Consider the following 249182-nt stretch of genomic DNA (forward strand, 5'->3'; position numbering starts at 1 on the left):
AAAAGTTATCTAATAACAGGCTCTTACTTAACTAAATGGGTAGACATAATTCCTCTAAAAAATAAAAGTGCAGTGGAAGTTACTAGTAAATGAAATCGATATTTGCAACACATGGAATACCCAAAACTTTAATTTGTGATAATGTACCATTTAATAGTTGGAAAATGAATAGTTTTGCAGGGTTTGGTGATTTGAAATAATAACTAACATTCCTCGATATCCTAAATCTAATGAATTTGCAGAGAAGTTGATAGGTATAGCTAAAAGTTTATTTAGAAAAGAAGGATTGAAGAAATTAAATGAGGCTTTACTGAAATATAGAAATACTCCAGTTTCAGGTATAAATTTATCACCAAGTCAAATACTATTAAGTAGGAATTTAAGAACACAATTGCCAATTACACAAACAGAATTGAAATCAACTGTAAAAGATCAATATAGAGAAAAGGTGAGGAGTAAGCAGAAACAGGCTAAAATCTATTATGATACGCATGCAAGGGAAAGACCTGAATTTATTCCTGGGGAAAAGGTAATGTTGAGATGGGAAAATAAATCAGAGCCTGCTATAGTTTTAAAAAAGCATTCAACTCCTAGATCATATTGGATTAGAACAAAAGATAATAGGGTAATAAGACGGCATTAATTCCATTTAAGAAATCTAAAAATCAGAAGAATTTAGTGACATTAGACTGTTATGATCTATGTAATGAGAATAACGAAAATATAAGTAGTCGACTTCCTAAAATACATAATGATTCTCACCATCAAGATAATAGCAATAATATTAATCGTGATTGTGTATATAAAACAAGAAGTGGTCATAATGTATATCAACCATCCAAATATGATAATTATGTAATGCAGTGACTCCTATGGCTCTCCCAAAAGAGGGAAGATAATATATATATGTGGCAACACACTAGTTGCTGGTTGAACTGAAGTGAAGTAGTCGTCAGTTGATGTTGGTTTGTCATACACGATGTGCTGGTGAATCTGTAGTAATATCAACTATTGATCAAGCAATATTAATATTAACTTAACAGGTGGAGGTTAACCTAAGGATTTCTAATCAGATTCAAAACAATTAGAATAAGCAAAAGGAATACAAGCTGAATATGTAAAAAATACCAATGCATATCATTTTAAATATTGCCAGAAATCTATGCAATTAAATGTAAAAATATTTTTTTATTTATATAAGTATTTAAATTCAAAATGAAATTATATTGGATATCTCAATTTATATATCACATCTTTCTATTGCTTTCATTAAATATATTGCATAAATAAGATTCTCTGTATACTTATATAAATATATATATATTACATAGCATTAATTATGACCTAGTAGACTGATATCTTTACATACAACCATCAGTGTTAAAGAAAAGGCTCAATTTACATAAAATTTCTTTTAATCTCTACAGCAAATTACAAATTACAAGAAAATGAATATTGTTTTCAGTTTGAGAAATTTTTAGCTTTTTATCATATAAAATAGCATATAAGTACACTTTTGGAATATCTAAAATCCTATGTTGAATTTTGTACCATATTGCTCAGCATGCAATGTCAACAAAATACCTCCCGATAACTTGCACATCTCCGGCTGATCAAATCTCCATTTCACAAAGTTTTACATTTTCCATGTTTATATCAGTTTGACCAAATAAACATTCAAAAGCAGATGTTCACATTACATTAATGGAGTCATCAAGTATACATGTTCCACTTCAGGCTGAGAAACAATTTACCTGTTCAGTTTAGTTTCACGCTTTGTCCATTCTCAGGCTCAGAATTTTGCTAGTGCAAACAAGTGTTTAAAACTTTAGGGTACGCTAAATATCACCTTCAGATGAATGCTGAAAGAAAAAAAATCATTCTAATGAATTATATGCATAGTTCATTCGCTACATATAAATTCTTATTAACAGTTAAAACTAATACAGTCAAAAGTCGTTAATCTGGACTTGTCGGGACTTCGGCGATTCCAGATTATCGATTTTTCCGGATTACAGATCATCAGTTTAAATCTGGTAAGATGGCATACAGAAATTATAAAATTCAAAATATGAAACCATAACGTATGAAATAAAGAACAATTATGATCAAAATGGTATCAAAATTTACAAAAAAAAAAAAAAAAAAAAAAAAGCTTAATATTTATTTGTTTACTTTATTAAAAATTTGTTTTAATGTAAGTTGTTTAAGTTGCTTCGTTTTTTATGTGATAATACTTTCTCTTTAATTCTATAAACAGATATAATTTCTTGTTCAGTTACAAAGTTCCACTGTTGAAGTCCTATAATTGCTGTGTCGAGAATACCGACTAATTTGTCAATCAAAATTTTTCTGTTTTCAATAACCTCTGGGTCACTTTCTTCGCTATCGGAACCGAATTATAATGATGAGGAATTTGATTTAAATCATATCAAAGACGGAGTACATCCGGATGAAATACTACATTTAGGAAGGAATTATAAGCCAAATAAAATAAAAACATCTGCCCTGAAGATAAGGATAGTGCTGACAGATCAACTTCAATCCATTGTGCGCCACGCCATCCCCCCGCCGTCACAGAGCAGCGTTTCGGAATGGTTAGATAAACAAAGGATATGCCTTTATCCATTTTTTGCAGCAATTCCACTTTTTGTTCAGTGGACTTCGAAACATACTTTCGTTTTGTAGATCCTTTACATATTAGTAAATATACACTCATGTCCAAAATTATCTTTACATACCCAAAAATGATGATATTCAATGAAATATCGAATCAATGTGATCCGTATTTGCAGGGAATGTGTGAAAACCAAGCCTAATTAGCATTATCCAATCAAAAGTAATCAAACAGTTTGTGATATGCAAATCTAGGCGTTACGTCATCCAAGGGTGAATCAAGCGCTTTGCGCAAACTGAATATTTGAGTGAATTTCTGCAACATAGCGTTTGATTTCAGTGTGTAGGGACTCAAAGCGGTTTGCTATGGCTTCGAAGTATCATTTGGAAGAATCTGTAAAGTGGCGAATTATCGGCCGTTTAGAAGCAGTGCAGTCAATCATGGAAACAGCCACATGTCTGAATATTTCAAGACAGACAGTCTCTAAGCTATGGAAACAGTTTCAAAATGATGGAAGTGTTGTAAGGAGGCCTGGACAAGGTCGGAAACGAATGACAACTGCTTCTGAAGATCGGTATCTGGCATTAACTGCCCGTCGTAACAGAAAGGCTACTGCTCGCCACTTAAGTTCAGAGCTTGCAGCCGCCACTGGAACTGTTGCATCACGGCAAACAATATACAGAAGGCTTAATGAAAACGGCATTTATGCCAGAACGCCAAGGGTATGTGTTTTACTGTCTTCACAGAAAAAGAGGGATCGCTTTAATTGGTGTAAAGAACATCAAAACTGGACTGAACATCAATGGTCTCATGTTCTCTTTACTGATGAGTCGCGGTTTAGTTTAACTGGTGATTCTAAACGTGTTTACATCTGGAGGGAGTCAGGAACACGAAATGATCCCTCGAAGATTGTGGAACGTGACCGTTTCGGTAGTGGAGGTGTGATGGTATGGTGTGGAATAATGATCGATGGACGTACGCCCCTACACGTGTTCAGCAGCGGATCTGTGACAGGCCAGATATATCGAGATGAGGTCTTAGATCCTTATGTAAGACTTTTCAGGGGTGCATATGGACCTGACTTTTTATTTATGGATGATAATGCCCGTCCACATCGAGCAAACCTCGTTGATGAATTCCTTGAAAGTGAAGACATTAAGCGAATACCTTGGCCACCAAACTCTCCTGACCTTAACCCGATAGAGAACTTATGGGACTACCTTGGAAGAGCAATTGCACGTATACATCCTCCTCCTAGAGATGTAAATGCTCTGAAGACGGCATTGCTGGAAGAGTGAAGATTAATTCCCCAAACTGTGGTTAACAACATTATTTCCAGCCTTAAAACACGTTGTGATATGTGTGTACAAGTCAGGGGAGATCATATTCCATATTAAATTCGTAAGACTTAATTCTTTTTCTGAATAATTCCTTTTTTTTTCTTAACTCTCTTTGTCACACTTTATTACCATTTTTATTGTTTCATGCTACAATTTTATATCATATGAGGTGATCTTCAATTTTTTCTTTTGCATTTATGTGTCATCATGTCATGTATGATTCCACGAAAATTCATTAAATTATAAGTCATAGTCTCTGAGAAATCCGTGAATTTATGCATGTAAACATAATTTTGGACATGAGTGTATATCAGAAATTCTATTTGACATAATTGAAAGTTCAAGCTTACTTTTATCAAATTGCTCTTACAGTCTGCAAAAAATAATACGCCGGATCCAGTTCGAAGATTAAGGTACAACGCAATCTGCAACATTAACTGAATTAGATAATTTTAGCTTAGCTTATACCTTCCGTTATACATTAAACACGCATTCGTAAACGTATTTTGCACATGCGCACACGCATATTCGCAGCAGTATAGGTCTTACGCGCATGCGTCGTTACGACGAATGAGCAGAAAGTTTGTAGCTTTGAGGTCCGGATTATAGATCATTCCGGATCATGGGTGTCCGAATTAACGACTTTTGACTGTATCTTTTTAATGTATAATGTATTGATAAATTATAATGCACAGTTAAGCATTATAACTACATTAAGTTTATTATAATTTAAATTATAATAAACTAATATTTAATTTTTAATCTATTTATAAACAAAGTAAACAAAAATAAAAGGCAGGTTTTAAACAGGTTTATACATTAATGTTGTCAGTTGTATCTCGATTAATTTATTACCATAGTTAATTAGGTAAATATCTAAATATTTCTTATCAGCACTTTACCCGAAGTTTCTGAAAATATTTTAAGCAGCTACATAAATTTAAAATTCATCACAGTGTTCAGAAAGTGATCACCTCTGAATTTTAAAATTAGTTTCTGTACATAGTGGTTAATTTCTTTTTACTAACTGAATTCCTTGTAAATGGGCTCTAATTCATGAAGAAATAATAGAGAAGGGCTTCAAGAAAATAGGGATATCTTAATGGTCCGTACAGTTCTGAAAATAACTGCATGTGGGAAGGTGGACTGAAAGGTGATGAGCTGCAAGCTGAAGGAGACAACACAGACAGCAGTATCAGCAGTATTACATGATTTGAGATCTAGAGACAGTATAGGACAACAATGAGAGTCAGGATTCATATAAAAAATAATGACGATATTTTATTAGATAAAATAACATATCACTATTAGTATTTAGTCTAACTTAAATGCAGGTTTTCTTTATTTTTTTAAATACAAAAAGCTCAGAGTTACTGATTTTTCCTTGCATCGTTTTCATTTGTTATTTTCTTACTCCAACTGCATCCTTTGTACTTAAATTACTTAACAGAGTTTTCAACAGAAATAGTAAAAAGTAAAAAAATACATGAGTAATATGGCAAACGTATCTATCTAGTGAAAGCTAATTTAAAACATTTACATTTAACTGACACTGGGAAAGTGAAAACCACATTCCATGAAATAATTGTTTTCAAGTAAGGAAAAAAAATTAAAATTCTGGTACCCTATATAAGCACTTGAGACTCGACTTTCCATTTACACAGAATTCTGTGTTTAATTAGTTCTGTTATGAAGTTAAGACAAAAAATAATTAAACTAATAGTTTTAAGGTTGCTAACAGAATTTTTAGATTTAATTTGAATGTGCTAACATTTGTGGAACATTCCAATTTTTCTCCGACATCTTTTTCCAAACTTAAGATTCAAAAGAGATGCAAAAGTCAATGGCCATTTTCAAAATTAGCAGTACACTAAACATTACCAAAACAACAACAAATTAACAAGATTAAAAATGCAAGGAAAAATTTTTTTTACAATTAAAATTAAGAGTTTCTGCGCAAAACCAAGCAATTCGGCCAGCAGGCAAAAAAGAAAATTTTTGGGTGCACAAAACTAAAAGTTTTCATTTGTTCCTACTCGTCAAAAAGACACTGAAAGTGTAGAAACTGATTTTATTTGTAATGGATGCTATGCTGAGTCAATACATGGGAAAATTTAATAACTTAAATGATAATTTCAGAATGGATTAAGAATGATATAATTAGCAATAATAAAAGAAGAAGTTAAGTTTGTTGTTGTTGAAGCTTAGTTTCTCTAGATCCACTATTCTGCTAAGTTTCCAAATATAAACAACTACAGCTGCTATAGTAAATAAATTAAGCTTAAACAACTTTTAAATTGTTGATAATTCTACAACTATAACATTGAACATTTGTTATAATTCAATCATTTTTAATGCAAAAAATAACCAACACATAAGAATTTTAACTCTGAGTTCAGTTTTTTTATTCTTATGTATTTACCAAGACATAAGAATAAAAAAACTGAACTCAGAGTTAAGTAATAGGATGGATATTTATATACTTTTGGTGCAGCCAATTTCTACCAAACAGGGAGGTGCACATCTACATGTAATAGCAGTCTCACATTCAAAATATCAACATGCTGAGGCTATTCCTTTTAGTTATGCGAGATACATACATATGTATGTACAAATGCCATGAAAAAAAAACTTTTCTGAATCCATTTTAAATCGGTTTTATACGTTTTGTCGGGGGGAAAGAATCCATTATTCTGTTCTTACATACAGATATCATGTAACAACATCATTAAATTGCATTCGATAGTGGTCAGGATGGATATTTTCATTTAAACGTGGTACCTGGAATTTTTCGTGATTACAATACTTCCTTTACTTCATGGAAGTAAAAAATGCGCCTACCAGCACATCAAATAAGATCCCTTAATTCAGTGTATATACAAGTATCTAATTATGTTGTATTCTTAACACTTATTATTTATTTGAAGAGAAAATGTTTCATAAGTTGTTGTTGTTGAAAAGTAAACTGAAAAAACTGAAATTGTTGAAAAAAAGTTGTTGTGTTGTTGTTGAAAAAAAGTAAACTGAAATTTTATGTAGCTTAATACTTATGATAAATAAAGACTGCCTCAGACAATTTCTACATACATACAGTAAAGACAAACTATCGGCTATTCAAGTAACTGGCATATTTCAGTGATTAGTGAAAGATTTGTAATGCCATAATAGAGCTATTAACACATATACACTGTCACCAAAGTGTGATTTACTCCAATAATACATAAAGATGATGTCACAATGCAATCATAGTAAGTCTGTTTTGGTTTAATGTGCATTTGACCAATTCTCGATAAACTGGTTTAATTTTTGAAAAGATGGATCAAATTCTATATTTTCTTCTCATTTTCAAAAACTTCATGAATATCAGACTGCATGAAGTGCATTATTTTCAAAGCTACAACATGTGTTCATAAACAACATATTCAACTTTAAAAATAGGTAAAGAATGGCAATGCAATGTGAAAAATTCTAAATGATGTTAGCTTTTTACATGCATTATCCATAATTTGAGTCTCTGAATAATCTGCTTCTGCTGAAATGATTGGCAATGTCTCCTTCAACTTTCATGTTCAGAAGAGTGTGAAAAATCGGATAATATATTTTCTTTGATGTTGAAAGCCAACAGAGTGTGTAAGCTTTTATGTCTTAAAAGCATTTTTCAGAATTTGTAACTGTTATGTGTCTACAGGTAGGTAATGGATTGAATGCACTCAGATCCGATGATGGCTTCATAAAATTTATTTTACAAAGGAATAGATTTCTGGAAGTTTAAGAGATAAAAATTAGTTGCCAATACCAACGCCAGCTTGGCACTCACTAATTTTGGGATACAGCCATTTAATTCTTAATTAAGTTACTTAAATTAATGTTAAATATACTTATCACTATAACCTTGTTTTCCCAGCAACATTTCACACTGTTGAGGCTTTTCATGTTACATTATGCATGACATACAATTCACATATAATTTCAATAAAAGTATTTACATATATTCAAAATGTCTAAGAATATCATTTTAAAGTATGCTTTTGATATTCATGCTCCCATTTCTTGCATCCTCGTGTTTTCGTTTCTTTATGATTTACGACTTGACTGCAAATGATCAGCATTCGAAGGAGCATGAACCCAAATGTGACCACATACAGCTTCTCATTGTCAAGCAGAAGAACAACTCGGCAGCCCGAAAATGGATGAAGACAGTCAAACAGCTTACTTTACGAGATGTTCAGCAAGCAATTACTTTCAGCACTTGTAAGTGCTGCAAAATACACTATATCATATAGATGTAAAAGTGATGTCTTTTCATTTTATTTAATTAAAACCTATTTTATTCAAAAATAGTTTTTTTCCCTCCTACATTTAACATACAGTACATTCAGTAATTATATCACGTGTCCATAGACCCTTTCTTCGGAAAAAATACAATTATTCGAATGGGTTCCAGTCCCAAATTATTCGGATAATTGGAGTTCTAGTGTACCTGGAATTTTCAAGTATCTGGAATTTAGCATTTTGTAATATTTCCAGGCGATGAAGCTCTTACAGTATATCATGGCAATAAATATCTCGAAATTTCAAAATAACCATGCCAAAATTTAATTCTAATTATGGATATTAGAAAGTATTTTAAAAATAACATACTATGTAGTAACAATAAAACCTTTATTCAAGAAAAATATTTGATAGAATTTGATACTGAGTAACACTACTAGTGTACTGACAACAGCTAAAATAGCTTACTATATTGGCTAAGAACAAATGCAGTTTGATAATTATTAAGGAGTAGTTCATTTATGGAAATTTTCATTCCTGATCACTGTAGTCACAGGACAAATAACTGTACGACACTATAGGATAAGATCTTGAAAAATAAATTTTTTGTAACTACCAAAAATATCTGTAAGGTGCATATACATATATTATTTAGTTTTAAAAATGTTTTAATCTGAGCAATTCTGCAAAATATTCAATAAATACATGCCATTTTGTTCAAGAATGATAAAAAATCTAACTCTTCCTTACCAGTTTTCAGGCAGAGTATAAATATTAGCAAGTTAATTAAATACATGCCATTTTGTTCAAGAATGATAAAAAATCTAACTCTTCCTTACCAGTTTTCAGGCAGAGTATAAATATTAGCAAGTTAATATTTTGATTTTTGACTGCAAACTCTATAATACTGTTACTCCGTGCAACAATATCACTTAAAACACATTTTTCATGTGCACAATTTTTTTCCATTATAAAAGTAACAAAATGTCTAGTCAAAAACTTCTCTACATTTGTTCCTTTCAGTAAAGTGGCTTGCGAATAGTAGGGATAAACATGTGTATATAATTCCATCAAATGTTATTTCTTGTATTGAGCACATACAGCTATAAATTTATAAACGTAACTGTGAGGTAGAATAAATAAATCACTTATATTATCACTTTGTAAATTATAATTTATATAAGATGTTCATATACAGTCAAAAGTCTTTAATCCGGATTCGTCGGGACTTCGATTCCGGATTATCGGTTTTGCCGGATTATACGCCATCAGTTTAAATCTGGTAAGATAGCATGCAGAAATTATAAAATTAAAAATATGAAACCGTAATTTATGAAAAAAGAGCAATTATGATCTAAAGGGTATCAAAATTTACAAAAAAAAAAGCTTAATATTTATTTGTTTACTTTATTAAACATTTCTTTCAACACGCGCATGCGTAAAGCATACATTACGCATAGTCGAAATTAGAAAATTGCAACCAAAAAACTATTTGATGTGTATTCGTGATATTTATAATGATGAGGAATTTGATTTAAGCCATATCATAGACGGAGTACATTAAGATGAAATACTACATTTAGTAAGGAATTATTAGCCGAATAAAATAAAAACACCTCTCCTGAAGATAAGGATAGTGCTGACAGATCAACTTCCAGTTCATTGCGTGCCGCGACGCTCTCCCCCAGAGCAGCGTGAAATTGATAAACAGATTTCGGAATGGTTAGAAAAACAAAGGACATGCCTTTATCGATTTTTTTGCAGCAGTTCCACTTTTTGTTTGATGGACATCGAAATAATAATGTATATAATATTGAAATAATGTATATAATAATTTAATTAAATGTATCTAATACACCTTATTTACTTTGCACTTTTAGTCTGAATATTATCTTTTCTGTCCTAATATGCGCAAAATCCTAAAATCCGCAGAACCTCTGGTCCTCAGCTTTGAGGATTTCTGAACTTCTACTGTAGTTTGTGGGAACCAACGTATTATTTCGTATTAATCGATATTTCATCCAACGCATTTTCACATTAAACGTATTTCACTGTATTATAAGAACTGTTGCGTAAAACACTTCTTAAAAACACTTGGAAAATCATTGTTTGAAATATTTTACCTTACTTCTGAAAAGTTGAGTATATCTTAAACCATTGCTTGGAAAATATATGAACTATTAGATCAATACCAAATAATTCAAGGAGGTGGTACTACTCTTTTGTTTATTACAGTAAATAAATAAAATTTAAAGCATGCATTTAAGATGCAATGAAATAACGAAACTTTTTCCTTCGGTTTTGCATACAGCTAAAAATCGGAAAAAGGCCAGTTTTTGATTTCAGAATACCTTGTATATTTTTCCTTCTTCAAATCTAAAATAGGCGTATTTTATATTCAGTGATACTCCGTAAACATGTCAATCCTTTCTTCTCGAAAGATAATAATTTTTAGTTAGATAAACAACTGGTTCATGTAAAAAATCTTTTTTGAGTAATTACGCTCAAATCATTGCTTTTCTGAATTAAACAGCGAGCCTAAGTGTATATGTATATAATATGTAACTGCACTTACCTTTTTTATGTAGAATTTCAGTAACAACAAGCAGTCAGAAAAAAAAATTATGTTAAAATAAGATAAATGTTCCACAAATTACTACCATTGCAACAGTAGACTCAAGATAAGGACTAAGCAATTTGTCGACTGCATCTATGGCACTCGCTTGTACTCTTACATATGCATCGGCATCACATATTTTCGTTCACCTAGATTTACAAGATCAGCTCAACTTATATGTCAAAAACTGTAAAAAGCATTAACTGATAAAAATAAAAGCGATATAAATATCCATAGATCTTTTATACATGAACTCCAGCTTTTGCAACAATTTGCAGGAAATATAGCATTACCGGTTGAAACTCTAACATTGTCAACAATATAGCGGTACGTAAAAGTGTATTTTGGATATATCCCTAGATATCAACCCCAAAGCATTTTTTGTGCCCTTTTCTAATCATAGTTCGAACCTTGTCGTTCGCAGCGTAAACAATGCTGCGAACAACAGTTTATTGAGTGCAAACTTATTAGATATCTAAATTAAAGTTTTTAAAAATTTTAAGATAATAAAATTAGTAAACAATGCTGCGAACAACAGTTTATTGAGTGCAAACTTTTTAGATATCTAAATTAATGTTTTTAAAAATTTTAAGATAATAAAATTAGTATTCAGCAATATATTTGATATCCAATTTCGTTTTGCTTGCAGCTTAATCATGACGAAGATTAGGTGCGAAATTGGGAGACAGTGCAGAATCGCCCACTGCTTGCCGAGTTTTTAAGAATTGCACATACACGGTATCCATGTACACGTCGTTCAATTTTCACTTAAAAAAAACATCCCAGAAATGCACAAAAATCGCACTGCACACACTCTTGACTTTATCCATGTACACTGCTAAAGTCCTAGCTAGTAACCTTTATCGCCTTACCAAGATATCGCCAAACTACCTGTTACCATATTGCAAAGATTAGCCAAGGTTTTCTCTTGTGTGAGTAAGCATATGAATTCTTAAAGAACTCCTATGTCTAAATGACCTTTTACATACTTGACATAAATGACGTTTTTCTCCTGTGTGAATAAGCATATGGCTTTTTAAAGCACACCACACACTAAATGACATCTTACATACTTCACACACGAGTTTTCTTTCCTACATGAATAAGCATATGAGAAGTCAAAGAATCCTTGAGGCTAAATGACTTATTACATACTTCACACACATGAGGTTTCTCTCCTGTGTGAATAAACATATGTCTTTTTAAAGAAGACTTGTGACTAAATGACTTCTGACAAACTTCACACACATGTGGTTTCTCTCCTGTGTGAATAAGCTTATGACTCTTTAAATGAAACTTCTTTCTAAATGATTTCTTACATATTTCACATACATGAGTTCTTTCTCCTGTGTGAATAAGCATATGATCATCTAAACTACACTTATGACTAAATGACTTCTTACATACTTCACACATATAAGGTTTCTCTCCTCTGTGAATAAGCATATGACTCTTCAAATTACCCCTGTGTCTATATGACTTCTTGCATACTTCACACACATAAGATTTCAGTCGTGTGTGAATAAGCATATGCCTATTTAAATAATTCTTCTGACTAAACGATATCGTACATACTTCACACACATGAGGTTTTTCTCCTGTGTGAATAAGCAAATGAGTGGCTAAAGTACCCTTCTGAGTAAATGACTTATTACATACTTCACACACATGAAGTTTCTCTCCTGTGTGAATAAGCATATGTGATTTTAAACCAAACCTTTGACTAAATGCCCTCTGACAAACTTCACACACATGAGGTTTCTCTCCTGTGTGAATCAGCATATGATTCTTTAAATAATATTTATGTGTAAATGACTTCATACATACTTCACACATATAAGGTTTCTCTCCTGTGTGAATAAGCATATGCCTTTTTAAACTAAATTTCCGAATAAATGACATATTACATACTTCACACACATATGAAGGCATGTCTCCTCTGTTATTTAGCGTATGCCTACTTAAATTGGTGTTTGTTAACTTGGCGGTTTGTCTCCTGTATGAAAAAGCAAATGCTAGTCTAAATTAATCATTTAACTAAATGTCTTCTTACGCACTTAAATCACATCAGGCTTCTCTCCTATGAAAATTAGCATATGCATGTTTAAATTACGTTTTCTGTTAAATAAACTCTTAAATTTCAGACACATGAGGTTTGTGTTCCGTAAGGATCTCTGCATGTGTTATTTTAAACACTGGCTCTTAAAAATGATTTGTTACACATCTCCCAGAACATACAACTCTGCACTAAATTAGTTACTTTTTTACTAGAAATTTAATATACAATTTATTTCACTTTACGAAGACACACAGATAAATGCACTTTTCATTAACGCACTTTCACTTCACTCACAAGCATCTAGCCCAACTTACATTCAGCTTTGCATCTAGCCAAGGTCGCCGCTTTTTCGGATGGCCCAGACTGTCCTTTCCCCATCGATGACGAATAGCTGATAACTTTGGGCTGTGTCTACCCGTACGACGTCGGACGTTTAGCTGAAACATGGTAAAAATGGGGAGCGACTAAATTTCAACTCGGCAGGAAAATTTGATTGGTCAACGGTACACGTCACATGTGACGTCAAAAGCGGGATGTTTTAGATTTACCCCACAGGATTACCTGCCATTTTCGGTTGCTTGTTTGCTGAGCTTTGCAGTTATATTTTTTGGCGGGCTAAAAGTGTTTTTTGATAAAATATTTTAATTGGTAATTTAGGTATTGTTTGCTTGTAATTAAACATGTGATTACAAATTATTGTAAAGTATTTATTTTTGAGACAAACTTTTTGTAATCTATTTATTTTTCATAATTGCCTTTTGAGAACAGATAAATTTAGCGGAAATTTCCTTTGTTGAACAAAGAAAAATGTTTCAGAATAGCAAGCCGTGTTAGTTTCAGTCAAACATTAAATATTTTAATATCATATGCTACCATTTTTTGTGTCAAACATTAAATATTTTAATATCATATGCTACTAGTTTTTATTCATTTCTTAATATATCTGATGACAAAATAAGTTTTTATTTTCTATTGCAGTACATAACTTTTTGTTATAACAATGGAATATGAAAAGATAGCAGTATTTGAATGTATGTACTGCTGCAAAAAGTACAAAAAGAAAAAGGTTTTATATGAACACATTCGGGAAGTACATAAAGTACCTGTTGTGGCTGAAGGAAATTTGAAATGTCCTATTAAAGCCTGCAATTTTTCATGTAGAACGTTTGAAGAGTTAAGAAATCACGCAAGAGATCAACATGGATACACTCTTAACTCCGTTGAAATGACATTTAATACAGATGAAGGTAAGATATTAGAAATTTGCATTTTCTGCGATAAACGTTTTTAATTTGAATAGCCCCAAACTGAGTACAAATTACTATTTTTGCAAATTCATTCATCAAGCTGGGGAATAAAATACATCTATTTTTGTGAGTATAATTGATAACAGAATAATTTCCTTAGCATCTTGCTTTTTTCTGTTAGCCTGATAAACCCCCATTATTCTTCAGTAAAAATATTTCAAAGTAATATTTCTCTTCCTCAACTATTTGAAATATGAAGTAAACATTTTCTAAATAATAAAAACATATATAGAGATGCACTGCTGCATAATTATTTATACGTGTAATTCAGTGCTTCATTAAAAAAAAAAAGACTATCCTGTTATTACACAAATGGATCTCTTAATGCATATGTATATTGAAGATATCAAAAATGATGTGGACCTAATAAAAAAATTAGTAAAATCTTTATTAAAGTGGCAACCTTCAATTGTAAGTTTAGTATCATAATAATAGACACTTATTTTATTATATGTAAATGAGGCTTAAAATTTATTATATGTTATTTTAAAACTACTTAAAGAAATTTATTCGATGTCTTAAAATTTTAATAACCTATACACATTGTATCAGTTATCAAGAAACAGGCTACAATGTTTTTTTACTTTAGACATAGGCCAGATGACACTCATGTTATGGAAAATGTCTGATGACAATTTGTCTCTTAAGAATAAATTTCTTGCATTATTATACAACTTTGGGGAATATGTTTTAAGTCTTGTTTAGTTGGAACACGAGTACAAGTAACTGTCAAATAGGAAGAAAAATATGCCTATGTATAACTTAAAACAGAGTCGTAGCTAGGGTTTTCAGCGCCCAGGGACAACTAAAGGTTTCGTGCCCCTCTACTGCTTGCCAAGGATGAAAAACATTTAATTCTAAAATGTCGTAACATCAGTTTGGCGCCCCTTGGATTCTGCGCCCGGGGACAGATGCCCCCCTCTAGCTACGCCTCTGACTTAAAATTAGGCAACTTTATTTCAGTATAGATTTTAAATAAAACTATCAGTTTTGAGAGCAATTAGACATAGGTCCCTCTTCTTGAAGAGAAAAAATATTCTGCTAAAGTGACCAGTATCTATTTACAATCAGTGCCAAAATAAGATTTTGGTTAGTTTTAAATTAGTAATTTTGTTTTAAAGATTCACTAGTTCACAATTATAATGGGCTTTTATATTGTATGTAGACTAATGTTTACCCTTCAAATTTAGATTTCTTACAATGGAAAAGTGAGGAAGAACGAAGAGAAAAAATTTCTTACTTTTTGAGAAGTACAATAACTCTTAAAGAAGGTGGGAAAAAGAGTTACTTCCTTTGTAATCGATCTGGATTTTATAATTCTAAAAGTAAAGGTGTAAGAGCTATAAAATCACAAGGTACCTGCAAAATAGAGGGGCACTGTCCATCTACTATTGAAGTTACCAGTAATGGCATAATTAAGATTTTATATTTCCAAACACACGTGGGACACACAGTAGATCTAGAACATTTGCCATTAACAAAAGATTTGCGAGAAGTGATTGCAGGTAAGTTTCTTTATGAACTTGATTGTGAAATTCAATATAAAACAGACATTATTATACAACATTATCATATAAATGCAATATTTTCAGGTAAGTTAAATGAAGGCATTCCACCACAGAAAATATTAGATTCCACAAGGAATAGTATTAAAGAAGACATTTATAGGGAGCATTTATTGACAAAAAAAGACATACATAACATTTCTAATTCTTACTGTATTGGTAATGATGAACAATATCATCCAACTGATGCTGTCAGTTTAAGGATCTGGATAGAAAAAAATGAAATGTTTAGATGATAATCCAGTTCTTTTTGTAAAATTCCAAGGAGAAGCAGCAGATCAGCACTTGGAAATTAGTGACTTCTGCATCATCATAATGACAAACGTTCAAAAGCATATGCTTTTAAAGTTTGGATCCGATAGCATATGCATCGATAGCACAGATGGGACTAATGCTTACGATTTTCAATTATCGACAGTTTTAGTCATAGACGAGTTTAATTCAGGATTTCCTGCTGCTTTTTGCCTAAGCAATAGAGTAAATTTAGGTTCAATGCAAAAATTTTTTCAGTGTATTAGGGACAAAGTTGGACTGCTGTCTGTAAACTGCTTTATGAGTGATGATGCACCAGTATATTATACTGCATGGACATCAGTAATGTGTGATGCCAAATTTAGGATTCTATGCACCTGGCACGTTAAAAAGGCATGGCTGCAAGCAGCAAATTCAATTATCCCCTCAAAACGAAAGGAAGTTTTGAAATTTTTAAATGTAGTATCTGAATGTCATGATATAAAAGAATTTGAAGCACTGATATCTGATTTCCTCAGCAAACTCTTTGCTGATAGAGATACAGACAAGTTTGCTAATTATTTTGCTTCAAATTATGCAAACAGATGTGAGTTGTGGGCTAAATGTTATAGAAAAAGATGTAACATCACAACTAACAATCATCTTGAAGCACTGCATTGAGTTTTAAAATATTCTTATCTTGATGGATTGAAAAACAAGAGGGTTGATAGGTGCGTTGCGAAGCTTATTAATATGGTGCAAGATAAATGGTTCCAGAGATTTATCAAAACAACAAAAGGAGCAAACACATCAAAGATCAACCAAACAAATTTACAACACAACAGAGCAATAAATTTTCCAGCTAATAATATCACAGAAATCAATGAGTTTTCTTGGCATGTGATTTCAGAAAGTGACCCTACTCTTGAATATACTGTTACTCAAATACATACACAATGCATTAATTGTAACATTGTTTGTAAATGGTGCAAAATTTGTAACGATGCATTTGTATGCACATGCACAGATGCCACGATTAAAGGAAGTGTCTGTAAACATATACATGCAATAATTTTAAAGACAAGATTACCTAATAGAGAACAGCCAGCTAAAACTAAAGAATCAAATGATGTAAAATCCTTTCTTGATCTATCAGCACAAAAATTTAAAAAATCAGGAACCAAGCACCATATTATAGATCAACTGAGTATCATATCAAAACTTGTAACATCAACAACAGTAAATAATATAACTTTGGGAGATATTGAAAACACACTGAATAAAGTGATTACAAAATTAAAGAACGAAAAGCCGAAATTGAAAATGGTGAACTATGAACCTACAAATAAAAAAGCAGAGAAACAAAAAAATTTCTTTTCTACGAGAAAGAAAAGAAAACGTCCATGCAGTACTGAAAATATTGCAACAACTTCATACAAGAAAGCTGCTATACATGCCATTGGAAATAATGAAACTCTTATAATTCATGATTCTTTTGATCATGCATATTGATATCTCATCATGTAAATATATTGTATATAAAATAATCTCTAAATAGTTTATGAATTAAAAACAGTATATAAATTTAAAAGGCTCTTAATCTTGTCACTACTTCATCCTTGCTAGTTACACAAGTAATTTATTAATCAATTTTTGATCTGCATATTCTGTCGCAGTATTTCACTACTAAATTATTAGTGTAAAGTTCTCCAGTTGATGGTACACATACAGTACAGTTAGCAACATCATTTTACAAAACATCGACATATAATGTGTTTATTAGGACGTATCACAACAATATGTGCAAAAGAACTAAAAGTTTCAGCATGAAATATGCAGTTACAGATTCAGTCAAATATAGATAGTAACATCATATACAGATAGAGAACATAACAGGAATAACAATTGCACTTGATTATTACAAAGGAAAATCATAATTTAGTATCTGCTGACAAATGAGAGTGTGCTGGTATTTCTCTAAATAAATGATTAAAAATGCCACAAAAATATAATAAGTGCTTTAAAATTCTTAAATTCATATAAGTGTAAATCTTAGTGTTTTTGAAAATGCTACTGTATTTTGTTATTGAGCATTTTTGAATCGCTAGTTATTACAATAACAATTTATGAATAGTGAAAACTTAAATTATTCCAAGAGAATTGATTAATAAATTTCATACAGTAAATAAATCATTGGGCTGCAAAAGTATGCAGATATATGACAACCAATAACAGAAATAAAAATAAAATCTTTAAAAATTTTATGAAGTGGCGAAGCATGCAAGAGCTATTTATTTATCTTGTAAACAATACATTTTCAGTAGAATCAGTACTTTAAAAAATTGATATACTTTGGAAACATGCTCTGCAATGTAGTTGTTTTGTGATGAAACTGTTAATAGTGATGCTTTGATAATGCTTTTGTTGATTTGCTCCACACAGTAAAACTGTAGAATTTATGTATACATAGTTTTTGCTTTTATGTATGGATGCAAATTATACAGCTTTTAATTTTTCATGAAACTTGCATACATATTAAAGTCAAGTGACTTTTCAGAATATTACAACATTATAAATCTCACACCTTGAGATTACTAAGGCTTATACACAGATTTCAAAGGAAAATATTATTGATATAGACACAAGTATATAGTTTCCATTAATTAACACATTGTTATTGATGAAGATCTCTTTAATGATTCTTACATAAAGCTATTTGGATTTTTTTCCAGAGGAAAAACAAAGTTTCATTTAAGAAAATATAAACCACAGAATATTCTTAATTTTATTATAAACTTTCATTACATCACATGAATCTGTAAACACTGAACTAATCGTTTTTAATTTAAATCATAAATGTGTTCTTCATATTGATTTATTGACAGTATGAATAACGACCAAAACTTAATATTATCTGTATATAATAAGAAATCATTGATACATAGGGTAAAAATAAGCATGAAGTTAGACTATATTAGCATGCTAATGGATCAACTAATGGCAAAAGACTTAAAAACCTTTACCTAATCATTTGTACAAGATTATTTAATGAACACAAAATGTATAGGAGTTACTCCAACCCTTTTTTGACCGTGGACACATTCTAACATATATTTTGAGATCTTGTACCCTTATGACTAAACATTCAAACAGATTTCAGGCATGAGACTTTTAAGTGCTTCTTTGTCATGAAATTACCTTATGATCATTTCATTCAACTACTACAAATCAAGGAAAGGAGAATTAATTACCAGTGTTTTATACTTTTAGCCACTTGATAACGTTACATAATATGGATTAACTCAAAGCACATTCTACTGATTATAATCAGATAATTGCATATCTCTTCTGAGAATTTAGATTCTTCCGCATTCATTTCTTTGCAGATCTTGCTCTAAATGGATTTCAATACATATTTACCACTAATAATCGCAAATGATAGTAAATAACAAATTAATTTTTATTCTAAACATGATTTGGGATGGCTGCATAGGCGTTTTCGTGTTTTTCCTCATGTGTAACGTGTATATGAGCCAGTTTCCCTTAGAAAGTTCTCCAGGAAGGCATTCTTCCCTGTAGGCAGTTAGCTCTCGAGTGCTTTAATCAAATAAAAACCTATTTTAAACTACAATTTCAAATTTTGTATTTTGTCCTTATTTATTTCACTAAATAATTGAAGTCCTCTTTAGTACATACACATATCAGGCGCTATTTTATCTTCATTTACAAAATAAAACAGTTGAAGTAGTTTTAGGACTTTTCTCTCATGGGGAAAAAATATCTGCATTTTATCCAATTTCCTTTATGAAAACTGAAGTTTTCATACCAAACGACATTCTTACAATATAACCTTCCTTACGAACTCTCTTATTTACCATATAAACCATTTCGGATCTTTGCTTTGGTAAATGGTCTAAGGCATTTTACCAGTATATGGCTGTCATAATTCCTAAGGAAGCATATTAGAAAAACAAAACGGTCAGCTATACACAGGGTTTAATTTCAAAAATTAGAAGTACCAGAGCCCTATAGAAGACCTTCAGGAAAGAGGAACAAGAATAAATATGAGAATAAGATGACTAATAAAATCATTAACAATTAAAAAATTAAATAATTCATTATTAAAAAAATTAATGGTTAAAGTAATTAAATAATTAAAATTTAATAAAATGCAAAGTGATAAATTAGAATTTAATAAGCAATTTTTAATATAATTTTATTATTAAAAATAAAGCTTCCAAGACCAGGTTTCTACTGAAATTATTGTTCAGTTACATAAAAGAAGTGCCAAAGCCTTCTTATTTAGGGCTCCGGCTAAAATTATGAATTTTTCCTAAAACTAATAAGTATCTGAGCCAGCCTCCGGTGGGCTCCGACGCAATTTAAGCCCTGGCTATACTAATATCTTGGTAAAGCAAGAGAAGAACCCATCTTTGGTCATGACCAAACATGGCGCATGATGAGTTTTGATTGTAAACCACATGAGAGGCGGAGTTTAAATACGTTAAAATGACGTCACCAGAGCCAACCAATCAAAATTTCCTGCCAAGTTGAAATTTAGTCTCACCCGTAAAAATGCTAAAAGTACGACTAGTTGCGCAGAGACACTTTCGTGATTTTTGCGCATTCCGACCAATCGTAAAGAGATGTTTGCTTACATATGTGTTGATTATCGGAAGGGTGAATTGCTTTTCCGTGTAGTGCTAGAATGTCAAGAAAAAGTTATTTTTTATTTCATTTGATGACTAATTACTATCATTCTTTGATAGATATCTAAAACATTATATAAAATAAAGAACTTTGAATATATCTGAATATTATTCTTGTTTTAAATTGCTAATGTTTGATCATTTTATACTGATGCGGAGTTTACACAAGTAATCAAAATTTCTTGAAATTCTTATCAACAGATTTAAATAAATCATGCATGCAAGCAGTAAAATCACATTCTTATGAAACGAAATTGAAAAATCGTCTTAAAACCTTGTGTAACTTTTCTGTCATGCGTAGCTAAATATTTCTATAAAATTGCATACAGACGCATTTATATACATAAAGAGTGTGTTCGGGAGATTAATTCAGAAATGTATGTGCATATGCTTGTATGTACGGATGTAGGTGTTCATGTAGCATATGTATATGTGTGTACATACGTTTGTGTGTGTGTGTGCACAGATATACATGCATACATACATTTTTGAATCTGGTCTCGAAAAATGTCCTGCTGAAAAAGAATGTAAACAAACCACCCAGCTCCTTAAAAAAAAAAAAAAGTTTAGAAATTTTTTTATCATAATTTTGGTTTCTACAGCAAACTTTTGTGTGTGGGTTTGTTTTAAACTCTTAGAAGAACTCAAATTTTAATATAAAGACGTGAAAATTTTTTACCTTTTGATAGTGTACCTGATGATTTATTAAAAACACAATTGACTCTCTTATATTTAATATTGAAAAGAAGGAGGAGGATATATACAAAATTATAATAAAGATAATTCTAAGGTATTTTTTATAAATATATGTGACTGATTACACACTCTGAATATAGAAAATAATCGCTTACAAATGACTTATGCAGTATTTGTTTTATTATCATATCCTGCCCCCATAAGCTCAAAAATAAAACTTTATACAGGAAAGCCATTTTACCTCCAAATATATTTTATGGTACTGAAGTATGATAACAGATGATTATTTTTGTTAGAAAAATTATAATGTTATGAATATTTTCTAAAAAATATTTTCCTGAAAATAATTATACATTATATCCAAACATATTTATATATTAATATATATATATTGTATTAAAGTAATAGATGACATATTTATATATTCTATTTAAGAAATAAATGGCAGCACTATGTCTTGTCATTAACTTTATTAAAAGAACTTATAGGTTCAAAGCACCTAATTTCTAGTATAAGAACTGTACTTCAAATGTCCCCCTTTTTTTTTTTTTTTTTTTTTTTTTTTCCTTTAAGAGTTTTGCTTTATACTATTTACAGATGGACATCTAAAAATGCTTGGCCTTTTTTATCCAAATATCTAAATATGGAAGTCTGAAATAATGCAATATATTTGTATGTATATAGAGTAAAATATTAGTAAATTCTACATAAGTACATTATTATTCTAAGATAATGTATTTAAAAATATTCAGTTTAATGCAAATATGTGAATCAATTTATACATATAAATTTTAAGTGTATGACTTCTGTTGGATATTTTAAGTAAACAATCAAAAAAATTAACCTTTTTATCAACTTATCTTGCACATATATACATTATTACTTTTTTTTCCTATAAGAATAAACTTAATCTAATATAATAATCTAAAAATAAATAATACACAACATCTATTAAGGCAGAACATTTTTAGTACAGTAAAAAATAATACAAGCAATATAATTTAATACTTTCAGTTGTCAGAGAATGAAGTGAGTTTTGTGAAGCTATTTAATGAAAAAATCTGAAAACAATTTTTGATGGTTCTAAAATACAAGTTCTAAAAGAATTAAAATATGTACATGAGATAAATGCCTCTCTTTTTGTTTTAACCCCTTTGAATAAATTTTAACCAATTTGATACTTTTTTTACTTCTTTTCAAAACCTTGAAATACATGAGAAACTGATTTCAGGACCAACACATTTCAAGAAATATTGCTAAATGCAATGAATCAGCACACATGTATGACTACATCAGAATGTCTTGTATTACCTTTATTTATTTATTTAAAGTTACTAATGGATTTATATGTAGAAGAGCTGAGATTTCTAATACAGTTACCACACTGGCATTTTTAATTATCTTTTCACTAATGATTTAAAATCTCTATATTTTTTTATTATTATTCAAATGAAAAGTTTTTGTTCATTTGTTTCCAAAATAACAGCTACTTCCTTAGTTCAATTATTATTTTTTTTAACTGGTTTGTCTGGTGAACTCCTGTTTTTTTTTTTTTTTTTTTTTTTTTTTTTGAATACATTAATTCTGTAATTTGTTGTTTTCAGTTTTTAATTTCTCTTTTGAAAAGTTTTCTGCAGTTTAATTTAATAGCCTTGAAACTTATGATCAACATTTAAAATCTAACTTCCATTTTAAATTTCAATGTTTACCTGGATTCATAACAAGTGTATTATTTTTAAATTATTCAGACAACTTAAGAGCTCTGTGTCTTACATCTTCATAATGGTAGAAAATTTCATTGTACAGCCTATGTACATTTTAGTTTTGTCATGTCATGCCATTTGTGAAATATTCCTTCTCTCTGCTTAATTTTATTCCATAAATAGAGATATTCAGTATGTTTAAGCATAATAAATTTGTATAAGATAAATTTCTAAAATTCCATTCTCAGTTTCCTATGTAGACTTAAATGCATTTAGTACAGCTATCAGGTTCACTGTTTCTTCTTACCTTCTTCGGAAACATACAATGACCTGACTAGAACAGAGAGCTTACTAAAGCTATGTTCACTAATTGTAGTAAGTAGACAGGATACAGACGAAGGGTATACAAAACCCTTTATTTTTTTTCTTTATATACAATGACTTCCGTACTTCGGAATACAATGACCCTCCACTCGGGGTCTAACTTAAAAGATATCAAAATAAAACTAAACTCTAATTTAACTTTAGAATAAGATTGGCCTTATAATAACAGAAAGCGTATGTAGCACAGAGACTGTGAACACTACAATACGTTTAATTTATCAAGAGGATTAAAACCTCTGGCCTGGAAGGCAAAGTAGCAACTGCGTAACTTCTAAGGTAAGCGGCCTGCTTCGAACTCACGGCTTCCTCTCTCCTCTGCTTGGCAAAAAGGCCACACTTAAATACTTGGCGTTCGCCAGACAACTTTGCATAAACTCCTTCACGCTTATAATTCTGGCCGGAAGTAGAAAATAAGAAGTGATAGTAAAGATTTAAAATAAAATAAACGTTAGTAAAACTTAAGATCCTTACATACTTCCCGCCAGAGTTAATTAGTTTGAAACTGAGGTCTAAAACGACCTTGTTGAAAACTTTTAGCTCTAGAAACTAACGCGAGGCCAAACTTTTACAAACATAACTTAGCTAGAAACTAGAAAATTTTAAAAGAAAGAAATTTGTTACAATAGCAGCTCCCGGAATATACAACAATCTTTTTTCTTTTTCATCTGTACTGCATCAAAACAGGAGCTTTATTCAATTCTGGTTCCTTCCAGAGATCTGGAAGGAAAACTAGTTTAATGAAATGTTACAGAATGACATTGCAAATAACATATAGAATATACTTTTCTTAACATTCTTATTTCATTCATGACTATTTTAATTATCTCTCCCCGTGCTCTCTGACATGTGTTGTAAAAACACCAAACACGAATGTGTTTCTGTCTATGTGTTCAACACTTCCTCCTACAATCAAAACACTAACGTGTTAAAATTCAACATACGAGACCTCTTAACACACCCTAATTTCAACTCTAGACCCTGAGGTACTATTCTGAAAGTGGCTAACTCTAAAGTGTAGCGTCAGAGAGCCTAACTACATCATTCAACCTTTAACACATATTCACCATGATTTAATCTTTACAGTCACACGAATAACAAATTTTTTAACATTACTTTCACTTTTACCATATCACGTTATTTCTAAACATTCAAAATAACAGTTCACATGTATACAAGAACATATCAAGATGCCGTTAATTTTACACATTTGAAAACATACATTAGTAGTACATTGTTAACTTCTATTCTTTTCAAAGCAAGTGCCAATTCTTTCTACATTGAAATAATACTACATTTCAAAAAGTCTTTCAGACTAAAACTTCTTTCTTGTTAGAATGTTTTAAATAAAATTTATACAATAACTTTTTACAATATTTAAGTCTTTAGACAACGCTATTATACATCAACTTTAGTTTTACGCGCGAGTAATTGAAAAACATAATAAGAAAATCGGTCACAACTCATTTCTCGCCCTTTTGGCGATAAAGGTAGACCTCGCATGAGGTAAAACTTCTTCAAATCTGCCACTTGCAGTAAGAATGAAAGATTAACTTAAGTTTGTAAAGTAACACAAAATTTTACTTATCTTTGTAATATTCAGACATCCTTTTCTGGGCCCAGTCTTTAAAGGTGCTGCAAACCGTAGCTTGGTTGATCCTCCTTCTTGTACGGGCTCGCCCTTCAGTGCTTTCCTCTGGAAGCTTCCGTTTTTCACCACTACGGCCACCCTTGAACATCTTCCTTCTGTCCTCTGCTTGTGGTCTTGGCCGTTTGAAGGCAGCTGGTCTTGGTGGAACCGGGAAACTTCTGTCGTGATCCTGCTTGGACCTCGTTGTTGGCCGTTCAAATTTTTCTTGTACTTTTTCCTCCGCCGCTGATGGCCCTTCCGCAGTTCGGCGACTTTTGCTGCGGAGAGTTCTGTCGGATGAGTCAATCTTCCGTTTCACAGCCGGGTTATAGTTGCCGTCCTTTCTCCCGGTCTTTTCCACATACGTCGTCCTTCTCCCTTCTTCATTCTGGGGGTGTTCGTGAACTCTGTTTTTTGGACGGTGGAACGGCTTCTTTTTCTTTGTACCTTCAATTTTTCCGCGGGGCAATTTTCTTTTCACTTGCTTCTGTCTCTCATTGGCTTGCCCTTGTACTTGTCGTTTTCCCACCTCTGGAACTTGTACCTGCGGTGTCTGCCGTACCGGATCCTGCAAAAGATCTGAAAAGATTTGCATTTTATTACGGTCATAGAATGGTTTTATCTGGTCAATGTTTGCGGAACAGGTTTCACCATTTCTTGCCTTTAATGCTACAACAGCGTGAGTTATTTTTTCTATAACATATGGTCCTTCAAAGCGTGGGAAAAATTTGGCAGTTTTATCTTCTGGTGCTGAAGAAAGTGAATGCTTAATTTTTAGTACTTCATCCCCTACTTTATAAGTTACTCCCCGTCGTTTCAAGTCATAATACAATTTTTGTTTTCTTTGTGCTACTTCTGTATTCTTTTTTGCTTCTTTTATTAGTTTTTCTATATCACCCATTTTAAATTCTGGGGCTCTTTGTTGCACATAAAATAGTTTATCTAACGGTGTTATAATCTTTCTGCCTAGAAATAACTCAGCAGGAGTTTTTCCCGTTGTATCATGTTTTGCGGTCCTAAGGGCGAAAGCAAATTCATTGACATAGTTATCCCAGCTTTTATGAAAATTTTTAACATAACTACGGATAATTTTCACTATATTTCTGTTGACCCGTTCCGCTATATTTGATTGCGGCCGATACGGGACCATTTTTAAATGACGTATGCCCAGTTTTTGGCACATGTCTTCAAATATATTACTTACAAATTGAGGACCATTATCCGATATAACTTTTAGGGGCGCCCCGTATTTTAAAATATATTTATTTAAAATAGAATCGGTAACTAATTTCGCGGAGGCTCGTTTTAAGGGAACAATTTCGGTCCATTTACTAAAATGATCAACTATAACAAGGAGATAGCGACTTTTGTTTAACTGACTTTTTGGGAAAGGGCCCAATAAATCGATGCCGATTATTTCATTTGGAAATTCGGATTTAATACTATTTAGAAACCCGGCCGGGCGGAAATTAATATAATTAACGGCTTGACATGTTGGGCAGGACTGGACATACGCCCTTGTTAACTTTTGCAGTTCAGGAAAGTAGACTGCCTCGCGTACGCGTTGAGTAGTTTTTCGAATACCAGCATGAGAAGCTAAAGGGCTGTCATGGAGCTCTTGCAGGATATTTAATCTAAGACTAGCTGGGATAACAGGTCGAAATTCGTTGTTGGAATTCGTAGTTTTTGTATAAAATAATAGACCATCTATTAGTTCGTAATGGGCCGCCCTATTTCTTATCGCCACAATATCTTGGTGGCTAAAATTTTCAGGATCCTTCAAATACTCATAAATACTTCCAAACTCAGGATCCTTACCCAGTTCGGTTATTAGTTTCTCGGGAATTTATTGTACACGCTGTCAGCATTGCAACTTTTACGGTATTACCCTGTTCGTCTAATTTAATTCGTGACAGGGCATCTGCTACGATATTTTCCTTTCCGGGGGTATGCTTGATTACCAGATTATATTCTTGCAGCTTGAGTGCCCATCTTATTAACCTTGGGGATAAATTTTTTCCAGAGTACAATCTAGTTACCGCCGCATGATCAGAATATACTGTTATCGGCGCCTTTCCAAAATAGACTCGGAACTTTTGCACTGCTAACAGAACTGCAAGTGCCTCTCTCTCGGTCGCGGAATAGTTTCTTTGTGTTTGATTTAAAGTTCGGCTAAAAAATGCTACTGGCTGCTGATTTTGCGAAAGTACCGCTCCTACCGCATAATCCGAAGCATCCGCTGAAATTTCTAAATTTTCATCCTTTTCAGGAAATTTCAACACAGGGGCTTGCGTTAATGCTTGTTTTAATTTTTCGAAAGCACTATTGGCTTCGGCCGTCCACGAGAATCTTGCCTTTTTCCTTTTTAATTTTAACAATGGCTCAGCGATAGCCGCAAAATCTTTTATAAAGGACCTATAATATGAACAAAGTCCTAGAAAAGAAGAGAGCTTCTTTGCCGTGTTTGGAGTCGGATACTTTTGTACAGCGATTATTTTTGATTCATCTGTCTCGATCCCTTTTTGCGATATTTTGTAACCTAAATATTTTAATTCAGGGGCTGCAAATTTGCATTTTTCGACATTAACTTTTAGACCGGCCTCATTTAATAAAGAAAACACCTGTCTTAAATCCTGTACATGTTGGTCTAGATTATCACTAGTAATAATGATATCGTCTAAATAGATAAATGTGGACTTTCCGAGAACAGGTCTTAACACAATGTCCATGCATCGCTGAAATGTTGCTGGGGCGCCTGAAAGGCCAAACGGCATTCGCAAAAATGCATAAGTGCCAGACTTGGTTATAAAAGCAGTCTTAGGCACGTCCTCAGGCCTGATCCCTATTTGAAAATAACCATTCGTTAAGTCTAAAGTTGTCATAAATTTGGTTGATTTTATGTTCCTTAAAATTTCTTCTATAATCGGTAACGGATATACCGGATATTTCGTTATGGAATTTAATTTACGGTAATCAATAGCGAATCTCCACCTTTTTGGATGCTCCAAAGGATAATCATTATTTTTCTTACATAAAACCACCGGACTAGCATAACTACTTGAGATAGGCGTTACGATCTTTTTACGTAGCATATCGGTAATATGCCATTCTATAATTTTTTCCTTATTCTTATCATACCGGTATGGTTTTTGACGAACCGGCAATGCATCTCCGGTGTCAATACTATGGTTAGTAACCTGGGTAAATCCTGGAATATCACTAAATAAGGAAGCAAATTCACTTACCACTTGTCGGATTCTATCTTGCTCGTCATTAGGCAGGTGGTCGAGATTTACCCTTGGCGGTTCAACCTTTTCTACACGCACTGGTTTCATCGTCAGTTTAAGAGACGCTTCATTAAAATCCAGTGTAGCTTGTGCGTCTGAAAGAAAGTCTATTCCTAGTATTAAGTGTGCTTGCAAATTCTTTACTATAAAAAACATCACCTTTACTTGTTCGTCCTTGATACGGATGTACAAAGGTACTTTACCTACGCACTTACATTGTTCTCCTTGCGCCGCTAATACTGTTGTATTATCCGCATTATATATGCGGTATTTGCGAAAATACTTTCTAAAAAAAACTTCTGCCACACAGGAACACTGCGCGCCGGTATCCAGGAGTGCGGTGGCCGGGATATTATTTACCAAGACTTCAATCTTCGGAAGAGTTAAATTTTTCACCATTACTGTATTTAACTTGTAGGAAGAGGGGTTTTCGTGGCCTTCGGATTTCCGCACCCTCTCGTCAGCAGAAATCCGTTTTAGTTTAAATTATTTTTTCTTTCGGTGCTTTCCTTCTTTCTCCACTGGCCTTGAGACTTTTTTCCTGGGTTGCTATTGAACTGTCGACGTTCGCCGGCTGTTTTTGAATGCTCGGGTTTCCTTGCCCACTGATTCGCTTTTTCTCCGTAGCCATGTGCTTGAGTTTGCTGTAGTCTTGGCGTACCAAATTGGTTTCGCTGTTGATATTGGCGTCTTCTTTCGACGGCCGCCGTTCTTCTACTTTCAAACTGGATTGCTAGCTCAAATAATTTTTCCAGTGTAGTCGGATTTCTCAATTCAATAAAGTCTTGCACTTGGGGTAGTAACCTCGGCAAAATCACTTGAATTATTTCAGGATCCGGACGGTTTCCATACAAGAGCTTGAAAACGTGAATTTTTCTTAAAATAAAGCTCGAGAGGTTTTCGATTCTTTGTTGATATATACTGAAAAGTTCTGTTTCTAATTTCGCACGATCCCTTACAACAGGGAAGGCTTTTAGTAGGGCAGTCTTGAAATTTTCGTAGGTATAGGTGGGACTTCCTGCTTGACCCAAGAGACTTCTGCCGATACATTTGAACCAGTTAAGCGCTTGGTCCCTCAAAGCGCTGGTAGCTAAGGTAACTTTTTGAAACTCGTGCACGGGGTAGAGCATGAAGTGGTCATCCAATTTTTCCAAAAAACTGGTTACCTGTGAGTTTCCATTAAACGTTGCTTCTGGTTTCATCGAAGCGCGCATGGTCTGGACAATATACCCAAATCCTTCCAGGGCGGCAGCTGGCATTTCTGGATTCTGAGCTGTTTCTGCAGGCAGCACAGGTTCTTCTTGAAACTCGGCCATGGTTATTCTTCGTCGGGCGCCACTATCAGGTTCAATGTTTCTTCTTACCTTCTTCGGAAACATACAATGACCTGACTAGAACAGAGAGCTTACTAAAGCTATGTTCACTAATTGTAGTAAGTAGACAGGATACAGACGAAGGGTATACAAAACCCTTTATTTTTTTTCTTTATATACAATGACTTCCGTACTTCGGAATACAATGACCCTCCACTCGGGGTCTAACTTAAAAGATATCAAAATAAAACTAAACTCTAATTTAACTTTAGAATAAGATTGGCCTTATAATAACAGAAAGCGTATGTAGCACAGAGACTGTGAACACTACAATACGTTTAATTTATCAAGAGGATTAAAACCTCTGGCCTGGAAGGCAAAGTAGCAACTGCGTAACTTCTAAGGTAAGCGGCCTGCTTCGAACTCACGGCTTCCTCTCTCCTCTGCTTGGCAAAAAGGCCACACTTAAATACTTGGCGTTCGCCAGACAACTTTGCATAAACTCCTTCACGCTTATAATTCTGGCCGGAAGTAGAAAATAAGAAGTGATAGTAAAGATTTAAAATAAAATAAACGTTAGTAAAACTTAAGATCCTTACACAGCAATCAGTTACGCATTGAATTCCAATATAAAAATATTTTTTATCACAGCCTTCAGATCATTCTTGAATATCATTCAAATCATCATCAGACTGCAGTATGAAATATACAAATACTTCTTCTGTTTTTGAAACAAAAAAGAATGATGACAAGGTCTAGTGAACATTGTGCATAGGGTATAAGCAGAAAGTATCATTCCTGGATCAGCAATCTGGCAAATTTTAGTCTTGTGTGCTGCAGCGTTTTTATATGCAAAGCGGAATTTTACTGCTGAGTTTGCTACACAGTTTTATAGTTAGTAGGAATTGTATTGGATTATTACTTCAAAAAATGTGAGAACTATCTGTCTAAGAGAAGATATGCCTTTTCAAAGGAACAATATAGGGAAAACTGGCTCTGATTCACTTTATACACGAGGAAAACAGCAAAATCTCCTCTGCAGCCAGCCTATTCGTCAAGATAAAACTCTGAGCGAATTACTAGCATTCAGCGGATTTACCTCTCGGCCGCTGGTGGGCCTAGTACAAGTTGAGTCAACAGGTTAGCGTAATAAACACCTTCTATCATGATATTATGTGACCTATAATCTATAAGCAATGCTCTTCATAAAAAATGTTAATTCTGTTTGCTTTCTGGATTCTGAACTTAGCTCTTGTTTATCTATTCTCTTGTTTTGAGATCTGCTGATCAAAACAGAGCAGCAGGTCAATTAAAGAAGGATATGCATGCAGTGCAATCATCTTCAGTACGATCTCAAGTCATAGTCACGTCTTTAATCCACCTAAAATCCAGTCCCAGTACTTTTCACTCTTTGAGCAAAAGTATAATTCCTGTTGGAGTCTAAATTAAGATGAGCTCCGGCATTTCAATTTTCTACGGAACTATTTTCATTAATTAAATTGAATTATCTAATTTTATTTATTAATTTACATTTTATTTTTATTTCTTTATTTTTATCTTTGTTGACGACCTTTCATAGTCCTTCTTCTTTTAGAAATTAAGTACTGACCACAATGCATTGAGGCATAAAATTGAACAGGCACTCGTATAATCCTATGGCAAACATTCCACACTTGCTAGATAATGTGTTTCACATTGAGGACATCGAAGCACTGAGCCTACGCAGGCCAGATAGAGCTTAGGTCACATTATTTTGATCACTGCAAAGCACGCAAGGGCTTTCTGTCTAAGAACAGGGATGCTTTTGTGGAGCACTTTTTAAAGGTTCGATTTGGTTTGTTTGATTTTAGAAAAGCACTTGAGGGCTATTTGTCTAAGAAGCGCAAAGATTCTTGATGGCTTCATGATGAACTTTTCGAAGAAAACTAGCTGGCATTCACATTTCGCAAGAGAAAACATCAAAAACTCCCATGCGACCAGTCCGTTCGCTGGAATTTCAAACCAGTCGAACTAACAGTATTCACCAAATTTACTGGTAGGTTTATACTCAACAAGGTACATATTTTTGGAGCAGGTAGGTTGTGTAAGTGTCAGTAAATGACGTAGCCAGTCTTGGGCAATAAGCTATGAGTGGCGTTCATTATCCTACTGAAATACCGTGCTTGGATTCTTTGTCAGGTATTGGTGTATATTGGTTGAGACAGACAGATTTTCGCATGTTGTGTCTCATGTGCAAGCAGTAATTAGAATGGTGCAAAGCATAGTATAACATCGTCAACGTATTAGACAGTGAGAAATGTGACAACCCTGACTAAGAAAGGAATGCAAAGGATACAAAAGCAGATTCGAAATACATCTGTATTCTACTCAAATTAGAAGGTGAATGCCCATATGATAAGGGTAACACAAACGCAATTATCACTAGGGGATACAATCCTACTTAATTGTGATGCAGTCTCTCTACTGTATATTCATGCTCTGTACGAGATCGTCCACGAATTTCTGAGAAATTATGTTCAATTCTTCTTGCAGGGCTGATTACAGCTATGAAAGCATTGAAAGGCACTAGCGACGGGCTGTCAAAAGTCCCCAGACCATACACCATATATTAAGTTGGAGCATACGACAGCCTTCAGAATGCCTACGCTAAGACAGGTGCTATATCTTCACTCCTTAACAAGCTAGCGACAGTTGGTATACCATGAAGTGTAGCACTATTGTTCGCGAAGAATCTTGGAAAAGATACACGTGAGGAAAAGAACATTAGCACAACTGCAGTCAGTAGTGAATTAATCTTCTTCAGATGTATGGAGCTTCATATAGCGACCAAGCATTTCACTTCCACAAACGAAAATTTGAGCTCTTGCAAACTGTTTCCTTTCGATGATCTTAGAGGGACGACTGCGTAATCTCTGCTTTATCTAGATATTTAGACTTCCAGAATGGCTAGATCATCTAAATATCGGAAGATTAAAGCTGTTATCTTATTCTTGAACACGGATGATAACCCCTCATATAATATTGCAGCGGCTGCTCTATTGTCCTAGAAAACTGGATGACACTCCCTTTCCCTCTTTAGTCTTGCCAGCGACTGCTGCTATCCATAAAGCTCAACTCCATTGGAGCTACTCAGGGGCGTAAAGGGGGTGTATGATACGGCGGTCGCAGAGGGGCGCCAAATGGTCTCCAAACAAGATTTTCATCATATCACTGTGTTTTTTTCGGGAAGGAGGGCGCCAAAAGGTATTTTGCAGCGGGCGCCAGTTATGCTCGCCACTCCACTGGAGCTACTCAGATCTTTTGTTTGCAACACTACAGAAGACACTGCCTCCGACAAGAAGGCATGAAAGTCCGCAAAGCGATCAAAACACCATCAGATTGTTTCGTAGTGATATCAGTGTTATAGCTAGAGACGGGCGAGGGTGGACAACTGTCCCTGGGCGTAGTGTTACGGAAATGCCAAACTGACGAAGTTTTAGAATGAAACAGTTTCCATACTTAGAAAACAGAAGGGTGTACGAAATCTGCAGTTGTCTTTAGGCGCTGAAAACTATAGCAAGCCTTTAGCCATATTGGATGTCTAGTAATAGATTGCATGCATCTTAGGATGTCACCACCACCAGATGATGGGAGTCATTAGCATAGATATCGCATCATCTAAAGACGGCTCTCCAGTGGCCGAGCGGTAAAGCCGATAAACTCGGGCCGGGGCTTGAATCCCGGCGAGCAGATTGGATGCTAACTAAGCGTTTACATGGTTTCCATATGTGTAACCTATATACAGTCCAATTTCCCTTAGAAAGTCTTTCACGAAGCCATCCCTTCCCTTAGACAGGTAGCCCTAGAATGTTTCGCCATAACTAAATAAACTGAACCCAACTCATCATCTGTAAGAGAAGATATCAGTTCTTCATATCCTGGCGTGGTTGTTTGTGGAAAACCACTACCAGAGTTGGATTAGCCATTAAGGAAAGTAAGCACGTGCTTAGGGCATCAGGTAAAGGCGGCGTTACAAAAAGGTGCTTAAAGATTCAAAGAAAGAGTGCAAAGGCTCCACAAAAATAAAATTCTCACTGCAGATTTTAGAAAGGAATACATAGTGCAGTTAATCCAAGCCCGAGAAAGAAGGAATGATGAGAAAGAGGCGTTATACTATAGATGGGTATGTGGAGGCAGCAAAATCTTTGAAGTGCTACCGGCATATAAAAGTCTAATTTGGCAATGAGCATTACTAAACCTTCAGATAGCTGCTCCCTTTGTTCGAAATGTAATCCAAACTACTGACATGATGTGTATAGTCGCACTTTGGCCTTCTTTCAAACTTCCAGACAAAGTCGTCCAGATATTGTCTATAGAACTGTCACGCTGAGACTACAAATCGATGTTGCTAAAACCAAATGTACCGTGCAGTAGCTTCCGTTCATGTTTTGAGCATACACCATGCTTTATACCCTCTCCTACACCCCATAGATATCATGCTACGTATATGTACAAGCTGTACAATACCGGACCCTAAGTGATCTCCTAATTGATCTTTTTGTTACATCTTCTTGTTTGTACTAACGTTACATTATTTTTCTCCATTTCATTCTTAATTTTTATTATTTATATAATTGCAAAACTGATCAGCTATCGTGGATGACTTCTTAAATCGCAATATTTTACAGGAGCGGAATCACGCTGTCCACTAGGAAAGTTGGGATTTATGCTACTGACCGGGAAATTCGCTTAGCTACATATAGGAACTGTGTGCAGCCAAAATAAAATAAGATACTAAGTCACTAATTTTCTCTTTCCTTACCGCTTCGCTTCGTGTTCTAATTAGAAGCACGTTCGGCTGGCAATAGGGAAGTCCAGAATGCAAATCCTGGGGCTTTCATTCGCTGATATTTTCTATTTCAAATAAATACCTAAAGGCTCAACCAACTAATCAAGTGGTTCCCAAACTAAAATGTGGTAGACGAAAATTCTTCACCACCAGCAGGTGGCGATTAGGTTACCACCTCCCCAACTGCCTTTTAAATGGAAAAGAATGTACGGAATTTTCTTTTTTCTCAACGCATGCTTCCATGATGCAATTAGAAGCACTTCTGGATGTCAGTCTTTAAGCCTAGATTTCGAATCCAGGATAGGTCATTTCTAATTTTTTTCCCTCCTAAATAAACCTAATATTATATATCACCATTCTATGGTGCTCTACACTCATCTACAGTAGCACAATCGCCAATAGAGCTACCAGTGCTTTAACATCGAGATTAGTGTACATAGTGACTCTGAAATTGCAGTTTCAATGGTAATGGTTCAGAGGCACATGTTCTACTGTAGTGTGGATTAGGTTAACATGTCTTTCTGCAGCTGTTTCCAAAGCAGAAGGGTGCTGATCATTCTAGAGATTTAAGGCGAATGATAAGGCCTTTACCGAAGCTTATAAGTTGGGTAAATCAATGTCTACATGATATTTTTTCTGATTACATACTTTTTGTTTTGTGTCATATGGGGACAAACTGTATACTAGTTTTTATGCCTGCTTTGAATCAGACACTAATTTTTGTTTGCAGCACCACTATAGGGTTTGCAGTCATACCCTGCTACACGACACTTGAACCAATAGCATCTATGTTCACATATTGCTCAATTGATTTATTAGTTATAGTTTATGTGCATACATTTCTTTGTCATATGTGTATGTATTTTAATATGAATATTTTGTAAAAAATAAATTAGACTTGAATATATGCATAGGCAAGCTAGTTTGCTATACGAAAATAAAATAAAATTAAAAACCCTGTTCCTTAGACCATATCAACTGGCTGTTTACCCAAGTCACATATATTGCTATAGCACCAGATGTGAAATTTAAATCGACCACTTCATTTGAAAGTTATAAAATGGACATCTGTATACTATGTTATCTTTTAGTACATGCTCAGCTGATGAATTTTTATGGCAAAGGTCCTGAGGGCTATTTGCTTAAAGGAAAAGATGCCCTTCTTTGAGCACTTTTTGAATGAAACTGACTTGTATTTGTATTAAACATAGGGAAAACTGTAAAAACAGAGATGTAGCTAACCCATTAGATAGAATTCAAACGTAAATTGTATCACCAGTATTCTGTGGTCTTATCTATTCGAGAACCGAAACCAGGTGGAATTCTTCTAAAGCAAGATTTTGGTTTATGTTTGCATATAGATATTACTTATGCAGTAGATCATTATCAGACATATCAGTGAATGAAATTTAAAAAAAAAATTATAATTCCATTTTGCTACAAACTTCATACACAGAAAACAAGAGAAATAATGCTTTGAATTTTGCTCATCAGAAGAAGCATTAAATAATACAGAACTTTTGATGAGCACAGTTAATTGGTGTGTATATGTATTTTAATCAGTGAGCTGTTCTAAAAGATTTTTCATGGAATGGTCAGACTTTCTTAATTTCTCAACCAGACTAGCAGCATTGTTCATCTGACATGAGACAAACTTAAATTAAGATATACATAATTTTTAAAACAGGGCACATAAATTTCTATATAATGGCTAACATAAATTATATTTTATGTTAGCCATTATATAGAAAACTGGCTAAATAAACAGAAAATCTAAAAAATACAGCCTCCTATTCCACAAACAAAAAAAGGACAAATAATCTTAAAATGAACTCAATGATTGCAGACTAATAACAATTTATTCAAAATGAATGTAGATGCAATATTTTACTTTTAAATATGTCAAGAAACTCGTAGTCATCATCCAGCTAATTCACTTTGCTTTTAAAAAAGTGTGCATTGAAATAAAAAAAACCACAAGAATTTAAAGAAAAAAGAAAAAGAGCTTTTCATTATTAAAAACTGTTATCACCTAGAAGAAATCTAATCATATCCTTTCCCATTACCATCCATACACACCAATCACATAATCATCCAGCTAGTTGGAGAAAAATGGTTTTAGGTAATGAATGTATTTTGCTTTCTTAATTCCCCTGATATGAAACTCAGCCAAATCAGATTCGTGAATTTGATTGTAAAATACGGGTACTGAGAAGCAACTGTCATTGGCGAAGGGCTTTGGCATATTGTAGATGAGAGTAGGAATCTGCCCAGAAGCTGGCCCATAGTTATCCCTATGGGACGGACGGATAGAGGACTAATGTCAATTTCAAAAATATGTATCTGTAATAATATTATATTAAATTAATTATGTGAGGTTTGCTTGGTGCATTATGAAAAATGAGCACTATTTATGAACAACTTAAGATACTTAACAGTAAATTATCATCACATACATCACAAAAAAGAAATGTATCTCTTTGAATGTGCATATAGTGAGCTTCGATATATATATATATATATATATAAAAGTATATTTTATTTAGTATTATAATATATTATTCTTTTTCATATTTTTATGTTAAATTATAATTCTTAAATAGATAAGAATGAGTGAATTTATTAAAACAATCATCTCTACCTTTATAATAAATGACACCTAAAGGTTTTCTCAAAATTTAATACAGTTATTCCCATACATGTTGATTTGGCATCCATAGTTGTTATGGCCAAACTATTATAATGCAAATAACAGAAGAAAAAAAATACAAAATTCATTTTAAATGAGAACAGGCCATATCATGCCAAAATAATTTGTACTAAAATTCCAATCATAAGCAAAAATATACAAGTATAAAATAAAAAAATATTGTTCTGACATCAAATACAATACTGCTTACTTTGCTTATAGTACTTAACATTTTATTCAGGGTTAAATTAAAACATCAAAATTCTCAACATTAGAGATACAGAAAATATATTAAAAATGTATATGATATAGTATACAATCCCAGCATGCACAATTTATCAATTAAATTTGACTTCCTTTATACGCATTTTTCAAATCTTGAGAAACAGTTTTTGACTGATTTTTGTGATGAAACACTAGAAGATATTTTCAAAGAAGGGATGCTTTAAGGCAAACTGGCTTGCGTTCATATTACACGTGGAAAAATCATGACGACGCTTATGCAGGCAGTCCATTCACCAGGATTCAAGCTATTAGTGTTCAGCTTCTCACCAGCTTGTCCACTGGCACACAACAGCCTCTTGTAATACATTATCTGCAGACATGAAATCCTTCTGTATTTATATGATAAGAAAAAGTTATACATTCAATATTAATTACAAAACCCATTTTCATACATGCCTACTGACAAATTATAAATAATCCTCAACTCATGATGAGTATTGTTCCAATAGTTCATACTGATGTAACTCAGGGTCTTAATAAAATTATACCTTGGTATGTTTGATTATATTGTTATGAATAAGGCTTCTGTTTCACATGAAAATGGTTTAAGGAGGTATAAACTTATGTGACATTTATAAACAATTTATTTGCATACATTCACATGAATTTTATAAAATTAATACATATACATCCCTTTCATTAGTTGATAAGAACAAAAATATATACAAAATTCTTTTAATTAAAATAATGGATAAGTAACTGTTACTTATTTGAAAGAATTATTGTAAAATACAACTTAGTGAAAAATTATTCAGGTATGATCAGAATCCTATAAAAACAATGCATGTATGTATAAGCTGTTTATATTTTTCTTTAAAATAAACATTTGATCTGGACAACTGCATACTTTTATTTCAAGATTCTTTTTTAGTTAGGACTACCTAATATACACTAATGTTTGTGAAAATCACAACCATGAAGGAATTATGCACTTTGAACCAAACTTACATGAAATGTAAAGTGAGTTAAGACATACAAATGATTAGAATTACAAAGGGGTTATGCATGCATGAAATGAGAACTGGCAGTACTAGAGGACTGTAAAGTTGTGCTGAAATCTTTTTATCATCCTCCGTCTGCAGTGAACATTTAATTTGTGCTCAGTATGCCTCGTCAACAGTGGAGGATGCCATACCAACAAGTTTGAACGAGGCCACATCGTCTGTATGGAAGAGGGTGGACTTTCATATCAAACAATCACAGCCCGCACGCAGCACAATGCCACAACAGTGCTGCATGTTTGGAAGAAATGGACAGCGAGAACCAAACAAGGTGAAATCCTGGCAATGGGGCACGCAACAGCACAGGACGACAAACACCTCATCTGCATGGCTGTTATGGATTGTAGAGCATCCTCTCGTATGTTAGTACAATATTGGAGCACGGTTACAAGTGTTCGTCGCTGTCTGCTGCAACATGAACTGCATACAAGGGTTCCTCTACGCAGGATTGCCCTGTCGCTGAGTAACATATGCCTCCGACTTCAGTGAGCACTGCAACTCAGTGCGTGGCGTGCTCTGAGGCAACAAGTTGGTTTCTCCAACAAATCTTGCTACACTCTGGAGTATAATGATGACAGAGTATGCATTATTCGATGCATTCCAGGCACTATATTTTAGGGGGGAAAAATGCCTGTGCACAAGCCTTCTTTAAGGTACAACAGGTTTTGCATCTTCCCCAGATATGTTGCTCAATCAGTATGCCTAGGATTTCATCGGTCAGCGACTCGCACGTACAGCTAGTGGGGCACACACTGAAACTGAACTTTCACGTCAAGTCAAAGCCATTCCCCAGGATTACATTCAGAACCTATACGATTCAATGCCACGATGTGTACAGGCTCTCGCTCGGCATGACAGAAACCCAAAGTACTGATTTTCCAACATTTCTGACAATTCCTTCATGGTGTTGCATTTTTCACAAACATTAGTGTGTCTACAGCTTCCAGTGCCTGTTCAGCATCCTCTCGTATGTTACTGAAGATAAATGACTAACTGAAGACAATTTTTAATCTCTATTGAAATGCTCGTAATGATTCATTGCTAAGCACAAAATCTTAAATAACACTTGTCACTGCTAGCAATGCCTCATTCTGCCTCTAGTCCATCATCAGAAAATTCCATTAACCTGCTGTGGAGGAAGCTCCACGTTTATAAAATCATTGCCGTCATCTTCAAAGGCAGAATTACAGAGGTTCTAGGAATCCCATATTATCTTTAAATTCTTTCAAAGCTTTTCTCAAGCCTTTTCTTGTACAATGCAATCATAAAATGCTTGTTGAAATTCTATTCAGTATCAACTGTAATCTCCAAATGCGGCTTTATAAATTTGTGTCCATCATCTATACAAATTACACTGACCAAAAACAAAACAAAAACAACAAAAAAAAGCATTATCTAATTTTTAAAATCGCATTATCTTTGGGCTATGCCGAACTGGATGACGAAAGGGGCAATTCTCAGAACCCGCACATTTCCAGGAAACCCATGTAGCTAGGTTACCATTTTCACTTACTACAAAGACAACGCCAAACAATAATCGATTATCGCTCAGATTGGGACCACATGATCCTTCAGAAGCAGAACTTTCATCTGATTGGTTCATTTCTACCCGGGACAGAGTTTCAGCTGAGACATTTTTGGCAAGGTTCGAAGAACTATCACATAGCCTCTACATTGTTTCTGTAGCTAGGTGGGATTCTATTTTTCCTGAGAATCCTCCCATTTAAACTAGTATTACCAAAAATCTTGCTTCTCAGGAAAGTCCCGTCTAGCAGGGACTGTTGCTAGAAGTAAATAACCACTTTAATCAATACTCACGAATAATATAGAAAAATCACAATGACCAAAATTAGACTCGATCCACTAAGTATAATCCCCTTTCAAAACACGTTTCGCTTTTGTGATAAGAGGAGAGTGGAATGTGAAAATGAACATGAGCTCAGCATAAGAGCGTATAGGTAGTCTACCACTTTAGGTTTTCTACAAACAACATTCAGTGGATGAGTTGAATGTTGCCTTTATTTCCCTCAGAGATAGCTAGATGGTGTTACTAGGTGGCTTAAAGTACAGTCAAAAGTCTTTAATCCGGACCTCAAAGCTACAAACTTTCTGCATATGCTTAAACGCATGCGCATATGCATTTAATGTATAATGGACGGTATAAGCTAAGCTAAAATTATCTATTTCAGTTAATGTCGCAGATCGCGTTGTTCCTTAATCTTCTAATTGGATCCGGCTTATTATTTTTTGCTGACTGTTAGAGCAATTTTATAAAAAGTAAGCTTGAACTTTCGATTATGTCGAAAAGAGTTTCCGATTCTGGAGATATCAAAGGATTTACAAGCAAAAGCATGTTTTGATGTCCATCAAACAAAAAGTGGAATTGCTGCAAAAAATGGTTAAAAGCATGAAGAAAGTGACAGAGAGGTGATTTGTTTCTCTAACCATTCCGAAATCTGTTTATCAATTTCGCGCTGCTCTGCGGGAGGGGAGGTACGTCGCAGCGCGCAATGAACTGGAAGTTGATCTGTCAGCACTATCATCTTCAGGGCAGATGTTTTTATTTTATTCGGCTTATAATTCCTCACTAAATGTAGTATTTCATCTCGATGTACTCCGTCTTTGATATGATTTAAATCAAAATCATCATTATGAATATCATGAATACACATGAAATAGCTTTCTGATTGCAATTTTCTAATTTCGACTATGCGTAATGTATGCTTTACGCATGCGCACTTTGAAAGAAAAGTTTAATAAAGTAAACAAATAAATATTAAACTTTTTTTTGTAAATTTTGATACCCTTTAGATCATAATTGCTCTTTATTTCATATTTTTAATTTTATAATTTCTGCATGCCATCTTAAAAGATTTAAACTGATGAGCTATAATACAAAAAAACCGATAATCTGAAATCGCCGAAGAGTCCAAATTAAAGACTTTTGACTGTTTACGATAACCAAATGAGCACCACAGCATTTAATGGGTTAATATATGACATAATTACACAGATTGGAATTTGCTAGCAAGTTTGCCCTTGAAACAGAAAAGAAAATTAAAAATCCTGCTCCAGAGGACATTCCAGCTGGCAACTTTATGAAATTTATATACTACTGTTATGAAATAAGCTAGAGCGTGTAATATTAATACCAAAAGCCTAACATTCTATGTACATTTATTGTAAGCAATTCTAGTATTATTCTGTTATTTGTAACGAAATTAAAAATTGCAGCAAGAAGCAGTAGCTTTTGCTGTGATGTAGTTGTTATTAAGCCCAGTTAAATGTTCTCTTGCCTGTATGCAGCCTGGTGTGGGTGTGATGTGGCTATTCTCATTCTTGATTGTAAGGTAAAATTAAAATTTATAATCCATTATTTGCTTAAATGAATAGGTTTTCAATTGTAATTATTTATATTAATTCATTTTTTTAAAGCAAACTGGTGAATGCGATCTGGCGATTTTTTTTCCTGAATTTCTGCATGTATAGGTTAGTAAAAACTATATTTGTAATTATTTAATTTCACTACAAAATGTGTATTAAATGTATATAATTTGTGTGTATTATTAAATTTCAGAATGTAGTTGCAGATTAAATAATTACATGGTTCTGCTCGATTCAGGGTAAGAAATGAATATGGTGTACTTCAAAGGTATTCTTTCAATGCTGTGCGCATAACTCTATTTTCTTATTCAAACGTAATTGTATGGTGTGGCAGTGATATTGATGTGCCTTTTTTTTTTTTTTTTTTTTTTTTTTTTTGTTGTTGCTTACGTACTTATTTACACAAATTTCTTATTACATTCTGTAAACAAATTTATAATTTTGTTGTTGTTATTGAATGAGCATTGGTGCTAAATGTCTAGCTGAACAAATTAATATTTTTTTTAATATCAGCAAATATTTCAGTTATGTGTTCATTTGGCAGCATTTGCTGCAAACCAGTTTTAATGTTGCTTCTACTTAACCAGAAACATTAACATCGAAGTTAAGCCAAAGTATGTTTTGCCAGGAAGCTAATGTGTGCTATTTTTTATGAGATTCTGGCCATGTCTAACCATATCATTTTGCAGTGCCTTTCTTATTTTTTTGTCTGCCATGGTCCATATGATTTGTTTTTAGGATTGCAGCATTTTTAAATTGTTAAACTTGTACTCATCTTCAAACATGTCTTTTCACAACAGCAATATGGTAAAACTAGATATTACGATCCAGATTGGTGAGTTTTAAAAAAATTGCCTAATTGATTGTTTTCGTGTGTTTTAGAAAATCGCCAACTCATCATATTGCCGGTTATAAATTTGAATTAATTCTGTAAACATGCAAAAATATCTAAAACAGGACTTCAAGAAAAACAATGAAGAATCACCCACTGCTTGGCGCATTTTTAAGAATTACACATCCTCTGTATCCATATACACATCGACCAATTTTTTACTTGAAGAAACATCTTAGAATTGCACAACTGCACAGTTGTATTCGAGAAGTTGAGTATGCAGCTGAAATCATAGAATGAGTGTCAGTTTGTGTTTGCTTCACTGTGTTTCAACAGTTCTTGTGTTAAGTTGGCATTAAGGTAAAAAATTACAAGAAGAAAGGTTCAACGTAACCTTTGTATGTATTTATGGGATTTTGTCTTTGTAAGTAAAACAATGATTACCACATCAACAAATACATTTTAAACTATAGGAAAGCTCATTCTAATAATGTATTGAAAAAAGTGGAAAATGTGGGAAATATTTTTAATAAATTTCAGCACTGTAAAGTGGGAGGGGAAATATAGCAATCCATCATTGGCACGTCTTCGATAAAGCAACATGCATCATAATAATCATCTTTATGACTAAAGGTAAGAATCAGCCACAGTGCCAAAAAAAATAGTTCCTATTCTGTTTTGACATTCAAAGTTAAAATATGCATCAGATGATTGTATAGTTCATTAATGCCATATATTTTGTTAATTTCACAAAACTGGATCAAATTATTTCGTAACAGTAGTATATAAATTTCATAAAGTTGCCAGCTGGAATGTCCTCTGGAGCAGGATTTTTAATTTTCTTTTCTGTTTCAAGGGCAAACTTGCTAGCAAATTCCAATCTGTGTAATTATGTCATACATTAACCCATTAAATGCCATTTGGTTATCATAAACAGTCAAAAGTCTTTAATTTGGACTCTTCAGCGATTTCAGACTATCGGTTTTTTCGTATTATAGCTCATCAGTTTAAATCTTTTAAGATGGCATGCAGAAATTATAAAATTAAAAATATGAAATAAAGAGGAATTATGATCTAAAGGGTATCAAAATTTACAAAAAAAAAGTTTAATATTTATTTGTTTACTTTATTAAACTTTTCTTTCAAAGTGCGCATGCGTAAAGCATACATTACGCATAGTCGAAATTAGAAAATTGCAATCAGAAAGCTATTTCATGTGTATTCATGATATTCATAATGATGATTTTGATTTAAATCATATCAAAGACGGAGTACATCGAGATGAAATACTACATTTAGTGAGGAATTATAAGCCGAATAAAATAAAAACATCTGCCCTGAAGATGATAGTGCTGACAGATCAACTTCCAGTTCATTGCGCGCTGCGACGTACCTCCCCTCCCGCAGAGCAGCGCGAAATTGATAAACAGATTTCGGAATGGTTAGAGAAACAAATCACCTCTCTGTCACTTTCTTCATGCTTTTAACCATTTTTTGCAGCAATTCCACTTTTTGTTTGATGGACATCAAAACATGCTTTTGCTTGTAAATCCTTTGATATCTCCAGAATCGGAAACTCTTTTCGACATAATCGAAAGTTCAAGCTTACTTTTTATAAAATTGCTCTAACAGTCAGCAAAAAATAATAAGCCGGATCCAATTAGAAGATTAAGGAACAACGCGATCTGCGACATTAACTGAAATAGATAATTTTAGCTTAGCTTATACCGTCCATTATACATTAAATGCATATGCGCATGCGTTTAAGCATATGCAGAAAGTTTGTAGCTTTGAGGTCCGGATTAAAGACTTTTGACTGTACTTTAAGCCACCTAGTAACACCATCTAGCTATCTCTGAGGGAAATAAAGGCAACATTCAACTCATCCACTGAATGTTGTTTGTAGAAAACCTAAAGTGGTAGACTACCTATACGCTCTTATGCTGAGCTCATGTTCATTTTCACATTCCACTCTCCTCTTATCACAAAAGCGAAACGTGTTTTGAAAGGGGATTATACTTAGTGGATCGAGTCTAATTTTGGTCATTGTGATTTTTCTATATTATTCGTGAGTATTGATTAAAGTGGTTATTTACTTCTAGCAACAGTCCCTGCTAGACGGGACTTTCCTGAGAAGCAAGATTTTTGGTAATACTAGTTTAAATGGGAGGATTCTCAGGAAAAATAGAATCCCACCTAGCTACAGAAACAATGTAGAGGCTATGTGATAGTTCTTCGAACCTTGCCAAAAATGTCTCAGCTGAAACTCTGTCCCGGGTAGAAATGAACCAATCAGATGAAAGTTCTGCTTCTGAAGGATCATGTGGTCCCAATCTGAGCGATAATCGATTATTGTTTGGCGTTGTCTTTGTAGTAAGTGAAAATGGTAACCTAGCTACATGGGTTTCCTGGAAATGTGCGGGTTCTGAGAATTGCCCCTTTCGTCATCCAGTTCGGCATAGCCCAAAGATAATGCGATTTTAAAAATTAGATAATGCTTTTTTTTGTTGTTTTTGTTTTGTTTTTGGTCAGTGTAATTTGTATAGATGATGGACACAAATTTATAAAGCCGCATTTGGAGATTACAGTTGATACTGAATAGAATTTCAACAAGCATTTTATGATTGCATTGTACAAGAAAAGGCTTGAGAAAAGCTTTGAAAGAATTTAAAGATAATATGGGATTCCTAGAACCTCTGTAATTCTGCCTTTGAAGATGACGGCAATGATTTTTTAAACGTGGAGCTTCCTCCACAGCAGGTTAATGGAATTTTCTGATGATGGACTAGAGGCAGAATGAGGCATTGCTAGCAGTGACAAGTGTTATTTAAGATTTTGTGCTTAGCAATGAATCATTACGAGCATTTCAATAGAGATTAAAAATTGTCTTCAGTTAGTCATTTATCTTCAGTAACATACGAGAGGATGCTGAACAGGCACTGGAAGCTGTAGACACACTAATGTTTGTGAAAAATGCAACACCATGAAGGAATTGTCAGAAATGTTGGAAAATCAGTACTTTGGGTTTCTGTCATGCCGAGCGAGAGCCTGTACACATCGTGGCATTGAATCGTATAGGTTCTGAATGTAATCCTGGGGAATGGCTTTGACTTGACGTGAAAGTTCAGTTTCAGTGTGTGCCCCACTAGCTGTACGTGCGAGTCGCTGACCGATGAAATCCTAGGCATACTGATTGAGCAACATATCTGGGGAAGATGCAAAACCTGTTGTACCTTAAAGAAGGCTTGTGCACAGGCATTTTTCCCCCCTAAAATATAGTGCCTGGAATGCATCGAATAATGCATACTCTGTCATCATTATACTCCAGAGTGTAGCAAGATTTGTTGGAGAAACCAACTTGTTGCCTCAGAGCACGCCACGCACTGAGTTGCAGTGCTCACTGAAGTCGGAGGCATATGTTACTCAGCGACAGGGCAATCCTGCGTAGAGGAACCCTTGTATGCAGTTCATGTTGCAGCAGACAGCGACGAACACTTGTAACCGTGCTCCAATATTGTACTAACATACGAGAGGATGCTCTACAATCCATAACAGCCATGCAGATGAGGTGTTTGTCGTCCTGTGCTGTTGCGTGCCCCATTGCCAGGATTTCACCTTGTTTGGTTCTCGCTGTCCATTTCTTCCAAACATGCAGCACTGTTGTGGCATTGTGCTGCGTGCGGGCTGTGATTGTTTGATATGAAAGTCCACCCTCTTCCATACAGACGATGTGGCCTCGTTCAAACTTGTTGGTATGGCATCCTCCACTGTTGACGAGGCATACTGAGCACAAATTAAATGTTCACTGCAGACGGAGGATGATAAAAAGATTTCAGCACAACTTTACAGTCCTCTAGTACTGCCAGTTCTCATTTCATGCATGCATAACCCCTTTGTAATTCTAATCATTTGTATGTCTTAACTCACTTTACATTTCATGTAAGTTTGGTTCAAAGTGCATAATTCCTTCATGGTTGTGATTTTCACAAACATTAGTGTATATTAGGTAGTCCTAACTAAAAAAGAATCTTGAAATAAAAGTATGCAGTTGTCCAGATCAAATGTTTATTTTAAAGAAAAATATAAACAGCTTATACATACATGCATTGTTTTTATAGGATTCTGATCATACCTGAATAATTTTTCACTAAGTTGTATTTTACAATAATTCTTTCAAATAAGTAACAGTTACTTATCCATTATTTTAATTAAAAGAATTTTGTATATATTTTTGTTCTTATCAACTAATGAAAGGGATGTATATGTATTAATTTTATAAAATTCATGTGAATGTATGCAAATAAATTGTTTATAAATGTCACATAAGTTTATACCTCCTTAAACCATTTTCATGTGAAACAGAAGCCTTATTCATAACAATATAATCAAACATACCAAGGTATAATTTTATTAAGACCCTGAGTTACATCAGTATGAACTATTGGAACAATACTCATCATGAGTTGAGGATTATTTATAATTTGTCAGTAGGCATGTATGAAAATGGGTTTTGTAATTAATATTGAATGTATAACTTTTTCTTATCATATAAATACAGAAGGATTTCATGTCTGCAGATAATGTATTACAAGAGGCTGTTGTGTGCCAGTGGACAAGCTGGTGAGAAGCTGAACACTAATAGCTTGAATCCTGGTGAATGGACTGCCTGCATAAGCGTCGTCATGATTTTTCCACGTGTAATATGAACGCAAGCCAGTTTGCCTTAAAGCATCCCTTCTTTGAAAATATCTTCTAGTGTTTCATCACAAAAATCAGTCAAAAACTGTTTCTCAAGATTTGAAAAATGCGTATAAAGGAAGTCAAATTTAATTGATAAATTGTGCATGCTGGGATTGTATACTATATCATATACATTTTTAATATATTTTCTGTATCTCTAATGTTGAGAATTTTGATGTTTTAATTTAACCCTGAATAAAATGTTAAGTACTATAAGCAAAGTAAGCAGTATTGTATTTGATGTCAGAACAATATTTTTTTATTTTATACTTGTATATTTTTGCTTATGATTGGAATTTTAGTACAAATTATTTTGGCATGATATGGCCTGTTCTCATTTAAAATGCATTTTGTATTTTTTTTCTTCTGTTATTTGCATTATAATAGTTTGGCCATAACAACTATGGATGCCAAATCAACATGTATGGGAATAACTGTATTAAATTTTGAGAAAACCTTTAGGTGTCATTTATTATAAAGGTAGAGATGATTGTTTTTATAAATTCACTCATTCTTATCTATTTAAGAATTATAATTTAACATAAAAATATGAAAAAGAATAATATATTATAATACTAAATAAAATATACTTTTATATATATATATATATATCCAAGCTCACTATATGCACATTCAAAGAGATACATTTCTTTTTTGTGATGTATGTGATGATAATTTACTGTTAAGTATCTTAAGTTGTTCATAAATAGTGCTCATTTTTCATAATGCACCAAACAAACCTCACATAATTAATTTAATATAATATTATTGCAGAGACATATTTTTGAAATTGACATTAGTCCTCTATCCGCCCATCCCATAGAGATAACTATGGGCCAGCTTCTGGGCAGATTCCTACTGTCATCTACAATATGCCCAAGCCCTTCGCCAATGACAGTTGCTTCTCAACACCCGTATTTTACAATTAAATTCACGAATCTGATCTGGCTGAGTTTCATATCAGGGGAATTAAAAAAGCAAAATACATTCATTACCTAAAACCATTTTTCTCCAACTAGCTGGATGATTATGTGATTGGTGTGCATGGATGGTAATGGGAAAGTATATGATTAGATTTCTTCTAGGTCATAACAGTTTTTAATAATTAAAAGCTCTTGTTCTTTTTTCTTTAAATTCTTGTGTTTTTTTTTATTTCAATGCACGCTTTTTTAAAAGCAAACTGAATTAGCTGGATAATCACTACGAGTTTCTTGACATATTTAAAAGTAAAATATTGCATCTACATTCATTTTGAATAAATTGTTATTACTATAGTCTGCAATCATTGAGTTCATTTTAAGATTATTTGTGCTTTTTTTGTTTGTGGAATAGGAGGCTGTATTTTTTAGATTTTCTGTTTATTTAGCCAGTTTTCTATAGAAATTTATGTGCCCTGTCTTAAAAATTATGCATATCTTAATTTAAGTTTGTCTCATGTATGAACAATGCTGCTAGTCTGGTTGAGAAATTAAGAAAGTCTGACCATTCCATGAAAAATCTTTTAGAACAGCTCACTGATTAAAATACATATACACACCAATTAACTGTGCTCATCAAAAGTGCTGTATTATTTAATGCTTCTTCTGATGAGCGAAATTCAAAGCATCATTTCTCTTGTTTTCTGTGTATGAAGTTTGTAGCAAAATGAAATTATTATTATTTTTTTAATTTCATTCACTGATATCACTATATTTATGTGTCTGATAATGATCTGCTGCATAAGTAATATCTATATGCAAACATAAACCAAAATCTTGTTTTAGAAGAATCCCACCGGTTTCAGTTCTCAAATAGATAAGACCACACAATACTGGTGATACAATTTAGGTTTGAATTCTATCAAATGGGTAAGCTACATCTCTGTTTTTACAGTTTTCCCTATGTTTAATATGAATACAAGTCAGTTTCATTCAAAAAGTGCTCAAAGAAGGGCATCTCTTCTTTTAAGCAGATAGCCGTCAGGACCTTTGCCATAAAAATTCAACAGCTGAGCATGTACTAAAAGATAACATAGTATACAGATGTCCATTTTATAACTTTCAAATGAAGTGGTCGATTTAAATTTCACATCTGGTGCTATAGCAATATATGTGACTTGGGTAAACAGCCAGTTGATATGGTCTAAGGAACAGGGTTTTTAATTTTATTTTATTTTCGTATAGCAAACTAGCTTGCCTATGCATATATACAAGTCTAATTTATTTTTTACAAAAGATTCATATTAAAATACATACACATATGACAAAGAAATGTATGCACATAAACTATAACTAATAAATCAATTGAGCAATATGTGAACATAGATGTTTAATGGTTCAAGCGTCGTGTAGCAGGGTATGACTCCAAACCCTGTAGTGTCTGATTCAAAGCAGGCATAAAAAGTAGTATACAATTTATCCTTATAATGACACAAAAAGTATGTAATCAGAAAAAATATCATGTAGACAATCATTTACCCAACTTATAAGCTTAGGTAAAGGCCTTATCATTCACCTTAAATCTGTAGAATGGTCAGCACCCTTCTGCTTTGGAAACAGCTCCAGAAAGACATCTCTAAAAATTATAGGATTGTGAGCCAGTCGTATATAGATTATGTTAACCTAACCCACACTACAGAAAATGTGCCTCTGAACCATTACCATCGAAACTGCAATTTCAGAGTCACTATATAAGGTATTTCTCCCACTTTCCTAGCGTGCCTTCGTGGTGTAACGGTAGCACGCTGGGCCGGTATTCCAGAGGTCCGTTGTTCGATTCCCGGCGAAGGCGGTTGCTATTTTTCATCTCTCTTGCTTTCAAAAATGACTCTACAAATCCTAATGACTCTACAACTATGTACGCTAATCTCGATATTAAAGCACTGGTAGCTCTATTGGCGATTGTGCTACTGTAGAGGAGTGTAGAACACCATAGAATGGTGATGTATATTATTAGGTTTATTTAGGAGCAAAAAAATATATTAGAAATGACCTATCCCGGATTCGAAATCTGGCCTTAAAGACTGCCATCCAGAAGTGCTTCTAATTACATCATGAAAGCATGCGTTGAGAAAAAAGAAATTCCGTACATTCTTCCCCATTTAAAGGGCAGTTGGGGAGGTGGTAACCTAATCACCACCTGCAGGTTGTGAAGAATTATCGTCTACCACATTTTAGTTTGGGAACCACTTGGTTGGTTGGTTGAGCCTTTAGGTATTTATTTGAAATAGAAAATATCAGCGAATGACCGCCCCGGGATTTGCCTTCTGGGCTTCCCGATTGCCAGCCAAACGTGCTTCTAATTAGAACACGAAGGCAAGCGGTAAAGAAGGAGAAAATTAGTGACTTAGTATCTTATTTAATTTTGGCTGCACACAGTTTCCATCTGTGGCTAGGCGAATTTCCCGGTCAGTAGCATAAATCCCAACCAGGAAGGTTGGGTGCTTCCGCTCCTGTCAAATATTGCGATTTAAGAAGTCATTCACAATAGCTGATCAGTTCTACAATTATATAAATAATAAAAATTAAGAATGAAATGGAAAAATTAATGTAACGTTAGTACAAACATGAAGATGGAACAAAAAGATCAATTAGGAGATCACTTAGGGTCCGGTATTGTAGAGCATGCACATATACGTAGCATGACATCTATGGGGTGTAGGAGAGGATATAAAGCATGATAATGGTGTATGCTCAAAACATGAACCGAAGCTACTGCACGGTACATTTGGTTTTAACAACATCGATTTGTAGTCTCAGCGTGACAGTTCTATAGACAATATCTGGACGACTTTGTCTGTAAGTTTGAAAGAAGGCCAAAGTGCAACTATACACATCATGTCAGCAGTTTGGATTACATTTCGAACAAAGGGAGCAGCTATCTGAAGGTTTAGTAATGCTCATTGCCAAATTAGACTTTTATATGCCCGTAGCACTTCAAAGATTTTGCTGCCTCCACATACGTCTATAGTACAACGGCTCTTTCTCATCATTCCCTCTTTCTCGGCCTTGGATTAATTGCACTATGTACTCCCTTCTAAAAGCTGCAGTGAGAATTTTTATTTTTGTGGTGCCTTTGCACTCTTTCTTTGAATCTTTAAGCACATTTTTGCAACGCCGCCTTTACCTGATGCCCTAAGCACGTGCTTACTTTCCTTAATGGCTAATCCAACTCTGGTAGTGGTTTTCCACAAACAACCACGGCAGGATATGAAGAACTGATATCTTGTCTTACAGATGATGAGTTGGGTTCAGTTTATTTAGTTATGGCAAAGCATTCGAGGGCTACCTGTCTAAGGGAAGAGATGGCTTTGTGAAAGACTTTCTAAGGGAAATTGGACTGTATATAGGTTACACATATGGAAACCATGAAAACACTTAGTTAGCATCCAATCTGCTCGCCGGGATTCGAACCTCGGCCCGAGTTCATCGGCTTTACCGCCCGGCCACTGGAGAGCCGTCTTTAGATGATGCGATATCTATGCTAATGACGCCCATCATCTGGTGGTGGTGACAGTGGGTGAAATTCTAAGATGCATGCAATCTATTACTGGACATCCAATATGGCTAAAGACTTGGCTATAGTTTTCAGCGCCTAAAGACAACTGCAGATTTCGTACACCTTCTGTTTTCTAAGTATACCATCCTATGTTACTATTAGTTACAGCAGCACGTTTTAATAAAATGCACTTTTTGCTAATAACGAGCCATATTACAAATAGAGAACATATAGCAAAAGTGTAACAGAATGCGAGCGCCACCTAGTGATGAATTTCACGAAAGCCACTGAAAACTGGGATCTGGAATTTCGTTCAGTCTGGCAGGCCTTGAGTATAAGTTGGCCTTGATGATTATTAAGATATCATCTGTAGCCAATATATGGGGAAGCAGCGTGCCACGTTGAGTCTTCAGTTTTACAGTTCTCACCTTGCCATCTTTCCCAGGAATTAGTCGAATGACCTTAGATAAAGGCCAATGCATTCATTTTTGGATTTCATCTCCTATTAGGACTATTTCACCCAGCCGTAGCTCTGACGATGGATCCTTCTTATTTTGGGCCAGAAGGCCTAAATATTCTTTCCTAAATCTACGCCTTAAATCATTTTTGGCAATGTCTAGCCGTTTCCGAAGACCTTTCGAATCGCAGAAATCAACATCGCGAACACCTAAGCTACGATTCTCGATGAGAAACATGGCTGGGGAAAGTGGGATTAAATTATCCGGATTTTCGGGCAGATAGGTAAGAGGTGTAGATTTAATTATTGACTCGCAGTCGCACAATACTGTGTACAACTCCTCAGGTGTAAGAAATGCGTTACCGAGTGTCCTTCTCAACAGTTCCTTTACTACAAGAACTAAACTCTCCCACCAGCCTCTTGAAAGCATTATCTGCCGGGTTTAAATAACTTGGTACATGGCGCCAACACTGAGAAGGAATCAAACTGTTTATTTCTTTTACTCTATTCGCACCGAACACTGACCAATCACCACGGTTCTTAATCCACCAGAGTGCTACCATAGAATCACTCCATGCAATAATTTTCAAATCTGGCAAATGAAAGGCAGCGTATACTGAATGTACCAGTCTCGCACCAATGCAACAGGCCATCAATTCTAACCGGGGTATTGTCAGAGATTTTAGCGGCGCTAGCCTGGATTTGACTCTGATCAATCGAATTTTGACTCCCATAGGCGTTACAAGTTCTAATGTATACACATGCACCATAGGAGCTCTTGTGTGCATCAATGAATAGATGTAACTCTGAATTCTCATTTATCTCTACATATCGTGGAATACTGATTTTCTCAAGATATTTAATTTCATCCTGCCACTTCTGAAAAGTTTTCTGAATGTTATCTGGCAAAGGGTCCTCCCATTTTAATTTCATAGTCCAATCTTCCTGTAATAGTAACTTAGGTAACAATGTAGTTAGACTCAAAAAATCCTGCGGATCAAAAATTTTATGTACCATAGCCAAAATATTACGTTTACTTATATCATTATCCATTGAAAAATTAAGAATACATTTTAATGTATCGTTATCCAAATCCCATAAGATTCCAAGAAGACAAGTTATACATGAACTACGGGAAATACAATGACCTGGAACATTACTTTCCCAACTCCGTAGGTCAAAACATCCTCGAGCCATTACTTCTGTCACCTTAACTATAAAATTTTCTTGCTGTTTAATATCGTGAACCCCGGTGACACAATTGTCAACACAAAACGAATGCTTTAATTTTTGGGTCACATCGTCAAACTCGGCAGGGGAATTATCCAAGAAATGATCTATTGATGGAAAGAGTTGGAACGGAGACGAACAAACGCCGAACACCACTCTACAGTGTCTGTAAATCATAGGTTCTTCGAGAGTTGGAAGAAAAAAACCTCAAATAATTTTTATGTCCTGGGATAATACTCAGCTGAAGAAACTTTCTCTATATCCAATGATAAACCAAAGGAATACAATCTAAACCTGTCAATTATATTAGGTATGAGTTCAGTTAAATTCGGCTCTCTATTTAAACAATCATTTAGGGACGGTTGATTTCTCTCTCGGGCTGAAGAGTCGACACCGGCCTTACCTTCATTGTCTGGCTAGTATGCTTTATAACAGGTCTATGGGCAAATAAGAACTCAAATTATCAATTTCAGTTTCAGGAACCTTTTTTTAGGTCTTCCCATTTCTTAAAAACTACCTTATAGTTATCTAACTGAATTTCCTCGTTAACACATTCTTTGAAGTCAAGACTTATTGTTAGGTAACAGAATTTCAGATTTAAAGGGTAGTGGCAATTCATATCGACCATCAGGAAGAACATTTAAATTCTCTTTAAATTGCTTAACGGTGTCAGAGTGAGAAAGTTTACGTTTAACATTCTCTGTTGGGTCTATTATGCCAATGGCATCTAAATTCCAGAGTTCAGTTACGCTAAGATTAGCACAATGCAACGAAACTACATTATTGCACAAATTATTTTCTAGTAATGCTGGAATAGTAGCTGAAGTAGGTTCTTTAGATAAGCTGTTCACTTTATCAATCACAGTGTATCCGAATTTAGTCTCAACTACAGTTACACCCGAGTTCAGTTTCAGAGAGCTGCCAGTAATAATGTTCCCAATGGCATCTGCTCCTAAAAGCAACTCAATGTAATATACTTTAGCTTTCAAGTCAGGCAAGGTAATATTTCTTTCTTTTAATTCTTTCACGGTATTGTGATCAACTACTTTTGGAACACATTCACATAATTTTGTTTTGAGATAGTACTTCAAAGTTATGGTCGTAAGTGCCCTCAAATTATCTTAAATTAACATCAAACACTAAATGGGAATGAGGACTTATCTCTCTCCTCTCAAACAAACCGTTTATAATGGTTTGTTTCGATTTAGGACGCAGTTGCAAAAACGGGATGACCCTTTATGAGAGCGCCACTGTCCGAAATCGTACGAACAGTAAGTTGTCTACCTTCGAATACTATTTTTAAAACAAGTGTTTGCAATACACATTTTCATTAACAGTTGACTGATTAGACAATGCAGTACTTGAAATTACAGTACTGACAGTTTCATTTCGCTTTACAGGTTCTCCATTTGAGCACATAATGTGATAGTGAAATTCATCACAAGTTAAACATTTTACTTTACTTTTGCATGCGCATGAACTATGTCCACTTTGTAGGCAGCGAAAACAGGTGCGCTTTTGCACCTAAAGTTTTCGTTTATCTTCTAAAGACATTTTGCGAGCAGAAAAATATTCCACAGAATTGTGGGATTTTTCACAAAAAAAAATACAATGTAAATTTCGCCTACCTGTATTGTCTTGAACATTTAACAAGGTAGCAGCTGTAGAGCAACCCGGAACATTAGCATGTGGGCGCAAATGTGCAGAACGTGAAGCTCCCAACCCGGTACGAGCAAGCTTAATCATTTCCTCACTTTGCACTTCGTTTCGAAGAAAGCACAAAAGTTTATCCAAAGAGCGCGCACTATCTTGCTGCGACGCAGTATCTTCCATCGAGCGGCTTCTTTCCCACGCACGAAGAACAGTCTCTGGTAAACAGGACTCAACAAGTGGCTCTAAAAATTCTGCAAATTTTTCCTTAGTTCTACCGAGGCTTTCAAGTGCCATGAGCTTGCTCTCAAGTAAATCATAAAGTTCAGCTAAATCTCCTTTAATTCGTCCAACAGCATTTTTCATTACTATGGAAAGTAGATCCCGTACATAAAACCGAACCAAAAGTTCATCTCTTCTGAAGCGTTCTTTAAGTTGTGCAATCATCTTTGAATAGTTTTCTTTAGTTGGCAGAAAACTTGTTACCAGTCTTGACGCTTTAGAATCTGCTACCACACATTGTAACAGATATTGAAATTTGTCTACATCCACAATAGAATCATCTTTGTAAATTTTTTAAAACTGGGACCAAAAGGCCAGAAAGTCTTTCAGTTCTCCACTAAATTTACTCAATTCAAGTTTCGGAAGCTTGAATTTTCTTTTTTGCTTGGTAGTTGTTCCTTCCGTAATCGAATTCCTTTCTTTGCATTTTCTAACAGCGAACAAACCAAGCAGAACTTGTCTCGGTATTCTTCTGCTTTCAAAAAATCCTCCGAATATTCGTCTTGAAGAGTAGCAACAAATTCGAAACTTACTTAGCAACAAATTCGAAACTTCTTGAGTTGTTTCCAAATGCGTGAATTTGTCCTGAATCTGTTTAAACAACGTACTGACTTTGTCACTTTTTAAACTTTTGTTTCCGTTCTTCGGTGCTATATCGTTGCAGCATACCGTAAATGCTGTTCTCCGAAATTTTTGCTTTGACTTCAAAACTTTTATATCCATATTTCATCAAAAATATAAAGTAGCAGACGCCAGATTTACTATCTTGCAACTCTCACGGCTACAACGTGCAGGTTTCAAATTTAGTAATCACAGCAGGGATTATTAATATAAAGATTTTCATATGGATATCTCACACAAGTGGAAAACGTTACATTACTCTATCAAGTGCATACATATACTGAGTGAAAAGGGAATTTCCCCGCTTAGCTCGCAGTTAAAGAAAAAATAAGAATAATAAAATATAGTCCAATCAAATGTAGTGCTCCTTCTGTCGACTTCGCGCAGCCGTTACATAATCGTCTGTCTGCAGCATCCGACTACAACAATTACAATTAAAATACAGTGTCTCAAAAAAGTGATGGGACACTTGTGCTTTACAAAAGGAAACTGCAATAAAATAAATTTAAAAAACATGTAAAATTTTTTGTGGGTGCGTTTCATACTTAAATTTAGTAACAATTATTATATAACATACATTTTCGCAAAATATTAAAATTTTAATAAAAATACAGTTGTTTAGAACGGAGTAGAAAATGACTCACTTAAGTGATGGGACACTTACTTTTCCATCAAATATTTATCCAAAAATTTTACTTTTTAAAAGGTTTTAATATTTTGTTGGATTTCCTTTTACTTTTAAAACATGATTTAATCTTCTTGGGATGGATTCGACTAATTTTTTTGTGATTTCTGGAGTGATTTTACCCCATTCTTCTTGAAGCACTGATTTTAGTTGTTGTTTTGAAGAAATGGTGTGTTTGCGAATTCTTGATTCCAATTCTTGCCAAATATTCTCTATGGGATTTAATTGTGGAGATTGTGGGTGTTTTTATTATTTCAGGACAGTTATACAGCAGCCAGAGTCTAACGTTCAAAGCACTGTGCTTGGGGTCATTGTCCTGGTAGAATTTAAAATCGTTAATAAGCTTCAATTTTCGTGCTGAAGATTTCAAATTTTGATTTAAAATGTCAATATACTTGTACTGATCCATTATACTGTCAATAAAAACAAGATTACCAACTCCAGCGAACGACATACACCCCCATACAATGACTCCTCCTCCACCATATTTTACTGTTAGCACCAAGTTCTGTTTGCGAAATTCTTCCCTGGGTTTTCTCCACACCAAGATTCTACCGTCAGAACCAAATATATTAAATTTACTCTCATCAGCAAATATAACTTCATTCCAGTAATCAGAATTCTTATTTATGTTGGATTTTGCGAAAGCCAGTCTGAGTTCTCTATTCTTTACGAAGAATTTTTTCCTGGCTGCTCTACCGTGATACCCAGTAGATCGAATTACTCTTCTAATAGTCTCAGAATTAACAATTACTCCATATAATGCTTGTAAATCAGCAGAAACTTTAGGAGCACTCATTCTTGGATTTTTTTTTTTAAAATATTTCGAACGATAATTCACTTTATTCCATTGGATAGCTTTTGATGGTCAGCCAGGTCTTCTTTTATCCTGAATCATATGATTCTTTTTATATCGTTTAATGATACTGAAAACTGTTGAATGACTGAAGTTAACTGTTTCAGTAGTTTCTCTAATAGATTTTCCACGTTTAATATGCAAATTAATAACTAATTTTCGAATTCCAGGCAAAGTTTCTTTTCGTTTAGCATTCATGGCTGCACAGAGCTAAAAAACACAAAAATTCCAAAACAAACTGGAGAGAAATACTGCAGACGATTTTATAAATTATTGGCAATTGCTTTTGAGTAAAAATAAATACCCCAAAAGGTATTTTTATTGCTTACTTCAGACGATTTTTGTTGCATAGTACGTAGTGTCCCATCACTTAAGTGAGCCATTTTCTGCTCCGTTCTAAACAATTGGATTTTTATTAAATTAATATTTTAATATTTTTAGAAAATGTATGTTATATAATAATTGTTACTAAATTTAAGTATGAAACACACCCACAAAATATTTTACATGTTTTTTAAATTTATTTTATTGCAGTTTCCTTTTGTAAAACACAAGTGTCCCATCACTTTTTTGAGACGGTGTATATTAAGTTTCACTGCAAATTGTGAAAAATGCAGTTCAAGTACATTTAGTGAAATCACAGAGGAACTGGGGTGAAAGTTAAGCTATGGATTTCTAATCAGATTAAAAACAATTTGAATAAGCAAACGGAATACAAGCGAAAAAAGAATATGTAAAAAACATCAATGAAAATCATATTAAATATTGCCAGAAATCTATGTAATTAAATATAAAAATACTTTTTTATTTATATAAGTATTTAAATTTAAAATGAAATTATATTGGATATCTCAATTCATATATCACATCTTTGTTATTGCTTTTATTACATATATTGTATAAATCACATTCTCTGTACACTTATTATACATATACAGTCAAAAGTCGTTAATTCGGACACCCATAATTCGGAATGATCTATAATCCGGACCTCAAAACTAAAAATTTTCTGCGCATGCGCCGCGTTGACACATGCGCATAGGCGTTTACGCGTGCTCGTAAGACCCTTTACGACTGCGCATATGAGTTTGCGCAAGTGCAGAATACGTTTTCGCGTGCGCGTTTTATTATAATGGACGTATAAGCTAAAATTATCTAATTATCTATTTCAGTTAATGTTGATGATTGCGTTGTTCTTAATTTTCGAATTGGATCCGGCTTATTATTTTTTGCAGACTGTAAGAGCAATTTTATAAAAATAAGCTTAAACTTTCGATTATATCAAATAGAATTTACGATATATATTTGTTAATATGTAAAGGATCTAAAGCGAAAGTATGTTTTGAAATCCGAAATCTGTTTATCAATTTCACGCGGCTCGGCGGGGGGATCGCCGCGCGGCGGGCACGTAATGAATTGGAAGTTGATCTGTCAACACTATCTTTATCTTCAGCGCAGATGTTTTTATTTTATTTGGCTTATAATTCCTTACCAAATGTAGTATTTCATCTCGATATGCTCCGTCTTTGATATGATTTAAAACAAGTTCCTCGTCATGATAATTCGCTTTCGATAGCGAAGAAAGTAACAGAGGTTATTGAAAACGAAAAAATTTAGATTGACAAATTAGTCGGTGTTCTCGACACAGCAATTATAGGACTTGAACAGCGTAACTTTGTAACTGAACAAGAAATTATGTCTGTTTAATAGAATTAAAGAGAAAGTATTATCACATGAAACGAAGCAAAACTTAAACAACTTACATTGAAAGAAATGTTTAATAAAGTAAACAAATAAATATTAAGCTTTTTCTTTTTGCAAATTTTGATACCCTTTAGATCATAATTGTTCTTTATTTCATAAATTACGGTTTCATATTTTTAATTTTAGAATTTCTGCATGCCATCTGACGAGATTTAAACTGATGATCTATAATCCGGAAAAATCGATAATCCGGAATCGCCGAAGTCCCGACGAGTCCGGATTAACGACTTTTGACTGTATATATTACATAGCATTAATTATGGCCTAGTAAACTGATATCTTTACATACAACCATCAGTGTTAAACACAGGCTCAATTTACATAAATTTGTTTTGATCTCAGCAGCAAATTACAAGAAAAAGGATACTGCTTTTAGTTTCAGAAATTTTTAGCTTTTTATCATATAAAATAGCATATAAGTACACTTTGGAACATCTAAAATCCTACGTTGAATTTTCTACCATATTGCTCAGCATGCAATGCCAACAAAATACCTCCTGATAACTCCCACGTCTCTGGCTGATCAAATCTTCATATCACAAAGTTTTACATTTTCCATGTTTATATCAGTTTGGCCAAATAAACATTCAAAAGTAGATGTTCACATTACATTAATGCAGTCATCAAGTATACATGTTTCAGCTCACGCTGAGAATCAGTTTACCTGTTCAGTTCAGTTTCAGGCTTTTTCCATTCTAAGGCTCAGAATTTTGCTAGTGCAAACAAGTGTTTAAAACTTTTGGGTACACTAAGTATCACCTTCAGATGAATGCTGAAAGAAAAAAATCCTTCTAATGAATTATATGCATAATTCGCTTGCTACATAAAAATCTAATTAACATTTACACCAATAACTTTTTATTGTATAATGTATTGATAAATTATAATGCACAGTTAAGCATTATAACTACATTAATTTTATTATAATTTAAATTATAATAAACTAATATTTAATTTTTAATCTATTTATAAACAAAGTAAACAAAAATAAAAGGCAGATTTCAAACAGGTTTGTTCAATAATGTTGTCAGTTGTGCCTCGATTAATTTATAACCATAATTAATTATAATACCTAAATATTTCTCATAAGCACTTTACCCAAACTTTCCGAAAATATTTTAAGCAGCCACGGAAATTTCAATTTCGTCACGGTGTTCAGAAATCAATCGCCTCTGAATTTTAAAATTAGTTTCTGTACATAGTGGTTAATTTCTTTTTACTAACTGATTTGCTTGTAAATGGGCTCTAATTCATGAAGAAATAATAGAGAAGGGCTTCAAGAAAATGGGGATATCTTAATGGTCTGTACAGTTCTGAAACATTTTCTCGTTTTAACGAAATCGTGACTTGTCGATATGGCTCGTACTAAGCAGACTCCTCATAGCGAAGCAGTTCCACCTGATAAAGGTACGGATCCGGTTTCGGACAGCTTGAATACGGCGGCCACTGATATGGACCAGGACACGGAGCATGTTTTTACGGAACAAGAAATAGCGGCATTACGTGATGAAATTATGATAGTGGAAACAAGAGTCGAGGAGGGACTTCGTGTCGTACAAACGTTCGCTGCACACAGGCCTGTTACGGACCGAGATTACACCACGGAGATTGGAAAAAAGATGATCGAAGAACGCAAGCAGACTCTTCAGAAGCTGAGGGGTAAGTTGAATTTTGCTCTTTATCATGCAAGCACTACACAGCCAATAGCACAACAGAAACGTAAACCATGTGATACATCAGATAGCGAGGATGACTCGGAAGGATTTCAAAAACCACATAAAACTGCTAAGAAACCCGTAAATATCACACCAAGCACTATTCCCACCCAAAACAGCTTCACGGCACTTCCGCAACCTAACATTCATTCTACTCAACCCACACAACAAAATAATAGTTCACAATCACCAGATGCAAGACTTCCAAACTACAGCACACCTACCCCAATTATGGTTAAGCCGACAGATGGCGCCACACACAACCAATACATCAAAAAACTTACTACACTTACACAAGCTACTTTCTATGCTAAAATAAGTGGAGAATACTTAAAATTGCTACCCTCAACAACTGATGACCACAGACAACTCACCACAGATCTACAAAAACATAACATCGAACACTACGTCATTACACCTAAACATAAACGCCCAGTCAAAGTAGTCATTAGAGGCCTACCCATCACCACAGACACACATGAAATTTCCACTGAACTTACAAACCTTGGCTACACAGTACACAAAGTAGTTCAGCTCACCAGATTCAAAACCAAACAACCCATGCCACTATTTCAGATCCAACTTATGCAGACACCCAACATTGATAAAATCTACAATGAAACACACCTAGGTATGTTCATCATTACAGTTGAAAAATACATCAACAAAAACATTACACCACAATGCCATAATTGTCAACGTTTCAACCACTCTTCAGATAATTGTTTCTTCTTACCTAGGTGTGTTAAATGCGCACAACAACATAAAACCACAGATTGCCCTACACAAGGAAAAATAGACAACCCCATCTGCACAAATTGCCACAAAAATCATCCAGCTTCCTATCGCGGTTGCGAGAAATTCCCCAAAAACAGAAACATAAATAATTCACCAAATTACACTTTTGCCCCAAACAATACCACCTCAAACATACCTACATCCACGCAAGGCAGAACATACGCGCAGGTTACATCCAACAACACACAAGACACTCGAAACCAGAATACGAACGCCACATCTAACGCGAATATTTTCACTGACATATTTTCCACGTTAAAAGAACTTAATAATATTTTCGGTAACAATAATATCTTTAAATTCTTTTCCATTCTTAAAAATAATTTAGAACAGTTAAAATCAGTAGATACACCTATGGAGAAACTCTTAATTTTATTTAACATATGTGAGGAATCTAACATCTTTAATTAAATAATAGAAAAAAAATATATATATATAAATTATATCTTAGATTTTGGAACATTATATACTGCTTGCATGAGACCCCTCAGCTCTATTACCAAAAATAACAGCTTTTTCTACCATTGGCCAATACAAACCACCTGACCTGAAGATTCTCAAGCCTTCTCTCCGCCCATTGACGCCGCCTTCTACTCCACACCTCAGCGCATCGACTTTCGTCCTAGGATTTAGCCTCCGAATACTTCTCCCCAAGTGCATGTGTCACCAATTCACTTTCAACTGGACTCTATGCCATATACTTTGCTTATGGACATGTTTCTGCCCATCATCACTCTGCCGGAACGCACTTATGGATTCAACGTTCGAAAAGAGATTCAGCCTCGACAGGGATAGGACTCTTCAATCCAGCCGCCCTTTGAAAGGAACCTGACGGTTCATGGATGATACAGTTCTGAAGATAACTGCATGTGGGAAGGTGGACTGAAAGGTGATGACCTGCAAGCTGAAGGAGACAACACAGACAGCAGTAGCAGCAGTATTACATTATTTGAGATCTAGAGACAGTATAGGACAACAATGAGAGTCAGGATTCACATAAAAAATAATTAAGATATTTTATTAGATAAAAAAATTAATTATTTTATTAGACAAAATAAAATATCACTATTAGTATTTAGTCTAATTCAAATGCAGGTTTTCTTTATTTTTTTAAATACATAAAGCTCAGAGTTACTGATTTTTCCATGTATCGGTTTCATTTGTTATTTTCTTACGCCAACTGCATCCTTTGTACTTAAATTACTTACAGAGTTTTCAATAGAAATAGTAAAAAGTAAAAAAATACATGAGTAATGTGGCAAACCTATCTATCTAGAGAAAGCTCATTTAAAACATTTACTGACACTGGGAAAATGAAAACTACATTCCATGAAATAATTGTTTTCAAGTAACAAAAAAAAAAAAAAAAAAAAAAAAAAAAAAAAAAATTTAAATTCTGGAACCTTATATAAGCACTTGAGACTTTTCATTTACACAGAATTCTGTGTTTAATTAGTTCTGTTACGAATTTAAGACAAAAATAATTAAACTAATAGTTTTAAGGTTGCTAAGAGAAATTTTAGATTTAATTTGAATGTGCTAACATTTGTGGAACATTCTGATTCCACCCATTTTTTGTCTGCCATCTTTCCCCAAGCTTAAGATGCAAAAGACAATGGCCATTTTCAAAATTAGCAGCACACTAAACATTACCAAAACAACAACAAATTAACAATATTAAAAATGCAGGAAAAAAATTTTTTTTTACAATTAAAATTAGAGTTTCTGCGCAAAACCAAGCAATTCGGCCAGCAGGTAAAAAAGCAAATTTTTGGGTCCACAAAACTAAAAGTTTTCATTTGTCCTACTCGTCAAAAAGACACTTAAAGTGTAGAAACTGACTTTATTTGTAATGGATACTATGCTGAGTCAATACATGAGAAAATTTAATAACTTTAATATTTCCTACCACAGTTGAAAAAAGTGAACTGAAATTTTATGTAACTTTATGATAAATAAAGTCTGCCTGAGAGAATTTCTATATACATACAATAAAGCCAGACTATCGGCTATTCAAGTAACTGGCATATTTCAGAAAATTTTTCCCTCGAAAAAATTTAGTGAGAGATTTTTAATGCCATAATACAGCTATTAACACATATACACTGTCACCAAAGTGTGATTTACTTCAATAATAAATAAAGATGATGTCACAATGCAATCATAGTAGTCTGTTTTGGTTTAATGTGCATTTGACTAATTCTTGAAAAGCTGGTTTAATTTTTGAAAAGATGGATTAAGTATTTCTTATATATTTGAAAAGATGGATTAAGTATTTCTTATATGTATATTTTCTTCCCATTTTCAAAAACTTTATAAATATCAGATTCATGAAGTGTAATATTCTCAAAGTAAGTGTAATATTTCATTATCAACATATTCGACTTTAAAAATAGGTAAAGAATGGCAATGCAATGTGAAAAATTCTAAATGATTTAGCTTTTTACATGCAATATCCATAATTTGAGTCTCTGAATAATCTGCTTCTGCTGAAATGATTGGCAATGTCTCCTTCAACTTTCATGTTCAGAAGAGTTTCACAATCGGATAATATATTTTCTTTGATGTTGAAAGCCAACAGAGTCTGTAAGCTTTTATGTCTTAAAAGCATTTTTCAGAATTTGATATTGTTATGTGTCTACAGGTATGTAATGGATTGAATGCACTCAGATCCGATGATGGCTTCATAAAATTTATTTTCCAAAGGAATAGATTTCTGGAAGTTTAAGAGATAAAAATTAGTTGCCAAGACCAATGCCAGCTTGGCACTCATTAATTTGGTGAGATACCCATTTAATTTGTAATTAATTAATTAAATTAATGTTAAATGTACTTATCACTATAACCTTGTTTTCCCAGCAACATTTCACACTGTTGAGGCTTTTCATGTTACATTATGCATGACGTACATTCACATATAATTTCAATAAAAGTATTTACATATATTCAAACAACCTAAGAACATCATTTTAAAGTATGCTTTTGATATTCATGTTCCTATTTCTTGCATCCTCGTGCTTTCGTTTCTTTATGATTTGACCGCAAATGATCAGCATTTGAAGGAGCGTCAACCCAAATACAACCACATACAGCTTCTCATTGTCAAGCACAAGCACGACTTGGCTGCCAGAAAATGGATGAAGACAGTCAAACAGCTTACTTTACGAGATGTTCAGCAAGCAATTATTATCAGCACTTGTAAGTGCTGTAAAATACACTATATCACATAGATGTAAAAGTGCTGTCTTTTCATTTTATTTAATTAAAACCTCTTTTCTTCAAAAACAGCTTTTTTCCCTCCTTTTTCTTCGAATTTCTTCGAAAAAAATACAATTATTCGAATGGGTTCCAGTCCCAAATTATTCGGATAATTGGAGTTCTAGTGTACCTGGAATTTTCAAGTATCTGGAATTTAGCATTTCGTAATATTTCTAGGCGGTGAAGCTATTATAGTATATCATGGCAATAAATATCTTGAAATTTCAAAATAACCATGCCAAAATTTAATTCTAATTATGGATATTAGAAAGTATTTTAAAAATAACATACTATGTAGTAACAATAAAAACATTTATTCAAGAAAAATATTTGATAGAATTTGATACTGAGTTACACTACTAGTGTACTGACAACAGCTAAAATAGCTTACTATTGGCTAAGAACAAATACAGTTTGATAATTATTAAAGAATAGTTCATTTATGGAAATTTTCATTCCTGATCACTGTAGTCACAGGACAAATAACTATACAGGACACCATACGATAAGATCTTTAAAAATAAATTTTTTCTAATTACCAAAAATATCTCTAAGGTGGATATATATATATTATTTAGTTTTTAAAAATATTTTAATCTGTGCAATTCTGCAAAATATTCAATAAATATGTGCCATTTTGTTAAAAAAATGATAAAAAAATCTAACTCTTCCTTACCAATTTTCAGGCAGGGTATAAATATTTGTAAGTTAATATTTTGATTTTTGACTGCAAACTCTATAATACTGTTATTTGGTGCAACAATATCACTTAAAACACATTTCTCACGTGCACAATTTTTTCCATTATAAAAGTCAAAAACTTCTCTACATTTGTTGCTTTCAGTAAACTGGCTTGCGAATAGTAGGCATAAACACGTGTATATAATTCCATCAAATGTTATTTCTTGTATTCAGCACATATGGCTATCAATTTATAAATATAACTCTTAGGCAGGATAAATAATCACTTATATTATTGCCTTGTAAATTATAATTCATATAAGATGTTCATATACAGTCAAAAGTCTTTAATCCGGACTCGTCGGGACTTCCATTCCGGATTATCGGTTTTGCCAGATTATAGATCATCAGTTTAAATCTGGTAAGATGGCATGCAGAAATTATAAAATTAAAAATATGAAACCGTAATTTATGAAATAAAGAGCAATTATGATCTAAAGGGTATCAACATTTACAAAAAAAAAAGCTTTATATTTATTTGTTTACTTTATTAAACATTACTTTCAACGCGCATGCATAAAGCATACATTACGCATAGTCAAAATTAGAAAATTGCAACCAAAAAACTATTTGATGTGTATTCGTGATATTTATAGTAATGAGGAATTTGATTTAAGCCATATCAAAGACGGAGTACATTAAGATGAAATACTAAATTTAGTAAGGAATTATTAGCCAAATAAAATAAAAACATCTGCCCTAAAGAGAAGGATAGTGCTGACAGATCAACTTCCAGTTCATTGCGCGCCAAGACGTTCCAGGTCCACGTGGAGGCAGGTGCTCCTGCTCGATTCATAGCAGAATCGTATGGAATTACCACACGGACTGTGTATGATATACGGAACAATAAAGAAAAGTTGTTGAAATTTTACAACAACAGTGATTCTAATACCGGAATCCGAAACAGGATATCTTTACATGAAGCGAAATCGGCAAACCTTGATGCTGTCTTGTACGAGTGTTTCGGGCAGCGGCTGAGTGATGGGGTACCTATTTCAGGCCTACTCCTGAGAGAAAAGGGAAAGCAGATTCATGCTAATTTAAAAATAGAAGGGCCTATTGTAAATGAACAATATAATATCAGTTTATGTATGTAATAATAATTTAATGCATATAATTAATTATTGAAATAATGTATATAATAATTTAATTAAAAGTATCTAATACACCTTATTTATTTTGCACTTTTAGTCTGAATATTATCTTTTCTGTCCTAATATGCGCAAAATCCTAAAATCCGCAGAACCTCTGGTCCTCAGCTTTGAGGATTTCTGAACTTCTACTGTAGTTTGTGGGAACCAACGTATTATTTCGTATTAATCGATATTTCGTCCAACACATTTTCACATTAAACGTATTTCACTGTATTATAAGAACTGTTGTGTAAAACACTTCTTAAAAACACTTGGAAAGTCACTGTTTGAAATATTTTACCTTACTTCTGAAAAGTTGAGTATATCTTAAACCATTGCTTGGAAAATATATGAACTATTAGATCAATACCAAATAATTCAAGGAGGTGGTACTACTCTTTTGTTTATTACAGTAAATAAATAAAATTTAAAGCATGCATTTAAGATGTAATGAAATAATGAAACTTTTTCCTTCGGTTTTGCATACAGCTAAAAATCGGAAAAAGGCCAGTTTTTGATTTCAGAATACCTTGTATATTTTTCCTTCTTCAAATCTAAAATAGGTGTATTTTATATTCAGTGATACTCCGTAAACATGTCAATCCTTTCTTCTCGAAAGATAATAATTTTTAGTTAGATAAACAACTGGTTCATGTAAAAAATCTTTTTCGAGTAATTACGCTCAAATCATTGCTTTTCTGAATTACACAGCGAGCCTAAGTGTATATGTATATAATATGTAACTGCACTTACCTTTTTTATATAAAATTTCAGTAACAACAAGCAGTCAGAAAAAAAAAAAAAAAAAACGCGAAAAAAAGATAAATGTTGCACAAATTACTACCACTGCAACAGTAAACTCAAGATAAGGATTAAGCAATTTGTCGATTGCGTCTATGGCACTCGCTTATACTCTTATATATGCATCGGCATCACATATTTTCGTTCACCTAGATTTACAAGATCAGCTCAACTTATATGTCAAAAACTGTAAAAAGCATTAACTGATAAAAATAAAAGCGATATAAATATCTATAGTTCTTTTATACATGAACTGCAGCTTTTGCAACAATTTGCAGGAAATATAGCATTACCGGTTGAAACTCTAACATTGTCAACAATATAGCGGTATGTAAAAGTGTATTTTGGATATATCCCTAGATATCAACCCCAAAGCATTTTTTGTGCCCTTTTCTAATCATAGTTTGAACCTTGTCGTTCGCAGCGTAAACAATGCTGCGAACAACAGTTTATTGAGTGCAAACTTATTAGGTATCTAAATTAAAGTTTTTAAAAATTTTAAGATAATAAAATTAGTAAACAATGCTGCGAACAACAGTTTATTGAGTGCAAACTTTTTAGATATCTAAATTAATGTTTTTAAAAATTTTAAGATAATAAAATTAGTATTCAGCAATATATTTGATATCCAATTTCATTTTGCTTGCAGTGTTACGTTTTTATAACAGGTTGTTGTTGTTGACTAATGCTCACTTGTCTGAGATACAGTCAGCCCAAGGTCTACAAAATTCCTTGTGGCAAGGAGCGCAAGATATACCTGCCAATGGCAACAGCCTTCAGCACCTTACAGGTGACAGTGCGCTAAAGCTCAGTTTCCACCCCAAATTTGATGACAGCATCAAGGGGGGACGGGTCCGACCGTCTCCCAGCCCTCTTTACCTACCACCAATCTTTCGATAAGACTTTCGCCTCGCATATTTAGAGTACCCCATGCCGCAAGGATACTATACATTTACAAATATGCATGCCTTCTGAGAGATTCGAACCCGAGCACTTTAGCACTGCAGTCACCAACGCTAACCACTATATCAGTTGGGCCACTTTTTATAACATAAATGTATATATAATTCTACAATAAATATGTTCGAGTGTGGGTTTTAGCAAAGCACAAAATGTTTGGACATTTAGACAAATTAAAACATGAAATGTAATTTTTTTGGGGCTTTATATTATTATGTTAATAATACTTCGCTTTAAATGTTAACTGTACGCAAAAGGCATACTGCATAAACGCGCTCGCTATACATTTGCACGATGGCGCCGATTAGGCTATGCGCAGGCCTGGGTACATATCCTTTACTACACACATTTGTATTTATATATTTAAAATTCGCTCTTGTTTATTCATTTATGTGATATTTTTTACTTTATTGAATTTTAGTAATTATGCTTATTTTATATAAATAGCAATATCTGCACATATTAACGAATAATAAATTATAAAATCAGTATCAGAATATCCTAAAAACTTCTAGTAAATTCCACCTTCTTATTTAAGGTATAAAAATAGACCTTTTTTTACTTTAAATGACAGCATGAAATTAATCCCCCCAAATTTGTATATACCGTACTTTTTATTAATATAAGTAGTAATCTGATATTAGTTTCTGTATGGATTAAATACTAATCAAAATAATCAAATGCATAGTTAAAAATGAGTTACTTTATTTTTTACTTTATCTCGAATTGTTAAATGCTCTTGATAATATAAAAACTTCGTTTAGATAAAAACAAGTATTGTGCTGGTTTCCTTCAGATAATGTATTCATATCTGTGTTTTACTATATATTCAATAATTTCTCATTAGACACACAGGAAGCCATGACAAACTGCTGATGAGGTAATGCAGCATGTCACCAAAAATTTTTTATGTGGCAATCCAGATATGCATGTAGCATCTGCCCGAAGTGGCTGTCTAGAATATTTTGCCACTCGTACTACAAAAATTCCTCCAATAGGAATTTCAATGTTTTGCTGACAGTCACAAAAGCTGCAGGTCTTTGGTGAAATATCAGACTTTGTTTTCTGCTGTCACAAAGCATGTTGTGGCTTGCTTAAAGCCATTATCATTCACATTGTTCTGTCCTATTTTAGAATTTGAATACAAGGTTTGTCCACTTTTCAATTTTTTTTTTTTTTTTTTTTGTAAACAGATTCCTGTGTACATAGCAAGCAAAACAGTACAAAATACCAAGGAGTATCCGAGTATTACATGGAAAAGAAGAATATAATAAAACAGTAAGAGTCAAAGCAGCATTTAAATAGATATAATGACTTCCAAAATAATGTTTGTCTCCAAACTCGACAATGATGTTACGAATTCTCTTCAAAGTCACCAATGAGCTCATAACTTTTTAGTGGGGATGCAGATAAGAAGAAACTACCACACGAAGGAAATGAAATGAAATGTTTAATAAAGTATATTTAATTTTGATGACAATGACCCAATCATCAATAATGGACAGCAAAATCTGTAGTATGGTTCGAGATCCAGAAAATAATGCTACTAATACTGAAAAAGTTAAGAGAGAGGTTATTGAAAATGAAAAAATTTGGATTGGCAAGTTAGTTGGAATTCTTGACACCGCAATTACAAGACTTGAACAAGGAAACTTTGTAACTGAACAAAATATTATGTTTGTGTACCGAATTAAAGAGAAAGTATTAACACTAAAAACGAAGCAACTTACATTGAAAGAAATGTTTAATAAAGCAAACAGATAAATATTAAGCTTTCTTTGTAAATTTCGATACTCTTTAGATCAGAAATGTTTCACTATTTCATAAATCATGATTTTATATTTTTAATTTTATAATTTTTACGTGCCATCTTACTAGATTTAAACTGATGATCTAATATCAGGACAAATCCTAATTCTGGAATCGCCGAAGTCAAGACAAGTCTGCAACTCGGACTTTGTACTGTATTTTCAGCAAACAGTGAAGAATATTCTCACAATATTTTAGAAAAATGACAAATCTAATACTGCAGATAAAACTTGACTATATTTATATCTAAACAGTTGTATCTTGATTTATGCATATAAATTTGCACAGAATACTGAACTAGTCTGTATGTAAGTTATGTTCAGTTCATGAGAATATCAGGAAAAATATATTATGTCTGAGCAACAATACACTTACATGCATTTTCATTGAACACATATATTAATTAGCATTAAGGGGGTAAAAACATTTAAAATATTAAATATTTATATTAAAAAAAATTTTAGAATTTTTAAATTTAATACAGTCAAAAGTCGTTAATTCGGACACCCATAATCCGGAATGATCTATAATCCGGACCTCAAAGCTAAAATCTTTCTGCGCATGCGCAACGTTGACGCATGCGCGCAAGACATTTACGACTGCGCATATAAGTCTGCGACGTTTTCGCATGCGTTTAATGTATAACGGACGGTATAAGCTAAAATTATCTAATTATCTATTTCAGTTAATGTTGATGATTGTATTGTTCCGTAATCTTCGAATTGGATCCGGCTTATTATTTTTTGCAGACTGTAAGAGCAATTTTATAAAAGTAAGCTTGAACTTTCTATTATGTCAAATAGAATTTCCGATGCTGGAGCCCCCAAAGGATCTAGAAAACGAAAGTATGCTTTGATGTCCATGAAACAAAAAACGAATTGCTACAAAAAATGGATAAAAGTATATCCTTTGTTTATCTAACCGTTCCGAAATCTGTTTATTAATTTCACGCTCGCGGCATGCAATGAACTGGAAGTTGATCTGTCAGCACTATCGTTATCTTCAGGGCAGATGTTTTTATTTTATTCGGCTTATAATTCCTTACTAAATGTAGTATTTAATCTCGATGTACTCCGTCTTTGATATGATTTAAATCAAATTCCTCGTCATTATAAATATCACGAATACAAATCAAATAGTTTTCTGGTTGCAATTTTCTAATTTCGGCTATGCGTAAGGTATGCTTTACGCATGCGCGCGTTGAAAGAAATGTTTAATAAAGTAAACAAATATATATTAAGCTTCTTTTTTTTGTAAATTTTGATACCCTTTAGATCATAATTGCTCATTATTTTATAAATTACGGTTTCATATTTTTAATTTTATAATTTCTGCATGCCATCTTACCAGATTTAAACTGATGATCTATAATCCGGAATCGCCGAAGTCCCGACGAGTCCGGATTAAAGACTTTTGACTGTATCTTGATAATTTATATATACATATATTTTTTTTACCTATTTCACCCTTAAGACAGTAAATAAATTATAAAAAAGCATTTATGCAAGTCTGGATCTCAGACTTCGAACTATTTACAGCAAGCGGTAAGGAATATTTTCATGATACATTTGAAAAAAGACAAATCTAATACTTCAGATAAATCGTATCTGTATTTATAACTAAATAGTTGTATCTTAATTTATGCATATAAATTTGCACAAAACGCTGAACTAGTCTGTAATGTTACATTCAGTTATAGAGAATATCATGAAAAATGTATTATGTACGAGCGACAATACACTTACATGGATAAATTTTAAAACTTACTGATTAATCATTAAAATATCTAAGCATGAGGTGAATATTAAAAAAAAAATCCTGAATTATTTATCATAGTATTTGCAAAACTCCTCCCATACTTCCATTTAACACATATATTTATTAGATTAACCCTTTCACGACGGGTGTACTATATACGCATTCCCTAAGAACGTCTCTTACAGCCGGGCATCCCATCCACGCATCGCTAGAGACTGCATTCAGAGGACAGGTGATGCGTATACGCATTTTAAGCTGGAACGTTTTTTTGAAGGCCACTAGATGGCATTCTATGTCCATTACTTTTTAAATGAACACAGTTTTAGGTTCCTGACCTTGAGTTTGATATATTCTGTCTGACGAGGGGGATGAAGCGAATTGTAAACAGAGATGGGCTCTTTAAATTGCGGTGTGCTAATGTAAATATTTGTGTGTCTGATTTATATCCAATTCCTTTTTTAATTCTGTTTCTTCCTCTACTATACATGGTCTTTCAGGGTTACTAGACAGCCCAGTCAGTTTTGCACTGACTTCAGATATATTCCCATTTTTTTCTCTTTTTATTTCTGGAAGTCTCACCTCTTGTCTATTATGGTGCGAAGGCACTATTTACCACAGGAAGAATACCCTCGTATGGTTAATGAACCATTTACTAACGCAGATAAGAGTGATAATTCTTTTTCTAAAGATTTAAAAAGTGATACTTTTTCTAAGAGTTAGAAAGTAATATTTCTCCGTGCTTCGAGATTTACCACACTCAGTCTTCATTTTAAATTTTGTTACTTCTTACTGTAAATATGCTTTATTGTGTTGTTTTATTAATTTTAGACTGTATTGATGGATTTTATCAATTAAAACTTTGGAATAATTTGAATAGCGCTTCCGAAAATTATTATTTTACAAGATAAGGAAATTTTTAAGTATATTTTCATGTAAAATGAAGAAAAAAACATTATTAAGTGCTAACTTTAACATATATAAGAGCTCAAGTAATAATCTAAAATGATACCAAAAACTAAGAGGCTAGAAGTGAAACTTTTTTTTTTTTTCCTGATTTTTTTTTTTTTTTTTATATATATAAAATTAGGCTTAGCGATGCAAAACCTCCGTCCTGTACGGTGACGGCATTCCATTCCATTCCGTCTCAAATTTTAGAATTTTTTAATAAGAATTTTAGAATTCTTTTTTATTACCTATTTCACCCTGAAGACAGTAAATAAATTATAAAAAAGCATTTATGGTTATAATTTTTAAAAATAAGGTTTATTAAATAAAAAAAAGGGTTAAGTACAGCAATGTTACTTTAATAAATTCCATGAAATAAAATATTACCTGGCAAATTTCTGTGAGTAAAATTTAATCTGGCAAATTTCTATGAAAATCCTGCCGTACAAACACTTGTGGATTCTAAAAAACTTGTCCCTTGAATTAAAACCATAAACATTGTGACCAAGAGCCAAATATTGCTACTATCTTTTCAGTTCAATTATAAGTTGTATTATTATGGGTACCATATGAGACAATATTTTTATACTTCAGATACTTATGATAACATTCAACGATGTTTGGATACTGTAAAAGTTGCAAGTGAAACAAACTTTTGTTTTTCTTTTGTACATAGATGTTCTGGCTTAAAAAGTGTGTATTTTTGCAAATTTAAAATTAAATTTCTTTGAACATTGGATAAAACACATAGAATAGCTTTTGGAACTACTCTGATATGCACCCTCAAGTTGCCTAATTTCTCGCCAAACCACGCTGCCACATTGCTATCTAAATTTTTTGTCTACTTTTCGAACTTTAAGCCTAAATTGTCTCCAAAAACACAGTTTTCGCAAATACAAAAAAAAACTTTTTGAACACATAATTTCAGTTAAAAATCCGAAACAAAAACAAAAAATTTAGATAGCAAAACCGTAAAGTTTCTAACAACAATTATTTGACAAGAGTCCATGTACACAGAGATATGTTTTAACTTAAAAAACACCTACGAATGGCACAATCTAGGCAATGAACAAATCTACGAACTACGCACACCTCGCTTTAAAAAATTAACATAACAACAATAAATTTCTAAGAACACCAAGTACACAGCATCCTGTTTAAACTTAAAAAAAAAATCTACGAATTGCACAATTTAGGCAACGAACTACGCACACCTCAATTTATTAAATTAACATAACAATAAATTTCAAAGAATACCATGTACAGAACGTCCTGTTTCAACTTAAAAAAACATCTACGAATTGCACAATTCAGGCAACAAACGAAACTACGAACTACGCACACCTCACTTTAATAAATTAACATAACAACAATAAATTCCAAAGAATACCATGTATACAGTGTTCTGTTTCAACTTAAAAAAGCATCTACGAATTGCACAATTTAGACGGTATGCACTAAACAACAAAATAACTAAATTAAATTTCAAACAATTCAAAAAAAACTACAATAATGACAGAAATTCATACTAAAAAAACAATGAACATAACATTCTACAAAATAAAAACAAGAATAAAATAAAATGCACTTACCATGAATTGATGCTTTTTCAAACAGCAGAAATACAAATTTCATACCGCCTTTAACATGCAGCCACGTAGTCACTATCGTATTTATATGACAGCCAGACACACTATCCAGAAAATTCATACTATGGTTCACAAATAAAAAAAATAACAAATAATCACAAATCCCTACTTCTGTCATGCACAGCCACTAAAAATAATCTCCCAGACCCTTCAAATACCCACTGCCCCTCAACAGGATGGCCACGACGATATTTCCTTTTGCCGAACTTCAATTCAACAACTTCCACCATTTTATCTTTCCCCTCTAGCTTCTCAGACACAAAGCATGACACTAACCAACGAACTCCAGCGAAAGATTTTTCAACGTCAATAGGGTTGCCATACAACACGCAATCGTGCCAAAAAACAGCGCAGAACACATATCACACACATTTGGTGAAATTAGGGCGTATATCAGAGTTGTACCTAGCTTTTAAACAAATATCTCCCAAATTTTAGTTTCTTACCTGCTAGAAAACTATGTTTCCATGCTGAATTCCCTTAATTTTTTTCTTAGGTGCTTCTCTCATCAGGTTGCTCTATTGGTACATGTCCTGGATTGACTGAATATATTTGAGAACTAATTTTCGTTTACCAGTATAGTGTGGGCTCTAGTATAGAATTGAGTGCCCCTTCGATTAGCGGAAATTTTTTTTTTTTTTTTTAAATTTTGGCAATGAAACCTTACTTCTGGTTACCATGATAGTTTTAACTGTGTTTTAGCTTCCTGATTTTATTTAAATGAAAATAGCTTGATGTGTACATTTGCAAATTTAAGGCAGTACGCAATGCCTAGTTCGTGCAATTCTAGGTTGTTTTTCAAAGCGAAAACAGATCAATGTGTACGTGGACACAGGATTTGTGCAATTCTTTGACTTCTTATTTTGGTTTTGTGCAGTGGCCATCTTGAAATTGTGCCTTCCTGGTGCTAACCTTGGCATCAAAAAAGAATCGACAATAAACAAGGGGCACCCAATTGTACACATTTACATAATACAGTGAAAAGTCGTTAATCCGGACTCGTCAGGACATCAGCGATTCCGGATTATCGATTTTTCCGGATCATAGATCATCAGTTTAAATCTGGTAAGATGGCATGCAGAAATTATAAAATTAAAAATATGAAACCGTAAGTTATGAAATAAAGAACAATTATGATCTAAAGGGCATCAAAATTTACAAAAAAAAACCCTTAATATTTATTTGTTTACTTTATTAAATATTTCTTTCAATGTAAGTTGTTTAAGTTGCTTCGTTTTCTGTGATAATACTTTCTCTTTAATTCTATAAACAGACATAATTTCTTGTTCAGTTACAAAGTTCTGCTGTTCTAGTCCCGTAATTGCTGTGCCAAGAATACCGACTTACTTGTCAATCGAAATGTTTTCGTTTTCAAAAACCTCTCGGTCACTTTCTTCACTATTGGAAGCGAATTATAATGACGAGGAACTTGAATTAAATCATATCAAAGACAGAGTACTACACTTAGTAAAGACAGAAATACTACACTTAGTAAGGAATTATAAGGCAAATAAAATAAAAACATCTGCCCTGAAGATAAGGATAGTAATTCAGAAGACAAACAACAAAAATCAGCTTATATTTAAAAATTATAACGCTGTAATGTATAAATATAACGCTGATTTTCGTTGTTTGTCTTCTGAATTAGTATTTATTCGGCGTGTTATTGTGTCTTGATAAGGATAGTGCTGACAGATCAAATTCCAATCCGCGGCGTGAAATTGATAAACAGATTTCGGATTTCAAAACATACTTTCGCTTTGTAAATACAAATTACATATTAGTAAATATATATTGGAAATTCTATTTGACATAATCGAAAGTTCAAGCTTACTTTTATGAAATTGCTCTAACAGTCTGCAAAAAATAATAAGCCGGATCCAATTCGAAGATTAAGGAACAACGCAATCTGCAACATTAACTGAATTAGATAATCTTAGCACAGCTTATACCTCCGTTACACATTAAACGCGCATGCGCAGAAACATATTAGCAGCCGTAAAGGTCTTACGCGCTCTCGTAAATGCCTGTGCGCATGCGTGAACGCGACGCATGCGCAAAAAGTTTGTAGCTTTGAGGTCCGGATTATGGGTGTCCGAATTAACGACTTTTGACGGTATGTTATACTACTATACTGGCTTTGTGAATGTTTTTCACTTCACGCATTTGATATTGAAGCTCGATAGTAATACTGGTTAATCTTTGGATTATGGTAACTTGGCTATTTTTTGGCGACCAACCCCGTTACAGCAACCTGCTAGTTTTCGTTTGGACGCCATTTTGTTTTCACAAAGTAAAGGCATGTTTCTTTTTCTTTTTTTTTTCTCAACATTATTTTCAAACAATCTGCTAGCCGAATTACGCTTATGCTAGAAATTCTATAGAACAAAAGTGCTTAATCATGACGAAGATTACGTGTGAAATTGGAAGAAAGTGCAGAATCACAAACTGCTTGCCGCGTTTTTAAGAATTGGACATACACGGTGTCCATGTACACATCCTGGTACTAATTTAACATCTCCTCAAAAGGCAGGTTAAAGTTTGTAGCTTTGAGGTCCGGATTATAGATCATATAGGTCCGGATTATAGATATATTAAACCTGGGACTAATTTAACATCTCCTCAAAAGGCAGGTTTCTCTTGTTGTGTAGGCCAAGATGTAAGTCTTCAAATTATTCTACTATCCACATGAATTGTTATGTTACATACATGACATGAGAGATTTCTCTGTTCAGTGGATATGTATATTTTACTCATCATTTACTAAAAATGAATTTTCACATACCTCATACACAAGTTTTCTCTGCTGTGTGAATATGCACTCACCTGTTAAATTTACCATTATTCTTCTTTACTCTTACATTATTCACAAGGATTTTCTACAGCAGAATTTTCTCCTGTGTGAATATGCATATGACTGGTTAAAGTAATCATGTGTCTAAATGACTTCCTACATACTTCACATACATGAGGCTTCTCTCCTGCATGAATAAGCATATGACTATCTAAATTACTCTTCTGATTAAATGACTTTTTACATACTTCACACGCGAGATTTCTTTCCTGTGTGAATAAGCATATGAGTGTGTAAATTACTCTTCTGACAAAATGCCTTTTTACATATTTCACACACATAAGATTTCTCACCTGTGTGAATAACCATATGAATGGTTAAATGACCCTTACGACAAAATGACATCTTACATACTTCACACACATGAGGTTTCTCAAATGTGTGAATAAACACATGACTGTTTAATCCGTCCTTAAGCCTAAATGACTTCTTACATATTTCACAGATATAAGGTTCCTCTCCTGTGTGAATACACATATGATTCTTCAAATCATGCTTATATCTATATAATTGTTTAAACACTTCACACATATAAGGTTTTTGTTAATCTTTGGATTATGGTAACTTTGGCGAAAATTTGGCAGCCAACGCTGCTACAGCAACCTGCTAGTTTTTGTTTTGGACGCCATTTTGTTTTCACGAAGTAAAGGCATTTTTTTTTTTTTAACTCAACATTTTTTTCCAACAATCTGCTATCAGAATTATGCTTATGCTAGAACTTTTATGGAACAAAATTGCTTAATCATGACGAAGATTAGGTGCGAAATTGGGAGACAGTGCAGAATCGCCCACTGCTTGCCGAGTTTTTAAGAATTGCACATACACGGTATCCATGTACACGTCGTCCAATTTTCACTTAAAAAAAAAATCCCAGAATTGCACAAAAATCGCATTGCGCACACTCTTGACTTTATCCATGTACACTGCTAAAGTCCTAGCTAGTAACCTTTATCACCTTACCAAGATATCGCCAAACTACCTGTTACCATATTCCAAAGATTAGCCAAGGTTTTCTCTTGTGTCAGTAAGCATATGAATTCTTAAAGAACTCCTATGTCTAAATGACCTTTTACATACTTGACATAAATGACGTTTTTCTCCTGTGTGAATAAGCATATGGCTTTTTAAAGCGCACCACACACTAAATGACATCTTACATACTTCACACACAAGTTTTCTTTCCTACGTGAATAAGCATATGAGAAGTCAAAGAATCCTTGAGGCTAAATGACTTATTACATACTTCACACACATGAGGTTTCTCTCCTGTGTGAATAAACATATGTCTTTTTAAAGAAGACTTGTGACTAAATGACTTCTGACAATCTTCACACACATGTGGTTTCTCTCCTGTGTGAATAAGCTTATGACTCTTTAAATGAAACTTCTTTCTAAATGATTTCTTACATATTTCACATACATGATTTCTTTCTCCTGTGTGAATAAGCATATGATCATCTAAATTACACTTCTGACTAAATGACTTCTTACATACTTCACACATATAAGGTTTCTCTCCTCTGTGAATAAGCATATGACTCTTCAAATTACCCCTGTGTCTATATGACTTCTTGCATACTTCACACACATAAGATTTCTGTCTTGTGTGATTAAGCATATGCCTATTTAAATAATTCTTCTGACTAAATGATATCGTACATACTTCACACACATGAGGTTTTTCTCCTGTGTGAATAAGCAAATGAGTGGCTAAAGTACCCTTCTGAGTAAATGACTTCTTACATACTTCACACACATGAAGTTTCTCTCCTGTGTGAATAAGCATATGTGATTTTAAACCAAACCTTTGACTAAATGCCCTCTGACAAACTTCACACACATGAGGTTTCTCTCCTGTGTGAATCAGCATATGATTCTTTAAATAATATTTATGTGTAAATGACTTCATACATACTTCACACATATAATGTTTCTCTCCTCTGTGAATAAGCATATGACTCTTCAAAGAATCCTTGTCACTAAATAACGTCTTACATACTTCACACACACGAGGTTTCTCTCCTGTGTGAATCAGCATATGACTCTTTAAATTACATTTATGTGTAAATGGCTTCGTACATGCTTCACACATATAAGGTTTCTCTCCTGTGTGAATAAGCATATGCCTTTTTAAACTAAATTTCCGAATAAATGACATGTTACATACTTCACACACATATGAAGGCATGTCTCCTCTGTTATTTAGCGTATGCCTACTTAAATTGGTGTTTGTTAACTTGGCGGTTTGTCTCCTGTATGAAAAAGCAAATGCTAGTCTAAATTAATCATTTAACTAAATGTCTTCTTACGCACTTAAATCACATCAGGCTTCTCTCCTATGAAAATTAGCATATGCATGTTTAAATCACGTTTTCCGTTAAATAAACTCTTAAATTTCAGACACATGAGGTTTGTGTTCCGTAAGGATCTCTGCATGTGTTATTTTAAACACTGGCTCTTAAAAATGATATGTTACACATCTCCCAGAACATACAACTCTGCACTAAATTAGTTACTTTTTTTACTAGAAATTTAATATACAATTTATTTCACTTTACGAAGACACACAGATAAATGCACTTTCCATTAACGCACTTTAACTGCTACTCACTAGAGCTGGAGCAAATCGTATGTATTCGTTACCGAGTAACGGGTACATCGGTTGACTCGAAGTACCGATTCGGTACTCACAAATTCATTTCGTTACTCGCATCTGTTCGTTACTCGCATTTGTCGTATGATGCGGTTTATTCGACTACGAATGATGCGGTTGCTATTCGAATAAGTATGATGCGGTTGCTATGCGAATACGAATGATGCGGTTTCAATGCGAATACGAATGATGCGGTTTCAATGCGAATACGAATGATGCGGTTGCTGTTCGAATACGAATGACACATTTGCTAACAATACCCGTGTGCCACATTTTTCATTGATAATTTCGAATTTTTTTGGTTAATTCATCGGGCAAACTCTTGTTTACATTATGTGTTTTAGTTGAAATATTGTTTAGTTGTTGATATTTAAGAAAATGATCAATTTTGATGGCGTGAAGCGTTATTTTGTATTTGCTTTTTACATTTAGATTTATAGTGCATATTATGTTTGTAATTTGAAAATTTAGATGATTATTGATTTTTTTCTTGAGCGTGCCATAGGGAGATTTTATTGATTTGAAATATTTATATACTGCACTTAGGTATTGTTTAAATAAGAATATGTAGGTTAATATAAGTTCTTTACTTCCTTGTACGAAATAAAAAGGAAGTAAATATTGTAATCGAGAAAAATTTCGGGGTGTCATATTTCAACGGAAATATCCATTTTTGACGATTACAGAATCCATGTGAATTATTTTTTTTTGGATGACGTCTGTACGTACAAACACAATTTCCCCCCCCCCTCAGAAACGGATTGTTAAATGTAATCCCATTTACTCTAAGCTGATACTTATGATTATGACTCTAAGCTGATACTTGAAAGGGATTTTTTCGTGATGTGTAAGTACGTATATATGCATTTCGCATAACTCAAAAACGATTAGTTCTAGAAGGTTGAAATTTTGTATATGGGCCCGTTGTAACATCTAGATATGCACCTCCCTTTTTTATTGCAATCGGTAATACTACAAAACGCAAATATGTATATTTTAAAGAAATTATAATTAAATGTAAAGTACATATATATATATATATATATCCTTAAAATTAAATGTAAAGTACATATATATATCCTCATAATTAAATACAAAGTGCACACATATATAAATATAAAATAAAAGCCAAGTAAGGCGAAAATAAAAGCCTTGGTTTTTATTTTATTTATTTATTTATCACTAAGTAAGTTACTTGACTTTTATTATTTTACCAGAGTATAGATAGAAATTTGGTTATGTAGCCTATTCTTCTAAAACGACGTTTCGTCGCTGCCTTACCCCAACAATTCCCTTTTTTTTCGGTTTCGGATTATTTGGTTACGGCAATGCACACTAGCCTAAGGGAAGGGATGCCTTCGTGGAGGACTTTTTAAAGGAACTGGCTCATATGCAAGTTACACAGGGGGAAAAGCCACGAAAACGCTCGTCCATCCAGCCGTTAGCCGGGAATTGAACCCCGGAACGAACTATTAGTCTTCAGCGACTTTACCGCTCGAGCGCTGGTGGGCTCTTCGATGTTTGCAAAATAGGTGTTCACTTTACGATAAAGCAAGCACCTGTTTTCTTCAATTAAAACAGGTTAGACGATATGACTCTTACTACTTCATTCTCACTTAGCTTTTGATTTCTAATATTGATTCAATATTTTCTGTAGACATTCTGATTAGAATAATGGAATTCAAACATGTGCAAAAGGTGTGTATCTGAATATAATTAGGTTTTTATAACATAGGGCGCATTTTATTAATTTCTAAAACAATATTATCGCTGTTTTGACAGAAAGCAAAAATGTGACAAATGTATAATGAACATCAATATACATGCTTTACTAGAAATTCACCCTTTCGTCATTAGCGGTTCTGATGAAAGGAATGGGGAGAAGAAGCAAACGAAATAACGAATAACGGACAAATTACGAAATCTAATCTTTAATGCCGTCTCCCAGTTTCTTTAGCCCACCAGCGGTCGAGCGGTAACGTCGTTGAACACTGGTAGTTCGGTTTGAGGTTCGAATCCTGCGAACGGGCTGGCTGCATGGGTGTTTTTGCGGTTTTCCCCATGTGTAAAGTGTATACCAGCCATTTCCCTTAGAAAGTCCTCCACGAAGGCATCCCCATCCCCATCCCCCCTTTAGGCAGATAGCCCTAGTGTGCTTTGCCATAATTAAATACACCAACACCAACCCAGTTTCTTTATTTGTATTTGGGAAAGTTTTATTGTCATTATGAAAAGTGAAATTTGATATGGATACCGCATAACTTTTTAAATTATGCTTATTTTTGCTGCACTTCATTTAAACTTATTTCCTCGAATTATTCTAACTTAAGGGGACTCATACACCTTAAAACCCATAAGATGTTCGAATAGGTGACTGTTGCAAGAATTGGGATAACTTATTTATTTTAAAAGCAATTACTACCAACCTTTTACAGCTGACTACATAATATAACTGCTTTCTAAAATAGTAATCAGAAAGTTTGTGTTGCCCCAAATATTTTTATAATTTAATCCGCTTTGTGACAATATTTTTCGTCACGTTTCCAACTTGCGCGCACAGTTTAAAACATTCTTTTTCATAATTTAATTCCATATTTAATATATAGCTTTTATAAAATTTGGAAACTACTGTGAACCTAAAATTCTAAAAATTTCATGTTAAACTTTTATTTTATTTTGAGTTGAGTTTATAAAATGTATTTTATTTACAAAATTTGTAATGTTTTCGTCCATAAAATTTTTCAGTATTAAAATATTCACCAGATTGTTGGTTCAGTTAGAAAATAGTGCCCATATAAAGAATTCCATCAAATTTCAAGTATGTACCATTATACATTTTTAAAATATCATGCGCGCAAGGTGGAAACATGGCGAAATATTTTGTCACAAAAAGGATTAAATTACAAAAATATTTGTGGCAACACAAACTTTCTGGTTACTAGTTTCCAAAGCAGCTATATTATGTAGTCAGCTGTAAAACGTTGGAAGTAATTGCTTTTAAAATAAGTAAAATATCCTAATTCTTGCAACAGTCACATTTTCGAAGATCATGAGGGGTTTAAGGTATATTAGTCCCTTTAATTAAGCGATACCCAAAGGCAAGTTACAAATGGCATCAAACACTGCAAATTTTGAAATTAAATTTCCCGGTCAATCTCTGTCTACGGGACTCAAACTTCTTGTATTTTTATTTTTTCATAACGAGTATAAAACTTTGCCAGCTATAAATACAGGAACCAGAAGACAACATTAAAAGTTAGATTACACAATTTGTCCAAAATTAATTCTTTTTAAAATTTGACATTGACAAAATATGAATGTTTTCGTCATTTAAAATACCTCTGTATTTTTGTTGCACCGTATTTAAACTTGCTTCTTCGAGTTATTCACATTAAATTACATTAATTCCGTTATCTATTAGAAAATAATTATAGCAAATCATCTAATTACGACATCTCAAAGAGGTCACTTTCTAAGAGATCTGTATTTTTGAGAACATAAACAAACATTGGTAGTGAACATCACCTTTTTAAGACCACGACATGTAAAATACTCTAAAAAGCATAAATGGTTACATTTAAAGAGGACCCGTTGCTTTTAATAAAGAATGTAACATTAATGTTAATTATACATGTTTTTGGTGTGTGTGTGCCAAAATAGTGATACCGTGGTTCTGTTGCTTTAGAAATGTGCGAAATTAAAAAAATGGATACTATATAACAAAAATGTTGTTATATTTAGATACAACACCTTCTGAACACGTCTGAAATTCGTTCTTCTGCTCAGCATAATTCGTCTGCATAAAATAATAAATAGCATTAGAAATCAAAAGCTAAGTCGAAGTAGAAACTGTCATCTCTTCTAAACCATTTTAATTGAAGTAAACAGACGTTCGTCTTATCGTAAAGTAAACACCTATTTTTCAAACAGCGGATAAAACGGGAAAGAGGGAATTGGTAGGGGAAGGCAGAGAACGAAATGACACTTTTTGGAGCTGGAATGAAATGAGAAAGGACGAAAAGGTACTAAGCCAATAAGACAAGGTCTGGTATTTTACTTTATAATTTAAGAATTATTTTAATTTTTATTTATCTTTACATTTTTGTTAAATTTTACTTATAAGTATTTTATATTTCACTTGCTAATTATTATGTTACTTTAATTATTCATTATTCTAATCACTATTTTTTATTATTTTAATTATTAAGTTTTTTACTAACTAATTTTTTATTATTTTAATTACTAATTAATGTTATTATTGTAATATTTATTTTATTTTATTTATTTTTTATTTTATTTTTCCCTATTTTCCTGACGGCCTTCCGTAGGCGCTTTTGACTTCTGACTTTTGTGACACCACAAAAAGAGGTGAATTATTTCCATCCAAAAATACGACGTAAAACTCCCTATCGCATAGGGCCGTACACCGATCCCTAGGGCCGTATACCGATAAAATAGGCTCAGGATACGAATACCGATGGATTTTACCGAAAGTAACGAGTAACGATACGATAGTAACGAGTACTGGTTCACCGAGTAACGAATACATACGGGTACACAATTTCTCGTTACTTCTACAGCACTACTACTCACTTCACTCACAAGCATCTAGTAGAGCTGGAGCAAACCGCATGTATTCGTTACTGAGTAACGGGTACATCGGTTGACTCGAAGTACCGATTCGGTACTCACAAATTAATTTCGTTATTCGCATCTGTTCGTTACTCGCATCTGTCGTACGATGCGGTTTGTTCGAGTACGAATGATGCGGTTTCTATGCGAATACGAATGATGCGGTTGCTGTTCGAATAGGAATGATACGGTTGCGTCACAATGCGCTCATATTTTTCATGGATAATTTTAAATTTTTTTGGGCATCGGGCAAACTCTTGTTTACATTATGTGTTCTAGTTGAAATACTATTTAGTTGTTGATATGTAAGAAAATGAGCAATTTTGATAGCGCGAAGCGTTATTTTGTATTTGCTTTTTACTATTGCTATTTATGCTTGTAATTTGAAAATTTAGATGAATCTTCTTTTTTTTTTTTTTTATTCTTGAGCGTGCCATAGTCAGATTTTATTGATTTGAAATATTTATATACTGCACTTAGGTATTGTTTATATAAGAATATGTAGGTTAATATAGGTTCTTTACTTCCTTGTATCAAATAAAATGGTAGTAACTATTGTAATCGAGAAAACATTTGGGTATCATATTTTAACGGAAATATCCGTTTTTGACGATTACGGAATCCATGTGAATTATTTTTTGGGCTGACGCCTGTACGTACGAACACAATGAAGGACTCTCTCTCTCTCTCTCTCTCTCTCTTTTTTTTTTTTTTTTTTTTTTTTAACTTACGGTTAAATGTAATCCCGTTTACTCTAAGCTGATACTTATGACTAATGATTATGACTCTAAGTTGATACTTGAAAGGGATTTTTTTCGTGATGTGTAAGTACGTATGTATGCATTTTGCATAACTCAAAAACGGTTAGTTATAGAACGTTGAAATTTTGTATATGGGTCCGTTATACCATCTAGATGTGCACCTCCCTTTTTATTGCAATCGGTAATACTACCAAACGTAAATATGTATATATATATATATATCAAGTAAATTATAATTAAATGTAAAGTACATATATATATGTCCTTATAATTAAATGTAAAGTACACACATATATATATATATATATATATATAATAAAAGCCAAGTAAGGAGAAAATAAAAGCCTTGGCTTTTATTTTATTTAATTATCACTAAATAAGTTATTTGACTTTTATTTTCGCAATCATTGGTTGTAGTCAGGACTTAATTTTTAAAATTAGAAGTGCTGGAGCTCTATGGAAGGCCATCAGGAAAGATGAATAAATGAATAAATAAATAAATAAAATAACTATTACAATAATAAAATAATTAGCAACTAGAATATTAAATGATTATTATTATAATTCAATAAAAATTTAAAGACAAATGAAAATTTAATTAATTCTTAAATTAATGATGAATAACTAAGTAATGAAATAAAATACCAGACATTGTCTTGTTTGGGGGCTGTGGCTAAAATTGCAATTTAAGAACTAAGCCGAGCATTAGCTAAATTTAGGCTTTTGATGAGCAAATAATGTACTGTTTACCAGAGTATAGATAGAAATTTGGTTATGTAGCCCATTCTTCTAAAACGACGTTTCGTAGCTGCCTTCCACCACCAATTCCCTTTTTTTTTTTTTTTTTTTTTTTCAGTTTCGGTTAATTCGGCAGTTTCGGTTAATTCGGCAGTTTCGGTTAATTCATGCTGTACACTAGGGCTATTGCCTACGGGGAGGGAGGCCTTCGTGTAGGATTTGTTAAAGGGAACTGACTCATGTGCAAGTTACACACGGGAATAACAATGAAACGCCCGTGCAGCTAGCCGTTAGCCTGGAATTGAACCCCGGACCGAACTATTAGTGCTCAGCGACTTTACCGCTCGAGCTCTGGTGGGCTCTTTTTTTCTTTTCATTCGCTGTTTGAAAAACGGGTGTTCACTTTACGATAAAGGAAGCACCTGTTTACTTCAATTAAAATGGGTTAGACGATATGACTCTTCCTACTTTAATCTCACTTAGCTTTTGATTTCTAATATTGATCCAATGTTTTCTGTAGACAAAGTATTCTGATTTGAATAATGGATTTCAAACGTGTTCAAAAGGTGTGTATCTGAATATAATTAGGTTTTTATAACATAGGGCACATTTTATTAGTTTCACATAGTTCTAAAGCAATTGAACCACAGCATCGCTGTTTTGAAAGAAAGTAAAAATGTGAGAAATGTATAATGAACATTAATATATACAGGCTTTATTAAAAGTAGTCAGCCTTTTAAAACGTGACCGTCTAGGCTTTTAGAGGATTTTTGGAGCTCTGTGCATTTGCTCTGGCATCTTAAAAAAGTGATGTTCAATATCAACGTATGTTTATGTTCTCAAAAATACAGGTCTCTTTCAAAAAGCGACCTCTTAGAAGTCGTCAATAAATGATTCAGTATAGTTAGTTTCTAATAGACCATAGAATAAATTTATTTTAACGTCAATTTAAAAATGGCTGCTTGTACTAAGAGTTAAGAGCAATAAGACTCTAATTTTTCTTTCGCAATTAGCTATCATGCCAGCTGAATTGTTTTCTGCATAACCTTTATTGTGTATAATTGAAATATTTAGCTATGCATTCAACAAATATACAACAAATGTAAGACAAATCATTAAAAAATTAAAATTTGGAACATTAATGATAATTTTTTGTTATACATAAAATATTATTAATGAATGATGAATATATATCATATTATATATAAATCAAAATTTAAACTCCGATTCCTTTATAATAAATTGAAGAAAAGCTATAAAGTGAATTAATTTTTAAAAACAAAACAAAAATTTAAAAAAATTTTTTTCGTACACCTAGAATCTAAAAATGACGAATACTGAATTTTACGACTCATGTGTGTATGGGTGTATTTAATTATGGCAAGGCACACTATGGCTATCTGCCTAAGGGGGGATGTCTTCGTAGAGGACTTTCTAAGGGAAACTGGGTCGTATACACGTTACACATGAGGAAAACCACGAAAACACCCATGTAGCCGGACCGTTCGCGGGATTCGAACCTCGGACCGAACTACCAGTGTTCAGCGACTTTACCGCTCGGCCGCTGGTGGGCCGCTTTACGACTCATATAATAATAAATGCATATTCATATTGTAACAGAAATTTTGTTAGAAGTCTAGCATATGTATAGTTATTTGTGATCTTTTAAAACTGTCGTAACATGATGCACATTTATCATTATCGTGAACCAAAACAGTATGCTTTACATCCTTAAAAATATACGTGATAGATTTTAATATTTATTTCTGCATATACTTACGTTTCCCAAAGACACGAAAGCAAGTCAAGCAGATTTTTGTTGTATTAAGCAGGCTTAAGTTCTCTGTTAGCTAGTGTAACATAATTTCGGATGTTAGTGTAACATAATTTCGGATTCTATGAGCCTTCCAGAACTATTAGCAAAATAGTGGAAACGTCTATAAATTATGTTTTTATAAGCAAACAAAAAATTATGTTTTTATAAGCAAACAGCAGATGTACACTGAGCAGTGATCAACTGATATATTTCTTAAATGATTTGGTTTAGTTGATTATGACAAAACACACTGGGGCTATGTGCCTAAAAGGAAAAATGCCTTCGTAGAGCACTTTCTTAGGAAAGCTGGCTCGTATGGTACGTGGTAAGCTGGCTTGTAAGCTGGTACGGGAAAAAAACGGGAGCGACTAAATTTCAACTCGGCAGGAAAATTTGATTGGTCAACGGTACACGTCACATGTGACGTCAAAAGCGGGATGTTTTAGATTTACCCCACAGGATTACCTGCCATTTTCGGTTGCTTGTTTGCTGAGCTCTGCAGTTATATTTTTTGGCGGGCTAAAAGTGTTTTTTGATAAAATATTTTAATTGGTAATTTAGGTATTGTTTGCTTGTAATTAAACATGTGATTACAAATTATTGTAAAGTATTTATTTTTGAGACAAATTTTTTGTAATCTATTTATTTTTCATATATTGCCTTTTGAGAACAGATAAATTTAGCGGAAATTCCCTTTGTTGAACAAAGAAAAATGAAAAATGTTTCAGAATAGCAAGCCGTGTTAGTTTCAGTCAAACATTAAATATTTTAATATCATATGCTACCATTTTTTGTGTCAAACATTAAATATTTTAATATCATATGCTACCATTTTTTTGTGTCAAACATTAAATATTTTAATATCATATGCTACTAGTTTTTATTCATTTCTTAATATATCTGATGACAAAATAAGTTTTTATTTTCTATTGCAGTACATAACTTTTTATTATAACAATGGAATATGAAAAGATAGCAGTATTTGAATGTATGTACTGCTGCAAAAAGTACAAAAAGAAAAAGGTTTTATATGAACACATTCGGGAAGTACATAAAGTACCTGTTGTGGCTGAAGGAAATTTAAAATGTCCTATTAATGCCTGCAATTTTTCATGTAGAACGTTTGAAGAGTTAAGAAATCACGCAAGAGATCAACATGGATACACTCTTAACTCCGTTGAAATGACATTTAATACATATGAAGGTAAGATATTAGAAATTTGCATTTTCTGCGATAAACGTTTTTAATTTGAATAGCCCCAAACTGAGTACAAATTACTATTTTTGCAAATTCATTCATCAAGCTGGGGAATAAAATACATCTATTTTTGTGAGTATAATTGATAACAGAATAATTTCCTTAGCATCTTGCTTTTTTCTGTTAGCCTGATAAACCCCCATTATTCTTCAGTAAAAATATTTCAAAGTAATATTTCTCTTCCTCAACTATTTGAAATATGAAGTAAACATTTTCTAAATAATAAAAGCATATATAGAGATGCACTGCTGCATAATTATTTATACGTGTAATTCAGTGCTTCATTAAAAAAAAGACTCTCCTGTTATTACACAAATGGATCTCTTAATGCATATGTATATTGAAGATATCAAAAATGATGTGGACCTAATAAAAAAATTAGTAAAATCTTTATTAAAGTGGCAACCTTCAATTGTAAGTTTAGTATCATAATGATAGACACTTATTTTATTATATGTAAATGAGGCTTAAAATTTATTATATGTTATTTTAAAACTACTTAAAGAAATTTATTCGATGTCTTAAAATTTTAATAACCTATACACATTGTATCAGTTATCAAAAAACAGGCTACAATGTTTTTTTACTTTAGACATAGGCCAGATGACACTCATGTTATGGAAAATGTCTGATGACAATTTGTCTCTTAAGAATAAATTTCTTGCATTATTATACAACTTTGGGGAATATGTTTTAAGTCTTGTTTAGCTGGAACACGAGTACTAGTAACTGTCAAATAGGAAGAAAAATATGCCAATGTATAACTTAAAACAGAGTCGTAGCTAGGGTTTTCAGCACCCAGGGACAACTAAAGGTTTCGTGCCCCTCTACTGCTTGCCAAGGATGAAAAACATTTAATTCTAAAATGTCGTAACATCAGTTTGGCGCCCCTTGGATTCTGCGCCCGGGGACAGATGCCCCCCTCTAGCTACGCCTCTGACTTAAAATTAGGCAACTTTATTTCTGTGTAGATTTTAAATAAAGCTATCAGTTTTGAGAGCAATTAGACATAGGTTCCTCTTCTTGAAGAGAAAAAATATTCTGCTAAAGTGACCAGTATCTATTTACAATCAGTGCCAAAATAAGATTTTGGTTAGTTTTAAATTAGTAATTTTGTTTTAAAAATTCACTAGTTCACAATTATAATGGGCTTTTATATTGTATGTAGGCTAATGTTTACCCTTCAAATTTAGATTTCTTACAATGGAAAAGTGAGGAAGAACGAAGAGAAAAAATTTCTTACTTTTTGAGAAGTACAATAACTCTTAAAGAAGGTGGGAAAAAGAGTTACTTCCTTTGTAATCGATCTGGATTTTATAATTCTAAAAGTAAAGGTGTAAGAGCTATAAAATCACAAGGTACCTGCAAAATAGAGGGGCACTGTCCATCTACTATTGAAGTTACCAGTAATGGCATAATTAAGATTTTATATTTCCAAATACACGTGGGACACACAGTAGATCTAGAACATTTGCCATTAACAAAAGATTTGCGAGAAATGATTGCAGGTAAGTTTCTTTATGAACTTGATTGTGAAATTCAATATAAAACAGACATTATTATACAACATTATCATATAAATGCAATATTTTCAGGTAAGTTAAATGAAGGCTGCTCAGAAAGGCACCACAGAAAATATTAGATTCCACAAGGAATAGTATTAAAGAAGACATTTACAGGGAGCATTTATTGACAAAAAAAGACATACATAACATTTCTAATTCTTACTGTATTGGTAATGATGAACAATATCATCCAACTGATGCTGTCAGTTTAAGGATCTGGATAGAAAAAATGAAATGTTTAGATGATAATCCAGTTCTTTTTGTAAAATTCCAAGGAGAAGCAGCAGATCAGCACTTGGAAATTAGTGACTTCTGCATCATCATAATGACAAACGTTCAAAAGCATATGCTTTTAAAGTTTGGATCCGATAGCATATGCATCGATAGCACAGATGGGACTAATGCTTACGATTTTCAATTATCGACAGTTTTAGTCATAGACGAGTTTAATTCAGGATTTCCTGCTGCTTTTTGCCTAAGCAATAGAGTAAATTTAGGTTCAATGCAAAAATTTTTTCAGTGTATTAGGGACAAAGTTGGACTGCTGTCTGTAAACTGCTTTATGAGTGATGATGCACCAGTATATTATACTGCATGGACATCAGTAATGTGTGATGCCAAATTTAGGATTCTATGCACCTGGCACGTTAAAAAGGCATGGCTGCAAGCAGCAAATTCAATTATCCCCTCAAAACGAAAGGAAGTTTTGAAATTTTTAAATGTAGTATCTGAATGTCATGATATAAAAGAATTTGAAGCACTGATATCTGATTTCCTCAGCAAACTCTTTGCTGATAGAGATACAGACAAGTTTGCTAATTATTTTGCTTCAAATTATGCAAACAGATGTGAGTTGTGGGCTAAATGTTATAGAAAAAGATGTAACATCACAACTAACAATCATCTTGAAGCACTGCATTGAGTTTTAAAATATTCTTATCTTGATGGATTGAAAAACAAGAGGGTTGATAGGTGCGTTGCGAAGCTTATTAATATGGTGCAAGATAAATGGTTCCAGAGATTTATCAAAACAACAAAAGGAGCAAACACATCAAAGATCAACCAAACAAATTTACGACACAACAGAGCAATAAATTTTCCAGCTAATAATATCACAGAAATTAATGAGTTTTCTTGGCATGTGATTTCAGAAAGTGACCCTACTCTTGAATATACTGTTACTCAAATACATACACAATGCATTAATTGTAACATTGTTTGTAAATGGTGCAAAATTTGTAACGATGCATTTGTATGCACATGCACAGATGCCACGATTAAAGGAAGTGTCTGTAAACATATACATGCAATAATTTTAAAGACAAGATTACCTAATAGAGAACAGCCAGCTAAAACTAAAGAATCAAATGATGTAAAATCCTTTCTTGATCTATCAGCACAAAAATTTAAAAAATCAGGAACCAAGCACCATATTATAGATCAACTGAGTATCATATCAAAACTTGTAACATCAACAACAGTAAATAATATAACTTTGGGAGATATTGAAAACACACTGAATAAAGTGATTACAAAATTAAAGAACGAAAAGCCGAAATTGAAAATGGTGAACTATGAACCTACAAATAAAAAAGCAGAGAAACAAAAGAATTTCTTTTCTACGAGAAAGAAAAGAAAACGTCCATGCAGTACTGAAAATATTGCAACAACTTCATACAAGAAAGCTGCTATACATGCCATTGGAAATAATGAAACTCTTATAATTCATGATTCTTTTGATCATGCATATTGATATCTCATCATGTAAATATATTGTATATAAAATAATCTCTAAATAGTTTATAAATTAAAATATGATGAATTAAAAACAGTATATAAATTTAAAAGGCTCTTAATCTTGTCACTACTTCATCCTTGCTAGTTACACAAGTAATTTATTAATCAATTTTTGATCTGCATATTCTGTCGCAGTATTTCACTACTAAATTATTAGTGTAAAGTTCTCCAGTTGATGGTACACATACAGTACAGTTAGCAACATCATTTTACAAAACATCGACATATAATGTGTTTATTAGGACGTATCACAACAATATGTGCAAAAGAACTAAAAGTTTCAGCATGAAATATGCAGTTACAGATTCAGTCAAATATAGATAGTAACATCATATACAGATAGAGAACATAACAGGAATAACAATTGCACTTGATTATTACAAAGGAAAATCATAATTTAGTATCTGCTGACAAATGAGAGTGTGCTGGTATTTCTCTAAATAAATGATTAAAAATGCCACAAAAATATAATAAGTGCTTTAAAATTCTTAAATTCATATAAGTGTAAATCTTAGTGTTTTTGAAAATGCTACTGTATTTTGTTATTGAGCATTTTTGAATCGCTAGTTATTACAATAACAATTTATGAATAGTGAAAACTTAAATTATTCCAAGAGAATTGATTAATAAATTTCATACAGTAAATAAATCATTGGGCTGCAAAAGTATGCAGATATATGACAACCAATAACAGAAATAAAAATAAAATCTTTAAAAATTTTATGAAGTGGCGAAGCATGCAAGAGCTATTTATTTATCTTGTAAACAATACATTTTCAGTAGAATCAGTACTTTAAAAAATTGATATACTTTGGAAACATGCTCTGCAATGTAGTTGTTTTGTGATGAAACTGTTAATAGTGATGCTTTGATAATGCTTTTGTTGATTTGCTCCACACAGTAAAACTGTAGAATTTATGTATACATAGTTCTTGCTTTTATGTATGGATGCAAATTATACAGCTTTTAATTTTTCATGAAACTTGCATACATATTAAAGTCAAGTGACTTTTCAGAATATTACAACATTATAAATCTCACACCTTGAGATTACTAAGGCTTATACACAGATTTCAAAGGAAAATATTATTGATATAGACACAAGTATATAGTTTCCATTAATTAACACATTGTTATTGATGAAGATCTCTTTAATGATTCTTACATAAAGCTATTTGGATTTTTTTCCAGAGGAAAAACAAAGTTTCATTTAAGAAAATATAAACCACAGAATATTCTTAATTTTATTATAAACTTTCATTACATCACATGAATCTGTAAACACTGAACTAATCGTTTTTAATTTAAATCATAAATGTATTCTTCATATTGATTTATTGACAGTATGAATAACGACCAAAACTTAATATTATCTGTATATAATAAGAAATCATTGATACATAGGGTAAAAATAAGCATGAAGTTAGACTATATTAGCATGCTAATGGATCAACTAATGGCAAAAGACTTAAAAACCTTTACCTAATCATTTGTACAAGATTATTTAATGAACACAAAATGTATAGGAGTTACTCCAACCCTTTTTTGACCGTGGACACATTCTAACATATATTTTGAGATCTTGTACCCTTATGACTAAACATTCAAACAGATTTCAGGCATGAGACTTTTAAGTGCTTCTTTGTCATGAAATTACCTTATGATCATTTCATTCAACTACTACAAATCAAGGAAAGGAGAATTAATTACCAGTGTTTTATACTTTTAGCCACTTGATAACGTTACATAATATGGATTAACTCAAAGCACATTCTACTGATTATAATCAGATAATTGCATATCTCTTCTGAGAATTTAGATTCTTCCGCATTCATTTCTTTGCAGATCTTGCTCTAAATGGATTTCAATACATATTTACCACTAATAATCGCAAATGATAGTAAATAACAAATTAATTTTTATTCTAAACATGATTTGGGATGGCTGCATAGGCGTTTTCGTGTTTTTCCTCATGTGTAACGTGTATATGAGCCAGTTTCCCTTAGAAAGTTCTCCAGGAAGGCATTCTTCCCTGTAGGCAGTTAGCTCTCGAGTGCTTTAATCAAATAAAAACCTATTTTAAACTACAATTTCAAATTTTGTATTTTGTCCTTATTTATTTCACTAAATAATTGAAGTCCTCTTTAGTACATACACATATCAGGCGCTATTTTATCTTCATTTACAAAATAAAACAGTTGAAGTAGTTTTAGGACTTTTCTCTCATGGGGAAAAAATATCTGCATTTTATCCAATTTCCTTTATGAAAACTGAAGTTTTCATACCAAACGACATTCTTACAATATAACCTTCCTTACGAACTCTCTTATTTACCATATAAACCATTTCGGATCTTTGCTTTGGTAAATGGTCTAAGGCATTTTACCAGTATATGGCTGTCATAATTCCTAAGGAAGCATATTAGAAAAACAAAACGGTCAGCTATACACAGGGTTTAATTTCAAAAATTAGAAGTACCAGAGCCCTATAGAAGACCTTCAGGAAAGAGGAACAAGAATAAATATGAGAATAAGATGACTAATAAAATCATTAACAATTAAAAAATTAAATAATTCATTATTAAAAAAATTAATGGTTAAAGTAATTAAATAATTAAAATTTAATAAAATGCAAAGTGATAAATTAGAATTTAATAAGCAATTTTTAATATAATTTTATTATTAAAAATAAAGCTTCCAAGACCAGGTTTCTACTGAAATTATTGTTCAGTTACATAAAAGAAGTGCCAAAGCCTTCTTATTTAGGGCTCCGGCTAAAATTATGAATTTTTCCTAAAACTTATAAGTATCTGAGCCAGCCTCCGGTGGGCTCCGACGCAATTTAAGCCCTGGCTATACGGATATCTTGGTAAAGCAAGAGAAGAACCCATCTTTGGTCATGACCAAACATGGCGCATGATGAGTTTTGATTGTAAACCACATGAGAGGCGGAGTTTAAATACGTTGAAATGACGTCACCAGAGCCAACCAATCAAAATTTCCTGCCAAGTTGAAATTTAGTCTCACCCGAAAAAAACCACGAAACGGTTATGAAGCCAACTCGTTTGCCTGAGATCGAACTCAGGTCAGAACTACCAGCGTTCAGCGATTTTACCGCTCGACCGCTGGTGGGCCATTTCTTAAATGAATAAAGGTATACTCATAGCATTATGAAATAACACTGGTTGAAATATTTAGTGCTTCACTATTATCTGTAATAAAGTAACATAAAACTTTCCTTACCTTTTATAGATTTCTAAATTTCTTTCAAGTTCTTATTCGTACTTAACCTATACATTTGCGAATGTTTTTATCGATTTTATTGTTAAGTGTAAAAAGCAAGTTGACATTTATAATATAGCATTCCTTCTCTCAACAAATAACAGTCTCAACAAGGAGTTTTTGGAGAGGGGATGAATCGGGGAAATTTCACCCTTTCGTCATTAGCGGTTCTGATGAAGGGAATGGGGCAAGCAGCAAACGAAATAACGAATAACGGACAAATAACGAAAGCTAATCTTTAATGCGGTTTCCCAGTTTCTGTATTTGTATTTGGGAAAGTTTTATTGTCATTATGAAAAAGTGAAAATTTGATATGGATTCCGCATGACTTCCTTCTATGACTATTTAAATTATGCTTATTTTTTCTGCACTTCATTTAAACTTATTTCCTCGAATTATTCTAACTCAATTAAGCGATACCCAAAGGCAAGTTACAAATCGCATCAAACATTCAAATTTTGAAACTAAATTTCCCGGTCAATCTTTGTCCTACGGGACTCAAACTTCTTGTATTTTTATTTTTTCATAACAAGTATAAAACTTTGCCAGATATAAATATAGAAACCAGAAGACGACATTAAAAGTTAGATTTCATAATTTGTCCAAAATTAATTCTTTTTTAAATTTGACATTGACAAAATATGAATATTTTCGTCATTTAAAATACTTCTGTATTTTTGTTGCACCGTATTTAAACTTGCTTCCTCGAGTTATTGACATTAAATTACATTAATTCCATTATCTATCTGAAAATAATTATAGCAAATCATCAATTTACGACATCTCTAAGAGCTCACCTTTTAAGAGATCTCTATTTTTGGGAACATAAACAAACATGGGTAGTGAACATCATCTTTTTAAGACCACCACATGTAAAATCCTCTAAAAGCATGAATGGTTGCATTTAATGAGGACCCATTACTTTTAATAAGGAATGTAACATTAATCTTAATTATACATGTTTTTGATGTGTGTGCCAAAATAGTGATAACGTACTTCTGTTGCTTTAGAAATGTGTGAAATTTAAAAAATGGATACTATACAACAAAAATGTTATTATATTCAGATACACACCTTTTGAACACGTCTGAAATTCATTATTCTGCTCAACATAATTTGTCTGCATAAAATATTAAATAATATTAAAAAATCAAAAGCTAAGTCGAAGTAGAAACAGTCATCTCTTCTAAACCATTTTAATTGAAGTAAACAGACGTTCGCCTTATCGTAAAGTAAACACCTATTTTTCAAACAGCGGATGAAACGGGAAAGAGGGAATTGGTGGGGGAAGGCAGCGAACGAAATAACACTTTTTCGAGCTGGGGATAAAATGAGATAGGACGAAACGATACTAAGCCAATAAGACAAGATCTGGTATTTTACTTTATTATTTAATTAGTCATCATAAATTAAAAAAATATTTTAACTTTTATTTGTTTTTACATTTTTATTAAATTGTACTTATAAGTATTTTATACAGTTGCTAATTATTATGTTACTTTAATTATTCATTATTTTAATCACTATTTTTTAATAGCCAAAATAAAGTGAATTATTTCTACCCAAAAATGTGACGCAAAACTCCCTATCGCAGCGCTACCCAGTTCCCGCGGGGTAGAATAGCTCACGTGGTTCAATGCAATGCGACGTTTCAAAGCCCTTTTTAGGGCCGTAGACCGATAAAATAGGGTCAAGATACGCATACTGATCGATTTTACCGAAAGTAACGAGTAACGATACGATAGTAACGAGTACTGGTTCACCGAGTAACGAATACATACGGGTACACAATTTCTCGTTACTTCTACAGCACTAGCATCTAGCCAATAGCCCCTCAGACTTCCGGTCGTGACGCTCTGACGCTAGTTTCCTCCTGGTTTCTCCCTGAACATCTGCTCACTGCTCATGTCGTCATTTCCTTGACTGTTTCGGACAATTTTTCTGCCTGGTTTACTATTGAAAGATAGACGTGCGACTTTTTCCTTCCTTTCGTAAAAAGTTGCAAGTTGTTCGTTTTCAACCAATCGGCTATCAGTGTCGAATGCTGTTGGCTTGTTTGTAATGGAGAACCAGTTTGCACTGTGTTAACCCCAAAGCGATCTGTGGTGGTTGGCTGTTGTGACAAAACAGAAAAATTGTTCCAAACAGTTGTTCTTTCGAAATAAACCGACGTGTGATAGCAGCCTTGCTCTGCTGCTTGCACTGCTGAAGTAGTGTGTGATTGCTGATAGTGTTCTCTTTTTTATTTTGCTTCAATTATTATATCTTCTGCACAAAATCAGGAAAAACTGCCCATTTCATGGCCAAGTACTTCTGTTTCCACAGAAGGTATTTTTGATTCTGAATCGAATCAAAATAAGGAAATAATAATCGTGTGCGATAATTCCAATTCTGGTATGTGTGATAATTCTGATTGTGTTGTGAGTGATATGGTTCATTGTGCAAGCAAAGTTCATTGTTCATCAGCGAAGCGGTATCTTAACTTTAAATTAATAAACCTAAGAATACATCAATGCGAGTGGACTGTAAATTAACCTTTATTCGGGAGTTTGAACTTTCGAACACAACACAGCACAAAAGTAAAAACGACAGAGTTACAATTAGCGGTTTTAAGAACAAAATGCGAGCTGCGAATACAATCTGCGCATTGCGAAATAATATCTCACAGACAGGCAGAGAGCTCTGGTGGCCGAAACACCAATTCTGGCATGTGTGATAATTCTGATTGTGTTTTGAGTGATATGGTTCATTGTGCAAATGATTTTAGTATAGCTGAGAGTGATTTTGTTTGCCGTGATTGTTTAAAACTTTCAACTATAGATACAATTTGAAAAGCCATGCATATAAATTTCATTACAATAATACTACATTAATTGAGTCTGTGAAAACTAAGTTCTAATAGTATGGTTGATTGTGCAAATAATTTTAGTGTGTCTGAGAGTAATTTTGTATACTCTGATAGCTTAAAAACGTACCAAAATAAATGCAGTTTGAAACGCCATACCAACACATTACACTCTAATATAACTACATTAATGATTCTTTAAAAAGTGGTCGATCACCAAGCTACAAATGTGAGGACTGCCATCTGAAATTTAGTGACCTAAAAAATTGGAAATATCATCAAAATAAAATTCATACTTCTAAGAGGTAATTATGTGTGTCCTGTATGTTATGCTAATTTTGGAAAGCGAGAAATAATATTTAATTTCAATAATGTCCATGATGTTGATTTGAATCATACTGAGCTAGAATTTAATTCAATTAATAATTTTTTGGCATGGAAGGCAGAAATTGAAAATAATAATAAGAAATTGAAAATAAAGTCAAAATTTCTTATGGAGTAAACATGTTTAATATACATGGTGTAATGCCACTATTCAGGAAATTTTATATCAGAAAGTAAAGTTATTTTATTGGTAGCAATAAAATAAATATATATTGCACAGCTGCATTAAAAGTAACAGAGCATACAGATAACAAATGTGTAGTGTCATATCAGAAAATACATATTGGTCATCAGAATGATTTAGCTTATTTTTAACAACAGATGAAATAAAAAATATTGCATCAAAGATAGCAGCAAAAATTTCTCTGGATAATATTTTAGATGAAATTAGAAATTCTCTATGAGGTGCTGGGTTTGAGAGGTTCCATTTACTTACAAAACAAGATTTACATAACATGAAAAAAATCCTTCAATTTGTCTTCTAATTCTGTTAAACATGAAAATGATTGGGTTTGTGTAGATACGTGGGTACCTGAAAAGCAAAATTCTGAACATCTATGCATTTCATTTTATAAAACCCAGGTATGAACATAGCATGAGTGAATATTGTACACAATATTCATTTCTAAAAGGAAATGATTTTGTTTTGATAATGATGACAGAAGCACCAAGAGAAATACTGAAAAAATTTAGTTCTTACTTGTATATGTATTGATGGTACACATGGGGTGAATGCATACAGATTTGAACTCGTAACTTTACTTACAACAGATGATTTTTGCCAAGGATTCCCGTGTGCATTTTTAATTTCTAATTGATGTGATCAGCCAGTGCTATCATTTGTTTTCATGTATTAAAGAAAAGTTGGGCAAATACAGCCACAAATATTTATGTCTGATATGGCTGAATCTTTTTTTAATGCTTGGAAGCCTGAAATGGGTTTACTACAGAAACGTCTTTTTTATGCATGGCATATTGATAGAGCCTGGAGAAACAATTTAAAAAAAATCAATGGTGTTGAAAAACAGGCAAAAAAACATATAAAATTATTAGATCTCTCTTAGAAGAACAAGACATTCATACTTTTCATACACTGACAGAAGCAGCAATAAAATTACTTAAAAAAGATCCTGACACTATTGAATTTGCAAATTACTTTGAAACATATTATTTTCAAAATATATCTAGCTGGGCATAGGGTTATACACTTCACAGTGGTGTTAACACAAACATGCACATCAAACGAATGCACCGAACATAAAAATATATTTATCTTTACAGTATAGATTGGATAACACTATACATGGTATTATGAGATTTGTAAGAGATAAATGGTTAATCGCTTACTTATAGTAAATAAAGGTAAATTAACAAGTAAGATTGGGGATTTAAGAATCAGACATAAAACAAATGAAACAATATGTTTATAAGTAATTGAGAATGAGAATGGGTGGTCTGTTTCATCAATACATAGTACAGAAATCTGAACTATACATGAAAGTAACAAAACTTGTACATGTCACATACAGTGCACTGAGTGTAATATATGCATTCATTGATATATATGCAGCTGCATTGATTTATCAGTTTGTAGAGACATTAGGTATTTGTTTGGAAGCAGGCAAGATGAAAAATATGCAACGCTTTCGCCGGGAATCAAACCGCGGACCTCAGGATACACGTCCCACCATGAAGGCATGCCAAGAAGGTTGGAGAAATACTTTATATACTCCCCCTTTTAAAGGGCAACAGGGGTTTTTAGGGAACCTAATCGCCAAATCCTGGGTATGAAGAACAATCATCTAACACCCTTTTATTTCGGGCGCCACTGTACAGACATTAAAATTTTACATTGGAAGCAAGAGAGATTGAAAAATCAGCAATGCCTTCGCCAGGAATCGAACCGCGGACCTCTGGAATATACGCCCAGTATGCAGACCACCACACCAAGAAGGACGGAAGAAATACCTTATAAGTTAGGTGGAGTATGTGCAAGCACACTAGAAATCCTGCTACTTATTAAATACATTACTTACATCAGCACACTAGAAATACTGCTACTTATACTACAACTAGAATGCATAGTGAAATATCCACTTATTATAGATGATGAAAATGATTTTTGAATTAAGTAGCCAAAAAAAATCACAGACCCTCTCACTGGAACACAGAAAGAATGAACTAAAACAAACATGTTTAGAATTAGTAGATTCATTAAAATCTGACAAACAATGTGATGTGTTAAACAAGATTCTAAAATCAGCACCACTACAACTAGAAGCTACTGATATGTTAAATGCACAAGAAATACATTTCCCAATTGCTAATAAAGATATTTCACCTAATAAAAATATAATACCCAAAAGATTCTCAAATACAAAACGAAAAGGAAACTGACAGAAACTTCTATAGTAACTTCACAGAACGAAGACAATAACACAATTCTAAAAATTATTTTGGATCACAAAAACTTTACACATAATTCGACTGAAGAAACTTAACAAATTTAGTGAAAAATATATATTTTAACAATAGTCATTAGTACCTATTCACAATTCCTTTTGTCCATTTTTATCATCTAAAACATCTTCTTTCAACTGCCTGCAAGTGTTTTATATGTGTCAGATGATATTTTTTTTCTTATTTATATAATACTCTCTCTCTTATTCTTCAGAACTTCTTTTTAATAATAAGATAATTCCAACTCTGATCCTTAAAATGATCAGGAACAGATGTAGAAGGTGAGAACAGGGTTTTGAATCTTTATCTCAGGTCCACGTGATAGGCTGATGTATACTGTGATTAATGAGAAAGTCTATTTTTGTTCATCCTCCTTGCATTAATGTCTTCCTTCCCCAACAATAACAAATATTGTCCATACAATCAATCATTCATTGACTTTTATATTGTTCAGTCAATAGAATATTACCAAACGTTTTAATGCAGATAAATATATTTTGGTGAAACTGAGTCAATCCCAAATTTGAACAGTAAGCAATATTTTATACTATTTAATACTTGCTATTTAATATTTGTCCAGTTTTTTATTTTCCAATTATTCAACCCCATGTACATTCACATGTTGTGCACTGGCCATTTTGTTATGTGTAGAATTGTTTAAAGCTAACTGAACTTTGTAACAATCTCATCACAGTTTTGTGAATTGCCACATGCTGCTACATTTTTATTTTGGGGTTTTAATTACAGTCAAAAGTCGTTAATTCGGACACCCATAATACGGAATGATGTATAATCCGGACCTCAAAGCTAGAAACTTTCTGCGCATACAAATGCACGTAAGACCTTTACGGCTGCGAATACGTGTGTGCACTGTATTTCAGCACTGTAAATTTGGGGGGGGGATACAGTAATCCATCATTGGCAGGTCTTGGATAAAGCAACATGCATCGTAATAAGAGACGACATCATTTTTATGACTAAAGGTAAGAAACAGCTGCAGTGAAAAAAAATGCTCATTCTTGTTTTAACTTTCAAAGTTAAAATATGCATCAAAAGATTGTATAGTTCATTAATGCCATATATTTTGTTAATTTCACAAGACTGAATCAAATTATTTCATAACAGTAGCATATAAATTTGGTAAAGTTGCCAGCTGGAATGTCCTCTGGAGCAGGATTTTTAATTTTCTTTTCTGTTTCAAGGGCAAACTTGCTAGCAAATTCCAATCTGTGTAATTATGTCATATATTAACCCATTAAATGCTGTGGCGCTCATTTGGTTATGATGTACTTTATGCCGCCTAACATCTAGTAACACCATCTAGATATCTCAGAGGAAAAAAAAAGGCAACATTCAACTCATCCACTGAATGTTGTTTGTAGAAAACCTAAAGTGGTAGACTACCTATACGCTCTTATGCTGAGCTCATGTTCATTTTCACATTCCACTCTCCTCTTATCACAAAAGCGAAACGTGTTTTGAAAGGGGATTATACTTAGTGGATCGAGGCTAATTTTGGTCATTGTGATTTTTCTATATTATTGGTGAGTATTGATTAAAGCGGTTATCACTTCTAGCAATAGTGCCTGCTAGACAGGACTTTCCTGAGAAACAAGATTTTTGGTAGCACTGGTTTAAATGGGAGGATTCTTAAAAAAAAATCCCGCCTAGCTACGGAAACAATGTAGTGGCTATGTGATATTTTTTCAAACCTCGGCGAAAATGTCTCAGCTGAAGCTCTGTCCCAGGTAGAAATCAACCAGTCAGACGAAAGTTCTGCTTCTGTAGGATCACGTGATCACAATCTGAGCGATAATCGATTATTGTTTGGAGTTGTCTTTGTAGTAAGTGAAAATGGTAACCTAGCTACGTGGGTTTCCTGGAAATGTGCGGGTTCTGAGAATTGCGCCTTTCGTCATCCACTTCGGAGTAGCCGAAAGATAATGTGATTGGAACATTAGATAATGCTTCTTTTTTTTTTGGTCAGTTTAATTTGTATAGATGATGGACACAAATTCATAAAGCCCCATTTGAAGATTATACTTGATACTGAGTAGAATTTCGACATATTAACAAGCATTTTATGATTTCATTGTACAAGAATAGGCTGGAGGAAAGCTTTGAAAGAATTTAAAGATAATATGGCATTCCCAGAACCTTTGTAATTCTGCCTTTGAAGATGACGGCAATGATTTTATAAAAGTGGAGCTTCCTCCAGAGCAGGTTGATGGAGTTTTCTGATGATGGACTAGAGGCAAAACGGTGTTGCATTAATAAGGCATCTCTAGGAGTGACAAGTGTTATTTAAGTGTGCTTAGCAACGAATCATTATTTCAATAGAGATTAAAAACTGTCTTCAGTTAATCATTTATCTTCAGTAACATATGAGAGGATTCAGAAGTCAAACAACAAAAATCAGCGTTATACCTACAAAATTTTCACAGGACTAGTTTCGATGGTTTTACCGAACCATCATCTTCAGCTGCAAAAACCACAAAAATGCGGTTTTGTTGTTTGACTTCTGAATTAGTATTTATTCGGCGTGTTATTGTGTCTTAATATGAGAGGATGCTGAACAGGCACTGGAAGCTGTAGACACTAATATTTGTGAAAAGTGCAGCACCATGAAGGAATTGTTGGAAATGAATGAAATTTATTCCAGATATTAAAGATAGTGATACAAATAAACGATGACATTTACAAGAAAAAAAAAACGAAAGTTGGAAAGTCAGTACTTTGGGTTTCTGCCATGCTGAGCAAGAGCCTGTACACACCGTGGCATTGAATCGTATAGGTTCTGAATGTAATCCTGGGGAATGGCTTTGACTTGATGTGGAAGTTCAGTTTCAGTGTGTGCCCCACTAACTGTACGTGCGAGTCGCTGAACCGATGAAATCCTAGGCCAACGAGATAGTATACTGGTAGAGAGCGTATTGCAACCTTCAACCGGTTCCAACATTAGTGTCACGTGACTGCTGCGCGAATTCCGAAAGTCCGGAAATACTTTACATTGCTTTCTATGGGACGAAAGACTGCTGCTCTGCTTGGTCACATAAAATTTAAGTACAAATGATTATTCGCTGCAGCGCCTACGGATGTAAAGAAAGTTTCGTGAAAGGAGGACTTGTAACCTTTCATAGGTAAGTTAAAACTGCATGATTTATTATTTTATTTTCAGTATTTTTGTCATTTTACTATCTCTGTTGAACTGGTTGGAAAGTTTCAGCCATATTGTATAAGAAAATTGCCGCCGTATATGACATTTTCAGCATGTATTATTAGCATCAAAATGTATTAAATACTGTGACACAATTTACTGGAATCACCCTTTGCAAATAATTGAATTTTATATGTTTTTTCCGTGTATTCCGTTGAAATAGAATGCTGCGCCAATTGGCGTTAACCTTTTTTCGCCAAGTCGTACGCGTTTTGATTTCATAAACAATTACTGCCTGCAATGAAAAAAGAAAAATGCTATTATTAGCATTAAATTATTGAGAAAAGATTGTGCGATATGTTTACTTTGTTAAAAAAAAAAGCTGAAGATCTTGATTCATGCAACATTGAACATAAACAGTTAAACAGCATTATTTTAAAAATCAGATTACTTTTATAAAGCTCAATGCTTTCATTATTTTCTATAAAATCAATTAAAATAATCTGGATTATAATTCTGTCTCATATCAGTAATTAAGATTGCATTATTTTGTCCCAGTAATATAATCTCAAGAAAAGAGAGTGCATTATTTTGTTCCAGTAATATAATCTCAAGAAAAGAGAGGCAATCAGTGGCATAAATACATATAATACAATGTGATTTTCTTTTTCTCTTTAGGATGCAATGCATTAAAATTAAACGAGATTTTTTTACCTTCTCAAATATTATAACAGTAGTGCAATTAATTTTTTAACGTTATTCAAAATTAAAGTTTCCATCTCAATTTTTTATTATTTACTTTAGATTTTCTTCCTAAAATTATTTAACCTAAACATCTTAAACAATGGTGCAAATAATTTAAAGCGATTATTAAAAATATAGATAAAATATTCAGGAAAAAAGGGGTTAATTTATATCTAAATATAATTGTAAAAAATCGAACAACCTAATTCGAGGCCGTTGTCTGCTGACTGCTAGCAGACGGAAATAAAAAGCACTACCTGCCATATCAAAAGCGGGCCAAACTGGCGATGAACAGCCTAAGCTATCACTCCCCAAGAGCGCCAAGAGCATTAATCACGTGGTATATGTTGGAGACACCATAGCAGACGAATTCTCTGTGGGTGAGCCGTCTACCTGTTATATGAAGTCGTTGTCCTAGGCATGCTGAATGAGCAACATATTTGGGGAAGAAGTAAAACCTGTTGTACCCTAAAGAAGGCTTGTGCACGAGCATTTTTTCCATAAAATATAGTGCCCGGAATGCATCAAATAATGCATACTCTGTCATCATTATACTCCAGATTGTAGCGAGATTTGTCGGAGAAAACAACTTCTTGCCACAGAGCACGCCGGCTGTCGTCGGAGGCGTCTGTTACTCAGCGACAGGGCAATCCTGTGTAGAGGAACCCTTGCATACAGTCATGCTGCAGCAGACAGCGACAAACACTTGTAACTGTGCTCCAATATTGTACTAACATACGAGAGGATGCTCTACGATCCATCATAGCCATGCAGATCAGGTGTTTGTCTTCCTGTGCTGTTGTGTGCCCCATTGCCAGGATTTCACCTTGTTTGGTTCTCGCTGTCCATTTCTTCCAAACATGCATCACTGTTGTGGCATTGTGCTGCGTGCGGGCTGTGATTGCTTGATATGAAAGTCCACCCTCTTCCATACAGACGATGTGGCCTCGTTCAAACTTGTTGGTATGGCATCCTCCACTGTTGACGAGGCATACTGAGCGCAAATTAAATGTTCACTGCAGACAGAGGATGATAAACAGATTTGAGCACAACTTTACAGTCCTTTACAACTGCCAGTTCTCATTTCATGCATGCATAATCTCTTTGTAATTCTAATCATTTGTATGTCTTACCTCAATTTACATTTCCTTTAAGTTTGGTTCAAAGTGCATAATTCCTTCATGGTTGTGATTTTCACAAACATTAGTGTATATTAGGTAGTCCTAATTAAAAAAGCATCTTGAAATAAAAGTATGCAGTTGTCCAGATCAAACGTTTATTTTACAGAAAAATATAAACAGCTTATGCATATATGCATTGTTTTTACCGGATTCTGATCATACCTGAATAATAATTTTTCACTAAGTTGTATTTTACAATAATTCTTTCAAATCAGTAACAATTACTCATCCATTATTTTAATTAAAAGAATTTTGTATATATTTTTGTTCCTATCAACTAATGAAAGGGATGTTTATGTATTAATTTTATAAAATTCATGTGAATGTATGCAAATAAATTGTTTATAAATGTTACATAAGTTTATACCTCCTTAAACCATTTTCATGTGAAACAGAAGCCTTATTCATAACAATATAATCAAACATACCAAGGTCATACATATTAAGACCCTGAGTATATTAAGACCCTTCAGTATGAACTTGTGATGGGACTATTTGAACAATACTCATCAATGTCAAACATATTAAGACCCTGAGTTACATCAGTATGAACTTGTGATGGGAATATTTGAACAATACTCATCATGAGTTGAGGATTACTTATAATTTGTCAGTAGGCATGTATGAAAATGGGTTTTGTAATTAATATTGAATGTATAACTTTTTCTTTTCATATAAATGCAGAAGGATTTCATGTCTGCAGATAATGTATTACAAGAGGCTGTTATGTGCCAGTGGACAAGCTGATGAGAAGCTGAACTTTAATAGCTTGAATCCTGCTGAATGGACTGCCTGCATAGGCATTGTCATGATTTTTCCACGTGTAATATGAATGCAAGCCAGTTTGCCTTAAAGCATCCCTTCTTGGAAAATATCTTCTAGTGTTTCATCACAAAAATCAGTCAAAAACTGTTTCTCATGATTTGAAAAATACATATAAATGAAGTCAAATTTAGTTGATAAATTGTGCATGCTGAGTTTGTATACTATATCATATACATTTTGAATATATTTTCTGTATCTTTAATGTTGAGAATTTTGTTTTTTTAATTTAACCCTGAATAAAATGTTAAGTTCTATAAGCAAACTAAGCAGTATTGTATTTGATGTCGGAAAAATTTTTTTGAATTTTATACTTGTATATTTGTGCTTATGACTGGAATTTTAGTACAAATTATTTTGGCATGATGTGGCCTGTTCTCACTTAAAATGCATTTTGTATTTTGATTTTTTTCTTCTGTTACTTGCATTATAATAGTTTAGCCATAACAACTGTCATGATAAGATGCCAAATCAACATGTATGGGAATAACTGTATTAAATTTTGAGAAAACCTTTAGGTGTCATTTATTATGAAGGTTGAGATGACTGTTTTTATAAATTCATTCATTCTTATCTATTTAAGAATTATCATTAATAAGAATAATATATTATAATACTGAATAAAGTATACTTTTTTTTTTGAATATCTAAGCTCACTATATGCACACTCAAAGAGAGACATTTCTTTTTTGTAATTATGTGATGATAAATTACTGTTAAGTATCTTAAGTTGTTCATAAATAGTGGTCATTTTTCATAATGCAACAAACAAACCTCACATAATTAATTTAATAAAATATTATTGCAGAGACATATTTTTTAAATTGACATTAGTTTAATAGACATTAGTAACTATGGGCCAACTCCTGGGCAAATTCCTACTGTCATCTACAATATGCCCAAGCCCTTCGCGAATGACAGTTGCTTCTCAATACCCGTATTTTACAATTAAATTCACGAATCTGATCTGGCTGAGTTTCATAACAGGAGAATTAATGAAAGCAAAATACATTCATTACCTATAACCATTTTTCTCCAACTAGCTGGATGATTATGTGATTGGTGTGCATGGATGGTAATGCGAAAAGATGTGATTAGATTTCTTCTAGGTCATAACAGTTTTTAATAATGAAAAGCTCGTTCTTTTTTGTTTAAATTCTTGTTTTTTATTATTATTATTATTTTATTTTATTTTATTTTTATTTCAATGCACACTTTTTAAAAATCAAACTGAATTAGCTGGATGATCACTATGAGTTTCTTGACATATTTGAAAGTAAAATATTGCATCTACATTCATTTTGAATAAATTGTTATTACCATAGTCTGCAATCATTGAATTTGATTTTAAGATTATTTGTCCTTTTTTTGTTTGTGGAATAGGAGGCTGTATTTTTTTACGGATTTTCTGTTTATTTAGCCAATTTTCTACATAATGGCTAACATAAATTGTATTTTATGTTAGGCATTATATAGAAATTTATGTGCCCTGTTTGAAAAATTATGTATAGCTTAATTTAAGTTTGTCTCATGTGAGATGAACAATGCTGCTAATCTGGTTGAGAAATTAAGAAAGTCTGACCATTCGAAGAAATATCTTTTAGAACAGCTCACTAATTAAAACACACACATATACACACTAATTAACCGTGATCATCAAAAGTGCTGTGTTATTTAATGCTTTTTCTGATGAGCAAAATTCAAAGCATTATTTCTTTTGTTTTCTGCGTATGAAGTTTGTAGCAAAATGGAATTATAACTATTTTTTTAATTTCATTCACTGATATCACTGTATTTTATATGTCTGATAATGATCTGCTGCAAATAGATAAGACCACAGAATACTTGTGATACAATTTAGGTTTGAATTCTATCAAATGGGTTAGCTGCATCTCTGTTTCTACAGTTTTCCCTATGTTTAATATGAATACAAGTCAGTTTCATTCAAAAAGTGCTCAAAGAAGGGCATCTCTTCTTTTAAGCAGATAGCCCTCAGAACCTTTGCCATAAAAATTCAACAGCTGAGCATGTACTAAAAGATAACATAATATACAAATGTCCATTTTATAACTTTGAAATGAAGTGGTCGATTTAAATTTCACCTCTGGTGCTAATAGCAATATATGTGACTTGGGTAAACAGCCAGTTGAAATGTTCTAAGGAACAGGGTTTTTAATTTTATTTTATTTTCGTATAGCAAATTAGCTTGACTATGCATGTACGCAAGTCTAAATTATTTTCTACAAAAGATTCATATTAAAATACATACACATATGACAAAGAAATGTATGCACATAAACTAATAAAACAATTGAACATAGATGCTAATGGTTCAAGTGTCGTATAACAGGGTATGACTGCAAACCCTATAGTGGTGCTGCAAGGCCTTATCATTCGCCTAAAATACGAGGGCTATCCAGAAAGTAGATTACGTTTTGGAATAAAAAAAATAAACAAAATATAGGAAACAAATTTTATTATATACAGATGAAAGCCACACTCAAATACTACTTTTCTACATAGTCACCATACAAATTAAGGCATTTATCGTAGCGATGTACGAGCTTGGAAATTCCTTCGTCGAAAAATTCGGCCGCCTGCGCCTTCAACCACTTCGTTACCTCTTCTTGCAGCTGTGCGTCGTCATCAAAACGCTGCATAGCCAGCCACTTCTTCATTGCTGGGAATAGGTGGAAGTCGCTCGGTGCCAGGTCGGGACTGTACGGCGGATGAGGAAACAACTCCCACTTAAAAGATTCAAGAACTTTACGAGTGACATTTGCCGTGTGGGGCCGGGCGTTGTCGTGAATAAAACAAGATCTTAGAGCTCAACATTCCTCTGCGCTTGTTTTGAATTGCTCTTCTGAGTTTTTGGAGAGTTTGGCAATACCTTTGAGAGTTTATTGTAGTGCCTCTTTCCAGGAAGTCCACCAAAATTACACCTTTTCTGTTCCAAAAAACAGTCGCCATCATCTTCCTTGCCGACATTGTTTGCATGCATTTCTTGGGTTTTTGGGGAGAACTTGTGTGCCCCCACTGCATTGATTGCAATTTCGTTTCACAGTTCACATGTTTCACCCATGTTTCGTCACCAGTAACGATGCGATCGAGTAAAGAGTCACCATCCTTATGGTAAGCGTCCAAAAAGTTCAACGCTGCAGCCATTCGCTGATTTTTGTGGTCCTCTGTCAAGATTTTTGGAATCCATCTTGCACAAAACTTGTGGTAACCAAGCTTTTCGCTGATGATTTCGTGCAACAAACTTCGCGAAATTTGTGGAAAACTCAAAGAAAGTTCCGTTATTGTGAAATTTCGATTTTCACGGACTTTAGCATCGACTTTTTCGAGAAGTTCGGCGGTCACTATGCTGGGTCTCCCACTTCGATCTTCGTCGTGAACATTGGTTCGGCCATTTTGAAATCTTATGACCCACTGACGCACTCCACCTTCAGTGATAATGTTGTCCCCATACACTTCACGAAGCTGCCGATAGATTTCTATCGGTTTACAGTTTTTTGCAGTCAGAAACCTTATTACTGAGCGTACCTCGCAGCTCGCGGGATTTTCAATTAACGCAGACATTTCAAACCGTCACAGTATCTGAACGGAGCACAGCACGAACCTCTCACTAGCACGGCTAGATGCAGACTGAGCTGCGCAACGCTCTGACCCCAAGATGGCCGCGCTAGCCCCGCCCCTAGCGGACACAGACGGAAACGTAATCTACTTCCTGGATGGCCCTCGTATGTAGAATGGTCAGCACCCTTTTGTTTGGAAACAGCTCCAGAAAGACATCTCAAAAACATATAGGATTGTGAGCCAGTTGTATATGGATTATGTTGACCTAATCCACACTACAGTAGAACATGTGCCTCTGAATCATTACCATCGAAACTGCAATTTCAGAGTCACTTATGTACGCTAATCTCGATATTAAAGTACTATTTGCGATTGTGCTACTGTAGATGAGTGTAGAACACCATAGAAGGGTGATGTATAGCATTAGGTTTATTTAGGAGCCAAAAAAAATATTAGAAATGACCTAACTCGGCTTCGAAATCAGGGCTTAACCCCTTAACTGCCGCGGGCGTATATATACGCCTTGCTCAGCCGATGCGTTAACTGCCCCAGGCGTATATATACGTCCATCCAAACTGCTATCATTTGCTTTGCACTGCTACACCTAAAATTATTCGCAAAGTTAACGCATCGGCTGCGCATCTGGGCGCATCTGGGGCAGTTAACGCATCGGCTGAGCATTAACCCTTAACTGCCGCGGGCGTATATATCGTATATATACGCCCGCGGCAGTTAAGGGGTTAAAGACAGCCATCCTAAAGTTCTTCCGATTACATCATGGAAGCATGCGGCTAGAAAAAAAAATCCGTACATTCTTCTCCATTTAAAGGACAGTTGGGGAGGTGGTAACCTAATCACCACCTGCTGGTGGTGAAGAATTATCGTCTACCGCATTTTAGTTTGGGAACCACTTGGTTAGTTGGTTGAGCCTTTAGGTATTTATTTGGAAGAGGAAATATCAGCGAATTACCGCCCCAGGATTTCCATTCTGGACTTCCCGATTGCCAGCCGAACGTGCTTCTAATTAGAACGCGAAGGCAAGCGGTAAGTAAAGAGAAAATTAGTGACTTAGTATCTTATTTAATTTTGGATACACACAGTTCCCATCTGTGGCTAGGCAAATTTCCCGGTCAGTAGCATAAATCGTAACCTTCCTAGTGGACAGCGTGCTTCCGCTTCTGTAAAATATTGCGATTTAAGAATTCATCCACGATAGCTGATCAGTTCTACACTTATATAAATAATCAAAATTAAGAATGAAATGGAGAAATTAATGTAACGTTAGTACAAACAAGAAGATGCAACAAAAAGATCAATTAGGAGATCACTTACGGTCCGGTTTGTACAGCATGTACATATACGGAACATGACATGTGTGGGGCGCAAGAGAGGATATAAAGCATGATAGTGGTATATTCTCAAAACATGGACGGAAGCTACTGCACGGTACATTCGGTTTTAACAACATCGATTTGTAATCTCAGTGTGACAGTTTTACAGACAATATCTGGACGACTTTGTCTGGAAGTTTGAAAGAAGGCCAAAGTGCGACTATACACATCATGTCAGCAGTTTGGATCACATTTCGAACAAAGGGTGCAGCTATCTGAAGGTTTAGTAATGCTCGTTGCCAAATTAGACTTTTATATGCCCTAAGCACTTCAAAGATTTTAGTGCCTCCACATAAATCTATAGTATAACGTTTCTTTCTCATCATTCCCTCTTTCTCGGCCTTGGCTTAACTGCACTATGTATTCCTTTCTAAAATCTGTAGTGAGAATTTTATTTTTGTGGTGCCTTTGCACTCTTTCTTTGAACCTTTAAGCACCTTTTTGTAACGCCGCCTTTATCTGATGCCCTAAGCACGTGCTTACTTTCCTTAATGGGTAATCCAACTCTGATAGTGGTTTTCCACAAACAACCACGGCATGCTATGAAGAACTGATACAGATGATGAGTTGGGTTCAGTTTATTTAGTTATGGCAAAGCATTCGAAGGCTACCTGTCTAAGGGAATGGGTGCCTTCGTGAAAGACTTTCTAAGGGAAATTGGACTGTATATAGGTTACACATATGGAAACCATGAAAACGCTTAGTTAGCAGCCAATCTGCTTGTCGGCATTCGAACCCCGGCCCAAGTTCATCGGCTTTACCCCTCGGCCACTGGAGAGCCGTCTTTACATGATGGGAGACTAATGATTATACTAATGATCCCCATTAGCTGGTGGTGGTGACAGTGGGTGAAATCCTAAGATGCATGCAGTCTATTACTGGACATCCAATATGGTTAAATTAAAGGTGGGAGTATGTTAAATGTTCATCTAAAGTGTCTTTCTCCCGCTTTAGGGCGCCAGAGGTTCCATTAGTGAGAGAAATTAAAACTTTGTTTTTTTATTATTATTCTTCTTTTTTGTAAATTTTAGATAGTTTGGTTTCGAATCCGTGTGGTGGACGGATAAAATGTTTCGTACAGCCGTAAGAGAAAAAGAGAGGTTGTACAAGAAAATGTATTTAAATATTAATTTTTTCCTTTTGAATGTTTTATGTAAATAAAATGTGATGTCAAGAAATAGAATTGTGGTTTTTCTGTAAAGAAGATTGCCAGTTGAAACATCACGTCAGATTCAACGATGCATCAGAAAAGGTAAATGAATTTAGTTCCTGTTTTTTAATCAGTTATATAAATAGAACCTGCATACGTCAGTGGATTCTGACTACTTCGATCAACATTAGTTGATTAATTACATAATAAAAAGGTTAATTTTTATTGTTTACTTAAAACGTCCAAAAGAAGTCATATACTTAAAATTTATATGCATAAATTGATTCACATATTTGCATTAAACTGAATATTTTTAAATACATTATCTTAGATTAATAATGTACTTATGTAAAATTTACAAATATTTTACTCTATATACATACAAATATATTGCATTATTTCAGACTTCCATATTTAGATATTTGGATAAAAAAAAGCCAAGCAGATTTTTAGATGTCACATCTATAAATAGTATAAAGCAAAAATTCTACAGGGAAAAAGAGAGAAAAAAAAAGGGGGACATTCCAAGTACAGTTCTTATACTAGAAATTAGGTGCTTTGATCCTATAAGTTCTTTTGGTAAAGCTTACGTTAATGACAAGACATAATGCTGCCATTTATTTCTCAAATAGAATATATAAATATGCCATCTATTACTTGAATATAATATATAAATATATATAAATTAATGTATAAATATGCATGAATATAATACATAATTATTTTTAGGAAAATATTTTTTTAGAAAATATTCATAACATTATAATTTTTCTAACAAAAATAATCATCTCTTATCATACTTCAATACCATAAAATATATATAGAATTATCTTTATTATAATTTTGTACATATCCCCCTCCTTCTTTTCAATATTAAATATAAGAGAGTCAATCGTATTTTTAATAAATCATCAGCTACACTAGCAAAAGCTCAAAATTATTCACGTCTTTATATTTAAATTTGATGTCTAAGAGTTTTAAACAAACTCACACACAACAGTTTGCTGTAGAAACCAAAATTATGATAAAAAATTTCTAAACTTTTTTTAAGGATTAGTTCCTTTTTTTTTTTTTCCAGCAAGATTTTTTTCGAGACCGGATTCAAAAATGTATGTATGTATGCATGTGTATCTGTATGTATGTGCGTACAGGTGTGTGCACACACACAAACGTATGCACAAACTATGAATGAAATTCTACATACAAATGTATGTACACACATATACATATGCTACATGAACACCTACATCCGTACATACAAGCATATGCAAATATATTTCTGAATTAATCTCCTGAACACACTCTTTATGTATATAAATGCTTCTGTATGCAATTTTATAGAAATATTTAGCTACGCATGACAGAAAATTTACACAAGGTTTTAAGATGATTTTTCAATTCCGTTTCATAAGAATGTGATTTTACTGCTTGCATGCATGATTTATCTAAATCTGCTGATAAGAATTTCAAGAAATTCTGATTATTTGTGTAAACTCCGTATCTGTATTAAATTATTTGTGTAATTCAAGATTATTTGTGTAAATTCCGTATCTGTATCAAATGGTCAAATATCAGCAATTTAAAACAAGAATAATATTCAGATATATTTAAAGTTTTTTATTTTATATAAAGTTTTAGATATCTATCAAAGAATGATAGTAATTAGTCATCAAACGAAATAATAAATAACTTTTTCTTGACATTCTAGCACTAGACTAGCAATTCATCATAATCAACACAAATGTAAACAAACATCTCTTCACGACTGGTCGGAATGCGCAGAAATCATGAAAGTGTCTCTGCGCAACTAGTCGGACGTTTAGCATTTTTACCATGTTTGAGCTAACCGTCCGACGTCGTACGGGTAGACACAGCCTCTTGTTATATGCAAAATTTAAAAATGATTAATCTGTAGTAGTCAGAAATTATACATTTCTTTTTAATTAAAATATTTTTATTTAGAAAGAAATCATGAAATTTCAAGTTATCCCATTTTTCTTTTTCATATATAACCGTCAGCTACTTGATTCTGATTTTAATTCCTGCTTGCATCTAGATATACACTAGTCTTATTAGAATCACCTATTCCAATTTAAAGGTAATTTAGAGCACATGTTTTACTTTTAAATTATTTATATAGTACGAAGTTAGCAGGTAGCTTCAGAACATAAACTATTTCAGCGCAAAATTTTCATCGTATTAATATCAGTTGTCCTGTGCAACAAAATAGTTTAAGGCCACTATTTACAGTAGACGCTCGTTTTTACGAACTCGTAGGGACTACGAAAACAGTTCGTTAAATCGAGAGTTCGTAATTTAGAAAGGCATCGGAAATTGTTTGTTGAAACAAAATAATCTCTTATCTTTGTCTGTTTTAAAACAACAGATTGTACAATGCAAGACTCCATCTTCTCTATATTTGTTAGCATTTCACAATTATCACTGGCCTCAAAAAATCGTCTCTAAGTTCTGACAAGTATTCAGTAGCTTGTTTTAAACTTGTTGTCTTGGTGTTACTTCATTTTCTTCTTCTTCTTCTTCTAGATCTGAAAGTCTCTCATTCTCGTTGATTATGCTGCTAATAATATCGTGATCCGATATTTCCTCCGTGCAGATGACATTAGAATCCACATTTAAAAAATCCTCGAATGAAAGTTCTGGCAACTGTGGATTTCTACGGCGAAGTTCATGCATGAGAACCTCATCTTCGTCGTGAGATTTATTGTCATGGATTTCTTTAGTTACGTCTGTTTCTTTAATAAAACCTGCATGTCGAAAGGCTTTAGAAATTGTTTCATCTAAAACATCATTCCATGCACTGATTGATAAATGCATTGCACCAAGAATATCAGTCTGATAAGGTTGTTCCCTTTCCAAGCCAAGGATTACTCTTTGCAAGAGCACTGTCTTATATTTTCGCTTGAAACTACTGATTATCCTCTGATCCATTGGCTGTAAAACTGCAGTTGCATTTGGTGGGAGATATTCCACACGGATTGCCTGAAGTGACTTCCATGTGTGCAGTACAATTGTCCACGATTAGGAGAACTTTGCGCTTCTCTGCTGAAAAACAGTTATCTAAATCTCTCAACCATTTTTCGTAGATGTTGCCAGTCATCCAGGCCTTATTATTAGCATAATATGCAGCAGGAATCTTCTGAACATTTTTTAAACACCTTGGTTTCAGATATTTTCCAATAAAGAGCAGAGGCAATTTTTGTGACCCAGTCATGTTGCCTGCAATCAAAACTGTAAGTCTCTCTTTAGCTTTATTACCTCCAACACATTTATCTCCTTTGTAAGCTAATGTTCTTTCTGGCAAAATCTTAAAAAACAAAGCCGTTTCGTCCGCATTAAAAACGTCATCTGCAGCGTATTCAGAAAGAAGCAATTTCAACTTTTCTTCTTTCCATTCATTTGCTGATGACGTGTCTACTGCTGCACTTTCACCACACACTTTCCGGAAACTCAAACCATTCCGAAATTTAAATTTCTGTAACCAACCATCCGATGCTTTAAAATCTTTGATGTTTAATTTGGAAGCAAAAAAGTGTGCTTGTTCTTTAAGTACATTTCCATCAATTGGAATGTTTAAGCTTCTCATCTTTCGAAACCAAACAAGCAAAGCCCTTTCCAAATTTGGGTGTTTTGATTCTCGAAAATATTTTCGAGAGGAGGGTCCACATTCATCGTTTCCGTTTTTAGCTCCAAAGATCTTCTCTCTTGCCTTTAAAATCGTCGATAAACTATTTTTAGGAATTCCATATTTCTGAACAATTTGAGTCTTACTTTTTTTCGTCAACTTCTTTTAAAATCTTCTTCTTTATTTCAACCGCTAAACAAATTCGTTTCTTCATTTGCGACATAGCTCTAAGAATCTTACTTAACAAAAACTGGCCCAATCTCCCTCTCTACTAACGAGACTTCACTGATTGAGTTGTCCAGATCAAATGACTATGACATTACAAAAAGCAACAACTCTCTTTTAGAAGCAACCAAAACCCCTTTAACACGAATGGTCTCACCCCCCACCCAACAACATCAGGCCGATGCTCTTCTGAGAGCCTCCTACAACAAACAACACCATAAATTTGTCCTAATTCCCCCTCTTCTCCGCCCCCTCCTTCCTTACTGTACTTCTTTGAATGTTTCGCACTTTCTGCCTCAAAATAGTTGGAGATTTTATTTGACCTTCACACTTCGTCCCAATGAAACACGCAGAAGTATGAAAACTGAGTTCGCAAAAAAGAAATTTTCCTGATTTGTAGTTCGTAAATAAGAGCGCAAAATTACATTACATCTATGGGAGTGTATTCGGGACCATTCGCTAGTTCGTCAAATCGAGAGTGTTCGTAAAAAAGAGGTTCGTAAAAACAAACGTCTACTGTAATATGTAATTAAGAAATTATAAAATTATGATCTAAAATTTGTTAATACATAAGAGAAAAAGTATTTTTAAAAGAGATATGGTTTTAGGTACAGAAGATTAGGTCGTTAATATAAAATACTTTTTTAGGAACTATTAAAAAATAAAATTTTAAATAATTCAGATTTAGAGCTCTGAAGAGTAAACGCAGCACTACAAATATTCAATATAACACCAAGTATTTCAATATCACGGACAGCATACAATAATGACATTAATATTATATACAATAATGACATACGACATTAGTCACAATGAATATTATATAAAATTTTAAGCCTGTTAGTGATGAATACCAAGTATTTCAATATCACCTACAGCATATAATAATAACATGTATGACATTAATTCACAATGAATCATATACTCCCTCTGTCCCAAATTACTTGCTACATTCCAGAACTGATTATTGATACCGAGGATTTTATGATTTTGTTTGCACATTTTCCAGAAATTTCAGGGTGTTACGTTATCAATCAAGAACAACTTTAGTTACCACGCACTTTCCTCCTTAAATCAGTACCAAATTAGTTTCAAAAATCCAGCTTTCGCACACCCTTAAGCCACGCCCGTTTTGTAAGGACTCTTCCATCAGTAATCGCTTAAAATCTTCAAGCTAATTAAATATAAATTCAATGATCTGTCTTGTTTATACGAGTCAGTTTGCCTCAGAAATTCTGCCATGAAGGCAACCCTCACTTTAGGCAGACAGCCCTCGACCTTCACCTTAATCACATAACCACGATATTTCTGAAATACGGGCGATATAGTCCTTACTAAATGGGGCGTGGCTTAAGAGCCTGCGAACCGTCTAAATTTGCGTCAATAAAATTGTCCCAAAATAAGTGCTACTTTTGTGGAAATTAAAAACTGAGAATGAAAACCTAGTATGCAGCGTCACATTCCTTGTAGTACACCTTATAATTTTACTGATGTCCATCTACTAAACTGCATCGAAAGTTATTTATGACTCCACCTACTTGGGAATGTAGCACCTAATTTGGGACAAAACTTTCGACCTAAAGTGTAGCAACTAGTTTGGGAGGGAGAGAATATAAAATTTTAAGACTGCTAGTGTTGAATACCAAGTATTTCAATATCAATGATAGCATATTTTAAAAAATAAAGCCATATTCCCTAAAACAAAAAGTAGGTACTATTCGGTTTCGAGGGTCGTAAACAATCGCCAAACTATTGTTGATGCCAATGCTGCCAAAAATAATTGCAGAAAGAAAGGAAGTATAATAGTAAATAACTCTCTAAGATTGATGTTTTAATTTAGATGAAAGGTTAATTTCATATAATACTTCTTTATTATTATATTTTATATGAAAAAGGCTAAACATGACTGAATGGAAGCATAAGAGTAAATAACTATTTCAGATCATTATTATAATTTATATAAAAATTGCTAAACATAACTGAATGGATGCCTGCATCGCTATTTCGCTACTGACTTATCGCTAAAGCATAATTTCATTTCGTTGGTTGTTCAAACGTAATTTTCTATAATGAATGATCCTTTTTCTTTGAAAATATTCTGGATAAAGTGTAGAATCGCTCACTTATTTGTTTGCCGCTTTTTACAAGAGTAAAAACAATTGAATTTTTGTCAATCTTCTTTTACTTTTTAGGTGAAAATAGGTCGATGTATACATAGATAAAGCCATGGGTGTGCGCAGTGCCATTTTTGTGCAATTCTGGGATTTTTTTTTAAGTGAAAATAGGTCGATGTGCACATGGATACGGAGTATGTGCAATTCTTAAAAACGCGTCAAACAGTGGGTGATTCTGCACTTTACCCAAAATTCAATTGCCGACTTTTCGTCATGGGCAATTCCCAAATTGTTAAATGCATAGGGTATTAAAAAAGGATTTAAAAATCAAACTATTATTTCAATGGCGTCTTAAGAAATATAGAACTACATAAACTTACGCAATCTGAAATCAGCGGGTATGCTAGATTTGGCGCGCTGTTAAATGGGCACCTTTGCTAAATTTGGCGCTTTTGCGCATACATTTTCGCTGCAAATTTTTACGGTCCTCAAAACGGAATAGTACCAATGGATTCGACATGAATTTCTATTACTTCAAGTGCAACCATAAATCACTCAACCAGGTAGACACAAATTCAGGCACAGCATATTGATACATCACACTAATTAAAATGAGATATGCGCTTTAAAATTTTGAAGCTGGGACAGACAGCATTCCACTGTTTCTGGATCGAAGATAACAAATACGAGAGCTAAAAAGTAATAAATTTCGTAAAAAAGTTAACGCAATTAGCAGCATTTCTTATAAAATATATTCTTATTGGATTCATTCTTAAATTTTAATTGCATTAAATTCATATATATATATGTGTGTGATATACCAGCTTTAGTTGTAGCTTAAATTATCAGACGATAAGTTTAAAAAAAAAGGATCCATTTATTATTATTCAGGAGAAATATCAGTTACAAAAATCAGATATCTGGAGTAAATAAAAAGAATTACTAATAACTTTTTGTATGAAGTTTACTGCATCGTGATATTTAAGAAAAAGCCCCCGATATTCTATTGCGAGTCCTTTTATAGCCTCTGGAAAGGCGGAGCTTCCAAGAAATGACGTCAGCCAATCCAGTTCGCTTTAAATATTCCCAGAACATTCTATAACTGTACGTGTAGAAGAGGCGGGAAAAACAACTTGACTACGGGGCTATGGATTTAATTCCACGTACTTTCAAATAAGAGAACGTCGCCATTAAAAATGAAAAGAACATACAGTTAGAATTTTAAGTTATTCTTGACTATGGAATTTTATTATTACATACATATATATATATATATTAAAATATCATTTATGCAGAAAACAGAGATTATCTCCAGTCTGATAAAAAAATATTTTTATTTCAGGAAGACGAAAAAATGATATGAAGCTGAACGCACATATTAAGAAGCTTGTTTAAGCAAAAAAACTGAGCGAAACATATCAAAAGAATTTTAAAGCTTTTAAATTTTACATGATGATGGCTTTTTTTTAAGAAATTGTGTATTATGTTTTTCTATTAAATCCGTGTTACATGAAACTGATGGAAATGCTATCCGTTCTACAGTTCTATGCTGCGAATAATTATTTAAATAGAATCGTAAACATTTTTTAAAAGGAAGAAAACTTTGCAGAATAACACGTAACAATATACCATCCTATGTTACTATTAGTTACAGCAGCACGTTTTAATAAAATGCCCTTTTTGTTAATAACGAGCCATATTACAAATAGAGAACATATAGCAAAAGTGTAACAGAATGCGAGCGCCACCTAGTGATGAATTTCACGAAAGCCACTGAAAACTGGGATCCGGAATTTCGTTCAGTCTGGCAGGCCTTGAGTATAAGTTGGCCTTGATGATTATTGAGATATCATCTGTAGCCAATATATGGGGAAGCAGCGTACCACCTTGAGTCTTCAGTTTTACAGTTCTCACCTTGCCATCTTTCCCAGGAATTAGTCGAATGACCTTAGATAAAGGCCAATGCATTCATTTTTGGATTTCATCTCCTATTAGCACTATTTCACCCAGCCGTAGCTCTGACGATGGATCCTTCTTCTTTTGGACCAGAAAGCCTAAATATTCTTTCCTAAATCTATGCCTTAAATCATTAAGCAGCTTTTGGCGATGTCTAGCCCGTTTCCGAAGACCTTTCGAATCGCAGAAATCAACATCGGGAACACCTAAGCTACGATTCTCGATGAGAAACATGGCTGGGGAAAGTGGGATTAAATTATCCGAATTTTCGGGCAGATAGGTAAGAGGTGTAGATTTAATTATTGACTCGCAGTCGCACAATACTGTGTACAACTCCTCTGGTGTAAGAACTGCGTTACCGAGTGTCCTTCTCAACAGTTCCTTTACTACAAGAACTAACGTCTCCCACCAGCCTCTTGAAAGCATTATCTGCCGGGTTTAAATAACTTGGTACATGGCGCCAACACTGAGAAGGAATCAAACTGTTTATTTCTTTTACTCTATTCGCACCGAACACTGACCAATCACCACGGTTCTTAATCCACCAGAGTGCTACCATAGAATCACTCCATGCAATAATTTTCAAATCTGGCAAATGAAAGGCAGCGTATACTGAATGTACCAGTCTCGCGCCAATGCAACAGGCCATCAATTCTAACCGGGGTATTGTCAGAGATTTTAGCGGCGCTAGCCTGGATTTGACTCTGATCAATCGAATTTTGACTCCCATAGGCGTTACAAGTTCTAATGTATACACATGCACCATAGGAGCTCTTGTATGCATCAACGAATAGATGTAACTTTGAATTCTCATTTATCTCTACATATCGTGGAATACTGATTTTCTCAAGATATTTAATTTCATCCTGCCACTTCTGAAAAGTTTTTTGAATGTTATCTGGCAAAGGGTCCTCCCATTTTAATTTCATAGTCCAATCTTCCTGTAATAGTAACTTAGGTAACAATGTAGTTGGACTCAAAATATCCTGCGGATCAAAATTTTTATGTACCATAGCCAAAATATTACGTTTACTTATATCATTATCCATTGAATAATTAAGAATACATTTTAATGTATCGTTATCCAAATCCCATAAGATTCCAAGAAGACAAGTTATACATGAACTACGGGAAATACAATGACCTGGAACATTACTTTCCCAACTCCGTAGGTCAAAACATCCTCGAGCCATTACTTCTGTCACCTTAAGTATAAAATTTTCTTGCTGTTTAATATCGTGAACCCCGGTGACACAATTGTCAACACAAAACGAATGCTTTAATTTTTGGGTCACATCGTCAAACTCGGCAGGGGAATTATCCAAGAAATGATCTATTGATGGAAAGAGTTGGAACGGAGACGAACAAACGCCGAACACCACTCTGCAGTGTCTGTAAATCATAGGTTCTTCGAGAGTTGGAAGAAAAAAACCTCAAATAATTTTTATGTCCTGGGATAATACTCAGCTGAAGAAACTTTCTCTATATCCGATGATAAACCAAAGGAATACAATCTAAACCTGTCAATTATATTAGGTATGAGTTCAGTTAAATTCGGCTCTCTATTTAAACAATCATTTAGGGACGGTTGATTTCTCTCTCGGGCTGAAGAGTCGACACCGGCCTTACCTTCATTGTCTGGCTAGTATGCTTTATAACAGGTCTATGGGCAAATAATAACTCAAATTATCAATTTCAGTTACCTTTTTTTAGGTCTTCCCATTTCTTAAAAAGTACCTTATAGTTATCTAACTGATTTTCCTCGTTAACACATTCTTTGAAGCCATAGACTTATTGTTAGGTAACAGAATTTCAGATTTAAAGGGTAGTGGCAATTCATATCGACCATCAGGAAGAACATTTAAATTCTCTTTAAATTGCTTAACGGTGTCAGAGTGAGCAAGTTTACGTTTAACATTTTCTGTTGGGTCTATTATGCCAATGGCATCTAAATTCCAGAGTTCAGTTACGCTAAGATTAGCACAATGCAACGAAACTACATTATTGCACAAATTATTTTCTAGTAATGCTGGAATAGTAGCTGAAGTAGGTTCTTTAGATAAGCTGTTCACTTTATCAATCATAGTGTATCCGAATTTAGTCTCAACTACAGTTACACCCGAGTTCAGTTTCAGAGAGCTGCCAGTAATAATGTTCCCAATGGCATCTGCTCCTAAAAGCAACTCAATGTAATATACTTTAGCTTTCAAGTCAGGCAAGGCAATATTTCTTTCTTTTAATTCTTTCACGGTATTGTGATCAACTACTTTTGGAACACATCCACATAATTTTGTTTTGAGATAGTACTTCAAAGTTATGGTCGTAAGTGCCCTCAAATTATCTTAAATTAACATCAAACACTAAATGGGAATTAGGACTTATCTCTCTCCCCTCAAACAAACCGTTTATAATGGTTTGTTTCGATTTAGGACGCAGTTGCAAAAACGCGATCACCCTTTCTGAGAGCGCCACTGTCCGAAATCGTACGAACAGTAAGTTGTCTACCTTCGAATACTATTTTTAAAACAAGTGTTTGCAATACACATTTTCATTAAATTTGACTGATTAGACAATGCAGTACTTGAAATTACAGTACTGTCAGTTTCATTTCACTTTACAGGTTCTCCATTTGAGCACACAATGGGATAGTGAAATTCATCACAAGTTAAACATTTTACTTTACTTTTGCATGCGCATGAACTATGTCCACCTCGTAGGCAGCGAAAACAGGTGCGCTTTTGCATCTAAAGTTTTCGTTTATCTTCTAAAGACATTTTGCGAGCAGAAAAACATTCCCCAGAATTGTGGGATTTTTCACAAATAATACAACGTAAATTTCGCCTACCTGTATTGTCTTGAACATTTACCACAGTAGCAGCTGTAGAGCAACCCGGAACATTAGCATGTGGACGCAAATGTGCAGAACGTGAAGCTCCCAACCCAGTACAAGCAAGCTTAATCATTTCCTCCCTTTGCACTTCGTTTCGAAGAAAGCACAAAAGTTTATCTAAAGAGCGCGCACTATCTTGCTGGGACGCAGTATCTTCCATCGAGCGGCTTCTTTCCCACGCACGAAGAACAGTCTCTGGTACACAGGACTCAACAAGTGGCTCTAAAAATTCTGGAAATTTTTCCTTAGTTCTACCGAGGCTTTCAAGTGCCATAAGCTTGCTCTCAAGTAAATCATAAAGTTCAGCTAAATCTCCTTTAATCCGTCCAGCAGCATTTTTCATTACTATGGAAAGTAGATCCCGTACATAAATCCGAACCAAAAGTTCATCTCTTCTGAAGCGTTCTTTAAGTTGTGCAATCACCTTTGAATAGTTTTCTTTAGTTGGCGGAAAATTTGTTACCAGTCTTGATGCTTTAGAATCTGCCACCACACATTGTAACAGATATTGAAATTTGTCTACATCCACAATAGAATCATCTTTGTGAATTTTTTAAAACTGGGACCAAAAGGCAAGAAAGTCTTTCCGTTCTCCACTAAATTTACTCAATTCAAGTTTCGGAAGCTTGAATTTTCTTTTTTGCTTGGTAGTTGTTCCTTCCGTAATCGAATTCCTTTCTTTGCATTTTCTAACAGCGAACAAACCAAGCAGAACTTGTCTCGGTATTCTTCTGCTTTCAAAAAATCCTCCGAATATTCGTCTTGAAGGGTAGCAACAAATTCGAAACTTCTTGAGTTGTTTCCAAATGCGTGAATTTGTCCTGAATCTGTTTAAACAACGTACTGGCTTCGTCACTTTTTAAACTTTTGTTTCCGTTCTTCGGTGCTATATCGTTGCAGCATACCGTAAATGCTGTTCTCAGAAACTTTCGCTTTGCCTTCAAAAGTTTTATATCCATACTTCATCAGAAATATAAAGTAGCAGACGCCAAATTTACTATCTTGCATCTCTCACGGCTACAACGTGCAAGTTTCAAATTTAGTAATCACAGCAGGGATTATTAATATAAAGATTTTCATATGGATATCTCACACAAGTGGAAAACGTTACATTACTCTATCAAGTGCATACATATGCTGAGTGAAAAGGGAATTTCCCCGCTTAGTTCGCAGTTAAAGAAAAAATAAGAATAATAAAATATAGTCCAATCAAATGTGGTGCTTCTTCTGTCGACTTCGCGCAGCCGTTACATAATCGTCTGTCTGCAGCATCCGACTACAACAATTACAATTAAAATACAGTGTCTCAAAAAAGTGATGGGACACTTGTGCTTTACAAAAGGAAACTGCAATAAAATAAATTAAAAAAACATGTAAAATTTTTTGTGGGTGTGTTTCATACTTAAATTTAGTAACAATTATTACATATACATACATTTTCTCAAAATATTAAAATTTTAATAAAAATACAGTTGTTTAGAACGGAGCAGAAAATGGCTCATTTAAGTGATGGGACACTTACTTTTCCATCAAATATTTATCCAAAAATTTTACTTTTTAAAAGGTTTTCATATTTTGTTGGATTTCCTTTTACTTTTAAAACATGAATTAATTTTCTTGGGATGGATTCGACTAATTTTTTTGTGATTTCTGGAGTGATTTTACCCCATTCTTCTTGAAGCACTGATTTTAGTTGTTGTTTTGAAGAAATGGTGTGTTTGCGAATCTTGATTCCAATTCTTGCCAAATATTCTCTATGGGATTTAATTGTGGAGATTGTGGGAGTGTTTTTATTATTTCAGGACAGTTATACAGCAGCCAGAGTCTAACGTTCAAAGCACTGTGCTTGGGGTCATTGTCCTGGTAGAATTTAAAATCGTTATGAAGGTTCAATTTTCGTGCTGAAGATTTCAAATTTTGATTTAAAATGTCAGTATACTTGTACTGATCCATTATACTGTCAATAAAAACAAGATTACCAACTCCAGCGGACGACATACACCCCCATACCATAACTCCTCCTCCACCATATTTTACTGTTGGCACCAAGATCTGTTTGCGAAATTCTTCCGTGGGTTTTCTCCACACCAAGATTCTACCATCAGAACCAAATATATTAAATTTACTCTCATCAGCAAATATAACTTCATTCCAGTAATCAGAATTCTTATTTATGTTGGATTTTGCGAAAGCCAGTCTGAGTTTTCTATTTGTTTCACTTACGAAGAATTTTTTCCTGGCTGCTCTACCGTGATACCCAGTAGATCGAATTACTCTTCTAATAGTCTCAGCATTAACAATTACTCCATATAATGCTTGTAAATCAGCAGAAACTTTAGGAGCACTCATTCTTGGATTTTTTTTAAATATTTCGAACGATAATTCGCTTTATTCCATTGGATAGGTTTTGATGGTCGGCCAGGTCTTCTTTTATCCTGAATCATATGATTCTTTTTATATCGTTTAATGATATTGAAAACTGTTGAATGACTGAAGTTAACTGTTTCAGTAGTTTCTCTAATAGATTTTCCACGTTCAATACGCAAATTAATAACTAATTTTCGAATTCCAGGCAAAGTTTCTTTTCGTTTAGCACTCATGGCTGCACAGAGCTAAAAAACACAAAAATTCCAAAACAAACTGGAGAGAAATACTGCAGACGATTTTATAAATTATTGGCAATTACTTTTGAGTAAAAATAAATACCCCAAAAATATTTTTATTGCTTACTTCAGACGATTTTTGTTGCATAGTACGTAGTGTCCCATCACTTAAGTGAGCCATTTTCTGCTCCTTTCTAAACAATTGTATTTTTATTAAATTAATATTTTAATATTTTGAGAAAATGTATGTCATGTAATAATTGTTACTAAATTTAAGTATGAAACACACCCACAAAATATTTTACATGTTTTTTAAATTTATTTTATTGCAGTTTCCTTTTGTAAAACACAAGTGTCCCATCACTTTTTTGAGACGCTGTATATTAAGTTTCACTGCAAATTGTGAAAAATGCAGTTCAAGTACATTTAGTGAAATCACAGAGGAACTGGGGTGAAAGTTAAGCTATGGATTTCTAATCAGATTAAAAACAATTAGAATAAGCAAACGGAATACAAGCCAAAAAAGAATATGTAAAAAACATCAATGAAAATCATATTAAATATTGCAAGAAAACTATGTAATTAAATGTAAAAATACTTTTTTATAAGTATTTAAATTTAAAATGAAATTATATTGATTATCTCAATTCATATATCACATCTTTGTATTGCTTTTATTACATATATTGTATAAATCACATTCTCTGTACACTTATTATACATATATATATTACATAGCATTAATTATGGCCTAGTAAACTGATATCTTTACATACAACCATCAGTGTTAAACACAGGCTCAATTTACATAAATTTCTTTTGATCTCAGCGGCAAATTACAAGAAAAAGGATACTGCTTTTAGTTTCAGAAATTTTTAGTTTTTCATCATATAAAATAGCATATAAGTACACTTTGGAACATCTAAAATCCTACGTTGAATTTTCTACACATATTGCTCAGCATGCAATGCCAACAAAATACTTCCTGATAACTCCCACGTCTCTGGCTGATCAAATCTTCATATCACAAAGTTTTACATTTTCCATGTTTATATCAGTTTGGCCAAATAAACATTCAAAAGTAGATGTTCACATTACGTTAATGGAGTCATCAAGTATACATGTTCCAGCTCACGCTGAGAATCAGTTTACCTGTTCAGTTCAGTTTCAGGCTTTTTCCATTCTCAGGCTCAGAATTTTCCTAGTGCAAACAAGTGTTGAAAACTTTTGGATACACTAAGTATCACCTTCAGATGAATGCTGAAAGAAAAAAAATCCTTCTAATATGCATAATTCGCTTGCTACATAAAAATCTAATTAACATTTACACTAATAACTTTTTATTGTATAATGTATTGATAAATTATAATGCACAGTTAAGCTTTATAACTACATTAATTTTATTATAATTTAAATTATAATAAACTAATATTTAATTTTTAATCTATTTATAAACAAAGTAAACAAAAATAAAAGGCAGATTTCAAACAGGTTTGTACATTAATGCTGTCAGTTGTGTCTCGATTAATTTAATACCATAATTAATTATAATACCTAAATATTTCTCATAAGCACTTTACCCAAACTCTCTGAAAATATTTTAAGCAGCCATGGAAATTTCAATTTCGTCACGGTGTTCAGAAATCAATCGCCTCTGAATTTTAAAATTAGTTTCTGTACATAGTGGTTAATTTCTTTTTACTAACTGATTTGCTTGTAAATGGGCTCTAATTCATGAAGAAATAATAGAGAAGGGCTTCAAGAAAATGGGGATATCTTAATGGTCCGTACAGTTCTGAAGATAACTGCATGTGGGAAGGTGGACTGAAAGGTGATGACCTGCAAGCTGAAGGAGACAACACAGACAGCAGTAGCAGCAGTATTACATTATTTGAGATCTAGAGACAGTATAGGACAACAATGAGAGTCAGGATTCACATAAAAAATAATTAAGATGTTTTATTAGATAAAAAAATTAATTATTCTATTAGATAAAATAAAATATCACTATTAGTATTTAGTCTAATTTAAATGCAGGTTTTTCTTTATTTTTTTAAATACATAAAGCTCAGAGTTACTGATTTTTCCATGTATCGGTTTCATTTGTTATTTTCTTATGCCAACTGCATCCTTTGTACTTAAATTACTTACAGAGTTTTCAATAGAAATAGTAAAAAGTAAAAAAATACATGAGTAATGTGGCAAACCTATCTATCTAGAGAAAGCTCATTTAAAACATTTACCGACACTTTGAAAATGAAAACTACATTCCATGGAATAATTGTTTTCAAGTAACAAAAAAAAAAAAAAAAAAAAAAAAATTAAAATTCTGGAACCCTATATAAGCACTTGAGACTTTTCATTTACACAGAATTCTGTGTTTAATTAGTTCTGTTACGAATTTAAGACAAAAATAATTAAACTAATAGTTTTAAGGTTGCTAAGAGAATTTTTATATTTAATTTGAAAGTGCTAACATTTGTGGAACATTCTGATTCCACCCATTTTTTGTCTGCCATCTTTCCCCAAGCTTAAGATGCAAAAGACAATGGCCATTTTCAAAATTAGCAGCACACTAAACATTACCAAAACAACAACAAATTAACAATATTAAAAATGCAGGAAAAAAATTTTTTTTTACAATTAAAATTAGAGTTTCTGCGCAAAACCAAGCAATTCGGCCAGCAGGTAAAAAAGCAAATTTTTGGGTCCACAAAACTAAAAGTTTTCATTTGTCCTACTCGTCAAAAAGACACTGAAAGTGTAGAAACTGACTTTATTTGTAATGGATGCTATGCTGAGTCAATACATGAGAAAATTTAATAACTTAAATGATAATTTCAGAATGAATTAAGAATGATATAATTAGCAATAATAAAAGAAGAATTCAAGTTTGTTGTTGTTGAAGCTTAGTTTCTCTAGATCCACTATTCTGCTGTTTCCAAATATAAACAACTAAAGCTGTTATAGTAAATAAATTAAGCTTAAACAACTTTTAAATTGATGAAAATTCTACCACTATAAAATTGAACATTTATTATAATTCAAGCATTTTTAAAGCAAAAATTGCACAATTTACCAACACATAAGAATAAAAAAACTGAACTCAGAGTTAAGTAATAGGATGGATATATATATATATATATATATTATATTTATATACTTTTGGTGCAGCCAATTTCCACCAAGTTGGGAGGTGCACATCAACATGTAATAGCAGTTCCACATTCAAAATATCAACATGCTGAGGCTATTCCTTTTAATTATGCGAGATACATATGTATGTACATACGCCATGAAAAAAAAAACTCTTCTTTTCCTACTACAGATATCATGTAACATCATTAAATTGCATTCGATAGTGGTAAGGATGGATATTTTCATTCAAACGTGGTACCCAGAATTTTTCGTGATTACAATACTTTCTTTACTTCATAGAAGAAAGTAAAAAAATCTGCCTGCCAGCACATCAAATGAGATCCCCTAATTCAGTGTATGTACAAATATCTAATTACCTTGTATTGTTAACACTTATTATTTATTTGAAGAGAAAATGTTTCCTACCACAGTTGAAAAAAGTGAACTGAAATTTTATGTAGCTTAATACTTATGATAAATAAAGTCTGCCTGAGAGAATTTCTATATACATACAATAAAGCCAGACTATCGGCTATTCAAGTAACTGGCATATTTCAGAAAATTTTTCCCTCGAAAAAATTTAGTGAGAAATTCTTAATGCCATAATAGAGCTATTAACACATATATACTGTCACCAAAGTGTGATTTACTCCAATAATAAATAAAGATGATGTCACAATGCAATCATAGTAAGTCTGTTTTGGTTTAATGTGCATTTGACTAATTCTTGAAAAGCTGGTTTAATTTTTGAAAAGATTCTTCCCATTTTCAAAAACTTTATGAATATCAGATTCATGAAGTGTAATATTTTCAAAGTAAGTGTAATATTTCATTATCAACATATTCGACTTTAAAAATAGGTAAAGAATGGCAATGCAATGTGAAAAATTCTAAATGATTTAGCTTTTTACATGCAGTATCCATAATTTGAGTCTCTGAATAATCTGCTTCTGCTGAAATGATTGGCAATGTCTCCTTCAACTTTCATGTTCAGAAGAGTTTCACAATCGGATAATATATTTTCTTTCATGCTGAAAGCCACCAGAGTCTGTAAGCTTTTATGTCTTAAAAGCATTTTTCAGAATTTGATATCGTTATTTGTCTACAGGTTTGTAATGGATTGAATGCGCTGACATCCGATGATGGCTTCCTGAAATTTGAATAGATTTCTGGAAGTGTAAGAGATAAAAATTAGTTGCCAAGACCAATGCCAGCTTGGCACTTATTAATTTGGTGAGACAGCCTTTTAATTCTTAATTAAATTAGTGTTAAATGTACTTATCCCTATAACCTTGTTTTCCCAGCAACATTTCACACTGTTGAAGCTTTTCATGTTACATTATGCATGACATACAATTCACATATAATTTCAATAAAAGTATTTACATATATATATTCAAACAGCCTAAGAACATCATTTTAAAGTATGCTTTTGATATTCATGCTCCTATTTCTTGCATCCTCATGCTTTCGTTTCTTTATGATTTACGACTTGACCACAAATGATCAGCATTCGAAGGAGCGTCAACCCAAATGCGACCACATACAGCTTCTCATAGTCAAGCACACGCATGACTCGGCTGCCAGAAAATGGATGAAGACAGTCAAACAGTTTACTTTACGAGATGTTCAGCAAGCAATTATTTTCAGCACTTGTAAGTGCTGTAAAATACACTATATCACATAGATGTAAAAGTGCTGTCTTTTCATTTTATTTAATTAAAACCTCTTTTCTTCAAAACCAGTTTTTTTCCCTCCTATTTTTAACATACAGTACATTCAGTAATTATTTCACGTGTCCATAGACAATTTCTTCGAAAAAAATACAATTATTCGAATGGGTTCCAGTCCCAAATTATTCGGATAATTGGAGTTTAGTGTACCTGGAATTTAGCATTTCATAATATTTCTAGGCGGTGAAGCTATTACGGTATATCATGGCAATAAATATCTTGAAATTTCAAAATAACCATGCCAAAATTTAATTCTAATTATGGATATTAGAAAGTATTTTAAAACTAACATACTATGTAGTAACAATAAAAACATTTATTCAAGAAAAATATTTGATAGAATTTGATACTGAGTTACACTACTAGTGTACTAGTAACAGCTAAAATAGCTTACTATTGGCTAAGAACAAAAGCAGTTTGATAATTATTAAGGAATACTTCATTTATGGAAATTTTCATTCCTGATCACTGTAGTCACAGGACAAATAACTATACAGGACACCATACGACAAGATCTTTAAAAATAAATTTTTTCTAATTACCAAAAATATCTCTAAGGTGGATATATATATATTTAGTTTTTAAAAATATTTTAATCTGTGCAATTCTGCAAAATATTCAATAAATATGTGCCATTTTGTTAAAAAAATGATAAAAAAATCTAACTCTTCCTTACCAATTTTCAGGCAGGGTATAAATATTTGTAAGTTAATATTTTGATTTTTGACTGCAAACTCTATAATACTGTTATTTGGTGCAACAATATCACTTAAAACACATTTCTCACGTGCACAATTTTTTCCATTATAAAAGTCAAAAACTTCTCTACATTTGTTGCTTTCAGTAAACTGGCTTGCGAATAGTAGGCATAAACACGTGTATATAATTCCATCAAATGTTATTTCTTGTATTCAGCACATATGGCTATCAATTTATAAATATAACTCTTAGGCAGGATAAATAATCACTTATATTATTGCCTTGTAAATTATAATTCATATAAGATGTTCATATACAGTCAAAAGTCTTTAATCCGGACTCGTCGGGACTTCCATTCCGGATTATCGGTTTTGCCAGATTATAGATCATCAGTTTAAATCTGGTAAGATGGCATGCAGAAATTATAAAATTAAAAATATGAAACCGTAATTTATGAAATAAAGAGCAATTATGATCTAAAGGGTATCAACATTTACAAAAAAAAAAGCTTTATATTTATTTGTTTACTTTATTAAACATTACTTTCAACGCGCATGCGTAAAGCATACATTACGCATAGTCGAAATTAGAAAATTGCAACCAGAAAACTATTTGATGTGTATTCCTGATATTTATAATGAGGAGGAATTCGATTTATACCATATCAAAGGCGGATTACATTAAGATGAAATACTACATTTAGTAAGGAATTATTAGCCAAATAAAATAAAAACATCTCTCCTGAAGTTAAGGATAGTGCTGACAGATCAACTTCCAGTTCATCGTGAGCCGCAATGTCCCAGGTCCACGTGGAGGCAGGTGCTACTGCTCGATTTATAGCAGAATCGTATGGAATTACCACACGGACTGTGTATGATATACGGAACAATAAAGAAAAGTTGTTGAAATTTTACAACAACAGTGATTCTAACACCGGAATACGAAACAGGAAATCTTTACTTGAGGCGAAATCGGCAACCTCGATGCTGTCTTGTAGGAGTGTTTCGGGCAGCGGCGGAGTGATGGGGTACCTATTTCAGGCCTACTCCTGAGAGAAAAGAAGAAGCAGATTCATGCTGATTTAAAAATAGAAGAGCCTAACGTAAATGAACAATATAATATCAGTTTATGAATGTAATAATAATTTAATGCATATAATTAATTATTGAAATAATGTATATAATAATTTAATTAAATGTATCTAATACGCCTTATTTATTTTGCACTTTTAGTCGGAATATTATCTTTTCTGTCCTGAAATGCGCAAAATTCTAAAATCCGCATAACCTCTGGTCCTAAGCTTTGAGGATTTCTGAACTTCTACTCTAGTTTGCAGAGACAATGTATTATTTCGTATTAATCGATATTTCATCCAACGCATTTTCACATTAAACGTATTTCACTGTATTATAAGAACTGTTGTGTAAAACACTTCTTAAAAACACTTGGAAAGTCACTGTTTAAAATATTTTACCTTACTTCTGAAAAGTTGAGTTTATCTTAAACCATTGCTTGGAAAATATATCAACTATTAGATCAATACCAAATAATTCAAGGAGGTGGTACTACTCTTTTGTTTATTACAGTAAATAAATCAAATTTAAAGTATGCAATAAAATAACGAAACTTTTTCCTTCGGTTTTGCATATAGCTAAAAATCGGAAAAAGTTTTTGATTTCAGAATACCTTGTATATTTTTTTTTCTTCAAATCTCAAATAGGTATATTTTATATTCAGTGATACTCTGTAAACATGTCAATCCTTTCTTCTAAAAAGATAATCATTTTTAGTTTAATAAATGAGTGGTTCATGTAATAAAAACCTTTTTCGATTAATTATGGTAAAATCATCACTTTTCTGACTTACAAAGCTAAGTTTAACATAATATGTAACTGCACTTACCTTTTCTATGTAGAATTTCAATAACTACAAAGAGCCAGAAAAAAAATCACGAAAAAAAAAAAAAAAGATAAATGTTGCACAAATTACTACCATTGCATTGTAGGCGCAAGATAAGGACTCAGCAATTTGTCGATTGCGTCTATGGCGCCCGCATGTACTCTTACATATGCATCGGCATCACATATTTTCGTTAATATATATTTACAAGATCAGCTCAACTTATATGTCAAAAACTGTAAAAAGCATTAACTGATAAAAATAAAAGCGATATAAATATCTATAGATCTTTTATATATGAACTGCAGTTTTTGCAACAATTTGCAGGAAATATAGCATTGCCGGTTGAAACTCTAACTTTGTCAGCAATATAGCGGCATGCAAATGCGTATTTTGGATATATCCCTAGATATCAACCCTAGAGCATTTTTTGTGCCCTTTTGTATTCATAGTTTGAACCTTGCCGTTCACAGCGTAAACAATGCTGCGAACAACAGTTTATTGAGTGCAAACTTATTAGATATCTAAATTAATGTTTTTAAAAATTTTAAGATAATAAAATTAGTATTCAGCTATATATTTGGTATCCAATTTCGCTTCGCTTGCAGTGCTACGTTTTTATAACAGGTTGTTGTTGTTGACTAATGCTCACTTGTCTGAGCTACAGTCAGCCCAAGGTCTACGAAATACCTCGTGGCAAGGAGCGCAAGATATACCTTTGTGAATTTGGTGAAATATCAGACTCCGTTTTCTGCTGTCACAAAGCATGTTGTGTCTTGCTTAAAGCCATTATAAGCAGTTATTCTGTCCTATTTTAGAATTTAAATACAAGGTTTGTGCACTTTTTAATTTTTTTTTTTTTCTTTTTTAAACAGATTCCAGTGTACATAGCAAGCACAATACCAAGAAGTATCCGAGTATTACATGGAAAAGAAGAATATAATAAAACAGTAAGAGTCAAAGCAGCATTTAAATAGATATAATGATTTCTGAAACAATGTTTGTCTCCAAACTCGACAATGATGTTACGAATTCTCTTCAAAGTCACCAATGAGCTCATAACTTTTTAGTGGGGATGCAGATAAGAAGAAACTACCACACGAAAGAAATGAAACGAAATGTTTAATAAAGTATATTTCATTCTGATGACAATGACCCAATCATCAATAATGGACGGCAAAATCTGTAGTATGGTTCTAGATCCAGAAAATAATGCTACTAATACTGAAAAAGTTAAGAGAGAGGTTATTGAAAATGAAAAAATTTGGGTTGGCAAGTTAGTTGGAATTCTCGACACCGCAATTACAAGAATTAACAAGGAAACTTTGTAACTGAGCAAAATATTATGTCTGTGTACCGAATTAAAGAGAAAGTATTAACACTAAAAACGAAGCAACTTACATTGAAAGAAATGTTTAATAAAGTAAACAGATAAATATTAAGCTTTCTTTATAAATTTCAATACTCTTTAGATCATAAATGTTTCACTATTTCATAAATCATGATTTTATATTTTTAATTTTATAATTTTTACGTGCCATCTTACTAGATTTAAAGCGTAAACAAACATGGTCTAATATCAGGACAAATCCTAATTCTGGAATCGCTGAAGTCCCGACAAGTCTGGATCTCGGACTTTGTACTGTATTTGCAGCAAACAGTGAAGAATATTCTCAAAATACTTTAGAAAAATGACAAATCTAATACTTCAGATGAAACTTGCCTATATTTATATCTAAACAGTTGTATCTTGATTTATGCATATAAATTTGCACAGAATGCTGAACTAGTCTGTATGTAAGTTACATTCAGTTATAGAGAATATCATGAAAAATGTATTGTGTACGAGCGACAATACACTTACATGGATAAATTTTAAAATTTACTGACTAGATATTAAAATATCTAAGCATGAGGTGTAATACTAAAAAAATCCTGAATTATTTAATTATCATAGTATTTGCATAACTCCTCCCATACTTCCATTTAACACATATATTTATTAGATTAATCCTTTCAGGACGGGCGCCCCATATACGCATTTCCTAAGAATGTCTCTTACAGCGGGCGTCCCATCCACGCATTGCTAGAGACTGCATTCAGAGGACGGGTGATGCGTATACGCATTTTAAGGTGGAACGTTTTTTTTTAAGGCCACTAGAGGGCATTCTATGTCCATTACTTTTGAAATGAACACAGTTTTAGGTTCCTGACGTTGAGTTTGATATATTCTGTCTGACTTTGGTATTTTACTCATCAACTGTTGCGAGGGTGGATTGGGGAGCGAATTGTAAACAGAGGTGGGCTCTTTAAATTGCCGCGTGCTAATGTAAATATTCGTGTGTCTGATTTATATCCAATTCCTTTTTTAATTCTGTTCTTTCCTCTACTATATATGGTCTTTCAGTGTTACTAGACAACCCAGTCAGTTTTGCATTGACTTATTCCCGTTTTTTCTCTTTTTATTTCTGGAAGTCTCACCTCTTGCCTATTATGGCGCGAAGGCACTATTTATCAGAGGAAGAATACCCTCGTATGGTTAATAAACCATTTACTAATGCAGATAAGAGTGATAATTCTTTTTCTAAAGATTTAAAAAGTGATACTTTTTCTAGTTAGAAAGTAATATTTCTCCGTGCTTCGAGATTTACCACACTCAGTCTTCATTTTAAATTTTGTTACTTCTTACTGTAAATATGCTTTATTGTGTTGTTTTATTAATTTTAGACTGTAATGATGGATTTTATCAATTAAAACTTTGGAATAATTTGAATAGCGCTTCCGAAAATTATTATTTTACAAGATAAAGAAATTTTTAAGTATATTTTCATGTAAAACAAAGAAAAAAACATTATTAAGTGCTAACTTTAACATATATAAGAGCTCAAGTAATAATAAAAAATGATACCAAAAATTACAAGGCTAGAAGTGAAACTTTATTTTTCTGATTTTTTTATAAAATTAGGCTTAGCAATGCAAAACCTCCGTCCTGTACGGTGACTGCATTCAATTCCCTTCCGTCCCGCACGAGTGTCTTAAACAAAGGTGCACCGTCGCGAAAAGGTTAAGGGGGTAAAAACATTTAAATTATAAAATTTTAGATATTTATAGTAAAAAAATTCAAAATATTTTAATATAAATATCTCAAATTTTAGAATTTTTTAATAAGAATTTTAGAATTCTTGGAAGCACTTCCGCAAAGGATTCGTTAAATGTAGGAAGCGCCAACAGATCCTTTGAGGAAGAAAACCCACAATCTTTTTTATTACGTATTTCACCCTTAAGACAGTAAATAAATTATAAAAAAGCATTTATAGTTTTATTTTTTTTTTAAAAAAAGGTTTATTAAATAAAAAAAAAAACAGATTAAATACAGCAATGTTACTTCAATAAATTCCATGAAATAAAATATTACCTGGCAAATTTCTACGAGTAAAATTTAATCTGGCAAATTTCTATGAAAATCCTGCCATACAAACACCTGTTGTAGATTCTAAAAAAACTTGTTCCTTGAATTAAAACCATAAACATTGTGACCAAGAGCCAAATATTGCTACTATCTTTTCAGTTCAATTATAAGTTGTATTATTATGGGTACCATATGAGACAATTTTTTTATGCGTCAGATACTTATGATAACATTCAACGATGTTTGAATACTGTAAAAGTTGCGAGTGAAACCGAGACTGTCATTTTTCTTTTGTACATAGATGTTCTGGCTTAAAATGTGTGTATTTTTGCAAATTTAAAATTAAATTTCTTTGAACATTGGATGAAACACATAGAATAGCTTTTGGAACAACTCTGATATGCACCCTCAAGTCGCCAAATTTCTCACCAAACATTTTTCACGAGAAACTCCACGCTGCCATATTGCTATCTAAATTTTTTGTCTACATTTCGAACATTTTGAGTCTAAATTGTCTCTAAAAACACGGTTTTCGAGAATGCAAAAAAACTTTTTGAACACACAATTTAAGTTAAAAATCCGAAACAAAAACAAAAAATTCAGATAGCAAAACCGTAAAGTTTCTAACAAAAATTATTTGACAAGAGTCCATGTACACAGAGATATGTTTTAACTTAAAAATCACCTACGAATGGCACAATCTAGGCAACGAAGAAATCCACGAACTATGCACACCTGGCTTTAAAAAATTAACATAACAACAATAAATTTCAAAGAATGCCATGTGCACAGCATTTTTAAACTTAAAAAACACACTGTTTAAACTTAAAAAACATTTACGAATTGCACAATTTAGGCAACAAACGAATCTACGAACTACGCACACCTCAATTTATTAAATTAACACAACAATAAATTTCAAAGAATACCATGTACACAACGTCCTGTTTCAACTTAAAAAAACATCTACGAATTGCACAATTTAGGCAACAAAGGAATCTACGAACTACGCACAACTCACCTTAATAAATTAACATAACAACAATAAATTTGTTGTTAAAAAAAAGTCTACGAATTGCACAATTTAGATGGTACGCACTAATCAACAAAATAACTAAAATAAATTTCAAACAATTCAAAAAAACTACAATAACGACAGAAACTCATACTAAAAAAACAATGAACATAACATTCTACAAAATAAGAACAAGAATAAAATAAAATGCACTTACCATGAATTAATGCTTTTTCGAACAGCAGAAATACAAATTTCATAAAGCCTTTAACATGCAGCCACGTAATCACTATCGTATTTATATGACAGCCAGACACACTATCCAGAAAATTCATACTATGGTTCACAAATAAATAAAATAACAAATAATCACAAATACCTCTTTCTATCATGCACAGATACTAAAAATAATTTCTCAGACCCTCCAAATATCCACTGCCCCTCAACAGGATGGCCACGACAATATTTTCTTTTGCCGAACTTCAATTACACAACTTCCGCCATTTTATCTTTGCCCCCTAGATTCTCAGACACAAAGCATGACGCTAAACAACGAACTCCAGAGAAAGATTTTTAAACGTCAACAGGTTGCCATACAACACGCAATCGCGCCAAAAACCAGCGTAGAACACATACCGCCACATTTGGTGAAATTTGGGCGTATATCAGAGTTGTACCTAGCTTTTAAACAAATATCTCCCAAATTCTAGTATCTTACCTGCTTGAAAACTATATTTCCATGGTGAATTCCCTTAATTTTTTTCTTAGGTGCTTCTCTCATCAGGTTGCTCTATTGGTCCATGTCCTGGATTGACTGAATATATTTGAGAACTCATTTTCGTTTACCAGTATAGTGTGGGCTCTAGTATAGAATTGAGTGCCCCTTCGATTAGCAGAATTTTTTTTTTTTTTTTTTAATTTTGGCGATGAAACCTTACTTCTGGTTACCATGATAGTTTTAACTGTGTTTTAGCTTCCTGATTTTATTTAAATGAAAATAGCTTGATGTGTACATTTGCGAATTTAAGGCAGTACGCAATGCCTAGTTCGTGAAATTCTAGGATGTTTTTCAAAGCGAAAACAGATCGATGTGTACATCGACACAGGATTTGTGCAATTCTTTGACTTCTTATTTTGGTTTTGTGTAGCGACCATCTTGAAATTGTGCCTTCCTGATGCTGACCTCGGCATAAAAAAAGAATCGACAAAAAACAAGGGGCACCCAATTGTACACTTTTATCATAATATGTTATACCACTATATTGGCTTTGTGAATGTTATACACTTCATGCATTTGATATTGAAGCTCGACAGTAATACTGACAATAATATCTGCTAATTGTAGTTAGCTAAAAATGATGTAAAAAAATGGAACTATGTAATTTAACTGCAGGTCTTTAGTATTTCATCACAATAAAACACATGTGGATGAAATATTTAGCCATGCTTCAGAATTGCAGTATCAGAAGTACATCAAAGTGGTAAAAAACATATGATGTACAAAATGCATTTTGGTAGGTCACAGGCGTAACACTGATCATGAGTTATACAAAAACTGTGAAAATTAGAATCCAGTATCAAGCAATCAAATTTCGAAAAAGCTGAAAGAACTGCAAAACAGATTCTGAATAAGAGCTTCTCATTCAAGTTTGGTATAAACAGCTTTAGACCCTTTAGGACAGGATAGTAGCAAAGATAGCTTCAACTTAAGATTATTTAAAAAACACTTGAGATATATCTTACACAAATAAAGTTTTTTGTTTGCTTGTTTTTTGGAAATAAATAAATGGTTTATTCCTTATTTGTATCAAATAACAATTTACAAACAGCACACAGGGTCAGCAGTACCTTTTATATCACACGTCATAATGCCTTCATATCTCAAGTTCTGCTACTAAATGAATCTTTCAATTGCAAGAATTTTGCTACCACTTAACACTGACATCTGTTAAAACTGACTTGCACCCAAAAAATGAGGTCTGTTTGCTGCTGGACAAATCATTACTACACGGATAATTAAAGCCTGGTACTAATTTAACATTTCCTCAAAGGCAGGTTTCTCTTGTTGTGTAGGCCAACATATAAGTCTTAAAATTATTCTACTGTTCACATGAATTGTTGTGTTACATACATAACATGAGAGATTTCTCTGTTCAGTGGATATGCATATTTTACTCATCATTTACTAAAAATTGAATTTTTACATACCCCATCACAAGTTTTCTCTGCTATGTGAATATGCACTTGCCTGTTAAATTTACTCTTATACTTCTTCATTATACTTCATTATTCTTCTTCTTATTCATATTATTCACAAGGAATTTCTACAGGAGGATTTTCTCCTGTGTGAATACGCATATGACTGGTTAAAGTAAACTTGCGTCTAAATGACTTCCTACATACTTCACACACATGAGGTTTCTCTCCTGTGTGAATAAGCATATGAGTGTGTAAATTATTCTTCTGATTAAATGCCTTTTTACATACTTCACACACATGAGATTTCTTGCCTGTGTGAATAAGCATATGAGTGTGTAAATTATTCTTCTGATTAAATGTCTTTTTACATACTTCACACACATAAGATTTCTTTCCTGTGTGAATAAGCATATGAGTGTGTAAATTAGCCTTCTGACTAAATGCCTTTTTACATATTTCACACACATAAGATTTCTCTCCTGTGTGAATAACCATATGACTGGTTAAATAAGCCTTACGACGAAATGACTTCTTACATACTTCACACACATGAGGTTTCTCAAATGTGTGAATAAACATATGACTGTTTAATCTGTCCTTAAGCCTAAATGACTTTTTACATATTTCACAGATATAAGGTTCCTCTCCTGTGTGAATACGCATATGATTCTTCAATGCCTGCTTGTGTCTATATAATTGCTTACATACTTCACACATATAAGGTTTTTCTCTTGTGTGAGTGAGCATATGAATCTTTAAAGAACTCCTATGCCTAAATGACCTTTTGCATACTTGACACAAATGGCGTTTTTCTCCTGTGTGAATAAGCATATGGCTTTTTAAAGCGCACCCCACACTAAATGACATCTTACATACTTCACACACATGAGTTTTCTTTCCTGTGTGAATAAGCATATGAGAAGTCAAAGAAAGCTTGAGGCTAAATGACTTATTACATATTTCGCACACATGAGGTTTCTCTCCTGTGTGAATAAACATATGTCTTTTTAAAGAAGACTTGTGACTAAATGACTTCTGACAAACTTCACAAACATGTGGTTTCTCTCCTGTGTGAATAAGCTTATGCCTCTTTAAATAAAACTTCTGTCTAAATGACTTCTTACATACTTCACATACATGAGGTCTTTTCCCTGTGTGAATAAGCATATGAGCATCTAAATTACGCTTCTCACTAAATGACTTCTTACATACTTCACACATATAAGGTTTCTCTCCTCTGTGAATAAGGATATGACTCTTCAAATAACCCTTGTGTCTAAATGACTTCTTGCATACTTCACACACATGAGATTTCTCTCTTGTGTGATTAAGCATATGCCTATTTAAATAATTCTTCTGACTAAATGACATCGTACATACTTCACACACATGAGGTTTTTCTCCTGTGTGAATAAGCATATGAGTGGTTAAACTAGCCTTCCGACTAAATGACTTCTTACATACTTCACACACATGAAGTTTCTCTCCTGTGTGAATAAGCATATGTGATTTTAAACCAAAGCTTTGACTAAATGCCCTCTGACAAACTTGACACACATAAGGTTTCTCTCCTGTGTGAATCAGCATATGTTTCTTTAAATAATATTTATGTGTAAATGACTTCATACATACTTCACACATATAAGGTTTCTCTCCTCTGTGAATAAGCATATGACTCTTCAAACAAGCCTTGCTTCTAAATGACTTTTTACATACTTCACACACATGAGATTTCTCACCTGTGTGAATAGGTATATGAGTAATTAATGACCACTTGTGTTTAAATGAGTACTTACATACTTCACACATATAAGGTTTCTCTCCTGTGTGAATAAGCATATGCCTTTTTAAACAACTCTTCTGAATAAATGACTTCTTACATAATTCACACACATGAGACTTCTCTCCTGTGTGAGTAAACATGTGGATCTTTAAATTACTCTTTTTACTATATGACTTCTTACATACTTCACACACATATGAAGGCATGTCTCCTTTTTTAATTAGCATATGCTTGCTCAAATTTGGTGAATTAGCATATGCATTTTTAAATTACGCTTTCCGTTAAATAAACTCTTAAATTTCAGACACATGAGGTTTGTGTTCCGTAAGGATCTCTGCATGTGTTATTTTAAACACTGGCTCTTAAAAATGATTTGTTACACATCTCCCAGAACATGCAACTCTGCACTAAATTAGTAACGTTTTTGACTAGAAATCCATCTTCGTTTAATATACAATTTATTTCACTTTACGAAGACACACAGATAAATGCACTTATTTACATGTAGTGTACTGATCAGGTGAGCAGTACATCTTTAATAATGAAAACACGTTTAGTTTTTCATTAACGTAACATAACTGCTACTCACTTCACTCACAAGCGTCTAAACCCTCAGCCGCTAGTTTCCTCCTGGTTCCTCCCTGAACATCTGCGCAGATTACTGCTCCTGTCGTCATTTCCTTGAAGGCGCCTGGTATATGCACTGCTGTGGTAGTGTGTGATTGCTGATACAGTTCTCTTTCTTATTTTACTTCAATTACTATATCTTCTGCACAAAATCAAGAAAAACTGCCCATTTCAGGGCCAAGTACTTCTGTTTCCACAGAAGGTATTTTTGATTCTGAATCGAATCAAGATCAGGAAGGAATAATCGTGTGCGATAATTCCAATTCTACTGAGTGATATGGTTCATTGTGAAAATGATTTTAGTATTGCTGAGAGTGATTTTCTTTGCCGTGATTGTTTAAAACTTTCAACTATAGATACAATCTGAAACGCATGCATATAAATTTCATTACAATAATACTACTGTTTGAAATTAATCAATTTCTTTACTTATTTAATAACTTCGGACCAATGGTAATATATTTCACAGAGATAACCTTTTTAATTAACAACGAACGTATTTATTTAGCATTCTAAACATTACAAAAAGAATAACATTTCATGCGTTATCACGCTCAAAAGTAGAGCTGGAGCAAACCGCATGTATTCGTTACCGAGTAATGGGTACATCGGTTGACTCGAAGTACCGATTCGGTGCTCGCATCTGTTCGCTACTCGCATCTGTCGTACGATGCGGTTTATTCGAGTACGAATGATGCGGTTGCTATTCGAATACGTATGATGCGGTTGCTATGCGAATACGAATGATGCGGTTTCTATGCGAATACGAATGATGCTGTTGCTGTTCGAATACGAATGATACATTTGCTAACAATACCCGTATGCCACATTTTTCATTGATAATTTCGAATTTTTTCGGTGAACTCATCGGACAAACTCTTGTTTACATTATGTGTTTTAGTTGAAATATTGTTTAGTTGTTGATATTTAAAAAAATGATCAATTTTGATAGCGTGAAGCGTTATTTTGTATTTGCTTTTTACATTTAGATTTATAGCGCATATTATGTCTGTAATTTGAAAATTTAGATGATTATTGATTTTTTTCATGAGCGTGCCATAGGGAGATTTTATTGATTTGAAATATATATATATATATTGCACTTAGGTATTGTTTAAATAAGAATATATAGGTTAATATAAGTTCTTTACTTCCTTGTATGAAATAAAAATAAGTATTGTAATCGAGAAAAATTTTTGGGTATCATATTTCAACGGAAATATCCATTTTTGACGATTGCAGAATCCATGTGAATTATTTTTTGGGTGACGTCTGTACGAACAAACACATTTTTTTCCCCAGAAACGGATTGTTAAATGTAATCCCATTTACTCTAAGCTGATACTTATGACTTCAAGTTGATACTTGAAAGGGATTTTTTCGTGATGTGTAAGTACGTATATATGCATTTCGCATAACTCAAAAACGATTAGTTCTAGAACGTTGAAATTCTGTATATGGGCCCGTTATAACATCTAGATGTGCACCTCCCTTTTTTATTGCAATCGGTAATACTACAAAACGTAAATATGTATATTTTAAATAAATTATAATTAAATGTAAAGTACATATATATATGTCATTATAATTAAATGTAAAGTACACACACACACACACACACACACACACATATATATATATATATATATATAAAATAAAAGCCAAGTAAGGCGAAAATAAAAGCCTTGGTTTTTATTTTATTTATTTATCACTAAGTAAGCTACTTGGCTTTTATTTTCGCAATCGTTGGTTGTAGTCAAGACTTAATTTTTAAAATTAGAAGTGCTGGAGCTCTATGGAAGGCCATCAGGAAAGATGAATAAATAAATAAATAAATAAAAATAAAATATAAATAAAATAACTAATGCAATAATAAAATAATTAACAACTAGAATATTAAATGATTATTATTATAATTCAATAAAAATTTAAAGACAAATGAAAATTTAATTAATTCTTAAATTAATGATGAACAACTAAGTAATGAAATAAAATACCAGACATCATCTGGTTTGGGGGCTGTGGCTGAAATTGCAATTTAAGAACCAAGCCAAGCATTAGCTAAATTTAGGCCCTTAAAGAGCAAATAATGTGCTGTTTACCAGAGTATAGATCCTAGTTGTTTATAAAGTGGAGTCAGACACCAGGGTACCTGGGTATTTTTAACCCTACCCCTCATCGAACAAATTATAGTATAGTTTCGAATATATGTGAACTATAACTGAGAAATTTGGTTATGTAGCCTATTCTTCTAAAACGATGTTTCGTCGCTGCCTTCCCCCACCAATTCGGTTTCGGATTATTTGGTTACGGCAATGCACACTAGGGCTATTGCCTAAGGGAAGGGATGCCTTCGGGGAGGACTTTTTAAAGGAAACTGGCATATATGCAAGTTACACATGGGAAAAACCACGAAAACGCCCGTGCAGCCAGCCGTTAGCAGGGAATTGAACCCTGGACCGAACTATTAGTCTTCAGCGACTTTACCGCTAGAGCGCTGGTGGGCTCTTCGCTGTTTGAAAAATATGTGTTCACTTTACGATAAAGCAAGCATATGTTTTCTTCAATTAAAACAGGTTAGACGATATGACTCTTACTACTTCATTCTCACTTAGCTTTTTATTTCTAATATTGATTCAATATTTTCTGTAGGCATTCTGATTAGAATAATGGATTTCAAACATGTGCAAAAGGTGTGTATCTGTATATAATTAGGTTTTTATAACATAGGGCCCATTTTATTAATTTCTAAAACAATATTATCGCTGTTTTGACAGAAAGCAAAAATGTGACAAATGTATAATGAACATCAATATACATGCTTTACTAGAAATTCACCCTTTCGTCATTAGCGGTTCTGATGAAAGGAATGGGGAGAAGAAGCAAACGAAATAACGAATAACGGACAAATTACGAAATCTAATCTTTAATGCCGTCTCCCAGTTTCTTTAGCCCACCAGCGGTCGAGCGGTAACGTCGTTGAACACTGGTAGTTCGGTTTGAGGTTCGAATCCTGCGAACGGGCTGGCTGCATGGGTGTTTTTGCGGTTTTCCCCATGTGTAAAGTGTATACCAGCCATTTCCCTTAGAAAGTCCTCCACGAAGGCATCCCCATCCCCATCCCCCCTTTAGGCAGATAGCCCTAGTGTGCTTTGCCATAATTAAATACACCAATACCAATCCAGTTTCTTTATTTGTATTTGGGAAAGTTTTATTGTATTTATGAAAAGTGAAATTTGATATGGATACCGCATAACTTTTTAAATTATGCTTATTTTTGCTGCACTTCATTTAAATTTATTTCCTCGAATTATTCTAACTTAATTAAGCGATACCCGAAGGCAAGTTACAAATGGCATCAAACACTGCAAATTTTGAAATTAAATTTCCCTGTCAATCTCTGTCTACGGGACTCAAACTTCTTGTATTTTTATTTTTTCATAACGAGTATAAAACTTTGCCAGCTATAAATATAGGAACCAGAGGACAACATTAAAAGTTAGATTTCATAATTTTTCCAAAATTAATTCCTTTTAAAGTTTGACATTGACAAAATATGAATATTTTCGTCATTTAAAATACTTCTGTATTTAAGACACAATAACACGCCGAATAAATACTAATTCAGAAGTCAAACAACAAAAATCAGCGTTATACCTACAAAATTTTCACAGGACTAGTTTCGATGGTTTTACAGAACCATCATCTTCAGCTGCAAAACCGCAAATGAATCAACTCCTACAATCACAAAATGGCGGCCACACCACGTGCAAAAAAGAAAGCAAAATATAAGCCTGTTTGGGGCTTCTATAATTAAGACACAATAACACGCCGAATAAATACTAATTCAGAAGTCAAACAACAAAAATCAGCGTTATACCTACAAAATTTTCACAGGACTAGTTTCGATGGTTTTACAGAACCATCATCTTCAGCTGCAAAACCGCAAATGAATCAACTCCTACAATCACAAAATGGCGGCCACACCACGTGCAAAAAAGAAAGCAAAATATAAGCCTGTTTGGGGCTTCTATAATTAAGACACAATAACACGCCGAATAAATACTAATTCAGAAGTCAAACAACAAAAATCAGCGTTATACCTACAAAATTTTCACAGGACTAGTTTCGATGGTTTTACAGAACCATCATCTTCAGCTGCAAAACCGCAAATGAATGATTCATTTGCGGTTTTGCAGCTGAAGATGATGGTTCTGTAAAACCATCGAAACTAGTCCTGTGAAAATTTTGTAGGTATAACGCTGATTTTTGTTGTTTGACTTCTGAATTAGTACTTCTGTATTTTTGTTGCACCGTATTTAAACTTGCTTCTTCGAATTATTGACATTAAATTACATTAATTCCGTTATCTATTAGAAAATAATTATAGCAAATCATCTAATTACGACATCTCTAAGAGGTCACTTTCTAAGAAATCTGTATTTTTGAGAACATAAACAAACATTGGTAGTGAACATTACCTTTTTAAAACCACGACATGTAAAATACTCTAAAAAGCATGAATGGTTGCATTTAAAGAGGACCCATTACTTTTAATAAAGAATGTAACATTAATGTTAATTATACATGTTTTTGATGTGTGTGTGTGCCAAAATAGTGATACCGTGGTTCTGTTGCTTTAGAAATGTGTGAAATTAAAAAAATTGATATTATATAACAAAAATGTTATTATATTCAGATACAACACCTTCTGAACACGTCTGAAATTCATTCTTCTGCTCAGCATAATTCGTCTGCATAAAATAATAAATAGTATTTAGAAATCAAAAGCTAAGTCGCTAAGTAAAAACAGTCATCTCTTCTAAACCATTTTAATTGAAGTAAACAGACATTCGTCTTATCGTAAAATAAACACCTATTTTTCAAATAGCGGATAAAACGAAAAAGATGGAATTGGCGGGGGAAGGCAGCGAACGATATGACACTTTTTGGAGCTGGGATGAAATGAAAAAGGACGAAAAGGTACTAGGCCAATAAGACAAGGTCTGGTATTTTACTTTATAATTTAACTATTCATCACAAATATAAGAATTATTTTAATTTTTATTTGTCTTTACATTTTTGTTAAATTTTACTTATAAGTATTTTATATTTCAGTTGCTAATTAGTATGTAACTTTAATTATTCATTATTTTAATCACTATTTTTTATTATTTTAATTATTAAGTTTTTTAATATTTTTTATTATTTTAATTACTAATTAATGTTATTTTTGTAATATTTATTTTATTTCGTTATTCATTTTTATTTTATTTTTTCCTATTTCCGTAGGCGCTTCTGACTTCTGAGACACCACAAAAGGAGGTGAATTATTTGTATCCAAAAATACGACGCAAAACTTCCTATCGCATAGTGCCGTATACCGATAAAATAGGCTCAGGATACGAATACCGATCGATTTTAACGAAAGTAACGAGTAACGATAGATAGTAACGAGTACTGGTTCACCGAGTAACGAATACATACCGGTGCACAATTTCCCGTTACTTCTACAGCACTACTCAAAAGTAATATATAACAAAACATCACTGTTGCCACAAGAAATCTACACTATAATGAACATATTAAATTATTGTGTCTTAACTGAGTTCGTGCACGTTACTGAACATCCTCCCACCTTGCAATTTTAAGAAATTGCAACATATTCTCTACTCATTTCATTAGTTTCTAGTTCTGATTCTTCAGAGAGAGGTCTTTTATCCGGCTCTTTTTTAAGCTAAACCGGCCACTTCCACCATCTGCTCTGTAGCAACATTTTGGCTTGCTGGCTTGTTTGAGATAATGCCAGTCGTCCGGATTTGTGCATCTCTTTATTTCAGCTACATGATTTGTCACCAAAACACTCCAGTGGGAGTCGTTTTTTATCCATGTCAGAACTTCAGACGAGTCACTCGAAAGGTACACTTGGCACTTAGTGAATTTAACAACGTCAGTGACTTGACGATACAGCCGAGTAGCTATAAGTGCTCCAAGCAACTCTATTCTAGGAATAGTTACTTCTTTGGCAGGTGCTACTCTTGATTTACATAATACAAATTATATCAAAAGTTTTGGAAGAATATCTATTAAATTCGGCCCCTTTACACGGCAAGCATTCAAGGAATTCCTATTTTCATCCTTCAAAGATGCATCCAATACAGGTCGCACTTTCGTAGTCAGACTGGAATCCTTGATTACAGCTTGATGAGATAAATAGTGACCAGTATCACAATTATTCAGAGCTATTTCAATTACAACTTCCTCGTGCCAGCCTTTAATAATACCATCATATTCTTCGAAAAATCCGATCTTCTGTAGTCTTCGTGTATTAGCCAAAAGCCTTTTTTCCGCTTTATCTTTATTATCTTCGAGAATCCGATGACAATCCTTCCAAGGCAAACCGAGTTCATACCTAATGCCCTCGATTACTTTAAAGTTCTCTAGGATACATTCATCGTTTCATTGTCTAAATTCTCCTTAGTCTTCACTTCCGCCGGATCTTTTATGCCAATTGTCTCTAAATTCCATAGTTCTGTGAGATACAAATAACAAAGTCTGACGGTATCAAGCAAGGTATTATGACTTTGCACTGGACCTTGTAGTGTCGAACCCAAATTTGTTTCAATGGCAATAAGGTTTTTGTCAATTGGAATGATATTATTCGTCATCAACAGTCCAGAATAGTCGGCTCCTATTAACAATTCGATATCTGGTGTATCTCTACCAGAATCACTGATTTTGATTTTATGTTCTCGAAGTGAGGAACATATATGTTTCACTTTCACTCTAGGAATGTACCCACAGATTTTGTCTTTATCTAAAACCGATAATTCGTACTTGAATTTATTTTTCGTTCCTTGTATTTCGATATCAAAAATACCATGGACCTAAAAATCAGTTCAACTCCACCAAACAAATTGTGGCTCAAAGTCTCTTGATCTAATGGGACTAAATCTAGTCTCTTTATTATGTCTTTCCCTAAGTAAGATCTTTGTGACCCACTATCAAAAACAAGACCCACTATCACAAGCTCCTTTTTTCCATTATGGACAATCTTCACTATAAAGGCCCGTCTACACGTAGCGATTTTCTCGTAGAGCAACAATTTTAAGGATCTGCGCATGCGCCAAAAATCGGTCATGTTCTCTGCCGCAATTTCAGAAGTGGTGTTCACTGCTTACTAGCGTACGATAAAATCGGAGTCTCTAGCCAATAAGGTTGCTTTGAGTGATCACGTGCTTTTCTCCTCATTTGGAATAATAAACATGGCTGCATTTCGTTGGAGGGAATCTCAATTAATAGATTTCTGTAGAGAAAATGTTGTGTTATGGGACACGAGTAATGTAAATTTTAAAAATAAAAAATTAAGGTATTCTCTTATTTTGGTGAGCTTTGTCTTCCCCATTACTTTATATATTCAAATATTTTCTATTCAGGGTGAAAATTATTTTAACTTCCCCAAGAAAAGTTCCAAAAACTATTAATGATGTCATGTCATGTGTACTAGATGAAAATATTCAGAAACTACTTGAACTGTGGTCGCACTTACTGAAAAAAAATTCAAAAAGCAAAATCTTCAGTCGAGAATAAAGCAGCGTAGAGACTCAATTGACTTCGCCGAAAATGGCAGTTAATCAGGTGACGAAGTACATAGCTTTTCCGACATCTCCTACCCGAGCGATCATAGCCCAGTGGTAAAGAGCAGACTAGGTTTTCGCTGTACATCGAGATCGCAGGTTCGCTTCTCCGCCTTAACTTTGGACTTTCTGCACTCGGTAGAACTCTTTAATTTAGTTTCTCCATCACTAAATTCGAACTGCGTGACTTAAAAGTCACGTTTTATTTTTTCGCCTACGCGTGGGGTGTTTATTGAATTTTAACGTCTTTCTTTTTATTTTTCGAATGCCCGTTGGCACGTGTTTTAGATCTACTGGTCAAAAGAAAGTCCCAAGTTACAAACTCAGTTTTGTGTTAATTGAGCTTTGCGAAAGCAAATTACAGCCCAATTTAATACAATATTGCTAAATTTTATTCGCTGATTAACTGATAAAGTCATATGATCATAGTTTTCAGATTATTAGTTATTTAATTATGCTGATATTAGTTTTTTAATGTTCAATAAATATACTACTTAAGACTTTGCACCTTTATGATATTTCTTATTTAAAATTTTTGCACTGAAATTACGCTGTTGCTTTGTAATGTAGTAATCTTTATTTTTTATTACTACTTTTTACTCATATTGGTTTGATATTCATGACATTATTGCCTATTTATTCATTAATAAAGGTTTTGATTTAAAACACAGTAGTTCATATTTTTTCTGAAACATGGTTATTTTATTATTTCAAGATTTAAATGCACAAATAGGAGTGCCAGAAAGTGAAATTTAAAACTAAATAAATGGTGCTACTTTGGTAGACGGTTGCACGGATTTTGGCGATTTTCCTTTGACGAGTAATACAACTTATGGTAAACCCATTTCTGGATAAGTTATTTATGGTAACCGATACTTTGTTGTCATTTTATTTAAAAAATAATGCGTTTTATTGTGCATAAATTCCGTGTTTAAAATATTATTTACGGCTTTTAAATATTAAAAATCAATTTAATTTTGCATTTTTATTTGAAATAAAAATTTTATTGTTTATCATATTTTATGAAATTTTATGTTGTGGATGATGTAATCAATGACGTCACCTTACTTTAAAAGTAATTCGTTTTAATATGTATAAATTTAATCTAATGTTTTAAACATTATTTATGGCTCTTAAATATTAAAATACAATTTAATTTTGCATTTTTTTAAAAAATTATTTTATTATGTATGAATTTTTAAATAATTTTAATTCTAGCCGTGATGTAATAAGCTCTCTTATTGGTTATAGAATATTTGTGCATTAACGAGCTGTAATCAGCTCCCTGATTGGTTACTGACAATTTGTGCATTTCCGCGCCGTTTTAAAATTTAATTCATATCTTCGAATTCCTTCAAAGATGTCTTCAAAGATGTTATCTAAATTATGATTCTGAATTTTTTGTGGTACAATAAACATTAGGTTAAATACTCAAAAAAATGTAAGTACATATTTGTCTTTTATTTTATAATTGTATACTTCAATTTTTGTTAAAAAAATTAATACACTATTTTCAGAAATTGCTGAGATAATTATTGTCCATATGTTTTAATGTTAATTACGAGGGCCATCCAGGAAGTAGATTACGTTTCCGTCTGTGTCCGCTAGGGGCGGGGCTAGCGCGGCCATCTTGGGGTCAGAGCGTTGCGCAGCTCAGTCTGCATCTAGCCGTGCTAGTGAGAGGTTCGTGCTGTGCTCCGTTCAGATACTGTGACGGTTTGAAATGTCTGCGTTAATTGAAAATCCCGCGAGCTGCGAGGTGCGCTCAGTAATAAGGTTTCTGACTGCAAAAAACTGTAAACCGATAGAAATCTATCGGCAGCTTCGTGAAGCGTATGGGGACAACATTATCACTGAAGGTGGAGTGCGTCAGTGGGTCATAAGATTTCAAAATGGCCGAACCAATGTTCACGACGAAGATCGAAGTGGGAGACCCAGCATAGTGACCGCCGAACTTCTCGAAAAAGTCGATGCTAAAGTCCGTGAAAATCGAAATTTCACAATAACGGAACTTTCTTTGAGTTTTCCACAAATTTCGCGAAGTTTGTTGCACGAAATCATCAGCGAAAAGCTTGGTTACCACAAGTTTTGTGCAAGATGGATTCCAAAAATCTTGACAGAGGACCACAAAAATCAGCGAATGGCTGCAGCGTTGAACTTTTTGGACGCTTACCATAAGGATGGTGACTCTTTACTCGATCGCATCGTTACTGGTGACGAAACATGGGTGAAACATGTGAACTGTGAAACGAAATTGCAATCAATGCAGTGGGGGCACACAAGTTCTCCCCAAAAACCCAAGAAATGCATGCAAACAATGTCGGCAAGGAAGATGATGGCGACTGTTTTTTGGGACAGAAAAGGTGTAATTTTGGTGGACTTCCTGGAAAGAGGCACTACAATAAACTCTCAAAGGTATTGCCAAACTCTCCAAAAACTCAGAAGAGCAATTCAAAACAAGCGCAGAGGAATGTTGAGCTCTAAGATCTTGTTGATTCACGACAACGCCCGGCCCTACACGGCAAATGTCACTCCTAAAGTTCTTGAATCTTTTAAGTGGGAGTTGTTTCCTCATCCGCCGTACAGTCCCGACCTGGCACCGAGCGACTTCCACCTATTCCCAGCAATGAAGAAGTGGCTGGCTATGCAGCGTTTTGATGACGACGCACAGCTGCAAGAAGAGGTAACGAAGTGGTTGAAGGCGCAGGCGGCCGAATTTTTCGACGAAGGAATTTCCAAGCTCGTACATCGCTACGATAAATGCCTTAATTTGTATGGTGACATTGTAGAAAAGTAGTATTTGAGTGTGGCTTTCATCTGTATATAATAAAATTTGTTTCCTATACTTTATTTTTTTATTCCAAAACGTAATCTACTTTCTGGATAGCCCTCGTATATTCTATATAACATATTTTAAAGTATCTGAATTTAATAATATTCTAATTCTTTTTAAATGTTGGTATGATGGTTTTTAATTCGATATTCAATTTCAGTAATATTTTAATCTAATTAAACGTTGGCCCAATGTTTTTAGAACGAGCTACAATTCCGCAAATCGGAACCCGGAAGTGTGTTGTACGTCATCACCGGAAGTGTACCTACGTCATCGTTACATTATCTTTGCTGACCAATGGCATACGAGCAGGGTTAATATAGTTCTAACGGTGGTTTCCCTACTCTTTGATTTATCACTGCTTGGCAATTAGAATAGGTAAATAATATCGTAAACAAGCACAGCAGTTATCGGTAACAATTTGCTATCGCTGTTATATGGTATGCACTTGAACTTTAACGATATAGGAAAACTATTAAACTCTTGAGTTAACAATTGAACTCTTGAGTGTTTTTTAGGCAGAACATTTTTAAATTCACAGATATTGTTCTTAGTTTGTAAACATTCTCTATTACATATAATTCACAATGTTTGACAGAAAATTTACATATGATATTACTCTGTGTCTTATATTGAATTAAATTATTATAATTTGAATACTGTTGTTATTGTATTGCTACGCATCTACTTGCACTCTAAGTGAAATAAATAACAGTAAGAAAAAGTAATTAAACGGCATAGAACATTTTGGGTCACAGTATATTTCATATTTCGGTTATTAGCAAAACAGTTATTTATAATGAATGAAAAGGAATAGAAAATCGAACTAATTCTTAACAATATTTATATACCACATGTACGAACTGCTAGGACAATAATATTTGACTTTTATTTTTATGGATTAAAACTCTACAAGAAATTAAGAAATATTATTTATTTTTTCATAAAAAACGTACTGTTTTGCAAAAACTTATAAACATCTTCAAGTTGATTCTGTTGATATTTTCATTAGATCTCATCAAAGAGTTTCATATTTTTCTATCAGAATGTTTTAAAAATCATTTTTTCATCATAAAATGTCTGTATACATCTAGGTTCAGCAAAGAATTTTGTGTAGCTGGTACTCTTTTCATTCACACTTGGGATCTTTTGTATTCCAAACTTTTGTATACTGTAGTTCTAAATTTGATGTACTTTGAAGTAATTATCTCACAATTTTGTGCATTTATTGAATTATAATAAAATTACTGTATTATTATTTCAGTTACATTTTAATTAATATTTTCATTCTGGGATATACAGTCTCAAACTTTACCTAGTGGTGCAGTGTTCCAGATTTAGAAAACATTTTGAACAAATAAGATCTTACTTCAAAATAGCTTTCTGTCCATCTTATCAAAAGAATGTAATCTGTCACTGAATAACAAATTTTCTAAAATTCCAGTCTTGTCATTTCATCCTTTCCTCTATATTCTAATTTATATTAATAACTTCTTACAATCCAAGGTACCCTTCTAATGTTTTAATCAGATGCTATACTGTAGGCTGTTTTCATATTTCAAATAAACTAATTTTCCTGTAATTCTATATATTCTTTTATTATAATTTGTCTTATCTTGATTCAGATTTATTAATTTGATTATATAATTTTATATTACTTGTCACAATACTAACAGTTTTGGCTCAGATAATTAGACTTTTTTAATTCTTTCCAGACATTGTTTAAATATTCATTGTATAACTGAAAAGCTGTAATACTAAAGGTAAATAAAGGAAGAAACTAAAGCATATTTCATGCATCTTCTTCTTGTCCCTCTTTTTTAATTCATGCAGTGTATATATTTCTCGTTGACTGTTCATTATTTGGCTCTAGTGTAGAATTGGGTGCCCCTTTGATTAGTGCAGGGGCGTAGCTAGAGGGGGCATCTATCCCCGGGCGCAGAATCCAAGGGGCTCCAAACTGATGTTGCGACATGTTAGAATTAAATGTTTTCCATCCTTGGCAAGCAGTAGGGGGCGCGAAATCTTCAGTTGTCCCTGGGCGCTGAAAACCCTAGCTATAGATTAGCGACAATTTTTTAAAAAATTTTGTCGATGAAACCTCACTTCTGGTTACCATGATAGTTTTAACTGTGTTTTAGCTTCCTGAATTTATTTAAATGAAAATAGATTGATGTGTACATGGACAAATTTAAGGCAGTGTGCAATGCCTACTTTGTGCAATTCTAAGATGTTTTTTTTAAGTGAAAACAGATTGATGTGTACATGGACACAGAGTTTGTGCAATATTTTGACTTCTTATTTTGGTTTTGTGTAGCGGCCATCTTGAAATTGTGCCTTCCTGGCACCGATCTTGGCGTCAAAAAAGAATCCCCAAAAAACAAAGGGCACCCAATTGTAAACTTTTACCCATTATTTTTATAATTTGCATGTATTGATAAGCATATTTTCGTAAATTTTGCATTGTTACTCATTTCATTCTGATATTCTGTTTATTTATTACATCAATTAATGGAAATTTATTTGTTTTGTCAAAGTTTAGTTATTGTTTATTAACTCCCAGTAAATTTAATGTGAAACAGAGTTTCTTTGAGTACTTTTCTCTAGTGCTGTAAATATTTATACATAGCTGTCTGTTTCTATACTTATTTAAGGATTTTGATTTTCCATTAAAAACAAGAATCAAAATTCAATTTTATAAAGCTAATTACTACAATTAAAATATTTGTTGCAAATAAATGCATTTAAATTTTTAAAATACTTAAAAACAGTTTAAGTAACTACAGTTTTAAGTTTGCTTGTTGGAATTTCAAATAAAAATGCAATTAATTTGAATATTTTTATGCTAACTTAATTAAAGAGTTTAAAGCATTCAATATAGTAGTATTACATTAAAAATTCTGCATTATTTAATTTCATCGAGAACACAATGAACATTCATTACAATATTCAGTTCATTCAATATTTTCAGAAATGTACTTGTCCTAAAATTGAAAATATAATTATTTTTTAAGAAAAACTTCATTAAAAAATTTACTGATGGCTATTTTATTCATATTTCCCTAATTACTTATTTTATGAAGCTGTATTTTTTAGTCAATTTATGGCAAAGCACACAAAGGCTATCTGCTTAAGAGGAATCTTTCCTTCGTGAAAGATTATGTAACATTCATATTCACTGTGCACATGGGAAAAATTACGAAGACAAATTGTGCGCCAATAGTCTAACCTGGATTGAATTACCAATTCTTAGAGATTAATTTCGGGGTTCTTACTTTAAAGATAATTTCTGTACTAAAATTGTTGAGAACATAGGGGTTATTTAAATGTGCAGCTGTTATAAAGTAACACTTTTGTAATAAAATAGTAAAATTTATCTTTGAGATTCTTGTAAGAGATAAAGTTCATCATTATTATTCTTAATGGAGGCTTTTCTTAAGTTTTAGTTAGAATCATTAATATGCATGAATCACATATATGCAGAAACCACACAAAATTTAATTTTCTTTCTGAATTTTGAATTAAAATTCTGAACAGATTTTATTTGTTTAACAACTAGTGAAGAAACTTTGGTATGTTTACAAAAATTATGCATTTTCTATATTAAGGTCTGATTAATAGATTTTTATTTTTTTTATATACTATGAGAAGTATAGACATAGTTATTTCTTAAACCTGTTCATGACTTTAGCCATTAAACAAATCTATAATAATATTAGATTAGATATAACCACAGATTCTCGTAAAGTTCACTATGCGTTTCTTGTAATTATAAAAGTTGAGTTTTTTTTTTTTTTTAATTTACTAGAATTTTATGTGTCAGATACCTAAAGATAAAAAATTATAGTTAATTAACTTCGAAAAATGGCAGCTCAGTATCCAAGCATGCAAAACTGAAGCATAAAAATATTTATTCATGAATACATGAAAAAATCCAAAAAGCAGTATCCATTTAGGAATAAAATATTTAAAAGAAAAAGATAGAGACTGTTAGTTTAGTAAAATCTTTTTATATTAAAAGTACCTAACCTTATATTAAAGGCAAACAGGCTGGCTGCTTGGGTGTTTTTGTGGTTTTCCCCATGTGTAATGTGTATACGAGCGAGTTTCCCTTAGAAATGCATGTCATCTCTTTCACCCAAGAACTTTCCATGTCACTGACTCAATTTTGAATTTTTAACAGGTCAACTTCATAAATTCCGTAATTTGATATTTAATTTCACATGAAAGAGTATTTCTAGCGAGTAAAAATCAAGCAGATGTCACTTCATATAAATAAGAACTTAAATTAGCACACATCATTGACTGATAATGGATGATTTTGATTGTCACTTGCTTATTGTTCAATCAATAGACTGGTGACAGAAGTATGTTACAAAGTAGATATGAACTCTTGTCTCCCACTTCAATTAGTTGCTCAATACTATGAATGTTTATATGGAAAATAGCCTGGCTTATGCATTTTTAAAATTAAAATGTTTATTCAAATAAATTTTTCCATTCCTTTTTATTGTGAAATAGCTATAACATTTTGTGTATGGTATACAGTAAATTACATTAATATTTTGCTCTTCATTTTGTATTCAACCAACTGTACACATACGTGTATTAATTTTCATAAATTTACTGAAAGGTCATCATTTATCATTACCCAGTAATAAAAAATTACCCATGTTTTACTGTATTAGAAAAAAAGGCTCATCATGGGTAGAATGTTGTCTGAAGCCATGGAATGCTATTAGTTTGTTCCAGATTCAATAACCAGTAGATAAATAGATTGGAAACACATGGTTTTCAAGGCTTTCCCATAAAAATACAAATTACTTAACTTCAAAAAAGCTGCATTTATTCCTAGAGAAATTTAGGCTAACTGTCTTTAAAAAATTTCTCATAAAGGTATATCTTTTATATAATTTGTCACAATAAATTATCTATCCACCTGCTTCATTCAGACTAATGCAAAAATGTGCTAAAAATCTCAGAATTCATCATTAATATGAAAAAAAAAAAAAAAAAAAACTAAATGGTTTTCTGCGAATTGCTGAAAGGTACTATGCGCAATGTCTATTTTTGAAATGACCTTTGTAAGGAAACTAGAGACACTGTTGAATGCATCATGAAAAAAATATTCAGCAAATTCTAACTATTGAGAGGGACTAGATGCTGTAGAAACAGAAGTCATTAAATTGTTTGTTTTATTTGTTCAAATATAGCAAATTACATTACAGCTATCTGCTTAAATGAAGGCATGCCTTTGTGGAGGAATTTCTAAAAGAAACTGTCTCATATTCATGTTGTATGTAGGAAACACTATGATCCCAGCTTTTACTTCTGGGTCCGAAAAGAAAGAACTGATTAGGCTAATTTTTTTTTTTTTTTTTTTTTTTAGTATGACAAAATATATTGTTATTTGTTTATCAAGCAGAATGGCTTTGTGAAGATTTTTCTAAGAAAAACTAGCTGATACATCATTACACAAGATAAAATCTACAGAAATGCATGCAAGCAGTTTCTTCCAGCTACCAGAATAAACCTCAGGAAAAATTACAAGTGTTTGTGGCTTTAACTACTTGTCAGGCCAGTCTTCTGGTCTATAAACAACTGTAAGAAACTGATTTTTGTCATATACATATGGCAATACTCATCTGTCTCATATGCCATAATACATACGAGAATCTCATTTGTCATATACATATGAATACATATGGTTGTCTCTTTAAACAGTAACTTCAGATGAGCAGCAAGAAATTAAATAGCTGAAAGAGAATGTGGACATTAAGCTATCCCCCTTAGTGCATAAGAAATATTACATATTCCCAAATCACTCATGAATCAACTATAAAACGCTAACATTATTTTAAACCTCAAAGTCTTACAGCTGATTAACAACTAATTCGTCTCGTCGTTCAGAGCCGTATTTACACTGTCATCAAAATTTTAGGATAATGACAGAAATAAAAGTAGCTGATACTTAAAAATTATTAATAGAAATTTGTACAAAAGCATTAGTTAACATAAATTACAATATTTGGCAGTTGATTATTCGCAAAATATTTAAATTAAAAGCAAATTGATGGGAAAATTAAGCCCCTCTTGCAGAAAAATTTTTTCATTAATATGGTGTATGGTCACCTAGGGCAAGTTTGCACATCTGACATCTTGATTTCATAGACTTTACCAAAGTGTTGATGAAGTCTTGTAGAATTGTACGCCAATGATCTAAAAGTGGATTTGTCAGCTCTTGGAAGGTCCGTGGACGAATTCGGCGTGCTAAGGCATCCCACACATGCTCAAGTCGGGTGAGTAAAGTGGTCAATACATTTGAGTGATGTCTTCTGTTTACAAGTATTCTTACACCACATATACTCGACCAGGCCACAAATTTTCATCCATTAGCAAAACTTCTGGGCCAATAGCACTCCTAAACAGTCTAACTTGGGGTTCCAATAGCTCGTCAACATATCTCCGAGCGGTTACAGAACCTCCTTGAAAGATATGCTTGAAAGATTCCAATGCGGCCACTGGTCGTAATTCCTCCCCAAAGCATTAAATCGCGGAAACGGTATATTTCACGGACAAGAGAAGGGAAGTTGTGTGTTCCTTTCTCTTTCCAGATCAACACACGTCTAGAATCACTGTTTATACTACGTGTGGACTTCTCAGTAAACAATACTCGGGATCAGTCGTTTTGTCTCCACTGAACATGACGACGGTACCACTTTAAACGGGCCCCTCTGGAAGATGGAGTGAATGGGACACAAACCATTGGTTTTCTTGCATACAGTCCAACCTCGTTAAGCCTTCGTGCAGCAGCAGAACGGCTAATTCGAGTTCCTATCGCAGCATGAAGCTCTAAAACCAAATCCCTTGCAGTTTCTTCGCGTGAACAAGGATATAAAACACTCTTCTGATGCACTTGTTGCTCTTGGTCGCCGTTGACCAAGGCTGTCTGTCAACCGATTCATTGCTTAAAAAAGCAGCTCCAGATTCAAATCTTTTGCGACTTCCATTTGTATTTGACTTCTCTCGATTATACCAATTTTTCGCCACTTTTGACCTTCACTTAAATGATGCTTTGAGCCATAACTATAGAATACTGATCAATCTCAGAAACCATATTCCATTTAAACAGTACAACAGACCGGAATTCCAACATGCATCCATTGCGCACCACATTGTCAGTCACCGAATTTGCATATTTCTGGCGTTAACGTATGCGCGGAAATGCAATTTTGTGTTCAATTGTATATAATTAATAGAGGCGTAGCTAAAGTTTTCAGCGCCCGGGGACACCTAAAGATTTTGCGCCCCTTTCTGTATTCCAAGAATGGAAAACATTTCATTCTGAAATGTATATCATCAATTTGCCGCCCCCTGGATGCTGAGCCCGGGGACGGATGTCCCCCTTGCCCCACCCTAGCTACGCCCCTGTTAATTAACGTAAATATTTATAGCATCGGGCATTGGTTGCAACATTAACTTAGTAAGCATATTTTTTCCTCATTATCCTTTAATTTTGATAACCAGTGTATATGGTGCAGCACGAGTTCTGTAACAAAATTGGTCTTAGGGCTTCAAAAGCAAGTCAGCAGCAAGACGCGTTAGAAGCGTACTTGCTCATACTTAACGTATTATTTAAGCTATTTTTACAGTTTAAATATTTTTGAACTCAGGATTGAAATATCTACAAGTGCATGTAAGAAATATATCTATATAAGAATAAAATGAATTTAAATATTTATAGAAATTTGCAACAATTAATATTTATTTACCTACCACAGAAATGTAATCTTATAAACATGTCTGTCCGGTCATGTACTTACAGAAAAATACTTGTGTGTATTCAGAAATATTCATGAGCATTCACTGATCCATCTATATAATGTAAAAGAGATGACAGACCTCCTGAGGAACAGGATAGCTTATTTGAATACGGGAAAGCATACTAGTCTTATCTGCTGAGGGGAAATGAGGACTTTCTAAAGAAAACTGGATCAAATTCATGTTTCAGATGTAAATACTGTGAAAACCTATCATGCAACCAGCGTTCGCATGGGTTCGAACTTGGGTGATACTATTAGTATTCAGTAATCTTAATCATTCAGCCTGTGAAAGTCTCATAAAACCTCCAAAGTATAAGTGGAAAGAACTGAGCACCTTTGTCGCCTCATCCGAATTTCAGCCCTCTGTTTTAGTGAAATTCTTAGTAACATGTTTCGTCTGATATTATTTCTTTATGCCTCTTGTTTTCATAAAGAGACAAATTAGTCCTTAACAATTTAGAATCAGCCATAATTTAAGTTTTAGAAGCTAGAAGTCATTTCTGGCCAATCATCCAAGATATAGGTTTTAATGTGGTTTTGCATGCGATTCTCATGGACTATCTTACAAGACCTACAAAAAGCTTCCGAAATCTGTATTTATCTATCTTAAACTGCTCAGGTAGTTGAACTGCATAAACATCACATGTGATTGTGTGACACAGCAAGTCGCTTTTCAAAAGGTAGAACGGATCAGTCTAGGAATTTCGTACCGTTTTACACGTATCCTAATTACCTCTTTGCCTGCTCCCTTTTTCTCATTGACCTATGTTCATCGCCTTTGCTTTCCTTTTCATAGTGGTGCAGTTTCCGAGATGAGATGTCTACTCCAAATCCTTTTGACATCCTCACCGTCCCTCTCTGTCTTCTGACATCTCGCGAAGACGGTACTACTCACGTATAAGAATTATTTGAAAAATAAATGAATTTTATTCATTGTAAATTCCCGAATTATTTAATTTACTATATTCTGTATGGTTGCTAAGGCAGGCTCCACAGATACACTACCTATCAATTCTTGCAGAACTGGACAGGCTGACTGACAGTACATTGTGCATTTCGATGTCCGACGAAAAATGCTTTCCTTCTGGAACATCTATGTGTTTGGCTCACTACTGTCTTCAACCTGTACAGACTGATATTATATATCTGGTATCGATTTTACCTGCCTTCTAATGGACTCATAGATAATATCAACCGAAAACGCTTAAGATAGCACTTATCTGCATCATTCGTTCTAACCGATGATTTTAATGACTCTTTGAGGAAGTAAGGATAAGAACTTAAATATATAAACAGAGCTACTAAGTATGTCACTGCGTATGCCTCCATAATGATAGATAGCAAACCCATATCTACAAACTTAAAAGGCTACTTCACAGAACTGATCTGGTTATATATACGCCATTACATCTATCATTTTATACATTTAGAATCTAGAGTGATCCATTCCCAATATTTGCGTCTTTTAAAGGAATATGAATGTTGGACATATTTAGAGTTCCAAGGTTTCTTTAAAAGTGAGAGACTTAAACTTGTTTCCCTCTCTAGCTTTTCTTACGAATGAAAAAGTAAGGTGTGTAAAAATAGATGATACTGTGATGCCGTTACTGATCTGTTGTCCAGGCGTTCAGAACCCACAAATCTGTATTCCTACGTCATCAGACAGACTTCCTAGATACATATCTAAAATCATAACAGAACCCTATGAAGAAAACTTTAGTTAAGACATATAAGGGAAACCCTAGTCTCAGAATATTAGCAATTCCATGCTGAAGCATTCGTTGACTAAGTCTTTTATTAGTTTCCCTTCTTACTCTTTGTAATAGAGGTTGTAGCAGGGCATTTAATGTTTGGCATTGAGAAATCCAAAAAACAAAACTTGGAAAAGTCAGAATTTCAATAATGTTCCGTTATATATTTAAAAATGCTTTTTACTATATTTGCCCATCAGCAGCCGAGCGGTAAAATCACTGAACACTGATAGTTCGGCCCGTGGTTCGAATCTCGGAGAATGGGCTGGCTGCATGGGTGTTTTCTTGATTTTCCCCATGTGTAACGTATATACGTGGCAGTTTCCTTTAAAGAGTCCTCCAAGAAGGCATCCATCCCTTTAGTCAGATAGCCCTTGAATGTTTAGCTGCAATCAAACAAAACGAACGAAATCGCCAGAATTTTGCACTAACGAATCACCTACGCAAACTTCTGGGGGAGGATAGCATACTGCAGCCTTGATCATTATTTAGAAGAAAATGATAATACCTTTCCTAATCACAATGGTTTTCTAGAAAAGGAGATCAATACTGAAAATGTACTTCTGTTCAGAGCTATATTTTCTGCTTTTTTTAAGAGGAATCACTTGATGTCAATATTTTTGTGACAAAGAAAAAAGTGTATGAATTAGAGTTCTCTAAAATCTCTTCATTGTTGTTTGCAGAGACCTTCCAAATTTTAAACAAAAATTTCTCGAAGAACTGGTTGTTTCTCATAAAAACTGGTACTTTGTTGTTTTAAGTCATTAACTCTTTCCAAAATTTTTGGAGTGTTATGTTATGTAGGTTATTAAATTATCTGCAGTATCTGAAACCTTTTGGCTGACTGCCAATAACCATCAATATTTTTAATGGGCACTGCTGTTCTTTAGTTTAGTTTTAAAATCTGTTCAGTCCTTTTTTCACTGTCTTACACCGGTAAACTAGGTAGGCGTTCATCTCCACTGGCTGCCAATTCATAGGCCAGTAGTGATCTTCATGGGTACAAGTATTCTTGGATTTAATTTTAAAAAGTATCTAAATTTACTGCGATATCACATATCAGGGATCTTTAACTTGTAGGTCTCTGGCGATGAACAACATTGGCAGGCATCCATGTTCTTCAATATAATTTTAATTAAAAATGCTATTTAAATTTAGTGCACTACTCTGCACTAGTGAATCTGTTTGTTAACAAGTGACAACCAAGCTTTAACTTTTTTTGGATCGAATGTTATAAATTATGTAGGGGCTACCTTTCTCATGGAAACAGCCTCACATTAACTGAAGATTTGGAACATCTATTCACAGACTATGTGGTTTGCTTCTAGCAGTCACTGCACCTAAGGTACAAAAAGTTCTCTTTGATTTCAAAATTTTTTAGAAATCTGATCGTCCAGTGCTTAGTAACTACCATTCTTGGTACAAAATGCATCCATTCTGCACTCCTGCCTTCGGATCTCACGTCCAAAACGTAACACAACTATTATTATGCCTGAATAGAGGATCTAGAAATATCTCTCTGCACATATGAAACTTTTAAATTATTTCAGAATTTTATTAAAGATAACAGTCATGTTCTTAACTGTAGCATTTTTATGAATACAGATAAGAATATAATAATTATATCTATACAAATGTTTCTAGGTTCCCTAATCACATCTGTTTGGCTGTTATGTATAATACAACACTACTTTAAATACCTTATATGGCATTGAACCTATGGTAACGTTTTTAAAAAGTACAAAATCTTTTTTATAGATATATTAAGTTTGTGATGAAGCCACGGTTAATTTTTATACTCCATAAACACAACAACGTGGTTTAACATAGTAAAATCTAAATTTTTTTTGTAGTTTTTTCAACAGTTCACAACAATTTTATTTATATGTAGTAGTATTTTAAAACTGTACTTGGACGTTTCTTGTCTTTACTTACCAGTTTAGAAAATCTGGAAAATGTTTGGTATGTACTTGATACTGTATAATGCATTTAATTTGCACCAACAAAACCAATTCTTATTTTTGTTTCGCTCATACCTTGCAAAGTTCATAGGATATGTTTCATGTTTTGCAGGTGTAATCTTTGGCATGAAAATACAGTTATATCTTGAACAGATCACTTCCACATACACAAATGATATACCATAACACAAAATATTCTGGTGAAATCCTATCTGAAATGATCTAAATTTTTGTGTCATGTTTCTCAGTATAAATCATACACACCAATACAGAACAGTATCTCGTATCTAAAAAATATTTTTTGGTTCCTTACATATATCATTACAGTATTCATTTATGAAACCTCTCATTTTCTAAAAATGCAGGTTTTATTCCATATACTTTTGACACTTTGACGTTTTCAATCCGTAATAGTGCTCAACTAGACCCAATATTTAAAATTGCTTGTTGTAGGCTTTTTACACCCCTATTCTGCATATCACAATATTAGTTGCTGTTATAATCAGTCACATTTATTCATGCTGTGAGAGAAAAACAGCACAGTTCAACATTGATGAAATAATTAACACTTAATTCCAAGAACCATTCCTACTATATTATGATACAAATTTAAGAGATTTATGAATGTGTTAGAATTGTAAAGTTTTCCGTTTAATGAAAACATTAGGAAATGTGACTTCAAATGGTTGCTACAGATGGAATGCTGTCCTGAAAAACATTTCTTAATTTAAATTTCTTTAAATATATCAATCACTTAAAATTATATGCTTGTATATCAATTTCCGGAATTCAGTTATATTAACTGGCGTATTTAAACTTTGATTTTTAATCCTCTGATAAGCATAGTAGCATACTAAAACACCACAGCTCATATTATCAGTTTGCAAAATATGTGAAGGACAAATTATTTTCCATTTAGTGCTAGTAGCAAATATTTTAGCTAAAACCTCACACCATGTATGAATTAAAATTTGATACTCTTGCCCACATGATTTATTTTGTGGATCATAAAATTCAAAAACCATATCTGGAATATTTACTATTATTAATATCCAATGACAATTTAAATTTGCAGGGATAAAAAATAATTTCGCTGATTTCAATCTTGTTAGTAATGGATCTTTAATACAAAAATTTGGTTTAGGAATTTGTAAATTAGACTTAACAAAGGCAAAATCTTCATAACTGTTTAATATTTTAAATAAAAAAGCATCAATTATAGTATCATAGAGCCATCCTTTTCGAAAACACGAAGATACAGATTTAAACAAGTGTTCTTCTTCATTACTTATAAAAGGATCTATAGATTTTAACATATATGGTGTAATTTCAATATCATGTATTTTTAAACATGATTTGGTCAAATCTTTATTCATTCTAACATTTACTGAAAAGTTTTGCTCTGCTGATGATAAATTTATCTTTTCCTGTGTACAAGGTGGAACATTCTCAGTTAAAATATAAATAAATTTTCTAAATTGAAGGGTATCTAAAGGAAGATTTAAGGCTAATTTATTTACATGTTGAAATGCATAATAACAGATGAAGACCCCACAACTGCTTTCATCATTTTGTAAAGCACGCGGTGGACACTGAATATCCCATGAACCGTTAATTTGTAACTCACTGTTAATTACATTAGACCATTTATTAGTTATGTATTTTGGATTGCATGAATTTATTAACGAGTCATATAAATAAAAGGTATTTTTCTTTAAATCTGCTATGATCAGAACCCAATGAGAATCAATGCAAGCAGGAATCAATAAATATTTGAAAGATTTCAAAGAAACAGGAAAAACATTTCCAAGTGATAATGCATCAGATAAGATAAGCTGGGTAATCGAGGAATCAGCAAAAGTATATTGATCATCACTTTCTAAAATTTTGTATAAAAATGCATTTATGATTACATCAAATAACCACCCCCTAACAAAATCTGTACAAGCCGATTTTATAAAAAATTCTTCACTTTTACTGATATAAGAATCTAAAGACTTTAAAGCAATACGATTGATACTATAGCAGCCAATTTGTAAAATTCTTTCAGAAATATCTTCACTAGACTTTAATGGAAGGGAAAATGATTTATTTTGATCAACACTGGTTAAATCACATAGATATTTATCACTGTCATTTAAATCAAATGCTACGGCTTTAAATTTAATTTTCTTTTCCACACATTCATTTATTTCTGGGTCATCTACATTATCATTAAAATCTTGATTCTTATTCTGCTGACATTTCTGTAATTTTCTCTTTTTAGAAGTTTTAAACAATTGTGGGTTAAGTTTTTGATTTGGTGCAACTGGACATGATGCACTTGAAACTGCTCTTGAATTTTCATTCGAGTTTAAAATTCCTCTACATTCTGAAACTAATGAATTTAATGTTGTATGAACACACTTTAACATGACATTTTGGACTTTTGGTTGTCTTATTAATTGCAGTAATTCTTCTACAAGCTTTTCACATGCATTTACTCTCTGTTCAATACTTTGTGGATTGTAATGATTAACAGAATACACATTTATTGATTTCATACTTTCATTGCATTTCTGATTCGATTCAAGATTAATCTCCGAGGGATTAAACACACAATCATTTTGTCTATTAAGGAATGAATTCACTTTATGTATATGTTTGCACAGCAATTTATCTAAGCAATTGCAGTGATACAAGTGACTACACAATGAGACACATGATACTTTAGGGCATCTTATAAAAGCAAAAATCCTGACACGGACAAATTTCAAAAAGACGCTGCACAGTATATATTTTATTTTTTGTCTGAGAACAAACAGTCCAAGAAGTATCAGAGCATTATTTACATCACTGTCCTTAATTTTTAGTCCTCTCTGATGCCTACTTAAACAAGAAATGGAATTTCTGGGAGATACATTAGTATCTTTCTCAATTGTCAGAAGTGTAGAAATTAAAATATCTAATCGTCTATTATGTCTCCGCTTAAAATAAACAGTTTTCAACTGATTGTGAAAAGATTCACAGTACATGTTAGTATCAGTAAATGCATGTGGAAAGTTCCGATAACACAAAGCCCATTCCTCTAATCTATTTTTATAATTTTCAGAAAAATATTCAATAAAATCTCTACTTTTCCTAGAATAGTCATTCAAAAACTTACTTATTTGATCATGAAAAGTGATCTGGTTTCTTTCATGTAATATTTTTATTAATTCTCCTAGCATTTTTTGTCGCACTTCCTTATCTACCACTTTAGAATTTAGTTGCCGGAACCAACTTTGGCGTACGTGCCACGAACATAAAAGATGCTTAACATCTTGACCAAAAACCTTTGAAAATGCAGGATATGTAACTTTGTCATCATCTGTCATTACACAGTTTACATATAAATTTGGTACACGACACTTTAAACTATTAAATAAACAATAAAGAGTGTCAGCATCTAGAAAATTAGTAATAAAATGAGCAACTGGATAGCCACAACCAAATTCATCAGGTACTATAAGATTAAGAAGGTAAAAATCATACTGGTTAGTCTTATGTGTAGAATCGATACATAAAATCTCTGTACAACCTTTTATCATCATTTCTTTCTGTTCACGTGTCTGAAGACCAAGAGCAAACGATACTTTATGATTTGGAAGATTATCTAGATCAGTTGGACCATACAAAGTTGAATTATTCTGAGGCTTATATAATAACACAGGATTGTATGCTTCACATTTTAAAGTTTCAATGATTGAATTAACAGAAACTGCATCACTACTTGGACGCAATGAATTGTTTAAATATCTAGAATAAGCAGAAATAGTTTTACGGGAGACAAAGCTTTCCTTTACAGGGAAATTATTTCTATTCTCGCGATTTCCTGATCCATCTTGTAAGATATCCCTTATTTTTTGTGGAGGCACAGATAAACGTAAATTTGCTTTTATCAAACATCGCGTACTTTGTTTCAATGGCTGATATTTACAATTTTCAAACTTTTGCTCATGATTATGTTTAGGAAAGTAAAAAACAGAGATTTTATTCATTTCTTCACAAGCCCATATTCTGACTGGACAACATACACTTTTTGAAATTGTACCTTTTTCATTTTTCCGACTAGTTTTTTTTTCAAAATCAGAATAACCTTGCGTGGTAAACTGACAACAATAATAATGATAAGTTTTAGAATTTTTCGTTATTTTAGAAAACTTTCTGAATGAAGTAAATGTCGAGGTTCCTTCCAGTTCTAGCCAATCTTGAAAATAACTCATTGTTTCAAATGAATATTCTTTTAAGTTATTTAAATTATGTTCATCTGCTAAATGCTTATTAAAATTTAAAACACATGTAAAAGACTTATGGCAATCAGGTATGAAGCATACATACAATTTATTAACTTCTGTGCAAAATTTCTTATGTTTAAAAAATGATAATTTGCAAGGATAATTACAATTTAGACATTTCCGAGGGTAAACAGATGAAAAATTTTGTTTTAAATCAGGTACTTGTTTATTTGAACATTTTTTTTTTTTTTTTTTGTGGTTATAAAATGAATTCTTCGATTTATAAGTTTTCAAGCATATTTCACATTTACGAAGATAAGCCATTTCTGTTTTATCACTAATACATTCTTTGATTTCTAATTTTTTAGCACTCAATACATTATCAATGTTTATAAGAATATTACTCTGAGGAGAAATTATTGAAAGTTTAAAATTTTCAGTTTCAAGTTTTTCTTTGCAATTTTTTTTATGATTATTAAAAGAATTTTTAGTTTTATAGTTTTTTTTACAAATATCACATTTTCTAGGATAAAGCGATGGTGCATTATAGTCAATTTCAGACCCCCCTCCAGTCAGAATAGGACACACAGACTTATTTTTCCTCACTTGACAATTAATTTCACTGCTTTCTACATGATCTTTTAGTAAACAAAATTTATTAAAGTGAAAGAAACTTAGGCCTGAACTACAAGAAGTGCTTTTTCTGGTCATAGAAATGTTCTTTTGCTGCAAAACATAACTAGAGGCAAAGTCAGAGTAAAAATCATCTTTTGTTGTACACAATTTAGGTTGTGAAATATCAAAATTTGTTGGATCATTTTTTAAACTCCCTTTGCCACTAACAGAAGCACAATACAATGGATAACAATCACTGAAAGAAACAGCACTTGCCTGCTGTACACTACAACCAGCAGCAGTGACTGCATTCTTTAGTGATGATCCCATCTAGGCCATTACACTTCTTAGGCGCAAAACAGCTGAAGCAGCATTCTTCAGATGCAAACTGCCACTAACAGTCAAATCCCTCCTTGGACACAAACCATCACCAAAAGCACGAATTGGTTTCTTCTGAAAACTAGCAATTGGGACAGTAGTGTTCGTAGAAGAATTAACAGTGGAACTAGCACTGCTCCTCAGAAAACGGCCAGAACCATGGACTGCAACACGCCTGGAGGAGTCAACATCAGCAAGGATATCATTTCTATGACAGGAGCTGGGAGTGACGTTATTCCTTGAATGCAAGCCAGAAGCAGCATTCTTCGGATGACAGCCAGTACCACGGACACCAACAAGTCTAGAATGACAGTCAACACCGGGAATGACAACATTCTCAGGACTTAGGCCAGGGATAGCAACATTCCTTGGACGCAAATCAGAACCAGAACGAGGGACGGCAGCATTCCTTGGACGTGAACTAAAACCATTGACATACTTAAAATGAGAGCCAACACTACATATGGCAACATTTCTAGGATGACATCTAGGTTTAGTCCCATTCCTTACATGCAAACCAGAACCAGTTCTATGGACAGAAGCGTTCCTTGGGCGAGATCCACCACCATGGCCAGCAATGCAAAGAGACCGAGAGCTAGCATCTGGGTTGGCAACGTTTTTCGGATGTGAGCCAGGGGTGGTATCATTCTGCAGATGCAAACTAAAACCATCTGTGTGGTTAACAGCATTCTTTGAATGAGAGTCACCACCATGGACAACACATTTAAAACGAGATCCAGCACCAGAAATAGCAACCCTTTTCAGCCAAGAGCCAGAAGCAACTTTAGCAGCATTTCTCAAATCAGAATTAGCCTTCTTAGTAGCATCTACAGCACAACCATGCTTTAAAACAGTTGAATAGAGAGGATAAGAAGGGCTTGCAGAAACAAAAGAATCACTCAGAGGTGGAAAATCCAATGTAGTAAATGAAACACAAGGCAATACAAAAGGACTTACCTTTGTAGAAACTGGCTTTGAAGTCAAAACAATCTTGATATTATCCAGGAAAACTGCCGCAAGTTTCTTGTTCCCCAGACGGTTTAGATGTAATCCATCCCTAGCCAATAACTTAGCTCCAAAATGATGAGACGACCTGCAAATAAAAAACGCTTCTCGATTTTGGCAGTACTTTTCAAGTTGAGAATTAATTTCTACAATCTTTCTATTAATTACCTGTAAACGGTTCAAAGCTGCTACTCGCTGATTTAAAGTTGTGAAAAAAATCTTCACCACGTGGTAGGATATCTGAAATGATAACATTGATATTCGGGTTCAAACGTTTAATATCCTTAAAGAGGCAATCGTACTTTTTAAGAATATCTTCAACACTGTCATTCGAATTGTTGGTACCAACATGTACCAAAATCAAATGGTATCGATTGTCCAAAAAGGATATCTTACGTCTTAACCTTTCTATCGTTGCACCAGGAAAAGAATGTAAATCTACTTCATAATTCAGAAGATTCGCCGGTAAATATTCATCCAAATATTTAACCATTGAATCTCCAATTATAAGTAATTTCATCTTTTTTGGTTGCATATCGGCAAAACAAACAACTACAAATCGAAACACAGATCAATAATTATATATGCTGTAAATAAAATGCAACTATAAATTAAATGAAAATCAAACACTAATCATAAATATAACAAAATACAAATAATTATTAATAGAAAAAAAGAAGATAAATAGCTGAAGGAAAGCGAGAAGAATAGCGCAAAAAATACACCTCACACTCGCTAATTAACACGTGAACTAAATTAGCGCCAATTCTTGACCTCGCGGAAAAATTTACGGAAAAAAATAACGCCAAATGCTCGCCAAGCTTTGTTGCCAACGGAGATATCAAAGGTACATATCCGGTGATGACGTAGAACACACTTCCGGGTTCCGATTTGCGGAATTCTGTAAAACTCATGTTTTTATTCTCTTCTTTGCTATATGAAAGTAATAATAACCTAACTTTAGTATTTTATACTCATAGTAAATGTATTTATTTACACTTGCCTGCCATCTTAAAAAACGACATTTTCAACAAAAAAATTAATCCATTACTTTTAACAATATTTATTTACTTATTTTTTTTTAAGTTTCGAATACTTTACTATGCGTAAAAACAGCGTTTTTCAAGATGGCTGACGTTTGTAAAAATCGCGCCAACAATTGCGCCAATGTAAATCGCCAAAAATCCGTGCAACCGTCTACCAAAGTAGCACCAAATAAATAAAATAAAAAAAGGAGTAATCTGTGTACTCAGTACACAAAGGAAAAGCATATATTTTTAAAATTTTCCTGCAAACTAAATTTAACAAAAAATCAAAATCACGCGGCATCCGTAAATACATTCCGAATTGTACCGTGTCTTCAACACGCAACTCCCGGAGCAGGCTATAACGAAGACACTATGAATTTCTCGTCGTTTGACCCAATATCTGGTCCAAACGCATTTTTCCCCTTTCTGTAGCAATAGCTAAGTTCAAAATTGTAGCTGTATGTATAGTAGCAATTTAAAATAGTCATCCATTATTTTGACTATTTGACAACACCGTAAGCTTTGTTTACAAATCGTAGACAGTGTGACGCTATAGAGGGCAGTAAGGCTACTATAAAGGGGAGCTGAATCATCATCCATTTTGAAGCTAACTTGTTGGTATTCGCTATTGGATTAGCACTGATTTCTTGACATATTTGTGGATCGATTCCGACCTAATTTTCAGAAAAATGGGTGGTTGTGCTGCACCAAATTGTTCGAATCAGTCTAAAAATAACTTTAGGATGTTTCGTTTCCCTAGAAATGAAGAAAATGGATAGTTAATCCGATCCCGGGCCCAGGAGCGTATCTTTGTGAGGTAAGTTCAGCTTCGTATTTTTCCATAGAATGTTAGAAAAATTACTCTTCTTGGTACTTTAAAATATTTATTTTCATTTAACTGTCACTTATTGACGATCAACTGATTTTATAAGTACAAAATCAACTGCGGAATGTGTATATGTTTGTGCAGTAAAATATCGTTGTTTCTTTTGTTATCGTGAAAAGTTTATACCGTTTGTAAAATTTGTATCATACATTTCATGTAAACTTTGTGCTCAGTTAGAAATGTGATGTGCCTTTTTCCTTTCTTTAATTTTACTGTACGATTGGTGATTTAAAGTAGCATTCTATGTTTTGATTCTGATGTATTGTCGCCAAATCGGATAGTTGGCGCCAATGTTAAAAACTGGATGGTATGATCCAAATAATAAATGATTTTGTTTTTTCTTTATAGTAAGATAAATATATTCTGTATTTTTAGACATTTTTAAGAAGTTAAATATTAATTTAAATATTCGATGATTCGTTTTGATCCCATTATTATCCTTTATTGTAGTAGTAAATCTTAATGTTGTATTTTTAACTATAGGTACTTTAAATTTATTTTTAGTGTGTGAGCAGGAAATATGTTTTAAGTAGTTTTACAAACATGATTACTTTTTAAAAATTTTGTTCTATTTTCATAAAAAAAATTTAAATTTATCAGAAAATTACATTCATAAATTATTATAATATATGTAACTGTGATTTAATACTAGTGCTTTTGATTTTAATGTTAAATTTCATGCATGCTTTTGTTAAATATGCAGGTACATTTTGAAGAAAATCAATTTGAATGCTCTAGGCAAGATGGGCGTAAAAAACTCAAGCCCAATGCTGTGCCAACTCTTTTCAATGTGCCTAATCCCCCACAACTGTTGACCCCACAGCGTCTAAAAGGCATTGGTTTACCAAAGCACCGTTCAGTTACATCGAATTTTTGTAATGTATGTGTTTTTTATTTTTATGGTTTTTCATAAAAAAATATGCTTTTATTACAAATGGACTAAATTGCTTTATAAAAGAATCAAAATATTGAAATTAAGGCATTATGTGATAAAGCTGTAATTACAGTCCCTAAGATTAGATTAAAAAATTAAAATTTTGCTGTTGTTATATATATAATTAAGTATGTACTTTGTTATTATAATCATATATTGAAAATTAAGCGTAAAACCTCAATTTGATGTAGTTTTTGGATAAAGTTTTTGTAGTTTTTCGAGGACGATCATACATGGGTCTGGTTTCTTCAAATTTGCTCCTAAAAGAAAGAAACCGGTATCTGATTGCCTTCAAAGTCAAAAGAGTTTAAATCAAAATTTGTATTAAACTAAAGTTGCTTTTTTGCTTAATTTTAAATTCCAGATAAATAGAGAGAAATATGTATGGAGTAAGTAAAAGAAATAATATTGAAATTAATAACTTTAATCTTGAGTAATACAATAATATAGTTATAATACATTGATTTAAATGTATATTTTAATGTCTTATATGTCTTGTCTGAATGTTGTTATTTTTTGTTTAAAGATTGACAAAACTTATTAGGATTATTTATTATTAAAATTACATTAAGTATATTTTATTTATCAGCATTTTCAGGTATCCTTACTTATATGTGTTTCATAATTTTTGCATCTTCAGGGTGGCTTGCTGCACAGTTTACCTTTATCAACTGAAGCGATTTCTGTTGCTGAAGCACCTGTTGTAAGTCTTCATTTGAACAGTTATTAAATATTTAGTATTATAAACTTTTTCTAAAAAGTATTAACACTGTTTCTAAAATTTAAAAATATATTAACGTAATATTTACTTATGTTTAAGAAGTATGAATGCTATGAACAGTCCAATGTATTTATGCTTTTTTATAAGTTGAGTTACTTTGAAAATGGTAATGATTATTTGTATTTATTTTTATCCGATCAGAGTTTATAATTTCTTTCACTTCCACATATTTCATATATTATAATTTTTTTTAGGTTCATTTGCCACAACCTTCAGCTTCATATTTTGGAGAAATAAATTTTGCTGCCGAAGTATCTGATGTAAATTGCCATTTTGCACTTCTAAAAAATTTTAATAGTTTTTTAACATCTATTCGTAAACTGTACTATGTTTTTTTTTTAAATGTTTCCATCTTCATAATCATGCACTTTATTTCATTTCACCAGTGGTTGCAAATGTGTACATTACAGTACATCTCAGGTGTGTTTGCAACAACATTTAGCATTACCTTCTGATTAAATAACAGCTGCTAGTAAAGAATCTATTCTATGTTTTCATTTGAGCAGCTATTAAATGTCATATGTTTTACATATATTAATGAATTTTTATACGATTTCTGAAATATGAAATTGTTTGTCTTATGGTTGCTAAACAGCTGTACTATATCTACAGATATAAATAGAGAGAAATATGATTACTGTTGTGCTATGGAATTATTTTTGAATTTTGAGTGTTAACAATTTATTATCTATTTATGAATTATAAAATGTTATGTAATTAATTTCATCAGCATTTACAAATTCTTTGTGTAAATTTCAGGTTTGTTTGCAAGAACAGCCTTTAGCCTCGTTTTGCAATGAAATACCATCTATTTGTGAAGGCTCTGATGTAAGTTGATAACTAATGTATAATTAAATTGCTTCCTTATATGCATTTAAAATGTTCTATAAAGTAATTTTTTGGTAAAAGGAATGTAATTAATTTCATCAATAGTTGCAAATTCTCTATGTAAATTTCAGTTTTGTTTGCAAAAACAACCTTTAGATTCATCTTGCAACCAAATTGTAATTAATTTTAATTAATTTCATCAGCATTTGTGAAGGCTGTGATATAAGTTGATAATTTGTGTTATTAAATTGCTCATGATTATGGAGATAATCGATCCCTTGAAAAGCTGGAAATAAATTTTAAAAATCTATTTTTAAGTGAAATAAATTTTAAATATTAGAAAATAAAACAAAAATAATCTAGAAAATGCTGAAAACAATAGAGTCAAATTTAAAAACCCACCACAGTATAGGAAAAGAGACCTGGAACTTGCATTTTTATTTTGTGGATTTATTATCTGTTTAAGTTTGACATTTAATCCAAAGGGGCTTTGTCCCTGAAGGACTATTGTTTTCGTTTTTTATTGAAACACTATAAACGGCTGCATCACTTTTCAAATTGTTGCCACCAAATATTATCACCCTGTACTATATTTAAAGAAATTATATAGTGAAGAATCTGTATAAATGCATGTATGTTTTTTGCATTCTGATAAAACAACGGTACCTAGAGCCATCAAATTTTGAATGACTTAATTCTACTGTGAATATGGACATCTGGAAGACCGAATTTGAAATTCGGAATTTGTTTTAATATATATTTTATATGTTGTAAAACTTTAACAAATTTTTGATTAACAAACTTGAGGATTTTAAAGCAAAAAATGGCAATGTTGTACAGAAAAGACACTTTTATCTCCAGCATGTGAGACAATGAATCGGGAATTCTGAAGATATGTTCATTTTAAAATTATCTTGCAATATTGCTGTTGAACTGAATTTTATAATTTAAGTGTGAAAAACTTGATATTTAATAAATAAAGGTAAAACACAAAATGTTTAAAAAAGGCCCCTTTGGGTGTAATTTAAAATCTGAAACCTTTCAGATCTTTTTTGTTTGTTTGTTGTGTTTCCCCCCCTTCTTTGATGATTATTCATATAGATTTTTTCTTTATTCCAGGATGTTCTTTTAAGGAATTTTATAAAACAGCAGACTGAATTGATCTCGCTTCTGCAATGCCAGAACAAAATATTACTGAAAGAACTTACAGCAACAAAAAAAAAAAAAAAAAAAAAAAAAAAAATGAAACTAATGTTTTAAAAAAATGGCATAGCACTGAAATTCAACTTCATGACCTTCAAGTACAGCATGAGGAATTGCTGAAAGGAGTGAAAACATTTCTTTCAGATGAACAAATAGCAATGTTGAAAATTCCTCGTAGAAGCATTGCAAAATGGTCTAACGAGAGAATAATAAAAGGCCTCAAAGTTAGATTTGCCTTGGGCAAGCATGGTTATAATTACTTGCAAAGAATAGGTTTTCCGTGCTTTCATACAGCACTTTAAATAAAAGACTTCAAGGTCTTGAAATGAATTTTGGAGTCATCAGTGAGATGATTGAACCTTTGAAAATTAAAGGAGAAAAAATGAATGCTAGTGATAAAGACTGTATTTTATCATTGGATGAAATGGAGATTTCTGGCAATCCTGATTTTGATATTTCAAAACGTAAATTTATTGGTAAATGTACATTAGGAAATCAGAAGGGTGCAGAAAATCACTATTTAGTTATTTTACTAAGAGGTTTGAAGCTGAAATGGAAGCAAGTGGTTGCCCATGAGATAACTGGACAGGTAACAGGATGCCAGCTCAAACAACTTGTTGTCAATGTTATCGAAGCTGTCAATTCTGTTGGATTTAATGTTGTTGGTATTGTTAGCGATATGTCAGCAGTAAATAGAAGCCTGTGGAATTCTTTGGGAATACCTGTTTCTCGAAACCAAAGAAATAATTTCACTACTGAAATTAAGGGCAAAATTCTTTATGTATTTGCAGATGTGCCACATCTTTTAAAAAATCTCTGGTCTGCAACTCTTAATCATAGTATAAAACTGCCCAGTTATGTTTGCAATAAAGAAAATTTGGTTACTTTGCATGTATCTGCAGGATTTATAAAAGATATCTGGATTACTGAAACAAACCAAAATTGTGGTTTGAGAACTATGCATCATCTCAGCAAAGAAGACCTCTTCCCCTCACATTGTGATAAAATGAATGTTGCTTCTGCTGTGAGGTTTTTTCCAATTAAAACAGGTGTGGGATTGGAGAAGGCAGTAGCTTTAAAAGAGATAAGCCCTAATGCTCTTACAACAGCATGGTGGATAAGATTTATATGTCAGTGGTTTCAAATGCTATCCTCTAGATGTAGAAAGAACTCAATTTCTGTGACAAATAAAAGCAAAAAAATTGAGTTACTTTTTGAATTTATTAATGTTATGCAGCTTATAGAAATTGGTAAAGGGTGGAAACCATTACATACTGATTTGATTCTTTCTACTTTATCAGCCATACAGTTAGCAGAGGCATGTTTTCTGAATGATTTTCAGTTTATTTTGACGAGCAGATTGACACAAGATGCTCTAGAAAATGTATTTTCTCAGATACGCAGAAAAGCTGGTTTGAGGCCAAGTGCTTTGCAAGCTGTGAAAGCATTAAAGCTTATCTGTTTATCTCAGTTTATATCTGACATTAAGAACTCCAGTTATGCTACTGATTCAGATATTTACTTATTAAACTATGCAAAAGATGAATTTGAATTTCTGAAGGAGAAAAAAGCTTTAGAGCCTGTTACCATACCAGAAGTTTCTGATGTATCTCTACAGAATCTCACCCTTAGTGAGGAAAATAACGTCTGTTATGTTGCAGGAGCTGCAATAAATTCTGTTTTGAAAAATGCTTGTAATTCATGCTGACAGTTTCTCTTAGTTTGTGAGCAAAATACTCCTTCCATTGATGAAAATAAGCAGTACATAATTAATTTTGCAAATTTAGGTGGGCTTAAATGTCCTTCTCCAGAAATTTTTAAATTGTGCCTTCTGTGTGAAAAAATCATTCAAAATTTTCGAGACGAAATAATACATGGAAATGTAACTATGGATGTGGAATTTGTTAATATGATTTGTAAGAAGCAGGCGAGGTAAATATTCCCTCCTGTTGCTATATCAAAACAAAGATAATAAAATATTATTTGACTGCCCGTGGAATTGGTCTCAAGAAGCTTCTTCAAAATAAAAGGCAGCAGCGGCAAAGTTTTGCATCTCCTTTTAAAAGGAAGAAAGTAAACTAGAATCTAATCAAGAGTTTAAGAAGTTTTTGCTGTTCAGTTCTGTCTGTAAAAAAGTAGAGTAGTTGTCACTGAAAAATTGCTGTTTGTCTCTTCGAATAATAATTAGGCCCACCAACAGCTGAATGGTTAAAGTTACTGAATGCTGGGAGTTCCATCTTCTGTTCTATTTCCGAACAGGCTGGCTGCATGGTTGGTTTTTTTGTGGTTTTTCCCCATGTGTAATAATAGAAGATCTCATAGTCAGCTAAATCGGATTTACTTTTGTGTGACCTTAAATGAGGCATCAATTGTGAATCTGTTTTGGCATGTTATTTAGGAATTTTAAATGAAACATTTATTGCTGTTGTGAAAGAATGATCAACTGATGTTTACCTTACTAATCAATGTCTTATAGTATTGTAATGGCTTGCAGGATTTTTCATAATGGGATGTTACATATGTTTTACTCTTCTTTTTTACCAAATAAATAGAGTATGTTCCTAATCAGACATTTCTTCTTTTGTACCAGGGTTATATAGTATGATGTGATAATTTGGATTTGTTTATAGAATACATAACAGTATTTTTTGACATTCTAATAGAACCAGTGTATTTTATTTATTTACTTATTGCTTTAAAACAGATTTTGAATCAAGGCTTACTTCCCATCCCCTTTGGGTATGCACATAAAACATGTTTAAGCTATATTTATAATATATCAATGAGATACAGTGAATGGACAAAAATATGGAAACACCTTGTGAAATGCATGTTTGAAAAGAAAGATTGATTTTAATGAAATGTACGTGGCGCTGGCATTTTTGACTACTGACGCCACCTATACAACTTCGTAAATGTGCTAAACAGTTCAGTTGTTGTCGGAGTACTGTTATGTGAAGTTGTCATTGCATTATGTCAGAGTTAACAGACTTCGAACGTGGGCAAATTGTTGGAGCACGTATGGTAGGTGCTTCCGTAAGCAAGGTAGCCGAGGTGTTTAGTGTTTCAAGAGGTACTGTATCGAAGATTTATTCCGCATATTTGAAAAGCGGAAAAACATCATCTGCTAAATCACAGGGCGGACGAAAGTGTGTCCTGAGTGATCGTGACAGACGATCATTAAGGGCAATTGTGACAAAAAATAAGAAGACCACAGCTGCAAAAGTTACTGCTGAAATGAATGTTGTGTTACCGAACCCTGTGAGTACCAAAACAATTAGAAGGGAGCTTCATAAACAGGGAATTGCTGGCCGTGCTGCAATTGAGAAGCCACTCATCAGTGACGCTAATGCCCGTAACAGGAAAAGGTGGTGTTTAAGTCATAAAGCCTGGACTATAGAGCAGTGGAAGCGAGTAATATGGTCTGACGAGTCTTCTTTCACATTGTTTCCCACTTCTAGCCCAGTTTATGTCTGGAGAATGCCATCTCAAGCCTATAATACAGACTGTTTGTTGCCAAGAGTGAAACATGGCGGGGGTTCTGTTCTGGTTTGGGCAGCCATATCGTGGTTCTCTGATAGCCCCAAATGAACTGTGTCAGGGCACATGACTGCCAAGACTTATGTGAATATTTTGGCCAATCAAGTTCATCCCATGGTACAAACTTTGTTCCCCGATGGTGATGGTGTCTTCCAAGACGACAAAGCTCCTGTTCACACAGCTCACATTGTCCAGGACTGGTTTTCTGAGCACGAGGATGAGTTGTCTCATCTCCCCTGGCCACCACAGTCACCAGACCTGAATATTATCGAACCTTTGTGGTCTTAGGTTAGCTCCTTTAATGGAAAAAGAACAAAATAAAAATGATATACCTTGAAAACAAGAATACTATCTGAATAGTGTTGGCTAAAATTTATTCAGATGTTTTTTTGCATTTATTCAAACATCTCCGCATATAAATGAGAATTACATTCTATATAAAGCTGTTTGATGTATAATGGAAAAAATTCAATTACTGCAGTATGTTTTAATAGAATTTGAATATAATAGACTGAATTGCACTACATTAGACCAAAAAGCAAAACATTTTTATTTATTTATCTTTATTTTCACTATATGTGTTTGTCATATGTTTGTTACTAGAGGACTTATTTTATAGATTTGAAGCTAAATAATATTTTTATGTTTTTACTTATGCAAATTAATTAATAAAAAGAACTGTGATTTAAGTATTGTCTTTGCTGTGATATAGATTGAATCTTATTATGTTATGGAATTATCATTTAAATATTCAGATACGTGTAATATTAAGAGCATATGTATGTAAGTATAATTTTTCCAAGTATAATAAAAAGTTACCATCAACAACAAATAAACTTATAAGTAAACAGTATCTGTAAATTCTGTATGTAAAGGTATTATTTTTATTTTTATTTATTTGTGTGTGTATTATTTTAATATTGTTTATAGCTAAATAAAGGGAAAAAAAAAAAAAAGGAATTTTTTTACTCTATTAAATCTATGAATCCCACAGTCATCTGAGCATTGAAGTAATTTTTATAGCATTCTGCTCTTCATTCTAAAAGCATTATAATTTAAAAGTGTATATCTTGAATCAGTATTTAAAATCATAAAGTGTTTAGCAGCTTTTTCTGGAAACACACACAAAATAACATTTTTAACAAATTTGCTACAGTAATAGACGTTTGATTCCATGTCAGCAAAATTCAAATAACATATTAAAAATAAAAAACAAAAATTAAAGATTAAACCTTATCCTAAATTAATAGAGGTTGAGGGAATATTAAGAATGTGGTTGAGGGAAAGCTCTTATCAAAAAATACATTTTGAGATAAATAACATTATGCGTGTATTTAAAAGAAAAAATTGAAAATTCAATAAAGGAATTCAAAAAGAAAGCATTTTTAACTAAAAATACAAATTTGAAATATGATATGTGAAAATGTTTTAGAAACTTTTAAAATAACTTGAATCATACGAGAAATTTGGCAATTAAAAAAAAAAAAAAAATACGAGAAAGAATCTGAACTGCAGACAAAAGAAGGGGAAAAAGCCACACATCTTTATAGGAGTGCAGAAAAAAGCTGAAATTCGGATTCTCTAGAATGTTAAATTTTAGCGGACAGCGCTAAAGAGCCAAAGTTGCCGCTCCACACCTAAATTGCAACCCTAAAGCTTAGATTCAAAATGGCTGACGAGTCAGCCTGTATCTCTAGTAGCTCTAGAGGGCAGGAACACTTCCTTTCACAGTGACTGGCTGAGTGAATTCCTGTACTAACGAGAAAATCGTTCCGTGTAGACAGGCGAGCTATTTCAGATATTGTCGGCCGAGAAAATCGCTACGTGTAGAAGGGCCTTAATAGTTTGGAGAAGAGTTGTTTCCAGTTTTTGGTTAGACAATAAAGTCTCACTCGTTTCCTCAGCTTGTTTAGGTGCTTCCTTTTTTGAACTTCTAGAACCTTTTAGGGTACTTTTCCGTTTTGCCGGCGCAAGCGATAAAGTCGCTTAATATAGAAATTCTCTCAGGCAGACGTTATTTATCATAAGTATTAAGCTACATAAAATTTCAGTTCACTTTTTTCAACTGTGGTAAGAAACATTTTCTCTTCAAATAAATAATAAGTGTTAACAATACAAGGTAATTAGATACTTGTACATACACTGAATTAGGGGATCTCATTTGATGTGCTGGCAGGCAGATTTTTTTACTTTCTTCTATGAAGTAAAGAAAGTATTGTAATCACGAAAAATTCTGGGTACCACGTTTCAATGAAAATATCCATCCTTACCACTATCGAATGCAATTTAATGATGTTACATGATATCTGTAGTAGGAAAAGAAGAGTTTTTTTTTTCATGGCATATGTACATACATATGTATCTCGCATAATTAAAAGGAATAGCCTCAGCATGTTGATATTTTGAATGTGGAACTGCTATTACATGTTGATGTGCACCTCCCAACTTGGTGGAAATTGGCTGCACCAAAAGTATATAAATATAATATATATATATATATCCATCCTATTACTTAACTCTGAGTTCAGTTTTTTTATTCTTATGTGTTGGTAAATTGTGCAATTTTTGCTTTAAAAATGCTTGAATTATAATAAATGTTCAATTTTATAGTGGTAGAGTTTTCATCAATTTAAAAGTTGTTTAAGCTTAATTTATTTACTATAACAGCTTTAGTTGTTTATATTTGGAAACAGCAGAATAGTGGATCTAGAGAAACTAAGCTTCAACAACAACAAACTTGAATTCTTCTTTTATTATTGCTAATTATATCATTCTTAATTCATTCTGAAATTATCATTTAAGTTATTAAATTTTCTCATGTATTGACTCAGCATAGCATCCATTACAAATAAAGTCAGTTTCTACACTTTAAGTGTCTTTTTGACGAGTAGGACAAATGAAAACTTTTAGTTTTGTGGACCCAAAAATTTGCTTTTTTACCTGCTGGCCGAATTGCTTGGTTTTGCGCAGAAACTCTAATTTTAATTGTAAAAAAAATTTTTGGTACTTTTCCGTTTTGCCGGCGCAAGCGATAAAGTCGCCAATAATGGTACAACCGATGCCAAACGGAATATTCTCGCTGGTAACCTTTTACGCCTCATTTTTAAAACAAGTTGCAGCTTTTTCTTATCAGATTGATTGTTTCTTTCAATACTGACATATAATTACATAGAATTTTTATCAGATAGTTCAGTTTTATGTCTAAGGCCATTTTCGGTAATTAAGTCAATTAGGATGCAATCACAGCGCTTACCCGAACCCGAAAATATAGAAAAGGTAAAGTCAAGGGTTAAATTCATCAATTCTAATGAGAGTGCATTAGCGAAGTAAAGCACTGCAGTTTTCCAAATTTTCTGAGTAAGCTATTCGTACGAATTAAAATACTTCTTGCATTTAAACTTGTGTTCCAAATTAAGATTTAACTTGAAATTAATGTAGATAATTACTGAGAGCATTATATTTTTGTAGAGTTGTATACGTGAGATGAGATCGCTTGGGGTCACGTGATATGAACCGGCGAAACAGGATGTTGAACCATGAAAGCATAGTAAATTCTTAAATTAATGTCTTTTTATAAATTTATTGTCTTTATTTATTGGCTTTTTATAAAATTTTAAGCGATATGAAAATGTTTATGCCTTCAAAAAAAGAATTCCTAGGACTAACATTTTTTTAATATTTTTTGTGTGTATAATGTATGTTGTCGCCAATAAAGTCTGCTTGGCGAGATTTGCGCCGGCGAAACGGAAAAGTACCCCTTTTAGTTCTCTGCACATCACCGTTACATGACATTTGTTGCAAAATAGGCATTTCACAGAACTTTTACACTTTTCGGCAGCACGCCCAATTTTTAGGCAGTTAAAACAAGCTTTTTTCTTTCTTAGTACATTTTTCTCATCTTCCAATGAAAGGCTGTGCAGCTTAGAGCACTCATAAGAATTATGTGTTTCGTTGTCACACGAAACACAAAAATTAAGCTCTTTCTTCTTTGAATCTCCTGCTTAAATACAAGCTGCTGTGGCTGGAACCGAGTCAAGTTTGTATGGAGCAGAAAAACTTGTACGGGCCACTTTCAACTTCAATTCGGAGAAAATGCAATAAATTTTCCAAATTTTCAGTGTGTGTAACACTTTCCCTACGCTGGCGAGATCGCTCCCATGCCCCCAGAATTTCTTCAGGCAGTGAAGACTCTACAAGGGGATACAGCATAGCTGCATAAATCTCACTTTTTACCCCCAACGTCTCCAAAACTCTGAGTTGCGTATCTAACTTATCATATAAGTTGGATAGAATCATATTTCCTTTTTTGCTAGCTTGAGCCAAAACCAACTTTAATAATTCGCGAACATAGATTTCTACCAGTAATTCGTCTCGTGCAAATCGAGATTTTAGTTGCTTGATAGCTTCTTTATAATTCGCGCCTGAGGGAGAATAACTATCTATGAGCTCTCTCGCTGGGGATCCAACGACCGTTGCTAGCAATAGATACTGAAATTTGTCATCGTCATCTATATTTACATCTTCGTCGATCTTCTTAAACTATCCAATTTCGGGTCTCCTCATTAAACTTTTGAAGCTCCAACTTTGGTAATTTAAGTTCTTTTTCGTGGAATTTTCTAAAATTCTAGGTATAGTCACAGGAGTGGAATTCACCATTTTGTTTTCTACTTTTTTTTTTTTAAACTGATATATTTATCCCGATATGCTTCATTCGTGTCAAAATCAGCTAAATATTCACTTTCGTTTTCACTTTTCAACAAAAGTTCGGAAATTTGTGATTGAACTTTATCTAATCTCTTAAATTTTTCTTCCAACTGTGAGCTCAATACTTGGAATTGATTAACCTCCACGTCAGGCTTTAGAATTTCAGCATCTAAAGCACTGGCAGTAATCGTAAACAATTGCCTTAGAGGCTTACGCTTTCGTAATAAAAATTCCATGATTTTAAATTCAATATATCCAATATATTCAAATAATAAAAAATATAATCAAATAAATCATAAACTCACTTGATAAATTCCAATATGAAATCAATGTTTCGTTTTCAAACCGTTGTTTCGTTTCCTTCAAATAGCCATTCCGTCCTGTCACCAGACGCCAGTTGTTTGAAATTAATCAATTTCTTGACTTATTTAATAACTTCGGACCAATGGTAATATATTTCACAGAGAAAACCTTTTTAATTAACAACGAACATATTTATTTAGCATTCTAAACATTACAAAAAGAATAATATTCCATGCGTTATCACGCTCCAAAGTAATATAAAGCAAAACATCACTGTTGCCACAAGAAATCTACACAAAAGAACATATTAAATTATTGTGTATTAACTGAGCTCGTGCAAGTTCTTGAACAACTACATTAATTGAGTCTCTGAAAACTAAGTTCTAATAGTATGGTTGATTGTGAAAATAATTTTAGTGTGGCTGAGAGTAATTTTGTATACTCTGATTGCTTAAAACCGTACCAAAATTTTCTGTTCCTGGAATTGTTATTACATTTTAAAGTTATGATACCAAAACTAGTTTCGCTATTTTACAAAACCATTGTACTCATACATGCGCTTATTACTTTACAGTTGGAATACCAGTTGTGTGTAATTTAAATTTTGTCCATTGTTTATTATACAAGATGTTTAATTTAAAAGTGGACTCTTCATAAAAATGGCATGTGTGCATATTTATGAAACACACCTTGTTTGCATATATCATATGGTGGTTGGTTTATTTAATTACGACAAAGCACTTGAAGGCTGGCTGCCCAAAGGAAGGGATGCCTTCATGGAGGACGTTATAAGGGAATTGACTCCTATGCATGGTACACGTGGGGAAAACCACAAAACACCCATGCAGATAGCCTATTTGTCTGAATCGAACCCAGATCAAACTACTGGTGTTCAACGACTTTACCATTTGGCTGCTGGTGGGCCACATCGTACGTTAATATATTGAACCAATTCAGTGCATTTTCTACCTATTTTTGGGACCAATTGAAGTTTTCCCTATGTTTTGAATTGTCGCAGTGATATGTTCATTTTCGATTTCTTTTTTAAGGAGTGGGTAATTTTTATCAACCGAGTTTGTGTTAAACATCTCCATAAAAAATCATCTGGGCTTGTAAGAAGATGATACTCATAGTCTTTAGATATAATTGTGCCTTTAAAACCTCTTCCAATATTTTCATGATGGAATCTACTCTGAAAGATTTTGCATTTTCTTGCTATATTCAGTAATGATGTTCATTCTTTTGCAATGAAACAGTGAATGAATAGACAGTATCTTGCAAGGTTCAGCATTCATTGAAAAGAAGAATGATAAACAAGTGCAAGTTTTCAAGGCTTCATGCTCTGCAAATTTGGCGCCAGACATATCCATTTTGATGAGACCATTCCTCATCTGGAAATGTTGCCACAAATTAAGGTCTTACAAAACAAGAGATATGGAACACAGCACGACAATATTCAACATCTGCTCTGCACAGAAGCATCCATGATTGTTGATGATCAAATAGTAGACCTACATGAAAGCTAGCTGTCATATCATCAGGGTAGATTCAAATCTCAGAGAAGGTACAAATGCTTTGTAAATGTATAGTGATTTTCTGGCATGTGGGCATTTAAAAATCTAAGTCCCCTTTAGAGGTTGGTACTAAAAGAAGAAGGTTAAGGGACCATTGGAATTTCCTAGTGTTCCTAGTTGAAACTCAGAAAAAATTTAGTAAAGTGATTCTGTCACCAGATATGTGCTAAGACCGTGGTGAATGACATCTGTTTGCTTGCCCCACCCATGAACATTCATGAAGCTCCTCCTCTGCTAGTATGTCCAAGTGTGCAAATCAGCAACAGCAAAAATACATATCAAACTATCTAGTGATTTAAATTTGATTTTATAATTCATTGAAGCAATATAGTCATATTATTTCATAAAAGTAGGTCTTTTTTCCCTAATGATGGGGCTAAATGTTGTGAAGCTAGGACAATATTTCTTACTGAAAAGCCACACTTTAGAATGTTTTCTTCTTCTATTAAGCCTAGTCATAAATCTTATTCAACATTTACAAGAAATGTAAATGTTGTAAAGTAAAAGAAACGTAAATGTTTGAATCTTCCGTTTTGTCTCCAATGATATAATTTCTCCCGTATTTCTAATCATGCTTTCTGCTATAATTATTAAGTGTGTTATGGTAATGTCAACACTTTAAAGAATAAAAAGGTTTATGCAAAAGGGTAAATTATTCAAGAAAGTTACCTTCATTTTGTTACTTACGATTTAAGTAAAGAGGGAGTATGTTTGTTCAGTACTTTATGTAAGGAATCCTATGTTTTCAAATAGATCTAAAGATTGAGAAGGCATGTTTGTCACAATGTAACCTTTATTTTTTACCACTATAAAAATTACATTTGTTCCAATACCTCTGAATTTTAATGAACAGTTTATTATTAAAATTTATTTCATTTCTACAACATACTATTTCAGAAAATTATTAGTTAATTTCATAAATTTCAAGATCTGATATCCTTAGTAAGATATTAACTCATTTATTTTCAATTTTAACATAATTTAGAAGACTTTGTTGGTTGTCCACATAAAGGCCACATTTGAATTTCTTTTATTCAATTAAGTCACGTAATAAAAGATTGGCAATCTGTCTTCACGTAGGAAAACATTTCCTATTTCTTTAATACATATTATTTTTAGCATAAGAAATTTCCCAGCGCTTTCAACCTCCCACACATTAGTGTTTAAAAACGTTTTTGCGAAATGATGAGAAAACTCAGTGCTCATTATATTAGAATGATGGTCATTAAAATTTGATTAATCAAAATTTTCTGATAAGTGATAGCTGCCTAAAAGAAGATACTTTCTTGGCAGTAGTTAAATTCAGCACATCCTTCAAATTTTCATAGTATGCTATTAACTTTGAAGATGAAATTACATGACTTTTTCTTAAATTACTCACATGTGAGCTACACGTAAAATTTAAAAATTTCCTTACTTTGAAATTTCTAAGTGCCTGTATTTAGAACTGCATTGGTGGTTAATTCGTTTACCCTAACAGTACAAAAATGAAAAGTAATAGAATAAGAAAATTGTTGAAAAAAAAAAAATATTATAATAAGGATATAAGATAGAATTTACATATCTGAAATAATTTTTCAGTAACTGATGAAGGATCTGAAAAGAAATCTGTTCTCACATGACAGAGGTGATACAGATATTTACGAACCACAGAAGGAATAATAAAAAATGAATTCACTAAGCATAATTGTTTGGATTGAATTTATGTAAACATTCTTTTCATAACACTTATATCCATTAAATCAGCCTCTGAAAATGTCTCTCAGTCTATATAAAATTTTATTAGAAAGATAATGAGTTTAATGATTTAAATTACATGAATAATAAAGCTGTAAAGGCATGTTTCAGGATCTTTGTTTCTGAATTTCACTGAAATGTTATATGCAGACATCATATTGCAGTTTGTAAAGTATTGTTCAATTGAAACATTTAAAATGATGCAGAAGATGAACACGATACAAACGTATCTGTTTGAGATGACTAATTATGATCTCCATCCATCTAAAATCTTACATCTAAAAGTAATGGAGAAAATAAAGTTTCAGCGTCTTGTGTTTTTCAAAGAGCAGTGTCTTTTTATAAAAATGGCAAGAAAATTTTCACTCAGTATTCAATAATAAAAGATGAAAACGATGTACAATAAAAATAAAGTGTTTTGCTGGAAAAACAGGGATTCACTTTCTTATGCACATCCATTTGTCAGGTACAAGGAAATCATATGTAGACATTTAATATTACTTCATATACAACAATATTAATAGGAAGTCTCAAAGTTTTAAAAGCCGTAAAGCACTATACATTTAAGATTCCAGGGTACTTTTACGTTTCGCCAGCACATCGCCAAGCAGACTTTATTGGCGACAACATACAGTATATACATAAAAAATATTAACAAATGTTAGTTCTAAGAATTTTTTATTTTGAAGACATAAACATTTTAATAGCTTTCAAAATTTTGTAAAAAGCCAATAAATAAAGACAATAAATTTGTCCAAAGACATTAATTTAAGAATTTACTATGCTTTCATGGTTCAACATTCTGATTCGGCGGTTCGAATCACGTTACCCCAAGAGATCTCATCTCACATAAACTACGCTGCAAAAATCTAATTCAGTAATTATCTACATTAATTTCAAGTTAAATCTTAATTTGGAATGCAAGTTTAAATGCAAGAATTGTTTCAATTCGTACGAATAGCTTACTCAGAAAATATGTAAAACTAAAGTGCTTTACTTCACTGGTGCATTCCATTAGAATTGATGAATTTAACTCTTGAGTTTGCCTTTACTATATTTTCGTCTTTGGGTGAGCGGTGTGATTGCTTCCTAATTGACTTAATTACCACGGATAGACTTAGGGCATAAAACTGAATTATCTGATAAAAATTCTATGTAATTTTATGCCATTATTGAAAAAAATAATCAAACTGATAAGAAATGGCTGTGACTAGTTTTGAAAATGAGGAGTAAAAGGTTACCAGCAAGAATATTCTGTTTGGCATCAGTTGTACCATTATTGGCGACTTTATCGCCTGTGCCAGCAAAACGGAAAAGTACTGATTCCAGATACAGCATTAAGTGTTGACATAGACTTTTCTGTTTTCTTGAGTTTTTTAGTTCATCATAGCAATGTTAAGTTTTATTACTAACATAGGTTTACAAAACTTCTTTTCTTTCTATTATTAACGTTTTGTGTGTTTACTTTATCTATTGAGTATCACATTCTAGGCACTTACGCTACTGAAAATTCAATTCAGCATACAATCATCACAAAGTAAATAAAAACAGCATATATCTACGATTTCCGGTAGAGAGTCTCGCGCACTGGAGATAAAAATGTTTTATTCCGAACAGTTTCGGCAATGCTTGCTTTGAAATCATTTAGTTTGTTAATAAAAAATTCATTAAAGTTTTTAAAAAATGTGAAATAGATAACAAAGCCTATTCCAAAATCGAAATTCGGGCTTCCAGTTGTCCATGCTCGAGTGGAGAATTACGTTATTCAAAATTTCATGGCTGTAGGTGATTTTTTTTCATAATGCAAGAAACATGAATACATTTAAGCAGATTCTTCATTACTTAATTACTTTAAATATAATACAGTTCGGATCTAAAGTATCTTTTGGGTTAATAATTATTAGAAGAAAAACGTTTAAAGATATTTGAAAGAGAAAAATGGCATTACTGCGAGACAGGAATGACATATTCTTCATTCAAGTCTGTTTGCTTTGTCGATGATACAGTGAATCGCACAGAGCATTCCAATCGGATGTCATTTAGCATCATTCAGTTGTGGCTTTTAATTATTTTCATTACGGATAATAATTGCTGTATATTTTCAGACAAAATAATTAGAAAAATATTTAATTAAATGGAAAATTAATAGAAAAATTTACAAATAAAAAATATAAATAAGATTTTATCACATCAATTTGAGATTCGAAAAGATGCAGAAAACTGCTTATTTTGTTGCCCAAAACTTTGCACCTCCTCCTGCAACCCATTCCATATAAATTCAAATATGTAAAATTTTACGTATTTTACGTATTATGGCAAAGCACACTAGGGCTATCTGCCTAAGGGGACGGATGCCTTCGTGGAGGACTTTCTAAGGGAAACTGGCTTGCATACACATTAGACATGGGGAAAACCACGAAAACACCCATGCAGCCAGCCCATTCGCAGGATTAGAACCTCGGACTTTAACGCTCGGCCGCTGGTGGGCTTGTAAAATTTTAGGTAACGATGAACAGTTCTCTGATGTTTCTTTAGCCATTTTACACTGGTGATTTCTTTAGCCATTTTACACTGGTGAATTCTACACTTCATTTAAAATAAGCAACAATTAAGAAAAAAGCAAATAAAAAATCCAAGTGAAAATTATTAATTAATAATTTATCCCTTTTATTTGCAATGACATGAAGTACTCTCTCTGAACAATACATATTAACCCATCTAATTATTTCTATGTAACTGCATCTAGCATCCTCTTAATCAGGGAGGGAAAAAAAATTACAGACACAAAAAGTACTTTAAAGCAATCAAATGCACAGAGCTTAGAAAATAAAATTGGATAATACCAAAAAAATAAAAATTTTTTTTTTGCTTTTCTTGGATGCAAAGTCCTTTCCCAGTCATTAGGTGATCGAATGGTTAAATACACCTTATATTAAAATTAAAGTCAAGAAATTATCAAAATTAATATAAATATATTTTTATCATTTTTTACAATTTGGAACTCCTAGCTATCACAATACATTAAAGTTTGGCAGTGAAATCCTGTGACCTGAATAATTACAATTAAAATATATTAAGTTTCACTGCAAATTGTGAAAAATGCAGTTCAAGTACATTTAGTGAAATCACAGAGAACTGGGGTGGTGTTACATATATGTGGCAACACACTAGTTGCTGGTCGAACTGAAGTGAAGTAGGCGTCAGTTGATGTTGGTTTGTAATAAATGATGTGCTCGTGAATCTGTAGTAATGTCACTTAATTATTGATCAAGCAATATTAATATTAATATAACATGGTGTAGTCGTGTGGAGTAGTATTACAACTAATTGCAAGGCAATCCCTTTGGTTGTTTCTCCTATCAGCAGACGCAAGATGGAATTTTGTCGTCCACCACAAGGCCGAAATTTCGAAGGCAATGTATCCAAAAACTGGCGCAGATTCAAGCAGCTGTTCCAGATTTATATGAAAGCTTCAGGAAATGCTTTAAAAGATTCAGATGTGAAAGTTGCTTTGTTTTTAAATGCCGCTGGTGAGGAAGCAATTGAAGTGTTCAACATGCTCAATCTCTCAACAGGAGATCAGGGCAACTATGAAAAATTGCTTGAAAAGTTTGAAACTTTCACGACACCTAGAACAAATGTCGTAGTGGAGAGATTTTTATTCAATAAGAGAAAAGAAAAAAAAGGAGAACTTTTTGATTGTTTCATGACTAACATGAAAGAACTTGTAAAATTTTGTGAATTTGGTGAGCAGAGTGACTCTCTCGTGTATGATCGCATTGTCCTTGGAGTATCAGATGCCAGTTTACAGGAGAGGATGTTGCAAGAAAATAATCCGAGTTTGGAAAAGGCAATTGAATTAGGGAAAGCAGCTGAATTGGGCAAGGCTCGTGCTCAAATGTTAAGAGAACACAATATTGACAGCATAACAAGAGGGTTTGGTTTGGTTTAATTACGACAAAGCACACTACGGCTATCTGCCTATGGGAAGGGATGCCCTCGTGGAGTTTTTTCTAAGGGTAACTGGCTTGTATACACGTTACACATGGGGAAAACCACAAAAATGCCCATGCAGCCAGCCCCTTCGTGGGATTCGAACCTCAGACCGAACTACCAGTGTTCAGCGACCTTACAGCTCAGCCGCTGATGGGCCCTGTAACAAGAGGGAAGGTGAAACAACATCAGGCAGGAGAAGCCAATGCAGCTGTAGCAATGAGGAAGCACAGAGGATAGCGTGATGACGCTTCAAATACTGAGATGTTTTCGTGTCAAAAATGCAACAGACATCACGTTAATGGACAATGTCCGGCATATGGAAAAAAATGCTTTAATCGTGGCAAACTAAATAACTTTTCGACTATGTGCAGACTGAAGCACGTCCAAAATCTTTCTCGGCATGATAACGCAGATTTATATAGTGAATCTGATGATGACTACTTCGTGAATTCCATAAATGTTCTAAAAACTAAAAGTGTGTGCTCAACATCATCTACAAAAGAGTGGACTAAAACTATAATTGAAGGGACAACTGTGACTTTTAAGTTGAACACAGAGTCTGAAGTGAACGTTTTGTCTGTGAAAATTTACGAAACATGGAGTGCTAAGAATTCTAATCTTATTGTAAACAAGTGTAATGTTGTATTAGAAGCATTTGGGGGGGGTCCAAGGTTAAACCTGATGGGTCGTTAATGTTACAATTTTCCTCAGATGGTGAGGATCATACTCTAGAGTTTTTAATTGTTTCCAGTAAGCATATACGTCCATTATTAGGAATTGATGCATGTGTTAAACTTAATTTGATTCAGTTTATAAATAAGGTTGGAATATCAAATAAAGGCAAGTTAGATCAGTATACAATTGTTTTAACTTCATCTAAAGATCAATTTATTATTAATAATTCAGAAGTGTTTGAAAGTGTGGAAAAATTTAATGGATTGTGTAAAATCATAGTAGATGATCAGATAGCTCCTGTAGTGAGACCACGTAGAGTACCACTTAGTTTAAAATCTCAACTTGAATCAAAATTAAACAAATTAGAGAGACAGGGCATTATTGCAAAAGTTGATCAACCTTTGAACTGGGTTAGCAATCTAGTAATAATTGAAAAAGCTAATGGATCCTTAACAATATGCCTTGATCCTCAAGATCTTAAAAAAGCTATAAAAGAGAACATGTGTCGATTCTAACAATTCAGGAGATTTTACCAAAGCTATGTAATAAATCAATTGACTCTGTTTTAGACGTAAAGGATGGGTTTTCTCAAATAGCATTAGATGGAAATAGTAGTGATCTTTGTACTTTTAGCACACCATTTGGATGCTATAAATTCTTAAAGCTTCCAATGGGTATTTCCTGTGCACCTGAAATTTTTCAGAAACGCAATCTTGAAAATTTTGGTAATATATCAGGAGTACTGATCAATTTTGATGACATCCTTATTGCGGCTAGTACCCTACAAGAACATGATAAAATTTTAACAGAGGTCATCAACAGAGATAAATCTCAATATTAAATTCAACAAGCAAAAACTTCAATATAGGGTTAGTGAGGTTAAATATTTAGGTCATTTATTTAATGTATCAGGTTTGCGACCTGATCCTGACAGAATTAAAGCCATTACTGAGTTACAGGAGCCTCAGAATATGCATGAATTATATCGTGGTTTGGGAATGTGTAATTATTTGAGGAAATTTGTACCGCATTTTTCAGAGAAAACAGCCATACTAAGGAACTTTTGAAAAACAAAGAAGAATGGCAGTGGTTACAGCTACATTCATTCAGGGAATTAAAAAAATTAATTTGGAGCGCACCTGTGTTAGGAATATTTGACAGCCGTAAACCTACCATCATGATACAGGCAGATAGTTCTAAAGATGGGTTAGGTTGCTGCTTATTGCAGAATGGGCAACCAATTGCTTTTTTGTCTAGGAGTTTAAGTAATGCAGAACAAAATTATGCTCAGATTGAGAAAGAATTTCTTAGTATTTTATTCGCTGTTAATAAATTTCACTATTACATTTATGGTAGAAAGGTAGAAAGGCTTACTGATCATAAACCATTAGTTTCAATTATGAACAAAAATATTGCTAATGTGTTGTTAAATAGATTGCAAAGGATAAAAATTAGCTTCTTAAAATATAACTTAAAACTTAAATATTTGCCTGGGAAATACAATCAAAAGTCTTTAATCCAGACATCCATAATCCAGAATGATCTATAATAAGGACCTCAAAGCTACAAACTTTCTGCGCAAGTGTAAATGCACATGCGCATAATACCTTTACGCATGCGCGCTTAATGTATAACGGACGGTATAAGCTAAGCTAAAATTATCTATTTCAGTTAATATTGCAGATTGCGTTGTTCCTTAATCTTCTAATTGGATCTCGCTTGTTATTTTTTGCTCACTGTTAGAGCAATTTTATAAAAGTAAGCTTGAACTTTCGAATATGTGAAAAAGAATTTCCGATTCTGCAGCCGCCAAAGGATCTATCTACAAAGCGAAAGCATGTTTCGATGTCCATCAAACAAAAAGTGGAACTGCTGCAAAAAATGGATAAAGGCATATCCTTTGTTTTTCTAACCATTCCGAAATCTGTTTATCAATTTCACGCTGCTCGGGGGGGGGGGCATCGCGGTGCGCAATGAACTAGAAGTTGATCTGTCAGCACTATCCTTATTTTCAGGGCAGATGTTTTATTTTATTCGGCTTATAATTCCTTACTAAATGTAGTGTTTCATCTCGAAGTACTCCGTCTTTGATATGATTTGAATCAAATTCCTCGTCATTATAAATATCATGAATACACATCAAATAGTTTTCTGGTTGCAATTTTCTAACTTCAGTTACGCGTAATGTATGCTTTACAGATGCACACGTTGAAAGAAATGTTTAATAAAGTAAACAAATAAATATTAAGCTTTTTTTTTTTTTTTTTTTTTGTAAATTTTGATACCCTTTAGATCATAATTGCTCTTTATTTCATAAATTATGGTTTCATATCTTTAATTTTATAATTTCTTACGAGGTTTAAACTGCTGATCTATAATCTGGAAAAACCGATGATCGGGAATCGCCGAAGTCCCGACGAGTCCGGTTTAAAGACATTTGACTCTATATGTATATTGCAGATTTACTGTCATGTTCCTTTATTGATACACATGCAAATGGAAACATGGATATGACAGAGATTGTTCATACACTAACAAACAACTGCAAATGTCTGAGAGTAAGAAAAGGGAATTTCAGAAAGCTACATTAGAAGATAAAGGGTTAACGTTAGTGAAAGTATATTTGCAAAATGGATTGTCTTTGAATTTTGATAAAGTTCCTAAAGAAGCAAGATCTTGTTTTATATTTAAAAATGAGTTGAGTGTTTGAAAAGATTTAGTTTTTTTAATAATCAAATTGTAGTACCTGTTGCATTAAGGAAGTGTATGTTAACATTATTGCATGAAGCTAACTGTGCGATTGAAAAATCAAAAGCTAGGGCTCAACAAGTACTATTTTGGCCGGGAATCAACAGCGACATTGAGAATATGGTTTCTATATGCCTAATGATAGGTTCAGGCCTCTAAAAGTACCTCTTGTGTCTCATGAGATTCCCAGTTTACCTTATAAAAAAGTTGGTGCTGATATCTGTGAGTATGCGGGGAAAAGTTATCTAATAAGAGGCTCTTACTTAACTAATTGGGTAGACATAATTCCTCTAAAAAATAAAAGTGCAGTGGAAGTTACTAGCAAATTGAAATCGATATTTGCAACGCATAGAATTCCCAAAACTTTAATTTGTGATAATGTACCGATTAATAGTTGGAAAATCAAGAGTTTCACAAGGGATTGGTGATTTGAAATAATAACTAGCATTCCTCGATATCCTAAATCTAATGCAGTGGTGCGCAAACTAACCAGTCTGTTCATGGGATTCGAACCTCGGAACGAACTACCAGTGTTCAGCGACTTTACCGCTCGGCCGCACTTATCTAATAGGAAAAACAATGAAACCCCATACAATTGGAGAATCCCTTATCCTTCCTGCAGCAACTAAGACATCAATTATGCATGGCGATAAATATGGAAATGAATAAAAACAATACCATTATCAAGAGATACCGTGTCTTGATGGATTTCCGAAATGTCACGAAATATCGAGTCAGAAGTCATAAAACGCATACAAAATTCATCTGTATTTGCTTTACAACTGGATGAGACTACCGACATTACTAAAATGTCACAACTAATTATTTACATTAGGTTTATTTTTAATGAAGATATAAGAGAAAAATTTTTATGTTGCAAAAGTTTGGAAGGAAAAACAACCGGAGAAAAAATATTCGAAGTAATAAATGAATATTTTGAAACAAAGTCCCTTACCTGGGCAAACTGTGTTGCGGTTTGTACTGATGGTGCTGCAGCATTAACAGGTTTGAATAAAGGGCTCAGAGGCTTAATTCAGAAGGTGGCGCCTCATATGGTATTTAATATGATTCATCGGCAAGCTCTTGTTGCAAAAGATATGGATGAAGAGTTGCACAACATATTACAAGATGCTGTTAGTTCAATTAACTACATTAAATGCAACAGCCACAACAGCCGTCTCTTTTCAATACTTTGCAATGAGATGGGCGCAACGTATGAGAGATTACTGTTACACACCGAAGTCAGATGGCTTTCACGTGGGAAAATACTACAATGGATATTTGATTTGAGAAATGAAGTGTACATGTTTTTAATCGAAAAGAAAAATAGATTGGCAAGTTATTATATCAATGAAGTTTGGCTAGGGAAGCTGAGCTATTTAGTTGATATTTTCGAAAAACTTAACGACTTAAATATGAGCTTCTAGGGTGAGAATTCAACTATCATAACTTCAGCCAGTAAAATTCAAGCTTTTAAGAACAAGCTTAGTCTCTGGCAAACTGAACTGAATAAAAACAACATCAACATGTTCCCTTGCTTTAACGATTTTATCAAAGAAAATAATATAGATATATTTACATTTAAAAACATCATTTCCAATCACATTGTAAAATTAAAGGAAAAATTTTCGAGAAGATTCGAGGATTTTCCTGAAAACGATCTTGGTTGGATTTGTGATCCATTTTCCTTTAACATATGCAGTTCAACTCTTCAAATTAGTGAGAAAGAGCAATTGATAGATCTAATTACTGATTATACTCTTCGAAATCAATTTAAGACTCAGCCTTGCCAAAAATTTTGGCTATCTGTGGAAAAACAATATTCCGTTTTACGCAAGAATGCCATCAGAGTGTTAATACAATTTGCATCAACGTATTTATGTGAAAACTGGATTTAGCAAATTAGTTTCAATAAAAACTAAATACCACTCACGTTTAAACCCTGAAGATGATATGCGAATTGCAATTAGCAACATACATCCAAACATCGATGAGATAATTAGAAACTTGAAGCCCCATATATCTCATTAAAGGGCAATTTACTGATTTTTGTGTTATACAAAAAGTATTTCCTTAAAATTATAAATAAAATAAATATGAGTCAGATATGATGATGTTTTTATTCGATGAAACGAAAGAAATGTGCGAAATATACATCGTATTTGTGAACATTTATCTCTAGTGGTTGCCAAAAATTTTCTCTCTAAAAAAGGGGTCGCAGTCGAAAAAAGTTTGCACACCACTGAGCTAATGGATTTGCAGAGAAGTTGATAGGTATAGCTAAAAGTTTATTTAGAAAAGAAGGATTGAAGAAATTAAATGAGGCTTTACTGAAATATAGAAATACTCCAGTTTCAGGTATAAATTTTATCACCAAGTCAAATGCTATTAAGTAGGAATTTAAGAACACAATTGCCAATTACACAAACAGAATTGAAATCAACTGTAAAAGATCAATATAGAGAAAAGGTGAGGAGTAAGCAGAAACAGGCTAAAATCTATTATAATACGCATGTAAGGGAAAGACCTGAATTTATTCCTGGGGAAAAGGTAATGTTGAGATGGGAAAATAAATCAGAGCCTGCTATAGTTTTAAAAAAGCATTCAACTCCTAGATCATATTGGATTAGAACAAAAGATAATAGGGTAATAAGACGGCATTAATTCCATTTAAGAAATCTAAAAATCAGAAGAATTTAGTGACATTAGACTGTTATGATCTATGTAATGAGAAAACGAAAATATAAGTAGTCGACTTCCTAAAATACATAATGATTCTCACCATCAAGATAATAGCAATAATATTAATTGTGATTGTGTATATAAAACAAGAAGTGGTCCTAATGTATATCAACCATCCAAATATGATAATTATGTAATGCAGTGATTCCTATGGCTCTCCCAAAAGAGGGAAGATTATATATGTGGCAACACACTAGTTGCTGGTTGAACTGAAGTGAAGTAGTCGTCAGTTGATGTTGGTTTGTCATAAACGATGTGCTGGTGAATCTGTAGTAATATCAAGTATTGATCAAGCAATATTAACATAACAGGTGGAGGTTAACCTAAGGATTTCTAATCAGATTAAAAACAATTAGAATAAGCAAAAGGAATACAAGCTGAATTTGTAAAAAATACCAATGAATATCATTTTAAATATTGCCAGAAATCTATGCAATTAAATGCAAAAATATTTTTTTTTTATTTATATAAGTATTTAAATTCAAAATGAAATTATATATTGGATATCTCAATTTATATATCACATCTTAGTATTGCTTTCATTAAATATATTGCATAAATAACATTCTCTGTATACTTATATAAATACATATATATATTACATAGCATTAATTATGACCTAGTAGACTGATATCTTTACATACGACCATCAGTGTTAAAGAAAAGGCTCAATTTACATAAAATTTCTTTTAATCTCTGCAGAAAATTACAAATTACAAGAAAAAGAATATTGTTTTCAGTTTGAGAAATTTTTAGCTTTTTATCATATAAAATAGCATATAAGTACATTTTTGGAACATCTAAAATCTTACATTGAATTTTGTACCATATTGCTCATGTAACAGATTTAAATAATATTAAAATCTTGTAGTTTAAATAATTTGAATAGATGAACATTAAGGTATTTGTGAATGGCAATATTTGAAACCAGACTCGAGTGCCTCGTGCGACTCTCGCACGAAGAATGTAATTTATTTTTAAATGTTAGAATATGTTTTCTCTTCTTGTTTGTATGTCGCCATTTTGAGTGCTAAATAAAGTTTTTTTCTGTGTTCCATCATTGGAGTTGCTTCATTTCGCCAAAGAAGTATTACACTCAGCATGCAATGTCAACATAATACCTCCTGATAACTTGCACATCTCTGGCTGATCAAATCTTCATATCACAAAGTTTTACATTTTCCATGTTTATATCAGTTTGGCCAAATAAACAATCAAAACATTACATTAATGGAGTCATCAAGTATACATGTTCCAGTTCAGGCTGAGAAACAGTTTACCTGTTCAGTACAGTTTCAGGCTTTGTCCATTCTCAGAATTTTGCTAGTGCAAACAAGTGTTTAAAACTTTAGGGTACGCTAAATATCGCCTTCAGATGAATGCTGAAAGAAAAAAATCATTCTAATGAATTATATGCATAGTTCATTTGCTACATACAAATTCTTATGAACAGTTAAAACTAATACAGTCAAAAGTCGTTAATCCGGACTCGTCGGGACTTCGGCAATTCCAGATTATCGATTTTTCTGGATTATAGATCATCAGTTTAAATCTGGTAAGATGGCATGCAGAAATTATAAAATTAAAAATATGAAACCATAATTTATGAAATAAAGAACAATTATCATCTAAAAGGTATCAAAAATATACAAAAAAAAGCTTAATATGTATTTGTTAACTTTATTAAAAATTTTTTTCAATGTAAGTTGTTTAAGTTGCTTCGTTTTTTATGTGATAATACTTTCTCTTTAATTCTATAAACAGACATGATTTCTTGTTCAGTTATAAAGTTCTGCTGTTCAAGTCCTATAATTGCTGTGTCGAGAATACCGACTAATTTGTCAACTCAAATTTTTTCGTTTTCAATAACCTCCGTGTTACTTTCTTCGCTATCGGAAGCAAATTATAATGACGAAGAATTTGATTTAAATCATATCAAAGACGGAGTACATCGAGATGAAATACGACATTTGGTAAGGAATTATAAGCCAAATATGTTGGAAAATATAGCTTATTTTAAACCTTTTACTGCATCATCTCTCCTTCTTGAAATGTTTATTTAGTTTAGTTCTTATTTTAAAGTAATATAGTAGTTACTTCTACTTCTTTTTCTTGCTGCCACTGTTTGCATTGAGAACGGACTGTTTCAACCTAATTGAGATGCAAAAACGAAACATGATGTTACGTCATCTGAAAAGCCGATAGCTGATTGGTTGCCGTGAAATGACGTCATTCCTACTTCTGCTATAAGTATCTCGCGTCGCTCTGGCTCAGCTTACTTCGTAGGATTGTTCGAAGATACCAACTTGTGCGCTATTCACGCCATTCAACAAAAATGTAACTGCACTTGTAAATAGACTTTCATTATTTAAAAAATGCACAAATTATGTATACTACAGCTCTTCTTGCCTGACCAATCACCATCATGGGATAGGCCACGTGACCCACACTTAGACTGGATGTTATTACATCCCCTCTTAGTTCACTCTCTCGCACCTAGATGGTGCCACCTCTGGTTACTTTTCCGGCATTTCTCAACATCAAGTATTTTTACCTTTACTCATATATGCCCAATTTGGATATACACTCCACCATTCTACAAAGCCTTAAATGGATATCTACAAACAGGTCGAGTAATGTACTTTAATTAGTACGGTACTTCAATGTAAATGTTATGACCTGACCTGACCTGGCTCAACCCTTTTAGTTCCTGCTTTCCTGGCACTTGAGTGAGCGGTTTCCAGCCCCTTCAGAAGGATGCATGTAGTCCGGTGATTAAAGTGCCTTGGTTCCGGTTTGCGGGATGGCTGTTCCTGAATAAAGTTCCTTGGTTCATGTCCACAAGATTATTGTTCCGGAATAAATTCCTTGGTTCCATAGGCTACCATGTGAGTGACTGCCGTGGACGGCATCCATGTTCTTCAATAAAGGCGGCGATTCCTTGTGCAAACGGAGTTAGGCCGGTTTTAAGTGTTTTCAAAAACTTGATTTAAATTTCAGGCGTTTTTCTTGACCATTCATTATGGACTTATTGAATGTGTAGCCAGCTTCATTTTTAGGTCGCTTAATTACTGTTTAGGACATTTTATTTGTATTGAATGCCAGTGTTTTGGAGACCAAGTAAAAATATTATTTGATGAATGATGGTTATATTATATTTTTCCTAAGACTCTGATATTGTTGAAATTTATTTTCTGTGTTTTTATTCTTTATTATATTGTTAATAAATTGGTTAAGTTCAAAATTTTTTATTGTCTTCAATGTCTGCACAACATATCTCAGGGAGCTTTTATTGCTACTACTGCTAAATGTTTAATTTCTTTAAACTTTAAACTTTGCTTTAGCATCAAAATAAAATAAAAACATCTGCCCTGAAGATAAGGATAGTGCTGACAGATCAACTTCCAATCCATTGCGTGCCCGGCGTCCCCCTCCCCCACCGCAGAGCAGCGTGAAATTGATAAAAAGATTTTGTTCGGAATGGTTAGATAAACAAAGGATATGCCTTTATCCATTTTTTGCAGCAATTCCACTTTTTGTTTAATGTGAACTTCGAAACATACTTTCACTTTGTAGATCCTTTACATATTAGTAAATATATATCAGAAATTCTATTTGACGTAATCGAAAGTTCAAGCTTACTTTTATAAAATTGCTCTAACAGTCTGCAAAAAATAATAAGCCAGATCCAATTCGAAGATTAAGGAACAATGCAATCTGCGACATTAACTGAATTAGATAATTTTGGCTTAGCTTATACCGTCCGTTATACATTAAATGCACATTCGTAAACGTATTTTGCGCATGCGCACACACATATTCGCAGCAGTACAGGTCTTATGCGCATGCGTCTAATGGATGTCCGAATTAACGACTTTTGACTGTATCTTTTTATTGTATAATGTATTGATAAATTATAATGTACGGTTCAGCATTATAACTACATTAAGTTTATTATACTAATTTAAATTGCAATAAACTAATATTTAATTTTAAATCTATTTATAAACAAGGTAAACGAAAATAAAAGGCAGGTTTTAAACAGGTTTGTACATTAATGTTGTCAGTTGTGTCTCGATTAATTTATTACCATAGTTAATTAGGTAAATATCTATATATTTCTCATAAGCACTTTACCCGAAGTTTCTGAAAATATTTTATGCAGCTATATAAATTTCAATTTCGTCACGGTATTCAGAAAGCGATCACCTCTGAATTTTATAATTAGTTTCTGTACATAGCGGTTAATTTCTTTTTACTAACTGATTTTCTTGTAAATGGGCTCTAATTCACGAAGAAATAATAGAGAAGGGATTCAAGAAAATGGGAATATCTTAATGGTCCGTACAATTCTGAAGATAACTGCATGTGGGAAGGTGGACTGAAAGGTGATGAGCTGAAAGTTGAAGGAGACAACACAGAAAGCAGTACCAGCAGTATTACAAGGAGTATTCGGAAACTAAAAACCGTTTTGAAAAAAAAAAAAAAAAGCAAAACAATTTTTTCGAATCCAATTTTATTTTTACACGGAAAAAAAAAAATGTCTTAAACTATTTTTCAACATAGTTTCCGCCAATGATCAAACACTTTTCATAGCGGGTGACCAGTTTTTGTATACCATCGTCAAAGAAACTTCCCGCCAGTTTCGATAACCACGACTCCACAGCATTTTTCATGTCATCATCAGATCCAAAGCGCTGGCCCCAAGCTCAGTCAGACACAATTTCGAACAAAAAAGTACATGAAATTTGTGGAAATGCCTCTGAAAGAGTTCTCATTGTGAAGCGTCTGTTCTCATGAATTGCTTTATCAACTTTGTGACATCAGAAGACCGACCACTCCGAGCCTCAACGTGGACATTTGTTCGACATGCATTAAACATTCTTACCCACTTTCTTACCATTCCATCACTTATCGCGTATTCACCGTAAACTTCTGTCACTTGACGATAAATTTCGGCCGGTTTAACATTCCTCGCGTTCAAAAATTTAATCACAGCATGAATCTCACAGTTAGGGGGAGAACTAATTGTCCTAAACATTTTGAATGTGCACAGCAAACTGAAAACACAACATAGAGCAAACAAAATTGCGACAATTGAAAGTCAGTGAACAAGAAAACTAGTGCCCATGCACGGGATGCCTACCACAGCACTGCGACGGCACTAGAATAAAATGGTACTTAGTTTCCGAATACGCTACGTACATGATTTGAGATCTAGAGACAGTATAGGACAACAATGAGAGTCAGGATTCACATAAAAAATAATGACGATATTTTATTAGATAAAATAACATATCACTATTAGTATTTAGTCTAACTTAAATGCAGGTTTTCTTTATTTTTTTAAATACAAAAAGCTCAGAGTTACTGATTTTTCCTTGCATCGTTTTCATTTGTTATTTTCTTACTCCAACTGCATCCTTTGTACTTAAATTACTTACAGAGTTTTCAATAGAAATAGTAAAAAGTAAAAAAATACATGAGTAATATCGCAAACCTATCTATCTAGAGAAAGCTAATTTAAAACATTTACATTTGACTGACACTGGGAAAATGAAAACTACATTCCATGAAATAATTGTTTTCAAGTAACGAAAAAAAATTTAAATTCTGGAACCCTATATAAGCAGTTGAGACTAGACTTTCCATTTACACGGGATTCTGTGTTTAATTAGTTCTGTTATGAATTTAAGACAAAATATAATTAAACTAATAGTTTTAAGGTTGCTAACAGAATTTTTAGATTTAATTTGAATGTGCTAACATTTGTGGAACATTCTGATTCCACCCAATTTTTGTCCGCCAACTTTTCCCAAACTTAAGATGCAAAAGACAATGGCCATTTTCAAAATTAGCAGCACACTAAACATTACCAAAACAACAACAAATTAACAATACTAAAAATGCAAGAAAAAAAAATTTTTACAATTAAAATTAGAATTTCTGCGCAAAACCAAGCAATTCAGCCAGCAGGCAAAAAAGCAAATTTTTGGGTGTACAACACTAAAAGTTTTCATTTGTTCCTACTTGTCAAAAAGACACTGAAAGTGTAGAAACTGACTTTATTTATAATGGATGCTATGCTGAGTCAATACATGAGAAAATTTAATAACTTAAATGATAAAGAAGAAGTTAAGTTTGTTGTTGTTGAAGCTTAGTTTCTCTAGATCCACTATTCTGCTAAGTTTCCAAATATAAACAACTACAGCTGCCATAGTAAATAAATTAAGCTTAAACAACTTTTAAATTGTTGATAATTCTACAACTATAACGTTGAACATTTGTTATAATTCAATAATTTTTAAAGCAAAAAATGCACAAATTACCAACACATAAGAATAAAAAAAACTGAACTCAGAGTTAAGTAATAGGATGGATATTTCTATACTTTTGGTGCAGCCAATTTCTACCAAACAGGGAGGTGCACATCTACATGTAATAGCAGTCTCACATTCAAAATATCAACATGCTGAGGCTATTCCTTTTAGTTATGCGAGATACATACATATGTATGTACAAATGCCATGAAAAAAAAAACTCTTCTGAATCCATTTTAAATCGGTTTTATATGTTTTGTCAGGGGAAAAGAATCCATTATTCTGTTCTTACATACAGATATCATGTAACAACATCATTAAATTGCTTCGATAAAGGTCAGGGTGGATATTTTCATTGAAACGTAGTACCCAGAATTTTTCGTGAATACTATACTTCCTTTACTTCATGGAAGTAAAAAATGTGCCTACCAGCACATCAAATAAGATCCCCTAATTCAGTGTATATACAAGTATCTAATTATCTTGTATTCTTAACACTTATTATTTATTTGAAGAGAAAATTTTTCATACCACAGTTGAAAAAAAGTGAACTGAAATTTTATGTAGCTTAATACTATGATAAATAAAGTCTGCCTGAGAGAATTTCTACATACATACAGTAAAGACAAACTATCAGCTATTCAAGTAACTGGCATATTTCAGAAAATTTTTCCCTTGAAAAAATTTAGTGAGAGATTTGTAATGCCATAATAGAGCTATTAACACATACACCAATGTGTGATTTACTCCAATAATAAAGATGATGTCACAATGCAATCATGAAGTGGAGTATTTTGAAAGCTACAACATGTATTCATAAACAACACATTCAACTTTAAAAATAGGTAAAGAATGGCAATGCAATGTGAAAAATTCTAAATGATGTTAGCTTTTTACATGCATTATCCATAATTTGAGTCTCTCAATAATCTGCTTCTGCTGAAATGATTGGCAATGTCTCCTTCAGCTTTCATGTTCAGAAGAGTTTCACAATTGGATAATATATTTTCTTTCATGCTGAAAGCCAACAGAGTCTGTAAGCTCAGAATTTGATATTGTTATATGTCTACAGGTTTGTAATGGATTGAATGCACTCAGATCCGAGGATGGCTTCATAAAATTTATTTTCTCAAGGAATAGACTTCTGGAAGTTTAAGAGATAAAAATTAGTTGCCAAGACCAATGCCAGCTTGGCAGTCATTAATTTGGTGAGACACCCATTTAATTTGTAATTAATTAATTAAATTAATGTTAAATGTACTTATCACTATAACCTTGTTTCCCCAGCAACATTTCACACTGTTGAGGCTTTTCATGTTACATTATGCATGACATACAATTGACATATAATTTCAATAAAAGTATTTACATATATTCAAACAGCCTAATTCAAACAGCCATTTTAAAGTATGCTTTTGATATTCATGCTCCTATTTCTTGCATCCTCGTGTTTTCGTTTCTTTATGATTTACGACTTGACCGCAAATGATCAGCATTCGAAGGAGCATCAACCCAAATGTGACCGACCACATACAGCTTCTCATTGTCACGCAAACGCATGACTCCGCTGTCCGAAAATGGATGAAGACAGTCAAACACCTTACTTTACGAGATGTTCAGCAAGCAATTACTTTAAGCACTTGTAAGTGCTGTAAATATACACTATATCACATAGATGTAAAAGTGTCTTTTCATTTTATTTAATTAAAACCTCTTTTCTTCAAAAATAGTTTTTTTTTCCCTCTTATTTTTAACATACAGTACATTATTCAGTAATTAATTCACGAGTCCATAGACCTTGCTTCGGAAAAAATACAATTATTCGAATAGGTTCCAGTCAAAAATAATTCAGATAATTTAAGTTCTAATGTACCTGGAATTTAGCATTTCATAATATTTTCAGGCGGTGATGCTCTTACAGTATATCATGGCAATAAATATCTTGAAATTTCAAAATAACCATGCCAGAATTTAATTCTAATTATGGATATTAGAAAGTATTTTAAAAATAACATACTATGTAGTAACAATAAAAACATTTATTCAAGAAAAATATTTGATAGAATTTCATACTTAGTTACACTACTAGTGTACTGACAACAGCTAAAATAGCTTACTATTGGCTAAGAAGAAATGCTGTTTAATAATTATTAAGGAATAGTTCATTTATGGAAATTTTTATTCCTGATCACTGTAGTCACAGGATAAATAAATGTACAGGACACTATATGATACGATCTTTAAAAATAAATTTTTTGTAACTACGATAAATATCTGTAAGGTGCATATATATATATTATTTCGTTTTAAAAAATGTTTTAATCTGTGCAATTTAGCAAATTAATGATAACGCAAAATATTCAACAAATACATGCCATTTTGTTCAAGAATGATAAAAAATCAAACTCTTCCTTACCAGTTTTCAGGCAGAGTATAAATACAGTCAAAAGTCGTCAGGCAAGCGAATATTTTGATTTTTGACTGCAAACTCTATAATACTGTTACTCGGTACAACAATATCACTTAAAACACATTTTTCATGTGCACAATTTTTTTCCATTATAAAGGTAACAAAATATCTAGTCAAAAACTTCTCTACCTGTTGCTTTCAGTAAACTGGCTTGCAAATAGTAGGCATAAACACGTGTATATAATTCCATCAAATGTTATTTCTTGTATTCAGCACATATGGTTATCAATTTATAAATATAACTCTTAGGCAGGATAAATAATCACTTATATTATTGCCTTGTAAATTATAATTTATATAAGATGTTCATATACAGTCAAAAGTCTTTAATCCGGACTCGTCAGCACTTCCATTCCGGATTATCGGTTTTGCCGGATTATAGATCATCAGTTTGAATCTGGTAAGATGGCATGCAGAAATTATAAAATAAAAAATATGAAACCGTAATTTATGAAATAAAGAGCAATTATGATCTAAAGGGTATCAAAATTTACAAAAAAAAAAAAAAAAAGCTTAATATTTATTTGTTTACTTTATTAAACATTTCTTTCAACGCGCGCATGCGTAAAGCATACATTACGCATAGTCGAAATTAGAAAATTGCAACCAAAAAACTATTTGATGTGTATTCGTGATATTTATAATGATGAGGAATTTGATTTAAGCCATATCATAGACGGAGTACATTAAGATGAAATACTAAATTTAGTAAGGAATTATTAGCCAAATAAAATAAAAACATCTCTCCTGAAGTTAAGGATAGTGCTGACAGATCAACTTCCAGTTCATCGTGAGCCGCAATGTCCCAGGTCCACGTGGAGGCAGGTGCTACTGCTCGATTTATAGCAGAATCGTATGGAATTACCACACGGACTGTGTATGATATACGGAACAATAAAGAAAAGTTGTTGAAATTTTACAACAACAGTGATTCTAACAACGGAATCCGAAACAGGAAATCTTTACATGAGGCGAAATCGGCAAACCTCGATACTGTCTTGTACGAGTGTTTCCGGCAGCGACGAAGTGATGGGATACCTATTTCAGGCCTACTCCTGAGAGAAAAGAAGCAGATTCATGCTGATTTAAAAATAGAAGAGCCTAACGTAAATGAACAATATAATATCAGTTTATGAATGTAATAATAATTTAATGCATATAATTAATTATTGAAATAATGTATATAATAATTTAATTAAATGTATCTAATACTCCTTTTTTATTTTGCACTTTTAGTCTGAATATTATCTTTTCTGTCTTGAAATGCGCAAAATCCTAAAATCCGCACAACCTCTGGTCCTAAGCTTTGCGGATTTCTGAACTTCTACTGTAGTTTGTGGGAACCAATGTATTATTTTGTATTAACCGATATTTTGTCCAACACATTTTCACATTAAACGTATTTCACTGTATTATAAGAACTGTTGCATAAAACACTTCTTAAAAACACTTGGAAAGTCACTGTTTGAAATATTTTACCTTACTTCTGAAAAGCTGAGTATACCTTAAACCATTGCTAATTGAAAATATATGAAGTATTAGATCAATACCAAATAATTCAAGGAGGTGGTACTATTCTTTTGTTTATTAAAGTAAATAAATCAAACTTAAAGTATGCATTCAAGATGCAATGAAATAACGAAACTTTTTCCTTCGGTTTTGCATACAGCTAAAAATCGGAAAAAGGCCAGATTTTGATTTCAGAATACCTTGTATATTTTTCCTTCTTCAAATATCCAATAGGTATATTTTATATTCAGTGATACTCCGTAAACATGTCAATCCTTTCTTCTCAAAAGATAATCATTTTCAGTTTAATAAACAAATGGTTCATGTAATAAAAACCTTTTTTGAGTAATTATGGTAAAATCATCGCTTTTCTGACTTACAAAGTTAAGTTTAACATAATATGTAACTGCACTTACCTTTTTTATGTAGAATTTCAATAACTACAAGCAGTCAGAAAAAAAAAATCGCAAAAAAAAAAGAAAAAAAAGATAAATGTTGCACAAATTACTACCATTGCAACAGTAGACGCAAGATAAGGACTAAGCAATTTGTCGATTGCGTCTATGGCACTCGCTTGTACTCTTGCATATGCATTGGCATCACATATTTACAAGATCACCATTCACAAAGATTTACAAGATCACCTCAACTTATATGTCAAAAACTGTAAAAAGCGTTAACTGATAAAAATCAAAGCGATATAAATATCTATAGACTTTTTATACATGAACTGCAGTTTTTGCAACAATTTGCAGGAAATATAGCACTACCGGTTGAAACTCTAACGTTGTCAAAAATATAGCGCAGTATTCAGCAATATATTTGATATCCAATTTCGCTTTGCTTGCAGTGTTACGTTTTTATAACAGGTTGTTGTTGTTGACTAATGCTCACTTGTCTGACCTACGGTCAGCCCAAGGTCTACGAAATTCCTCGTGGCAAGGAGCGCAAGATATACCTGACGTTGGCAACAGCCTTCAGCACCTTACAAGTGACAGTGCGCTAAAGCTCAGTTTCCACCCCAAATTTGATGACAGCATCCGGGGGGGATGGATACGACCGTCTCCCACCCCTCTTTTCCTACCACCAATCTTTCGATAAGACTTTCGCCTCGCATATTTAGAGTACCCCATGCCGCAAAGATACTATACATTTACAAATATGCATGCCTTCTCCGAGATTCGAACTCGAGCACTTTCGCACTGCAGTCAGCAACGCTAACCACCATATCAGTTGGGCGGCTTTTTATAACATAAATGTATATATAATTCTTCAATAAAAATGTTCGCGTGTGGGTGTTAGCAAAGCACAAAAAGTTTGGACATTTAGACAAATTAAAAGATGAAATGTAATTTTTTGAGTTTTCTATATTACTATGTTAATAATACCTCATTTATATATTAACCGTAAGCAAAAGGCATACAGCATAAAGGCGCTCGCTAGACATTTGCACAACATCGCCGATTAGGCTATGTGCGGGCCTGGGTACATATCCTTTACTACACACACTTGTATTTATATATTTAAAACTTGGCCTTGTTTATTCATTTATATGATATTTTTTACTTTATTGTATTTCAATAATTATGCTTATTTTATATAAATAGCAATATCTGCACATATTAACTTATTATAAATTATAAAATCCATCAGAATAACCTAAAACCTTCTAATAATTTACATCTTCTTATTTAAGGTATAAAAATAAAATTTTTTTACTTTAAATGACAGTGCGAAATTAATCTGTATATACCGTCATTTTATTAATATAAGTAGTAATCTGATATTAGTTTCTGTATGGATTAAATACTAATCAAAATAATCAAAAGCATAGTTAAAAATGAGTTACTTTATTTGTTACTTTATCTCGAATTGTTAAATGCTCTTGATAATATAAAAACTTCGCTTAAATAAAAACAAGTATTGTGCTGGTTTCCTTCAGATAATGTATTCATATCTGCATTTTACTATATATTCAATACTTTCTCATTAGACACACAGGAAAGCCTTGACAAACTGCTGATGAGGTAATGCAGCATGTCACGAAAAATTTTTTATGTGGCAATCCAGATATGCATGTAGCATCTGCCCGAAATGGCTGTGTAGAAAATTTTGACACTCAGACTACAAAAATTCCTCCTATAGGAATTTCAATGTTTTGCTGAGCAATCACAAAAGCTGCAGGTCTTTGGTGAAATATCAGGCTGATCTTTAGAATATGGTAACTGGTAGTTTGGTGACATTTTGGAGGCGATAAAGGTTACTACCTGGGACTTTGGTAATAATGTGAGCAGTACTCAGTTCCGATTATGCATTATTTTGTGTGAGGGAAATGAGAGATCATGGGATATGTCATGTGATATTAATGGACGAATTACGGTTCTTTAATCAGAAAAGGGGGGAATTTGGAAAAATATCTGTGGCTGTATATTATTTTGTATTAAGCTTCATTGTGTGTTGTGCGAAGTAGAGTTGAATAATTTTGGGATTGTATGGCGCTGTCTAAAGTGAATTCTAAATTTTTAATGCGTTTGTGTGATAATTCAAAAGAACTGGTTGAAGGGTGCATGAGTGTAGGTTTAATTGCGGATAAGTATGAATGTCCAAAATGTGGGAATGAAATGAGATTGTGTGAAAGGAAGGATATTACCGATAAGTTTGAATGGCGGTGCAAGAAATCTGGTGAAAATCGACATTTTGAGAAACGGAGTGTAAGGAAGGGTACGTGGTTTGCTGAAAGTCGTTTGAGTATGAGTGAGATTTTATTGATTTCTTATTATTGGGTGAATAGATTGCCAGTTGACTATTGGATTTCGGATTTAGAAATTAGCAGTAGGACTGCAGCTGATTGGAATTCTTTTTGTAGGGAAGTGTGCGTGGAATTTTGTGAAAATGATATGGGTATGCTTGGTGGTATGAATGTTATTGTGGAAATTGATGAGAGTAAGTTTGGGAAGCGGAAGTATCAGAAAGGTAGGAGAGTGGAAGGAAAATGGATGTTTGGTGGGATTGAAAGGGGTAGTAATAAATGTTTTTTTAAGGTTGTGTGAGATAGAAGTAAAGATTGTTTATTAAGTTTTATAAAAGAATATATTCTACCGGGTACTATAATTATTTCAGATTGCTGGAAATCGTATGAATGTTTGGAAGATGAAGGTTTTAAACATCTGAATATCTGTGAACCACAAATATTATTTTAAAGATCCGGAAACAGGTGCACATACCAATACAATAGAGGGCACGTGGAGTGCTATAAAAAGTGCCATTCCGAGGTATTGTGATAAAGAGAATTTTGCTTTTTATTTAGCGGAGGAAGTGTGGAGGAAAAATTCGCAGAAAAAATCGTTCAATAATTTTATTGAATCCATAATAAAAGTGTATCCACCAGGTAAGCAAGATTCTGAAGAAGATTAGGTAAGTTAGTATTTTTAATTATTTGAGGATATTATTTTTATGCATTGTTCTAAATGTAAGGTGGAAATAAAGTAATTTGGTATTATTGGGAAAACTGTTATTAGCAATGATTTAGTTTAAAGTAATTAGGATTGTAAGCTAATTTTTATTAATTTAATGTATGTGCTTATTTATATTTTAAGTAGTGTTTTTGAATTTAATTATATTTTAATTAAATGATAGTTATTTTGTGAATTTTATGTTTGTAGGAATTTGGTATACGTTTTAGTTGAAGTAAACGTGCATGGAAATAATTTAAATATTTGACACTAAGTATTTGTAATGCTTGCAGTATGAATTCGTTGGTGATGTTTATAATAAAATAGATGATTTAGAGGTAAAAGTTTTTGGATATTTTATTTATTTTATATGTGGAAATGTTCATATTTGGAAAGGGTATATACTTTTTCACGATCAGGTAATTTCATATATGTTCTTTTTACCGGGTTTAATGATTCAGAAAATTGTCGTGTATTTTTGTGAAATTTTTCTAATTTATGAGAAAAAAGCAGTGGATATAGTTAAGAGTGTGCGCAATGCCATTTTTGTGTAATTCTGGGATGTTTCTTTAAGTAAAAATAAGTCGACGTGTACATGGTTTATGTGTATGTGTTATTTTGAAAAACGTGTAAGGAGTATGTTATTGTGCACTTTTTCCCAATTTTGCAGTGAATATTTGTCATGATTAAGCAGTTTTGTTAGATAAAATTTCTAGCATAAGTGTAATTCGGCTAGTAGATTGTTGGAAGAAGTGTTCAATAGATAAAAAGAAAAGAAACATGTCTTTACTTCGTGAAGACAAAATGGCGGCGGGGAAAAAAAAATAGAGGGTTGCTGTAGGAGAGTTGGTCGCCAAATTTTCGCCAAAAAATCACCAAGTTACTATAATCTAAAGATCAACCAAATATCAGACTTCATGTTCTGCTGTCACAAAGCATGTTGTGGCTTGCTTAAAGCCATTATCATTCACGTTGTTCTGTCCTATTTTAGAATTTGAATACAAGGTTTGTGCTTTTTTCAAAATTTTTTTTTTTTTTTTTTTTTTTTTGTGTGTGTGTGTAAACAAATTCCTGTATACATAGCAAGAACAACAGTACAAAATACCAAGAAGTATCCGAGTAATACATATAATGATTTCCGAACCGATGTTTGTCTCCAAACTCGACAATGATTTTACAAATTCTCTTCAAAGTCACCAACGAGCTCATAACTTTTTAGTGGGGATGCAGATAAGAAGAAACTACCACACGAAAGAAATGAAACAAAATGTTTAATAAAGTATATTTCATTTTGAATCATCAATAATGGACGGCAAAATCTGTAGTATGGTTCTAGATCCAGAAAATAATGCTACTAATACTGAAAAAGTTAAGAGAGAGGTTATTGAAAATGAAAAAATTTGGATTGGCAAGTTAGTTGGAACTCTCGACACCGCAATTACAAGACTTGAACAAGGAAACTTAACTGAACAAAATACTATGTCTGTGTACCGAATTAAAGAGAAAGTATTAACACTAAAAACGAAGCAACTTACATTGAAAGAAATGTTTTGCTAATCTTTGGAATATGGTAACAGGTAGTTTGGCGACATTTTGGTAAGGCGATAAAACTTACTACCAAGGACTTTAGCAGTGTACACGGATCAAGTCAAGAGTGTGCGCAATGGCATTTTTGTGCAATTCTGGGATTTTTTTTAAGTGAAAATAGGTCGACGTGTACATGGATGATACCGTGTATGTGCAATTCTTAAAAACGTGGCAAGCAGTGGGCGTTTCTGCACTTTCTCCCAATTTCGCACCTAATCTTCGTCATGATTAAGCACTTTTGTTCCATAAAAGTTCTAGTATAAGCCTAATTCAGCTGGCAGATTGTTGGAAAAAAATGTTGAGTAAAACAAAAACAAAAAAAAAAAAAAAAAAAAAAAAAAAAAAAAAAAAAAAAAAAAAACATGCCTTTATTTTGTGAAAACAAAATGATGTCCAAACAAAAGCTAGCAATCTCAGAATTGCACAAAATTGGCATTGCGCACACTATTGACTTTATCCCGATCCACTGCTAAAGTCCTAGTTAAGAACCTTTATCGCCTTACCAAAATGTCGCCAAACTACCTGTTACCATATTCCAAAGATTAGCCGTATTTACAGCAAGCAGTCAGGAATATTTTCATGACACTTTTGAAAAATGACAAATCTAATACTTCAGATAAATCCTGTCTGTATTTATAACTAAATAGTTGTATCTTAATTTATGCATATAAATTTGCACAAAATGCTGAACTAGTCTGTAGGTATGTTACATTCAGTTATATAGAATATCATGAAAAATATATTATGTACGAGCGACAATACACTTACATGGATAAATTTTAAAACTTACTGACTAAATATTAATATATCTAAGCATGAGGTGTAATATTTTAAAAAAAATCTTGAACTATTTAATTATCATAGTATTTGCAAAACTCCTCCCATACTTTCATTTAACATATATATTTATTAGCATTGGGGGTAAAAACATTTAAATTTTAAAATTTGAGATATTTATATTTAAAAAATTCTAAAATTTTTAATATAAATATCTCAAATTTTAGAATTTTTTAATAAGAAATTTAGAATTCTCGGAAGCACTTCCGCAAAGGATCCATTAAATGTAGGAAGCGCCAACAGATCCTTTGTGGAAGAAAACCCGCAATCTTCTTTATTACATATTTCACCCTTAAGACAGTAAATAAATTATAAAAAAGCATTTATGGTTATAATTTAAAAAAAAAAGATGTTTATTAAATAAAAAAAAAAGCAGGTTAAGTACAGCAATGTTACTTCAATAAATTCCATGGAATAAAATATTACCTGGCAAATTTCAACGAGTAAAATTTAATCTGGCAAATTTCTATGAAAATCCTGCCATACAAGCACCTGTTGTAGATTCTAAAAAAACTTGTTCCTTGAATTAAAAACATAAACATTGTGACCAAGAGCCAAATGTTGCTAGTATTTTTTCAGTTCAATTATAAGTTGTATTATTATGGGTACCATATGAGACAATTTTTTTATGCTTCAGATACTTATGATAACATTCAACGATGTTTGAATGCAGTAAAAGTTTCAAGTGAAACTGACACTTTCATTTTTCTTTTGTACATAGATGTTCTGGCTTAAAAAGTGTGTACAGTCAAAAGTCGTTAATTCGGACACCCATAATCTGGAATGATCTATAATCTGGACCTCAAAGCTACAAAATTTCTGCGCATGCGTCGCTTTGACACATGCGCGTAAGACACCTTTACGGCTGCGAATATGCGGTGCGCAAAATATGTTCACGAATGCGCGCTTAATGTATAACGGACGGTATAAGCTAAGCTAAAATTATCTAATTCAGTTAATGTTGCAGACTGCGTTGTTCCTTAATCTTCGAATTGGATCCATCCTATTATTTTTTGCAGATCAATTTTATAAAATTAAGCTAGAACTTTCGATTATGTCAAATAGAGTTTCCAATATATATTTACTAATATGTAAAGTATCTAGAAAGCGAAAGTATGTTTTTTATGTAAGTCCATTAAACAAAAAGTGGAATTCCTGCAAAAAATGGATAAAGGCATATCCTTTGTTTATCTAACCATTCCGAAATCTGTTTATCAATTTCGCGCTGCTCTGCGAGGAGGGGGGGGGGCATCGCAGCGCGCAATGAATTGGAAGTTGATCTGTCAGCACTATCATTATCTTCAAGGCAGATGTTTTTATTTTATTTGGCTTATAATTGTTTACTAAATGTAGTATTTCATCTCCATGTACTCCGTCTTTGATATGATTTAAATCAAATTCCTCGTCATTGTAATTCGCTTCCGATAGCGAAGAAAGTGACACAGAGGTTATTGAAAACGAAAAAATTTCGACTGACATATTAGTCAGTAGTTTCGACACAGCAATTATAGGATTTGAACAGCGGAACTTTGTAATTGAAGAAGAAATTATGTCTGTTTATAGAATTAAAGAGAAAGTAGGTTGATCTTTACATTATGGTAACTTGCCGATTTTTTTGGCGAAAATTTGGCGACCAACTCTCCTACAGCAACCCTCTATTTTTTTTCCCTGCCGCCATTTTGTCTTCACGAAGTAAAGACATGTTTCTTTTCTTTTTATCTGCTGAACACTTCTTCCAACAATCTACTAGCCGAATTACACTTATGGTAGAAATTTTATCAAACAAAACTGCTTAATCATGACAAATATTCACTGCAAAATTGGGAAAAAGTGCACAATACCATCCTCCTTACGCGTTTTTCAAAATAACACATACACATAAACCATATACACGCCGACTTATTTTTACTTAAAAAAACATCCCAGAATTGCACAAAAATGGCATTGCGCACACCCTTCACTATATCCATGTACACTGCTTTTTTCTCATAAATTAGAAAAATTTCACGAAAATACATGACACTTTTCTCAATCTTTAAACCTGGTAAAAAGAACATATATGAAATTACCTGATCGTGAAAAAGTATTTACCCTTTCCAAATATGAACATTTCCACACATAAAATAAATAAAATATCCAAAAACTTTTACCTCCAAATCATCTATTACATTATACACGTCACCAACGAATTCATACCGCAAGCATTACAAATACTTAGTATCAAATATTTAAATTATTTCCATGCACATTTACTTCAACTTAAACGTATACCAAATTCCTACAAACATAAAATTCACAAAATAACTATCATTTAATTAAAATATCACTAAACCATGTACACGTCGACTTTTTTTTACTTAAAAAAACATCCCAGAATCGCACAAAAGTGGCATTGCGCATACTCTTCACTATATCCATGTACACTGCTTTTTTCTCATAAATTAGAAAAATTTTACGAAAATACATGACAATTTTCTGAATCTTTAAACCCAGTAAAAAGAACATATAGGAAATTACCTGATTGCGAAAAAGTATTTACCCTTTCCAAACATGAACATTTCCACATATAAAATAAATAAAATATCCAAAAACTTTTACCTCTAAATCACCTATTATATTATAAACGTCACCAACGAATTCATACCGCAACCATTACAAATACTTAGTGTCAGATATTTAAATTGTTTCCATGCACGTTTACTTCAACTAAAACGTATACCAAATTCCTACAAACATAAAATTCACAAAATAACTATCATTTAATTAAAATATAATTAAATTCAAAAAAACTACTTAAAATATAAATGAGCACATACATTAAATTAATAAAAATTACCTTACAATCCTAATTACTTTAAACTAAATCATTGCTAATAACAATTTTCCCAATAATATCAAATTCCTTTACTTCCACCTTACATTTAGAACAATGCATAAAAATAATATCCTCAAATAATTAAAAATACTAACTTACCTAATCTTCTTCAGAATCTTGATTACGTGTCCGATACACTTTTCTTCTTTCTATTTCAGAATCTTTAAAATCATACTTATATTTCACAGCAAGATACCAGGTAAAATAAATAACATAATAAAACATCTTTATTTCTCTCTCGCACAACCTTAAAGAAACATTTATTACTACCCTTTTCAATACCACTAAATACCCATTTCGAATTCACTTTAGTTACGGCCATGGGATCCAAAAATTAACAAACACTGTTTCACACAACACAGAATAAAGCCAAATACAAAATTTCCAGAATTTTTCCCGATTAAAGAACAGTAATTCGTCCATTAATATGACATGACATATCCCATGATCTCTCATTTTCCTCCCACAAAATAATGCGTAATCGGAACTGAGTACTGCTCACATTATTACCAAAGTCCCAGGTAGAAACCTTTATCGCCTCCAAAATGTCGCCAAACTACCAGTTACCATATTGTAAAGATCAACCAGAAAGGGTTATCACATAAAAAACAAAGGAACTTAAAACAACTTACATTGAAAGAAATGTTTAATAAAGTAAACAAATAAATATTAAGTTTTTTTTTTTTTTTTTTTGTAAATTTTGATACCCTTTAGATCATAATTGTTCTTTATTTCATAAATTACGGTTTCATATTTTTACTTTTATAATTCCTGCACGCCATCTTACCAGATTTAAACTGATGATCTATAATCTGGAAAAGTTGATAATCCGGAATCGCCGAAGTCCCGACGAGTCCGGATTAACGACTTTTGACTGTGGATAAAACACATAGAATAGCTTTTAAACAAATATCTACCAAATTTGAGTTTCTTACCTGCTTGAAAACGATATTTCCATAGTGAATTCCCTTAAATTTTTTCTTAGGTTTTTCTGTCATCAAGTTGCTCTGTTACATCCAGGACTGACTGAATATATTTGACAGTTTCTATTTGGTGCAAGTCTTGGATTGACTGAATATATTTGAGAAGAACTCATTTTCATATGTTATACCACTATACTGGCTTTGTGAATGTTACACACTTCATGCATTTGATATTGAAGCTGGATAGTAATACTGAGAATAATACTTGCTAATAATACCTTAGCTAAAAATGATGTAAAAAAATGGAACTATGTAATTTAACTGCAGGTTTTTAGTATTTCATCACAATGAAACACATGTGGATGAAATATTCTGCCGTGCTTCAGAATTGCAGTATCAGAAGTATATCAAAGTGGTAACAAACATGATGAACAAAATGCATTTTTGTAGGTCACAGACGTAACACTGAACACGAATTATACAAAAACTGTGAAAATTAGAATCCAGTATCAAGCACTCAAATTTTGAAAAAGGTGAAAGAACTGCAAAACACATCAAAAACAGATTCTGAATAAGAGCTTCTCCATCAAGTTTGGTATAAACAGCTTTAGACCCTTTAGGACAGGATAGTAGCAAAGTTAGCTTTAACTTAAGATTATTTTAAAAAAACACTTGAAATATATCTCACACAAATGAAGGTTTTTGTTTTGTTTCTTTGTTTTTTGGAAGGAAATAAAAGGTTTATTTCTTATTTGTATCAAATGACAATTTACAAACAGCACACAGGGTCAGCAGTACCTTTTATATCACATGCTATAATGCCTTTATATCTAAAGTTCTGCTACTAAATGAATCTCTAAATTGCCAGAATTTTGCTATGACTTAATACTGACATCTGTTAAAACCGACTTGCACCCAAAAAATGAGGTCTGTTTGCTGCTGGACAAATCATGACTGCACTGATAATTAAAGCCTGGTACTAATTTAACATCTCTTCAAAAGGCAGGTTTTTCTTGTTGTGTAGGCCAACATATAAGTCTTCAAATTATTCTACTATCCACATGAATTGTTACATACATAACATGAGAGATTTCTATGTTCAGTGGATATGCATATTTTACTCACCATTTACTAAAAATGAATTTTCACATACCTCATAGTTTTCTCTGCTGTGTGAATATGCATTCGCCTGTTATATTTACCCTTATTCTTGTTTACCTCTTACATTATTCACAAGGATTTTCTCCTGTGTGAATGCGCATATGGCTGATTAAAGTAATCTTGTGTCTAAATGACTTCCTACATACTTCACACACATGAGGTTTCTCTCCTGTGTGAATAATCATATGACTATATAAATTACTCTTCTGAATAAATGACTTTTTACATACTTCACACACATGAGATTTCTTTCCTGTGTGAATAAGCATATGAGTGTGTAAACTACCCTTACGACTAAATGCCTTTTTACATACTTCACAAACATAAGATTTCTCTCCTGTGTGAATAACCATATGACTCGTTAAATTACCTTTCTGACAAAATGACTTCTTACATACTTTACACACATAAGGTTTCTCAACTGTGTGAATAAACATATGACTGGTTAAATTATCCTTACGATGAAATGACTTCTTACATACTTCACACACATGAGGTTTCTCAACTGTGTGAATAAACATATGACTGTTTAAACTTTCCTTAACCCTAAATGACTTCTTGCATATTTCACAGATATAAGGTTTCTCTCCTGTGTGAATACGCATATGATTCTTCAAAGCATGCTGGTGTCTATATGACTTCTTACAGACTTGACACATATGAGGTTTTTCTCTTGTGTGAGTGAGCATATGAATCCTTAAAGAACTCCTATGTCTAAATGACTTTTTACATACTTGGCACAAATTACGTTTTTCTCCTGTGTGAATAAGCATATGGCTGATTAAAGCACCCCGCACACTAAATGACATCTTACATACTTCACACACATGAGTTTTCTTTCCTGTGTGAATAAGCATATGAGAAGTTAAAGAATCCTTGAGGCTAAATGAATTATTACATACTTCACACATATGAGGTTTCTCTCCTGTGTGAATAAGCATATGTCTATTTAAAGAATACTTCTGACTAAATGACTTTTGACAAACTTCACACACATGTGGTTTCTCTCCTGTGTGAATAAGCATATGACTGTTTAAACAAACCTTCTGCCTAAATGACTTCTTACATACTTCACATACATGAGGTTTTTCTCCTGAGTGATTAAACATGTGAGCGTCTAAACTACACTTCTGACTAAATGACTTCTTACATACTTCACACATATAAGGTTTCTCTCCTCTGTGAATAAGCATATGACTCTTCAAATGACCCTTGCGTCTAAATGACTTATTGCATACTTCACACACATGAGATTTCTCTCCTGTGTGAATAAGCATATGTCTATTTAAATAATTCTTCTGACTAAATGACATCTTGCATACTTCACACACATGCGGTTTTTCTCCTGAGTGAATACGTAAATGTGTGGCTAAAGTACCCTTCTGACTAAATGACTTCTTACATACTTCACACACGTGAAGTTTCTCCCCTGTGTGAATAAGCATATGTAAATTTAAAGTATTCCTTTGACTAAATGTCCTCTGACAAATTTCACACACATGAGGTTTCTCTCCTGTGTGAATCAGCATATGACTCTTTAAATAACTTTTATGTGTAAATGTCTTCATACATACTTCACACATATAAGGTTTCTCTCCTCTGTGAATAACCATATGAGTCTTCAAAGAACTCTTGTCTCTAAATAACTTGTTACATACTTCACACACATGAGGTTTCTCTCCTGTGTGAATCAGCATATGACTCTTTAAAGTACATTTATGTGTAAATGGCTTCATACATGTTTCACACATATAAGGTTTCTCTCCTGTGTGAATAAGCATATGCCTTTTTAAACTACCTTTCTGAATAAATGACTTCTTACATAATTCACACACATGAGACTTTTCTCCTGTGTGAGTAAACATGTGCGTCTTTAAATTACTCTTTTGATTATATGACTTCTTACATACTTCACACGCATATGAAGGCATGTCTCCTCTGTTAATTAGCATATGCTTGCTTAAACTGGTATTTGTTAAATTGGTGCTTGTTTAAATTGCCGGTTTGTATCCTTCGTGAAAAAGCAAATGCTAGTCTAAATTAATGATTTAACTAAATGTCTTCTTACATACTTAAATCACATCAGACTTCGCTCCTATGTGAATTAGCATATGCATGTTTAAATTACGATTTCCGTTAAATAAACTCTTAAATTTCAAAAACATGAGGTTTGTGTTCCTTAAGGATCTGAATATGCTCTTTTAAACACTGGCTCTTAAAAATGATTTGTTACACATCTCCCAGAACATGTAACTCTGCACTAAATTAGTAACTTTTTTGACTCGAAATCCATCTTCGTTTAATATACAATTGATTTTAGTTTACGAAGACACACAGATAAATGCACTTATTTACATGTAGTATAACGATCAGTTTATCCGTACATATTTAATGATGTTAACTGCTACTCACTTCACTTAACCAAAGCAAAAAATAGGCGTTCTTTGACCCAAGTACAATTGTTTCAAGACCAGAAGAGAGGAATGCTAAATCTAATGATGATTTGTCATATTGATTGGCTACGCGGTTTCCTTTCCTTTGGACTTCAGCCTTTGGGATTAACACTAGAGGTTTCCCACTTTGACGAAAATTTAATATTTAGAATCGCCAAAATAAAAATGCCATATCATAGTTCTTAGTTGCATTGTTTATAATTACTGCTGTAAAAGTAACGAAAAATTGTGTACCGGCATGCATTCGTTACTCAATTAACCAGTACTCGTTACTACGGTGTCGTTACTGGCCGATACTATTCCGCTTAAGCTATTCGCACGAACATTAACTACACATGCGCATTCAGTTGTCAGATCCTTGAACCCCATCGAAAGGAACGGATTCTACGTACGCGAACTGTTGTAGTGAATGTTTAAAAAAAAAAAGGCGGGTTTCTACCTTGGCCGTAGTTTATCATTTTTTAAGCGTTGGCGACTTTTAAAAGTTTAGAAAGGAAAATGGGTTCCTTTTCTTATAAAAACAAGGAACACATTTCCTTTTAGTAAAGTATATATAAAAAAGGGCAGATTTTTCATGTTCGCAATGTTTATCCTTTTCCTGAACGGTTTGAATAGTTGTATGTCTTATTTGGGAAGGGGAAGACAAAATCTTGTTTACCTTTTTTGTATTTCTTAGAATACATTTGGCTTTAAAAATGTGTTTTGCGCAATTAAGACTTTATTGCATTCCTCTTTGAAAAATTTCGTCTGATAAAAGATACTAAAAATTAAACAGAGAATTTCTGTACAGAAAATTTAGATGAATTTTAAATTTTATTAAATTTTAAATTTATTTACAATTTAGGGTGGATGCGCTGCACTATATTGTTCAAATCATTCCAGAAATAACTTCAGTATGTTTCTTCCCAGGAGAAATGAAGAAAGCCAAAAAATGGATAAGTAATTCTTGTTATGATCCTGGCCTAGAAATAAGTGCCTTTTGAGCTAAGTGCAGTTTTGTGTGTTACCGTATTAATAACGTGCGTAAAACTTTCCCGCGACCACACATATTGCATGCACAAACAGTTCGTGTTGGCTTGTTTGATCCTATTTTATCAAACAATTTTCGGCATTTGAAAGAAAGAGACTTGGTTTAGAACACTGTAGTGTGAAATTCGTTAAACAATATCACTATCATCAAGTACAAGGTGTCTGAAATGGAACTATCATGCTACCAGATGAGAACCATTATTTACTTCCAGTTCCGTTGCAAAAAGTGAGCTACAGAATGCCACTTAATCATATGTATAGCTTTAGGTACTAATGTTGTATCAAATGACGCTCTGACGGTTTGGTACTGAAAGTTTAAAAACAAGGACTATGACATTCAAGAAGCAGAGCGCTCTGGCCTCCTATTGAAGTTGATGAGGCTCGCCTGTGAGTAAGTGTGGAAGAAGATCATTTTGTAACTACTCTAGATCTTACTAAGTTAGACATAAGTGCCACGTTCACTATTTGAGCTATGCATCGCATAAACTTGACGTACAAGTTCAATCACTGGGTGACGCATGAGCTTACTCAAGCAGATAAGGACAGATGTGTTCTGGCCTGCACTAATCTGCTTGAATATCAGCAAGGCAAAATTCTGGACTGCATCTTCACTTGTGATGAAAAGTTGATTTATTTCAACAACACAGGCCACAAGGGGTGTTTTAATTACGCACTAATGTACACTAATCGAATCACGAATTTCGCTGCCTACGCATCTAACTATCTAACAACATATCTAAATGCCACATCTAAATTTCTGCAAGCGGTGGTTCAGCTATAATTCTATGATCAAATACTCAATCTAGTTTTAAAAGGATTTATTAAAATACTAAAATTAATCTAATCTAGAATCTAGAATCGAATCTAATGTTACATCTCAGGAGCAGCGTTCTAGCTGCGTCATAACGAATCGAAAGTCAAGTTCTCACTGCTGCCATTCTGAGGCAGAGAAAAGTTTGTTTCTAATCAAACCGGAACATTGGCATAATGAAAGTTTCTAGTCAAACCGGAACAAGGGGGTTGATCTACACCTGGTGAGACCATCAGCAGCGTCGCAAAGTACAATTTGACTTGAACCCTCCAGAGTAAGACGTACAGTCAGATGCTACTCCATGTTGATACTACCACCAAGGAAAAACGTCGAACTGAATTCTGGCACAAAGAAGTAATGTTCTATCAAGATAATGCAAGACCACGTGTGTGTTGTATTTTATATGTGTTGGGTACGTGCTCAGTGATGATTACAAGATGTACACAAATATCGTTTATTCTACATTACTCATCTACTATACTATATTACAGTTATGGTTAAAGATAATAGATACAGTTACAGTTACATATATAACATCTCCCTTTTTTTATAAAAAATAATAATAGTAGTAAAATTAAACATATTCTTTCAAATAATAAGGTTTCTTAACAGTCCTACCAGATAGAGTGACGTAGTTATGTCCATTTGAAAAATTTGATGATACTATACCTCTTTCACTATTTGGTGACACAACACTTCTGTTAGATTTTGAAGGACTTACAGGCACATCTAAATTTGTAGTGCTCCTACTATTTTCATGTGTCTCGGGTTCATCTATAACTTCATTCTCATAGTTGTTTTGTATTGCAAACTCTTCCTGATTAGTTCCTTTAAGAAGGTCTCTTCTGTTTCTTTCTACAATTCTTTCATCTGTTCTTATAATCCTATATGAACGTGGTCTTTCTGCTTCTTCTATAATTTTCCCTCTTTCATTTAGTTTTTTCCCTTTCTCTTTTATGTAAACATGATCTCCTGTTTTCAGTGGTTTTAATGGTCCTGCATTCCTATCATAATAACGTTTTTGTAAGGTTTGTCTCTTCAGTAAATGGTCTTCATATCGTTTAGCTTGGACAAAATTTCTCTTTTATAGGCATCAATCCACTTACTTTTCTTCCAAACATCAATTCTGAAGGTGACTTAATTTCATCTGAAATAGGAGAGTTACGATATTCCAGTAAAACTAAATATGGATCCTTGTTGTCAATTACAGCTTTTTCTAACATTCGCTTGACAGTTTGAATATGTCTTTCAACCATTCCATTAGACTGTGGGTATTTTGGACTTGAAGTTCTGGTTTCAAAATTCCATTTTCTTGCAAAATCTTTATATTTCCTGCAATTATATTGTGGACCATTATCCGAATATACTATTTTCGGAATACCATGTCTTGCAAAAATTGATTTCAATTGCTTTATCACTGCTACACTTGAAAATCTTCCAAATGTCCAATTTCAACATATTTGCTAAAATAATCTATAACTATTAGATAATCCCTTCCTTGAAAGTAAAAGAGGTCTGTTCCCAATACTTCCCATGGACCATTAGGTATTTCTTTAGATATAATTGGTTCTTTAGTATTAGTTTTTTGTAAACTTAAACATGTTTGACTATTCAGTACCCAATCTTCAATTTCTTTGGACATTCCTGGCCAATATAATATTTCTCTTGCTTTGATCTTGCATTTTACTACTCCTAAATAACCATAATGAATTCTGTTTAACATATCTTTTCGTAAACTTCTTGGTACAACAACACAGGAATTTTTAAATATTAATCCATTTGCTTCTGATAGTTCTTCTCTGAAGTTAAAATATAATTTTGCCAATTCTGGAAACATACATTTTTCATCTGGCCATCCAGTTTCAATTAATTTTCTTAAAACTTGTAGTTCTTCATCTTTTTCTGTTTCCAGTTGAAAAACTTCCATTTTACCATTAGACATTGGTATACATTCTACAACTAATCCAACATGAGCTTCTATTTCTCCTTCAAAGAAATCAGATCCTTTATCAGTGAATGATCTTGATAATGCATCCGCTATAAAAAGTTCTTTTCCTGGTTTATATTTTATCTCAAACTGATATGGCTGTAATCTTATACGCATTCTTTGTAGTCTTACAGGGCATTTATTTAATGGCTTTTTAAAAATTGATTCCAGTGGTTTATGATCACTTTCCACAGTAATATTTTTTCCAAATATATACTGGTGAAATTTCTCACACGCAAATACAATAGCTAAAGTTTCCTTTTCAATTTGAGCATAATTCTTCTGTGTATCTGTTAATGCCACTGGTAAATTATTCTACAGTAAGACTGCTCCTAGTCCTTCTTGAGATGCATCTACAGATAAAACTACTGGCATGTTTATATCATAATACTGTAAAACTGGTTTATTTACCAAGACATCTTTTAGTCTTCTAAATGCTTTTTCATGTGTTGCATTCCAGTTCCAGATAACTTGTTTTTTCAACAAATCTCTTAAACATGATGTCAATTCTGATACATTAGGTATAAATCTAGAAACATATGTAATCATTCCTAGGAAAGTTTCTAATTCTTTCACATTTTTTGGTGGTTTTATATCTAGAATAGCCTTAATTTTGTCTTCATCTGGTTTTAAACCATCTGTAGAAAATATATGTCCCATATATTTCACTTCATTCAGCCCAAATTTACATTTATTTAAATTAAATTTAACATTCTTTTCTCTGGCTCTGTCCAACAACTTCTTTAATCTTGAATAATGTTCTTTTTTATCTTTAACCCAAACTAATAAGTCATCTATATATATTTGAATTCCTTCTAAATCACTAAAAATTTCAGAAAAACTTCTATGGAAAACTTCTGGTGATGAACTCAGTCCATATGGCAACCTCAAAAAACAATAGCTACCAAACGGAGTGTTAAATGTAGTAAATTCACAACTTGAATCTGACAGTTTAATTTGCCAAAATGCTTTGTTTGCATCTAAAATACTAAAGACCTTTGCATTTGTCATTTGAGATGAAATTTCTTCAAAGGTTGGTATGTGATAATGTTCTCTCAGTATATTTTGGTTAAGGTGCTGAGGATCTAAACACACTCTTAAATTTATTACTACCACTAATGAATTCACGAATTCTGTTGGTTTGTTAACTTTCTTTATAATACCATCTTTTTCCATTCTTGCTAATTCCTTTTTTAATGGATTTAATAAGCTAAGTGGAATTTTCCTACAGGGTTCTATTTTACCAACAGCTCCTGGTTTTAATTTAATATGATATGCATATCCAGTTAAATTTCCAGTTCCTTTAAACAAATCTTGATATCCTTTTAAAAGTTCTGGTAACTTTTCATTAGAATCAGAATTTACTGTACAAATCGTTTGTATTAGGTTTAATTTTTGCAATGTAGGTAAACCTAAAATAGCTGGAACAGTTTTATCACATGCTACAACTTGAAATTCTATTTCATCCTTGTCCCCTTTCGATGTTTCACATAATAATTTACATTTTCCAACTACATCAATTGTAGTACCATTGTAATTATTTAAAGTGACTTTTGATTTAGTCAAACATTTCTCTCTCAAATTTAATTGTTTAAATTTAGGCAATGGTAGCACATTACACTGAGCTCCAGTATCCAACTTAACAAATAAATATTTAGATATGTTTACTTTTAGTTTTTCAAACCATTCAGTTTTATTTTTAGAAAATGGATTTGTATCTTCTACTGACCCTAAAATATATTCATTACCATTACTATGTAACTCATGCTCTAAATTATTCTGTACAACATTAACATTTTTAAAAGTGCAAATTTTAGAAAAGTGATTTTTCTTTTTACAGTACAAGCAAATCTTATTATAAGCAGGACAGTTGTATAACTTATAAAAAGTTCCACATTTTCTACATGGTTTTGGATTATTGTACTTATTTCCTTGATAGTTTGAAGAAGATTTAGTACTTTGTTGCTTTTGTTTTACATGAAAGTCTTTCTTACAAGGCTGACTTTTTTCCTCTGAAGGTCGAAATTTATTACGTTTGATAGCTTCTATTTTATTTTCTTCAGTTAAAGTTTTCAGCTGAAGTTCTGCTAATTCAGAAGCTTTACACATTTTAATACATTTCTCCAATGTTAACTGATCTTCCCTTAATAATCTATCTTTGAAATTTTTATTTAGAATTCCACTTACTATTCTATCCCTTATTAAACTATCTTTTAATTCTGCAAATCCACAGTTGCTACTTAATTTCTTTAAATCGGTTAAAAAATCATCAAACGATTCACCTACATGTTGTGTTCGACAGAAAAATATATGTCTATCAACACTTTCGTTTGCTTTCGGTATGCAAAAATTTTCGAAAGCTTCAATTACTTTGTCAACATCCTTCTTATCTTCTTCACTTAAATTAAAAGTATTAAATTTTTCAAGTGCTTCTTCACCAATTATATGCAATAAAATAGCTACTTTAATTTCAGGTGATTTAGTAATACCACCAGACGCTAACATATAAATTTGGAATTTTTGTTTCCATTTCTTCCAATTTTCGCTTAAATTTCCTTCGAAACTTAGATTACTTGGTGGCTTTAATCCATCCATATTTAATTTAGGACTTTAAATAGTTTATATATACGTATTTTTAGACACTTCCAATAAAAATAAACAACTCACTTACCAGCGATATAAGTTTCGATTTCACAGTAAACAACTTCCCATGATGTTTTTGTTTAGAACATCTTTACCGAGGCTGCATGGTTCTTCAAAAAAGATTTTCTTTTTTAATCAACGACGGGCTGCGCCATGTGTTGTATTTTATATGTGTTGGGTACGTGCTCAGTGATGATTACAAGATGTACACAAACATCGTTTATTCTACATTACTCATCTACTATACTATATTACAGTTATGGTTAAAGATAATAATAGATACAAGTACAGTTACATATATAACAACGTGCATCTGCATTCACCAGCTGGAATGGGATTTTTTGCTACACTCACCATACCGCTCTGTCATTGCTCCATCGGACCACAGAAAATCTATGTAAAGAAGGAAAGGCTCCATAGACGTAATGTAAACCAGTTTGATTTCTACGCAGCTAGAAAGAATAGGGACAATTCGCCAATTCGCTTTGTGATGTACCTGGCCGAGAATTTAAACCTCCGCCACGTATAATGGAAATTGAGGAAGACGGGTTAAGATGAATCGTTCTTTGACTTTTCGCGATAATTTAAACTCGAATTTTCGTGCTTTTTTGCTTTACTAGTTGAACTTGTATTACCCATATCGCAGTTTGATGTCTGCTTTTATATCTGTCAATATGTAAGGAAAAAATGGAGTCACACAACTTTAAACTCTTGATAAATGTGACCGTCGAACCTGTTCGAACTTCGACACCAGCTTCGAGCTTTGGTGCTTTTTGGCGACAGATATTTCACGCATGCACAGTTGTATCCCTTTTCTTTCGGAAGGAGCCACCCCAGCTGCTGCGAAGCTTTCCTTCTCAACAATACATATTCTTTGATCGGACCTCTACCTTTTTTGGCCGATGCTATTCGCACCGACGGTGCGATTAGCTGCTTAATCTATTCGCACCAGCATTAACCACTCATGCGCATTGAGTTGTCAAATCCGTCATTTGAACCCAATCGAAAAGAACGGATATGCACGCCAGCTGCCTAAGGGTTGTAGTGAATCTTTTTTTTTAAAGGTGGGTTACTAGCTTAACGTAGTTTATCATTTTTTAAACGTTGGTGACTTTCTAAAGTTTGGAAAGGAAAATGGGTTCCGTTTCTTATAAAAAGAAGGAACACATTTCCTTTTATTAAAGTGTATATAAAAGGGGGGCAGATTGTTTATGTTCATAGTGTTTATCGTTTTCCTGAACGGTTGCATTAGTTTAAAGACTGATTTGGGGGGGGGCAAAATCTTGTTTACATTTTTTGTACTGCTTAGAATACAGTTAGCTTCAAAGATGTGCTTTCCGCAATCAAGACTTTCATTCATTCCTCTTTGAAAAATTTCGTCCGAGAAAAGATAATAAAAATTAGATAAAGGATTTCTGTGTAGAAAATTTAGACATGAAATAAGTTTAAAGCGATTATATCAACTATTAAATGAATTATTCGGTATGCATGCTTATTTTTTTTTTATGGAAATACTTGGCATTTTCAGGACACAAAAAGTGCTTCAAAGAACTTTGAAATATTAGGACAAACACATTAAATTAATTTAAAAGGCAGAAATAATTTAATGTAAAAGATTTAGATTTAAAAATTTGCACACACAAATGATTTATCAGATTTTCTAAGGTTTTATTTCATAAATAACTTTGATTTTGAAATATGGCATTTGAACCTATAAACCTATGTGGATACTGAAAAAGTGATGAATATATAACAATATTATCATGTTCAGTATGTTTTCTTATTGAATAATAATAAATTCTGACAGTCCTATGCTATAAGAATAGGATCTAAGTTTGCATAAAAATTCATGTGTTAAATAAAAGAATTTAAGTAATTTCTGTAGCCTTTCTGTCAATACACTAATGACTTTTTAACTAATTACTCGTCCTCGCTTGCAATTAGAACCATCATTAAATCCCTATTTTATCTAATCATTTTCTGAACATTATCATGTATATAGATTGACCTCGTCTTTGTAACTGATAATTATTACTTGCAAATTATTCTCTTGCTGGTGAACTATTAACAACATTCGCTCTCACTACAGCCTGCCTTACGGAAATCGGCGTAAAATGCTGGTACCTGGGCTGATTGTGCGCATGGGCGAACGTAGGTGGTGTGAATATCCTGTCAGCTATTCGCACCGTCGGTGCGATTAGCCACTGCGACCTTTTTTTTCACACGTGCTGCTACATCTTGCTTGCACTATCTTACGTTCTGCACAGGATTTCCAAAATGAGGTTCATCTGTTTTTTGACTCGCAGCCACCAAGTTTCTGAGTATCGAAACGTTGGCAGAAAATCATAGATTTGGGTGGTGATTACTACCTGCACTAAAGATACAGCTTTCATGTTTTTTTCCTAACTTGAGTAGGAATGTTTTTTCACAGAAAACGTTTGTTACAACCAGATAGTAAAAGATAATTCGAGTAATTTTTTTATCAAAATGCGTATTTTCATTTCATTACGAGTGATTAATGATAAAGTGATTTTGTGTATATAAAATCAATTGCAAAATTTATATCTTTTCATGCAGTAAAATATTACAAATGCTATTTGAAATTTTTTTCATTATCGCATAAGATTATACTCCTTACGCAATCTTATCTTCTATATGAGTTAAATTGTGTGCATTTTTAGGACTATATCATGTATCTTTTAATTTAAACTTTAAAATGGAACTTGCGATTTAACATTACATGCTAATTTTGCATTGTCATCAAATCTGTGAATTGGTGCCACTGTTAGAAATTGTAAACATTGGATAATACGATCAGAATCATGCATTTTCTAGTGTTTGTTTTCTAGTGTTTGTTAAGATAAGATAAATATATCGTATTTTTTTAGTATTTTAAAGAACCTAAGCATTAAATATTCAATGAAACATTCTGATCACATTTTATGCATCATGTAGTAATGCGAATACGAATGATGCGGTTGCTAACAATACCCGTGGGTCACAATGCGCGCATATTTTTGATCGAGATTTTCGATTTCTTTTGGTTAATTCATCGAGCAAATTCTTGTTTACATTATGTGTTTTAGTTGAAATATTATTTAGTTGTTGATGTTAAAGGAGATGAGTAATTTTGCTGACGTGAAGCATTATTTTGCAACTGCTTTGGTTTACATTAAGATTTATAGTCTATTTGTAATGTGAAAATTCGGATAATTTAGATGAACATGCCATAGTGAAATTTCATTGATTTGAAATATTTATATACTACACATAGGCATTGTTATAAGAATATGTAAGCTAATATGGTTCTTTATTTCCTAGTACAAAGTAAAAAGGAAGGAAGTATTGTAATCGCGAAGCATATTGGGTATCATATTTCAACGGAAATACCCATTTTTGACCATTAAGGAATCTATATGGAATTTTTTTTTGAGCAACGTCTGTACGTACCGACACAATAAAGAACCATTTTGTTCCAAAAACGAATTGTTAAATGAAATTAAAGGGACATGATTTTAAGGTGCTGCTTAAGAGGGATTTTTTCGTGTCGTGTACCTACGTATGTATACATTTCGCATAACACAAAGCGATTACTTGTAGAACGTTGAAATTTTATATATGGGACCACTATAACATCTAGATGTGCCCCTCCTTTTTTTATCCCACTCGGAAATACTACCAAACGTATATATATATATATCATAAATTAAAATTAAATGTATATATATATATATATATATAATTACAGAATAATTCTTTCGAAAACAAAATATAAACATGCCTAGTATTTTCGCGTATTAAGCTGCTGAAAAATTATCATTCAAGACAAAGCAAGAAATTTAGAACTAATATTTCACAAGCCCAGAAATTGAAATTCATAATTAATAAATTTAAAATAATCTTATAAATCCAACAAAGAATTTAAAATGTTTAAACCAAAATACTTCAAACAAGCAAAACCCCATTTAAAAAATTAATGAAATTTAAAGAAAAATGAACACAGACAAAAGAGGAATTCAATCAACCTCAATGCTACTTGGTCAGGGGGGAAACATTTAAATTAATTGAAATCTCTCTTCTACAAAATCCTTGCTTTTCTGTATACAGAATTAGCCGATGAACCATTTCAATGTATTTTAATTATGATGGTTCACCCCAAAATTCTGGCTCTTCCCTAAAGCAAGGAAAAAAACAAAATAAATATATATCTATATATATGCATCTTCCTTACTTGGCTTTTATTTTCTCAATCTTTGGTTGGAGTCAGGGCTGATTTTTTTTTTAATTAGAAGGGCTGGACCTCTACGGAAGGCCATTGGGAAAGATGAAATAAAAAAAAAAATAAATAAAAGAGCTAAATAAAAATTTCTGAAAGGATTCAGATTTTAAATTACGTCCAAAGGTGCGTTTTTTAAACGTTTGTGGGTTACTTTTATTTATTAAATATGTTCTAAGTGCTCAAAACATAAAATTCAGTTCAACAGCAATATTGCAAATTAATTTTAAAATGAGCATATCTTTACAATTTCCGATACAGTCTCGCACTGGAGATAAAAATGTTATTATTATTTTTCGTAAAATGTCACCATTGCTCGCTTTGAAAGCATTTAGTTTGTTAATGAAAAATTCGATGAAGTGTTACAAAATATGAAATCGATAATAAAACAAATTTCAAAATCAAATTAGGGCTTCTACGTGCCCATACCCTATGGAAAATTACGTTATTCAAATTTCAATGGCTCTAGGTACCGTTGTTTTATCACAATGCAAGAAACAATCATACATTGATTCAGATTCTACATTATTTAATTTCTTTAAATATAATACAGGGCCATAATATTTGGTGGCAACAATTTGAAAAGTGCAACAACGCTTATCATGAATCGATGCAAAGTACTAAAACAAAATTAGAGTCCTTCTGGGCAAATTGCCCCTTTGGACTAAAAAAAATCATAAATTTCTGAAAGGTTTCAGATTATAAATTGCGTCCAAAGGGTTGTTTGCATCATGTAGTATTATTCGCATAATACTAGATCACGTTCTTCGCACTTAAACCATAAAATTCAGTTCAACAGCAATATCGCAAAATAATTTTTAAAGGAGCATATCTTTTATATTTCTCCCTCCTTCTTAGCATGCCTTCGTAGTGTAGTAGTCAGCATGCTCGGCGCGTATTCGAGAAGTTCGGGGTCTGATTTCTAGCGAGGGCATTGCTGATTTTTCACACCTCTTTTCAGCTGATTTGTATAGTCGACAAACTTTTGCGTTGCGATTTCTTGCACGAGTTGAGCTCCAGGATGAATGGCCATGGAACATTTTGCGGACCGACGAGGACCACTTTCATATGGAATTTGCGGTTAACACGGACAGTTGCGGTATTTGGGCTGTTAACCGACTTTAATTTCTACAAATTCCATCACACTCTTTACTGTAACGGTTAGGTGCGGCTTTACTGCAACCTTCACTGTGGGTCCGTTTTTTTTTCGAAGAGCACAGCGCTGCAGGCCCTGTGACATGCACCGTCACCGGTCTACGAGATGCTTCATTATTAGAGTAATCTGTTATTCCAGGCAAGGCGTTAGGCAAGTTAATCTTCAGGCAAGGCGATGTGATACATCCACAGTTTTTATGCAGGATGGTGATCTTCCTCAATGCTACAAGTGCTCCATCGCCATTTCGGTGACGACGAATCATCAGCCGGCAGTCTCCAAAGATTTGGCCTCCTAGATCTCCCGACTTGAATCCTTGCGACTTCTGGCTGTCGGGATGCCTCAAGGCCATGGTCTACCGTGATCCCATCACATCGCTATCTGACCTTAAAGAAAGCATAGAACGCCATGTGTGTAACATTCCTCAATTCGTGCTGCTTTCAACAGCCGAACAGTCGATTTCACACTCCCAGATGGTACCAGACAATGGTGGACATCATGTCGAGCATGTTTTGTAAACTTTTGTAGACTATTTATATGTTTTCAATAAAGCTATGGTACGCCATCTAGGGGTGGCTTTTGAAACTCATTTTTTCCCTCTATAAAATACCAAGCTTTCCATTCTACAATTATCCAATTTTCATGCAATTCCGCTGTAGAGTTTTTGCTGTTACCAAATTTCAAGTTTAATTATGGACACCCTGTATTTCAGTTATGCACAGTAAATGGTAGAATAAAACAATTAAGCTTACATAATAGCTAACTGCGAAATAAAAATTAGAGCCATAAATCTCTCTTAATATAAAGAGACATTTTGTTAAATTGACATTAAATTACATTAGTTCCAGTACCTATTAGAAAATAATTTTAACAAATCATATATTGACGACATCTCGAAGAGGTCACTTTCTTAATGAAATCTGTATTTTTGAGAACATAAACAAACACTGGTAGTGAACATCACCTTTTTTAAGACCACCACATGTAAAATCCTCTAAAGGCATGAATGGTTGCATTTAAAGAGAATCCATTACTTTAAATAAAGAATGTAACATTAATTTTAATTATACATGTGTTTTTGTTTGTGTCTGCGTGTGTCCAAATAGTGATAGCTAGTTCTGTTGCTTTAGAAATGCGTGAAATAAAAAAAATGGACAGTATATAACAAAAATATTATTATATTCATATAAGAATAAATTGAACTTAATTTAAAAAATTAATTAAAAAAAATTAAATACATATTTAATTAAATATTCTTTGCGCCATTGCTGCAAGGAATAAAATTTAAATTTAAACAAATTTAAATTCTTAACAAATACGTATAAAAGTAAAAAAGCAAATTTAAATTCTAAAAAAAGGAAAAAAGCCAAAATAATTTAAAAAAATGTGCAAACATGTAAAAGATTTAATTCTCGAACTAATCTACAATATCATTTAAATTCAGAAGATAAGCAAATCAAGTGCAAAATCTATCCATGAAAATAAATCTACTAATTTAATAAATTAAACAATTTTTTTTAAAAAATGCATATGTGAATGACCGTAGAGTAGGCAGGAGACAGACTTATCAAGGGGAAGTTGCCTCCAAACCTAACTCTCCAATCATTCAATTCGTGTTTCGTCATTCATGCAGGCAAGGGTAAAAGTCAAAACCAAAAGTAATTCCAATAAAGTGGTACCCTTAGAAATTAACATTTAAGTATTAACATTTAAGAATTAAAGTTCAAAAAGGAAAATACTAATGAAGTCTTTTGAGTAACAAGCGAGTAAAGTCAAGAATTAAACTTTTTCTTAAAAAATTTAATTTTTTTAAAATTTAATTTTTTATAAAATAATAAAAAAATCTAGAAACCAATGTATTTTAGAAATCCTTGTCTACAGAAACTTTCCCTACACGAATATGCATATCAATAAAAAGAAACTATAAGAGAACTATACATAATCCATATAAACCAATAAGAAACAAAAAGAACTAATTCACAATTTTTAAAAAACAAATATATATTTAAAAATATAATTTCATATTTAGAAAATACTTAGATACTACATAAAAATTTTTTAAAAAAAATACTTAAAGCAAGTAAATAGAAAGTTTTAATTCTAACTTACCTACTATATGAGTGTTGGGTTCTGCAAAAGTGTTGTGAAAGAGAAGTAAGTGTGTTCTTCAAATTATATAGATGGCGCTTATGTAGGTAAAGTTGAGTGTCAAGCTGCTATCTTTGTTATAGTAAAAAAATAAATTATATTCATATACATACTTTTTGAACACGTCTAAAATTCATTATTCTGCTCAGCATAATTTGTCTGCGTAAAACATTAAATAGTATTTGAAATAAAAGCTAAGTCAAATTAGAAACACTCATCTCCTCTAAACTATTTTAATTGAAGTAAACAAGCGTTCTCGTTATCGTTAAGTGAACGCCCGTTTTTCGAACAGCGGACGAAACGGGAAAGGGGGAATTTTGGGGGGGGGGGAGGCAGCGGACGAAACGACACTTTTTCGAGCTGGGGATGAAACTAGAAAGAATGAAACGGTACTAAGCCAATAAGACGATGAAGGAAGTTAATTTAAGCAGTGCGCTAGGCTAGGCCTTAAACACCACATCATCAGAGGAAAAAATGATTACATCAAAAGAGGGGTTCATCTACAGAAATTACTTAAATTCTTTTATTTAACAGAGAAATTTTTAAGAAACTTAGACGCTAGTCTTACAGCATATGTTTGTCAGAATTTATTATTCAATAAGAAAACTTACTGAAAATTATAATATTCTTATATATTCATCACTTTTTCAGTATCCACACATGTTTACAGGTTCAAATGCATATTTCAAAATTAAAGTTATTTATGAAATAAAACCTTATAAAATCTGATAAATCATTTGTGAGTGCAAATTTTTAAATCTAAATTACTTCTGTCTTTTAAATTACATCCCATTATTTATTTCAATTTAATTTATTAATGTGTTTGTCCTAATATTTCAAAGTTTTTTGAAGTACTTTTTGTGTCCTAAAAATGCCAAGTATTTCCATAAAAAAATAAACAGGCATACAGAATTGTTAATAACCAGTATTACATGATTAAGTATTCATTTAATAGTTGATATAATCGCTTTTAACTTATTTCATGTCTAAATTTTCTACACAGATATCCTCTGTCTAATTTTTATTATATTTTGTCGGACGAAATTTTTCAAAGAGGAATGAATTAGTCTTGATTGCGGAAAACACATCTTTGAAGCTAACTGTATTCTAATGGCTACAAAAAATATAAACAAGATTTTGCCCCCCCCCGAAATCAGTCTTTAAACTATTCCAAACGTTCAGGAAAACGATAAACATTGTGAACATAAAAAATCTGCCCTTTTCTATATATACTTTAATAAAAGGAAATGTGTTCCTTCTTTTTATAAGAAACGGAATCCATTTTCGTTACCACGAAGTTACTTACTGAGTCAGAGAGAATCAGAGTTTCTGATTTATGCGCGTCTGCCTTTTTGGCCACTCTCTCTCTCAAAGCTGTTATTACGCTCGGCCGTACTCAGGTCCTTGCTAAGCTTCGTAGTCAAATAAGTTAAGGGGGCCAACTCGTTTTGAACCTTGATAGCTTCGGCTATACTTCTTTAGTTAATCTTAGTTTTAGTTTAATTCTTACTCTTTTAAGTTCAAGTCCAATTGCGGGCTTTGCTTGTACACGCCCAGGCGGAGTTTTGTTAAATCTTATTGGAATAATAAAGGGTTAGTTACCCTTCTATCTTGTTGTTTCTTGTCACCGAACACAAGCGATTATTCGCTTATCAGTTCTTAGATTCTTCACTTCCAACATTAACTTAGAATTCCAAAGTGAGGAACTCTACAATAATTACAGACCTCTAAGTTTTTGTCATGTAATTTTCCGCTTTTGTGTACAGCCATAAGTAAGGAAAGCTGCGAGTTTATTAATTGTGCCATAATGATATTGTTATCTTTAAAATCTAAGAAAATATCAGTATATTTTACTATTCAACTATTTATATTTGGAGGGGTTGGCTAAGAGCAAATAAACAGGTGCTATTCGAAATCTTCGTGTTGAAAAAATATAAGAGCATTAATGAAAAAAGACATCAGATTTTGATGGATTGATTTTCATGGTTTTATTAATATCTATACCTATAATATACTTGTACGAAGGCATTTCGAAAAGTAAAAATACACCGTACGCCAGAGGAAAACAAAAGTTTTGGTGAGCAAGTTGGCAACACAGGTGTTAACCTTGAACTGTTAGCTCTCTCCTCGCGATCGTTCGGCATTTCAGCGTTGATTCTGGTTGGAGTAGGTCGTGTTTAAAATGGCTGCGATGATTCAAAATCCCGCCAAATGCGAAGTACCCTCCGTCATACCTTTTCTTCATGCAAAACGTCAGCGAACAGCGGATATTCACAAAGAAATTGTTTCTGTTAATGGGAACATTATGAATCGACAAAATGTAACGAAATGGTGTCGTCATATCTCTGAAGGTAGGACCGATGTTCACGACGAACAAAGAACAGGTCAGCCATCTGTGATCTCTGATGCCCCCTTCAGAGAACAGAGGAAGCAATTCGTGCGAATAGACGTCTCGAATTGAAAGAATTGCATCAGATCATACCGGAAGTGACAATGACAACTCTTTATGAAGTGTGACTGTCAAGTTAGGGTACAGGAAATAGCGTGCGGCGTGAAAATGCTGGGTGGTCACCCTTGAAATTTATACACAAAGGCGCAGCGGTACAATTTTCAGAATCGTGGCCAATCTGTGAGCATCGGGCGCATGTGAGGCTGCCACGACAAGACATCTTAGAATGGCCGAAACGCTGGCATTGGAAGCATCGCATAGGGTTTGGAATATAAGGTCTTACAGGACAATTTAAATATCCGGCCTTAATATTCTTAGGCAGATCAGGCGTGTTGAAGTTAAGGATCACGTGTTTCGTGTATATCAACTTACCTTCTTTACGCATCTTGATCCGCTTTACACCGCAGACATTTTGGTCGGACAGCTCAGAAGCGATTTCTTCTTCAGAAGAATACAGAAGATCGAATTCTGAGATTACAGTACGACAATAGATCAGTGACTTATGTGCTGTTACAGTGACATTCGCTTGCCCAAGTTTAGTTATCTGAAATAAAGAAGCAGACTGGGTGGCTGAGGTTGTATCAATAAGCAAGTCTCCAGAGCGTAGACGCTTTATATTTCTCGGCTCACCAATACAAGAATGAATATATTTATTTATTACGAAAGGGGTGAGTGGGTTTTTGGCGCGAAACCAAATATGATTATGCCTCGCCAAACACAAGGTGAGATGATTAAAATTTATGAAATTAAAATACAATAAATAAAAAACAGGTCGACAAATGTACCAAATCCAGAGGATGAAGTCATATAAAAACAAGGTAAAATCACATGTTAAAATCAGAGATATAATCTTCAAAATAGATTACATTAGGTAGTAAAAACCAGTCTCTTTTAAGTAATAAAATAAATTACAATTGACTTCTCTTCCGATTAAACGGTAAAGAGGTAAGTCACAGCTACTAAAATATTTCTGACGAAGACTATTAAAACATGGACACTCAATTAAAATATGACGCACAGATAGACAAACATTACAATTTGAACAAACAAGCTCATTCTCAGCTTTTAAAAGGTAGTTATGTGTCACTCTAGTGTGACCAATTCTGAGGCGAGTCAAAAGAACTTCCTCCTTACAATTTTTGGTTAATTCCCAATGCTCAATTCTAGGCTTAACATGTCTTAACTTGTTTTGAAGCTGAACATCCCAAAGTTGCTGCCATTTTTTTCGGATCTTCTCTTTCACAACACAACAGATGTCTCCAAAAGGGATGAGGCGACTGGACAGTTCAACAGCACATTTGGCTGTGATATCTGCCAGCTCATTCCCTTTTATTCCCACATGCCCGGGAACCAAGCAGTACAGGATTTCATATCCACGACTCGTTAAGTTTATATGTAACTTAAGAATATCCACGACTACTGGATTTTGAGTATAAGAAAAAGCTTCTAATGATTTAAGCGCACTATAGGAGTCTGTATAAACTATACACTTTTTGTGGCAGAGCCTTGAGATGTACAAAAGACTATAATATATCGCAGTTAGTTCGGATGTCAAGACAGAGAAAGCATGGTGCAAGCGTCTACCCTCCATGTGATCTTCGATTACAAATGCCATCCCGACATGATCTTTTGACTTGGATCGATCTGTGTATACCGGAAGATAACTGCTGTATCCGTACCTGTGGTCAGCAAAGAGTCGTCTGTAAATGATGTCGTTAGTGTTTGCGTTCACGTGATGCTTGAAAACATCAAGAAGCTGAATCCGTGCATTTTCCCAAGGTGGGATTTCAAAATTCTGTACTTCTTGGGGGTGCATATCAGAGAGGGAAAGTTCCTCAATGACACGGCGAACTCTTAAAAGAAAGGTAGGAACACAGGATGGACGTGTTTCAAATAAAGTGTTACACACATCATAAAGTAAGCACAGTTTATTGGGATGTTCAAGTTGGGATAGAATATTAAAATATTGCAAAAGGGACAATTGTTCACGCCTCAGATAGTGATGGTTCATTAGAGTCAACATATAGGCTCTGGACAGGAGAAGTCCTGAAAGCTCCTGAACCAATCCGCAGAGCTTGATGGTGAACAGGATCCAGTTTTAACAATACTGATGACCGGGCGGATCCGTAAACAACTGAGCCGTAATCCAGCTTAGAGCGGACAAGTGCTCTGTAAATGCGAAGCATAGAGCAACGCTCTGCACCCCAGCAGGTGATCACCAACACTTTTAAAATATTTATTGTTTTTAGACACTTCTTTCTCAGGTTTAAAACACGAGAAAGGAAAGTCAATTTTCGATCGAACGTCACTCCTAAAAATTTTACTTCGGGCGCAACTGGAATAATTGTACCATTCAGATATAATTCAGGCTCAGGATGGTGACCTCGCTTCCTACAAAAGTGCATGCACAAAGTTTTTTGCTTCGAAAAAGTAAATCCCTGTTTGTCTGACCATTCTTGGATATTATTCAGAGCCATCTGCAATTGCCTTTCTACGTATCTCATGTCTACCCCTCGACAGCTAATCTGCAAATCATCAACATATAGAGATCTCAAGATGGTGGGAGGAAGTTCTTTTAGTACAGAGTTGATTTTTAAAATGAACAGGGTTACACTAAGCACACAACCCTCTTCCTGTTCAAAAATATCTGACAAAACAGAGCCAATCCTTACTTCAAAAGTCCTAGTATTCAAGAAATTCTGAATGAAAATTGGTAGGTTGCCGCGCAAGCCACTCTCGTGAAGATCCTGAAGTATACAGTATCTCCATGCCTTATCGTAAGCTTTCTCAATGTCAAAGGTGAGACAAGGTGACTTCTTCTGACAGAGCTTTTCGAATAGATGTCTCTAAAAGAAGCATATTATCTACAGTCGTTCTCCCCTTTCGAAAACCGCTTTGATAAGGCGATATAATATTATTCTTTTCCAAGAAGTAGACTAGGCGGCTGTTTACCATCTTTTCAAACAGTTTGCATACACAACTGGTAAGAGCAATTGGCCGATAGTTCGAGGGATTCCTTGGATCTTTCCCTGGCTTAGCAATAGGAATTACAACAGCTCACCTCCATGCACTGGGAAAAGTACGCTCCTTCCACACTCTATTGTAAAGAGTGAGAAGGGCATTCAGTGACTTATAGGACAGATGTTTTAGCATTTCGTAATTCACGTGATCGAGACCCGGAGAAGACCTATGTGTCTGCAATAAAACTCTCTTTAATTCCAGTATAGTAAATGCTCTATTGTAAGGCTCAGATTTGGAAGAGTTGAATGCGATGGGATTTATTTCAGAGTGCTGCTTGATAGAGAGAAATGCAGGTAAATAGTTTCTGCTGGAAGAAACGGCAGCAAATGTCTCACCTATAGTATTTGCAATTTCTTCTATGGAGCTAATCACTCGGCCATCTTTTTCCAAAAAACAAAGTGAGTGGTCTTTATATAAACCGCATGCTTTTCGAACTCTTTCCCAAACCCGCTTACTAGGCGTAGAAGATGTTATTGATGACACATATGAAATCCAGGAATTCCTTTGGTTCTGTCTCCTTACTTATCGTGCATTTGCTTTGGCTCTTTTAAATGCTATGAGGTTTCGCAGAGTAGGATATATACGAAAAATACCCCATGCTTTTTTCTGTTTTTTCAGTGCTTCATGACAGTCGCGATTCCACCATGGTTTCGAATATTTTAGTATTTTTCCTGATGTTCTAGGAATGGAAAGCATAGCTGCCTCAATAATAGTATTAGTAACAGCTTCAACAGCATCATCGATATGCGCATCTTCTACCATTTCATCTGTGAGCTCTGCAATGGAAGAGAAGAGTTCCCAGGCTGCCCTATCGAGTATGAAACGAGGGGATCTAGACATGGGATTTGCTGCTTTTTGTGCCAGAGATATAAAAATGGGATAGTGATCGCTATTGTTAAGATCATTTCCCACACTAAAAGTGCAAAAAGGCAACAGAGATGGTGAACAGATGGCAAGGTCGAGAGAGTGGAATGTCCTTGAAGGCTCATGGAAATACGTATCCTGCCCATTATTCAGGAGACAAAGGCTATGATCTTCGATCATCTGCTCAATTTGTCTTCCTCGGCAATTTGTATCTTTACTACCCCAGAGCGGACTATGGCCGTTAAAATCTCCTATAATGCTATAGGGCTCAGGCAGCTGCTCAATAAGATCATTTAAATCTTGCTGATCAATGTGCTCATTTGGAATCAAATACAGAGAAACAACTGAAACAACAATATCACAATTTGTTTGAGTAGTGACAACTTGGAGGGATGTCGTCAAAGAAAGTACATTTGAGGGATAATCCAATGAGATGAGGAGACCTACACCTCCACTGGCACGCTCACCTGCAAGGTTATCCTTCCTAGCGAAAGAAAATAGAAGTTTTGCATGTTGTTCTGGTTTCAGATTTGTTTCCTGTATTGCTAAGCACACAGGATGATACGCATTTATTACAGATTTGATGTCAAGCAAATTTCGGTGGAAACCGCGACAGTTCCATGAGATGAGCGTGGCCATTATGAATGGTTTTAGTTCTTTTGTGCTGTTCTTTTGTTTTTCGTGGAAGTAGATGCCTGGGAACTTCTAGACCCGCTTCTACTTCCATACTGTCTGAATCCACAGATTCAGAAATCATATCGTCAAGAGAGCTATTGCTAGGACTTCTATTTTTATTAATTATTTTGTGACTTACAGTTTTAGGTTTACTTTCAATGACTGTTTCTTTTTTTGTATTAAATGAGTTGCATTTTCCTTTTTCTTGGTGGATGTAGTCGGTTGGGTTTATTTGGTACTTTCTGCGTGCCTATTGATGTTTGGGTGGCAATGCTACGTGTTGTTTTAACTGCACTGGCATATGATTTGTTTGATTGGAGCTGTGTGCTTTGAACTAGTTTTCTGGCTTCAGTATACGAGATGTTCCTGGTAACTTTTGCAGTCTGCACTTCTTTTTCGGATTTATATTTTGGGCACAGGCGTGAAAATGCTGGGTGCTGACCCTTGCAATTTATACACGAAGGCGCAGCGGTACAATTTCCAGAATCGTGGCCAATCTGTGAGCATCGGACGCATGTGAGGCTGCCACGACAAGACATCTTAGAATGGCCGAAACGCTGGCACTGGAAACATCGCATAGGGTTAGGAATATAAGGTCTTACAAGAAGATTTATATACCCGGCCTTAATATTCTTAGGCAGATCAGGTGTGTTGAAGGTCAGGATCACGTGTTTCGTGTCAATCAACTGGCCTTCCTTTCGCATCTTGATCCGCCTAGCACCACAGCCATTTTGGTCAGCTAAGTCGGAGACGAACTCTTTTTCTGAGACACACAGAAGGTCGATCTCCGAGAGCACACCTCTACAAGAATTAAGTGTTTTGTGCGCTGACACAGTTATAGATATTTCTCCAAATTTGGTTTGTCGGGAAAGAGAAGCAGACTGGGTGGCCGATAGGGTATCAATAAGCAGGTCTCCTCATCGGAGACGATTTATGTTCCTTGGCTCACCTATACATGAATGTATATATTTGCTTACGAGAAAAGGAGACATCTTTTGCAGTTCACCAGAAGGACTAGAGACAACGAGGAAGCGAGGATTTTCAGTGGTTTCCTTGGCATTTGCATTGGTACAAATCTTTTTGCTAATGGTTTTGTCAACAATTTCAATATCTTTGGCATTTGCATCTGTACGGATCTTCTTGTTGATGGATTTCTCGACAATTTCGATATCTTGGTTGGTTTCATTCGACTCGGGTTTTTTAAGAATAAAGAGAGAAGCCATATTTAAGAAGAAAAGATTCGGGTCCGACGGCTCCGCCCACCACGGAGCCCAACAAGGGAACAGATTCCTGTGTTAGGGCTAGCCGGACCTATACGCAAACTGAAGCCCCACAGTCGGCTTTCCCGAAAGCAGGTTCTCCCGAGAGCTTGACCCCAAGCCACTGACACAAGGACTAGTGACCAGCCGATTGACACACGTGAGGACGACTAAGGTGCCTCCCGTTTAGCTGAAGCAGAGGCCAAAGCAGTGTGTTGGGCACAGTACCTCGCCCCTCAACTACCAGGACCCTCCTTTCCAGCGACACGGGTCTCCACGCACGGCAAACACGTGGGCAGTTTTCTCGCTACTCGAAAACTAGAGACAAGGTCTGTTCCAGTCTCTCGTGACGAGCCCCAAACTCCGAAGAGAGAAACCACAAGGGAGAAGGGAAGGGAAAAAGTTCCAGCCAAGAGGAGAGGAGACGGAAAAGAGGATAGATCAGTGGGGCTCCAGGATCGTGACACCCGTCTCACCAAGAAGATGATCCCCTGAAGGGCTAGGGTACCTCGGGATTGCCCCACCCGCACTCACAAGAGTGAGCCCCTGAGGGGCAGTGTATCTACTGATGGCAGGCTATAAATCACTACTCATTGAATGTTGAGTTCATGTTATATGTTACATAAGATCACCTAAGTGTTTTGCAATATAGTCTAGTATTTTTTATTTGTACTAGCTGATAAAAATAGAAAATGAGGCACACTGCTCATATAAAAATTATAGTTATCCAATTAATATAATCAATGGTGTAGCTACGGTGCGGAAAGGGGGCAGATCTTTTCCGGGTGCAGCATCCAAGGGGTGCCAAATTGATGTTAGGAAATTTTAGAATGAAATGTTTTCTATTCCTAGCACACAGAAAGGGGTGCAAAATATTCCGTTGTCCCCAGGTGCTGAAATCCCTAGTTACGCCTATGAACATAATTAACAGTAATATTAATGATACATAAGCAAGTTGCTTTGTTCCTGAAGAAAAAAACACACACATTATACATAGTGCATTTTACAAAATTACTGCAAAACTCAAACTACAGTTTTTTTAATTTAGTCACTATAAAAAAATTATTAATAGTTTGACTTTTTTCTGACTTTCTTCTGCATTTTAGTTAATGCAGTATATTCAATTTTTGTATTGCATTTTAAAAATTTTTCTTAAAATAGAGTCATGGATGTATTTTCTGTTCTTGAAATTGATATTACACTTTAAAGTTATGATACCAAAACTAGTTTCCTTATTCTTCAAAACCCTTGTACTCATACATGCGCATTTACGGTTTGAATACCAGTTGTGTAATTTAAATTTTGTCCATTTTTTATTATACAAGATGTTCAATTTAAAAGTGGACTCTTCATAAAAATGGCATGTGTGCATATTTATGAAACACACCTTGTTTGCATATATCATATGGTGGTTGGTTTATTTAATTACGACAAAGCACTTGAAGGCTGGCTGCCCAAAGGAAGGGATGCCTTCATGGAGGACGTTATAAGGGAATTGACTCCTATGCATGGTACACGTGGGGAAAACCACAAAACACCCATGCAGATAGCCTATTTGTCTGAATCGAACCCAGATCAAACTACTGGTGTTCAACGACTTTACCATTTGGCTGCTGGTGGGCCACATCGTACGTTAATATATTGAACCAATTCAGTGCATTTTCTACCTATTTTTGGGACCAATTGAAGTTTTCCCTATGTTTTGAATTGTCGCAGTGATATGTTCATTTTCGATTTCTTTTTTAAGGAGTGGGTAATTTTTATCAACCGAGTTTGTGTTAAACATCTCCATAAAAAATCATCTGGGCTTGTAAGAAGATGATACTCATAGTCTTTAGATATAATTGTGCCTTTAAAACCTCTTCCAATATTTTCATGATGGAATCTACTCTGAAAGATTTTGCATTTTCTTGCTATATTCAGTAATGATGTTCATTCTTTTGCAATGAAACAGTGAATGAATAGACAGTATCTTGCAAGGTTCAGCATTCATTGGAAAGAAGAATGATAAACAAGTGCAAGTTTTCAAGGCTTCAAGCTTTGAAAATTTGGCGCCAGACATATCCATTTTGATGAGACCATTCCTCATCTGGAAATGTTGCCACAAATTAAGCTCTTACAACACAACAGAGATATGGAACACAGTACGACAATATTCAAAATATGCTCTGCACAGAAGCATCCATGATTGTTGATGATCAAATAGTAGACCTACATGAAAGCTAGCTGTCATATCATCAGGGTAGGTTCAAATCTCAGAGAAGGTATAAATGCTTTGTAAATGTATAGTGGTTTTCTGGCATATGGGCATTTAAAAATCTAAGTCCCCTTTAGAGGTTGGTACTAAAAGAAGAAGGTTAAGGGACCATTGGAATTTCCTAGTGTTCCTAGTTGAAAGTCAGAAAAAATTTAGTAAAGTGATTCTGTCACCAGATATGTGCTAAGACCGTGGTGAATGACAGCTGTTTGCTTGCCCCACCCATGAACATTCATGAAGCTCCTCCTCTGCTAGTATGTCCAAGTGTGCAAATCAGCAACAGCAAAAATACATATCAAACTATCTAGTGATTTAAATTTGATTTTATAATTCATTGAAGCAATATAGTCATATTATTTCATAAAAGTAGGTTTTTTTCCTAATGATGGGGCTAAATGCTGTGAAGCTAGGACAATACAGTCAAAAGTCGTTAATTCGGACACCCATAATCCGGAATGATCTATAATCCGGACCTCAAAGCTAAAAGCTTTCTGCGCATGCGCCGCGTTGACACATGCGCATTGGTGTTTACGCGTGCGCGTACGATCTTTACGCGCACGCGCATATGCGTGTGCGCAAGTGCAGAATACGTTTTCGCGTGCGCGTTTAACGTATAACGGACGGTATAAGCTAAAATTATACAATTATCTATTTCAGTTAATGTTGATGCTTGCGTTATTCCTTAATCTTCGAATTGGATGCAGCTTATTATTTTTTGCAGACTGTAAGAGCAATTTTATAAAAGTAAACTTGAACTTTCGATTATGTCAATTTCCGATTCTGGAGCTCCCAAAGGATCTACAAAACGAAAGTATGTCTCGATGTCCGTCAAACAAAAAGTGGAATTGCTACAAAAAATGGATAAAGCCATGATGAAGGTGACAGAGAGGTTAGTGAAAACGAAAAAATTTCGATTGACAAGTTAGTCGGTATTCTCGGCACAGCAATTACGGGACTTGAACAGCGGAGCTTTTTAACTGAACAAGAAATTATGTCGTTTATAGAATTAA

At 33.2% G+C, this 249182-nt stretch overlaps 4 protein-coding genes across 6 annotated transcripts; 1 reads left to right on the forward strand and 3 right to left on the reverse strand.

Annotated features, from left to right (window-relative positions):
• Positions 1-1397: 1397 nt before the first annotated feature.
• Positions 1398-223965, reverse strand: LOC146993844 (uncharacterized). 3 transcript variants are annotated; one of them, XR_015043916.1, is made up of 2 exons: positions 13220-13513; positions 1398-1862 (listed from the first exon to the last, which is right to left on the reverse strand). XR_015043916.1 is itself a non-coding variant. In XM_085826591.1 (2 exons), exon 1 carries the CDS (start codon positions 223097-223099, stop codon positions 221213-221215), a length of 1887 nt encoding a protein of 628 aa, XP_085682717.1. In that variant the 5' UTR covers positions 223100-223965; the 3' UTR covers positions 1398-1862; positions 219999-221212. The 3 variants fall into 3 exon arrangements, 2 of the variants coding, with proteins under 2 accessions (XP_085682717.1, XP_085682716.1); XM_085826591.1 differs by lacking the exon at positions 13220-13513 and adding an exon at positions 219999-223965; XM_085826590.1 differs by lacking the exons at positions 1398-1862; positions 13220-13513 and adding exons at positions 200528-201395; positions 219999-223965.
• Positions 58607-144031, reverse strand: LOC146993845 (uncharacterized). The gene is made up of 8 exons (XM_085826254.1): positions 141782-144031; positions 133908-134010; positions 117073-117888; positions 116660-116960; positions 111750-111876; positions 106755-107013; positions 77901-80204; positions 58607-60279 (listed from the first exon to the last, which is right to left on the reverse strand). The coding sequence occupies exons 1-7, from the start codon at positions 143673-143675 to the stop codon at positions 79091-79093; spliced, it is 4614 nt and encodes a 1537-aa protein (XP_085682380.1). The 5' UTR covers positions 143676-144031; the 3' UTR covers positions 58607-60279; positions 77901-79090.
• Positions 166523-173886, reverse strand: LOC146993846 (uncharacterized). Its single transcript, XM_085826586.1, has 3 exons — positions 173060-173886; positions 172287-172574; positions 166523-171750 (listed from the first exon to the last, which is right to left on the reverse strand). Exon 3 carries the CDS (start codon positions 171279-171281, stop codon positions 166827-166829), a length of 4455 nt encoding a protein of 1484 aa, XP_085682712.1. The 5' UTR covers positions 171282-171750; positions 172287-172574; positions 173060-173886; the 3' UTR covers positions 166523-166826.
• Positions 174946-178055, forward strand: LOC118191947 (uncharacterized). Its single transcript, XM_085826255.1, has 5 exons — positions 174946-175128; positions 175823-175885; positions 176158-176223; positions 176723-176791; positions 177911-178055. The coding sequence occupies exons 1-5, from the start codon at positions 174946-174948 to the stop codon at positions 178049-178051; spliced, it is 522 nt and encodes a 173-aa protein (XP_085682381.1). The 3' UTR covers positions 178052-178055.
• Positions 223966-249182: the final 25217 nt, after the last annotated feature.

The sequence above is a fragment of the Stegodyphus dumicola genome, chromosome 11 (genome assembly GCF_044657685.1).
Source record: "Stegodyphus dumicola isolate Sdum_Otavi_A_Nest chromosome 11, ASM4465768v1".
NCBI lineage: Eukaryota > Metazoa > Arthropoda > Arachnida > Araneae > Eresidae > Stegodyphus > Stegodyphus dumicola.

Coding starts and splice junctions, on each gene's coding strand:
- LOC146993844 (XM_085826591.1), bottom strand. CDS start 223,099: ATGCTAATTAACAGAGGAGACATGCCTTCATATGCGTGTGAAGTATGT.
- LOC146993845 (XM_085826254.1), bottom strand. CDS start 143,675: ATGCTAATTAAAAAAGGAGACATGCCTTCATATGTGTGTGAAGTATGT. Junction 134,011..141,781: donor TCCTCCTGTAGAAATTCCTT/GTGAATAATATG, acceptor TATCATACACAG/TCCGTGTGGTAATTCCATAC. Junction 117,889..133,907: donor GATGAACTGGAAGTTGATCT/GTCAGCACTATC, acceptor TCCTAAAAATAG/TTTATCGACGATTTTAAAGG.
- LOC146993846 (XM_085826586.1), bottom strand. CDS start 171,281: ATGGGATCATCACTAAAGAATGCAGTCACTGCTGCTGGTTGTAGTGTA.
- LOC118191947 (XM_085826255.1), top strand. CDS start 174,946: ATGCAGGTACATTTTGAAGAAAATCAATTTGAATGCTCTAGGCAAGAT. Junction 175,886..176,157: donor CTGTTGCTGAAGCACCTGTT/GTAAGTCTTCAT, acceptor AATTTTTTTTAG/GTTCATTTGCCACAACCTTC. Junction 176,792..177,910: donor CTATTTGTGAAGGCTCTGAT/GTAAGTTGATAA, acceptor TCTTTATTCCAG/GATGTTCTTTTAAGGAATTT.